General features: G+C 48.2%; 3 protein-coding genes across 5 annotated transcripts; all 3 read right to left on the bottom strand.

Moving 5' to 3' along the window:
* Positions 1 to 51,538: 51,538 nt before the first annotated feature.
* Positions 51,539 to 106,104, bottom strand: LYPD6B (LY6/PLAUR domain containing 6B). Of its 3 annotated transcripts, none has more exons than XM_066575192.1 (6): positions 106,054 to 106,104; positions 105,724 to 105,793; positions 61,422 to 61,581; positions 59,847 to 59,945; positions 57,338 to 57,468; positions 51,539 to 53,507 (listed from the first exon to the last, which is right to left on the bottom strand). In XM_066575192.1, exons 3-6 carry the CDS (start codon positions 61,528 to 61,530, stop codon positions 53,340 to 53,342), a joined length of 507 nt encoding a protein of 168 aa, XP_066431289.1. In that variant the 5' UTR covers positions 61,531 to 61,581; positions 105,724 to 105,793; positions 106,054 to 106,104; the 3' UTR covers positions 51,539 to 53,339. The 3 variants fall into 3 exon arrangements, with proteins under 3 accessions (XP_066431289.1, XP_066431290.1, XP_066431291.1); XM_066575193.1 differs by having other exon boundaries at positions 106,001 to 106,074; XM_066575194.1 differs by lacking the exons at positions 105,724 to 105,793; positions 106,054 to 106,104 and adding an exon at positions 89,527 to 89,632.
* A 12,367-nt stretch (positions 106,105 to 118,471) lies between these two features.
* On the bottom strand, positions 118,472 to 212,502 carry KIF5C (kinesin family member 5C). The gene is made up of 26 exons (XM_066575191.1): positions 212,330 to 212,502; positions 205,550 to 205,640; positions 196,143 to 196,216; positions 193,381 to 193,485; positions 191,697 to 191,745; positions 177,920 to 177,975; positions 175,909 to 175,996; positions 167,427 to 167,551; positions 167,193 to 167,297; positions 165,365 to 165,513; positions 165,136 to 165,284; positions 155,644 to 155,819; positions 147,496 to 147,564; positions 143,136 to 143,342; positions 141,611 to 141,757; positions 141,091 to 141,279; positions 140,377 to 140,494; positions 139,398 to 139,474; positions 138,314 to 138,423; positions 136,935 to 137,036; positions 135,903 to 135,963; positions 135,148 to 135,219; positions 134,456 to 134,560; positions 133,802 to 134,018; positions 132,098 to 132,211; positions 118,472 to 121,030 (listed from the first exon to the last, which is right to left on the bottom strand). Exons 1-25 carry the CDS (start codon positions 212,453 to 212,455, stop codon positions 132,105 to 132,107), a joined length of 2,874 nt encoding a protein of 957 aa, XP_066431288.1. The 5' UTR covers positions 212,456 to 212,502; the 3' UTR covers positions 118,472 to 121,030; positions 132,098 to 132,104.
* Positions 212,503 to 229,098: 16,596 nt separating this feature from the next.
* Positions 229,099 to 288,069, bottom strand: EPC2 (enhancer of polycomb homolog 2). The gene is made up of 14 exons (XM_066575190.1): positions 287,653 to 288,069; positions 251,144 to 251,303; positions 249,955 to 250,100; positions 246,347 to 246,553; positions 246,088 to 246,236; positions 245,826 to 245,958; positions 244,514 to 244,705; positions 244,342 to 244,431; positions 243,659 to 243,795; positions 242,221 to 242,546; positions 237,835 to 237,971; positions 234,800 to 234,965; positions 232,803 to 233,136; positions 229,099 to 230,586 (listed from the first exon to the last, which is right to left on the bottom strand). Exons 1-14 carry the CDS (start codon positions 287,803 to 287,805, stop codon positions 230,514 to 230,516), a joined length of 2,403 nt encoding a protein of 800 aa, XP_066431287.1. The 5' UTR covers positions 287,806 to 288,069; the 3' UTR covers positions 229,099 to 230,513.
* Between the last annotated feature and the right edge of the window lie 289 nt (positions 288,070 to 288,358).

The following is a 288,358-nucleotide window of genomic DNA, read 5'->3' as shown; positions in this document are numbered from 1 at the left end:
ACCCTGAGTCTCTTATCTTTGGCTCATTATTCATTTTTCTCTGTTATCAGCCAGGTGTAAGCACACTCCATGCTTCATCTTCCTCCTATCGAAACCGGATTCTGCTTACGGGTGGAGGCCTCATCATCATCATCATCATCATCGTCGCCGCCGCCGCCGATGTCCATGATCACATTTTATTTAATTATGTCAATCCATCTTAGTGACCTCTGACACGGAACAGGCCGCACCACGCAGATTTCGGTGCGAAATTACCTGCCTGTAGTTCTGCATCATATTACGCAGTCGGACGGGCAGGTTGAGTTCTGCAGCGGCAGATTTGGCCGCGTCGTGCGGCGTAATTCTGTCCTGTATGAAAGGTCCCTCAAGATTTGTCTCCTGAACCCCGAAGAAGATAATCGGAGAGGAATCGGTTGTGTTGCTAAATCAGAAAATAGTGCGACAACATACTGTAGCGGCCGTGTAGCAAGTGATATCACCTGTCTGCAAAGAATTAAACTCCCCATGACAGCTATGCCTGGCATCATTAAAGGGGCACCGAGATAAAACGTTATCGCCTAGCTACAAGATATGCGATAAGTTTATGATTCCGGGGATCCGACCGCTATAACCGCCATTGATCCCAAGAATGGGGGGCTTAATAGTCCCTGCATTTGAGCAAAGAACGCGCAAGCCCCACATCCCCATTCATTTCAATGGTGGTACTGAAATTGCCAAGTATGTGCGCTCTGCAACTTTATCTAGCAGCGTTGGACTCCTTTGGTCTTCAGATCTGCAGCAGTTCATCGTGGTGTAGGTTCCACAAGGTGATGAAATGGTTCTGCAGGAATATCAGCCCCTGCGGACAGGAAGCTTCTTGTAGTTGCTGCAGATTAGATGGCGGCGCTGACATATACTGACCAGCTGACAGGAAGGGGTCAGCAATTTATGCTGCTTGTGTCAAATTCTAACCTCCCATCAGCAACAGAAATCGGGCTCCATCTGACCAGGAGATGTTTCTCCGCTGCTCAGTGGTAGGACGCGTTTCGGTCCCCATCAGGACCTTGATCACCAACAGGAATATAAATCCATCTGACCAGGAGATGTTTTCCTGTCTGTTCCTTTTAGACACAATGGCGCTGGAACTGGTCGTCTGCTATTATAGCCATCCGTGCGGAGGAACGGCGAGTTGTGCGTTCGGACACGTTAGTTGGAGCTCCAGTGTTGTGTTCAGCTGACTGTGCAGCCTGTTGGTCAGAACGATTCCTGACATCCTCCTCCGACCCCTTTCAGTGATGAGTTGTTTCCGTCCGCAGGATCTCCTCTCGCTGGATGTTTTCCTCGCTTGTACCATTCTCTGTATACTCTCCACACTGCTACATGAGAACACCCCGCTCCCCCGCGGTTGGCAGTGAGGCCCAGGCTAGTCCAGCACTGATGATCGGCCTCGTTAGCAGTCGCTCCGATCACTGGATTTTCCCATCTAATGTGGATTCACACTGAAACTGATCCACAGAAAACTTGCCACGTGATTTTATGCTGCACTCCGGGGTAATGGGGAGAATTACTATACGGGGGATCGCCAATCGTGAGCGGGCCGGGGGTCTAATAAAGGGGTGGTGACTCTAATAAAGTGACTATTCAGTGTATTTCTCCAGTAAGTCTTCGCCCAAAATGTGTGGTTGTTTGTAGTCGATCAGCTGTTCCGGTGACTGTGGTCAGTGCTGGTCCATCTCAGGAACCTATAGGCAAAACAAGTAGCACGTTATAACCCTGCAATTAGTAACGCCAAAACCATACCAGCTGATGGACAAGTCCAGTACAACAAGCCTATACTGTAAGGACTGAATGGGGACCACCAGTCAGTGTAGTACCAGTCACGGCCTACTGGGGTCGGAGGCCTCATCAGCGGCTTGTTCTAGTCGTTGGTTTTCATATTGAAGCTAGATGATTGTTTTTGACCCCTTGATGTTGGTTTTTCTCTAATTGCAGCCTGCAGAGGTGAGAAGTAATTAGAGTTTTGGTTCTTGTCGCACAGAAGACGATGATGACAGTTGGCAAATCTGAGCTCGGCTGTAATTATTGACTCCTTCACTTGACAGATGATCTTCTTGCTATGAAGGGCCTCATTACCTTCCACACAACCTATAATTCAGCTTCTCTATCTACAGCCGAGAGAAGGCCTGGTGGATCCAATGGAGGGCGCTGCCCCCGGGACAGTAAGCTGCGGTCCTGACCCCACCGGTGGACACAGCTGAGTGTTTGGTGACAGATTTACGGCCTTTTTAATGGCTTTCACTTTCTCCAAGGGCTAATTCCCACAGGTGTATTTTATGGCCCATGTGCCGGCCGAGCCATCCGTGTTCACTTCTGCACTTCTGTCTAACGCCCTGGCAATCTGAGTGTGGTATATATTGGTGGGCAGTGCCCGTCCCCTGACAGAGGCAGCTGGGTTAGAGATATTGAGAGTTGACCGTGTCTCCCAGTGCCTAAGAGTTAGTGACGCGGGACGATCGACTGAACTCCAGTGATTGCGCCCCCCCCAGCGCCCAGGGAGATATTCAGCTCTGTATAGACTGCCATAAAACTCATTAGGTTGATGATGGATGTGCGCTCCGTTGCATCTCATGGTGATAACATCGAGTCTGGGAACCGGAGTACCGATTACCAATGGCAAGAGGCAAGATGGTGGCTGAGAGGCCGTTCGTAATTAAAACCAGATTGTGAAACATTTTCCCTTTTCTTATATTTTTATTTTCAGATAGTAAATCTATCATTCTGTTGTCCATAAATAACTATAGGGGCAGCCATCTTGCTTGAGCTGCTCTATACAGGGAGGGGGAGAAGGTGAGCTGTGACATCGCCTATCCTGTGTTATCTATATATAGGTGTCACCTGTCACTGTACACCTTTCTGTCTGTGATTGACAATAAAATGCCGGCAGAGACGTTTTCTCTACAAAACAGGAAGTGTCAGACTCTATGGTCAGTGTGCAGGGAGGGGAGGAGGTGAGATGTGACATCAACTATTGTGAATGGTGGATCCTGTATTATCTATGTATAGGTGTCACCTCTCAGTGTAATCCTGCCTGTGATGATAATGAGATAACAGCCGGGAATTTTTCACTGCAGAACAGGAAGTGGTGGACTGTTATAAGGACTAGTGGTCAGTGTGAGAATTGCAGGATGATAGGATTTTGTTAAGTATAGATCGTGACATTGAAAAATTATTTTTTTTTCTTATGTTTGATATAAAAATTTGCTTCATAGTTCAGGGGATTTTCCGATGACACCTTCTCTTTAGACTGCTAAGCTGAAATACAATATCTCGCATGTGCTGCACTGTAATAGTTCGGGAGATCAGACACGGGAGACTTGGAATGTTTTTTGAATCGAGTTTAGGAGAAACATTGAGGAAAAAAGACTCCGTCGCTTCTGTTACCAGCAAAAATCAAAATTGAACCCCTAACAACCCCATCCTGGGGCAAAATGTTGCCCCTTTCGACCCCTTCCATGAAGGACAGTAGTAGACTCTCTAGACCTCATCTCCAATTGTGTCAATTTTTTTTCCCGTCCAACTCTTATTTTGTCCAGTTTCGGTTTTATCTATGTTTCAGGATTTTGTTCCTCTTCTACTTTCTGCCTCTTAATTGCAGTAACTGTCAGAGCGGTCTTCAAGCAGAAACCGCAAAGAGCTCATAATGCGCCGGAGATACAAAGCCCCCAGTATCATCCCTGAGACAACAAGCAATTAAAGGAGGAGTCCGGAGAGAAGAAGGTCCTTGATGATGGACGTCTCAGATAAAAGATGACGGCAACTGAAGGAAGGTTCACAGGACGAGTCCACATAATTGTGAAATCCTATACATGGCGGTAACAGAGACCGCTATAGATAACCGCCAGGGGCCATTTACATTTTTTTGTATAATTCAAGGGCAACGCATGATGAAAGTGTAATGGGCAAAAAACGAGGAGCGGATCATATTCTGTGCATCTACTTTTATTATAGGGAGGAGTTCTACTGAAGTACATGGATTCATGGGCGCCATCAGTATTCCATCATGGCCGGCGGTTCTGCGGTGGATTGTAAGCCCCATGGAGTCAGGTCCTGGTAGAAATGAAAGACTTTAGCTCCAAGCGAAGAACCAAGATATTTCCTCCACATATCCCTGGATGTTTGTAGACCAGGCTGGTTTGAAGAGGTCGCGGGGCTCGTTCACTGAGCTGATCTGTGCAGGAAGCACGTTGTAGCAAACCAATGGCGTTACACCATATGAGTTCTTTACATTCACATCTTCTTCTGCTCCAGGCTGCAGCGAGTCACCTGACCTTGAGTTTATGGCCATTGGCCGTTACAGACTTTGCTGCATATTGACCAGATCTGTCACTGCTCCATTGGGGTAGCACCTCTACCAACAAGGCATCGTAGACGCCACTACTCAACACCCACATTGTGTATAACACTGTATCACAGGTCTCTCCAACACCTACCTCTGAACTGGCCATGTCGGGTGTCTCGCTGCACCCTTACAGATATAATACAGTGTATCAGAACATTAATCTCTGGTTATCACACAACCTAAAAAAGAACAACATCCCCTCTGCATCCTGAGGGTTTGTAAGGGCTCCGATGCTATGGAGCATCAGTCATCTGCATCTCATGGAATCAGTGTCAGTCCAAACCCAGCGGTACAAGTCCCATAAGATCAACCTCTGTTACTGGGCCCGCTTAATCCCCAAAAGCTCCTGTGCATACTATTTCACTTACATCTTGTTGCTGCAGTAAATCCAGATGTCCTCTGATGGCCCAATTGGTCACCTACGCAGCACAGCTCCGATTGCTCTCTTTCACAGACCAGCACAACCGATCCTGTCCTTCACTCTCCAATCAGGACCCTTTTCTCACTCATCAAGCGGCTGCACGACTTAATCCTGCAGCAGCCCTGACCGTTACCCCAGCAAAGTATTCCAATCCCTCGCTCGGCTTCTTAGTCCCTTATCACATAGGGCTGCTGCATGGCCACTCCCTATTATAAGGAGACAGCCAATCCTGTTGCTTTCCACCTGCGGCAGATACCATGTCAGTGTGCAAAATGCTGCTGGGCACTCTTACAGTTTGACTAGCTGCTCCCACTACTGCGCTGTGAAGGCACAGCTCTATTTCCTTTTTAACCAACATGGCTGCCAGCAGTCTCGCGACAGGGGGCGTGGCTTTACACACGCGAGTGAATGTTCATCCATCTATTCACTTCTGCAAATAAATATTTGTGAAGATGAATCGTTTGCAATTTTGTTCAGAATTACGTTTGTAAATCATGCGCCGTCGCGGGAATGAGAAAATGACGCCTGTATAACACGAATGACAAATGAATGGCACATTAATTCTCATTTGTCGATCCCTCGTTGGCCGCGTTTACACGGAACAATTATTATTGTTCACATTTGACGATCTAATGGTTTTTGCATGCGGGGAAGGCAGCATGACGCTGTGATCTATGGCCGTGTGACACCTAATGACTGTGCAGCTCCAATCTTAGACCATATCTTCATGGCTGATAGTGAGTTGAGCCCAAGATTCTCTGGTGCGACTCACATCTCACTGTGCAAGAGACCGCACATCTGCAGGTTCTATCCCCGTGCGAGGCTTGACCACAGTATGGCACACTGCATCTTTTCTGTGTCATAGCATCACTGCGAGAGAAAAATCGCTCATCTGCAGATGGACTGCTCTTCAGCTTGACTCTTAAAGCGGTGTGATATGGCGGAGTGCCGCGCTTTCAGGACGTTTTTTTTTTTACACTTTCAATTACTTTTCAATGGGTTTGTTTTGTTGTGTTGAGATAACTTTCTGCGTCATAACATCACAATCCGACAAAAATGTGTCCCATCTGTAAGTAGACCCAACAATGGGGTCTACATTCATACAAGTATTCGGTGTCTCACAACGCAACGCACAAAACTGGAACAAGAATATCAGCCGTGTCTATTATAGGCTATCCCTCGTGGCCGAGCATGACTGCCATCCAAATATGGGGTCTTTGCGGTGGGTCCGTAGGGGACTATAGAGACCTATTCTTGATCCGCTGGTTGTTTCGCCGTGGGGACATCAGTTTCCAAGTGGAAGACAGTTCCGACAAGGGTTGGCTTGATGTGCTTTCCTCTTTCCTTCCTTTTCAAAATTCATAGCACTGTTGGTAATGGCTGACCTCCAAATTGAGCACTCAGGGGTCACATTAGAAAGTTGTATGTAACCCAAAATGGAATCAATAAAAACTACAGACCACCTCGCAGAAAACCCTGTAGCACACCTACATTAAGGAGAGGGATGGCCAATCAACATGAGAACAGGATATAAGGTTGTCACAGGTGACGCCACCATTCTGTAAGCCACCGAAATGACCCTCGGCAGTAAATAAATGAGCCGCAGACTTGTGTAACGTACCTCAGGTCCCTGGGAACGGTCAGGGCCTGGCAAAACTTTACTTGACATGAACTCAGTACAAGGCACAAGGATACAAAATGGCAGTGGAGGCAAAATAGTGGACTTAAGATCTGGGAGGAAAACACAGGATGACACCGGTCCTGCAGGCCAAGTTATCTGACAGGCACCACTCCTGGACGAGGAAAATCTCCATAGGAGGATAAGGGTAGGGACACTCCACAGAAATTCTTGGTTATAATACCTCTGCACGGTGATCTCTAACTGGTATCTCCGCTCTAATGCTCTCTCTCTCCTCCGCTCTCACTCCTCCGCAGTTACTGGTTCCTCAGAAACCCCTCCTCCTCTTCCATTCTTTACCACATGAGGGTTGAAGGTACCCCCATGTGGCCGACACTCTTACTCAAGAACCTAGAAGAAATGGAAGACTCCAACTGACTACCACACCTACAACACTCATACTTATAAACTCGCACATAACAAAATGACTAGACCCTTTTGCACAGCGCATCTACAAACGACATGACATGTATGACATTTATGGAGGGGGCCAGGAATATACATCCTGGGCCACTACATTCATAGTACTGGGCTAGTATATGGAGAAGAGAGGCCTTATGGGCCCCCTAAGGCTCCGGGGCCCGGGAGCTTGTAAAGTTTTCCTGCACTTAATTTTAATGAGCAGAAAAGAGTCAGATTTCTCCTTAGTTCTGATCTTAATTGGCATGCATACAGATTTATCTTCTATGCTGTAGCGAACCCTCCCGTGCCTGCGCACCTCACCTCCCCTTTACTAGCCGTAACCTCAGCAGCGTACAACACATGCGCCCTGAGTATCATTACTCCCGCTGTGTCCGAGGTCAGATGACTATAGGAGTAACGATCCTCATGGCGCATGCGCAGTACGCCGCTGAAGTCTCAGCAAGTAAGGGACAGCTGAGGTGCGCGGGCGCGGGCAGGGTTTGCTATGGCGCTTGCGCAGAATTATAGCGAAGATAAACAAGTAGACATGCCAATCAAGAACAGGGGCGGCCCGGCGCTGAGGAAATCTGACTCTCCAACTCATTTTAGTCCATCGCGGGAAAACTTGAATAGTAGATTGTAAAGGTCCCGGGGCAGGGGGTACAGAACTAATGAGCCATAAGGAAATCCCAGTAGCAGCGCCCTTAAAGGTTCATCATGGACTACATTGTAATAACAAGATGACGGGTTCACTTTTAATGGTACCATTGAAAAATAGAAAAGTTGTGATTTTTTTGAAAGTGGGGAGGATAGAATAAAAATGAAAAATAAAAAAGCGAAAGCAGGAAGGGGTTAACATCAGAAATCAAATGAGAAGAGCAGAGACTGAAGATCTGGTGCACACATGTCAGAAGATGCCAGCGGGTGTCTATCAGCTTGTTAGAATGCAGCAACAGGCCGACCCCCTGCCATTCAGGGGAGGTAAAGTGAGACAGATCAGGCTGTCGGTGGGCATCTTCCCTGCCGGGGGCATCTCCAGTCGCGCTCGCTGACTGCTCTTTGATGCTTGTAGCCTGGCAGCCTTAATTGCTGTTTTGCGCCCTCTGATGTCAGCGGGAGGGCAGGGTTCAGTTTTGCCTCCTCAACCCGTTACAGTCTGTCCCCCAGGGGTCACACAGGTGCGGCCCCCCCAAATGCAGCACATATGAAGATCTGACATATCAGTTCCACCCTTGTTTTAGCTCCTCGCGGTTGCCCCACGGTTGGCGGTGATGTGGCTCGGGGACGGTTATGTTAGGCCTCTCTGACAGGTGCAGGAACAACCGAAAGATAGAACAATCTGATATAAGAATTCAGCTTTGAGTAATTAATAACTCCCGCTGGTTAGATTGTAAGCTCTGCTGCGCCGGGTTCTGTCTACTAATATGTCGCTGTTCTTGCTTTGTCTTTGTGGTCACTTTGTAGTTGTAGTAGTGTTTTAGCTTTCTTTTTACAGATTTGTGCATCACTATGGAATGAACCAAATACCAGAACTACTAGACGAGGTGGCAGACGTATCAGCTCCACAAAGACATAAAGTACATGTAGGGAAAGATGATTGAGCATTGAATGAAGACCCGTGTATATTATCTCTGTACCGTGACATCACTGTGTGTATTATCTCAGTACTGTGACATCATTGTATATTATCTCTGTACCGTGACATCACTGTGTGTATTATCTCAGTACTGTGACATCATTGTATATTATCTCTGTACCGTGACATCACTGTGTGTATTATCTCAGTACTGTGACATCATTGTATATTACCTCTTTACTGTGACATTATTATGTGTATTATCTCAGTACTGTGCCATCACTGTGTATTATCCCTCTACTGTGACATTACTTTGTGTATTATCTCTGTACTGTGACATCATTGTATATTACCTCTGTACTGTGACATTATTATGTGTATTATCTCTGTACTGTGACATCATTGTATATTATCCCTGTACTGTGACATCACTGTGTGTATTATCTCTGTACTGTGACATCATTGTATATTACCTCTGTACTGTGACATTATTATGTGTATTATCTCAGTACTGTGACATCACTGTGTAGTATCCCTCTACTGTGACATTACTTTGTGTATTATTTCTGTACTGTCACATCACTTTGTATGTTTTCCCTGTACTGTGACCTGACTGTGTGTATTATGCCTGTGTTGTGACATCACTGTATATTATCCCTGTACTGTCACACATATGTTATCCCTGTACTATGACATCACTGTGTGCATTATCCCTCTACTGTGACATCACTGTGTATATTATCTCTGTACCATGACATCACTGTGTGTATTATCCATGTACTGTGACATCATTGTGTATATTATCTCTGTACTGTAACATCACTGTGTGTATTATCCCAATGCTGTGACATCACTGTATATTATCCTTATACTGTCACATTACTTTGTATATTATACCTGCACTGTGACCTCACTGTGTGTATTATCCCTCTACTGTGACATCACTGTGTATATTATCTCTGTACCATGACATCACTGTGTGTATTATCTCTGTTCTTTGACATTTCTGTGTATCTTGGCTCTGTAATGTGACATCACTGTGTGTATTATCCCTCTACTGTGACATCACTGTATATATTATCTCTGTACTGTAACATCACTATGTGCATTTTTCCTGTACTGTGACATCCTTCTGTACATTATCTCTGTACCATGACATCACTGTGTATTATCCCTGTACTGTGACATCACTGTGTGTATTATCTCTGTACTGTGACATTTCAGTGTATATTATCCCTCTACTGTGACATCACTGTATATATTATTTCTGTACTGTGACATCACTGTGTGTATTATCCATGTACTGTGATATCACTGTGTATATTATTCCTATACTGTGATATCACTGTGTGTATTATCCCTGTAATATGACATCACTGTGTGTATTATATCTGTACTGGGACATCACTGTGTATTATCTCTGTACTGTCACAGAACTGTGTGTATAATCCCTATACTGTGACATCACTGTGTATTATCCCTGTAATATGACATCACTGTGTGTATTATATCTGTACTGGGACATCACTGTGTATTATCTCTGCACTGTCACAGAACTGTGTGTATAATCCCTATACTGTGACATCACTGTGTATTATCCCAGCACTGTGACATTACTGCATGTATTATCCCTGTACTGTGACATCACTTTGCGTTTTATTTCTGTACTGTGACATCACTGTGTTATCCCTCTGCTATGACATCACTGTGTATTATCCCTGTATCGTGACATCACTGTGTGTATTATTCCTGTGCTGTGACATCACTGTGTATTATCCCTCAACTATGACATCATTGTGTATTATCCCTCTACTGTGACATCGCTGTGTGTATTATCTCTGTACTGTGACATCACTGTGTGTATAATCCCTGTATTGTGGCATCATTGTGTGTATTATCCCTGTACTGTGACATCGCTGTGTGTATTATCTCTGTACTGTGACATCACTGTGTGTATAATCCCTGTATTGTGGCATCATTGTGTGTATTATCCCTGTACTATCAAAATGAAGAAGTAAGGCAGCACGAGGGAATCAATCTTCTTACCAGTCGATTTTCATAAAAAAGGTCAAATCTTTATTGTAGTCCAAATGTTCATACGACGTTTCGACCAAAAAGTCTATGGTCTTTGTCCAGCATATACCACACATATCCATGCCCCAAATAAATAGTGACAAAGCCAATTAACAAACAAGTGCACACCCACAATTCCTAAAATTAATTCACAGGTGTTGCCCCAAACTCCGCCGTGTGTTATTCCAGTCCACGCCATAATGTGAGCGTCATAGTTCAACCGCGCAGCCGCGAGAAACCACCGCATCTCACGATAGCTGTAGGACGTTCAGGCAGTACATCATTGTGCATGCGCAGAAAAATTTACCTACCGGCTGACCGGCAGCGTTCCGGCCCTGTTGGAGGAGGTTTTGTTGAAAAACTATTTTCTTTTTGCGGATAAGATCTACCGACAAAAAAGAGGGACCGCGATGGGGTCCAATATGGCCCCCACGTACGCCAACCTCTATATGAATGACGTAGAAACCGCTTATATATATACCTCCCCAAGCTGGACCTTTGTCCAGTCCTGGTGGAGGTATATAGATCATATTTTTTTCATCTGGACGGGTTCGGAGGAGTTGCTTAACTCTTTTCATGATGAGCTCAATAACATTTATCCCGAGCTCAAGTTCACTCTGAGTTATTCGAATACACAGGTACAATTCCTGGACGTCCTGGTTTCTAAGATTGATGGTACATTGACAACAGATTTGTTTGTAAAACCCACCGACAAAAATAACCTCCTTGTTTTTGACAGCTTCCATCCTCCACATATGGTGAGGTCACTCCCCTGGAGCCAGCTTCTCAGGGTGAGGCGCATCGTGGATGACAGATTTGTGGACAAGAGATTGGGACAGATGTGCCGTAAGGTTTTGGAGAGAGGTTACCCTGAGTGGCTGGTGACAGAGTTGAGTGTGAAGGCTAAGGGATGTGAACGTGACTCACTTTTGGTTAACACACATAGGGACAAGAAGGAATTAACGAGGATTCCATTTGTTAGTACCTACAATCCCATGAGTGGGAGAATTGCACAGATTTTGCGTAAACATTGGCCACTCCTCACTAATGGACATTCTGACATCACAGATTTAAGTCCCCCCCCCCCAATTAATGTCCTATCGTAGAGGGAAGAACTTGAAGGACACGCTTGTGAAGACGGCTCCATCTCCTGTGTCACATATTTTGACTCCTACTAAGAAGGGCAACTTTGCGTGTTTGAATTGTGCAAGTTGTAATAATTGGGTAAAGGGGCAGATGTTCTCACACCCTAGGACAGGGAGGAAGGATTACATCGGGGGGACATAAACCTGCAATTCATCCTATGTTGTGTATCTGATCAGCTGTCCATGCGGACTATTATACGTAGGTGAGACAATTAATGATGTTAAATCTAGGACCAGTAAGCATAAGAACATTGTGAGGACAGGCCGTATTGATGTCCGGTAGCAAAATATTTTTGTGGGGTTGGCCATTCAGTCAGCCAACTACGCTACCGGGTAATTGATCATGTACCGGCGGACATTAGAGGAGGGAATGAGGAGAAAAAGCTGAAGTATCTCGAACTTAAATGGATATTCTAGTTAGAGACTGGAGATGAACGAGTATACTCACTAAGACACATTACTCGAGCGAGTAGTGCCTTAGCCGAGTATCTCCCCGCTCTCCTCTAAAGATTCGGGGGCCGGCGCAGGTGACAGGTGAGTTGCGGCGGGGAGCAGGGGGGAGAGAGGGAGAGAGAGATCTCCCGTCCGTTCCTCCCCGCTCTCCCCCGCCGCTCCCCGCTCCCCGAATCTTTACTCGAGCGAGTAGTGCCTTAGCCGAGTATCTCCCCGCTTGTCTCTAATGTGCCTTAGTGAGTATACTCGCTCATCTCTATTAGAGACGCTTTATCCTAAGGCTCTCAACATTGACTATCATGTATCAGCTTATCTTTAAGGATTGTTTTCTGTCGTTGCTTTTTGTGTCAGATTGTATTTTAAGTGATTTTTTTTCTTTTTCTTTTCCCTTTTTTTTCTCTTTTCAGGTGTTCTCCGTTGTGATCTGTTCCATGTGTTCTTCCACTCGCAGTGAAGATGGAGTGTCTCCCATAGGCATATTGAAATTGTATTTATATGGAGTATAATCTTTTTTGTTCTTTTTTGAGTAAAATAATTTTTTTTTGACCTTGTAGTTTTTGCATATCTTCTCTTTTTTTGTTCTTTAGGATATTTATTTGTTTTTTTAGGTTACCTGGTGGGGCGATTTTCTTGGAAATACCTAGATTGGTAATTTCCCAAAGAACGCTCTATAGACCATTGAGGTCTTTGATGATATGACCACAATGAGCGGTTTCTACTCTTTTGGTACCTGTGCGCCTCCGTAGCGGTCCGATAGCACGCGAGCGCAGTAGCCTTTTGCACGGTCTTTCCTGTGCAGGTCAGCTGACGGAGTAGTCCTTTACATATACGTAATGGGCGGCTTAATGACGCACATTTGGCCGGAACGCTGCTGGTCAGCCGATAGGTAAATTTTTCTGCACATGCGCAATGACTAGCGCGATGACGTACTGCCTGAACTCCTACAGCTATCGCGAGACGCGGTGGTTTCTCGTGTCTGCGCGGTTGAGCTGATGGCGCCAGACTATGACGCTCACATTATGGCGTGGACTGGAATAACACACGGCGGACATTGGAGCAAGACCTGTGAGTTAATTTTAGGAATTGTGGGTGTGCACTTGTTGGTTAATTGGCTTTGTCACTATTTATTTGGGGCATGGATATGTGTGGTATATGCTGGACAAAGACCATAGACTTTTTGGTCGAAACGTCGTATGAACATTTGGACTACAATAAAGATTTGACCTTTTTTATGAAAATCGACTGGTAAGAAGATTGATTCCCTCGTGCTGCCTTACTTCTTCATTTTGATTATGCCTGTTTGCTGATGCCTGGAGTCCGGCATCTGGATAGGCGTGCACAGTTGGATTTTTCTCCTACAGCTTTGACTATTTTTGTATGCTGTTGATCTCTCGCTCTATTTATCCCTGTACTATGACATCACTGTGTGTATTATCCCTGTACTATGACATCACTGTGCGTATTATCCCTGTACTGTGACATCACTGTGTGTATTATCCCTGTACTACGACATCACTGTGTGTATTATCCCTGTACTACGACATCACTGTGTGTATTATCCCTGTACTATGACATCACTGTGTGTATTATCCCTGTACTATGACATCACTGTGCGTATTATCCCTGTACTGTGACATCACTGTGTGTATTATCCCTGTACTGTGACATCACTGTGTGTATTATCCCTGTACTGTGACATCACTGTGTGTATTATTCCTGTGCTGTGACATCACTGTGTGTATTATCCCTGTACTGTGACATCACTGTGTGTATTATTCCTGTGCTGTGACATCACTGTATATTATCCCTGTACTATGACATCACTGTGTGTATTATCCCTCTACTGTGACATCACTGTGTGTATTATTCCTGTGCTGTGACATCACTGTATATTATCCCTGTACTATGACATCACTGTGTCTATTATTCCTGTACTGTGACATCACTGTGTGTATTATTCCTGTGCTGTGACATCACTGTATATTATCCATGTACTGTCACATTACTTTGTATATTATGCCTGCACTCTGACCTCACTGTGTGTATTATCCCTCTACTGTGACATAACTGTGTCTATTATTTCTGTACTGTGACATCACTGTGTGTATTATTTTTGTACTGTGACATCACTGTGTGTATAATCCCTGTATTGTGCCATCATTGTGTGTATTATCTCTGTTCTATGACATCACTGTGTATTATCCCTGTACTGTGACATCACTGTGTATTATCCCTGTACTGTGACATCACTGTGCATTATCCCTCTACTGTGACATCACTTTGTGTTTTATTTCTGTACTGTGACATCACTGTATTTTCCCTCTGCTATGACATTACTGTGTATTATTCCTGTGCTTTGACATCACTGTATATTATCCCTGTACTGTCACATTACTTTGTATATTATGCCTGTACTGTGACATCACTGTGTATTATCCCTCTACTGTGACATCACTCTGTGTATTATCCCTGTACTGTGACATCACTGTGTATTATCCCTGTACTATGACATCACTGTGTGTATTATATCTGTACTGTGACATCACTGTGTATTATCTCTGTACTGTCACAGCACTGTGTGTATAATCCCTATACTGTGACATCACTGTGTATTATCCCTGCACTGTGACATTACTGCGTGTATTATCCCTGTACTGTGACATCACTGCGTTTATTATCTCTGTTCTATGACATCACTGCTTATGCTATCCCTGTACTGTGGCAGTACTGTGTATCTCTGTACTGTGACATCACTATGTGTATTATCCCTGTACTGTGACATCAGTGTGTATAATCCCTCTACTGTGACATCATTGTGTGCATTGTGTATATTACCACTGTACTGTGACATCACTATGTGTATAATCCATGTACTGTGACATCATTGTGTGCATTGTGTATATTACCACTGTACTGTGACATCACTATGTGTATAATCCATGTACTGTGACATCACTGTGTGTATAATCCATGTACTGTGACATCACTGTGTGTATTATCCCTCTACTGTGACATCACTGTGTACATTATCTCTGTTCTGTGACATCACTGTGTGTATCTCTGTACTGTGACATCACTGTGTATTATCCCTCTACTGTGACATCATTGTGTGCATTGTGTATATTACCACTGTACTGTGACATCACTGTGTACATTATCTCCGTTCTGTGACATCACTGTGTGTATTATTCCTATGCTGTGACATCATTGTGTGTATTATCACTGTACTGTGACATCACTGTGTGTATTATCCCTGTAGTGGGACATCACTGCGTGCATTATCCCTGTAATCTGAAGTTACTTATTTCTATACTAAATCATCACTGCAGTAAGCAGCTCCATTCTCAGTGCAGTGGCCAGGCTTGGTATTGCAGGGCAAGTTTCCTTTAAGTGAATGGAAATTTGGCCTATAATATCAATTCTGCCCACTGCACTGAAAACAGTCATCTGCTGCCTGTAGAAATCGTCTCAGTTCACAAGATGCACCAACCTAGAGAGCAGCTGATTATGGGGTCTTAGAGGATAGACCCTCACCAATCTACTATTGATAACCTATTCTGAGAATAGGCCATTAATAGTTCACATTTGGACAACCCCCTTAAGGATGTGAATGTGATGATAGTACTAAGTAATATATGGCAAATTTTTAGAAAGGTGATCAGAGGACAAGGTTTTTTTTTCTAAACTGCTCACAATGCCATAAAAAATGACAAGTGCCATCTCTACCCGCCAGCTCCTCCGTGTGGACCTCGTGTCTTGGTCGCTGCAACTGGAAGTGTGTTCACATGCTCCCACACTTGACCGGATGTCCGTATGCTATAGAGCCTATGCATACTCCAACATGCAACTGGAAGGACATGGCTGCTGGAAGCATACACACCATCACCCACTATGTTTATCTGTATCCATGTAATATGTTTCATTCCACCATGTATTGCTCTTGAGAAAGGAGGCTGATCCACCTGTATGTCCTCCGCGTTGCACTATCCTGTATCTCTTATACCCTGAGTTCTTTCTGGAATGAATTGGACCTGTCCGTATCCTCTGCCCTCTGCCTGGACAACCTTGTGGGATTTTCAGAAGTGAACTTGGATACTTGAGGGCAGAGGTGTAACTTGAAGCTTCTGGGCCCCAATGCAAAGTCTGTAACGGGGCCCCCAACTATAATCGTTTATTCATAGTACTGGGCTCACTATATGGAGAAGAGAGGCATTATGGGCCCCCTAAGGCTCCTGGGCCCGGGTGCAACCGCATCTCCTGCACCCTCTATAGTTGCGCAAGAGCTTCAGGATGCTCACCTGAGATTTGCAAGCTCATCACCAAAGTGAAAAAGTACCTTTCATACTTTCCTTTTTTACCCACTTCCGCACCTGGAGCGCTTTTTTTTTTTGTCACTTCTTCCTGTCTTTGTGATCGAGGTTCCGGCGTGCCCTGGGCTCCCTCTTGATGCTCTGCCTCCTCATCCTTATGGATGCCATCAGGGATCAGGTGGTAAAGTGATCACAGTACATTGACGGTAAACCAGGACTAGCGGTGTGGCGGCTCGTCTATTGATGGGTGGTCCACACCAGGTGAGTCCTGCTTTATCGTTTCTCCATTACATACCACTGCACCATTTTTATCTCCATTCTTGGGGCGCCGTCCTAAGTGCCTTTGTGTACTGTATGATGACTCACTAACACCCCCTGATATGTGCGATGAATCTGCCAACATTGCCCTTGAAAATTTGGTGAATTTCTAACTATAGGATTGGGCATGATAAGACGAGGGCACACAGCACAATGCTGCACAGCGTCAGGGTCTAGCATCCACGCCTGCGTTCACCCTTCTATGGGGCCACAACCTGCACCCTCCTCCGTAATTTATTACCTGATGGCGGGATCTTCTAACCTAATAATTACACGGGTTTGATGAAACTTTTATTACGATGACAGGTGAGCGCCCCGGCTCGGGAAACAAAGAGCAGCTCTGTTCAATGTGCCAACCTCAACAATGGCCCTCTAAATACCGGTCTCCGCACCTTGCCTTCTGCTTAGTAGTAATTAGCAGGAGAGAAAAGAGGGAACCAACACAACAGGAACCAAAAGGTAACAGCGGCCAACTCATTTAAAGTGACAACGCAGTATATTAGAGGGAACTTTCTTGTAGGTTATGTTCTTGTATGCAGTGTGCCTAGAAGAAGAAAATGTTGTCAACTTTGGAAATGGTCGTAATTCTAAATATTCTCCCGCTTTCTGTATGCAGCTCCAGTGCAGACCTATGTGTCACTGTGGTTATGGAGTTGAAACAAACTCTTTATGTAGTCTCTTCTTTTCCTAACCCACTGACAGAAGGCAAGTGACAGTGGGCAGATCGAAGGGGGCTAGTAGGGTAACACTCATTTCCCTTCCTCCTTTGGGTCAGTTGTTGCCCCCGTTGATTTGTCCCCAGTTGCTGCCTGTGTAGTTCTTCGTTCTCTTGTTGTACACCTGTTGTGTCACTCGGACAAATGAGCTGCATAATAGTCTGACACTTCGGGTTGGGCAGAGATGACAGCAGACATGGTGGGCGCTCCCTTCCTCAGGCCTCTCTGGCCCTGAATGGCCCTGATGGACACTGGACCCTGATGTCCCTTGGGCCAACTTCATTGCTCTCATCCAAATGTCATTCACTTCACTAAAGGCCCTTTTACAAAGAATGATTATCATTCAAAAAATGGTTATTTGTGTTTGGTGCCACTAAAGGCTCTGCGATAGGCTGTCGGACCAACAAAAGTGGGTGCTATTGGCTGGTAAAGCATAGAATAATAGGAAATCCGTCATGACGTACAGAACAGGGACTGCAGCAAACCCTGGAGGGATCGATCGCCTGCGGAGTGTCACGCTACCATGTGTTTTCACTACTTCGAGGGATTCCACTTGTTTTATTGAGAATTACTTCATTTGATCCCCTGCAAGTACCGGCCTCTTCTTCGAGGGAATATTCGCAGGAGTGAGCGCTTCTTACTATAAGGTTCGCACACTTGTTTATTCTGTTACTCGATCCCCATGTAGACTCCATTAGTGTCCTGTGTACGGTTAACTCCCCGTTGCAGTGAACAAACATGTTGCAGTACCCCTCGAAATAGAGATCCAAATGGTTCGCAGGTGGCAGCACCCCATGGCTCTATCAAGGCATTCAATATGGCGAATGGAGTGCCACATGGCGCTGGCACGTATGAAACGTGGGATACTTGGACGTGTCTGTTCACGCTACAGAAAGTCTTCTGTTTGGTGGTTATGGCCCGTGGTACTTGATCCCTATCTTACAGTTTTCTTGACTTCAAAGAAAGTGCAGTATCCCTCGAAGTAGCGAACAATGTCTCTACATGGCTCTATCAAGGTGCTCGGAATAGTTACTGAAGAGCCATGTGGCGATGCCGCCTGCAAGGCATTTTGTTCACTACTTGTAAGTGGGGGGGCATTATGTTATGATCTTGTGGGCAGACTAAGCACAGGGCCCACACGATCGTGACCAAAGGGGACTGGATACACACACGGGTATCAGGCAACTGGCCCTGTGCTACAAGAAGGATGAACTGTCCCTACCTGAGCGGGGACATTGCCCCAATAAGGGCAGCCCAGCGGTCTTCAGATCTGGGCCCTAGCTGATCCTAGGAGCCACGCACCAGAGCAGGATGCATTCACATGCCACATGACAGGGACTGTACAACAGGACACACAGACCCAGAATACACAGCATACAGCAGCCACAATGCAAACACTAATAGCAGATGATAAGCTGACACAAAATAAATGTACAAACGGACATGAACAGCAAGGCACAGATCACACAGCAAGCTGCAACAGAACAGAGAACAAGTAACAGGACACATGTCACAGATACATCCAAACAGTACAAGACCAGCTTCAGACTGACCAGGAGCAGGGTTTATATGTGAGCACAGACCCAGGAGATTGGCTAGCAGGAAGAACCACACCAATTGAGCTCAATCATTAACCCTGAGAGCGCTGTGCTGCTGGAAGCACAGTATTACAACATGTCTCAGCAGCACACGTAACACTAGTATTATAGCGCTCTCCATGTACTCAATCCCCATTTAATCTAACTGAGGCAAGTTGCTGCCTGCTGTTGGTTAGGTTCTTGGTCCCCCTTACTTCAATCACAGGAAACTGCAACTTACATCACCAAAGAGGGGGGACACTTTTCTAATGTCTCTTGGGCTGGTGACGCACTATTTGGGCCACTGCCTGTGCCATCATAGGAGCAGGGCTTAGTCACAACGGTCAGAGCAGCGATGTAGCATAGGGGAGTTTCAGCACTCACTCAAGTTTACTCCAAGGAGGGCAAGAGAAGGGTAAGATGAGCTCCGTCTTGGGATGCAGGGTTCTGATAGTATGAACACGAGGCTGGAAAATGGGAAGGCCGTCTGAATGGGGCCAAGGAGACGCTCTGGGTATCATGTGGTCATTGGTAGAGATCACAGAGCGGGATGACGGATGTGTTACAGTGGAGATATCAACCGGGAAGAGCCCCGCACAGGGTGTCACGACAAAAGTGGGAGTGGCCTTTCAAAGGGGAGTGACAAGCCTATTGTTACGGTACTAGTGGGGCGGCTAGGTACAAACGGGCGGCTCCCTGATCTTCACCCACGTCACTGTCCCTTCCTGGAGATAGCCCTGATGGTGGACACGTCCAAGCCGCCAACTCTGACCCTATGCTTCCTAGGAGCGACAGGCAGGGACCGCCGTACCTATGCAAGAGAATACTACCCACTAACACCGACAGATAAGGCAGATGACAAGAACCAACATAAACAATACAAACGGGACAGAGGCAGATGGTAAAGCCTGGGTGACAACAGCGAGGTCTAGCAGACAAGCTGACAGAACCAGGATACAACCAGAGGCAGACTTGAACCCCTGGCTGATAACAGACAAGTTCAAACGGACAAGCTGCATGAAGCAGGATACAAATGAGGCAGACAGGAAAACCCTGGCTGATAACAGCAAGGGCTAGCGGACAAGCTGACAGAAGCAGGATAAAAACAAAGGCAGACTGGCTAGCACACTGAGGGAATGGCACAAGGTACCAGGGCCAGACTACCAGCAGGTCAGAGTAGCTGGGCTACTCAGCGAACACTAAACAAAACTGAACAGTAATAACAAAGGCTAGCAGACTGAAAACAAAACAATAATCGGCCACTTCCAGGCAGCATGAGCTGGATCTTATAGGGAGGTGGGAGGAGCCGATAGGTAGATAGACCTGTCAATCACCAGTCACTGCACTGATGCCTCCACCCAGTACCAGTCACTACACAGATGCCTCCACCCTGTGCCAGTCACTGCACTGATGCCCCCACCCTGTGCCAGTCACTACACTGATGCCACTACCCTGTGCCAGTCACTACACTGATGCCTCCGCCCTGTGCCAGTCATTGCACTGATGCCCCTACCCTGTGCCAGTCACTGCATTGATGCCCCCACCCTGTGCCAGTCACTACACTGATGCCTCCGCCCTGTGCCAGTCACTACACTGATGCCTCCGCCCTGTGCCAGTCACTACACTGATTCCTCCGCCCTGCTCCTCCTTCCATTCTGTAACAAACTTGGATTAAATTCCTCTCTAATCCGGACCACCCACCTCCAAGATTTCTCCAGCGCTCCCTCAGATCTCTGGAATGCGCTACCGCGGGCCATCAGGTTGATTCTGAACAGCTTTAAAGGGGTTGTCTCGAGGAAGCAGTGAATTTTTTTTTTGCCCAGTCCCCCTAATTAAGCATACATTACTAAGCCCCCCTGTAAATGACTTTTCTAGCTGGTTTGTACTTACAGTTCCAGCGTTTCAGCAACTTATAAAAACTTTCCCAAGATGGCCGCCGGCTTTTTTCCCATCGCTTGCTGTAGCCCGACGTGCGCGCTCCCGAGACGCTACCAGCTGTGTCTCCCTGACAACCAGACGCCCCGCAGCCGCCGACCGGACCCACCGCAGCCGCCGACCATGGCACACAGTCACCCACCGCCAGGCAGCAGGTAACCGGCGCTAGACCCCTGACAACAGACGAAGGCCCCCCCCGGCCCAGCGGCAGCCCCCCCGGCAGAGCGGCAGTCCCCCCGGCCCAGCGGCAGCCCCCCCCTCGGCACAGCGGCAGCCCCCCCGGCAGAGCGGCAGCCCCTCCCCGGCCCAGCGGCAGACCCCCCGGCAGAGTGGCAGCCCCCCCCCCCCCCCCGGCACAGCGGCAGACCCCCCAGCAGAGCGGCAGACCCCCCGGCAGAGCGGCAGCCCCCCCCCCCCCCCCCCCCCCGGCAGAGCGGCAGACCCCCCGGCACAGCGGCAGACCCCCCGGCACAGCGGCAGCCCCCCCCCCCCCCCCTCCCCCCGGCCCATCACTTACCTGGGCGGCAGGACGGCGGGACAGCTGGGCGGCTTCTCGGGACAGCTGGGCGGCTCAAGTTTCTGCACCTTCCTCTAAGAGAGGATGGTACAGAATGGCCGCTCCAGCGCTCTCCCGAGAAGTGACAGCTTGTCTGCGCATGCGCAGAAGAGCTGTAGCGGCTAGCAGGCTGAAGCGGCTCGTGCTGAGAGCAGAAGACCGGACTGCGCAAGCGCATCTAAAAAAGCAAGCCGCCAGCGAATTTAGACGGAACCATGGAGACGAGGACGCTAGCAACGGAGCAGGTAAGTGAATAACTTCTGTATGGCTCATATTTAATGCACGATGTACATTACAAAGTGCATTAATATGGCCATACAGAAGTGTATACCCCCACTTGCTGCCGCGAGACAACCCCTTTAAGCGGGCCCTAAAAGCACATCTTTTTAGGGAGGTCTACCATGTTCCCTAATCTAAACTCTTCCCCATCCACCCTGCTTCTACACACCTTGGATCTCTAATAAAGGAGCTATTCAGTGTATATAGAACCATTATTAATTTCTGCTTTTTCCTGAAATGTTTTCATAAGATTTAAAGCGATCCTGTCACATTGATAATACAGTCGGATCTGCAGGCATTGTGTTATATCGCAGGAGAAGCTGAACAGACCGATATATAGGGTTTTTTTTGGAAAAGATTCATTATAAATTGTCATTTTTATCCTTGCTTATACTATACTTATGAGTCCAGTGGGCGGTCCTACTCAGTGATTGACAACCATCTCTGTATGCACACTAATGTAGGGGAGGCTGTCATACATAGACTAAGACCGCCCACTGGACTCCTAAGTATAGCATGAGCAGGGATATCATCTTTTCTTAGAAAACGATATATCAGTCAGTTCAGCTCCTCCTGCCGTAAAGCGTCCTCCGGTATATTGAGCAGCACTTTCGTTGTGGCAGCTTCTCTTTCAGACGTGTAGGGGGATACAGCTCCATATAATTGTCTTATTACTTACATCATGTTCCCGTCTTGTAAGAGAACCGCAGTTTACTGAGAAGGAGCGGGAGCAAGGAGCTGCGTCATGTGACGCTGTGGGCGTGTCATGTGACGTGGCCGAAGCGTCATGCGGGACCCAGGACGCCGGATCCGCAGGTAAGTATGGGGTCTCTGGGGGGCGCCGTGATGGGCTCCGCCGCGGAATTCCGCGGCGGAGCCCGTCACGGCTGTGTGCAGGCGGCCTTATGTGAGGTTTCCCAGAAGCCTACTTGCTACCGCTACCAGAATGGCCGGAACCGTGACACAATTCCTTGTTGGCATCCCTGCCTGAATATGTGGATAAAGCCACAATGGTGACCCTGGCCATCCCGGCCTCGGAGCAGGAACTGTTCACTACACCTTAGACCAAATCTCTGGTGCCTTTGAAAGAAAGGGGAAACCCTGAGCCAGACACCCAGGCCGCTCACAGGCTCATCTCTTGTTCTTGAAAATACTTTTTGGCATAAATTTAAAGAACTGAAAGTCCAACAATTAACTAAAGAAAGTGAATAAAAACATAGAGGTCAATGAAGACAATGGACGAGCTTGGCCCTAATTATAGTGCTAAAACTTCTCCTATAATTAGGGAAGCTGTAATCGTAACGAGATCGCGGCGGGCTCACCTCTGATTCTGGCTTGAATTTAATGATATGTATCACATTTCCTGTTCTGTAGGATACAAATAAAAGCGTTCCCTGACCGACAAGGAGGAGAGTTATGCTGGGCAGAGATATCAGCTGCTGGTCGAATGACTGTTTGCTCAATCGAAAAAACCTGAAACACCAATATCAAATGTACATGTTACTTTAAGGCCATGAACTGGAGGTACTTTGGACCTTAATGACCGTGCATCAAAGTAATTGTTGGACACGCATAATTAGTTACATAATAAGATACATAACATAGCATGTAAGGCTGAAAAAAGACACATGTCCATCTAGTTGAGCCTATTACCACCACCACCCCCACCCCCCCCCCCAACCAATGGTAGAAGCCAATTTTCCTCATTTAAGGGGGAAGAAAATCCTGACTCCAATCTGGCAATCAGAATAATCGCCGGATCACCGACACTCCTAAAGTAATCAGTGATATAACATGTAATACTGTAACAGTCAAGAAAGGATCTTGATATTTCTTGCCTTTCTCAGATTCAAAATGGTGGCCTTTTGCTAAAACCCAAACCACTAAGCAACCATGCAGGTAAGCAACTACTGGAGAGCAAGGACTAGCACCAATCTACTAGCTCACTAGGAGACATAGTTTGTCCACTGGGTCACTTCAGACAGAAGAAAGCCAATAGGCCCCCAGGATGTGGACTCGATCCTGGAGGGTCACCATTATATAAATATTGGGTCACAATGGAGTACATTGATTTCTCTTGCTCATACAGCACCAACATACTCTGCAACACCGTATGCATATTTTCATGACACCTCATCCACTTAAAACAGGTTATAGGTGTGGAATATGACGCCGGTTATGGAGAGGTGTTACACAAATTTAATTTAACAAGCAACGCTTAACTGAATGTATGCTAAAGAACAATATGGCAATAAGATAACCGGATTATTTGGAGACGATGCAAACAGTTTACTAACATTTGATTAGTAAACCAACTATTGCTATAACTCAGTCCATACCCTACAAATAGGGTGTCCTTAATATTGTGCACATGAGGTGCAACAGCTGGGTAGCACCACTCTGGGAATCCAAGTTGCTTTCTCTCTCTCTGGTACAAGAATGCTCAGCTCTCCTGTAGTACTGGGGCAGCTCACTCCACACAAGGCTCTCTGCTCTCTACGAAAACTGTTGAGCCACACTAGAGTACAGGAACATGATATGTCTTTTAAACCCAGCCAATCAATGGGCAGCTTAGGTCCTGTTCACCCACAGCAGACTTCTCTGAAGGTCCTGACAGAAACACATAGCACAGTAGTAATGTTCATAGATATATACATGGGCCTTTAACCCCTTACTCACTATGGGACTTACAATCTAAATTCCCTATCTCAAACACATTTACCAATTTCACCTATTAGTGTCTTTTTGGAGTGTCAGAGAGGGAAGTGGAGTACACAGTGGAAACCTATGCAAACACAGGGAGCACATACAAACTCAAGCTTACCTTTGGTCAAACAGTGCTAACTACTGAGCCACCGTGCTCTTGCTAGGTGACTAAGGGTGGACTCTGTTTCAAAATTTATTAGCAAATATACTCTTTGTCAAAAATAATCGCTCCCCTAGAAGGAGTTGTGGTTTTGCTGCAAAACTTAGCATGCAGGTACATCTCAGGCAGATATGCGAATGATTAAGAGTTGTGGGGGGGATTAGATGAACGGTCTTTAGTATAAGCAAGAAGATGTGAGCAGCACTCAAACAAGTCCTGACAAGGCGAAGTGGAAAGGAAGCAAAGCCACTATGGGGACCTGAACCAGGGGTCCCCGAGGTATCCAGAAGTGTAGAGGAAGTAGCAGCATAAATGGAGAGATTTTAAATTAAAAACGGCTTTATTGTTCCATAAAAAGCTACGTTTCGGCCTTTTATGGCCTTTTTTAAGCCTAATATAACATACGTAAAAAAGACATCGACAAACTGGAGCAAGTTCAGAGAAGAGTCACCAAGATGGTGAGCGGTCTGCAAATCATGTCCTATGAGGAACGGTCAACGGATCTGGGAATGTTTAGCTTGCAGAAGAGAAGGCTGAGAGGAGACTTAGGCCTCATGTCCACGGGGAAAATCAGGCCCGCTACGGATTCCCATGGAGAATCCGCAGCGGGTCCCTCCTGCCCCGCGGACATGAGCGCTGAAAATAAGAATAACTTACCCGCAGCGGACCGTGCAGGTCTTCTCTTCTTTGTGGCCGGATCTTCTTTCTTCGGCCGGCGGATGTGCTCGGCACGCCGGCTGCGTGCCGCGCGCATACGCCAGGGACACCCGCCGGGCCGAAGAATGAAGATCCGGCTGTGAAGAAGGGAAGACAGGCACAGTCCGCTGCGGGTAAGTTATTCTTATTTTATGTCTCCCGCGGATCCGGATGGCTTCCATAGGCTTCAATAGAAGCCTGCGGGAGCCGTCCGCGTGGGAGACCCGCACCTAAATGGAGCATGTCCATTTTTTTTCATGCTCCATATTTTTTTTTATTCACTTTTATTTCCCGTCCGCGGGTATTTATCTACCTGCGGGTGGTCAATGCATCCCTATGGGATGCGGATCCGCGTGCGGGTGACCCGCTGCGGATTCAAAATCATCTTTTGCCCGTGGACATGAGGCCTTAATAGCGGTCTACAAATATCTGAGGTGCTATCACACTGCAGAGGGATCTGTCTTATTCTCATCTGCACAAGGAAAGACTAGAAGCAATGGGATGAAACTGAAAGGGAGGAGACACAGATTAAATATTAGACAGTGAGGGGGATCAATGAGTGGAACAGGTTACCACGGGAGGTGGGGAGTTCTCCTTCCATGGAAGTCTTCAGAGGCTGGACAGACATCTGTCTGGGATGATTTAGTGAATCCTGCATTGAGCAGGGGGTTGGACCCGATGACCCTGGAGGACCCTTCCAACTCTACCATTCTATGATTCTATGACATCACATGACATTTAAATACAAAACCACCCATACGCAAACACCAGTCATCACAAGCGGTACACTTACAACAGTGATTAGATAACATAAAGCAGATGTAAGCATCAGTTTCACCTGCATAAGGCCTCCAGCCAACGGCCGTGGCGGACTCCGCCAGTAGAGTATTGCGGCGGAGTCCGACACTGCGCCCCACAAAGACCCAATTCTCACCTCTCCAGATCTGCCGTGAGAGTCCCATCTAGCGAGCCGGAGAGCATGACGCGTGGGCGGGGATGTGTAATCACGCGATACTTCCGCGGTGCTCATAGCGGAAGCATCGCGTGAAGGACGGCTTCCATTGACTAAAATGGAATCCGGTTGCGTGTTTTTCCGTGGCAATCAGAGCATGCTGGGATTTCTTTCACGCTGCGGAATTCTGTGGTAGAATTCTGCAGCCTGAACATTGCAAGGCAAAAAGCTATTAGGGTCAATAGAGCCCAATAGCAGTGGGATAACGCCGCGGATTTCTGCCACATGAAACGCGGTACAAAATCCGTCCATGGCAATTAGGCCTAATGCACATGCCCACATAACAATACATCAGGGGAATCCATGTACCAGGAGTAGACACGAGGAACCAGACACAGGAGATCGGGTAAGAGAAACAACCACGATGAAGACACGGTCCACATTCCGGCAGCCACTGATGGGACGAAGGAGAACTTAACGAATTTGGTAATAAATATCTCTTCGGGACGTTTATCCCTGGTTGAAGTGCAGGTATTATCTAAGGGGCTTTCATTTTGCCCTAAACGGCACATTGGTTGGTTTCAACTTGATTTAGATCTAAAACGGTTCTTTAGGAACTTAAAGGGGTTGTCCCGCGAAAGCAAGTGGGTCTATACACTTCTGTATGGCCATATAAATGCACTTTGTAATATACATTGTGCATTAATTAAGAGCCATACAGAAGTTATCAGAAATTATTCACTTACCTGTTCCGTTGCTAGCGTCCTCGTCTCCATGGTGCCGTCTAATTTTCAGCGTCTAATCGCCGGATTAGACGCGCTTGCGCAGTCCGGTCTTCTTCTTTTCTCAATGGGGCCGCTCGTGCCGGAGAGCGGCTCCGTGTAGCTCCGCCCCGTCACGTGCCGATTCCAGCCAATCAGGAGGCTGGAATCGGCAATGGACCGCACAGAAGACCTGCGGTCCACCGAGGGTGAAGATCCCGGCGGCCATCTTCGCAAGGTAAGTAAGAAGTCACCGGAGCGCGGGAATTCAGGTAAGCACTATCCGTTTTTTTTTTTTTTTTAAACCCTTGCATCGGGTTTGTCTCGCGCCGAACGGGGGGGCTATTGAAAAAAAAAAAACCTGTTTCGGCGCGGGACAACCCCTTTAAGATTAAAATGCATGTTTACTTCTGATTCATCTAGTCTTGGTGATGCTGCGCAGTCCAACACCCGTGAGGGCTTTTCCTTGGTTGGTGTTGGACTGCGCAACAGAAGCCAATTCCAACCCAGTAATCTAATCATTGTGTAGAGACCTATATCTTGTCTATACGAAAAGGTAATGCTAAACTTAAATCTCAATATGGGAGATCTAATGGTGGGAAAAGGAATAATATGACTAGAGACGAGAACATGGCTTAAGATCTCTGTGCAGTGATAATATAATTATTAAACCGGCCGAGAAGGGCGGAGCCATTGTGGTCATGGACTCTAGTAAATATCGCAGTGAGGTTCTCAGACAGCTCGGTCATACAAATATTTATGAGAGATTGAAAACTGACCCTACTGTTAAATTTCGAGCACAGATGAGGGTAATATTGAATGATGCCCTCCTTGATGGCACCACAGATTCTGATTCGGTTAAATACCTTGATATATTGCACCCAAAGGTTCCTACCCTTTACATCTTACCAAAAGACCACAAGGACTTGACCAACCCTCCGAGGAGACCTATAGTCTCTGAATGCGAATCGCTATTTAGCAATCCAGCAAAATTCCTGGACAATATCTTCAGGACTCTTATATTCGCAATACGGGTGACTTGTTAACAAAATTGAACGATGTGGAGATTACAAATGGGGCCATCTTGGTGTCTCTTGATACTTCTATTGGACACACACAAGGTCTAGAAGCGCTGAGCCATTTTATTAATGGATCAGGGTTGTCTCCCAAGTGTATCTGCTTTGCCCTGTCACTGCTGAGTTCATCCTCACCAACAACTACTTTGTTTTTGGGGGGGTATACTACAGGCAGGGACAGGGCACCACCATGGGCTCCAACGTTACACCCACATACGCCAATGTCTTCATGCACAAATTTAAGGAGGATTATGTTTCATTGACGACGTGTTCTCATCTGGGAAGGCACTGCAACAGAGTTGCTGAAATTTCAATGTTCCCCTAATTTGGGTAACCCTGGTATTAAATTCACTCTGAGTTATGCTTCAGAAACGATACAATTTCTTGACGTGATGATTTCCAAGAGATCGAGTAGATTAATTACAGATTTGTACACTAAGGTGACCGATAGGATCAGTATCCTACATTTTGACAGCTATCACCCTAATAGCATGATACAATCTTTGCCGTGGAGTCAGCTCCTCTGGGTTAGGAGGCTTGCTGATGACGAGCTCAATGATGCAAGACTCGATCAGATGAGCAGGACATTTCTAGATAGGGGATATTCTAAATTCCTCATGGATAAAACAATTTATGAAGTTAAATATAAAAAACAGTCTGAGCTCTTGGAACCTAGAAGTAAGAAAAAAACATTGGTCCATTCAGGGGGTGTGACAACATCGCTTAATTTAGGACAGTAACCATTATGGCCTAAAGAAGGGGTAAAAATCTGAGGGACAATTAGGTGAAACCTCCGTTTCCCATTGGTGCAACTAATACGCAGATGGTTCTCGGACCACTTGAGAACGGCAACTTCCCATGTTGCAACTGTTCTTGCTGCAGCAACTTAATCAAGGGGGATACGTTTTCCACCCAAGCACTGGAGAGAGGTTTAAAATTAAAAATAGATATTCATGCACATCCTCTTGCGTGGTGTGTCTAATTACATGCCCCGGTGGGCTTGCCTATATTGGAGAAACCACCATATAGGAACAATAAAGCCTTTTTTATTTAAAATCTCTCCATTTATGCTGACACTTTCTCCACACTTTTAGATGAACGGTTTTGTCACTTGAGTCCCTAAAATTGGTTCCCCCCTTGGCCTATAAGAGGCTCTCGGAGGCTCCTTGTGTGTAGTGACCTCTTCTTCCACTTGTGTAGATCTTGTTGACCACTAGACGCCTCTACGACGCAGAGAAGAGATTTCACCCCGTTACCAGAGTCTGAGAGGGGCGCATTATTGGGGTGTGAGAAGCTGGATGGTCGTATCCATGAATTGTCCCCCACCGGGCCGATCTGACCAGACTGTTAGGGGGTGTTGGGACCAGTGGATGTGTGAGGTCACACAAGATGGCCGGGCTCAGAATGCCCCCTACAGACCACCAGTAGGGAGGAGCATCTGACCAGACTGTTAGGAAGTGTTGGGACCAGTGGATGAGGACACACAAGCTGACCGGGCTCAGGCCGTCCCCTACAGACCACCAGTAGAGAGGAGCGTCTGACCAGACTATTGGGACCAATGGATGAGGGCACACAAGGTGACCGGGCTCAGGAAGCCCCTACAGACCACCACTAGAGAGGAGCTTCTGACCAGACTGTTAGGAGGTGTTGAGACCAGTGGATAGGGGCACACAAGGTGACCGGGCTCAGGATGCACCCGACAGACCACCAATAGAGGGGATCGTCTGATCGTCTCACAAGCACAAGCAGCTCCAACTGTTTTGTTGTCCGCTATCCAGAGACAGGGGGCGCCATTGTTACACCCCTGTGTCTGTCAGAACCATTTCCAGGCGCTTCGCTGAAGGAGATTTGGTCTCACAGATGGGACACACCGATGGTGGAAACATTGCTCAATGTCTAAGACTAGAGTAGAAGTGGGCGCACCAGGTAGGCCTATAGACTTGGCGCTCCTTAAACGTTCGCACACTGGGTGCTCCTCTTAGACTGACACTTTTCTATTCTGTTCTTTTACAAATATCTAAAAAAAAAAATTTGTCGGAAGGAAAATAGTCTTCAAAAAGACACATCAAAGAAAAAATGTCAAATGGATGGAATGTGATACACGGCGAGACGCTTGTCTGCAACGACATGATATTCCAGAGAGTGCATATAGTTTTAATGTATACTGTGCTACATTCTAGTACCATTCCTTACAACGCACTGGTCTGCATCACATGCGTAACTCAAGGAGTAGCCATAGGGCAAAAGAAATCTTGATGTATTACAGGAAGTGGTTTCCTCTTTTAAGTCCTGCAGAATCATCTATCAGCATAGAGACGTTTCCCACATACTTATGTAGACATGAATTTTACCTACAGTAATTATAACCAGATATATACAACACTCAGTATATACAGCACTGTGTAAACGTTTTAGGCAGATGCGGAAAAAATGCTGCAAAGTAAGACATTTTTCAAAAATAGAAGGCATTCCATTGGCTCAAATTTACTTTACAGCAGGATAACAACCCCCAACATCCAGCCGATGTCATCTTCAGTATAGAGAAGAACAAGGAGTCCTGGAAGTGATGCTTTGGCCCCACAGAGCCCTGATCTCACATCATCCAGTCTGTCTGGGATTACATGAAGAGACAGAAGGATTGGAGCGAGCCGACATCCACAGAAGATCTGGGCTTAGTGCTCCAAGATGTCTGGAAGAATTGCAAGCAGCAGAATGTTTAATGTAGCTGCCAGGGACTGGAGGGCCGGGGATTAGGAAAGGGTTAAGGGGGAGCGACCCTTAGTGAGGAAGGGGTAGAGTAACAATAGGAAGAGATGGAGAGATAGGCACAGGAGAAGAAAGAAGGACAACAGAGAGAATGATCGTTTGGAACACACCTGCCCCTAAGGGGGTTGCTGCCAAGGGGTTGCTTTTGTGGAAGGGCACATACTAGTGGCGGAGTTGTCTTGGAAGTTGTCACAGCTGTTGAATAGATGGAAACTTTCCATGCTAGCTGTGCTATAGGATAAGGGTGGTTAACAAGCCTGATGAGATTGGGGCTTACGAGCGCCTGCTTTTCTGGATTCAAGAACTTGGGATTTATCGAAGCATGGAAAGGGTTAAAAATTTAAAATGTTTAAGAGTTGTTTTACTAAAGCTGCGTCCGACCCCACGTTTACAACCCAGAAGGGGTGTGAGTTTTAATTCAGTTTAGAAAGGGGAGCTATATGGACAGGAGAAGTACCTCCAGTCCTTCCCTGCCGAGTCCCTTTAAAAACTGTGTGCAAGTGTTCCTAGAAGAATTGATGGAAGATAAATATTGATGGCATCTACATTTCTCTTTTGTTCAAACTATTAACCCTTCTATTTCTGAAAGCATTCTTAGTCTGCAGCATTTTTTCCACACTTGCCTAAAACTTCTACACGGTACGGTACATCAAATCACCATTACAGCCCCCATCTAGTAGCGGGTTGGACTTTCGTTGGCCTTCAGATGTGTGGCAAATCATCATCCACAGTTATTGGAGGACCCAGGGTGAGCCAAGAAAACCTTCCCATCACCATTACTGCACCTCCATCAGCCTGACAGGAAGGGGTCATCAATTCATGCTGCTTGCACCAAATTCTGACCTCCCATCAGCACAGGGCAACAGAAATCTGGATCCATCAGGAGATGTTTTTCCGCTGCTCAGTGATACAAGTTTTTGCGCTGTTTTCCACCTTGAGACTCTCCTTTTTGCTTCTCTTAGACACAATGGCGCTGGAACTGGTCGTCTGCTGTTATAGGAACGCCGAGTTGTGCGTTTGGACACGTTAGTTGGAGCTCCAGCGTTGCATTCAGCTGACTGTGCAGCCTGTTGGTCAGAACGATTCCTGACATCCTCCTCCGACCCCTTTCAGACACCAGCTGTTTTCGTCCACAGGATCCCCTTTCGCTGGATGTTTTCCTTGATCGCGCCATTCTCTGTATACTCTCCACATTATTACATGAGGAAACCCCCGCAGTTGGCGGTGAGCCCCCGGCTAGTCTAGCACTGATGACCGGGCTTCGTTGGAAGTCGCTCAGATCGCTGGATTTTCCCATCTAATGTGGATTCACACTGAAACTGATCTGCGGAAAACTTGTGATGCGATTTTATGCTCCGGGGTCACGGGGAGAATTACCATACAGGGAAGCGCCAATTGTGAGCGGGCCGGGGGCTCTAATAAAGGGGTTTTTCGGTGCATAATACTGGTGCTGCCTTATGTGACAGAAGGGCCTTTGGGCTCCTTCAGGTACTACTGCCCTGGTGCACCTACTATTTCTCCCCCCCTATATCTACGCTACTGAACACAATTGATATTCTGGTGGGTAATTAATAAAAATGACACATAAATGTGATTTGGGCTTCCTTCACCGATTCAGGCCTGTTGCTCCTCCCATAGAGGTCAGCAGAGCAGCGGTTGTACTTTATGGCAATTACGGAGATGCCTGTTGAGCAGCTCTCCCATTTGTGGCACATCCTGTGGATAGGCCAGGGGCTTATGATTACTTCTAACTTCTGCCCCTCGGGTCCTTCTTGCTGTCAGCTTTGTATTGTTGGCCCTGACAAGAGCAGTAAATACCGATGTGCGGGATCTCCCTGTGATGGCGGAAGGGGTGCCGGATCTCCAGTCTGGTGGATGCAAAGAAATGTGCTGCACCCTGGTATTATCTGTATGATTTATTGACCACAATGACTGCTTCTTCCTCCAAATCTGTTTCCCAAATTGATTTAACGCTTGTTAATGGCAGATCTGCCTGGTTAATGACTGGGGACGGATAGCACACCGCGGTCCGGAAGAGTCTGGGACTCGCACCTGGCGCCCTGCTAGTATTTGTGGGTCAATAATGCGTCTCCTCGTGATATTAAAATTCCATTTAGTTTTTATCGCTCAGATCTGCAGAACTGAAATACAGTAAATGGAGAAAACTGCTGCAAAATGCTGCAAACCCATGATCAGCAGTTTAAAAAAGGGCCAAAAAGTGTGTGAATAGGACTCTGTGGAAACATTGGCCCTTGTTTAATGAGATTTAACCCACATTGCACAGATTTAGCAAACAGTTGTTTAACAGAAAGACCTTTGTAGCTGATTTACTCCATTCATGCAGCAGTCATCCATCCCGCTATGTATATAACCCGCTGTGTATATAACCCGGCTTGTAGAGATAGCAGCTATCAGGCTGACTTCTATGTGACTGATTACAGGTGGAGCTCTGAGCAGAATGGTTCTCCAAATCCTGGATACCCACCTATTCTAATGGCTCTATCAGGCCTAGGGGCAAACAAAAAGAGTCACGCATAACTTTGGAGTCTTGCAACAGTCATGTGACAATGGAATCTGCAGAATTCTTTTTGGCCTCATTCTTACATATGTGATTTTGGTCAATGAAAATGGCACAATTTTCACTGCATATGTGTGTATTTTGGTGAATATAGTAGATACAAAAAGTCTACACACCCCCGCTAAAATGCCAAGATGAATGATTTCAGATTTCTGTCCACCTTCCATGTGACCCGTTATCTGCGCAATTCCGTTGGAAAACTAACTGAAATTTTTTTAGCGTGAGGAAGAAAGAAATAAAAAAGGGTTGCATAAATCTGCACACCCTAAAACTAATACTTCGTTGATGCACCCTTTGACTTCATGAGAGCATTCAGTCTCTTTGGGTCTATGTCTGTCAGCATGGCGCATCTTGACTTGGCAATCTTTGCCCACTCTTCCTTGCAAATGCGCTTCAAATAGGTCAAATTGGGCATCTTGTCCTCTTTAGATCAACCCACAGATCTTCAATGGGGTTCAGGTCTGGGCTCTGGCTGGGCCATTCCAAAACTTTGATCTTGTTGTGGCAAAGCCATTCTCTTGGTGATTCGGAGGTCTTCTTTAGGTTGTTCTTGTGCTGAGAGGTGAAATTCCTCTTCATCTCCCGATTTCTAGCGGAGGCCTGAAGGTTTTGTGCATACATGGGCTGATATTTGGAACTGTTCATAATCCCCTCCCCCTTGACTAAAGTCCCAGTTCCAGCAGCAGAACAGTCCCCCACATAATGTTGCCACCACCATCCTCACTGTGGTCTGGGGGTCTTCTGGTGATGGCAGTGTTGGCTTTACACCAACATCCCTTCTGGAATTCTGTCCAACAAGTTTCCCCTTCGGTCTCATCAGACAGAACACGTTCTCCACAGACTCCTGGAAGACGGGATGGAGGTTTTGACAAGACACGGTCGGGTTTGAATGTTTTTTTTTTATTAGAAAGTTTTCAATCTTGCCCCCCTACCCCACAGCCCAGACATATGAAGAACACAGAAGATGGTTGTCACATGACTACACAACCAGGACTGGCCAGAAACTCCTGAAGCTCCTTTAATATTGCTGTCGGCCTCCTGGAACAATTTACTTCTGGCCTTTTCGTCAAGTTTTAAGGGACATCCAGTTCTTGGTGATGTCACTGTTGTTCCACATTTAATCCACTTCTTGCTGATGGTCTCCCCTGGGCTTCACAGTATATGTAACACATTGGAAATGTTCTGATTGCCTTCTCCTAACTGATACCTTCCAAAAATCCAATTCCTTTGGTGTGCTGTAAACCTTTTACCTGGACCAACTACTGGGCCAACATCAGAAATATCTTGACTTCATAAGGCAAATGGTCAGGGCCCCTGAACTCCATATTAGGTCAATCGGCCTCCATTGTGTAGATTTGGTGAGCAGCTGCAAGAGGTTGTTCTACTCCCTCTCAAACATAGTGATCCTCACAAGCCCCTGCTATGTATTTAGTGATCTCATGATTGGGCGCAGAAAACCTATTGGGACATTTATACTGTACTTATGTGAAAAATAGGGCACCATATGGGAAACTAAGTTTGATGTATCCTCCTCTCAGAGCTAGACTGCTACTTGACTGCACCAAGCTTGGGCCCCTTATTTGCATGGGCTCCCGACAGCATTACCACCAGTAGTGCCCTAATGGTAGCAATGATTGACAATGCTAAAAAGCCTATCAGTTTCAATATATTTGACATTGCACAAGGATCACCCTCTATTGTAAGTGAATGGGAATGATCTCTGCAAATAGATGACTTTATATACACCACAATACGGTAGAATGGTTGTCACAGATGGCTCTGCGATGTCTCCCAACAATGGCAGAATGTGGCCCAGTTCGGTCGTATGCAGTGCAAAAACAGACAAGATCAAAACAGTGGTAATAGTCTTTAACGGTTATAGTTTTCTTACGTGACGCCAGTACCTTTGTGGGGTGAACGTAGGTGGTTGGTAGTGAAATAACTGAGACGAGTCCACATAGCTGTGTTGGTAAACCGAAGGTACACAGTTTGCTCAGCAGTTATTAACACACTTGTAACATTTACTATTCCCAGTTCTGCAGACTTGCTTTGAATTGGCATTAACGTTGCTCCAAGTGCAAGAATAACACAAACTGTTTCTTTTCAATGCTCATCTCTATTAAGGTTACTCAGGAAAGAATCCCACCAGTCTTAGTCATCTGAGAGTTGTTTTCCTTAGGATTATATAGAAGAAAATGGAGTGACTGAGATATGGCTGCTTGCACCTTCCCTGACTTTGCATTAAACAGGGGCTCGTTCAACTCACTGTTGTGTAGATTGTTCCCCAGATCTTTGTCCTCCACACTGCACTTGTTTTGGTAGCTTTTGTATTCCCACTCTCCACTCCGACAACATTAACTGCTGCAACCCTGCATTATATCTTCTCTCTTGTCCACCTCCCAATGACGACTCCACTTAACTCCTCCTTCACTTATTGCTGTTTTCCCGCACTTTCTCTTCTCTTCCCACCTCACATCCTACCGCTCCCTGCTTCCTTTCCCAGGCTCATCTGTATATCACTTCCCTTCTACCAATAAGGAAATTCCATGACACACAGCCAATCAGCAGCTAGCTATTGTCGAGCAGAATAGCTTGAGCCAATTAGCTAGGGGAAAGACATGGTCTCTACCCCGTACAATACCCTCTATGTCTCCACAGGAGCACATAGCAAGGTATTTCAGGACTACTGAGTATGTGACTATCCTGTAGAGCCCTCCGGGCCACTACAGCAGTCAATCGGCCCATTGTCACAACATTTATGCTCTCAAGATGACCATGGGTTCCACAATCAGTGAGGAGAACAGAGGATCTGGTTTTACTAATCACGCTTATTAACGTCCGGGGTTACCATTGTCATGGTCTTGCACTTAAGTCACCGGAGGGCGGGGAGGGGGGGTAGAGGTTCTAATCAGTAGGACCAATTGCAAGTGGTTCAAAACATTCCCTCATTACAGTGTCATCGCATAGAAGTAAAATGTGGCTGAGGGTAAAAATGCCCTTTAGGACCTGGCTACACTGTCCTCTGTACCATCTTTTCATTAATGGAGTGCAGCATTGGGTCCTAACCTGATTGCAGGTCTTTGGACCCAAACTCGGAGCATGTTACACCCATATGATGCTCTGAGTTCGAGTCCGGAGACCCAGGGTCAGGATAGGACAAACTGCTGCACTTCATTCGTGAAACGGACAGTGCAGAAGACAATGTGCCGGGCCCTAACTCTCCTGCCCTAGAATGCTCAGGTGTCATGGGACCAGGAGGGAGACCTATGTCTGTCCCAATGCTGGACCTGTGCTTGGAATGGATAATGGTGTTACAGCCCAAAATTTCCCATGTAATATTCTCTGTTGGAAAACTGTTTCATCACATGAATATAAACCATTAGCCTAATCCATTTCTATAGGGACGTTCCTTCCAATAGGTGGCGCAGTGTACCATCTACTATTTGCATACCCAATTTCCCAGAGGAGCTTTGCATGACCTAGGAGTCTCCTGCCAGCTCCTTGGTGCTCTCCACAAGGCGACACGTACTTCTCACAAGTCACAAACAGACACGGGCTTCAGATCCAGAGTACATAAAAGGCAGTGGTGCGCTCCACGCTCTAGTCAGTGAATAATGTGACATTAATGAATGAGCCACTTGAACTCCAGGTCTGGCCAATAAGTAACTCCCTTTCACAAATCTCTCCTCCGCCAAACACACAAAGCAATGACTAGAGAAAGCAGAGAATGAGATAATCTGAAAAGAAAACCCCACAAGTCAATAAGACAACAGCTGCAGGTCGATAAAGAGTTAATCTGTCCGCCATTATAACCTATGTGTAATTAATCAGCGAGGAATGTGATAATATAGTCACCCAGAGATCCCCATATTTACTTGAGGCGGCCATCATAGCTTCTGGAAAGATCAACAGCCCGCTCCTGTCTAGGATTAGAAAAATGGGACTGCTTCCAGAAACAGCACCACCCCTGTCCATGGGTTGTCTCTGGTACTGCAGCTGAGTTCCTTGAAAGTGAATGGGGCTCACTTGCAATACCAGACACAACCCATAGACTGGAGTGGCATTGTTTTTGGAAAAAAGTAGTCATATTTTTCAAATCCTGGACATCGCCTTTAATTCTAGTTTCGGTAATTAGATGCAGATCTGTAAAACAGAAATAATGAGCTTATTTTTATATGTTTCAACTATTTATTTTCTATCTTCCTATATCGGTATTAGTAAAGTTAGTGTAGTGGGGGTGAACCCACCGGTTTATTAATGTTAATGTTGTTGTCTGACTGACAGGTTTCCTGAATTGGTTTTTGCAATGTAACTGTGCCTTTAAATTTCCTGTTGTGGGCTGTGATGCGGCTTACGGGGTCTCACTTTCACCACAAGTATTAGGGGAATAGAAGTATTTAAAGGGGCTGGTATCCTGCAGAGGATGCAGCTCAGGCGAGAGAGAAAAGCCTAAAGCTGTGCGCAGCAAACCGCTGAGCAGACCCAGGCCCAAGACTCGGACCTGCAGGCGGAGGAGGGGCATCTATGAGGCGGACTACTTCCCTGCTCAGGGTAACCCTACCTTCCGGTCTCAAATTAACTGTATTGTGCCTCCAGTGGAGGTAGATTGGTACTGATGGGAGGATGAGAGAGACATTGTGAGTCGCTATCTGCTTATTTGCCACTGATTGGAGTAACTTTTTACTACACAAAAAAAGAGATGTTTGTCAGTATGAACCCGTATGATTATTCTCGGAGAACAACTTTGGTGTCCAGAGTGCCTTGGGGTATCATGCTTATGGGGGATTGTCCCATCCCAAGCTCCGAATCAAGACCCCGCAAGTGACACTGTGGATCGAGGAATATTAAATGTCTGAACAACTTCAATAATGGGATGTCTCATCCATAGGGCATCCATTATGATGCCCCCTCCCAGCTCCAGTAATGCATATCGCTTGGCCATTGTTCAACCTCACTCACAAGTTACACAGGTGAGGGCGTTCTCAAGCATCACCCGAGGGAACGTCACTTCATCATCAATTTATATACCGCTATACCAGGACTTTTGGCACGCTACTGTAAGAAATCCGGATGAATTAGAAGACCCGTCGGCACGCAACACCCCTGATTGGATACTTTCCTTCCAACACAGTAACTTCATCATCTGCAGCAGGCTGAATGTCAGTAATATTTAGACTGGAGACAACGTGGGAAGTTTCAGAACTTCGACCAGGGGCAGAAAAACAGAGTAAACAGTAATTAAGTGTGACAGATTGGCAGTCAAGCGAATAATGGTGGCGATTATGTATCTCCATGAGCGTTGTCAACGGTCCATAACTGATGTGTTAATCTAAAGAAAAGTTTTTTAAAAAGCTGACAAATCTGTAAGAAGGAGGAAACTTTCACAGGTGGGTGGAATACGTGTCAAAGATAACTTACATCTACTAGACAAGTGTCTGGAAGGATAAAGTTTCTCCTTGAAGAGAGCACTAAGTTGGAAAGGGGATTCTTATATAGATCATGCAAAGCTCCCTGGGCAAAAAGTATGCAAATAGAGGATGGAAAAAACCTCCACAGCGCCACCTGCTGGAAGGTGACCAAACAAGAAATCCTTGTACTGAATGAGAAAGGTGGAGCTGCAAATGTAGGTGTCCAATAAGCTGATCCTGGGGTCATCAGATGGGTCAGGGAGCACCAGACCAACAGTCTCTGCCCGGTCTGGCCTACTCGTGGCATTAGCAGGCAGATCTAAGTTCATGAAGCCATACTGGTCTTGGGTTATGGCAGTGGGAGGCGGACAGGAGGGAAGATATAGGCCCACATAGTGATGTCTGCCGGACCTTACTAAAGAACTTTAAATAACAATTACCTGAAACAGTGTCTGTAAGACATTTACATGAGCGATTCTCCTGCAGAAATCACACAGGAAACGATCCCACTGATTAATGGGTGTATTTACATGCGCAACTTTTCTCTCAAAGCATTGAAAGAGGCAGCGATGCAAAAGAACAATTGCAGAATGTCCTATTTTGGGTTGATTCTGATGAAGAATCACCTATTCTTCCCTATGAGAGCAGAAAAAAATTGCATCGCGCTCACTTGTACACTCATTGTCAGTAACATCCCTCTCTAGGAGGAGTATATACACAGATATACACTCAGAATCAATCCCTGCCTAGAAGGAATATATTATGTATAATATACAGGCTCTAGTACCCTGTTATACCGCCTCTAGCTTGGATACAAAATGTGATACGGGGGGCATGGAGGCTCTAGTACCCTGTTGTACCGCCTCTAGCTTGGATACAAGATGTGATATGGGCAGGCATGGAGGTTCTAATACCCTGCTGTACCACCTCTAGCTTGGATACAAGATGTGATATGGGGGGCATGGAGGCTCTAGTACCCTGTTGGGCTATCTCTAGCTTGGATACAAGATGTGATACGGGGGGCATGGAGGCTCTAGTACCCTTTTGTACCACCTCTAGCTTGGATACAAGATGTGGTACGGGCAGGCATGGAGGTTCTAGTACCCTGTTGTACCGCCTCTAGCTTGGATACAACATGTGATACAGGGAACATGGAGGCTCTAGTACCCTGTTGTACCACCTCTAGCTTGGATACAAGATGTGATACGGGGGGTATGGAGGCTCTAGTACCCTTTTGTACCGCCTCTAGCTTGGATACAAGATGTGATACGGGGGGTATGGAGGCTCTAGTACCCTTTTGTACCGCCTCTAGCTTGGATACAAGATGTGATACTGTGGGCACGGAGGCTCTAGAACCCTGTTGTACCACCTCTAGCTTGGATACAAGATGTGATACAGGCAGGCATAGAGGCTCTAGTACCCTGTTGTATCGTCTCTCCCTTGGATACAAGATGTGATACGGATGGGCATAGAGGCTCTAGTACCCTGTTGTACCGCCTCTAGCTTGGATACAAGATGTGGTACGGGCAGGCATGGAGGTTCTAGTACCCTGTTGTACCGCCTCTAGCTTGGATACAAGATGTGATACAGGCAGGCATGGAGGCATATGATATCCTGCGGCATATTACTCCACATTTGCTGCATCTGAGCCTCTAGATCATGCTAAATCATAGGCTATCAAAGTTGGCATCCCAAATGGTCCCATACATGTTCTATTGGTGATAAATCTGGCTCTGGGCCACTGAAGTGTGACAATGTTGTGGGGGCTTCCTGTGACCCCCTTGTGTGTGCGGCCGAGCATTATACTGCTGCCTCTTGGAAGCCGTCATGAGAGGAACACATGTGGCTGCAGGATGTCCTGAACATATCGCTGAGCTGTCATTGTCCCTCTTACCACTACTAGGGGGACCGGCTGTCGTATGCGATGGCCCTCCAGACCATCACACTATCAGGGGGCAGTGTACCGCTCCACAGCAAAGGTAGGATTGAGCGCCGTCATCAGCGCTCAAACAAACCTGGATTCCTCGCTAAAGGCAACCTGGTTCCCCTCCAACGTCCAGTCTGATTGTTCACAACACCAGTGCAAACAGAGGCGACGGTGGGTGTCAGGGGCCATACATGTAATAGGGGCCATGAGATCAAATGTCCTTCAGCCGAACAACTGGTAATGGTTCTGATAGACACAGGGGTGTAACGATGGCGCCACCTGTCTCTCGATGGCGGACAATGAAATGGTGCTTGTCGGACGATCAGATGCTCCTCTCTACTGGTGGTCTGTTGGGGGTCCTAAGCCCGGTCACCTTGTGTGCCCCTATCCACTGGTCCCAGCACCTCCTAACAGTCTGGTCCGATGCTCTTCTTTACTGGTGGTCTGTCAGGGGGTCCTGAGCCCGGTCACCTTGAGTGTCCTCACACATCCAGTGGTCACAACACCTCCTAACAGTCTGGTCAGATGTTCCTCTCTACTGGTGCTCTGTAGGCGGTGTCCTGAGCTTGGTCACCTTGTGTGCCCTCACACATCCACTGCTGCCAACATCTCCTGACAGTCTGGTCAGACGCTCCTCTCTACTGGTGGTCTGTAGGGGGTCCTGAGCCCAGTCGCTTCGTGTGCCTCAATCCACTGGTCCTAACACCTCCTAACAGTCTGGTCAGCCGCTTCTCTCTACTGGTGGTCTGTAGGGGGCGTCCTGACCCCGGTCACCTTGTGTGCCTCCATCCACTGGTCCCAACACCTCCTAACAGTCTGGTCAGATGCTGCTCTCTACTGGTGGTCTGTTGGGACGTCCTGAGCCCGGTCACCTTGTGTGCCCCCATCCACTGGTCCCAACACCCCCTAACAGTCTGGTCAGACACTCCTCTCTACTGGTGGTCTGTCGGGACGTCCTGAGCCCGGTCACCTTGTGTGCCCCCATCCACTGGTCCCAACACCCCCTAACAGTCTGGTCAGACACTCCTCTCTTCTGGTGGTCTGTCGGGACGTCCTGAGCCCGGTCACCTTGTGTGCCCCCATCCACTGGTCCCAACACCTCCTAACAGTCTGGTCAGACACTCCTCTCTACTGGTGGTCTGTAGGGGGCTTCCTGAGACAGGTCACCTTGTGTGCCCTCACACATCCACTGCTCCTAACACCTCCTAACAGTCTGGTCAGACGCTCCCCTCTACTAGTGGTCAGTAGGGGGTCCTGAGCCCGGTCACCTTGTGTGCCCTGACACATCCACTAGTCCCAACACCTCCTAACAGTCTGATCAGAGGCTCCTCTCTACCGGTGGTCTGTAGGGGGCGTCCTGAGCCCGGTCACCTTGTGTACCATCACACATCCACTGGTCAGAATGGCCGGTGGGGGACAATTCATGGATACGACTCTCCAGCTTCTCACATCCCAATAATGCGCCCCTCTCAGACTCTGGTAACAGGGTGAAATCTCTTCTCTGCGTCGTAGAGGCGTCTAGTGGCCAACAAGCTCTACAAGCTGAAGAAGAGGTCACTACACACAAGGAGCCTGCGAGAGCCTCTTATAGGCCAAGGGGGGAACCACTTTTAGGGCCTCCGATGACAAGATCGTTCATCTAATCACCACAACTCCCATCATTTACAGATCTGTCCAAGATGTGAGTTTTGCAGTAAAATGACAACTTCTTCTATGGGCGGGCTGTTTTTGACAAACAGTGGACATGCGAGTGCCATGCAATGCGGTTTTGTTCCCATAGGGTATAATGGGTGATTTTTACACACATTTTACTGTAATATCAGTGTGATGCGATTTTCTGGCAAGATGCATCACACTTCCATAAATACTCGGGGTCTGCTAGTGCAATATAGGCCCGAGTTTCTCTTACGGATATTGCACTCGCTCGTTTAAACGCACCCCAAGGGGTTAACTATTAGCATCTATCCACAAGATAAGTGATAAACTCTGAGTGGTGGAAGTCTCAGTTCTCATGTGATGACTTGTAGGGCAATACACTGCAATTTATCATTATCCTCTTCCAGCTTCATGCACGTTAGTACCTGTAGCACCGCTCAGCATCCTGAGCCTCCTGGTGCATGAACAAAAACCCACCGGAGCAGCAGGACAGAGAGAACAGGGGGCTGAGATATATGCATTTACTAGTCAATGCTTATCTAGAGGAAATCCACTGCTATATGTGATGGAATGGCTGAGCTGGTGGTTGATAGGTCAGAGCCGTAGCACCTAAATAATCCAAGACAGACTGGCTGGTAGGTGGCTTCCATGGCACATGTCCTGGCAGCACACACGTGCCCCCCGGTAATGCACTTGCATATCAGTCATGTTTGGTTTGCTTGCAGTAGACATGTATGCAGTGAAAAAGATAGAGGTGGGAGCAAAGACCACACAAAGTCCTTCCAGCTGGGAGGTCTGCAGCTTCTGCTCCCTATCAGGGACTTATGATTACTATCAGGAACCTGCATGAAGGATGGTTATACAATAGAGGGCCTCACGCTTCATTCCTTATATTGTAAGATATCCGTATAATCATCCGTGATCTGTGCCTGATGTGTAATACAGATGGAAGCTGAACTTAGGCTCACCAACTGGGCCAGGGAGGACGGGAACCAGCAGCCTCGGCCATGTCTGGCCCACTCATTGCATTGACACAAATATGGTTAACTCGGAGCTCTGGTATTTTTGGTGGCTAGAGTAGCCCCGCAGACTGCTCTACACTTGAGAATGACACCATTAATACTAGTATGAATAAAGTCTTGTTTAGACTGGATACTAATATAGCAAACTCTGAGTCTTGAGATACTTGAATTGTCAATCAGAGAAGACATCCCCGTGTGAACAATGGTGGTAACCACACTGTAATCACTATCACTGGAGGTAACTGCACTGTAGTCACTATCACTGTGTACAATTGATAACCATTGTATGGTGACCACATTATTTAAAGGTACTACATACTACCATCCTAGAAACCTTAAGGATGGGTTCCCACGGGACGGAAATCCCGTGGTTTGGCCGCATCGAAAAGCTGTGAGATTTCTGTGGGAGAGCCGCAACTTTACAACCCGACGCATTTCGCTGTGGGTTTTGGAGCGGTTCGGCTGCTGACATTCCATTGTGGCTTTCTCTCCCCATAGAGACAAGTGAGGCCGCAGTGGAAAAAAGAAAAAAATTGACATGCTATGGCTGTGCATTCTGCGCCGCATCGCCGGTTCTGCCCGACTTTGCAGCGACGGATTGGCCGCCCCGTGTGGATGAGATTTTTGTAAAATGTTGTCCACATGGGTGGCTAATCCCAGGATTAGGAGCCATGGGCGATTTGCCGCACAGAAATTCCACACGGAATTTCAGCAGCAAATCTGTCCCATGTGAACCCAGCCTAAGCAGATCCCCAAAAAGGACATTGAAATTGCTAATGATGTAAACAATTAAAAAATCGGCACAGCAGAAGAAACATCGATAGGAGTGAAATCCGGCTTAGAGAACGAGATGATGGCGCTGACTGACTTTTCAAATTTTGCCAAGAAAACTAATTAATGGTTATGAACACATTTTTCACACAACCAGATTGTCCCTTGTACACCCGGACGTCGCACTAACGGAGTTCACCAATCAAGTCAATTAAATCTTGTGCCCCCAAAAGTGGAAAGTTCTGTTCTAGGTGCAAAAACGTTCCCAGGCGCAGATTGTGGCTCTGACCACCAAATGCTTGTTGCCAAAATCAGACTACATTTCTGCCATCGCAGGAAACCAGCAGCAGCATTGAAGCTCCACCCCGGCTCCGTGCCGCTCGCTTGTGCAGGAGAAGTAAAGAATCCTTTCTAATTGCTTAATACTTTTGGAAAACAGACAGACGAACTACAGGAGGAAATGAAATGCATCACAATGGAAACGGCAGACAAAAATATACCAAAGCAATAGGATAAACAACATGGTTATCAGCGGAAACCATCCGAATCGCTGACATGTGGCGAGAAGCAAAAACTACTGGAAACAGGGATGATGTCCGATGCCAGTGCAAAGCGAGGAAAGACAAGGAACAGTTTTGGAATGCCCGCTGCATGGAATTGGAAGAAGCAAACAAAAAAGGGCCCACCAGAGAGCTCTTCACTCATGTTAACAAGGTTCGAGCTCCGTTTGCATCATGCAAGGCAACTTCAATTTATGATCAGAATGGCAAGGAATTATGTGATCCTTGGACTGAAGCATAGCTGGCGGGAATATTCAGAAGAACCACACGCAAACGATTGCGAAAACCATCAACCGCAAACAAAAGAACTAACAGAATTAGAACCTGATATCCTGGAGGATGAGTGGGCACTGAATCGGCTACCAAATAGGAAAGCCCCTCGAATCGATTGCTGAAGCCGCTGCCAGTCCAGAAGCTAAACAAACCAAATTGTGGCTAAAAGATTGGGCAAGGTCAGCTTCCCATAAAAAGGTGGCCCGAGAGAACGCTCAAACTGCTGCATGATAGCCCTAATATAGCATGCAAGCAAAATCCTACTGAAGATCATACAAAAATGTATGACGGTGACAGCGGAACAGGGACAAGCTATTTTTTGCAAAGGAAGAGGAACAAGAGACCAAATTGCAAATCTCTGATGGATCATAGAAAAGGCCCGGGAATACCAGAAGGAGGTGAGCATATGCTTCATCAATTACAGCAAAGCCTTCCATTACACTGAAGACAACAAGCTAATGCCATGCCTAAGACAAATGGGAGTCCTGGGACATACGGGGCGACTCATACAGTCATTGAAGTGTGAACTACGAAGATACGGTTAGGACCTCCGATGGTATCATGGAATGGTTTAGAATTGGTAAAGGCGTCTGCCAAGGCTGCATCTTATCCCCATTGGTAAAGGCGTCTGCCAAGGCTGCATCTTATCCCCATTGGTAAAGGCGTCTGCCAAGGCTGCATCTTATCCCCTGCATTGGAGGCGATCTTGAGGCAATACAAAATGCACAAACATCGGAGTCAAGATTGGTGGAAGAAACATCAACAATCTCAGATCTGCCGATGATACAACTCTGCTGGCAGAAAGTCAAGAAGATCCTGAACAACTGATGCTAAAAGTTATAGAAGGAAGTGAAGAAATCGGCCTGTACTTGAATATCAAGAAAACTAAGATCATGACAACAGCCGGTAACGGAAAATCAGTCAATCCCGAAATAAAACAACAAATGGCGCTAGGTCGCAGCACAATGTTAAGTGTAGTTAGATCTGGAGAAACAAAGACATAAGCATCGCAACTAAATGTCGGAAGTTGACGCAATCATCTCCCCAATCGCAACTTACGGCTGCGCAAGTTGGACACTGAAAAAAACGCACTGGAGGAAGATTGATGCCTTTGAACTTTGGTGCTGAAGGAAACTCTTACGAATTCCTTGGACCACCAAAATCACGAACAAAACAGTCCTAGACCGCATCAAGCCAAAGTTTTCATTGGAGGGCAAAATTACGAAACAGGGACACTCGTACTTCGACCACATAATGCGAGCTAATTCATTACAAACATGGATACTGTTTGGAGTGGTCAGCGGCAAAAGAAGACAGCGGAAGCTAAAGAACACACTGGATTTATACTATCAAAGCTGAGACCAACACTGAAAGAAGCCGTACAAAACAGAACCGCGTGAAGTGGGGGCGGTCCGTAAAGTGTCCGAGAGTCGCTCCAACTCAACGGGTGAATACAGATAGATATACTACCACACATGGAGCTGTGGCGCTGTATCTGAACCGCGGGTGGGGCCCAAGCTGAACTTTTGCACCAGGGACCCTGCCTTCAGCTACGCCCCAGGCCGTATGTAAATCCAGTAAGTAGAAGATTACCGGGTGGAGTAAGAGTTCAGCTAATTTCAGAGAGGAAGTTGACTTCTGATTGTGAGGTAATTGGGTTGTTTGTGTAGCGTGAGCGTAAATCATGGATGATTCCCTCTATATGTGGCATCGCACCCGCCTCCATATGTAATAGTAACATCCGGCGCTCGCTGTTTATTCTCCGAACGGACACTCAGTAGATGACAAGTAAATATTATATAGCGCCAACTTATTCCACAGCGCTGCACACAGACTGCAATCAACCACATCAGTCACCACACCGCCAACACATTGAGGTCAAAATCATACGAAGCCAATCAACTATCCATATAGCCGGGGCCTCGCTATATACCAATACTATCCCTAATGAGCACCAGCGCTACCTACGAGAACAACTGTTACTTTATAACCCCCAATCCAGTAGCGTTGGACCTTATTTGGCCTTCAGAACTGCAGCAGTTCATCGTGGTGTAGATTCCACTCAGTGATGAAATCATCCTGGAGAAATATCGGCCCCTGCGGACAGGAAGCTGCTTGAGTTGCTGCAGATTAGATGGCAGTGCTGACATATTCTGACCGGCTGACAGGAAGGGGTCAGCGATTCATGCTGCTTGCACCAAATTCTGACTCCCATCAGTACGGGGCAACAGAAATTTGCACCCATCTGACCAGGAGATGTTTTTCTGCTGCTCAGTGATAGTTTTGCGCTCTTTCGCCCGCTGGAGTTTCGTATTCTCGTTTCTCTTAGACACAATGGCGCTGGAACTGGTCATCTGCTGTTATAGTTGAGAAACAGCCAGTTGTGCGTTCGGACACGTTAGTTGGAGCACCAGCGTTGTGTTCAGCTGACTGCGCAGCCTGTTGGTCAGAACGATTCCTGACATCCCCCTCCGACCCCTTTCAAGGACTACTTGTTTCCATCCACAGGATCCCCTGGATGTTTTCCTCGATCGCGCCATTCTCAGTATACTCCCCCTACTGTTACATGACAAAACCCCCCCCGCTGTTGGCAGTGAAATCCTGGCCCTAACTCACAGCTGCACCTAGAAGAAAACTGTTTAGAAGTTGGCGCTGTTGCCAATAGTAACCACTTTATTAACCCCTTAGTGACGAAGCCTGTTTGCTCCTCAGTCACTGAGCCAAATTTTGGAAATCTGACATGTGTCACTTTACTATAGAATAACTCCGTAAAGGTTTTGCACATCCAGGGGATTCTGACATTGTTTTTTCGCCACATGTTGTACTTTATTTAGGGGGTAAAAATAAACCAATAGAATTTGTGTGTATTTATTAAAAGCGCCAAAATTGGGAACATTTTGAAAGAATTGTCATTTTTTCACATTTTCGACTATAATATCTCAAATATGTGAAAACATACTGTACAAATTTTTGATGATATAGATTTCCATCTGTTTACTTTATTCTGGAAGCACATTGGAAAAACTTCTGTTTTTTTAACCATTTAGGAGACGTACAAATTTAACATTGATTATCAACATTTTAAGGAACACTTTCTTTCCCTGCACCAAGCCAAGATTGCAAAGACTCATAGGTGTCAGGATGATTGATCCCCCCACAAATGACCCCATTTTAAAAGCTACCCCCCCTTAATGTATTCACTGTGGGGGGTCAGGAGGATTATCACCCCACAGTTTCTTTTCAGAAGTTAATGCAATATAGAGGAGAAAAAATAAAATTTCATATTTTTGCAAATATGTAATTTTAAAGAGTTTTTTTTTTCTCTATAGTGCCGATGAAAATGAGGACTTGTACCCCAAAATGAATACCCCCGCTTGTCCCATGTTCAGGAACATACCCATTGTGGCCCTACTCTTATGTCTGTATGCACATCGGGACCCAAACCAAAAGGAGCAGCCGGTGGCTTTCAGAACAGACACTTTCCTTGAAGGTGCTTCAGGCCCCATTGCCCACTTGTAGAGTCCTTGAACGGCCAAAACGATGGAGAAACCCCACAAATGACCCCATTTTGAAAACTAGACACCTTAACAAATTTATCTAGGGGTGTGCTGTTTATTTTGACCCCACAGTTTTTGAATGAATCTAAGCAAAGCAGAAGGAAAAAATTCTTTTTGGCAATTATGTCATTTTAAAAACATAGTTTTTTGTACAGCACACATAGGAATGAAAACTTTCACCCCAAAATGGAGCCCCCTTATGTGTCCCGTGTTCAAAAGACATACCCATTGTGACCCTAATCTTATGTCTGGCTGCACCAGGGACCACTTACCGCAGCCCTCAGTCACTGCTCCAAGCTCTCGGCTACCAGGAGCAAAGAGATTTTAAATTTCCTGGGTCCTCTCCAGCTTCTGCGCTTACGTCCGCCATTTTGGCAACAGGCGCAATGCGCCAAAGCTGGTAAAAAGTTTGCCCCGGGGGGGGGGGGGCTTTAGGTACGTAATTTCATTTCTCCTGATGGATATGATCTAAGACGGAGGATGAAACTAACTTTTTCCCCCTACGTTCCATCCAATAGCTAACGGTGATTTCATGTGACTGTGAGCTGCATACAGCGGCTCCCGGGGACGTCTCTCTGCTCTTGGCTACTCATGGTATCCGGGAGCCAGAGAGATTTTAAATTTCCTGGGCTGCTCGCCCGACGTCAGACGCAGAAGGTGATGTAAGTTCCTGAAACATTTTTTTTACTCTTTTATGCGATCGCCAGTATCTGGTGGATACCGGCGATTGCATGACTGGGAGGGGTGGGGGGCTTACCGTGGGCCAACATGACAGCTTGGGCCACAGTTGTCAGCTACCTCCGGAGCTATCATGTCCGCAGCCCACGTGGCTTTAATCCCCAGAGCGAGTGCGGTTTTACGGCCCTGGGGATTAAAACCCACTAAAGCGGGACGTAAAATGTCTATAGGGTGGTCAGTATGGGGTTAATAAGCCCTGTTCCAGTAGGGGGCGCTCTTCATAAACAAATGATTGCAGCCACATCTGGTCGGTTGTTGTGGGTGACGGACCTCTTGTCCTCCGCAGACTATCATGTCTGTCCGTCTCTCACGACCATCTCAAAAATTCAGACGGAACAAAAACAAATCATGGGCCGCATTGTCCTCCGCGAAGACATTACACACGGGAGAAGAAATGAGGGCGATGGCAGAAGACGTGTCCCAGCATTCCTGGCTCTGTAAACACGCACTGCGCCAATATAATGCTTCACACGTTGAATCCTGCCCAGCTATGTTTGTTCGCCGTCATCGATTCCTGGATGCGGCATCAATCAGTGATGCGTTGGGGGTCGTTAGGGCCGACAATGTCAACTTTTATGTTACGTGACGGAAAGGGCGTCTTTATTACTTAAAGGGATCGTTTGGATTCTGCTTCTACAACAAAAAAAGATATTTAGTCATTAACCCCTAAACAGACTCTGTCACCTACTTTTAACCCTATGAGCTTATGGGCTGAAGGGAGGCGACCCGCTGAGTCCGGGGATGTAAGTGATCTACGATTTTGTGCAGGCTACGCACGGGCGGCTTCCATTGAAGTCAATAGAAGCCATCCGTCCCACGGCCATTCTGCAATCATCATTGCAGAATGGCGCAGCTCCCGTGACCATCGCCATAGTGACGGTCCGGAGTCCTCTGTACTACGCATGTGCATCGGCGGCACATTCGCAGAAGAGGAGGAAGATGGCAGAGCGGTAAGCTGTGGTCACCGGTTGGGCACGGGGTCGAAGTCTACTGCGAGAATCCTGCATGTGGGGTCCGACCCGCCCGAGTGCAGGAGGCCGTACTTGACATTAGTTTACTATGGCAGACCTGGCGGCCACTCCTAGTCCTCCAGTTGCCATGGCAAGCCATCAGCCCTCCACGATTTCATGGCGGAGGGCCGATGACGCCACAGAGGGAGCTCCCCCCCCTTTGTTAACCTCATACATACCGCGACCAATGCATTGACTGCCGTCTCCAGATCCATTTCTATGTGGGCACTTAACAGTCAACAAAAACTTGCCATATTTGTGATCTGCCTTCAACCCTGCGCACACTCAGAGCGTCTTTGGCCGAGTGTGACCCAGTAATGACAGATGGCCCAAGCGTGCGCTCCAGCGATGCTCAATGCAATGATGAATTTGTCTAATATTTATTACATACAGGTGAGGGGGAAGGGGTCGAAAAAAATGTGGAAACATCGTACAAAATGCATGCCTAAAGTTACATGGGATTCTAAATAATATTTTGGCCCAATCAGCTGCTATCCCCAGCTGGCTCCCAAAACCCCCAGAGCAGGGCAAGAGGTGAAGTAAACACTAATTTGGTGGATAAGCTCCCAACCAAGCGGGGTTCAAAAGGGCAGCTCAGTGCTAATGGTTAAAATCCCATGCATTTCATATGGTGTTGCCATATATTTGTCCACCCCCTGTATCTCATATCAGATATTTTTCAGCATTCCACATTTTTCCAAAAACAATAGATAATACTATAGATAAAATACCCCCCCCCCCCCCCCCCGCTCCCAAGACTAAACCAGAGGGTTGCTTGAAATACTCAGTTTTCTTTCCACGCTCCTGACCAGCGGCAGTCGCCATTAGAGGGAGACCGGAAGCCGAGTGCATTCGGGTTATGCGTCAGACTCAACAGAAAACACATACCGGCAGATTTATCAAAACTGTCTAAAGCAAACAGCCTTTGTTGTCCGCAGCAACCAATCACAGCACAGCTTTCATTTTACCTCGGCATTTTAAGAAATGAAAGCTGCGCTCTGATTGGTTGCTGTGGGCCATAACACGGACCGGTGTATTGTTCGATAACTGCGGTCCATGGACTCCTCATCCGCCCAACAATGATGAGACTACACCACGCTCCGCGCCCGCTGGCCGCTTTATTATATAAATAATATACAAAATGCAATAAAAGTATTAAAAGGCAGGAAAATATTTTGAAAAGATACCGGAGCAGAAATGAATGTAAAGAAATTGGGATTTCATAGTAACATAATAGGCAAGGCCAAAAAATGACACATCCATCCAGTTCAGCCTATTAACACCCAATGTTGATCCAGAAGAAGGCAAAAATGAGTAGGAAAAAAAGTCATAGCAGCCAATCAGAGTCCACGCTCAGGTTTTCCAGTGCAGTTTAGACAAAAAAATATTGTAGTCCAATTGGCTCCTGTGGTAAGAAGACCCCTCCTTAAACTATTGCTGGCCTATCCGCAATAGTAGATTGGCTGGCTATTCTGCTGGTGGAGTCACTGTGTGACATACAGAATAGTGAGTGCAGCTCTGGAGTATAATACAGAATGTAACTGACTATTCTGCTGGTGGAGTCACTGTGTACATACATTACTTATCCTGTACTGATCCTGAGTTACATCCTGTATTATACTCCAGAGCTGTGCTCACTATTCTGCTGGTGGAGTCACTGTGTATATACATTACTTATCCTGTACTGATCCTGAGTTCCATCCTGTATTATACTCCAGATCTGCACTCACTATTCTCCTGGTGAAGTCACTGTGTACATACATTACTTATCCTGTACTGCTCCTGTGTTACATCCTGTATTATACTCCAAATCGGCACTCACTATTCTGCTGGTGGAGTCACTGTGTACATACATTACTTATCCTGTACTGATCCTGAGTTACATCCTGTATTATACTCCAGAGCTGCACTCACTATTCTGCTGGTGGAGTCACTGTGTACATACATTACTTATCCTGTACTGCTCCTGAGTTACATCATGTATTATACCCCAGAGCTGCACTCACTATTCTGCTGGTGGAGTCACTGTGTACATACATTACTTATCCTGCACTGATCCTGAGTTACATCCTGTATTATACTCCAGAGCTGCACTCACTATTCTGCTGGTGGAGTCAGTGTGTACATACATTACTTATCCTGTACTGATCCTGAGTTCCATCCTGTATTATACTCCAGAGCTGCACTCACTATTCTGCTGGTGGAGTCACTGTGTACATACATTACATAGTAATAATAATCTTTCTTTGTATAGCGCCATCATTTATCATGCATAGGTGAAGAACAGTTGGTTCAGTGGGGGGCTGACTTTGTAGATTACCAGTATGGGGGTCCTGAAGTTCCCTGAATACCGCGCTGGCGGTTGGAGGGCACATTTTGATGCAGACTACCCTCTATAGATTAGAGTTCTCTCAGTCCAGCGTTTCTCCATGTAAGATGAGCATCAGGATAAACACCGAATATAAACCTTGGCCTTTAAAAACGAACGCTACATATCTACAATATTCATGAAAACCGTAGATTTTGTGTCCCGCTGCGTCCTGCCGTCCGACAGTCCCGTGTGACAGGTTGGAGATGGGACGACACAACCGGAGACGGACGGCGTTCATACTTGACAATGTCGCAGCTGGGATTTCTTGCGTAGTAAGGCGATTGCATCGGAACCACAATATCAGGGCCGATTGTCCGTATTTCCTGGGTCAAAATCCCAAGGGGTTAAATACATTCCCATCAAGACGCGGAAATAATTCATATCCTAAGACAGCGATCAGGAAGGTCCATTGGTGGTTCTTCACCTCCTCGTTTGTGCCAGCGAAGCCTTTGCCATCTTAGTGGCATAAAGCCCACTTTCTTCAGCCGTCCCTGCAGGTCGGAGGAGTTGGTGACCCTTCTTCACAGTATAAGACTAGAGGATCAGCTGAATCAGGATGGCAGCTGCCATCGTAGGCAGGTAAGTCGTCCCCCTGTGGGCATCGGACCTCCAATGTGATCTCACGAGGTTCAGTATGGCGTTTGTGTGATTTGTGGGAACGTCCACATTGCAGACTGTCGCGTCACAACAGGAAACGCACTCCTGGAAGAAGGACATCGGTTACCGACAGTAATGGGAGGTAGATATTTAGTAACATCTGCGGAGCGCAATTTTATTTATTTTTTGTAAACTACCTGTTTTTTTGGATAAAATTCTGCCCCAGGACGAGGGGTGGGGGGGGGGGGGTAACATAACCTGCAGGTGTTCTTCTCTGCAGTCCCTCCAATCCACCAGTTCCCAGTCCAGCTATCGGCCGCCCAAGAACGCTACTGCAATTTTTTAACTACCAAATCCCCACTGTGCACTGTTCTCCGATTGGTCAACAGTGTTCACATGAGCAGCTCTGGCCAATCAGAGAGCAGGTATAGCACATCAATAGTCTTAAGGCCCATTTAGACAACGATTGTTGCTCAAAAGCAATCTTTTGAGCGATAATCGTTGTGTCTAAGCGTGCGGCCATTGTGCACTATTCGTTCATCGCTGATTTCTAGTAAGCTAGAAATAACCGTTGACTTATCAGTGCTGCATGCTGATTTTCTCAGCGGGCGGCACTGATAGCATTCTTTCAGCTCGTATCCCGCTGGCAGTTCTCAGCGGGACACCAGCTGAAAGCTCCAAGAACAAAGCAGCTGTGTGCATATACAAAACAGCTGCTGTTCTCTGAGTTACAAGTGGGGTCCCGCTCCGCCTGCATTTAACTCTTTAAGTAGCTAATTAGCTACTTAGGGTTATGCAAAGATGATTGAGCGATAATCCTTCAGTGTAAATGCACCTTAACACTACCAACACTTATGTGGAGATTAGGGAGTCTGAAGATTGTGTCGCCATCTTGGATGACTAATAATGAGAAAGGGAACTAGTAGATCAAAGAAACGGAAGAGAAACACAACTGCAGGTAATATATCAGCGCCCCTCCGGTCCCGGGACAGAATTTGGTCCCAAAATCCAATGGTTGCTATAAAGGGGTAGGAGAAAGTAAAGTAGCTTCCCGGAGCTCAGAGAGGAGCTGCACTTTACAGAAACTTTAGACGTGTCAGAGAGACTTGTCAACAGTTCTGATCAGTGGGGGGCCGCTGCGTCTGCCAAGGGGAACCGAAGAGCAGCGATGACAGCCGAAGGAGCTCCAGTGAGCGCTGCAGCCTCCTTGATCTACTGATCATTCAGGGTCTCAGCAGTAAAACCCCAAGACCCCCACTGATCAAAACATTTGACATCTCCAACAAGTGCAGTTATTCTTTAACCTTTCACCAATCCCCACCTTCTGTCATCTACTGGTTTGCAGTCTCGGTGTGTTCACACCTAGCAGATTTGGTGCAGATTCTCAGCAGCGAAAAATGTGCCCCCAGATCTGCATCCAATTCAGCATCGAAAACTGGATCAGAACTCTGCAGAAGGGCGAACGCTGCTGTGGATCCGCGCCACACTCCGCTACATGTGAATGTACCCTCAGAAAGCCGCACGCTGCTCTCCTTGTTGGTTTTCAAGTCTCTTGGTCATCCCATTCCGTCCATCATTGGGTGGGGTTCACACGGGGTGGATCTGCTGCACGTAAATTCTACGGGATTTAGGCTTAATTCCATACGGGTGAGTGCGATATTGGGTTGGGCAAAGTGCGACTACCCTGTGGAGAGGATCGCCGAATGTTTCCCATTGCTTTCAATCGGAAACCTTGCATCGCATTCACGTGCCCCTTGTACGACGTGCGATGCTTACCAGCCCAATTAAAAACAATGGGTGATGCGTTCGAGGCGACGCTTAAAGATAGGACATGTAGCGATTTTTTTCCCACTCCGCAATGTGATGTGATGATGAATGAATAGCTAAGCGTTGGCTGTAATTGGCTGAGCGCTCAGCCAATCAGCACAGCCCTTTCAGGAGGCGGGGATTTTTAAATCCCTGCCTGCTGAAAATGCTGGACAGCAGTGCAGGAGGCAAATTTGGTATTTCAGCCGCACTTCAGTAGCGGTGAGCGATTCCAGCGACCTGATTGGTTGTTGGGTACACACACCCCTTTGGAGATGTGCACGAGTGCTACTTCACGAGACCAGCGGGGGGTTAGGGTTTGGGTTTAGGGTTGGGCTTAGTTGCCGACCCTCCTACAGCCCTGCTGCTGCTTATTTAATGGGCCGGCCACTCGCGCACATCTCCAAAGGGGGGGGGTGTACCCAAAAACCAATCAGGTCGCTGGAATCGCTCACCGCTACTGAAGTGCGGCTGAAATATCAAAATGCGTGCAGGGGAGCCAGATGGAGGATGGGTCTGAGCGGCGGCGAAGTGAGTAAAATTTTTTTTTAACCAGCTAATGATGATTTTTTAGGGAAGGGCTTATATTTCAAGCCCTTCCCCGAAAATCATGCTGCGGGGGTTGCCACAAACCACTGCTTTCAATGGGGCCAGCAGCAGTGCCGACCCTATTGAAACCAATGGGATAGCATGCTGGACTTCTGCCACAGTTGTCACAGCTGTGGCAGAAGTCAGCGGCATTCTCCCTATGTTTTCAATGTGGCTAGCGCTGCTGCCGCCGGCCCCATTGAAAACACTGGCGATATCACAGTGTTTTTCTTGCTTTCACAGCGCAAGAGATAATAAAACGCCAGTGGGTGTGAGCCCTTACAGTAGCAGCAAAGTAGATAACATTTTGAAAATCTCATCCACAAGCTGCGGAATTTGACTTGCGGTGCGGAATTCAATTCCGCAGCATGCCAATTTTGCCGCCCTCTCCGCTGCGGAATTCAGCTGTCCACAATGAGGGGTGAATTCTGCACAGGATTTCGCGATAAAACCTGCCCCAAATGGTGCGAGTTTGGAGGCGGATCTGTAGTGCAATGCCCGCTGCGGACATCCCGCTAGACATCCGCCCCCGTGTGGACCCCGCCGTAGGGCTCCTGCAGGGTCCTCACACACGCGCAGTGTACACTGAGCCCTGGCTCTCTATCCCAGATGACTGGACAGACTTTACTTTATGGAAGAACCCTGTAAAGAGGTTGCATCCACCACAATCATTAGAAAGGGGTCCGCAGCCCCCTGATCCTCCTCACTGCAGAACACTTTGTACTTGCAGCGCTGCTGATGGAGACGGCCGCGTGCTGCGCTTCACTTTGGCTTCAAAACTGTCTAACAGTAAAACGGTCAACATCGCCCCTAGCAACCCATCAATATTTCTTAAACTGCTGCGGTAACAAGAAAGCTGCACCCCAATTGGTTGCTACGGGCAACAGTTTCATTATCAGTTTTGATACATGAGGCCCACTAAGTGGTAAGGCATGGCGCATGTTTCATCACGGCTCCATTCAAGCTCCTCCCCGCACACGGGACCCGCTGTAGTCACCAGTAGGGGCCCTGTGATCAGACGCTAATTTCCTATCCAGTGAATAGGCGATAAATGTCAATTTTTGGAAATTCTGATCAAATTATTCTGAGCCTTCAGCCAGAACTTCATAGTTTTGAACATACTTTTGCCAGAAAACTGGCATCCATACATTAATATGCCCGCCCCCTGGTAAGTGACATTATTTAATTTATGGTAGTTTAGCCAGCCAACCCCCAGAAATGTAAAGGGGGTGTCCACTTTGGGGAAGGCTAGTCTAACAGCTGTATCCACCTATGAAGAGGCCGGGGTGAACCTACCCCATCTGCTGCCCGAGGCGAACTCTAGAAAGGTGCTGCTCCATGCAGAGGCGTTGAGGCTTCATGAGGCAAGTTGAGCCACTGACCTCAGGCAGCGCCCCCTTGTGAGAAGAGAGGGCAGGGAAGCACAAAGCAAGCATGGTGCCGTATGAACCAAATGCAAGTGGTGGCCAACGTATCATCCCTGAAGTAGGATCTATGGTGCGTGTCTACGGGGAGCGCAGCAGCAATATTCAGCATCTTACCGTATGACCCGAGTCCCGGTGGTGACGGCAGCCCACGTTGTGGCATTCTTCTCTCGTCGCACACTTCTTAGTGACCGATTTGCTTTTTCCATGGCTGCTGAAGTGGTGAACGGTTTTACAGTAATGCGTATCTGCAACGCAAGTATCACATATCTTCACTACTCATGTCGGATATGATCCCGCGATCGGAGGAGATGGTTTGGTTGCCACAACAATTCATGAACATGGTGTGCAGTAAAGTATCACTACAGGTTTGGTTATGGGGGTCGTACCAAGATTACACCTTCTCCCCGCTCTACAGGATATCCACAGGACAGGGGATAACTGGGGGTCTTACTGCTGAGAGCCTCATCAATCTCCAGAACGGGGTCCGTGTCCATAGTGGTCGATTCTCCCCCGCAGTAAAGTCACCATATAGGGAGTGCTGGTTGAGCGCGAACGGTTGGCGATCCATTCATTTAAATGGGGCTGACGGAAAAACTGGAGTGGGTGCCACCTGTCTATCTTTGTAGTCCCACTGAAAGTGAATGGAGAGCTGGTGGGCTTGTATGTCCAGCACTCCAGTCAGTCTCCTCACTGCGGGGGGTGCAGTAACTCTGCGGTGGGTGCAGTAACTCTGCGGGGGACACGGGACCCTCATTCTCAAGATCAACGGGAATATAAGCAGTGAGACTCCACCGATCAGCGAGTTACCCGAATCCTGTGGATAGGGGATCGGTTGTAATCTTGGTACAACCCCCATAAAGAGGACCCGCCATGTCCTCCTGTCAGCAGGAACGGCTCCACAGCCTCGCAGCCGCGGCCCCGCTGACTCCAAAATGTCTTTTTTTGTGTATACTCCCTCCCGTAACCCATGTGGGGTCTTCTTAGATCCGCGGGATCCTGTGCACTTGTCTAGGGGGACAGTTCCCAATACTCAGTGTCAATCAAGTCTGACATCACCCATTAAGATTGAGCGACGACCACATCTAAGAAGAGTCCGTACACGGGAACAGGCCGGGTAAACAAAAAGATTGAGAGAATTAGCTTATGTTTTTGAAATAGCTCAATTTTGCAGTTTTCTACAATAAAGGGGAATTCCTTTAATCCACACCAGAAAATTCAAAAATTCTGATAAACTGGCGTAGAACCGCAAACGAAATCTCCCCCCCCCCCCCCAAAAAAATGCATTAAAATTGCACCAAAAGTCATTGTTTGTCTGTTTTTCATGGATTGCATTAACCCTTTCCAATCCACTGTCTGACCTCTAAAGACATTATGATTTAAGGCTGTACAGCTCGGATGTTGGAAGATGTCCGTCGGGGTTCTCTTACTGTATATTGCCAGCCTCTCTGCTGTCGGAGCCTATCCAACGTGTCACCTCATGCAGTACTGGCTTTAGCCAGGAGATAGCACCGTTATATAATGGCAGAAAAAGAGTAAGCCCCCTAGGAAAACCAGGATACAAATTGGATTGGAAAGGGTTAACACTCGCCCATGTGAATAAGGCCTTAAGGAATAAATGTTGTTCGCCACCCAACCCCTTTGGCTTAGGCCGCATGCACACGTCAGGTCCAGATTTCAGCAGTGGAATCCCGCCCTGACCGCAGCCGGTGACCCCACGTACCTGTATTTTTTTTCTCCATCTGTACTGCGAATGGTCCAGCCGTTGCACATGCGCAGTACAGATTTCCCCGCGCAGTCGCTAGGCGATGATGCAGGTCCCACGGTCATTCTGGAATGGACATTCCAGAAAGGCCGTGGGTCAAATGGCTTCTACTGACTTCAATGGAAGCTGTCCACGTGGGTCCCACATGAACATAGAGAATGCTGCGATTTTTCCCCTATTGGCGGAAATCGCAATTGGTTTCCACTCGTGGGCATGAAAAATCATGGAACTAGCGGAGTACGAGGGCGACGGGTTCTGTAGCTCACATTCACTTGAATAAGAACTACGTAAGCAGTGCTGCGCCAAAGTGGTCAGAAGAGGGGGCCGAGTTTCCTATCTTGGCCCTAAAAGTCGTAATGGGAACACCCCTTTAAGGGTATTGCCCCAGCAAAGCCATTTATCCCCCCCCCCCTATCCACAAATTGGGGTAAGTATCTGACAGCTAGGACCCCCAGCGATCCCAAGAAGTGCTTCCCTGAATGCCCCTGTAAATGAGTAGCGGTACACATGCTAGACCACCGCTATGGGACGGGCAGAGATCAATGCGCTACACAATCTCCGTTCAACCCATAGAAGCGCATGCAGCTCTCAGAATCACCGGGGTCCACAGCGGTGGGACCCCCACAATCAGACACTGAGTATAAGACACTGGTCAATGCTCCATGTCTTTACTATGGAGTATTCAGCCCGTTCCTACAACCACCACTAGGGGGATGAGATACAATTCCATAGGCAGCCAAGAGTGGCGCTGTTTCTGGAAACCCACCAGACCCTTTCCCTAATCCCCCACAATCCTGGCGACTGCATAAGACATCATGTTACATGTGACAACCGTGCAGATCAAGGACTCGCCGCACGTACTCGATGGACACCACTTGTCTTCGGCCCAGCGGTTGCAGTTATAGTTATCCGGCGATTTCTCACAGGTGAAGCATTTGAAGCTGTTGGGGAAAGGTGTGGCTGCAGGCAAACAGAACAGTCAGGTGAGGCAACCAGCGACATCACACAATGAAATCACCATTCACGCTACACTATGTACTTCCTGGGGTCTGGGCTACGTTTTTTTCTGATACAGAGCTCCAAATCCCAGCAAAGACAGTTATATGCTAAAATTCTTCCTGCCTGCAGCCACCACTAGGGGGAGCTCACTGTACACCAGTTTATTATTGCGTTTAATGTATAAACAGTATGCAGCAGGAATAGCTCCCCCTGGTGGTGGCTGCGGGCTGCTCAGAGGTTATCATTTAACCCCTTTCCTCCACAGGACATAAGCTTACATCCGATGGGCGGCACAGGCTCAGAAGCTAGCTGTGACTGACACCGGTGTACCGCTGAAACAGCGGAGATCCCTGAGAACACCAATTCGCTATGTAATGGCAGAGGGCAAATTGGGTTGCCATAGCAACTAGACCCCAGACAATAATCACTATCATTGGCAATAACAGATTGCAATACAGAAGTACTGCAGTGTATTATCACAGCAATCAAAGCATTGCAGGTTCCCTACCGGGGGATAGAAAAATGTAAAAAATAGTTAAAGAAAAAAAAAAAAATATATATATATATATATATATATAAAAAAAAGGTAAAAAAAAACTGAGCCAGAATGATTTTTTTTTTTGTTCATCTCGCCTCCCCAAACAATGCAATAAACGGGATTAAAAAAAGAACAGGCGTACCCTAATAAGACCAATAGAAACTACTGCTTGTCATGCCAAAAACAAGCCCTCTTAAAGCTCCGGACGTGCAAAAATAAAAACATAATAGCACTTTGAATGCAGCGATGCCAAAAAAATGTAAAAATTTCAAAAAAAGGTCTTTTATTAAATAAAAGGGAAAAAACCTAAAAAAAATATAAAATTTTGAGGTTGTCGTAATCATACTGACCCGCACAAAAAAATGCCTTGTCTCATTTATGCTGCACGATTAACGCTGTAAATAAACACCAAAAAACAATGTCAGAATTGATGTGTTTCTTGCTCGTTGCCTCCAAAAAAATAATAAAATTTAAATACTACATTATATGTACCAAAAAAATGGTACCAATAATAACTACGGTTCACCACGCAAAAAAAACAAGCCCTCATCTGGCCACGCCCACCGAAAAATAAATAAGTTATAGCTGTTGAAAAGTGGAGATGAAAATCCCCCCCAAAAATAGGTCACGTCACTAAGGGGTTAAAGTGAAACTGCGCTTTCTAAAAACTTTTGACCTGTCATAGGGACGAGTCAAACGTTTTGATTACTGGGGGTCCCGATGCCAAGACCCCCACCCAAATCTTTTGACGAGTCCCTATGACAGGTCAGAGGTTTTTAGAAAGCGCAGTTTGGAGTCGGCCGCAGAATATTACAGCGACCAAGGAGAACAAGGCAGATCTATTCGGAGGCGTGGAGACTGGTCAGACGCGCTCTTCCTGGCGTCCAGGAGGTACTTACGGTCTAAGGGAGGCCGTGCGTTATGGTAATTGACATTTTTGGCGCAAGCTAGGTCTTTAAAAGCGATAAAGAAGTTGATGATGCAGAGAACGAGGAGCGGCGCGGTCATCTTCCTGCCGTGTGCGATTCCGACAAGCTGCCGATCCCCCGATGGCTTCACCTACGGATGAAAGTAGAACGGGTCACATGATGAGCTCTTCTATATAGCCGGCAATGATCAGCGCCATGCAGATGCCTCGCAGCACGTCACCCATCACAGGTGCCAGCTGTTGGCAGATCAACATAAAGGTATCGTCCAATCAGAAGTCTATAGTGGTCAGCCATGGCATTAAAACCACCTACCTACTACTGTGTACTAGTGGGTATATGGCAAGCGGTGCTACTCTGTGTCCACTATCGGTACTTTGGGTGGTGGACAGGAATGTCAACGATTATCGTTCGTGTAAAGGCACGCCCCGTCTGAATGACGAATGAGAATGCATTGGCTTATTGTCCGTCATTCAGTTTATGCATGAAGAAAACTCAACGACGGATCGGCTGTGTGAACAGGCAGTATCACTTACAAACGACTGCCTGTTTATTGTGAATGGAGGTAAGTGGGCCGGAACGATCCCCGCGCCGCTTCTATTCACTGAGCAATAATCGTTCCGGTGTAAAAATACAGTAACGCTCATCACTGGGACGACCTGTTGGGCATCTGCGCCTCACAAGTTGTCTCATGTTAAAGGGCCCCAAGCTTATCGGTAACTTGTCCTGCAGCTGGGTTGGAGGACCTACAGTAGTCCTCTTCTGTGGGATCGGAGCAGTTTTCACTCCTCATACACATCAATGAGCCCGGAGAAGCCATCACCCTGTCGCCTGTTACGCTACCTCAGACCACCTTTGGTAGGTACTACTCACTACATACCACGAACACCCCACAAGACCGGCCATTCTGGAGGTGCTCTGACCCCATCATCTACACGTCACAGTCAGGGTTCCTTAGATCAGGCCATCAATAATAGATCAGGATGGGTCCTCCACCTGGGCCCCCCTCTGATCAGCTGTTCATCAGACCCCTGCGGTCCTGCATTGAACTAATTTCTGTAGGAAGCAGACAGCTCCGTTCTCACTGCAGTGGCCAGGCTTGGTATTGCAGGTAAAGTTCCCATTCAACTCAATGCCTGAAATCTGGCGAACAGCCGATCGGCAGAGATCCTGGACAGCAGACCATCACCAATCTGCTATTGATGACCTGTTCTGTGACTAAGCCATCAATAGTTTACAACTGGACAACTCTTAAAGTATCTAACAGTCTGAAACATTACATATACTCCCTCACAGCAATGGTTTTATCTACAGAATGTGTCACTTAACCTCCTCACCCAACAGGGTGTAAAGTTACATCCCCCAGGCACAGGGTTTGTATGGAGCAGGATGGGGGGGGGGGGGGGGGCGAGCCCACTCCATATGTGGTGGGTGCCGGCTGTCTCTGCAGCTGTTGCGGGGGCGAGTATCAGCTGTCAATCAGTGTTCATGCCGATTGCGGCTGTTCACCCTTTAAATGCTTCTGTCAATTCTGACAGAGGCATTTAAAACCCCCGATCAGTGGTTTGGGGTCCCAAACAGCCCCCTTGTGATGAGATTGCGAACTGCCATTCCGTTGCCATGGCAGCCCGGGGCCTTCTGAAGGCCCCCAGAGCTGTTATGAATGAATGCTCATCAAGGCGTGTTTGTGAAATATCTTGAATGACTGCTTGTCAGAATGTGGTATAGTGCAATATTGTGATCGCAAGTTCAAGTCCCCTTAGGAAGGGATAAAAAAAAGAGTAAGTTAGAATAAGTGAAGACATTTTTAATTATTTTAAAAAACAAAAAGGATGTTAAAAAAGTTATAAAAAACTTTTCCCATATTTATTTTTAAAAAAAAACACTTGGCATCTCCATATCCACAAAAGTCTGATCGATCAAAATAACATTATTTGTCCCAAACGGTGATCGTCATCAGAGAAGGTGAAACGCACAACGCCAGAATTGCCCTTTTTGGTCTCTTTGTCTCTAAGAAAAACTTAATATAAAACAAATAAAAAGTCATATAAACTCCAAAATGGTACCAAAAGAAACTCCAAGTCGTCCTGCGAAAAAACGAGCCCCTCACAGCAGGTTCGACGGGAAAAAAAAAAAAGTTATGGCGGTCAGAAGATGGTGTCAGAATATACATGGATTTTGTTATAGATATTTAAAAGAAATTTTATTTTTTAAAAACTACAGCAAAAAAAAAAAATTCAATCTGGTGTCACGGCGATTGTACCGACCCACAGAATAAAGGTATGTCCTTCTGGCTGCAGTGTGTACAACGTAAAAACAAGACCCGCCCAAAGATTGCAAAATGGCGCTTTTTCCTATTTCACTCCACTTAGACGTTTTTCAGTCCATTATAGGGTGCGTTACCTAGCAACACGGAAAAACACAACAACGGAAAAATAAAAGTTAGGATTTTCTTTAAAGTGGCGATGAGAAACCAAAAATTGAAGAAAGGAAGAGGGCCGCGTCCTTAAGGGGTTAAAGCTTATTTCCTCAGCCGGATGAACAGGCAAGAATGTGACGAGGAATGTATGAGGATGCTGCTGATCACCAACCAACCAGTAAAGGCTCCGCCTCCTTCTATGGTGCATAAAAGGGGTGTTGTTGGCAGCACATCTCTCCGTGCCGCCGCCAAGGGTGACGCTATGCGAGATGATCGGCGGTATGAATGATCGGGGAGGCTGAAAGCCATGAAGACGACCACCGACGTTGTGGATCAGCGCTTCGTCTTATAATGTGAACGGACCTTTAATATGAAGGACTTGCAGATTAGTGTGGAGAAACCAAGACGAACACGGGTCATGACTGCCACAGGAAAAGCTTCTAGGCGAGACCCGAAGAGCACGTATACAACACGCCCGGAATAAGAGCCGACCGCAGAGCGCACGGCAAACAGGAACCCAGTGAAGACAAACAGTGAGAGCAAATAAACAGCACTAAACGCCCCGCTGCGCTCTATTATACTGACTACAGGGTTCCCCAAGCAGAGGTCGAGGGACTTCTGGCGCCCCTGGACCGGCTGCAAGAGCCATCAGTTACACAATCGACTGATCTCCCCACTGACAAAGATAGAAAAACATGGCTGCTGTAGTCCATGAACAGCGCCACTCTTGTCGGTGGGTTGTATCTGGTATTACGGTTCATCACAATGAAAATAAAAGGGCTAAGCGGCAAAATTGGACACAGTCCACGAACAAGAATGGCGCCAGTTCTGGAAGAAAGCAGACATCTTTTATATCTCAAACCAAGACATCCTGCAGTTCTCGCAGCGGGCGCGGGGCACCTTTACACGGGGCGGTTATCACCCGAAATATCGCTGGAGACAGCCGATTTGTGCGATGATAGTCACTCCGTGTTCACACGGCAACCGAAAGGGAACGGAGCAAGAAATCCCTGATTGGAGCTCACCTAAAAACCCGCGACTGACGGACCGCATGCGGAGGAGCCGCCCAGCCAGTGAGCCACTCCGGGGTGCTGTGAATGCAGGCCGACGGCCGGTACGATCCCCAGACCGCTCTGCCTCCATTCACAGAACGACTGTCGCTCCTGTGTAAAAGCACTGGAGACGGGCACGCATGCGACCAACAGTAGTCCTGCGTAACGGAACCGTAAGACTTAGAATGGCCTGACACTTCCTGTTCGTCACAGGAAACCTCTCAGCCGGCACCTCATTATCATCACAGGCAGGATTACACTGAGAGGGGATGCATTATATATATATACATACACGAGGGGCTGCTGATAAGTCTTTGGCTTTGTGTTCTTTTTTTGTTTCTATGGTAACGAATGTTACATCACATGAAAGCCTTATGCGTCTAATATATGTGTTTGTAGCTTATGGCAACAGTGATCTCGCGGGAAAACAAAATGGCGGAGTCTGAGGCGATATTCACCGCAATTTAGAGCAGAGGAGGGATAAAATTATTGTTTCTGTAAGGAAAGTCGGCGAAGGATATTCATGGTGAAATGTGGCAGACATCGGGGGATCAATGCCCTTCATATTCTACAGTTATGAACTGGGTTGCCACTTCAGCACCGATGATGAGGAACGTCCTGGACGACCGAGAGAGGTTGTTGTTCCGGAGATCGTCGATGCTGGGCACAACCCCATACTGGAGAATCGGCCAGCTGCAGGAATAGCCGACATCATGGGGGTTTCTGGTGAACGTGTTTGGGTCATTATCCATGACGAAGCGATCCCCAAAATGGGTCCCCAAATGTTTGACAACAGATCAGAAAAGCATCGAGTGAAAACTTCCCGGTCCATTTGTCAGAGTTTCCGGACTTATAGGAACTTCCTGGATGGACCGGTCACTATGGATGAGACCTGGATTTGTTTGTATGACCCTGAAACCAAGGAGCAGTCAAAAGAGTGGAGGCACGGTGGTCCTCAGCCACTAAGGTGATGGCGTCTGTGTTCTGGGATAAGGAGGCCGTGCTGCTAGTGGACGACCTTCACAATGGTTCCACCATCAATGCAAGATATTACATTGGACTTTTGGACCAATTGAAGGCAGCTCTGAAGGCCAAAAGGCGCAGCAAGCTGTCCAAAGGAATCTTGTTCCTGCAAGACAACGCCTCCGCTCACACTGCACAAGCGACCGCGGCAAAACTGGTGGAGCTAGGCTTCCATCTGGTTGACCACCCGCCTTATTCACCAGATCTAGCTCCCTCGAACTATCATCTGCTTCGAAACCTGAAGAAACACCTCAAGGGGACCAAACGTCACACCATTTCTGACGCCATGGCTGCTATGGATGACTGGTTTGAGGCACAACCGAAATCCTTCTTTTTGCAAGGCTTACAGAACTTGGAATCCCGATGTAAGAAGTGTGTTGGCATCAGTGGAGAGGATGTGGAAGAAATGTAAAGTTTCATCTTCCTATCTTGTCTCTTTCTGGGTAAAGCCAAAGACTTATCAGCAGCCCCTCGTGTATGTGTGTGTGTATATATATATATATATATATATATATATATATATATATATATATATATATATATATATATATCTCACAGGATCCACGTTCACAATAGGCGATGCCACAGCTTACCTCCTCCTCTCCCTGCACAGGTCAAAGAGCATGTACACAACACTCCTATAGTAAGCAATGGGCCCTCTCTCGTCCATTGTGTCTATGACCCATGAGGTTTCTGTAGAGCATGTCATGCTGTTAACTGCCGCTCAGGCAAGATGTGAATGGTGGCTCCTGTGTTATCTACATATAAGTGTCTCCTCTCAGTATAATCCCGTATGTGCAGGGAGGGGGGAGAAGGTGAGCTGTGACTATTGTGAATGGTGGCTCCTGTGTTATCTATACATAAGTGTCTCCTCTCAGTATAATCCTGCCTGTGCAGGGAGGGGTAGAAGGTGAGCTGTGACTATTGTGAATGGTGGCTCCTGTGTTATCTATACATAAGTGTCTCCTCTCAGTATAATCCTGCCTGTGCAGGGAGGGGGAGAAGGTGAGCTGTGGCTATTGTGAATGGTGGCTCCTGTGTTATCCATATATAGCTGTCACCTCTCAGTGTAATCCTGTCTGTGCAGGAAGGGGGAGGTGGTGAGCTGTGGCTATTGTGAATGGTCCATCCTGTGTTATCTATATACAGGTATTTCTTCTCAGTGTAATCCTGCCTGTGATGCTAATGAAATGACAGCTGAGAGGTTTTCTCTACAGAACAGGAAGTGTAAGACTATTATTAGATTTAGTAATCAGTGTGCAGGGAGGGGAGGAGGTGAGCTGTGACATCAACTATTTTGAATGATGGATCCTGTATTATCTATATATAGGTGCACTTAACGTGGCAATGTGGTACCGCAGTCAGAGTTTTTCGGTGCTATGAAAATTTCTTTAAAAAAAAAAATATATATATATTGTCCATAGCGAAGTCCCGACAAGTGGCGAGTCTACATTATAGCCTACGGCTTCTGCACTCTTTATTTAGAGCGTAACGCTTTATGCTGTAAACCAACACGGCACATTTGGTTGCAGCTAGAAAATAACTAGCCTTCGTCTATAACAACATGTCCGTTGTCCTTGGTGGGAGATGCGGTCCCCTTCGGGGGTCCTCTCCACATACAGCGTCTGTCGCCGCCATCGCCATTTGGCGCAGCAGCTATTTGTGGAAGTAACAAATGCAGCGACTGTTGAGCTATTTCCAGCATCTGGTGGAATGCTACAATGTAACACTGACTGCCATCATGAAGAATGTCCACATTCCTTCTCGGAGCAGCCAGTCGAGCATGGCCGCCCTTTGTCTTGGCTGCGCCGTCCTTATATTGTGAGATTTTCTGCTTACTGAACCAGACGGCAGATCTCAAACAAATAATCTGGGTGTTCCTGTTTGGTCAGCGGGAGGATATCAGGAAGCTGCGCACATGACACCTTGACACCGCGCCAGGTGAGTCAGCAGGTTATCCCAGGAGCCGCTGCGAATCACAAGAAACACAATAGTCGCCCCGCAGACAGCCGTGTCCAACTGCATGAGAAAACCGGTCGCCGACTAACATCAAGCAGGCTAATAAAATGGTTATCAGCGCCCCCTCCACCTCATGGAAGTGAAGTCACTGCAGGAGATTTATTAAAGGGAAGAGTCAGCAGAAAGTTACCTCTTGGATTACACAAGTTTTCATGTTAAACATCTTTTTAAAGAATTTTTGGTGATTTTTTTTTTTTTAGAATCTATATTTTTAAAAGAATCTGAAAATCCTGCAGCTCTCCCACCGACCCCGATAACCATCTGAATCTTCCTGACACCTACATGTAGAGAACACAGGGCCCACCATTAGACCCCACCATCCAAAGTAGATGATGTCACAGCTCACCTCCTCCCCCGCCTTACCTGCATTATCTAGTTTTAACCCTTGAATGACCTATGACATATGTATAAACGCAGAGCAAGTATTAAGGAGAGGGAGCCAAGCCCACTCCATGCCTGGCCATGTTAAACAGTTGACAAACGCCCGCAGCCAATCTGGTCATTCCCCTTCCCCATTGGCTGGTTACATAAAATGCATTAGCCAGCAGGGGGCGACAATGAGCATACAAGAGAAAGCTTCTCCCAAGGCTCTCTGGCTCATGGAAGCCCCTCTGCGATGTCCATATACACACAGGCAGGGTCGTCCTCGTAAGAAAAACCCTCTAAGGCCCAGAAGCTTCAAGTTATTTCTGATGTCTATGATACTTGGAAATTACTTCTGTACAGGGCCATGGCATAAACAAGCCAAAAATGAGAATCTTAAAGGGGTTGTCCAGTTAGAGTACCAATTTTCATACACCCTTCCGAGATAACAGAGGGGGTTCCACTATTCAGTGTCCTCCTCCCTCGGCCAGAGGCTCTGGAGGACTGACCTGCCCTGCATTACCTGTGGGGGCACTGTAGGGAAATTAAACACTTATTGCTGGGTTTCCCCATAGATTACCACTGACCGATGGGGGCTTAAAGGGGCTGTCCGGATAGCTCCTCCTTGTATACCACCAGCTGTGTTATAACAATAAAAGGAGCAGTATTTATAGTCCTCCTGCTCTGCAGCCCCGCTGTCCTCATGGTGTTTGTTGTGGAGGATGTCACAGGAAGTTCCTTGTTCTGAATTCCTGACATCATGGTGCCGGGAGAACGGGCGGTGACAATGCAGATGGCTTTTGAGCGTTCATTTTATATAAACTACTACTTGGTACTAATGGCTATTAGTACCAATTAGTAGTGTCTGAGCTGCTGGGACATGTATTCAGGGAACAGACCACATGCTGTTTTCTGAATAAATTCCCTTTGTTCTGTCGCGGGGCTGACAGCTGAGACAATGTAATGAGCTGTTATCAGCACTCCCTGGGCAGAACACAGTGTGCGGTTCTGCTTATCAGCTGTTCTGTTGAACTATGGATTTTATGCGGAACTGAAGTCCATTGTTTGGCAGAAAAGGGAAAGACGGGCACGCTTACACACAATGATTATCGCTCAAAAGCCATCTTTTAAGTGATAATCGTTGTGTCTAAATGGGCCTTAAGAAGTAGGAGAAGCATTACGAGGCGGGTCATTTACCCTCCACACCGTTCAGCTCCTTGAGATGCTTCCCGCACGGACGCTCTTATTCCAAAAGCTAAAGGAGCCTCTAAGAAATAACAGAACGTGAGATTCCAGCGTGCAGAAGAGCTGAAGCCAAGAAAAAGCATCCAAGCGGAGCGGTAATTGTTTATGTGGCGAGATGGTAATGAATTCCTGCGCCCTCCCCGGACACACCTTGTAGCGTCTTGGCAGCGGCCGGGGTGTGCGTCATGGAGATTCCAGGGGCAAAACAACGGCTTACAGCAAAACAGGCGGACCAGGAGATGGCAGGGAAAAGCCAAGCACACTACAAAGGCGGCCACAGACAAGTGGAGGACCAAACACTGATGGCCGCTCTGACATCTGCGGAAACTCCCTGAGGGCATGCGAGTGCGTCAGGGCTTAGGTGTCCCTTTTTTTAGAAAATGGGTGCTGCCAAAATGTTTCCCGAAAAATTGTCAACTACACGTCCTGAATCTTGCGCACTCATCCGATTGGGTTGTCCCAGAATGTGGGGCCCATAGACGTACTGCTGATGACCCCAGAAGCCACTATGGGCCCCCAGCAATCCGCTGATTTTACCGAGAAAAGCTGTGATTAGCTACATGTTTTTCCTACAGCGGCCACTGCAGGGAACATTTAGTATTACAAGCTCCGCCAGAAGGGAAGCACTCGTACTGAGTGGCTCCCCATTCAAGCGTATAGAGGGGGTCCTCAGTGTAGCGGTCCTTCTGCACATGAACAGGAGTCGGGCTCTTGGCCCAAAACTTTTAACAATTCTATGCTGGAAACAAGTGCTGTATTATCAGAACTTCCAGACAAATGAACTTCAGATTTGCAGTCATGTTGTTCTATGGTGGTTGGGGAGCTCAGCCCCTCATGGACAGAGCGTTGGGCAATACTGCTAAAAAGGGCGGCCCCTGGTGGATATAAAAACTCTGCGTAGGAGCTGGAGGGCCGAGAGTGGCGCAGCCAATAATAGAGAGGGTGATCTTTCGTTGGCCATCAGCGCAGAGCGGTCGCGGTTTGGCCAAGCCGTGTAGATAGGAATAGAGGATGCCACGGAAAGGCATCTTTCTGAGAGCTGCTCGCCACTACCGGTCGGTAACTACTGTGTATCATCCGGCTTGTGACTACTAGACCGTTCAGTTCATTATAGTTTTCCCGCAGGCATGTGGTCGTCCTCCGCTCATTTACCTGCACAGTGGTTAGTGCTTAGGCATCCGTGGAACCGGGAATTCTTCAGATACTTTCCGTAGACAAGGTGAGCACCTCGGGCACCCGTCCATCTCCCTCCAGAACCCGCTGGAGTCTCCACTTACCCCCAAGACTCTACCCTAAGACAAGAGCCAACCTGACTTGATAAGGGTCTGGGACCAGTGGCAGCAGCAGGAAACAACCATAAGTGAGATGCCAACAGGACCGGGACATGTCCCACACAGCTGAGTGATCTTCCATCTATGCTGCTGCCCATCAGGCGTAGGCGGCCTTACTCATGTTATGGCAAGAACCCCTACAAGGGACAAGACCCCTACACACAAACTGATCCCTGTACCACGCAGATCCCCTCTACCTACCTTCGTGCCCCGCAGCGACTCCACCGCCACACCCTGTTCTCCGCCACATTCACATGTATCAGCCAGAGAGCTCAGCTGTGCAAATACACCTCCGAACAGGAAACGCGTTATCACTCCACAAGTAGTCGGCTCCCTGCACCCTATTATACTTTTCACAGGTTGCATGGTTTGTATAATGGATGTGTTAATTCCACTTAAGTGCAATTCAAATGGTTGTCATAGAGCGCCACTTACAGCGATGAGAATAATCTGTATTATCTCATATCTCAACCCCGGGCCCTTAAAGGTGCTCATTGCGGAGGTAAATAGGGCACGTAGCTGGCGTAACGGGGATTAATGAAGGTCCGACCGCTGGGGCGCCCGCCACTTCCTCTTTCAATGTTTCATTTGGCATTTTGAGATAACGATACAAACAAACAAAAGAACAGAATTTCAAAGTCGACGCTCATCACAAAGTTGTAGGAATGTATTCAAAAACTGGCCAGTATGTATAAAAAGGGGATTCCGGGGGCTTGAAATTGCTTCACAACCTCTCTGTCCTTCCTGATTGCTGCTGACCAGGACATGTGACTGCTGCAGCCAATCACTGGCTAGAGAAGGTCACTGCTGGGGCCACTGACTGGCTGCAGCAGCAATTGGGAAGGACAGAGTGGTTGGAAAGTAACTTCAAGCCTCTAGAAACCCCATTTACCCCTTCCTGCCTCAGGACACAAGTTTACGTCCTGCTGGGAAGGGGTTCCTGCAAATGGACATAAAGTTACATCCATCTGCAAGGGAGTCTGCTGTGATTGACTGCCGGCATTCTGCTGCAACAGCGGGGATCGGTCAGAATGCCGATCCCCGCTGCTGTTAATCTCGTACATGCCTGAAATCAATGAGGATTACTGCATGTGAAGGGTTCACAGAGGGAGAGTGTGAACCCTCTGTGACATCATCGGCCCTCCGCTACGCAATCGTGGAAGGATAGATGATGGGTTGCTGTGGCAACCAGATGCCAAAACTATGGCACCCGAGTCTGTCATGGCCTGTGAGCGCTCTAATTAGTGATAATATACTGCAGTGCAAAAGTACTGCAATGTATTATCATAAGGATCATAGGACTGCAGGTTCATGGGACTAACTACAGGGACATAAAGAATGTAAAAGAACAAAAAATGATTTTAAAAAATAGTAGGGAAAAATGCCTTCTTGCATACGGCGCTATCTGCTGGCTAGAGCCAGTACTGCCTGAGGTGACACGTTGGATAGGCTCAGAGAGCAGAGAGGCTGGCAATATACAGTAAGAGAACCCCGACGGACGTCTGCCAACATCGGAGCTGTACAGCCTTAAATCATAATGTGTTCAGACGTCAGACAGTGGATTGGAAAGGGTTAAAGGGGTTGTCCCGCGGCAGCAAGTGGGTCTATACACTTCTGTATGGCCATATTAATGCACTTTGTAATGTACATTGTGCATTAATTATGAGCCATACAGAAGTTATCAAAAGTTTTATACTTACCTGCTCCGTTGCTGGCGTCCCCGTCTCCATGGTGCCGACTAATTTTCGGCCTCCGATGGCCAAATTAGCCGCGCTTGCGCAGTCCGGGTCTTCTTCTTTTATGAATGGGATCGCTCGTGCAGGATGCCGGCTCCGTGTAGCTCCGCCCCGTCACGTGCCGATTCCAGCCACAGAAGAGCTGCGGTCCACGGAGGGAGCAGACCCCGGCGGCCATCTTCAGCAGGTGAGTATGAAGACGCCGGACCGCCGGGATTCAGGTAAGCACTCTCCGGTTTGTTTTTTTAACCCCTGCATCGGGGTTGTCTCGCGCCGAACGGGGGGGGGGGGGGGGTTAAAAAAAAAACCCGTTTCGGCGTGGGACAACCCCTTTAAAGGCAGAGATAGAAATGAGCCAGAACAATCTGGGACCCAAGACTGACAGTGTAATAAGCCGGGCAGTGACTTTACACCACGGCTGCGCGGCGCCTCCGATGGCGGCTAATCTTCCACGGAATAAATAATCGCGTGCGTTGTAAGCCTAAATGCCTCCTCCGCTCTTCCTCTGAGCGGCGCTGCAGAGTCAAACCTCCGGCTCCAAGCGCGTGACGCGTCCGCTAGATGGACAGCGATTTTTTTCTTTTATTAGAGTCTGACCGCGGTAGGGCGCGTCGCAAACGAACCTTCGCTGTACTGGCGGCCGCGCCGCATTATAATCAGGGTACGGTTTAGAATGTACAATGTAATATAAGAGGAAAGTAGAACGATAAGAGTTCCATACAAGCTCAGCAATCAAAGTGTTAATGTGAGGAGCGACAATAGCGCTCACTGGAGCGTCGCCAAGTCAAACACACGGGCAGATAAAGCGAAAATACAATTTAAAGTGATTACTAATAACGGGCTGAACAAACACGGCCGTGTCTCCCTGCGCTGACGGGGTTGGTGTCATACGTGACCGATGCGAAGACCAACCTCAATCAGCAGATCTCCACAAAGTAAAACTGCCTGGAATGAACTCGGGGAAAACTGATACATTGTGTCCTGCTTAAGTGAAGGGCCCGAGTGGGTGGAGCACATGGAGAATCGCGGTCATGCTCCACCCCATCAGGACCGACACTGGACACAATGTATCAGAGTTTTAGCCGAGGTGTACTTTCATAGCAAGAGGGGCAGGAAGAGATGGGTTGTAACACTGCGATGCCTGCCAGGAAGAGCTAACAGAGGGATATAAAAAAGGTTACTCATGAAGCAGGAGTTCTATTCTTAAAGAGGACATGTCCACTGACCATATGTGTCTGTTTTAATACATACTGGAACATCATCTTTGTAGAACTCTGCATTCTGCTGTTCCTCTGTTATCCCCCCTGGAAGGGTCATGGTTACACTTGCTTCAGAAGATCAGTTCATGGCATGCTGCATTGTTTCCTCAGGAGGTGCTGGGCGGCATGCTGGAAGCCCAACAAACCACATTATAGTCAATCAGATGCCGGTCATGTCCAGCAAGGATGGATCTGGCAGTATTTCCATTACTCAACTCCCATGATGCTGATGTGAACAAGGCCTACATCAACCACTGAGTATCGGACTGTGTGAGGATGCAGCCCATCAACCAGGAGAAGGTTAACACCCAGCTCTCAATTTATTCATACATTTCCAGGAGGAATAACAGAGGACACAATGTAAATTCAAAAGAAAGAAATGCTCCAGAATTGTTATTTCTTGGGAATGTGGGGATTTAGTAAGACAGACATGCCAGGGCCCCCATGATGGACTCTAACAGTAAGTAGTGGCCCCTGGTGACCCCCATACAGTTACTTCATAGAACCGGCCCGGGCGGACGTCACAATGGCATGAGGGTTTAGCATTACCAGGTGAATTTAAGTTCATCCACTATAATAATCTGATCTTTTGAAGAATTAATTATAATGTCTGTAAATCCGTGCTGAGTCCTATTTTAATATGCAGAAGGCGGAGCGCTGGGCGCGGGCCGCGGCGCTGGCGTCCTGAAACGACACGGGATTATCCGATTACCCGTGAACAATACTCCAGATTAGAAAGAGTAAACATTTCTATCGCTGCTTCATCAGTTGTTACTTATCAGGCAAAGTCATTTCTTCAGTATCAGCTTAGGATCGCGTTCCGCTGTTCCTCCACCTACCGGGGGTTTACAAGGTTTGTAATGGCAACCGGCGGCCATGTCTGATCCACGGGGTCTGCAGAGGGGTCCGGATTTTGGTGCGGAATCAATGTCTGCATGGATGATGGGTGGATTTTCTCTGCAGCGTGACAACGACGTCTGGGAAATCTCATTCCCATCGCTGCTACTGGAATGCTGCGGATCGTCCACGCAGGAAGCCCGCAGGGAAATCCGCCGCACGAGGACATCCTTCACAGGACCCGTTATCTGCAGCGGATTTTCGTTGGGGAAAATTGGATTTAAAAACCCACGGCTCGTGTTGTGGATCTGCGGAGCATTTTTCTGCGGATTATCTGCATATTTTCCAAACCCAAAATCTCTAGTACCCTGTTGTACCGCCTCTAGCTTGGATACAAGATGTGATACAGGCGGGCATGGAGGCTCTAGTACCCTGTTGTACCGCCTCTAGCTTGGATACAAGAGGTGATACAGGCGGGCATGGAGGTTCTAGTACCCTGTTGTACCGCCTCTAGCTTGGATACAAGACGTGATACAGGCGGGCATGGAGGCTCTAGTACCCTGTTGTACCGCCTCTAGCTTGGATACAAGACGTGATACAGGCGGGCATGGAAGCTCTAGTACCCTGTTGTACCGCCTCTAGCTTGGATACAAGATGTCATACGGGGGGGGGGGGGGCATGGAGGCTTTAGTACCCTGTTGTACCTCCTCTAGCTTGGATACAAGATGTGATACAGGCAGGCATGGAGGCTCTAGTACCCTGTTGTACTGCCTCTAGCTTGGATACAAGATGTGATACGGGCGGGCATGGAAGCTCTAGTACCCTGTTGTACCGCCTCTAGCTTGGATACAAGATGTGATACGGATGGGCATGGAGGCTCTAGTACCCTGTTGTACCGCCTCTAGCTTTGATACAAGATGTGATCCAGGCAGGCATGGAGGCTCCAGTACCCTGTTGTACCGCCTCTAGCTTGGATACAAGATGTGATACGGGGAGCACGGAGGCTCTAGTACCCTGTTGTACCGCCTCTAGCTTGGATACAAGATGTGATACGGGCGGGCATGGAGGCTCTAGTACCCTGTTGTACCGCCTCTAGCTTGGATACAAGATGTGATACAGACAGGCATGAAGCCTATAGTACCTTGTTGGGCTGTCCATTTTTGGAATTGGCCCCCTAACGCACAGAGTTAGCCCCCATGCATAGCATAGAGGATAACCTTATAACTTGGCACGTTCCCCCATTTTACAGCATGAAACCCCCCTTACAAATGGACACCGACCAGGGTTTATGGGTAATGGGTAATGGCGAGCTCGACTAGAACAGACCCAAGGAAGGCTCTGCCCCATGTATTTACGCTGTGGATGTGACATTACCGCTCAGCTATCGCACGGAATGAACGCCGCGCACGGATGTTACCGCGGTTACTGGATGACATCATTGTCTTCTTCCTAGTATAATTGGTTGGCTTACTACAAGAGTATTACATCCCGCGCCACAACCGCTTGTATCATCACATGTCAACGGGGGAAGAACACAACAGCTGTAGGGCACGGATTACACCGCCAGCGGTCTAACCTCCACGCTGCTTCCTGGAAGCTTCTAGAACATTACCTACATTGTAGTCGGAATATGTGAAGCTCCTGTGAAATAAGTGGATGAACCATAAGACACAATAAAGCCCTGCAAACGCCAGCTTATACAGGGATGGAGGCGGTGAAGTAGCGGCACCACACGGTTCTGGAAGCTATCCGAGAGAAGACCTGTCCATAGCAACCAATCACAGCACAGCTTTCAGTTTACCTCAGCAGTACGAGAGATGAAAGCTGCATTGCAATTGGTTGCTAGGGGCAACGAGGACAGTGTTCAGAAATCTGCCCCCTGCTGTCTGACGAGGGTGGGCACGAGCTGTTTATACTAAGGCTGTTAGGTGCGAGGCCCATGTTTTGCAGCGGCCAGCCGGCCAGGGCCTTGTATGTATCTGTGCACTCTGTGACGGGTAACAACAGTGCGAGGATTGGGTTGGGATTGCTGTTGAGTTCCTACAATAAGAGATGGGTTTACTAAGTTTGAACCAACGTTCTGGCCTGGACAGAGGAAAGATGGCGACCTGATGAGCTAACAAACCTCAAATTGTCATATATGGCGTTTTGAATGCGGGCAAGAAAATGGCGCACAACATGGTGTCCTGTGGTAGGGGAACGTGCTAGTTTCCACGGATGAAAGTGATGGGTTGCAGTAAAGATCCAGGATGGTTGACTACTGCATGGGAAAAGTCCGCCGCTGGGATGGCGGAGATTTAAAGGGCCAGGAGCCCCAAATTCCAGAGACTGTCTTTACTGTGGATACAAGACGGCCGCTGCTGTGGGACAATGGAGGAACTCCTCAAGCAGGTAATAGAGCTTAATGCTAAACTCAAAGCAGATAATGAGAAATTCCAGGCGCGGTTGGAAGCTGCCCGTGTGGCTATGAAGACACGACTGGAGGTGTCCCCGCCAAAAGACTCCGGTACTAAAGACGTGCAAGAGGAACGGATGGAGGTCGGCGTTGGGCTTACAGGGATGTCCAGTTGACGGGAAGCCAAGTTGTTCCCACGGGAGCGTGCTGAAGTCCACAAAGCCAAGTGGGGTGGAAAGGATTGTTGCCGGGGGTAACTGACTGTTGATGGCAGGTAGCAGCCACAAATAAACAGACTTTTGCTGGAGGTGCAACAAAGTGGATGGATGTAGACTGGAGAGACCGCTGGCCAGTGAGGCTGGAGACAAGGACACGCGGGCTGCTGGTGGACCTGGATCCAAGCAAGGAGGTTTCCAAGGTCATGCCTTAGATACTGCCCTTCATCCAGGTCAGGCCGCTGACTAGTAAGATGGTGTATGGGATGGCACCATGTGAGCTTACGCAATGTGGAGTTCATTCAGGGCATCGACCTTCCATACTTCTGCTGTAAAATGGTCCAATCAGCCGAGCCAGAAAGAAGTATCTGAGCAGATGGGGCCGGGGATGAACTCTGTCCAAGTCCTACAAATGTACGCCCTGAGGAGCTGCATTGGTACAACCAAGCCTACGGGGCGGTGGGACCATCCAGGGACTGCAGCAGCAAGGACTTGGGAAATCAGATGCCGGATGTGTCCATTGCTAGAAAAATGATGATGTGATTGCCAAGTATTTACCACGTTTTCTTTGCAGGGGAATCTGCACGGTGTGGACTGGTGTCTAAGAAAAGTATCTGCAGCTCAGGTGCGCCCCTAGTGGTCAGGGCAACCATGAAAGTGTGCGGTGATGCACAGATTGTTACTAAGGTTAACCCAATAGATTTTGCAGTTCCTCTTGTGTCAGGCTATTGTTATTATCATTCAGTGCTTTGCAAATCTGGCCCAGTCCTGACGAATCCTAATGGGTCGCCCGCTTCCCATGTGGTTGGTGGCCGCACTCAGTGCATCTTGTAGAATACCATTTCCCTGGGTGATCCGGCTCTCCAACCGCTCGCGGACCTCCTGATAACTGCTATGTATCTCGCCCTGGAAACTCCTTGCTCATTCTCCAACAAGTGTTCTCTTGGGCCTCATGTCCACGGGCGGGTCGGATCCCACGTGGGTAGCCCGCAGCGGAATCTCACTCTGCCCACAGCCAAGGACACATATTTACGGTACTTGTGCGGGTCTCCTGTGTCCCATCCAGATCTTCTTTCTTGCGTAGTATTTTTTTTTTTCCTGCGGTATCGGTGGCCCGTCCGCAACTGAATTGCAGACAGGCTGCGGATTGGACGGCTTCCATTGACTACAGAATTCACAGGGCTGTCTCGTATTTAATAATGGGCAACTAGGCGACAACTTGGGCTTATGCGTTCTTTCCACTGGGTATTAACCCCGATAAGCGGTATCACGAGTTGTGCGGGTTATAGTTGGCATGCACCGATGCTGTCCCCAAATTTGTCTGGCAGCACAGGTATCTTTCGATCTTGCCAGATACTATTTTGATCCAATTCAATATTTTTATATAGTGAGACGATCGTTCGTTAATAAAGGCCAGTTTCATAGTTTTAGAGCCGAAGAATCACTATTAGTCCAAGATGCAAAAATGGTCCCTATTCATTGGTTTTGGGACAAGAGGGTCGCTCAACGCCTTTCCTTGTCCTGTCGCGGACAGTTCATCAGGAGCTTATCTCATAGTCCATATAGAGAAATAGAGGAGTCTCCCAAGTCATGTGTTAAACGTGATTCATGTGTAGTAACTGAAATAAACGTCCTTCTCGATACTTCTGTAATCTTGTCGTTTGTTCAATACACATAAGTCGGCATTAGAGAGCCGTGAAGTGTCGGTACAAGATGGATCAGTGTCAGCACTTGTATATATCACAGCAGTCAGCCAAGTGTATTCTCCTCTGTACACGGCAACCTCTTACTTTATGGATGTCGGCCTAAGGAGATCAATATCCACACTACCAAGTATTGTAACCATGGAATAGGAAGACTGAGAATCACCTTCTTATCAGAACTTAAAGATCTACTACTCAGAGCCTTGGAACCAGGCTGCATAGATGAAAGGGAATACCAATTTATATATCCAACTAACCCAACAGTGGCGACATTTTATGCCCTTCCTAAAGTGCATAAAGAGACCAACCCTCTTAAAGGAAGACCCATAGTATCGGGAAGTGACACTCTTACACAGAATATAAACATCTATGCCGATAAAATCCTTAGACCATTTGTCTTGTCATTACGGTCCTTTGTCCGCGATTCCACGGTTGTTTTACGCCTACTGGACGGTATTTCCATCAGTTCCGACACCTTTTTGGCTACATTAGACATTGAGTCTTTATACAGTTCCATCCCTCATGATGGTGGTATTCAAGCCACTCAATATTTCCTCCAGCAAAGAGGCTCTCAACTCTCAAGGCATAACCAATGTGTGTTGGACTTCTCGAATTTGTCCTAAGGCATAATTTCTTTCTTTCTGACACCCAGTACTTTCATCAGTTCAGGGGTACAGCGATGGGGACTTCGTGTGCCCCATTGTACGCCAATTTGTACCTGGGCTGGTGGGAGGAAAGGTTTGTCTATTCCACTGACGACTCCATCTGGTCTGATGACATAATTTTATGGCTGAGATACATCGACGACGTGGTTTTGGAAAGGTACGGAGACATCATTTCGAGGTTTTGTGGATTCCCTGAATGTGAATGATCTAAATTTGCATATTACATCTGAAATAAAGCAAACATCAGTGGCATTGTTGGATCTATTAATTACCAAGAACGACGATAGTTCTATTTTCAACTACTTTATACCACAAGTCAACCGCCACAAATAGCCTGTTAGGCTGGGACAGTTACCACCCCTTTTCTTTAAGAAAGGGGATCCCCAAAGGACAATTTCTGCGGATAAGGTGCAACTGCTCTGAAGATCAAACTTTCTATGAGGAGAGTCACCAACTCAGACAGCGTTCCGGCAGTAGAAACTATCCCAAGGACGTGATTAACAAAGCGTACACATACGCCGTTCAACAAAAGAGAACAAACCTATTAATACCACGTAACCGTACAACGGACCGCTGTTCTCGCATTATAGGTACCTTAGACACCGGCACAAGACAGGTGCGAGAACCAAAAGGCCCCCCAATCATAAGAAAACAGCAGTATTCTAGATGGTACATGGATGGTTGGGGGGCATGTTACAGACATTGCATTGGAGCCCCCTTCATGTAGCCTTTACTTAACCTTTTAAGATTCTAGCAATGCCCCCCCGCCTACTACTGTTGTATCAATGGGCTTCTTAAGAGACCCAACGATGCAGAAGCAAGTTATGGGAAGGCCCCCGTGCTGAACTTTTCGAGCTTGGTCTACTGAAAATCCTCACCCGACTCACAGAACGCCACTGAACCACCAGAAAATTAGCGTTTGGTGCGCATTTTCAGGAACACAAAGTGGGCGCGGTTTTCTTTGAATAAATTGGGAATAGCGCGGTTTATCTGGAGAGGCTTGAACAGTTTTACACCAACCAACACCAGAAGGAAGAATGTACTGCTTTTCCCAACAAGATGGGGCCACATGCCGCTCCTCCCGCGACTCACTGGCACGGGTTTATGAGAGGTTTAGGGTAGAGCGAACTGTGAGCGCGGGGTTATGAGAGGTTTATGGTAGAGCGAAATTTAAAGCAGAAGATGCACGCCAATAATCCACCTACCCCGGATGACCTTACAAACTCCATGCGCTGCAGCACTGCTGAAGAGCTGCAGGCAGTATCAGCCAACATACTGCAAGGTGCCTAGAGGTGCATAAAACTGAACAGGGAAGACCTCCAGCATCTGTTGTAGCATGTGGGAAATCAATAAAGCTTTGGAAAAAACATTCCACTTGCTCGTTCTTCACATCGCTGTGTTGTCAGAAGTGCGCTATTTTTCCATGACCCACCCTGTATGATACGCATGGGAATGCAGCTTATTATAGAGAAAATTCCTAAGACTATGACCAAGCCTAGCAGAAAATCCACTGCGGATATTGGTGTGGATCTGCGACAAAACCTGCATCGAAATTTACAAGTAAACGCAGATTTGGAACCCAATTTTGATGTCGATTTTACCCCCTAATTTATAAAGATGTAATTGGCGCCGCCAATCTGCACAATAAGGACGTGTTCACACGGATCAGTTAGTGTCATAAATCTGATCCTGCCGCAGATCCGCAGGCAGATTTAGCTCCACTTTCCATTTGTAGCCTCCCAGTGCGGGGTCCCGTTCTGCAGATTGGTGGGGGTCTCAGCAGTGAGACCCCCATTGATCAGCACGTTATTCCCTATCCTGTGAATATCATGCAATCTTGGTACAACCCCTTCAAGTCTTTGTGGCTTCTTCATTGGTCTCCTATAGCGAGGTCATATAGTAGGTTTATCTGCAGTCCCATGTAAAACTAGAGATCGTGCATCACAAGCAGTAGCGACAAAGTCAGCTCTGCTGCTCCAGTGTCAGGGGGGCTATAGCAGCTGGCAGAGGACATAATCAGAGGGTTTGTCACCCAATTCAGTTGTAAAGGAAGCAATAAACCTTTTATAATAGGAAGAGGACAATACAGAAGCCTTGGCGGAGGAGCCCAGCCGCTTCCTTTATTGGCGCAACTGTGGGGGGAATTGTGGACATTAAACAGCAAAGAAAGCAGAAGAAACTCTTTCTGCAGCGAAACCTACCCAACACCCCGAAACACACAGCCCTGCGCAAACAGGAGACTTGTGGTTTCACTGACCGCACAGGCGACCTCCAGCACTCAGGTACTACAGCAAGTGGCCGTTCAATGGGGCCCTATGTGATGACAGCACCAGAAACACAGACAGTCTGTACAGAAAGCAGCAGGATAACAGCGTACCCAGACCAGTCAAGTGAATACTATACCAGAGCCAAGCTCACTACATAGATACAGCGCCAGAACCAAGCTTACTACAAGGTCAGAACATAAATATAGTACTAGAACTGAGCTTCTAAAAAAATACAGCCCCACAACCATTATCATATAATATACATACAGCCCCAGAACCAAGCTCAGGACATAAATACAGCGCCAGAACCAAACTTACTACAAGGTCATAACATAAATATAGTACTAGAACTAAGCTTCTAAAAAAAATACAGCCCCACAACCATTTTCATATAACATACATACAGCCCCAGAACCAAGCTCAGGAGATAAATACAGCGCCAAAACCAAGCTTACTACAAGGTCATAACATAAATATAGTACTAGAACTAAGCTTCTAAAAAAAATACAGCCCCACAACCATCATCATATAACATACATACAGGCCCAGAACAGAGCTCAGGAGATAAATACAGCCCCAGAACCAAGCTCAATACATAAATGCAGCATCGGACCCAAACTCAATACAAAAATACAATAGCAAAACCAAGCTCATAACATACAGTGGAAGAACTAAGCAATGGTATTGCGGAGGTGCTGAGGGGCTGACAGATTCGGACATCAAAGGACAAGAGATGAGACAGAACTGGGTGATTCATGTAGCGCCACAAGAAGGAGTAGGGAATAGGGTCATATATCCAGGGGACCAAAGGAAGGAGTTCGCCCCTAGTCTACATCTGCCTGGTGCCCCCCTACTATCTGGTGGCTCGCGTCTTGCGTGGCCGGTGGCCGCATGGGTTTGCTAAGGCTGACCGCAGATAGGATTGGGATATCTCCTAATTAAAAGGGGCTGTTTGGTTTAGGCAAAAAAAAAATTAAATACCCTCACAGTGAATTAGCAGAGAGGACCCAGAGTCACCATGGCTACAAGAGCAAAGGTGACATGGAAGCCCCCCATGGAATCTACAGAAAGCCCACTGATTTCTATGAGAAGTATGTAATACTTAGGTTCACCTGTGGCGGCGCTGCAGAAGAGCTGAACACTTGCTGCAGAGTTCCTCCACAGACTACAGCTGATCACTGGGGAGAAGTATGTGAACCTCTTAAAGGGGGTTTCCCACAACTTAACTCCTTAACGACCATCCATACGCCGTTAAGGTGCTTTATTCTGTAGTGTCTTGTTCTGACGGGAGGCTGCTTGAAAACCCCGACAAATGGAGGGGGATCTATGGTACCCAGAGGCTTAAATATGGCCTCCAGGTCTGCCAGCTACGGAGGCCTACGAGGTCCAGACTCTGGCTGAGCTTCATAGGCTTTCTAATGCACTACTATACTGAAGTAAGGGAGTGTATTAGAAGAATGATAAAATATGGTGGTTATCAAGTCCCCTTTTAGCAGGAATTCAATTTTCCTGCAGCACCCCTACGCATATTAGCCTTTTACTCCCCACTTCTACACGAGCCAACCAAAACAACCAATCACCGTGAATCAGCCAAACCAAATAACCAATCACCGGGAATGAGTAAATCCAAACAACCAATCAGGTTGCGAATGGTGCGGATTTGGGGATTAATATAGATATATGCCACCCCTACAGGGAAAATGAAGTATTACACACTGCTCATTCACATCCATGGGTTGTCTGTGTAACGCAGGACAGGTCGGTCCTCCAGGGCGAGAGACGCTCTTTGTAACCCTCTCCACTCTGGTCAAGAGATAAGGATCCTGAACAGTCAGAATAAGTAATATAAAAACTTGTTAAATAACTCCTCACTTCCTAATTGAGTGTATGAACATTATCTAAAAATTGACAATCCCTTTAACAACTCCTTTCAATGCAATTCCTCAAGACGTCTTCTTCGGTCAGAATTTTAATACATTGATTTAGCTTTCGGAAGCTGAGTGAGAAGGACTATGGGTACCATTACCATACTGTGGTACAAATCCAGCTCTGCCCTTTGCAGTTGACCCCGCATATATCGGAACGGCTCCCTTACAGGCCTCAAGCAAGCTTCAAACCTGATACTTGTCAAGAGGAGAACAAGGTCAGAGTTGTCGTAAGGCAGAGCAGAGTCCTAACGGTCCCGGCTGAAGGTCAGAACACGCAGGGCGTCTCCCGCTGCTCTTCTCTAAACTTGTTGCCATCATGTAAGTGCCATGAAGTGCCTCCAAGCTGAGTGGATGTTGTGCCTCCAGCGCGGCCGGAGGGGACGGAGAAGGATACGGGGATTCAGAGAACTCCAAGGAGAGATCCGTGTGTCATGTATCACCTCCTCAGGCCTTACAGGACATGACACGGTGCGTTAGGGTGCTTTCACATCTGCGCTCGGGGATTCCGTCTTCTTGCTCCATTAGGGGAGCAGGATAGGGGAATCCCCAGGCGAATGGGTCATTCTTATGACGGAACCGAACAGCACTGAACGGACCTCATTGACTTTATTGGGGTCCGTTTGGTTTCCACTCAGTATTTTACCAGAATATTGTGCTGGATCCGCGACAGAGGTTGTGAAACCACCCTAAGACTTCCCCTAAGTGTTTCTTTATGACCTTCTCCACATTACATACAGTATATACATATTGTATCGTGCATAAGTAATCACTAGAGACATTTTTGCCCGTTTTCTCACCATTCATGTCTTACAGGGGCATTAAAGGACCCCGCTGGGGATTTTTTTCCGGTCATTATGTAGCCAGAACTTTTTTCCATCTGAAAATTCCTGATCTCACAGTGACCAACTGGGAATTACTTGTCTCTCTGTTCTCTCCAGGAGTCACTAGAACTTCCTGTATGATGAAACTGCATGGACTGTACCATACAGGCCCTTCAAGGTGGGTCCGGGGAGGGTGACAGAAACCGCTATCACATTACTGCTGCTGTAGATTAGAGGCTCCAGTCATACCGCCATATTGAAAAAAGATGACAGTTCATCCTCTCTGACTGTATACTTAAAAATATAGAGGTTCGTGGTAATTACACTGTCCTCTCAACAGCCAGAGATGGGACAGGCTCTAGCTGGTCATGTGATGCTCTGCGGATACATCATGGAATCGTAGAAAGAAATCTAAAAATATCTAAAAATCAAAACGGTGCCTGATAAGCATCAGAATGGAGGCTTCACTGCATGGAAGTGACTGCAATACACATAGGAGACGTCCAGAGTGTGACAGGCAATCGGAGAGGGGAGGTGCAGAGATGGAAAAAGTGTGTGTTCGCTAGAATGGCCCTTTAAATAAGTGAAATATTGGTATATAGGAAGCTGAGAAAAAAAATCAATATGGAAAGCCAGATGCATTTGAAACCATGGTTCACAGGTACCATTATGGACAAGTTCGTGGAACAAAGAGATGCCCGTTTGGCTGCCCTCAGACGTGAGTATGGGGAATACACTATCCTACTAAATGTAATTGGACATCTGAGCAAAATCACAAGTAGTATTGATTCCCATAGGTTAACCCTTTATGGGGCTACTTTGGCCCTAATGACATCGGATACTCTCCATCACATACTTTCTAGTCATGTCTGATACACTTAAGCTGGTATTTCCTTCCATTTATTCTGCAAACGTCTGGTGACTTCTCCCCAAAAAGTTGCAGCAGCCCGTCTACAATGGTACAAGGAAAGGATAAAATAAGTCAGCACTTCCCACTAGAACTCCATAGGTGCACATTAAACCACGGCTGCAACATACAGTAGAAGGAGAAACCAAAAAACGGCAACAGCACTCATAATCCATCTACTATCAGAGGTCTACATACCTATAACCAATACTCTAACCACATTACATAATGCAAGGCTCTTGGGATATAATTTGATCAAATCACATTGGCCCATCTACCAACGTCCAGGTGACCAAGGCTTCAGATGGGTCCTAACACTAATACCAGGTGGTATAATCTCAACCTGGGAAAGTTGGGTTCCAACCTCTCAGAAAGCTCCTCTCTTGGGACTAAGCCTATAAATGAAACCAGGGAAGGTAGGATACCATTTAGATGATCCAATAGGAGGGACAGAAGGTAAATGGGCGGCGGGCGGGCACGACCAGGTGGGGGCAGCCAAAACTTCACAATATTTGTAGGAAAAAAAAAAAGGATATGGTCCTACTGTGACCCTGACATTCTAGACAATAATGTGCTGCTGACAATGTGGCAATCCTCTGGGAATGGTCGGCCATACTTCCAACAAGACAACGCACCTTGTCACACATCCAACGTTGTGTCACGTTGGTTTGAAGAAATAGATGTTCCATGATTGGACCGGCTGCACAGAGTCCCCGACCTGAACCCGATTGAACCTCTCTGGGACGAACTGGAACTCTAGGTCAGGAAATATGAACAGTGTGCATCTACTTTGAGAGAACTCCCAGACGTTTGCAGGATGAATGGAGGGAAATACCAGCTGAAGTATATCAGATGTTAGTAGAAAGTATACCAAAGAGCGTGTCTGATATCTTTAGGGCCAAAAGAACCTCGTTAAGGATTAACATATGGAAATAAAGACTACTTGCGATTCTTGCTCAGGTGTCCAATGACTTTTTGTAGGATAGTGTATATTGCCTACGGCCCATACTTAAGATTTCCAAAGGGAGCGAGCCTTCAATACATTTGTACAAACGAGGTCCGATGTGACATGAATGAGCAGGGTGTACCGTCAATATACCGCGGCCATCAGGAGTGATCTGCCTGAAGCTGCACAAGTCCTGCGTCCGGCGGTCTAGTCCTGGCCACAAGCGGACTTGCAGTCACAGCTCATAAATCTGAAAGCCTGACAAATGGTCACTCAGCCCAAACAATGGCCAGGAGATCAAGAGGCGGCTGATTGGGGTCAGCAAGTCCTGCTGCTGCCAGGGGGCTCAGGTAATATCAGGAGGTTAAAGGTCATCAGGGTTGGGTCCCACCTGGTGACCACATTTTACTATAGGTGAGTTAACATTAACCCTTCTGTAACCAAATACTTTACTTAGTCCACAATGCAGTATACAAGCTGTATTACCAAGGAAGCTCACACTCCAACCCGCAGCCAGATACATTTAGGAAAGTTTTTTTGCGCATATGTTTTTAGGATGTGGGAGCTATGTAAGCGAATAATGGAAAAAATCCTCCACAGCGCCACCTATTGGAAGGCAGCTATGAGTCAATGTCTGACCTTTTCACCGGCCTTGGAACATGAAAGGATCCGTTTAGATGAGCCGATTTCTTGTCTGAAGGAGCGAAGGATGTCAGAGTTCGCCTATTGCAGCCTGTTTATACAGCAGACACATCATTGGCTCGTCCAAACGAGAAGTCCTTCAGTTGCTTTTTCCTTGTGGAGAGTACCAAGAGGGAGTCTTTTAGACCATGCAATGCTCCCTGGGAAAGAGCTATGCAAATGAGTGGTGGAATAATAATCCACAGCGCCACCTATTGGAAGGCAGCTACCCTATGAATCAATGGCCATTCTTTTCACAAACATGACTTGGGATGTAAGCCAAACCAGATAGATTATAGAAAGCGGTTTTGGGGTTCTTTTCCTTCATCAGTTAGAAGTTGGCCTCTGGTTGGCTAGATGAGAGGCCATGAAGGTAAGCCCAGGTAGGGGAGTTGCCTTATAGGGTGTCTTATAGGCCATGCAATGCTCCCTGGGGGAAAAAAATGTATGCAAATGAGTATTGGAATAATCCTCCACAGGGCTATCTAAAAAATCCCGAATCACTGAGGCGTAATTTGAAGTTGCTTTGCCCCAGTACAAGATCTCTAATGGGGCCCTGCAACTGTAATACATCATTCGTAGTACTCCCAGGCCCCCCTAAGGTTCCAGGGCACGGGAGCAACTGCACCCACTATAGCTACACGCCTACCTATTTGGCTGTCTGTACACGAGTAGCTTACATGTTGTTAAAAGATTGGACACAGTCTTACAAGATAACTAACTTCCAACAGGTGGCGCTGTGGAGAATTATTCCAACATTGATTTGCATAGGTTTTTCCCCAGGGAGCATTGCAAGGCCTATAAGACTCATGGTGCTCTCCTCAAGGAGAAACATTACACCCCTGATAAGTGGGTGGAAACAATGGGCCCTTTTACATCTAATGATTTTCATTCAAATCGTTGGATAGGGCAAAAATGACCGATAATTATCATGTAAAAAGGCCTCGGAATAAACGATAATCGGTTTTACTGTCATTGGTTGTTCATTCTTTCGCCAGTCGTTCTGTGTTCAGTCATTCGCAAACGATTCCCAGGCGTCTCCGGACTGCCCTGACAGACGAACAATGGACTGAGCAAGCTACGGCAAAAAACCGATGTGTAAACAGACATTGTTTCAAAGCAAATAACTCGTTAGCTCATTCCAATGACTAATTGCTCCGTGTAAAAGGACGCTAAGGATCAGCATTCCAGCGCGCTGGCAGACCCGACACGTGTACGGATGTAGCAAACATTAAGTGGACATTCAATGTGGTGAATTACAGGGACGGCTATTATTTTGATGGGCAAGATAATACAACGTTTCACCTGCAGGGGGTGGGGGCAGTTGATCTTCAAGGGTTTCACAAGCCGGACCCATCAATCAGCTGATCACTAGACCAGTTTCATTTAAGAAAGTTGTCATGATGGGTGGAAGACCCCTCTATCACAACTATGAACCCTAGTAGGGTCTATGGGAACAATCCTTTAGGGTTTGTTCACACGTAGCCGAACTAGTGTGGATTTCCTGCAGTGGAAAATCCGCATATTCAGCGTACAAAATCCAAATTTACCCGAGATCCGTAGCAGACTTCACCCCTTCAATTGAAAGGGTGAAACCTGCTGCAGATCCACAAGTGGATTTTAGTGTAGATCCACAGTGAAATCCACCAAGTGTGGGCGTTCGTTTAAGGGGGTTTTCGAGGCAGCGCCGGCTGTCCGTACCGGGATACTCTGGGTTCGGAGTGGAAGCCGCTGCTCCAACCCCTGTAAAGTGGCCGGCGCTCGTAATTGTAGGTGCAGCTCTCATCGAAATCAATGGCACCCCAGCCTACAATTACGAGTGCCGGCCACTACCAAGAGGTCGGAGCAGTGGTCTCCGCTCCGACCCTAGTGTATCCTGGCACTGCCAACCTGCGCTGCCTGGAAAACCCCTTTAAGGACATTTATTATATATCAACTTAATTAAAAATCAGTATCTCAACGGAAATGTTATAGCTCCACCACCAATGCCGGGACCCAAGGTGTCTCAAAGCATTTACCAAACCGCGTCCAAAGCCCAGATCTGCCCTGACAAGTATTCTTCAACTACAACAACGTCCTACGGGAGATCTGTCCCCACTTAACCTGCTCCTTCTCTAACAGAGCCCATACATCTCTGCGGGGCTCCTGTAACATCATTACAAGAGGAGATAGAAACAGGGTCATCTTAATGAGAAGCCTGATTACATCTCATGCCCTCCGCTGGAAAATTAGTTAAGCCACCAACCATAAAGTGACCATTTCCTACCTTTCTTCCAACAAGCCGGTTATTGTGCGCACCTGACAGTAAGTGAGACGCTTTCAGCCTCTTGCTAATACGGCTGGAAGAAGTAGTCTCGGATGTCGGCCCCGGCAGCATTCCTGTGCAACAGTGGGGTTAGCTGCCGGCGGTGGCACTCGGCCAACGCAGCGGAGCTTGTTTCTATTGACATCTATGCTAACTAAGCACAATCGACAGCTCAGATAGTGTGACTTTCAATCCACTTACAGTAGAGCAGTCTTCGCAGAGTGAAAACACAAAACACTGGCGCTTTTCAATGAGACCGTTGGGCAGAAGGAAGTTTTTGAGTTGATTTTTGGATAGCAAGAACGGCATCTGTTCCTCTTGGTTGTCCGGGCACTTAGAGAAGTCCTTTACACCACCACCTTGGCTTTGTTTCAGATTCAGGATGAGGTCCGGTAAATCCAGTAACTTCAACTGCAATGGAGTTTCTACCCATCAGTGAAATGGACCCATTGCCCGGGCAAATCTATAGCGGTTCTCCATCACGTATATGGGTAGGAACTCCATTATCACTTCGGTCGAAGTGGCTGGATTTCTGGACAGGGTGGCGATCTAGTCCATAATTTCAGCCTGGTACCCAGAGAACTCAGCTGTAGGCACTGAAGACTGCAGCTCCAGGGAGTCCGTGTCTGACAAGCTGAGGAGGGAACACTTTGCCTGGAGTGTACTGTGAAGAATAAAACTGAAAGTAAGTTTTATACACTTTTCTAGTCTGGAGTGTCACTTCGAAAGGGTTTTGGACAGGCCTCAGCTTTCTAGAACCTACCGTTTGAGATATTCTCAAAAAATTGGATAGTTCTCTCCGATTGGCTGGAATTCCTATTTGCATACAGCCTCTGATTGGTTACGACCCTCTCTGTGTAGTAATAAACCAGTCTGATAAGAACTGTGCTGGTAACTGCTCAGACCCTGCTGTCCTCCTGATGACCATGACAGGCACAGGGGCGCTGTGTAACCCAACACATCTAGTATACACCTTACACATATGTATTTATAGTGAGGAGAATATAATGCACATATATGTGTATATATGGAGGAGAATATAACTCATGTATAGGTGTATATACTGAGGGGAATTTGCCATAGAGGTATACACTTCGGAGGATTTAGTTTCAGATCTCTAGGATCTGCCATTCTTGACATACACAAAAAAAAGATCAGGATACAAACGCTATTATGTGCCACAGACAACAGAGAACTACTTGGAACCCCCCAGCAGACTGACGTCTCAGCAAGACAGACGAGCAGCAGAGACTTCCCAGCAGACAGAGACAAGACTACAGACTCAGCAAGACCATTGGTTTGTTGGAAACCTTTAACCCTTTCCAATTCAATTTGTATCCTGGTTTTCCTAGGGGGCTTACTCTTTTTCTGCCGTTACACAACGGCGCTTTCTGCTGGCCAAAGCCAGAACTGCATGAGGTGACACGTTGGATAGGCTCCAAAAGCAGAGAGGCTGGCAATATACAGTAAAAGAACCCTGACGGACGTCTTCCAACATCGGAGCTGTACAGCCTTAAATCATGATGTCTTAAGACGTCAGACAGTGGATTGGAAAGGGTTAAACATCAGTTCTTGGAGCCAAGTTGGAGTTAGCCGGCAATTCCTAACCTGTTCCCTTGCAGAAGGCGTTGGGTGATCACTTACTTTTCTTGCTTCTATAGGCAACCATGTGTTAAGTCTGGCGCAGTGAGGAGTCCAAAGCTCTTATCAATTATCTCAGGTCTTTCTACCATGAGTGAACTCTTACCAATGTGTCAGCCGTGACAGAGTGCCATCTGACAAGGTTGCCAAAGTGTGGCCATGACAACGTGGAGCCCCTGGGGCATGAAATGGCAAGGGATGGGTAAGGATGGTTCAGCCAAGCGTTACATGTGCAAAGATGTGCCTGTGTTCTTGTCAGGTAGGTGGATGTGAACCCACCTTGCCAGAGGGAACACCTGAGGAACCCCAGTCATCACCCTTAACCCCTCCAAGTGGGGTGGCTGCTGACGCTGCGAAAAGGCCAAGCCGCGGTACCCGAGGGCGTGCTCTGGAGCGTAGAAGTTTAACTGGCAGAGATCTGGGCAGGTGGCACAGGAACAAAATCAGGGCAGGCAGCGAGCAAGAGCTGAGATCAAGGAGCACAGAAATCAGTCGAGGGTGAGGTAGGTGTCAAAAACTGGAATGTACACAAAACGGGGACTTTGTCACAAATGGTTCCATGAGATCAAATTGCTAAGTTATCCTAAGTAGGGGGATGATGCCCAATATAGGAGGAAGTAGCAGATGATTGGTAGAGAATCCAATATGGATGCACGCGTCGGCCCTTTAAGAGGGTGGATGCCATGCAAAATGCAAAGGAGGCAGCAGAGGCATGATGGAGGACAACATGCGGGCTGCAGGTAGCGACTGACAGAGGCTCCAGTGACTGGTAAGCTGATAGTTCTGTCCACATATTTCGGTCCAGTCTCAGGTCTAATGACCCAAACTAAGCATCACAGCGATTCTTGAGCCAATTAATTAGACCCTCAGTTGGAACCACAATAGAATTACAAAAATGCAGCAGTCGTATTTGAAATGAATGGGAACTTTGCTTGTAATACCAAGCCTGGCCACTGCGGTGGGAACGGCGCTGTCTGCTTCCTGCATATATCAGCTCCTTGCATAAGGACACTGACCCGGTGAACAGCTGATCAGCAGGGGTACCAGATGGCAACCCTCCACCGATCTAATACGGATAGCCTATCCTGACGATGCGCCATCAACAGTTTAAAGCTGGACAACCCCTTTTACAGAATACGAACCCGGCCGGTTTATGCCTTGAAAGGCACATTTCATTTTAGGCCAAGTTTGGGGAGTAATGTTTGTGAACCCTCTTGCTATCTCTGAACTTGCCTCCGCTCACAACTATCAGACAGGGGCCCGCGGACTGGGGGGCAACCTGCAGAAGAATATCCGTAAGGAGGGGTGAAAGGTGAAGGCAAAGAGTTCCGTTACAAAAACTTCCAAAAGTTTAGAAGTTCTGAATGCTGAGAAAAAACCCTGCTGGTCTTCAGATCCGGCGGGCGAAGGTTAAGGAGTTGGGGCCAAACATTAGACTCTGCGAAGAAAACACGGCGGCGCAGGAACAGGCCCTCCGTTCACCGAGGCGCACCTGAGAGGGATTAGATGGTACATTTACATACGCCATGAATTATTCATCCTATGAGGAATGCGAGGCGAGCGATCCCCGCACAATAGAAGACGGATTACCGCCTTACCCTCGCTGCTCGCCACAAATCGCCTATATTTACAGATGCGGCGCAGGTGAATTTTTGACCCCTGTTTTATTTGTGGTATAGGGACACTTGCCAGAATTTCACGCTGAATGAAGCGGTCACACTTAGCCGAGCGCGCGCCGATTATATTTCCACGCTGATTAATACCTGGGTAGGTTTTTGTGAGATGACTAAGCCAGAGGCCGTGCGTTCTGGGTATAAACATGTAACAGTCGCGGCTCGCGTATAGACAGGAGATTCTCTCATCCGGCTTCACAGAGCAAACGGTTGATCCGTGAAAACATGGCCGCCAAGCGGGTGATGAGCGAGAATTCATTCTCTAGTCGCTTCATTTCAGCTCACTGAAAAATAGTCGCTGGCTGATTATCACCTGGGGTAAACGGGTAATAATCGACTTCCAACGACTGGCCAACAACTTTCCGTGGAGGTGTGCGCTTGTTCGGCGTGTACCGCCCACTAAACGCTGATTGACCCCGCCTCTTTTTGAACATTTTGCCCTCCCACTTAACACTCATTGGTTGCCAAAAACACATACGTGCGAGTGATTCTCGGCTGACCACCCTCCCCGACTGTACCTCGGCCTCTCGCGGCAGTAACTGTTCGCGGGAACGTCCTGCGCGCGTATTTATGCATATTCAGTGGACTCGGCCGCTAACTGGGCGGAGCTCTGTGAGGGCTTGTGTTTTGCGTGACAAGCTGTAGTTTTTATTGGTCCCATTTTGGGGGACATATGGCTTTTTCGATCACTTTTATTGTGCGTTCAGTTTACTGTTCAGGTCATTCCGGATGCTATGATGGGGAAGGGAGGGGGTATTTAAAAAAATATATATTTTTTTTAAACCAAGAGGAAAAAGTGCACAAAAAGAAGGTTTTTATTTCTTACAATTTCTTTATTGTACATTAAGTCCCTGTAGGGGACATGAACCGACGATGATATGATCGCACTGATAATACACTGCAGCACTTGTGTACTGCAATGCATTATCGCTTCTCATAGCAAATCACAGGCTATGGCAGACCTGGACGCCGTCCACGATTACATGGTGGAGGGCCGATGACATCCCAGAGCAAGAGCTCTCCTTTTGCGAACCCTTTATATTACGCCATCAACATTGATATCTGTGTTCTCGCCGTTGTTGCAGAGGGGGCCGGCTGTCATTCAGAGCCGATTACACTGCGGATGGTGTGGGCTCAGCCATCCATAGGGTGTAAATGTAAACCCTTTAGCAGGAACTGCTTCCCAGCCAGGGTATACATTTACGCCTTGGGGCAGGATGGGGTTAAATGGTTATAATAGACAAAGCAGACGTAAATTATAAACTATGGAATTGACCCCATTTTTCACAGCTCCCGCCATATACCTGCAGAACATTACACCGCAGCAACACCAAGTGGCCGTTGTTCTGGCGGCCGCCATTGCCAGGGAGTATGTTGTCTTGGAGTAAGACTGTAGATCATTGTTTTACGGCCCCCCACCCCTCACTACGCGGACAACACAACACTAAGAACAGCTTTATCCTACTGATATCGTATCCCTTAATAACACGTTGGAATAATTTGAGTGTAAATCTGAGTATTACGGACGGTGATTGCGCTGTATGGTGGCTTTTGGGTGGAGGAGGGTAAATAATGGACAATTCCCATGGTCCACTCATTGCAGCTTTGAGTTTTTGAGGGCCAGGCATTAAGGCGATGCCCTGAAGGTCTATAACAAGTACTTCGGCATTTGCAGATGCTAAAACCGCCTCCACGTGACGAATCACCTGCTTTACCTTGTAGAGTTAATTTTCTGTGTAACCAAGAGTTGCCTCGGGACTCAAGAACTAGTAATTGGAAATTCCTGACATCGCCAAAGAGCTTCCACCTCAACAGGCAGCCGCAAAATTCTAACATGTCCTAGTGCCACGGTAGAAGCTTTGAGCGGTGGGGGTTCCGCATGACAAGACCCCCAACGACCACTAAAAAGAAGGAGCAGAAGCAGTCATCCGAGTGCCATGTCTGACCGGCTCATTTTGGCTCTCCCCGGAGTGGTGTAAGGGTTCAAAAGAAAGTCTAGGAGTCTGCACCTCGCTCACCGACGACAGTTAAAGGGGCACAACGCTCAACTTCGCACTTCTGCCCCTTCGTTTTAGCAATTGGGTTGGTTCTCAGCACCCAGATCTCCATCAACCAAAACGGTTGACATGTTGTGTAAGTCCAGGCACGGGCTGGACTCGGAAGGCCTGGAACAAGGAGGTCTGACGCTGGTGGTCTTAGCTCTGGGCAGTTGTAGGCCATGATGTGTTCTCGGTGAAACTCCCTGGAACAGGCATGAGGTTGGTACAATGAGGTCATTAATGGTCGTGACCACATCACAGCATTTATCTGCTTTCAATCCAACGTTGGTACGTACTCGTTGAGAGTTTTTAGGAAGGTAGTCAGCTGGACTAGGCTGTAGGCTTTCACAGCAGAGGACTGGCCTTTCGGGACTCGCGCTCTGGTTTAGTCTTGGTGTCCTCTTGTCCAGCTTAGTTGGAGCACCAGAGATTCTGTGGCTCTCGGTTACGAACAACTCTGGGTCAAAGTGCCGCCGACAAGTGGCCCGGTAACCGGTTTCATCAGCAGCCAATGGATCTACACAACAGATATTCTTACCTCAACAGGTTCCCATGTCAGAGCCTTCTATCTCCTCCCTACTCCCATGAGAGTCTCCTACCTCTAGTCCTCTTCTACTTACATCTCTCACCTTTGTCGCGGAATCCACATGGACGGCCTCCATTGAAGTCAACATTGCATATAGGCTGTGGGTACCTACTAAGCGACGGTGCAAGAAAAAAAACAAAAAAAAAACACCTGTACTGCGCATATCACAGGGGGCGAGCCACCGCGGCCATCTGCAATACAGTGGAAACAGGTACGCAGGCTGACCGGCCAGACGAAACCCGCTGCGGGCCTCCCACATGTGGAGTCCAGTCCGTCCGGCCTGACAAATGATCTATCCCGCAGCGTTTCTACTACGGCAGAGCGGCTTTATACAGCGTTCTTAGCGCAGTAACAGCTCAGGCCACGCCAGTTGATGGCGCTGTCACTCTCATTTACCCTCCAGGTGGATTTCTGGCGGCGACGCATCACATTTAAAAATGCTTCAACGCTGAGAATAGAACAGACCGCGCTCAATATTCACGGCATTAGGAACGCTGAGGTCAAACGCTAGTCTGTGAAGCCCCATTGAAATCAATGGAGGCGTTATGGGCGGAGTTAGAAACGAGCGGCGTGAACATCACGCAGAAACACCCAACGCCAGAACTGTCACAGGAAAAAATTAATAAAAAGCGATTAAAAAGTCCTGCGTGCTCCAAAATGGTCGATAGAAACCTCAGGGCGCCCCGCAAAAGACGAACCCCTCGCAGAAAGATACGTTATGGCGGTTAGAGGACGGCGACAGAAAACTATATTTTTTTTACGTCATTTTTTAAAAGTCGTACAACAATAGATACATTTGGCATCGTAATCGTACGGCCGCGGAATAAAGTTATGTTTGCCGCAGTGTGCGCGGTTATACACATAAGACCGACCAAGATTGCGAAATTCACGCCCGCATCAGCTTATTTTACTGACTTTTTGCGCCAGCGAGTTAGGTTCATTTGTGCGCCGCAAAGACGCACAGATTTGAATGGCTAATTAGTCTAATGCGTTCCAGTGCGATTTTTCCAGATGCAGAATTACACAGCGTATCACGCATTTCGCAATGTATTGCGCGTACATTTGCGCACCCCTCACTGACTTCTGCGTTGTTTTCTTTTTTGCGTGACTGAAGTGCGCAGGAAAATCTGTGCATGTAAACATTCATCGTGATCAGTTTGTTCTATTCTCTGGTATCAGGCATGTGAATGCGTCCGTGTGAACGTAGCCCAAAGGCTTTACAGGCTCCGCCTCCAGGCGACAAACTTCTATATTTCTTAGAAATGGGAGGGAAATCTATGAATACGGCGACTTCCTGGGGTACAATGCAGGAATTTGTAGACCCCCAGTAAATGAGTTCTAGAATAACGCGGCGCGTCCATCATCTCCCGCCGCACAAAGGAAAGGGGATTTTATTACCAGAAATCAGACCACAAAAGGCACCAACAGAAAGGGATTATGGAGACGCAGAACCGCCGGCACTTCACGAGAAAGGGAGAGTTTCATTTCTTTCAGACAAGCGGGTGAAGCTGGAGCCGTCAGCCGCGCAAATCCCACCGGCTGGCGAGTCTCTACACATCTCCACTTATTGCCTCCTTCCAGGCGGGATGTGTCGGGGGGGTGGGGGGTCAAAGCCTGGAGGTGAGGAGCCTCGGGGGAAGGGGGGGGAGAGTTCGAGGCGAGGAGCCTCGGGGGAAGGGGGGGGGAGAGTTCGAGGCGAGGAGCATCCGGGAGGGGAAGAAGGGGGGGGGGGGGGAGTTTGAGCCGAGGAGCCTCGGGGGAAGGGGGGGAGAGTTCGAGGCGAGGAGCATCCGGGAGGGGGAGGGGGGGGGAGTTCGAGGAGCCTCCAGGAGGGTGGAGGGGGAGGGGGGGGGGGGAGTTCGAGGCGAGGAGCCTCCAGCAGGTCCAGGCCTTTCTCATCATGAAGGTCTCATCCGGTAAAGTCGGAGTGTGCGGAGGCCGCATCATGTGGAAGGGCCACAGGAGAGATTAAAGGGGTGTTATCAACTTTATGACATATCAAAAGTATACGCCATTCAGGTCTGATATCCGCACGTGCGGAAAATAATGACAGCGTGTCGTATTTAAGTTCATATTCACAGACAGAAATCGCTCATAAAAGTGCGGTTTGATTAAAAATCGGCCACGATCGGACGAAAAAAACCGCCTGCGAATAAATCCCTAAACATCCATTAAAAAAGCATAAATACATACAAATGGAAGCGCTTCCTGTTCCGTCCGTCGCCGCTGCACGGCTACCAGAGCTCCGCCGCTGCGGGCGATGCAGATTCTACAGGGGGAGTTTTTCCTTTTTTTGCTCTTAGGACAAAAACGGAAAGACAGAAAACGGACCGCAGAAGTGAACGGAGCCTTAAAGGGCCCCAAGAAATCCACGTGAAGGAAGCGGCAATTTGGTAAATCAACTGCTTTTAAATGCTTCATACAAACGCGCTGCTATTAAGTCAGTGGCTGACAACTGCAAACAATAGCTCCCACCAACAATTGTACAACATCCTATTCTTTTCCGTAGCGAACAGTGAACGTCGTTAAGTCACACAATTCGCACGCTGCAGTGGTCAGCACTGTATTCCCATCAGTGCACATTCAGTGGCCGGGGCGTCATGGCGGCGGCGAAGGAACAGGAGACGATTACCACAATATCAGAAGCTTTCTCTGCAAAAAATTCAAAAAGCATAAAATTGGAAAATCCTCCAAAAACAACAAAATGTCCCGCTTACACATACACGCGCTAAAGGATGGGTGTAACGTGCTGATCGGGGGGTCTCGCCGATGTTTCTGCATCCCCCGCAGGGAGGAGGCGGCTGACTGGAGCGCCTGTCAGACAAGCACACTAGCGCTCCATCCTCTTCCAATGGGACCGCGGCTGCCGCTGCGCTAATTCCGTCACTCCTACTGAAATGAATGGAGCGTTGACCGCCATGCTCGGGGGCGGAGCTGCAGTGTGATGTCACTGTGTGGGAGTGGGGACGATCTGCAGGAATCTGCAGCGGAAAGAGGGCCACAGTGGAACAAGCCGGTGTCAAAACCTACGCCAAAACTTGTAGGACATCAGCTGTGGAACTCACGCGTAATTTCCGTGTGGTTTGGTTGCGGACTTTCCACAAGATTTACACGGGATTTACACCCTGCGCAAACTTAGCCTAAATGGGGTTTACTAAAGCTCAGGCAATATGACCTCCACCGTAGTCCTATATAAACAAGATGGCCGCCCCCATAGTCCTATATAAACAAGATGGCCGCCCCCATAGTCCTATATAAACAAGATGGCCACCCCCATAGTCATATATAAAACAAGATGGCCGCCCCCATAGTCATATATAAAACAAGATGGCCGCCCCCATAGTCATATATAAACAAGATGGCCGCCCCCATAGTCATATATAAACAAGATGGCCGCCCCCATAGTCATATATAAACAAGATGGCCGCCCCCATAGTCATATATAAACAAGATGGCCGCCCCCATAGTCATATATAAACAAGATGGCCGCCCCCATAGTCATGTACGGACAATAGAATTAAAAAAAAACAAAAAACGATTAGAAAATAAAAACAAATTAGTCAAGAAGAAAAATGTTTTACTGTCTGGTTTAATTATTATAATTAGAGGTGACGCCGTCCCTTTAAGATTCCTCATTCCAAAATGTCAAAGTTTTGCTTAGGACATTTGGGCATCTCAAAGCTCTGGTCCTGCAAGGGTTAAACCGAACCTTAATCACACTTTTTTTTCGCCAAAATTTATTTGTAAAAACGGACATGATAGGCCCCGCCCCCAAAGTAAATACTCGCATCACCCGTGAAATAACTATTCTCAATTCTTTTCTGCATTCCTCTGTTATTCCTCCTGAAAATATATGAATAAATTAACAACTGTATTTTACCATTCACTATGTCAAAGGGGTGTGTCCCTACAGAGTCAGCACTGATTGGACAGTTTTAGACAAGGCTCTTTGACAAGGGGATGGTAACACCCAGGTGTCAAGTTATTCATATATTTCCAGGAGGTATAGCAGAGGAACAGCACAATTCAGAGTTTTGGGTAAAGATGTTCCGGGACTCTTTATATGATGAGGAATATACATATATACTAAGACAGACAGGACACAGATCCAGTGACTGACAAAGGCCAGCTGTGGGGTGTGCGTCACAGCGGGGATCATGGGAACCTCTGTTTGCCGTCCGCTCCGGGGACGCATCCCCCAGGAATGTATCGCTCAGCGGTTTGTGTCTCAAAAGAAGCTTATTTACAGGAATCAATAAAATGTCACCCAGGATGAGCGGCGCTCTTAAAGAGACCGGAGGAGGGCGCTGCGGCGCTCTTAAAGAGACAGGAGGAGGGCGCTGCGGCGTTCTTAAAGAGACAGGAGGAGGGCGCTGCGGCGCTCTTAAAGAGACAGGAGGAGGGCGCTGCGGCGCTCTTAAAGAGACAGGAGGAGGGCGCTGCGGCGCTCTTAAAGAGACAGGAGGAGGGCGCTGCGGCTATCCATCAGCAGGAGAAGATTAGTCACAACCCAGGCCTCAGCGCTAAACGAGACGTATTGCCTGACAGTCAACCGAAAACCGGTCAAATGTGAGCAAACCGCTGCATCTGCCATAAGACGACCGCAGCGATCACACGAAGGCCAAGAGTCCGGCTGCTCAAAGCCACCCCAGACTGACAGCTTTATGCATAATTAATGCCATGTACGGGGGTGCCGGGATGAGCTCAATAAGGGAAGACGCCTCCATATCTTCAAGATTCTGCAGACCATGCGCCGGTGGAAATTATACCAGGCCCAGAATCCGAACCCCCCGACCGATTAGATCTTTCTTGTTGGATTTTCCAGGTCCGAGTTCTGTCAGTTTCAAACTTCGGCCGACTGTCGGACACATGGCTGCCCACCAGCCGTCCCCCAGGCTGCCACCCGACTATTGGCTCCTGTGCTTTAGGTCATTCAGGTGACTGGAGGCGGATCAGCCAAGATCATTCCGGCCGCCAACCTCCATCCACAGTAAGCGGGAGCCAGTCGAACATTGAGGGGCTTCTGTTTACACGGTCCGACCCTCACTTGGTTTTTCCGTTGTGCTAAAAACCAAGTGACTCCAAGGAGATAAGCCATTTCTCGCTCAATGCTCTAAGGGCAGCTGCATGTAACCATCGCCCGAATTCGCTGTTTTCACCAAGAATTCGGGTGATAATCGCCCTGTGTAAAGTACCTTTTAGAATCGTCCCTGTGAATAAGTCCTAGTTTTCTATTTAACGAGGGTGTGGGGAGGGGAGCCATTTCAGATTTTCAGTTTTTGGGGGTCATACTATAGTCTACAAAGACCATATCGAATCACATATACACCGCAGCATACTAATGCGGCAAGTCATGACGAGCCAAACAAGTGACCTAGATTACCAGGCGCACATTAAGTTCTATCACGCTGCATCGCCTCGTTAGTACGATAACGCCAGCATTATCCTGCGCACCTCGCAGACCTCAATAACCGCCTGGGGAAGCAGACTATTGGAGGAGCCTCGGCGTTACAGCCACCATCTCCCCAGAACGGCCAATTTCAGAGCATAGAAGGACCTACAATAAGCGGCCGCTTCTTATTCCAGTCACTCCCGGATCAGGTCAGCGATGAGCCTCCATAATGCGGAATCACAAGTGCGACCGTGAATAGACGCTGATTGGTACCGCTGCTAATCGCACGCTAGCTTTTGACATCAGGCATCCGGATTGTTCCTGGCAAATCCCGCCGGTCGCTAGATGGGCTTCAAGACGACAGCAAGTGGGAAAATGCTCTGATTATGGTAATTAGGTAATTAAGACACAAGAAACCAATTAGAGCATTATCCGACCGTCTAATGTGTGGAGGAGAAGTGCAGCTGTCTATGAGGCGGTGATCACATGGAGGCCACCGCTCGAGGAGGTACCGCCATCCGGGGGTCCCAATAATAAAGTTAATTAGAAAGTGCTATAAAAAGTTTCTAGACATTTTCTGTCAAGTTGTTTATTAGTTCAATGACTACTAAAACGGGAGGCGACAACCAATATGGCCGCCCTTACAAATCTGACTCAGCTTTCCTAGAATCCTGAAATTAAATCGGTCTAGCTATACAACAACATGCAGGGCTGCTGGGGAACAAGTAGAAGTAGCCTCCAACCCACCGTAGTTTGTGACATAATTTAACCCCTTCCCGCCGCGGCTCCTTCTGCATTAGTTTAACTTTTTCCTCCCACTTTCAAAAAAACATCATAACTTTTTGATTCGGGGCGACAGATCTACGGGGGGGGGGGGCTTGTTGTTTGCGGGACGAGTTGGATTTTTCAAAGACACCATTGAATGTACCATATACTGTAGTGGGAAACTCTTAAAAAATTTCTCAGTAAGGAAAAATGGAGAATGAAATGGCGCCATTTTTGAGGGGCTTGTTTTTATGGCGTTCAGGACATCGCAATCCTGATCAATGTCAGAATCGGCAGTGGCATTTAAAGGGATAACAGCCCAATAGGAGCTTTCTCTGATTGTGGCTGTTGCAGAAAGGTGTTGGCTGTCAAAGAGTGGGCTTAAGTCACGAGCCCACCCCATACAATGACACCCAACATACATGTAAGGCGTATGTTGGGAAGGGGTTAAAATAAATTCCCTAAAACAATTTAGGGTTAATTTACATTCCCTGGTGGTCTAGAGCAGTGAAGGGGTTATTTAGGCAGAGTTCCCATGTGTCTGGCACTCCAACCTTTATTTTCCCCTCAAGCGCTGTAGTGAAGTCACAGAGGGAAACTGATGCCAGACGCAGTCCCATTGCTTCTACGGGACAGTTGACGGCACATCACTTCTGATGTCGGATACTTCCCTACGCATGCAAGGTTTTATGTCCACCTATAGACACCGGACCGATGCATAAAGTGCACCAAACGCCATCAGTCATGACCGGCTATGGCATGAAAACTTTCTCTGAAGACCACCCAGTTCCACTCCGTAGCAGTCGTTCTCGACACCACTGCAAACAGAGGTAACAGTCTCGCCAGATGCTCCTCTCTACTAGTGGTGAGTAGGGGGTCCTGAGCCCGGTCCCCTTTTGTGCCCCCATCCACTGGTCCCAAAACCTCCTAACAGTCTGGTCAGATGCTTCTCTCTACTGGTGGTCTGTAGAGGGCGTCCTGAGCCCGGTCACCTTGTGTGCCCCCATCCACTGGTCCCAACACCTCCTAACAGTCTGGTCAGAAGCTCCTCTCTACTAGTGGTCTGTCGGGGGTTCCTGAGCCCGGTCACCTTGTGTACCCTCACACATTCACTGGTTCCAACACCTAACAGTCTGGTCAGACGCTCCTCTCTACTGGTGGTCTGTAGGGGGCGTCCTGAGCCCTGTCACCTTGTGTGCTCCCATCCACTGGTCCCAACACCTCCTAACAGTCTGGTCAGAAGCTCCTCTCTACTGGTGGTCTGTAGAGGGCGTCCTGAGCCCGGTCACCTTGTGTGCCCCCATCCACTGGTCCCAACACCTCCTAACAGTCTAGTCAGACGGTCCTCTCTACTGGTGGTCTGTCGGGGGTTCCTGAGCCTGGTCACCTTGTGTGCCCTCACACATTCACTGGTTCCAACACCCCCTAACAGTCTGATCAGAGCGGCCCAGTGGGGGACAATTCATCACTACGACCATCCAGCTTCTCACATCCCAATAATGCGCCCCCCCCCCCCCCCCCCCCCCCCCCTCTGGTAACAGGGTGAAATCTCTTCTCTGCGTCGTAGAGGCGTCTAGTGGTCAACAAGCTCTACAAGCGGAAGAAGAGGTCACTGCACACAAGGAGCCTCCGAGAGCCTCTTATAGGCCAAGGGGGGAACCACTTTTAGGGCCTCCGGTGACAAGACAGTCCATCTAATCACCACAACTCCCATCATTTACAGATCTGCCTGAGATGGAACGGCAGGACGGGATCTGCAGCAAAACGATATATTATACAGGGCGCACAGATAAGTCATTGGCACCACAGGAGGCGGCCTGAAAGAAAATCTGTATTTGTTGCCCATAGCAACCAATCACAGCTCAGCTGTCATCTCTTACACTGCTGAGGTAAAATGAGAGCTGAGCTGTGATTGGTTGCTATGGGCAACAAGGGCAGATATCCTTATATACAGCATTCATAAGGCTGGGTTTCCACGGGACGTATTCTTGGCGGAAATCTTGCGGTTTTGCTGCACCGAAAAACGGGGAAAGCGCAACTTCAAAACCCGCAACACTTAGCCACGGGGTTTGGAGCGGCATGACCGCATTCTTTTCTGTTACGGCCGGCTCCTTCATAGAGGAGAGTGCGGCTGCAACGGAAAAAAAAAAATAGACATGTTGTGGCTGGGAAATCCGCTCCGCACCACCAGCTAATGCCGGCTCTGCCACAACAGCTTGGCCATCCCGTAGGGCCGAGATTTTTGACAAATCTGGTCCACATGGCTAGCTAAAAAATTTTTTTACCTGCTGCGATTCCCCACTCCCCCCCCCCCCCCTGATCACATGATGTGCCGGCGCAGAGTCCCGACCGCGAGGTCGGATGTAATATGGGGGATGTGGAGCCAGATATGTCAGCCGGGAACCAGTAGAAGTGATGTGGCAGGAAGCGGGGATGGTGAACAACAGCGCTCGGCGGGGACAACGTGAAAACACGTACAAGGGGGGCATTTACGGAGGAATAACCGTTATCCGAAGAGTCCGTTCGGCATCGGAAGCCCCTTCAGCTTCATATTAGATGGAACACCTGACCTCCCCGCCACACAGCGCGGCCGCCGGTTACGTGAGGCCTCGGACCGCTGCGTCGTGACTGAGAATCTCAGCTGAACGCACATCGGACGGCACATGGACCCCCACCGCGCTCTGGCTGATCTCCACGGACCCCGCACATCGTATGCGCTCTTCCTGTCCGTGAATACGGACCAGAAGACGTGAAGCGACATGGTCACGCGGACTGCTGGTTCGTGCGAGAGCCGCCCGTGTAACTAGCATCATAGGCCGTATGATAGTGCGCCGTCCGAGAAATACACGGTCAGAAAATACCGCCGCTACGGAAAGTGAATTGGCGCTGCATCCACTGGAGATTTTTTAGTATAAATTTACATGGGTTTTGGTGTAAATTACACGTAAGGATCCTTTTACACGCAGACGCGCCGACCGAGCGATGGTCGCTCAGCGAATGGAGGCGGAGCAGTGAGGGATCGTGCTGGCCACCAGTCTCCATTCGCGGTAAGCACGCGGTCGCTGATAAAGTGATACCGCTTGTTTACGTGGCGATCCATCCGTCAGTTTTCTGCAGAAGCGGAATGACGAACAAGAAGCGAACCGATTCTTATCCGGCGCTCAGTCGCTGCAGGCGTTTACACGGAACGACAACCATTCAGATTCCTGCAATCCGGTGAGAATTTGTAAACGACGGTTGGCTCGTGTAAACGGACCCTTCACCTGTCGCCCAGGTGGCCCCACCCCCACGGACAAGTCTTGCCCACTTAGAAAAAAAAACTGTCGTAAGGTGTAAATTCAAAAAGTTGCTAATTTTTGTGCAAAGACGACTTGCGCCAAAAAACTAATTTTTTTTAAACAGCAGTTTCGACATGATGAATTCGGTGGCGAGCGCACGTAGAATCACCCAGAACGGGCGTTTTTGCATATTTTTGTTTACAGAATTTTAGGGCGAAATTGTTGAAAAAAAAAAATCAAACAAATGTCTGAAATTTCTCGTATGCCGATGCTGCAAAATATGCGCAATTTATGAGGCGACTAGTGCCCCCGAGCCGTGACCTCCGGATCTGTCGGGGCGTTTTTCTCACTTGCAGGTACGGCGGTTTATATCCTGGCCCCGACCAAGTGACAAGTTACTGTAAGTCCAGCCCATCCCCCGCACGGACGCATCCGCCAGACGCAAGCGATAAATCCCGTCCAACTTATACAACGTCCCCGTGCAAGAAGACATTCCCAGGAAAGGCGCAGTTAACCCCTGCAGGGAGCGTTGCTACAAGACAAGCTGCTGCCACCTAGAGGCGAAAAGGGGAACGCCACAAGCAGAACACGGCGCTGCGGGTCGGAGCACGGTGGGAGTTGTAGTTTCGGAGGTTGGAGAAGATCGCGGTGTTCATTGATTCGCATTAACGTGGCGCAAATATTATATGAGACGAAAAAAAGGAACACCGCAGGTTTTTTTTTTTGGTTTTTTTTGAGTTCTTGAAAACTCCATCAGCTTGTATCTCTAGAGGGAACGGCTCACCTGGAGGTCACCTGCGTGCGGTCATCCTCGCGGAGCGCGGCGGCGGCACAACACGAACGGCTTCCAGAGGCTGAAAATAGAGCAAGTCGAAAGACAAAAAGTTATAGGATAGAAAAAGTGGATAGAAAAATGCAAACAAGCTAACAGGAGCTGCTGGGAGTTGTAGTCCTACTGTAATAGCCAACAGTTGGGGATCAGCACATAGTGACCCATAACGGGGAGGTCCTGCAGCAGGGGCCCCCAATACAATACATCTATGGGAGCCCACATCATGTACCTGCCCGCCACCAACACCCGCATGTGACCCGACAGACCCGGGCAGCGGCTCACCTGCTCCGCAGTAACGTGCGGGTCACCCTGTCTGCCAGCCGGGGGCGGGGCCTGCCGGGACACCCCCCCCCCCCCAGTGGGCGTGGTCACACAGCAGCCTCACATGCGGCTCAGATACATTAGATTCCTCTACAGTACAAGGACAGTAAGCTTAGATACACTGCAGTGCAGAAAGCAGGACTGCAATTATAGATGCATTTAGGTCATATAGAAGCCTGCTCTTTCCGTGGCCGTGTATCTAAGCCTGCAATCCTTCCTCTTTTTACTGTTCCTTGCGATTCAGATTAATGTATCTGAGCTACATTGCAAGGATTGCAGGCTTAGATACACTACGATATAAAGAACAGACTTCTAACTGCATTTAAGATTGCATGCCTGTTGTCTGTATCGCAATGTATCTAAGCTTAGCATTCTTGGCACGGCAGAGAATGTAATGTGGTTGAGCTGCATTGCAAAGAGCGGTAGGCTTAGATACACTGCGATACAGAGCCAAGGATTGCAAGTTTAGGTACACTTAAAGAGCAGACATGTAACTGCATCTAAGATTGCAGTCATGTTCTCTGCATCGCAATGTATCTAAGCTTGCCTTTCCTTGTACTGCAGCTCGGATACATTAGATTCTCTGCATTGCAAGAAACAGTAAGCTTAGATACATTCCGATGCAGAAAACAGGACTGCAGTATTAGATACACTTAGAAGTCTGTTCTTTATGTGGCAGTGTATCTAAGCTTGCAGTTCTTTCTCTGCATTGTATCTAAGCTTATTGTTCTTTGCAATGCAGATAATTTAATGTATCTGAGCTGCATTGCAAGGAATGGTAAGATTAGATACATTGTGATACAGAGCAAAGGATTGCAAGCCTAGACATACCACCTTGTAGAGAACAGACGTCTAACTGCATCTAAGATTGTTTTCTGTATCACAATGTATCTAAGCTTACCGTCCGTTGCTATACAGAGAATCTAATGTATTTGAGTGGGGGAGCAGCTTTGTGAGCTTAGATACACAGTGGTGCAGAGAGCAGCTTTGTGAGCTTAGATACATAGTGGTGCAGAGAGCATCTTTGTGAGCTTAGATACATGGTGCAGAGAACAGCTTTGTGAGCTTAGATACATGGTGCAGAGAACAGCTTTGTGAGCTTAGATACACAGTGGTGCAGAGAACAGCTTTGTGTGCTTAGATACATGGTGCAGAGAACAGCTTTGTGAGCTTAGATACATAGTGGTACAGAGAGCAGCTTTGTGAGCTTAGATACACAGTGGTGCAGAGAGCAGCTTTGTGAGCTTAGATACATAGTGGTGCAGAGAGCATCTTTGTGAGCTTAGATACATGGTGCAGAGAACAGCTTTGTGAGCTTAGATACACAGTGGTGCAGAGAACAGCTTTGTGTGCTTAGATACATGGTGCAGAGAACAGCTTTGTGAGCTTAGATACATAGTGGTGCAGAGAGCATCTTTGTGAGCTTAGATACACAGTGGTGCAGAGAGCAGCTTTGTGTGCTTAGATACATGGTGCGCAGAGCAGCTTTGTGAGCTTAGATACATAGTGGTGCAGAGAGCAGCTTTGTGAGCTTAGATACATGGTGCAGAGAACAGCTTTGTGAGCTTAGATACACAGTGGTGCAGAGAGCATCTTTGTGAGCTTAGATACATGGTGCAGAGAGCAGCTTTGTGTGCTTAGATACATGGTGCACAGAGCAGCTTTGTGAGCTTAGATACATAGTGGTGCAGAGAGCAGCTTTGTGAGCTTAGATACATAGTGGTGCAGAGAGCATCTTTGTGAGCTTAGATACATGGTGCAGAGAACAGCTTTGTGAGCTTAGATACACAGTGGTGCAGAGAACAGCTTTGTGTGCTTAGATACATGGTGCAGAGAACAGCTTTGTGAGCTTAGATACATAGTGGTGCAGAGAGCATCTTTGTGAGCTTAGATACACAGTGGTGCAGAGAGCAGCTTTGTGTGCTTAGATACATGGTGCACAGAGCAGCTTTGTGAGCTTAGATACATAGTGGTGCAGAGAGCATCTTTGTGAGCTTAGATACATGGTGCAGAGAACAGCTTTGTGAGCTTAGATACATAGTGGCCGTGGCCGGATTATCGCCGTGGGGAACGCAATGAAAATACGCCCGTAGACAGGCAGCCTTAATCATCATATGAAGTCGCAGAGATAGAAGTGTATCATATGGATTAGATACACTACTGGTGCCTTGTTCCATACAGCGCAGATCCCCAATATATCTGTGTCCAGGTAAAGCTGACTGCTTGTTACAGTGTATCAGTATGGATATGCATATAAGGGAGATGGAACAATACCTCTTCAGCACCACCTAGTGGATGGCAGCAGTCCTGCAAATCAATGCCCAACCCTTTATACAGGTCTTCAGAACAATGATTGGAAATTGACAACCAAGCCAGAATCCATACACAGACAGCTGTTTCGGGGTGTTTGCCCACAATCATTGTAATAAAGACCTGCATAAAGGGTCGGATATGGATATGCAGGAATGCTGCCATCCAATAGGTGGCGCTGCAGAGGTATTGTTACGAGTCTTCCTTATTTGCATATATTTCCCAGAGGAGCGTGCATGACCTTATAAGTCTCCTCATTCACCTGCTGGGTGTTCTCCTTAAGGAGTGATGATACCCCTTCCCAGTATGGATAGGTGCACATGTGGCAAATTTCCATCACATACATCTTCACACTCGCAATCACAATTTTGCCGCAAGAAACCGCAGCAAAATAGTAATTTTCCTGCAAAAACAGCGCTGCCGCTTGTGATTTTATCGCACGGTTTTCTCGTGGTGCACTAAAAAGGAGGCTCCATAGGGAAACATGGGAGATAAAAAAAACCGCAGAGGGATCGGGCACGTCGCAATTTTTTTTCACTCCACAGCGCATGAGTGAAAACATCGCAGATGGGAAGGAAACCAAGGAAAATCGTTGGTTTCATAAATCTGCGTTTTCACTCACTCTCGCGTTGCTCAAAAAAACGTGTGATTTTATCGCCAGTGTGAAGGCGCCCTTAAAGGGGTTTTCCAGAACTGCATTATTGATGATTTGTCCTCAGGATGGGTCATCAGTAGTTGATCGGTTGGGGTCCTCCGCTCTGGATCCCCACCAATCAGGAGACTGAAGTGACAGCATTGATTGGGTGAATGCCATGGCTGCTTCAATCTACACCCGGCAGAGTGCCATCCATTGTCTCGCAGCAGTACCTGGTATTGCAGTCCAATCCCACTCGCTTGAATGGGACTAAGTAGTTCTCAGGTCATGTGACAGATGAACATGACATCACAGGCCTGGGAATAACATGCGTGCCACGTCCTCTTCGGCCAGCTGAGCGACAGACCTCCACCAGCAAGTGCCAGCACGTGACAAGTCTGCAATGACATGGTGTACTTGTTGCATGCTGCTAACCCCATGCGCACGGAATACGCGCCAAGATTGCGCCCACTGCGATTTCTTTTTTAGTGGCTCAATAGAAATCAATGAGCTATTGGCATTGCGTGTCGCGTGCGGGAAAACACACCCGTGTGAGAGCGGCCCATGGCCAATTTGATTGGTTTGTCTCCGCCTCTCACTCCGCTTGAAAATGCTCCCCCTTCATCTCAATGAATGGCGCATCACGTTTAAAAATGCTTAAAACGCCCAAGAATAAGACAGACAGCGCTCAAAAAACAAGGCGCTCAAAATCTGAAGTCAGACCAGCAGCAGCTTTAGACCTCCTTCACACGAGCGGGAAACACACGCCGTATTACCCGCGCAAAAAAATTGCGGCTACCCTGTTTCCCTGAAAATAAGACATAGCATAATTTTCCAGGCTTTTTGAGGATGCTTGAAATATAAGCCCTACTCCAAAATTAAGTGCTGCTTACGGTTAATTAAAAAAAGTCAATTTAAATAGTGTCCAGGCAGCTGTACATGTAAGAAAGTTAAATCTTTTTGAGCAAAAATTAATATAAGACACTGTCTTATTTTCAGGGAAACACGGTAATAGAACCAATGCATTGCTAGGAAATTGCTCGCGGAAGAAAAATCGTAGCCTGATCTATTTCAATGCGGATTTTGCACGGACGGCGTGGAAGTTAACGGGAGCCGTCCGACCCGCGGCCCTGGACTGTGCATGTCTGACAGCGAGCCGTGCGCTTCATCTGCAATACTGAAAAAAACCAATGTCAGATATGCACGGACGCCGGCTGGGCACGGGGAGGGATTCCGCTACGGGCCGCCGCCGCCGCATACAGAATCCGGCCTGGTCATGTGGCATCTTGGGGTGAATTTGGAGAAACCGCTCGTTATGTCAGTTCTGATGAATTGTCTGAATTATTCTGTTTTTTTGCTTTTCTTTTTTACAAACAGCTGAAAGTTTGGCAAATAAAACAGGTTTCCCCGCGCCATTGTTTGGCAATGACGCAAAATCCGCGTCCTATCTACAATGTTAATTGCGGACGGGCCGCGGGTTGGACGGCTTCCTTGACTTCAATGGAAACCATCCATGCGGAAACTACACAGAGATAGAGCATGCTGAGACTTTTCCTCCGCCAGCGGTAAAGGCAATTGATTTCCGCTTGTGCAGGAAAAAGCGCTTTTCCATAGCATGCTATGGGCAGTATTTGCTGCGGAATCCGGAGGCACTGGAACTGGTCGTCTGCTGTTATACCATCCGTGCGGAGGAACGGCGAGTTGGAGCTCCAGCGTTGTATTCAGCTGACTGTGCAGCCTGTTGGGCAGAACGATTCCTGACATCCTCCTCCGACCCCTTTCAGTGATTGTTTCTGTCCACAGGATCTACTTTTGCTAGATTCTTTCCTCTATCGCGCCATTCTCAGTATACTCTCCTCACTGTTATACAAGAACCTCCCCCCCCCCTGCGTTTGGCAGTAAGGCCCGGCTAGTCCAGCACCGATGACCGGCCTCGTTGGAAGTCGCTCCGATCGCCGGATTTTCTCATCTAATGTGGATTCACACTGAAACTGATCCACAGAAAACTTGACACGTGATCACTCAGCCACTTATAGGCTTCAGCGGTGATTCTTTCATGGCCACTGACGCCTGTGGGTGGCTGCACGGCCGCGTGTACTTTCTTGGGATCTGAGCTTTAACCACCAAGATCTCTAGTTTGGTCTTAAGGCCTCCTTCACATCGGTGGTGTAATGAACGGGGTCTTGTGCATTATTTGTGATTCAGATGTAAAGGTGCTTTTACACGGGACAACCGATTGGGTGCAAGATGGCTGACAGGTCGGCCCAGCAATAGTCGCTCCTGTGCTTTTATACAGGGACGACTAGTCACTCAGTGTATGGAGGCCACGCGGTCGGGGATCGCTCCGAATCACGCGCCTCCATTCACAGTAAGCAGGTCGCCTCTTCACGTTATTGTCCTGTTTTCTGCATGTAGAAGCTGAATGACGACAGAGCAATGTCAGACTTCTTGTTCGCCGTTCTGTCGGCGCGGGCATCTTACACTGCATTGCAGGAATCCAAGGGATTATCGCCCCATGTAAATGGTCTTTAAGAAGTGGGTGATAAGCAAGAAACCCAATCCGAAGCACACCATAAGGCGCATTCATCCAAAACTACAAGCAGGGCTGTTTTTAATCCCCCAGTGGACCCCCCCCCATCCCCATCCCCATCCCCATCCCCATCCCCAGACTTTGCTTGTGACTAAAAGTCCAGCTCACGCCTCTCCCCGTCCCAACAGGTTTACTGCATTGTCCTCGAGTCCAAAAGTCACGTGGTCCTATAAGCATGTGACCTCTGCAGCCAATCACCAGCCTCAACAGGTAGGGAGACTGGTGATTGGCCACTGCAGTCATGTGACCACTGCACTCAGAAGTAAGTGGAGACTCAAAACAAAAAAGTATAGTTTATTCTTTAACTTCAATACGTTTCAGCTATCTCTGCACCCTGAGGACATGGACTCTGATGACATTGGTGGCGCCACCAAGGGGCCTGGGCCTAGCAGGAGGCCCTATGGTTAAAGCGGTCCTGGCTACATCAGGGTGACTGCATCGTACATTCTAGAGGCCCCCATATACAGACTTGGTCTCCAATGCCGCCGATTCCTTTGGGACAGAATGAATATGGATTGGGGGGGCTCAGCTTTACCCCAACATAAGAAGAATCCTGCACATTACATTTCAATGCCCGCTTCCTCTGCAGAGCTGTCCAACTGCAACACATAAATGGTTGGCCGAACCCAAGATTGGCGCATTCTGGGAGGGCAAGAAAAGTAGCCGTTTGAATAAATGCTGTCCAATATCTACTGAAGTGGTATTGGGGCAATCAGACTTGATTTTAACCCCTTAGCAGGTCAGGACATAATTGTACATCCATGCAAGGTCCATGTGGCTGTCTGACAGCCAACACCCAGCCACAATAGCTGCAATCAAGAGTTCACACAGATTGCATTGCAACTGTTAACCCTTTAAATGCCCCATCAGCTCCCTGCAATGAGATCATGAGGTGCCATCCTGGCAGCCTAAGGGTGAATTCACACGAACGTATATCGGCTAGGTTTTCACGCCGAGCCGATATACGTTGTCCTCGTGTGCGGGGGCGGGGGGGGAGGATGGAAGAGCCAGGAGCAGGAACTGAGCTCCCGCCTCCTCTGCACTATTTGCAATGGGGAGATGTGGGGGCTGGGGTGGGGCTAATTCTCCCCACTCAGCCCCGCCCCCATCCCGCCTCCTCTCATTGCAAATAGTGCAGAGGGGCGGAGAGGAGGCGGGAGCTCAGTTCCTGCTCCTGGCTCTTCCATCCTTCCCCCCCCTGCAGACAAGGACACCGTATATCGGCTCGGCATGAAAACCGAGCCGATATACGGTCGTCTAACTAAGCCCTGAAACCGAAAAGATGTGAAAAATTGGGAAAATTGACATCATATTCATAACGAAGATAAATAAACAGGAGTACAAAACTACAGAACAAAATAGAAAGTGTAAAACTGAAGCCCCACAATTGTGCGGAAAGCTTTTTTGGAGGGTGTCAGATATACAGAAAAATGAATTTCTGTTGCCCGTTCTTCCTGCACCAATCTTGCCGTACCGGTAAATCAGGCGCGTCCGAAGGTTTTAGACCGGATTTCAGCTCTCTAGGATCGTCCATTCTAAATATTTGCGAAGAAACAAATCTAAACCACCAGTATTATCAGAGGGGTTGTCTTGTTACCGAACAACCCCACTTCAATAGGACCTCCTGTATTAGGGCTTATTCAGACGACTGTATATCGGCTCAGTTTTCACGCCGAGCCGATATACGGTGTCCTTGTCTGCAGGGGGAGGGGGATGGAAGAGCCAGGAGCAGGAACTGAGCTCCCGCTCCTTCCCCATCCTCTCTCCGCCCCACGCCACGGTTTGCAATGAGAGGGTGGGACAGGGGGGCGATCTAAGCGGCGAGACTTAGCTTCGCCCCCACCTCCTTCCATTGCAAGTAGTCGAGAGGGGGCGGGAGCTCAGTTCCTGCTCCTGGCTCTTCCATCCTCCTCCCTCTGCAGACAAGGACACCGTATATCGGCTCGGCGTGAAAACCGAGCCAATATACGGTTGTCTAAATAAGCCCGTAACATCATAAAGTGAACTATATTTACCCCTTCGTGGCTGCTGGTATCTGTCATGTGACGTGTTACAGCAATCACCAGGACCACCGCGGGGCTGCAGCGCTGAATCCCAGCCGCCGCGGAAGGGTAAGTATACTTTATTTAATACAGAGGTTCCTATTGAAGCCGGATGGTGTAGTAACCGGACAAACCCCTTAATTAAAATCTCTTGGGGATGTCAAGTTTCTGCACATAATCACCTAGCCATATTTCTTTACTCGCCGTGAACGGAGCGTTCGCTATTATGTAGGCTTCATATCAGCAGCAAATGACGTTTTTAACCCTTTCCAATCAGCTGTCTGATGACATTATGATTTAAGGCTGTACAGCTCTGATGTTGGAAGACATCCGTCGGGGTTCTCTTACTGTATATTGCCAGCCTCTCTGCTGTCAGAGTCTGTGTCACCTCATGCAGTACTGGCTTTAGCCAGCAGATAGCGCCGTTGTATAACGGCAGAAAAAGAGTAAGCCCCCTAGGAAAACCTGGATACCAATTGGATTGGAAAGGATTAAACTCCACACACAAACATGGGGGCAGAGAGTTCTCCAGGCCAGTCAGTCATCCCACTGAAGAGCATTCCAACCATCTTGGGGCCCTTTTACACGGGCCGATAAATCGTTCAGATTCCTGCACCCAGCGGTGCAAATGCTACCCCGACTGAACGACGATTTGTTCACTTCTTGTTCAGTTTTTGTAAACAGGCAGTATCATTTATGAACGACGGCCTGTCTACTGTGACTGGAGAGCGGCCCGGAACGATCCGTGGCCCGCACTGCCTGCATTCACTACCGATGCTCCTTCTGGTGTTCAAGCACATCGTTCGGAGGACCTGTTGGATGCAGTCGTTCCATGTAAAAGGGCCCTCAGGTAGAAACCAGGAGAAATGATAAATTTACCATTTTGTGCCCTCAAGCCATAATTTACTAGAAGAAGGGGCGACGCGGGACGTAAACTGTAATTCCATTTTATTTTAACTTTTTAGTTTGACATTTTCGGATAAAATACCATGCAGTCTGCCGGTGTATCATACATCTGTCAGAAGAGCTGGAGACGAGTCCTGGGGGGATTCCTGTAAGACCTTCGCAGATGGAAGGGTTTGAAATATGTTACAGATTAATCTGTCGGCGAGAAGCAAAAAGAAAAGTCCTTTATAGAGTAAATTTGTGATGTTCTTCTACTTCAGATCTTCAGTGACATTTCTGTAATTTATCCCCTAAGATGAAAGCTACGACACACATCCACGGGACACGAGAACACGAACAGCTACAGGATGCCGCATCTATCCCAACAATGAGGAGAACCGAATATATACAAGTACAAAGTGAATAGAAAGAAATCGGATTCTACCCCCAGATTTGTGATTCCAGCTGCGAGCGATAAAGTCTGTCGGAATATATTAAAGTTTATATTAACTCAATAAATACCTAAAAAAAATAAAATAAAACTCTGAAAAATTCTGAGGAAACTTCAATTTAGAAGCATCTGATAATTTTTGTAACATTAGACAAAGATGACTACAGGTAAATAAAGTTCATTTTAACTGGTTACAGTGACATCCTGCCGGCATTAAAGTGGCCCTCCGGGCCCGGAAGGGGCGGGGTATGTTACCTGAGGTTCTTCTCAGTCATTCCTCAGATCTAGTTTTTGGCTGACACAATCTTCAAACTACCTAGCCTCCACCAGTGCATTGCTAGTGTTAGACTAACAAGACACAATATCTGCTCTCTGATTGGCCAAAGCTGCTCACGTGATCAGCACCGGCCAATCAGAAAGCAATGATAGTTAGAAAATTACTTGGACAGCTGAAAATGGAGCCCAGAACTTGTGGATTGGAGGGGCGACATACAATTATTATACCCTCCTCCCCTGGAACAGAATGCTGTTCTGAATCCAGAGAGTCGTTTTAAAGGAGGTTTTCCAATAAAATGGAATGGTGTAAATGGAAGAAAAGGCAGCGGACTTATCTCCTTCAGTGACTTGCTGTGCTGCGGTCACCTGCTGTTCGTTGTGCCCGTGACCACTCAACCAAGCATAGTTTTCAGTGCTGATTCCGCTATCAGCGGCACATGACCACCGAAGCCTGTGATTGGATGAGCGGTCATGTGCACAATAAATGCCACAGTCCACTCCTTCTGGGTACGGAGAAGTAAGGTACCAGGATCCAGCACTGGACGAGAAGCCACCGATGGAGGACGGCACATCTTTTTTCTTTATTTTACACCAGTCCACGGCCGCAGAATTTTTAAAATCTGTTTTTTTTTGAGTCCAGAAAAGTCCTTTCAATTCTTTGCTTTTTGGTAAACACGGCTTGCTCTCTTACTTCCCTGTCCGGGGCTGTCAGGTATCTTAGTACAGTTCTGTTGAAGCGAACAGGACTGATCCGAAGCGCCTCACACAACATGGCAGCCATGTTTATTAGTCCCATAAAGTCCATTTAATTTCCAGCTCTGAAAAATATTCCCCAATGTGCCAGAAAATCTGACTGGCTGATCAGATCCTGACATCACTGCCGTAAACCAAAGCTGGCTTCTCATCAGGATGTAACCCAAATCCCCCGGCAGGTTTCAGTGGTAGGGATTATGGCCGCCATGCCCGGACTCACTCTGTAGTTCCAATGAAGCAAACTTCGATAACCGTGAGGGTCTCTGGTGACCTGAGGATGAGATCTGATCAGTGGAACCGCAGGTCTGGGACTTGTGAGTGTAATACAGCAGCTAGAGTGCAGCCATATTACGGACGCCTGAAATAAGCCCAATGCGGATTTTTTTTTTTCTTGGGCAGCAAATATACTTAAAGGGGTTGTCCCGCGGCAGCAAGTGGCTCTATACACTTCTGTATGGCCATAATAATGCACTTTGTAATATACATTGTGCATTAATTATGAGCCATACAGAAGTTATAAAAAGTTTTTTACTTACCTGCTCCGTTGCTAGCGTCCTCGTTCCCATGGAGCCGACTAATTTTCGCCCTCCGATGGCCAAATTAGCCGCGCTTGCGCAGTCCAGGTCTTCTCCTGTTCTCTATGGGGCTCCGTGTAGCTCCGTGTAGCTCCGCCCCGTCACGTGCCGATTCCAGCCAATCAGGAGGCTGGAATCGGCAATGGACCGCACAGAAGAGCTGCGGTCCACGGAGGAAGAGGTTCCCGGCGGCCATCTTCACAGGTAAGTATAGAAGTCACCGGAGCGCGGGGATTAAGGTAAGCGCTCCGGTAAGCTTTCTGTACGTCCCTGCATCGGGGTTGTCTCGCGCCGAACGGGGGGGGGGGGGGGGGTTGAAAAAAAAAAAAACCCGTTTCGGCGCGGGACAACCCCTTTAATTTTTTGAAATCTGATTTAATAAATCTTCATAGAATTTGTTCTTTCTGTGATACAAGTTACTGAAATGATCCAGTGAAAATACTGAATTTGCAGCAAGAAGTTTGTACATCCTATACTTGTTCCTTAAAGGGGTCCTCCATGAGCGCAAAATTGTTGGCACCACCTGAGGCTGGACCATGCCTACAAGATCGGTGGGGTTTACACTCGAGCTGATTGGAGGGGCTGATGCTCTGCAGCCCCCTTTATTGTTTAGCAGGCACAGCGCCATACTTTTAGAAGTAGAGAAGCCACAAGAAGAAAAAACAAAAAGGCGTTGCGGTGGGAAGGCGGCCAATTGGTCACAGGCCTGTTGACGAATATTCCCACGCAAGTGAGAAGCCGATGACTTACATACTTATGGCGAACTTCCTTGGATACGGCGTGAGATGTAGTCCCTCTCCCCCAGTACATATAGGTTAGTGATTGGGACCATGACTGATTGAGCGCCTATCCTCCACCACTCTTCCTAGTGACTTCTTTATTTCCCTTTGGGCCTGTGGAGATGGGGACACACCAGGAAATGGTTCGGCTACGTTCCCTCTGTGGGATAATGGTCACCCTGCTCTGCTAGATATCAGTGTAGCACCATCGGGTACCACGCACCCAATATCCCATTGTCCCACTATCATGTCCCTGTGGCACTGACAATTAGGATATTTTTATTTCTTACACACTTTTATTAGTGGCGGTGCCTGATATTGCAGATCATTCCGATTCACTAGAATATCAGGCTGTAATACCGGGTACAGCCACTAGTACAAGTGAGGAAGCAGCGCCACACCACTGAGTGCCACGGCGCTTTCAATAAGCCGATCAGTAGAGGTGCTGAGAGTCGCACCTCTCATGATCTCATATTGATGGCCTCTCCCAACAATTGTGTAGCCTGGAGAACAGATTTAAATTAAGTTTGGGGTCTTATGTTGCCTTGACAACCCCAAATATTACATTCTCCCCTCCATTACATGTCATGGGGTAAACGTGTTCCTGCTTTATATGCAATTAATAGCTTCTTTTACATAATAAATTAACATTTAAAGCAGCAAAAAAATATTCACACAAAAAAAAAACAACAAAAAACATTGATTCAATAAATTAAAAGAAAAAAAAAAACTCTACAAGAGAATCGTTGACTTTTGTAAACGGAGCGTCGGTACAGGACAGGCCCTGCTGCCAGATTCTATTTCTTTCACTGCAAATTGTCTACTACAAGTCTAAAGTTCTGTAAATAAAGATACGCGTACGCTAAGACGACTCGCCGGCCGTTACTCCTTGAGGAAACTTTTTTTTTTTTTTTTTTTCCATTTTTTGTTTTTTCTGAACTGGCACATAAGGATTATAAAGAAGGCATAAAAGTCATCTTTGCAAATGTAAATGACATCAAGCTTCGCCCGGGCGCATTCGCACGGGGCTCCTCGGATACATTCATATCTCTTTTGCAATGTGCTTAAAGAAAAAAAAAAAAAAAAAAAAAAAATTTAAAAAAATGTATCCGCTGTGACTGGAAACCTCTTCTGAAAGAGCTAAAGTGAAGAGGGTTTCAAAAGGTTCCACGGTAACCAGTCAGCATTAAAGGGGTTGTCCAACGACTTAAAATTGCTTCGCAGCCACTCAGATCTTCCCGACTGCTGCAGCCAATCACTGGCCACAGTAGTGACCTTCTATAGCCAGTGATTGGCTGCGGCAGTCACATGTCCTGGTCAGCATCAACCAGGAAGGACAGAGAGGTTGTGGAGCAATTTTAAGTTGGGGGAAAACTCCTGTAAAAGAGGTTGTACAGAATTACAAAAAAGGTGGCTGCTTTCATTCACAAAACAGCGCCACACCTGGTCTCAGGCTGTATGCGGCACTGCATTTTAAGGGAGCCTACCTGCAAAACCAGCCACAACCTGTTAACAGGAGTGGAGCTACTAACAGACGAAAGCAGCTGTGGGTTATCCATCCTGGACATCCCCTTTAAAAGGGAACCCGTCAGCAGGTTGGACCCCTATAAGTGTTGTCAGAAGGATATCTGTATTAGCGCACGTTCACACATACTTTCTGTTGGAGAAAATCTGCAGCATTTCTTAAACCTGTAGACATTATGTCCTATTAGCCCATCATCCAGTTGGAAATTAATTGTTTAAACATCCCGTGGATATGCAAATTAGGTACAAAGGGCACAGCGGGCATACCGGACCATTGCAGCCTCATCCACAGGCCGGTGTAGACGCTAAAGTCCTGTAAGTCCCAGCAGCACTGGCGCCCACAACAGGTCAGACCCCTTTGTGCACTTCTGGGACATCGGTGTCTACAGTGAACTGCGGATGAGGTAGGAGACATCATCAGCGTCACTAAGAGACAACGGGATTGGATTACATCGATGACTGGACTCCGGGCAGCAGGAAGGGTCCAGCCACACCCACTGGACTGTTGAAACCTAATCTGCATATGGCGCAGGATGTAAATTTTTGAATGCAGCCTGGGCTAATGGAGCACAGAATACACGCTTACAAAGGTATCCTACTGACTGATGACATGTTGTCACTGCTTTGTAAGGGTCAAACCTGCTGACAGGTTCCCTTTAAGTTGTCAGCCCCCCCTCCTTCTCCATATCTGCCATGCATATGCCAGACTTCGCTAACAGTGATAGACTTTGCCCATAAAAGCAGTCGCCATCCTCCATTCTAACACGCCAGCGATCCTTACATCGGTTACATTAGTATCTTCTCATTCAGATGCTCCAGGTTTGCACCTTTTCTGTTGTCAGTTGAATTCCTGGTCAACCCTTGTACTATCACCAAGATGGGGAAAGACATAGCATGATGGCGGACAAACTACCCCTGTCTGCTCCCCATACGGTACCAATACAGCTTTGAGATGAAGTGTTGAGTCATGTCAGACAGCCTGGTTGCTACGGAGAGGCTGCCTAACAACCATAGTCTTTTCAATGAAGTCAAGCAGAATGTCCCTAGCAACCAGGCCTCCAACTCAAGGTAGAAATAGTCAATTAATAGAGGGCCAAGAAGCTAAAACTGGTCAAACTTCCTCCTTTTAAGGCTGTATTAACCGTATCCTTGTAGACAGACATTTGGGTGGTCATATGGCTTATGGCGGGGGTCGCCACCATTTTTACTTACAGGCGTGCAAATCAAATCGCCCCAAGATATGCCGCATTCAAATGCTTCTGTAGCCCGTAGAGAGTAGAGCGCGTTACCACCACATTGCCGCTCTATTACCTAGGCAAGAAAGGGCAAGCCTAAAGCAAAACTGGAGAAGCCATTTAAAGGGGTTGACCAGTTGTAAACTATTGATGGCCTATCCTTAGCATAAGCCATCAATACTAGAGCGGCAAGGGTCTGCCACTTGGGATCTCCACCGATCAGCTGTATGCAGGGCCATTTCTGAATGGAATGGACATCTCCGTTCTCACTGCAGTAACCACGCTTGGCATTGTGGATCAAGTTCCCATTCATTTCAATGCCTGCAATACCAAGCCTAGCCACTGCAGTGGGAATGGAGCTGTCTGCTTCCTGCAGATATCAGTGCAGTGCTTTAGCACAAAGGCCCCAGCTTACTGCTAATCGGCATAGATCCCAGGCGGTAAACAGTCACCGATCTACCATAGATAGGCCTATCCTAAGGATGGGTCATCACTAGTTTACACGACTGGATAACGCCTTTAACACTGTAACCGCTGTAAGGAAGGGAGGAGACGAGAGCTGTACCATGTAACTGAGCGATGATCCCATCATTAGGCCAATTGACCCTATCAGGGGTAACAAATATGGAACCAGATGACGTCACCAAAATGGCGGTACAGCTGGTCACTTAAGGTCACAGCGGCAGTAATGAGCATGTCCCATACATCACATAGCTGAGATTAGCACGACTCTGTACAGTGATGGCGGTTTTCGATGAAGATTGATAAAATGTGAGTCGGGCTGTTTTTCATGATTGTAAAGAGCTCAGAAAGGTGCAACGACATGGGTACGATCGGTGAGCATGAAGTTGGTGGCGCCACATGCTTAGCGATGATCTTCTAATCTGTTGGAGAGAGAGAGAGAGAAGCAGGGGTAAGTATGGGGAGCGCCAACAACCAATCATATCAGAAGTACACGGCGACAGACAACGCCCCGGAGACGTGCCGCCCGCAGCGGGGACTACAGGAGTTTGGGGACACGGATGTCACTTTTATTGTTTACAAAGCAACGAGTTTAGATTTGGCATCTTAGAAAAAACATCACATTATATTTAAAAACATCTCTGTAGATTGGAATGTTTTTGCTTTATTTTTAAGTGAAACACTTAGAATTCTGTGCGGTTTTGCTAAAAAATGTATTTTTTTTACCCTTCACACAGCCGTACAGTTAAGTGCTAACATTCTGGCTTCCTGCAGTTACCAACAGCAGAGAAAGCTCCCTGCAGCCACCACTAGGGGGGTGGAGAGAGTCATCTGCAGTTACCAATAGGGAAGAAAGCTCCCTGCAGCCACCACTAGGGGGGTGGAGAGAGTCATCTGCAGTTACCAATAGGGAAGAAAGCTCCCTGCAGCCACCACTAGGGGGGGCAGAGAATCATCTGCAGTTACCAGTAGGAAAGAAAGCTCCCTGCAGCCACCACTAGGGGGGTGGAGAGAGTCATCTGCAGTTACCAATAGGGAAGAAAGCTCCCTGCAGCCACCACTAGGGGGGGCAGAGAATCATCTGCAGTTACCAATAGGGAAGAAAGCTCCCTGCAGCCACCACTAGGGGGGGCAGAGAATCATCTGCAGTTACCAGTAGGAAAGAAAGCTCCCTGCAGACACCACTAGGGGGGTGGAGAGAGTCATCTGCAGTTACCAATAGGGAAGAAAGCTCCCTGCAGCCACCACTAGGGGGGGCAGAGAGTCATCTGCAGTTACCAATAGGAAAGAAAGCTCCCTGCAGCCACCACTAGGGGGGTGGAGAGAGTCATTTGCAGTTACCAATAGGGAAGAAAGCTCCCTGCAGCCACCACTAGGGGGGTGGAGAGAGTCATCTGCAGTTACCAATAGGAGAGAAAACTTCCTGCAGCCACGACTAGGGGGAGGGGTTAAAAGCTATCTGAAGTTACCAATAGGAGGGGAAGCTCCCTGCATACACATCATTGGGGTTAGAAAAGGGGATAAGTGTCTGACAAGTTGGATTCCCATGCTGAGGCCCCCCTCGATCACAAGGGCGAGGGCCCTGCATCCTTCCTTGATGAATGGAGTGATTGCGGCAGCAGTGCACATGCTCAATCATCTCTATGGGACAGAAGGAGATACCCATGTGGATATATTTGGCATATATAGCAGAGTGCGTGCATCAAATGTATTGAGAAGATACAGTGTCTGAACTCCTACAAAACTGTATCTTGTTACACTAATGCCTCAGAAACCAGTGTGCCAATGAATGGTGGGAGGCGCTATAATGCTGTAGATAATAATACTAATAATAAACTTTATTTGTATAGCGCCAACATATTCCGCAGCGCTTACATAGACAGGGGGATACAGAAAGACAAAAGTACAAACATTACAGAACCACGGTTACATAGTAATCAGCTGATGGAAACAATAGGGGTGAGGGTCCTGCTCCAACCAGCTTACATACTACAAGTAATGGGGTGATACAGAAGGTAAAGGGGCTGGAGATGTGCACGGTATGGCGAGGTGGAGAGTGAGGGATGCTATACACAGACAATGGTCAGACATTCAGCCGTGTGATGGCAGAAACGGTGTGACTGCAGGAGCGGTTTATGACGGCTAGCAGGGATTGCAGTCAGTAGGTCAGGGAGCATGTTATCAGGCGGAGTACAGAGGGGTTTGTTTAGGGAATTCGGTATGCCTCCCTGAAGAGGTGCATTTTTAGAGCACGCCTGAAGTTCTGCGAGTCCTGGATTGCTCGGGTAGCCTTTGGTAGTGCGTTCCAGAGGATCGGTGCTGCTCTGGAGAAGTCTTGGAGGCGGGAATGAGAAGTTCGAATTAAAGGGGCACTCAGTCTGGTTTCGTTAGCAGAGCGGAGAGCCCGGGCTGGGTGATGGATTGAGATGAGGGAGGCGATATAGGGGGGCGCTGCACTGTGGAGGGCTTTGTGGATGAAGGTAGCAAGCTTAAATTGAATTCTGTATTTAACGGACAGCCAGTGCAGTGACCGGCACAGGGCAGAGGCGTCTGAGTAGCGGCTGGACAGGAATATGAGCCTGGCTGCTGCATTCAGGATGGATTGGAGAGGGTAGAGTCTGGTACAGGGGAGGCCGATCAGCAACGAGTTGCAATAATCGAGCCAGGAGAGGATGAGGGCAACAGTAAGCGTTTTTAGCGTGTACACGGTGAGAAAAGAGCGGATTCTTGCGATGTTCTTGAGGTGCAGCTGACATGTTCGGGCCAGAGATTGGATGTAGGGGGCAAAAGAGAGATCAGAATCAAATATGACCCCAAGGCAGCGGGCATGTTGTCTAGGAGTTATGGTGGCGCCACACAATGAGATGGAGATGTCAGGATGAGGGCGGTTAGTGGAGGGTGGAAATACCAGTAAGTAGATTGTCCCGCTACTTACAGCCAGCTGAGCCCTTATCCAATTTCCCGGGTTTTTCTGACAATAAGATGCAGTTTTCACCAAGATAAAATCTTGCTGAAAAGCGTTTTTGCATTTTAGTCCAGAGACAGGGAGGTTCGACAGATCCAGATACCCCTGACCGCTGCCTTAATGATCCGTCAGTGCGGTGATCGATCATTGGAAGAACTCTGTAGCCAGATCTACTGCAGCTGCGCAGTCCTCCCTCTCCGTCCCGACTAGGGTTAATCAAGTCAGTGTTTAACATCCCAGCTGCAGACCTGTGAGTGAATGTATGTAGCACAGTTGTATGTGTGTTTGCATGTAATAGACCTGTATGTGCATGTAACAGAGCTGTATGTGTGTTTCCATGTAATAGACCTGTATGTGCATGTAGCAGAGCTGTATGTGCATGTAGCAGAGCTGTATGTGTGTTTGCATGTAACAGACCTGTATGTGCAAGTATCAGAGCTGTATGTGTGTTTGCATGTAACAGACCTGTATGTGCAAGTATCAGAGCTGTATGTGTGTTTGCATGTAACAGACCTGTATGTGCATGTAGCAGAGCTGTATGTGTGTTTGCATGTAACAGACCTGTATGTGCATGTAGCAGAGCTGTATGTGTGTTTGCATGTAACAGACCTGTATGTGCATGTAGCAGAGCTGTATGTGTGTTTGCATGTAACAGACCTGTATGTGCATGTAGCAGAGCTGTATGTGTGTTTGCATGTAACAGACCTGTATGTGCATGTAGCAGAGCTGTATGTCTGTTTGCATGTAACAGACCTGTATGTGCATGTAGCAGAGCTGTATGTGTTTGCATGTAACAGACCTGTATGTGCATGTAGCAGAGCTGTATGTGTGTTTGCATGTAACAGACCTGTATGTGCATGTAGCAGAGCTGTATGTGTGTTTGCATGTAACAGACCTGTATGTGCATGTAGCAGAGCTGTATGTGTGTTTGCATGTAACAGACCTGTATGTGCATGTAGCAGAGCTGTATGTGTGTTTGCATGTAACAGACCTGTATGTGCATTTGCATGTAACAGACCTGTATGTGCATGTAGCAGAGCTGTATGTGCGTTTGCATGTAGCAGAGCTGTATGTGCATGTAGCAGAGCTGTATGTGTGTTTGCATGTAATAGACCTGTATGTGCATGTAGCAGAGCTGTATGTGTGTTTGCATGTAACAGACCTGTATGTGCATGTAGCAGAGCTGTATGTGTGTTTGCATGTAACAGACCTGTATGTGCATGTAGCAGAGCTGTATGTGTGTTTGCATGTAACAGACCTGTATGTGCATGTAACAGACCTGTATGTGCATGTAGCAGAGCTGTGTGTTTCAGATCTGTGTGTGCGCTGCGAACTTGTATAGCAGTCCTGTCTATGTAAATAATGTGAATTTATGTGCTTGCGCCATTGTTAGGTTTAGTAGGAGCCGACTGTTCACCGTTAATCCCCTTTTCTATACTAGAACACCAAAGTTACTGCCGGGAGCGTCTTCTAGTCTGAGAAATACAGTAACCCATTAAGGAGGACTGTCATGTTAGTGGGGCAGCAGCACAGCTTACTCCAGTGGGGTCTTTCCTTTATACTCACCCCCTTTCCCCTGTAAGAGCTCTTCCTAGATTCGGATCCCACCGCTGTGAATGTGCCATATCAGCCGTCACCACCGCTTTCGGTCAGTCGTGTCTGACATCATTCATTGACAGTCAGTGGCGGGCATCGCTTACTAGATACATCAACAGTGCCGGCAGCGGAGTCTAAGAAGAGTCTATAGGGGGTACAAGGGGCGAGTAGACCGAAAAACTGTGCCAGAGCCAGCGGGGCTCAGAGCTCTAGAGCCAACCCCACTGCCATGAGAGCTCTCCAGGACAATGCTATTGATAATGTATGCTCAGGATAGGTCATCAATAGTTGGCCATGATCCCAAGCGGTGGACCCTAGCCAATCAGCTGTTGGGGCACCGGATGTCAGCGCCACCACACACAGGGGAACGGAGCAGAAGCTGCTGCTCTCCCGTGTAGTGGCTGGAGCAGCAACCTCCACTCCGTACCGATGTATAGCGGCGCTGACGGCGGACACACCATCAGTTGATTGGCCATTGTCACAAGCGGTGGACCCCCGCCAATCAACTACTGATGACCTATCCTGAGGATACAGGATCAATGGCATTTCTGTGGAAAACCCCATTTAGCTCCGTCTTAGTGTGGGAAGCATGCACTGCTATGTAATCTTGCGGTCTGAGGTTTGGGGTCCCCGAACCCCCCCTGTTCATCTGATAAGAGTTTCTGCATTATTTACGTCTTCCGTGTCCCCGGCCGTTAGTTACGGCTACTAAATATTAACCAGTGCCCAAATTCCACCGAGCCGCTCCATTTCCTTCTACAGGATGTATAATTACAATCTAAACTCGTTAACTCGCTGAAGCTTACTAACGAGGCTTGCTGCGCGGAGATGCGGGTCAGCACACGATAGACGAGGTCCACGGCTCACTGAATCAGGTCTGTGGATCAGCGAGCAGGTGGATTCCCAATGCTGCGAATACTGCGGAGTGCGAAGACGAAATGCTCCATCCTAAGTCCAACTCGCACACCACGGGCACAGGGAACTTTCTAGACATCACATTGATGTCACTGCAGTTTGGCTGATAACAGGGAACAGACTGCAATACATTTTGCAGCTTAGACCTATTTAAGTGAATGGTATACAGCTGCAAATCCATCACAGCCCTCGGACAAATGAGGCGCTGTGTGTAGAGAAGCAGCAGAGCCCTTTTCTTTCGTTTCAGACAATCCCTTTAAGACTTGGTGTCTATATACACATTATTATCAGGTACTCTCCATGGCATACTTTCTACTAACGTCTGATACCTTTTAGTTGGCATTTCCCTCCATTCATCCTACAAATGTCTAGAGAGTCCTCTCAAAGAAGATGCATCGGCCTGTCTACAATGGTGCAAGGAGCGTGGTCATTGGACAGCTGAGTGATGGAAGAACGTTCTATGGAGTGATGAATCACGCTACACCATCTTCACATCATATGAATGTACACAGGTGTGGACGATCCTGGGGAATGCCTTCTGCCGAGTGTGTTGTGCTAAGAGGTAAGTACAGCGGAGGTTCCATTATGGTCTCGGTCCGCTGGTTGTAGTGACAAGAACCATGAACACGGAGGTGACCCTGACATTCTAGACAATAATGTGCTGCTGACAATGTGGCAATACTCTGGGAATGGTCGGCCATACTTCCGACAATACTCTGGGAATGGTCGGCCATACTTCCAACAAGACAACGCACCTTGTGACACATCCAACGCTGCTTTACATTGGTTTAAAGGATATGAATGTTGCACAATTGGACCGGCTGCACAGAGTCCTGACCTGAACCCTACTGAACATCTTTGGGACGAACTGGAACATGGGGTCAGGAAATATGAACGGCGTCCATCTTCTTTGAGAGAAGTTGCCAGATGTTTGCAGGATGAATGGAGGGAAACATCAGCTGAAGTGTATCAGACATTAGTAGAAAGTTTGCCACGGAGAGTATCTGATGTCATCAAGGAGCCTCACTAAGTATTAACATCTGGAAATACTACTTGTGATTCTTGCTCAGGTGCCCCATTATGTCTGGTAGGATTGTGTACATTAGGAGGCCGCAGCACTTATTAAAGCACTGTTGCCCCTTCAAACAGTTGGTCGGTAGGGGGTGCTGGGAGTCAGATCCCCCCAGTCTGATACTGATAAATATTGATGACCCATCCTTAATATAGGTCATTAATATTTAAGTCTCGGAAAGCCCTTTAAGTCTGCTTTTCGTCTTGCGGCAGTCATATATAGTACACGCTGATATAGTATTGTATGTGCAAGCATATATATGTGCTAGTGCCAAGTACATGAGAAAGTCTGAAGAAGCACTGCCATCTAGTGGCAATGTCCATGTCTACATATATATATTATACACACATTGTCAGTAACATCCCGCTCCTAGAAGTTGTTGGTGGGGATAAAACTTTCTCTGCATGATTTAACATTGATATAAGTGAGAATTTATTGTGGAGAGCAGACATCTTGTAGGGAGGCTCTAGTACCCTGTTGTATCCAAGCTAGAGGCGGTACAAGATGTGATACAGGCAGGCATGGAGGCTCTAGTACCCTGTTGTACCACCTCTACCTTGGATACAAGATGTGATACAGGCGGGCATGGAGGCTCTAGTACCCTGTTGTACCGCCTCTACCTTGGATACAAGATGTGATATGGACAGGCATGGAGGCTCTAGTACCCTGTTGTACTGCCTCCAGCTTGGATACAAGATGTGATACGGGCGGGCATGAAGGCTCTAGTACCCTGTTGTACCACCTCTAGCTTGGATACATGATGTGATACAGGTGGGCATGGAGGCTTTAGTACCCTGTTGTACCGCCTCTAGCGTGGATACAAGATGTGATACAGGCGGGCATGGAGACTCTAGTACCCTGTTGTACCGCCTCTAGCTTGGATACAAGATGTGATACGGGCAGGCATGGAGGCTCTAGTACCCTGTTGTACCGCCTCTAGCTTAGATACAAGATGTGATACGGGGGGCATGGAGGCTCTAGTATCCTGTTGTACCGCCTCTAGCTTGGATACAAGATGTGATTCCAAGAGCATTATCCTGCTGGAAGCCACCATGAGAGGAACACATGTGGCTGCAGGATGTCCTGAACATATCACTGAGCTGTCATTGTCCCTCGTACCACTAGGGGGGACCGAGTGTCGTATGCGATGCCCCCCAGGCCATCACACCAGCAGGGGGCAGTGTGTCGCTCCACAGCAAAGGCAAGATTGAGTCGCTCACTGCGAGGTCTCCAGGCACAAACACGGCTGTCATCAGCGCCCAAACTAAACCTGGATTTGTCGCTGAAAATCTGGTTCTAGTTCGCAGCGTCCAGTCGTTCACAACATCACTGCAAACGGAGGTGACGGTGGGTATCAGAGGCCGTACGTGTAATGGGGGCCGTGACACCAAATGTCCTTCAGCCAAGTGCCTGGAAATGGTTCCAGCAGACACAGGGGTGCAACGATGGCGCCCCGTCTCTGGATGGCGGACAACGAAACAGTTGGAGCTGCTGGTGCTTGTCGTACGATCAGACGCTCCTTTCTACCGGTGTTCTGTGGGGAAGAGGGGGGGGGGCTGAGCTCGGTCACCTTGTGTGCCAACATCCACTGGTCACAACACCTCCTAACAGTCTGGTCATACACTCCTTTCTACTGGTGGTCTGTAGGGGGCGTCCTGAGCCCGGTCACCTTGTGTGCCCCCATCCACTGGTCCCAACACACCCTAACAGTCTGGACAGAACGGCCCGGTGGGGGACAATTCATGGATAAGACCATCCAGCTTCTCACAACCCAATAATGCGCCCCCCTCTGGTAACGGGGTGAAATCTCTTCTCTGCGTCGCAGAGGCGTCTAGTGGCCAACAAGCTCTACAAGTGGAAGAAGAGGTCACTACACACAAGGAGCCTCCGAGAGCCTCTTATAGTCCAAGGGGGGAAACACTTTTAGGGCCTCCGGTGACAAGACCGTCCATCTAATCACCACAACTCCCATCATTTACAGATCTGCCTGAGGACGGGGTCTGCAGCAAAATGCCAATTTTTTTCAGGGGCCAAGTTATTCTGACAAACAGTGTATATCTCTCTCTATCCGTTTAGTCGGAGCGACTCTCGGACACTTTACGTATCGGCCTTCTCCCTGCGGGTCTGTATGGCTTCTTCTAGTTTGATCATTTGCCTGTTGAGGTCGGCTGGTTGCTCCACCTGAGGGCGCCGCAGGTGAAACATGTCGGGGCGGCTATAGATTAGATTTCAATAGGGGTTTGGTGGTGCTGACTTATTATTTTCCATATAGGCTTTTGGGAATTGGTCATCCAGGCCCATGTTATAGTGTGACTATGCACAATTACACACGATACCGGCTGATGATCTCGTTTGCTCCTTTATTTGATGTTGTCTTTGGATAATAAAGTATTTCCATTATATTTTAGTGGATATTCCTTATGGGGATTTTTCGCCTTTGGCAATTAGAATTGTCTTTATATAACCCGCAGTATTCCTAATATAGGCCTTGATGGTATGAAGCCGGGGCGTTCTTGGCGGCCGCGGTCTTCCTTTGCAGTTGATCACTCCGAGCATCATCAATGTTTCTAATGAATTAGTTTGCATTATGCGATAACCTCAGCTTCCTAATTTTGTCCTCCAATGAAAACTTTGATGCGGTCTTGGAGTAAGGGGATGAAGAGGAGATTAGAGATTACAGACGGAGCGGTGGTTGGCAGTTCACCACTTCATCCAGTTTTAAGAGTTTTCCTGCAGCGCTCAACTGCAAGATCGGGGCAAGAGAAGGAAGAGACCGGGGACAGCGATGGCTATAAGGAGGAGGAGGCTTGCTGGGTGTGAACGGCCTGGAGATTTGTGTGTGTGGTAGGCAGGGGGGTCCTTAGAAAGACGAAAACACTTAACCGTAAAGGAAAGCGTTGTGATCAGAGATCGGGAGAGAGGAGTGAAGGCACAAACAGGAGGAAGACGGAGATTATCCACTTACTATACATTCTACAGAGTTGAGTGACTTTCTAAAACGTTGCTTTACTTATCTTGTAGGGATTCTAGAGGGAACTTGTCATCAAGTATTTTGATATTAGACAGCGGTCACACATGCTGGACGCTTTAATGACTTGTCTATGTCTAAAAAAAAAAGGAACGCGTTTCATATTTTAGCGCCCTCCATGCTGATTGCCTGTTTCTGGTCATCAGAGCGGCGCTGCCAGCTCTCCAATTTATTGTATCACCGCTCTATCCACGCCCGTTCCTCCAGACTGTCTTCTCCCGCTGCTGCCGTCCGTGCTAAATGTGCTGGAATCCCACTCATGCGCCGTCCTCATCTCCCCTACACATGCGCAGCGAGAGACGAGCAGAGGGGTCATACAATGCATTTCGCACTGAGGACAGGAGCCGGGAAATAGCAGTCTGGAGGAACGGGTACGGATATAGCCGTGACGCGATGAATCATGGAGTGAGCAGCGCCGCTCCGATGACTGAAAACAGCATGTAGGACGCTAAAATATAACACTAGGAGTTCGGGCTAATACTTCATTGGTTTGGGACAAAGACAAGTCCGTAAAGGGTCCGGCGTGCGCAGCGGCGCTGTGGTGGGGGTTTAATCACCAAGAACTTGATGACAGATTCCCTTAAGCTACACTTGTATTATACTCCAGAGCTGCATGCATTATGCTGCTTGATATTGGAAACAATCACCAGGCTGGTCGCCGTCCACGGCAGCACCGCTCAGGGTCGCTTTCCCTACCTAAAATGACTGTTTCATGCCTGCTGTAAACACTTAGGCTGGGTTCACACAGGGCGGATTTGCCGTGGAAATTCCGTGCGGAATTTCGCCGCGGCAGATCCGCCTGCGGCCGCTAATCTCAGGCTTAGCCAGCCAAGTGGACGAGATTTCTCAGAAATCTCGTCCACATGGGACGGTCAATCCACTGCGGTAAGTCAGGCAGAAACCGCAGAAGTCCCAGCGGAAATATCGCGGTTTTTCGCTGCGGCCAAACCGCGATATTTCCGCTGGGAATCAGCTGTGTGTGAACCCAGCCTTACACGAAAATTACAGCTATGAAGCTGCAGAATTAGGACTGCAGCTCTGAACTAGAAGATACGGCAATGTGTTATGCCCCTTTTACACGGGACGAGTGACGTCACCGCTAGTTCTCGGCGCCCGTGCAGAATGTTTAAACAAGCAGATCATGGTTGCTAACTGTTCACTTCTAATTCAGAGCTCATATTGTATGTATAACACTGAGCCGAAAGGGTTTAGACACAATAAGAAGTGAGCGAGCCGCTGGGGATTATTATGCAGACTGGAAGTGAGCGACTGGACGAAACCTGCTCGCATTTAGATGTAACGATTATCGCGCACTTTTGTTCGCTTGAGCGCATTTTGACCAACAATCGTTACGTGTAAATGGGCCTTTTAGTCATTGACAGTTGTCCAATTACTTGTAGTTGGTTAGTGTATAATAAATGAGGTTGCAGCGCTCCCCAAGCATCGCTGTGCCCCCAAACAGCCGATCGCTGGGGGTGTTGGACATTGTGGAGACTAAGGGTTCTTTTACACGGGACGACCGCCGGGCGCAGATGTCAGACAGGTCGTCCCAGCAGTAATTGTTCCAGCCCACCCATCTCCATCCACAGTAGACAGGCCGTTGTTCATAAGTGAACTGCCTGTTTACACGGCCGACCCGTCATTCAGTCTTCTGCATGCAGAAACTGAAGGACGAACGAGAAGCGGATGAATTCTCATTCGCGTTCCGTCGGGGCAGCAGTTACACTAAACGATAAGCGTTCAGATTCCTGCTGCATACAAGAATCTGAATGATCTATCGGCCGTGTAAAAGGGCCCTAACAATGTTGCGCGGGTGCGTTGCCTCATATCAGGTCTAGGTCTATGAAGCGGCTGCGGTGGTAGTTCTGACTACATAACACGGATGGCGGCTGATAAGAGTCACACAGACTTACCTGTCAATTATTTTGTGTTGTGGTAGTAAGATGAATGCACTGATCCGCCTCCTCGGATAGCATTTACGGCTGTAGGAGAGGATGCTGGGTAATGTCCGGGGCGAATGGGCTTTGCTAAAAGAGGGAAAAAAAAGGTCTTACTGTTAGGGGGGCTTATAGCTGTGACCCGGGGGCTATGATCCGGTGTAAGCGACATCGCCAACATGCATGTAAGCTGACAGTGTATATGTTACCATTACGGTGAGCGCAGGGCGACACCTACAGCGCCGACCACAACGCCGAAAAGCCATAGGAGAGAGCAAAAAAAAAACCTTTCCTCTCCCACATATCATGAGAACAAACGGCTGGGACAGCAACTTAACCCTTTCATGACCAAGAGTCACTGATGCGCCTGCAGGTCACGTTCTGCAGTTCCGGTATTCCCACTTTCCAAAAATCATAGCCCTTATTGTTCCAGTGGCATCTACATGAGGGCTCGTTCTTTGCTGGACATGTTGTATTTTTCAGTGGTGCCATTTAACGTGCCACATAATGTATTAGAAGACTTACCTGTAAATGAGGTAAAATGAGGGGAACGATGCAGTAAAAAAAAAAAATGATATATATATATCTCACATTTTTATTCTAGGGGTCAGTACAAGTACAACGATACCAATTTAGATCGTTTCTTTATGATGTACTACTTAAAAACCCCAAAAAAACCCTTAAAAAAAAAATTTACTTTCTGTTGCCATCTGCTCACCCCCACAACTTGGGGTGCTCTGTGGGAGTCATATTTTGCGGGGCGACCTCTAGCTTTTATTGGTACCATTTTGGGGTACACACAACTTTTTGATTGCCTTTTATTCCATTTTTAATTGGAGTTGGGAGTGATCAAAAAAGGGCAACTCTGGTATTGCGATTTTCTGTTCACCGCGCAGAACTAATAATGTGATACTTTAATAAATTGGACCTTTAAAGACTTTTTTTAATGTGTTAACTGAGAAAAGGGGGGATTTTTAAAGCTTAATTTTTTATATATTGTAAAAAAAAAATAAAAAAAACTTTATTTTACTTTTCATTCTATCCCTATAAGGGGACTTGAGCCTGTGATCATTTGATCGCTCACTAGTAGAAGGCCCCAGGCTGCCATGACAGCTGGACGGCACCTTTGCGATCTCATCGTTTGGGGCCATTCGGGACATTTAAATCCTCATCAGTTGGTGCGTTTAAATGCGGATGTCAGAATTGACAGTGGCATATAAAGGGTTAACAGCTGCCACCATATGCATCTCTGATCGTGGCTGCTGCAGGTGGTTGTTGGTTGTCAAAGACAGCAGATATCTGCCATGAATGGAGTGGGCTCGACTCCCAAACCTGCTCCATACAGAACGCACCGTCTACATACGTCCTAAATGCGCAGGGCGTAGTTAGGACACATATAGCTGTGTGTCGGGAAAGGGTTAAAAAGGCTGTACAATATTTGTAATAAGGTCTTACCCATTGACCGTGACTGGTACTGCCGTTCGGGCCAATGTATGTGGAGTTCAGCTGCAATACCATATACAACCCAAGTACAAGAGTGGCGCTGTTTCTAAGGTTTGCAACCCTTTTTCATGTCTCTGACTGTCAGCAGATTCCTGAGAAACCATTGTGAACCACTGACAAGCCCGCCCGCTTTAGAGCCGCTCAGGTAAAAGACAGCAGTGTAGCATTAGTGCTCACCAATCTGGGCAGAGTGCACCCTCCGTGCCATGTTCTTTGCCCTCACAGCTTCTTTGATGCGGTCAACCTCCTGCTGGTAGCGCTTGCGGTCCCTCATGGTGTTCTCTTTGGCTTCCTTAAGAGCGCCTTCCAAAGCCTTGACTCTCTCAGCTGTGGCCCGAAGACGTTTCTCCAGTTTGGGCAGTTCGCAGCGCAGATCTGCGTTATCACGGACAAGCTGCAGGAAAACCAATAGAATCAGGGGAACAGCGACAATCGGGGTGGGACGCAGCTTCCGGGTGTCTGACACCAGCATTAGAGATACGGTAAGTCAGGGGTCAGCGCTTCCTGCAGCTGCCTGGTTCCCCACCCCTGCTAGTCTCCCACGCCATCAGTTACACATACCGTACTTCTTCTACAAACATCTTACAGTTGACTAGTTCATAAGCAAACGCAGGTCAGTCTTGCTGCTGACCACCAAGTTAAACAACAGGAGGGGGGGGGGGGGGGTTTGTTAACGCCGACAGAAGTTTTGATAACTTCTGCCAGTAGACTTTAGTTAGTGGTCATCAGCCACAAGGCCAACCTACTGGCGACACCTAGTGGATACACCGTAAAATGCACCTAAACGTGTTCTGTTGCAGATCTCGTCACTCCGCAGGGTTCAGGTCTCACCTGTTTGTGAACTTTTGTCAGCTGCTCCAGATTGTTCTCCAAGAAGGAGATCTTCTGTTTCTGCGCTGCGCTTCCCCCGGCGTCATCGCTGTCCAACTCCACACTCTGCAAACACAGCGAGATCTTAACGCAGAATACACGGACAAGAAGACAAACCCTCGTCTGACAAGATGCAGACCGTTCCCACGGTCAGAGACAAAGGCTCTCAGAAAGGTCCGACTGGCAGCGCACGGAGGGCAGAGTCTCTACACACAGCGTCCCCTAGTGGTGATCGATGCGAGTCACTGGAACAAGATTAAATCTGCTACAAATGTTGGTTTCATTACTTCTGCTGGTTGTGCACTTTTTGCAGGTCCCCCCCCCCCCCTCCCTTAAACACTTATGTATAGGAGGGAAAAAAGCGAGGCCTAATCCTTGTGGCAGCGCAGCAGTTCTTGGGTTCGCTCACAGCTGCTGGTATTAGTACAGCAACAGGTAGAGTCTTATGTATGGATGTAGCAGAGCTCAGCTTGCTCCATACAGTAGAGTTTGTCACAGTACAAGGTGTGTCCTCCTGTTTGTACATTAGACCAGGATGCCAGGTACATACATTACATTAGCCCCAAGCCCGGGTTATACAGCCCCGCGCCACGGGTCGATATTCGCTACCACATTTTGTCTGTTACTTGGACGATATCACGGAAAACACGAACCTTCTTCACTCTGGTGGTAAGATCCTGAACGAAGAGTCTGCGCAGGTTGTGTAGAGTCTGAAGCTCCCGGGCCTACAAGGAGACATTAAGAGGTTTAAGGATTAGGAAAGATTACAATTACTACGTTTTATCTATACCCACCAGAAATATCAGACCACTGGGCAGGTGGAAGAAGCCCTGATATGACTAATGGGGTGAGCGATGCATGGTCTGGACTGGAGAGGTTGGGAGGTGTCCTGATGTGACTAATGGGGGTAGTAAGGTAGAGTCTGGACTGGGGCAGTGGAGGAGACCGGATGTGACTAACGGGAGTAGTGAGGTAGATGGGAGGGGAATGACATGGCGTTTGAACTAAGGAAATGGGGAGAGGTCCTGATGTAACTAAAGGGGAGAGTAACATGAAACCTGAACTGAGGAAGTGGAGAGGGGCCCTGATGTGACTAATGGGGGTAGTAAAGTAAAGTAGAGTCTGGACTGAGGCAGTGGAGAGCGGCCCTGATGCGACCAATGGGGGAATGACGAAGGGCCTGAACTGGGGAAGTGGTGGAGGGGCCCTGATATGACTAATGGGGGTAGTAAAGTAGAGTCTGGACTGGGGCAGTGGAGAGCGGCTAGATGCGACCAATGGGGGAATGACGAAGGGCCTGAACTGGGGAAGTGGTGGAGGGGCTCTGATGCCTGGTTACTAATATTACCACACTATCACGACATAGAGCATCCTGATAATGACGCCATAACTCCTGCAGTTTACATACCACCGTCTCCTCCAGGCCTTTGAGATCTTCCCGCGATTGTTCCCTCTTCTCATTGAGCTGCCTACAGATAGAAGACGCAGACAATGATCCCGTATACTGTAGGACGGTCTGGGCGGACAGCAGTCTTTACAATCACACATTACATTAGAGACTGAGTCAGATAATTACCTTACTGGCCGCTCTCATTGGTTGGTACCATATTTAATGCTATACAGATGGCAAAAGCACCTGCTGTTTCTGTGTATCAGTATGGCTACTGCATACAGTTTTATCATCAAGTTCAATATACACAGTGTATGCTTTAAGCTCCCCCTAGTGGTAGCTGCAGGTAGCCACAATGTTATCATATAAAGTGAACCCGTCACATCCTCTAATCAGCAGAGCGTCTGTATAACGATGCAGCATCATTCCTGCTGACTCCAAGAAAATGTTTCTGTTTCTTCTAGGCCCTCCTATAAACCCACAGCGGCTCCCGGTACATAAGGAGTCTGGCATTAGTCTTCGGTCAAGTAGGCAGTTATCGCCACTCAGTATCAATGGCTGACTTCCCTTTTGGTTGACACAGTGTTTGGGACAGCCCACATGACAGACAACCAGTGCCGGGGTCTGTATGTAACAGGAGCTGAAGCTGGCAAAAGGGAAGGCCTCAAAGAAAATAAAGCGGCATCTGAGTCAGCGAGGAAGCGGTTGTAACGGTATGCCGCCTGCCCCAGTGATTGGAGGACATGATACATATTCTTTAGCTCTATGGGGGAAGTTATTGAACATCGTATGGTCATGTCTTAAAGACGGCTTAATCAATAATTATTTTACCTAGCTGGCTGTTGCTGTTTCACCCCCCCACAAGTATCCGGGCTCGCTAGAAACACTGATACCGGTATGCACTTCCATTTTAGACCAGAAGGGGCAGAGTAATAGCGGCTATTGCCCGGCACCAGAGCAGGATAGCAATATCTAGGCAGTGTGGTCTTGAAGGGGGTCTCATTATGTATGAGCCCAAACCAGCTGATACGACACTCAAGAGACACTTACACAAGTTTCTCCAGCTCCGTCTCTCTCTGCTCATCCTCCTCCTTCAGCTTCTCGTAGTCGGAGGTCAGTTTGTCTTGCTGGAGCTGCAGCTTCTGGTTGAGGCTTTAAAAGTTATGTAAAAAGAAATGAAAAGCCAGATAAGATGACTGAACTTCATCTCATATGGCCAAATACAGACAACGCATCCCATAAGAGGCTCCAGGTCCTGTCTTGCTGTCAGAATCACTGACTGACTAAGGCCTCATGTCCACGGGCATAACTGAAGGTGCTATTCCGCAATTCAATCAGCCCATAGACAATCATAGTAATTAAATACCGGCAGATGTCGCTTTTCCCAATTTTGCAGGAAAAAATAAAAACAAGAACAAAAACACAGCATGCCCCATTTTTCTGCGGGTCCCGAAGTCAATGGAAGCCATCCGATCCACGGCACACCCACAGCTCACACTGCAGACGTGCCGCAGATCCAAGGAGAAAGCAAGAGATTTCAAAAAAACAAAAACCTCCACTGCGCACGTTAGCGGCACGCCTGACTGCGTCCGCAGTGGAGAAGATGGAGAAACCCACACCACCACGCAGGGGATCCGGATAGGTAAGTACTGTCCTCTTGCTGCGGGCATGGTAGGATTCCACTGCAGGCTCCGGGCCCACGGAATCCGACCTGCCCGTGGACACGAGGGTATGTTCACACGTAGCTGATTTTGTAGCAGATTTCTCCCCTTTTACTTGAATTGAAATTGAAGGGGTGAATCTGCAAATAAAAATGTCCGTCTTCCACGTGACTTTCATGCATTCATGATGCATTTTTGCAATTTTCATGCAGGATTTGCATTCATTGTACATCCATTTTTCACTGATCTGTACTGCAGTTTTGTTTTTGGGCGGTCCCCATGGTAACATGCATTAAAAACCATATGGTATGTAAGGGCAATCTGTTTGTAACGCTCCCTTAGAAAACAATGGCCATTTCTTGAACAAGAATCGCACAAAAATAGGACATGCAGCAATTACTATCAGCCCAAGTGAAAAAAATCACAAGGGTGAACTAACCTGTTCAAACGAATGAGTTCTTTTTCTGTGCGAGTTCTGTCCATTACGGACGTGGACAGTACTCGTGCGTGATAAATCCCTCATGTGAATACAGCCTAAGCCGGATATATGATAGACCTGAGTGGTTGCATGGGGCTGAGCCTGCGGTACCGTTCCAGGGCCCTATACAGCATAAGGAACTGTACCAGTTCTGGCACTCAGCAGCTGATGGGCGCGGTGCCCATGTCGGACCCTCCCACAGATCCGTTACTGCTGGCATAGCCCACAAACCAGTTGTACCCGGACAGGCAGAACTGGATGAGGAACAGCACTGCCATCTCCATACTTACTCTTTGAGGTCATCGATCATCTTCTGCTTTTCTTCTATTTCATCCCGCAGGCGAGACAGCTGCTTCTGGTGGGCTTCTCTGTGGCTCTCCATCTGCTGCTCCAGTGTTTTCTGGTCAATGGCGACACAAGAACATTATAATGGTTATCGCCACAGCAGATCCAGGCGCTGTGTATAACTCATTTATTGCACCATTATACCATCCTACAGATTACGGCTACATGGAGACGAGGATCACAAGTAATGAAAGTCAACAGAACCGCATTGTGACCCGTAAGTTACCACAATATGACAGAATTCCAAACTTGATGGACTTCTGCGCGGCTGTATTCACTTTCACTAGTTGCTACAATCACATCCAGATCTCTGTGTAACCCTAGCCTGATGAAAGGAGCTCTGCTGGCCTCCTTTGACCTCCCCTCCACTTTATGCAAAAGAACAGAAGAGCGAGGATCAACCAGTTCGGCTTGGGACTCCCCTCTTGTCTGAGCGGCCTGTGTGCCATCCTTCTGATTACGGGAAGGTCATTTATGGGGTTGCTGCAGGGATACATCTCACTGGCGCGGCTTCACAGCTCATTTAACCAGAGGGGTGCCAGGAGCAGGACCCTGATCGCTCAACTTATCACCCTGGATCCGCGTTCTAAAAGGGGTTGGCCTTGTTGGCTTTCTGGGACTGACATCCTGATAACCTGTCCTCAGGATAGGTCACCACTGTCCGATCGGAGCCGGTCCACTAGTCAGATCCAATCAGCTGTGTGACGAGGCGGCCTCTTCCCGGGTCTGTGACATTACGTTCATTTGTCACGTAGCCCGAGAGCAGCTCAGTCTCATTCAAGCGAGCGTGTTGCTATACCAGGCACGGCCACTACGAAATGTACGGCACTGAGCCTGGTATGTGGTGAGGAAGCATGGCACTCACCCAAACAGGTGATCAGTGGGGGTCCCAAGTGGCGGACCCTCACCGATCATATAATAACCCATTCAGGACAGGTCATTAATCCATTTAAGCTGGCCACAGACGTGAGGTTTCGGACAGGTTCTTCAGGCATATCGTCGTGTGCATTGCTACGTGTCACCGCTTACCTTCATCTCCTGGGCATCTTGCAGACGGGTCAGGTGTTCTTTCTCCTTATCCTGGAAGGACACTTTATGCATTTTTTCTGCGACAGAATACACATCAGTGATGAGACTCATCTGGACGGTCCAAAATGACATTTTACAGGGCATTTACAGTCATATTGGCCCGCTGCTGCCAGTCGCTGCAGTCTAGGATGTCCCGAGCATTGAGAGAATTACTATAGGCAGCGGTAGCGTACATCCACTAAGGTTCTGCATACCGCGATGCCTCAGGACGCAGGAGCTGACCTCAATGGATGCTGTATATGATCATGTAATACGCAGATTTGCTGGAGCTCCTCGATTACATTCATATGTCCTAATACAGATCAACCCCTTTAATACACCGCCGCATTAAAGGGGTTTTCTGGTTTAGAAACCCATTTCCCTACATTCTGTTAGTGAATACTGAATAAATGGGGGGAGAGGGTCACTGTTCAGGGTCCTCATCTCTCGGCCATGGTGGAGAGACGTTATAAGAGCATCTCTCGTTCTGGAGGACCGTCCTGTTTGGCAATACATAGACAGCCCACTGATATGAATGAACATGGTGTAGTACTGCATCTCCCCTACGGGGGCACTGCAGGGACAATACACGCTGATTGCCAGGTTTCTCCAGAGATTACAGCTAATCATTAGGGGTTCCAGCTGACCGATACGAGTGATTTATGTATCGTCAAAAGGACTCTTGTAACAAGACGAAAAACCCCAATAAATCAAAGAATAACCATTAAACAGATCTTTTCCCTAAAGATAGGCCCTAAATGTGTGATCTGTGGGACTCCAACCAGAGATCCCAATAATGCGAAGAAATGTAGTTTTACAGAGATGGAGCTAACGAAATCCTGAACATTCCCAAGGCAGCGGTGCGTCCGGGGTGCAGAGACGCTGGAAACAATACTACTACGGTTTTGTAAGCGAGTTCTAATTGGACGCGACCGATTACCTTGTGCGTGGAGCTTTGCCAGCTCTTCATTAAGAGAGTCCTGGGCCTCCTCCAGCTGCCGGCGCCGCTGCTCCATGTTTTGCATGTAATCTGTCAGGGATTTGATCTTTGCTTCATGCTGGAAGAAGAAAAAAATAAAGAAGTAAATTAAATCCCCAAAATCATTAATTCATCCCCAAAATGTATTTGTAGCAAGTTAGGCTGTGTTCACATCTGCATGGGAGGCTGTCTGGGGCCTCTGTGGCAGAAACAGTGCGGCGGGCAGAGCCGTTTCATTCAGGAAATTCCAGATGACATAACATTATAGCCGATAAGTTCTGAACTGCGCCATTCCGGTGTGATATGTGCTGACTTGGCACTTACACTTTTGCGTAAGATCCAAACAATGGAAAATTAAAGCTCAAGTGTGAGAGAGCCCTCAGACACTCCATATGATCTGTACAAACACCCCTAGTCAGTTTATTCAGGACCTTTTTAAGGACTGCAGAACCACCAACAGCCTGCGGGAGCGCCATAGAAGCAATCTACACTTCTAACTACATGAAAAGTTGTACATTAGTTCATCAGTGACCCACAGCCACATTACATCTGGTTGAAGTCTGGACAAACTAGAACACCGGCCTCTGACTGCTGCCTCACCCGAGGCTGTGAGACTACAACTCCCAGCATGTATTTAACCTTCATCCACAATCATTGTGAACTAATGCCACCTACCTGCGAGCTGAGCAGCTGGCATGCCGCAAGCTCCTTTTCTGTGGCGTTGATTTTGCGGTTGGCCTCAATCTGGGCGGTCTCCAGTTGTTTGCTGCGATTTGCTAGAGACTTGACCTCCGACTTCATTTTACTAATGTACAGCCGAGCCATGGTGAACTCTTCCTCGATGACGCCGTTCACATCGGCCAACTGCAAACAAGGGGTTAAAAATGGCATAAAAGATATAAAGAAGACTGAATGGCGACACTTTAACCAATTACATTCTGGAGTCATAGTGGTTGTCCGGGATTAGACAAAAATGAATCCTTTTTTCCCAGAAACAGCGCCACACCTAGGTTGTGTCTGGTACTGCAGCTCAGCTCCACTGAAGTGAATAGGGCTCAGCTGCAACGCTTACACATCCCGGTGACCAGGCACAGACATTATCTATAAAATGGCAGTCAGGTTTCTCCAACTCATAAGTATATGAATTACTGAAGCTCAGAACTACAGGAGCATCATGGCAGGGAAACTAACTTACCGTTTTAACATCATTTGTGCCAATGATGCCCCCGATCTCGCCCAGGTCTTTCAGCAGCAGATTTAGGATCTCGTTTGCCCTCTTCTTCTGGTGGCTGCTGAGCTCTTGGAGCTGACTAAGTTCACGCTGTGTTGCAATCAGACTGGTCTGTGAACAAAGAAGGTCAAAACTAGATCTGGGATTTAAGATTTGTTTGCAAAAATAAATTTTAAAAAAGTGTTTAAGATCTCTGCTTGCTGTCAGTGAACAGAGACCATCCTGGTTAACCACTTTAAGACCAGAGATTTTTCTTTTAGTTTTTTTACCCTCGCCTTCCAAGAGCCATAACTTTTTATTTATTTCCATTGACAGCCATACAAGGGCTTGTTTTTTTTGTGAAACTAAATGGTACCATTTAATGTATTGTATGACATACAGAAAAACATTTTAAAGATTTGTAACTCCTTAAGGATACGGCCATTATTTTTCCCCCGTTTTCGGTTTTTCTTTGCCCTTTAAAAAAAAAATGTAAAAAAAATTATATATATGAAAAAAAATTCTAACTCCCATTTATCCATCAACGCAGCTGTATGAGGGCTTGTTGTTTTTTGCGGGACGAGTTGTGTTTTTCAGTGCTACTTTTTAATGTACCGTATAATGTACTGAAAATCTTTTTTAAAAATTCAAAGTGGAGTAAAATTAAGAAAAAAAAAAACCCACAAAATTCTGCCATCTTTCGGTGCGACTTGTCTCTACGGCGTACAAACCAATAAAAATGACTTGCTAACTTCAGTACGATTTCTACGATACCAAACTTATATTGTTTCGGTTTTTTTGCTGTACTACTTTTATTTTTTTTTCAAAGAGATGTTTTTTTTTTTGTTTTTTTTTCGGCTGCCATTTTATGAGCGCAATAACTTTATTTGTCCGTGGACATAGTTGTTCGAGGGCTCATTTTTTTCGGAATGTCTTGTAGTTTGCGATGGTACCATTTTGGAATACATATGACTTTTTCATCGCTTTTTACTGCATTTTATCTTGGAGACAGTGTGACCAATAAAAAAGCGCATATCTGGCGGGTTTTTTTTTGCTGGCGATGTTCATCACACGGAGTAAATAATGTGTTTCTTTGATAGATTGAATGTTTACGGGCGCAGCAATAATAAATACCTATTTTTGTTTTATTATTTTGATTCTTTTATTATAAATATGGCAAAAGGGTTTTTTTTTTTTTTTTACTTTTATGACTTTTTTTTTAAATAATTAGTAAAAAAAACACTTTATAGATGTCATTTTAACATTTTTCTTTCTTAGTCCCCAGAGGGGAGCACAACTCGCGATGCTTTGACCGCTCCTGCAGTACGATGCAAGGACATGAGGATTAGAACAGATTTCCAGTTGCAGACATTTCTGCAACAAGTCTGCACATGTGAACGTTCTCTTCTACACACCCAGGAGCAGCAGATCTGGACACCAAGAAGATACAGAAAACACAACAAAGTTCAGACAAAACCAGTATCAAGCCCTAAACGGATGAGACTTCTACCGTTTTCTGCGCCAGTTCGTCCGTCAGCTGCTCGTTGGCTTTAGTCTTGTCCTCCACCTCCTGAGACTTCTGGTCGTAGTTCACAGCCAGCTCCTCCAGGGCCTGCAGGACTTCCTTCACCTCATCCTTGGCAGCGTCATTCTCAATCTGAAGCCGCGTCAGCTCCTCCTGGATCTTCTCATAATCTCTGCGGGTCGACGCCAGCAGCTGTCACAGCAAAGAGCAGAATATGAACATATGAAAGAGACAAGAACATCTATACGTTTATCTCAGCAAGGCCCTAGGCTTAACCCTTTCAGGGCCAGAGAGTGTTCTGTTAGCATTTTAGTTTTTCCCTCCCCACTTTTAAAAAAACTTTTAAAAACTTTATCCAATCAATATGTGAACTTGTTTTTTTTTTTACAATGGAGCTCTTTAACCCCTTGAGTGGCACGCCCGGAAATTTTCCGGGACGAGCTCCACTGCTCATAGTGACATAGCCCAGAAGATTTCCGGGCTATGTATCACTATGGGAGCTGCAGAGCACAATGCCACAAGCTGTACATTGTGCTCTGCCTGCACAGACCCATACAGAGCAGTGCAAGGGCTTTGAAAAACCAGCAGAAGATATTGCAGATATGTCGGCAATCTCCTGCACTGGTTTGTTTACAGGTTGCCATAGAGACCATCGGCTTGTCAGAAGCAAGCCGATGGTCTCTGTAGCAGGGAGAGCTGGTTGTTAGCTGTCAGAGGACAGCTAGGTACTAGCTCTTACAGCAGAGATCAGAGAAAACCTCCGATCTCTGCTGTGTTAACCCTTTACATGCTGCAGTCTATGTGACTGCAGCATGTAAAGGGCTGTCACTGCAGCATGTAAAGGGCTGTCACCATCGGACCCCCGGAATGTGATCAGGGGTCCTGATGGGTCCCTGTGGAAGTCCCCTAAAGGGACAAAAAAAAAAAGTAAAAAAATTATAAAAAAAAAACAAAAAAAAAAACACTTGTCTCCCTTTACTTTGTAAAAAATCAAAAATAAAATCACACATGTGGTATCCATGCGTCGTAATGACCCAGAGAAGGAAGTTAATACATTATTTAACCCCTTAATGACATGGCCCCTTTTTTACTTTTTTCCCCATTTCTTTTTTTCCTCCCCCCTGTTTAAAAAATCACAACTTGTCCCGCAAAAAACAAGCCCTTATATGGCCATGTCAATGGAAAAATGAAAAAGTTATGGCTCTTGAGACGCAACTGCAAAATTAGTTGAAATTCAATGATTAGACCATTTTAAAAAACCTGCCCTGGTGGGCACGACAGGGTGGTAGGAAACCCGCAACTCAAGGGGTTAATGTACCATATAATGTACTGAAAGTCATTTAAAGATTTCCAAGTGGGGTGAAATAGAAAAAATGCAATTGCACCATTTTGGAATTTTTTTTCTTCAGTCCAGTTAGGTGAAATGCAAAGTGATAAAAAATAAAGTAAACTCTCCATTAAATCTCACCAGTCTAAGGGCTCGTTTGAGCATATTTGCGTGTAATACGCAGTGAATGGATCCCCATAGAGTTCGATGGAATCAGTCCTCAGAATGAGCGTATTTTTTCATTTGATGTGCGACCGATCACATGAAAAAATACACGACATGAGCCATCTTGTGCGCATTTGTGAAATCAATGGGCTTGTGTACATGCGCACGACAAATGTAAAAATTCTGCGTAAGCGCTGCACATATACACACAAAAATCAACATATTTTTTGTGTGGGCAAACACACGGTGCATTTGCGCACGCAAATAAACGCAGGAGCAGGCCAGAGCAATTTTCTGTCACACAAACACATGGTGTATTTGCTTGGTTGAAGTGTGCTTGCACCTATGTGAGCCCGGCCTCACTGAGGAAGAAGGGTAGAGCTGCCCTAAAAAGATTAAAATAGACAAATCACCGGGTCGCGGTGCCATACACCCCCTGGGTCTAAGGGAATTAAGCAATGTAATAGACAGTTGTTTCTTGTATTCAAGGACTCTATAGTATGGGGTCTGTTCCATTGGATTGGCTCGTAACACATGCGATGCCAATATTTAAAAAGAGGTCAAGAAGTGAACCTGGAAACTACAGGCCAGTAAGTCTGACTTCTATTGTGTATAAAATGTATGAATGGTTTCTAAAGGTCCATTTAGATGGGACGTATGTCGGGCAAACGTTGCCCAACACTTATTCCCGCATACACTGTTGCATGGGAGCTAGTATCGCTGGCTCACTCACAGAGGGCCAGCAGGGGGTGGGAAAGCTGCAGGAGATTTCTCTCCTCGCGCTCCCCCGCCCCTCTCCATTGACTTAACATAGTGGCCGATCAATACTGAACGTCTGCTATTTATACTGAATGATCAGCTCATCGTCCATTGTTTATGTTGCATATGGCGCTGGACAATGAGCTGAACAATTATCGTTCAGTGCAAATAGCAGCCGTTTAGTAATGAACGGTTAAGTCAATGGAGAGGGACGGAGGAGCGCGAGGACAGAAATCTCCTCCAGCTGCCCTGCTGTGAGCTAGTTATCCTACCTCCCGTGCAGCAGCATCGCAGCGAGTATGTGCGGGGACGAGTGTCGGGTATCGTTTGCCCGACATTCGTCCTGTCTGGATGGGCCTTAAGAGATGCTATCCTGGAGGACCTCAAGGAAAATGGTTGCATAACCCTGTATCAGCGGGTTTATGAGGGGGTCGCTCCTGTCAAGCCAACCTGATCAGCTTTTACGAGGAGGTAAGTTTTAGACTGGACCCGGGAGTCACTGGATCTTGTGTATCTTGATTTTCTCAAAGCGTTTGATACTGTGCCACATAAAAGGATGGTACATAAAATGAGAATGCTTGGTCGGGGTGAGTGTGTGTAATTGGGTAAGTAACTGGTCAGTGGTGCCCCAGATGGTCCCATACATGTTCTATTGGCGATAAATCTGGTGACCGGGCAGCCACAGAAGTGTGACAATGTTGTGGGGGCTTCCTGTGACCCCCTTGTGTGTGCGGCCCAGCATTATCCTGCTGGAAGCCGCCATGAGAGGAACACATGTGGCTGCAGGATGTCCTGAACATATCGCTGAGCTGTCATTGTCCCTTGTACCACTACTAGGGGGGGACAGACTGTCGTATGCGACGTCCCTAGACCATCGCACCAGCAGGGCGTCCTGAGCCCGGTCACCTTGTGTGCCCTCACACATCCACTGGTCCCAACCCCTCCTAACAGTCTGCTCGGACAATCCTCTCTACTGGTGGTCTGTCGGGGGGTCCTGAGCCCGGTCACCTTGTGTGCCCCCATCCACTGGTCCCAACCCCTCCTAACAGTCTGCTCGGACGATCCTCTCTATTGGTGGTCTGCCGGGGGTCCTGAGCCCGGTCACCTTGTGTGCCCTCACACATCCACTGGTCCCAACACCCCCTAACAGTCTGGTCAGACGCTCCTCTCTACTGGTGGTCTGTAGGGGGGTCCTGAGCCCGGTCACCTTGTGTGCCCCTATTCACTGGTCCCAACACCTCCTAACAGTCTGGCCAGTCTGTTATTTGTCTCCTAAATTTTTCAGTTTAGGAGTCCTGATAGGAGTTCCATATGTCTCAATAGTGCATATAGACGGAAATTATCTTCCTAAAGTTGGAAGTTAAGAACAGATATTTGCACTGAGAATACAGGATTTCACACAGTCAACCAGCTCATTTCAGCCACATTATACAGTACAAAACAACATAAAAGAGATCGCAGACTAAATTAAAAAAAAAATCAATTAAAAAAAAAAAAAAAAAAAAAAATCACACTTTTTGGGAGGGGTGACTATGGTGCAACCTTCAGACAAAGAGGACTGCCATGTGTATTTTTGCCATAAGAAATATTAGTTTATTAATAAGAACTAGCTTGTGAACACGTTTATGAACCTCTTCCTCAGTACTTGCTGGGGATACACGTTCTTTCAGCGCTGAAAGAATATTTTCTAATATAAACCACCAGGGATATGTAGCCCGAGCAAGTACTGAAGAAGAGGCTCCAATACCTCGAAACGTGTTCACAAGTTCTTATAAATAAAGTAATATTTCTTATGGCAAAAATACATATGGCAGTCCTCTTTGTCTGAAGGTTGCACCACCGTCACCCCTCCCAAAAAGTTTCATTTTAAAGGTTATTTTGTCTGTGATTCCATACATTCACCTTATGTGTAGACCGTTTCGTAGGGGGGCTGCACCTCCCTAAAAAAATAAAACAAGTCGCCTCCATTCTATCCCAGGTACCAAGTTCCTCACTTCAGCCTTTTGCACACCGCGGTTGCTCCACTTCATCCCGTTTTTCTATAGAACATAAAAGCGATGACCCTCGGACATCAGACACAGAAGGGAAGCTTACCTCATCTTGATCCAGCATTTGCTGCTTCAGCTTTTCAGCAAGCTGACTCTGTTGGTTGATTTCATCATCCTATGAATAAATGACAGGTAAATATTAACACCCAGACACGCATACAGCCTGACGGACCACCAACCAGACACGCATACAGCCTGACGGACCACCAGCCATCACCAACACCCAGACACGCATACAGCCTGACGGACCACCAGCCATCACCAACACCCAGACACGCATACAGCCTGACGGACCACCAGCCATCACCAACACCCAGACACGCATACAGCCTGACGGACCACCAGCCATCACCAACACCCAGACACGTATACAGCCTGACAGACCACCAGCCATCACCAACACCCAGACACGCATAGAGCCTGACGGACCACCAGCCATCACCAACACCCAGACACGTATACAGCCTGACAGACCACCAGCCATCACCAACACCCAGACACGCATACAGCCTGACGGGCCACCAGCCATCACCAACACCCATACACGCATACAGCCTGACGGGCCACCAGCCATCACCAACACCCATACACGCATACAGCCTGACGGGCCACCAGCCATCACCAACACCTAGACACGCATACAGCCTGACGGACCACCAGCCATCACCAACACCTAGACACGCATACAGCCTGACGGGCCACCAGCCATCACCAACACCTAGACACGCATACAGCCTGACAGACCACCAGCCATCACCAACACCCAGACACACATACAGCCTGACGGGCCACCAGCCATCACCAAAACCTAGACACGCATACAGCCTGACAGACCACCAGCCATCACCAACACCCAGACATGCATACAGCCTGACGGACCACCAGCCATCAGTAACACCCAGACACGCATACAGCCTGATGGACCACCAGCCATCAGTAACACCCAGACACGCATACAGCCTGACGGACCACCAGCCATCACCAACACCCAGACACGCATACAGCCTGACGGGCCACCAGCCATCACCAACACCCATACACGCATAGAGCCTGACGGACCACCAGCCATCACCAACACCCAGACACGTATACAGCCTGACGGACCACCAGCCATCACCAACACCCAGACACGTATACAGCCTGATGGACCACCAGCCATCACCAACACCCAGACACGCATACAGCCTGACGGGCCACGAGCCATCACCAACACCCATACACGCATACAGCCTGACGGACCACAAGCCATCACCAACACCCATACACGCATACAGCCTGACGGGCCACCAGCCATCACCAACACCCATACACGCATACAGCCTGACGGGCCACCAGCCATCACCAACACCCATACACGCATACAGCCTGACGGGCCACCAGCCATCACCAACACCTAGACACGCATACAGCCTGACGGACCACCAGCCATCACCAACACCTAGACACGCATACAGCCTGACGGGCCACCAGCCATCACCAACACCTAGACACGCATACAGCCTGACAGACCACCAGCCATCACCAACACCCAGACACACATACAGCCTGACGGGCCACCAGCCATCACCAAAACCTAGACACGCATACAGCCTGACAGACCACCAGCCATCACCAACACCCAGACATGCATACAGCCTGACGGACCACCAGCCATCAGTAACACCCAGACACGCATACAGCCTGATGGACCACCAGCCATCAGTAACACCCAGACACGCATACAGCCTGACGGACCACCAGCCATCACCAACACCCAGACACGCATACAGCCTGACGGGCCACCAGCCATCACCAACACCCATACACGCATAGAGCCTGACGGACCACCAGCCATCACCAACACCCAGACACGTATACAGCCTGACGGACCACCAGCCATCACCAACACCCAGACACGTATACAGCCTGATGGACCACCAGCCATCACCAACACCCAGACACGCATACAGCCTGACGGGCCACGAGCCATCACCAACACCCATACACGCATACAGCCTGACGGACCACAAGCCATCACCAACACCCATACACGCATACAGCCTGACGGGCCACCAGCCATCACCAACACCCATACACGCATACAGCCTGACGGGCCACCAGCCATCACCAACACCCATACACGCATACAGCCTGACGGGCCACCAGCCATCACCAACACCCATACACGCATACAGCCTGACGGGCCACCAGCCATCACCAACACCTAGACACGCATACAGCCTGACGGACCACCAGCCATCACCAACACCCAGACACGCATACAGCCTGACGGGCCACCAGCCATCACCAAAACCTAGACACGCATACAGCCTGACAGACCACCAGCCATCACCAACACCCAGACACACATACAGCCTGACGGACCACCAGCCATCACCAACACCCAGACACGCATACAGCCTGACGGACCACCAGCCATCACCAACACCCATACACGCATACAGCCTGACGGGCCACCAGCCATCACCAACACCCAGACATGCATGCAGCCTGACAGACCACCAGCCATCACCAAAACCTAGACACGCATACAGCCTGACAGACCACCAGCCATCACCAACACCCAGACACGCATACAGCCTGACGGACCACCAGCCATCACCAACACCCAGACATGCATGCAGCCTGACAGACCACCAGCCATCACCAACACCCAGACATGCATACAGCCTGACAGACCACCAGCCATCACCAACACCCAGACATGCATACAGCCTGACGGACCACCAGCCATCAGTAACACCCAGACACGCATACAGCCTGATGGACCACCAGCCATCAGTAACACCCAGACACGCATACAGCCTGACGGACCACCAGCCATCACCAACACCCAGACACGCATACAGCCTGACGGGACACCAGCCATCCCCAACACCCAGACACGCATACAGCCTGACGGGCCACCAGCCATCACCAACACCTAGACACGCATACAGCCTGACGGACCACCAGCCATCACCAACACCCAGACACACATACAGCCTGACGGACCACCAGCCATCACCAACACCCAGACACACATACAGCCTGACGGACCACCAGCCATCACCAACACCCAGACATGCATACAGCCTGACAGACCACCAGCCATCACCAACACCCAGACATGCATACAGCCTGATGGACCACCAGCCATCACCAACACCCAGACACGCATACAGCCTGACGGACCACCAGCCATCACCAACACCCATACACGCATACAGCCTGACGGGCCACCAGCCATCACCAACACCCATAAACGCATACAGCCTGACGGGCCACCAGCCATCACCAACACCCATACACGCATACAGCCTGACGGGCCACCAGCCATCACCAACACCTAGACACGCATACAGCCTGACGGACCACCAGCCATCACCAACACCCAGACACGCATACAGCCTGACGGGCCACCAGCCATCACCAAAACCTAGACACGCATACAGCCTGACAGACCACCAGCCATCACCAACACCCAGACACACATACAGCCTGACGGACCACCAGCCATCACCAACACCCAGACATGCATACAGCCTGACAGACCACCAGCCATCACCAACACCCAGACATGCATACAGCCTGACGGACCACCAGCCATCACCAACACCCATACACGCATACAGCCTGACGGGCCACCAGCCATCACCAACACCCATACACGCATACAGCCTGACGGGCCACCAGCCATCACCAACACCCATACACGCATACAGCCTGACGGGCCACCAGCCATCACCAACACCCATACACGCATACAGCCTGACGGGCCACCAGCCATCACCAACACCCATACACGCATACAGCCTGACGGGCCACCAGCCATCACCAACACCCATACACGCATACAGCCTGACGGGCCACCAGCCATCACCAACACCCAGACACGCATACAGCCTGACGGACCACCAGCCATCACCAACACCCAGACACGCATACAGCCTGACGGGCCACCAGCCATCACCAAAACCTAGACACGCATACAGCCTGACGGACCACCAGCCATCACCAACACCCAGACACGCATACAGCCTGACGGGACACCAGCCATCCCCAACACCCAGACACGCATACAGCCTGACGGGCCACCAGCCATCACCAACACCTAGACACGCATACAGCCTGACGGACCACCAGCCATCACCAACACCCAGACACACATACAGCCTGACGGACCACCAGCCATCACCAACACCCAGACACACATACAGCCTGACGGACCACCAGCCATCACCAACACCCAGACATGCATACAGCCTGACAGACCACCAGCCATCACCAACACCCAGACATGCATACAGCCTGATGGACCACCAGCCATCACCAACACCCAGACACGCATACAGCCTGACGGACCACCAGCCATCACCAACACCCATACACGCATACAGCCTGACGGGCCACCAGCCATCACCAACACCCATACACGCATACAGCCTGACGGGCCACCAGCCATCACCAACACCCATACACGCATACAGCCTGACGGGCCACCAGCCATCACCAACACCTAGACACGCATACAGCCTGACGGACCACCAGCCATCACCAACACCCAGACACGCATACAGCCTGACGGGCCACCAGCCATCACCAAAACCTAGACACGCATACAGCCTGACAGACCACCAGCCATCACCAACACCCAGACACACATACAGCCTGACGGACCACCAGCCATCACCAACACCCAGACATGCATACAGCCTGACAGACCACCAGCCATCACCAACACCCAGACATGCATACAGCCTGACGGACCACCAGCCATCACCAACACCCATACACGCATACAGCCTGACGGGCCACCAGCCATCACCAACACCCATACACGCATACAGCCTGACGGGCCACCAGCCATCACCAACACCCATACACGCATACAGCCTGACGGGCCACCAGCCATCACCAACACCCATACACGCATACAGCCTGACGGGCCACCAGCCATCACCAACACCCATACACGCATACAGCCTGACGGGCCACCAGCCATCACCAACACCCATACACGCATACAGCCTGACGGGCCACCAGCCATCACCAACACCTAGACACGCATACAGCCTGACGGACCACCAGCCATCACCAACACCCAGACACGCATACAGCCTGACGGGCCACCAGCCATCACCAAAACCTAGACACGCATACAGCCTGACAGACCACCAGCCATCACCAACACCCAGACATGCATACAGCCTGACAGACCACCAGCCATCACCAACACCCAGACATGCATACAGCCTGACGGACCACCAGCCATCAGTAACACCCAGACACGCATACAGCCTGATGGACCACCAGCCATCAGTAACACCCAGACACGCATACAGCCTGACGGACCACCAGCCATCACTAACACCCAGACACGCATACAGCCTGACGGGACACCAGCCATCCCCAACACCCAGACACGCATACAGCCTGACGGGCCACCAGCCATCACCAACACCTAGACACGCATACAGCCTGACGGACCACCAGCCATCACCAACACCCAGACACACATACAGCCTGACGGACCACCAGCCATCACCAACACCCAGACACACATACAGCCTGACGGACCACCAGCCATCACCAACACCCAGACACACATACAGCCTGACGGACCACCAGCCAGCACCAACACCCAGACACACATACAGCATGCCGGACCACCAGCCATCACAGCTGGCTAACACATGCTGTTACGTGGACTGTTCTGGTATCTGAATGCCAAAACCATTTAAAGGGAATCAGTCATGTTCCACATGGTGTGCGATCTGCAGGCATGATGTTACAGAGCCGAAGGAGCCGAGCAGATTGATATATAGTTTTATGGGGAAAAATTGAGTAGAGATTGTATTTTTATTGTTTGGCACCTTCTATGCTTAACAGTCAAGTGGGCGGTCCCATCAGTGATTGGCAACTATCTCTCTATGAGCAGTCATATGGGGAAGGCTGCCCAAACGGATTAGGACCGGCCACAGGATTCCTCAGCATACAAAGAGCAGGGATAGAACTTGTCATTTTATACTGAACAGACAATACCCCCGTGTGAATGCGCCCTTTAAGAAGGACTTCTAGGTCTTCCTGCTGGATCCACTTCTAGCTTTAGTTCAAAAACCGGTTTCCAGCCCAAGGCCAGCTGCCCACGAGCATTTATGCACCCATAACATAGATGAGTGTCCCGGACCAAGTATGGGTCTACTGACCCATCGGAGCCATCAATGATGCAAGTCTGCAGTCAGGCCAGGCCCCCCGACCACAATGCACTTGTGTGCAACTGGTCTAAAACCTCTGATGCCAATAACCCTAATTGTTGTGTAATTCACGGGAAACTTGAAATGCCTTCAGCTGGGATCTGCGCGAGACGCCATAGGCTGCGGCTCCGATGGAGGATCAATCTGACAGAAAGAGACGCAGACGGACGTACAGGAGGACCGCAGAGACTTCTACAGATGAAGTATTATGGCCTGAACACCCAGATAAGATATTCTGCATGAATGCAAGAAGATAGAACGCCTTTAGAATAACCCGGCGGTGCGGTTATAGCCTTCACTTAACGAAGAAAGAACTGCCATTTAATTAACAGTTTTAGCAATTAGTATCACAAGTGATACAGAGAAGATGTCGCCTGTGTATTCACCAAGGGGATATGCAAATGGCAACAATTAACGTGCAGTAAAAACACACAATTATGAAGCAGCGGACCATCATTACTACTAATTACGGCTCTGAAAGAAAAGCGCAGAAGAATAAATGCAGCCAAGATAAAGTGTCACTTCTGCAGCAGTGATACTGGTACCACGGAGGCGGCGCGTGGCATCATACAGCATATGGATGGCAGGGATTACTTTAAGGTCTAGGACAGGAATCTGCAGCAGCATTGTGAACCTCATCGAAAATAAGTGTTCAAATCTCCTGCAGCACTCCCACAGGTGAAATGCAGCATTACACAATGCCCATTGTAATCAATAGTTTGTCCATATAATTCACAGATATGCTACATTGTCCAAAGTAAGAAACACTTTGTAGCCACTCTTCCCCCTCCTTTTAACTCACTCACAACGTGGTTTAAAAAGCAGCTTATTTTAAGAGGTTTTGCCATGCCGTCCAATCAGGGGGCCAGCTGTATAGATTTGCAATCCTCCAATGAGCTCTTTCTTTTGTTCATGCCTACCCCCATTCCTCCATACGAGCTCTTAGACTCTGCTTCTGGCGCCATGACATCACCCATTGATAGTGAATCATGGGGACCGCCCACTTGACACATTCACAGCACCAGGAGCAGTGTCCAAGGGGAGCCTTACAGGTGAATGGGGGTGACTGTAACAAAAAAAAAAGGCCTTAAAGTCAGTGGAAAAGGGACTGCAAAGCTATGCAGCCAGCTCCGCTGACATGAGGGGTCCTCTTAAGGACCATTTTAAGTAAGCCAATGGATAGTTTATAAGCCACACTGTCTGCAGATGGCGCTCTTCTGCATGAATGGTATTGTTACTTGGACAGAGATGCTCGACCAGCGCACCACGACAGGAAAATGGTAAGAATAACCTTGTGAAGGATCATGCCCTCCCCCCGCAGGAGAGGAAAATGGCGGTGGGGAGAAAACCTAGCGCTGGATTGTGGTTTGCATAATAAGCGGATTTTATAACTTAAGGATTTAATAAGGCCGGGTTCCTATTTGTAATGCAGTCAAACATCCCATCCTTGCCATGTGGTGGTCAAATACCAGAGGGAAAGTGACAAGGACCGATCCCATATTAGTATAGGGACAGTCACACGGATTACAGCGATATGTCTGTTGTGTGTATCTGTGCAGTAGTTTAGGAGAAACTTCAATTTAATTAGTAGCAGCCAGATACAGAGAACTACAGGAAATAGTCCTCCACAATCATGAGCTGCAGGTTAGCTCCAACCATTCTGCCCTCCAGCCAATGATTGTCAGCGGTTGGCCTATTACTATGCAGAGAGAGAAGGCTGTCAATCAGAGGCTAGGGGGTGGGTGTGGCTAGCTGCAGCTCATGACTACTTCCTGTATTTGCAGCTACTAATAAAAGTATAAGTTTCTCTAAAACCACTGCACAGACACGTACATCGGACATATCCCTGTAATCAGCGCCCCCGTCACCGCCTTGTGCTGCTCCCACAGAGGGTTGCAAACATACAGTGACAGATTCCCTTTAAGACAAGACATTGAGAGTGGCCACTTGGTACCAACCTTGTCGTCCAGCTGACGGTACAAAGAGGCGATATCATCATCATATTTCTTCTTTTCCTCAGATGAAATGCAGGCGACGGCCGGGGACAGGTTGTCAATGATCGGCGTGTTATCAAATGGCTCCAGGGACTTCTGATCCTTTGAACCGATTTGTTCATCTACCGGAACGGCTTCCCCTAATTACAGAATAAGCAAACAGAATAAAAAGTAAATAGAAGCAGAAGAGAATTACTGACTGAGGAGTGCATATAGATGCATCCACCTCTCACCATGCAGGTAGCTGACGACCGAATGGGGGAGCGAATTACACCTGTGCAGGACACCGATAAGACAGCCGCTCACACTGCCTCCTGATAATGAGGGGGGTGGATGCTTGGCGTATACTCCCACACATAGTGGATACAGGGTGCCAAACCATTCTGATATATGTAGTTCACCATGCAGACCAGCAACCTATTAATGACGCCATGATAATTCGGCGGGTTGCCGTGCAATTCCATCAGTGAACCACATTGATACTGCCACCCTGGGCTCCCCCTGGAGTCTTAAAGCCACGCTGCATGTGAATGATAGATAATAAATGCAAGGCATTGGTTGGATGTTGGCCAAGATACATGAGCCCACTAACCACTTCACGGTTCCTTGCGTAGTCAGCTACCTGCATGGTGAGAGGATGCATGCATATGCACTTCTCACTTAATAAAAGTTTTGTAGTTCAACACCCCCCCCCCCCCCTGATCACAAAAAATGGAGGCTCTAGTACCCTGTTGTACCGCTTCTAGTTTGGATACAAGATGGAATACGGGGGGCCATGTAGGCATATCAGATCTGTATGGTATCCTAAGACATATCACTCCACATTTGCTGTAATTGAGCCTCTACATCGTTACTGAAGTGTGACAATGTTGTGGGGGCTCCTGTGACCCCCTTGTGTGTGCGGCCGAGCATTATCCTGCTGGAAGCCGCCATGAGAGGAACACATGTGGCGGCAGGATGTCCTGAACATATCGCTGAGCTGTCCTTGTCGCTTGTGGGGGCGATCGACTGTTGTATGTGATGGCCCCCCCAGACCATCACACCAGCAGGGGGCAGTGTGCCACTCCACAGCAAAATCAGGATTGAGGCGCTCACCCCGAGGTCTACAGACACAAACACGTCCGTCGTCAGCGCCCAAACTACAGCTGAATTCATCACTGAAGACAACCCGGTTCCCCTCTGTAGCGTCCAGTTTCATCGTTCACAACACCAGTGCAAACGGAGAAGACGGTGGCCGTTAGAGGCCGTAGATGTAATGGGGGCGACGGTGGGTGTCAGAGGCCGTACATGTAATTGTGGCCGGGAGACCAAATGTCCTTCAGCCAAGTATCTGGAATATGTTTGACAGACACAGAGACCTACAATGATGGGGCCACTGGACAAAGAAACAGTTGGAGCTACTGGTGCTTGTCAGACGATCAGACGCTCCTCTCTACTGGTGGTCTGTATGGGGGGTCCTGAGCCCGAGTGAGGGGCACGTGCCACGATCTCATCCATCAGTGCCTCCCACTGAGATCCCACTTGTCCAAGACCTGCGTCCAGGGAGGAGGCTGGCACGGAGCATCTGAACGGGATGGCATAATATATCTCATCATCGGCTATTTGTTGGAGTGGAAATGGGCAAAAGGAGAAGGTGAGGGGCCGTGGCTTCAGAAAGGAAACCGCTGCTGTTCTTCTGAAGGCTATATGCGCCCGTTCACACGGTTTCTTTTTGTGAATTCCGTGTTTAATTTTTCTGACACTTAATCAATGGCAGAAATGGGAGGCCGAGCGTCAGAACCCCCACGCAGATTTGCACGCGGATCTCCATGCAGACCGAGTCCCATCCAAATGGAGCCGCCTGAAGTGGAAAACACATCAAGAACAGACTTGTCAATTCTTTATTTCTGCGACGCAGATTTACATCCCGGTCGATGGAAGGACACAGATTTTAGCACGGAATCCGCACCAAAAATAAGCGGTGTCAAGCATATTTAAGAATACATGTATCACTCCTGCAGGCGTACAGGACGTCCCGGGACCCTGACGCTCGCTGCGGAGGGACAATTTCATGCAAACCCACTTTGCTTTGTCAGAACTCCTGCAAACGTGACAAAGTCCCGAATAAACCTGTAATCACATTTGTGAGTAATATTCTCCGTGATCTCCAGACCCCGCTGCCGCCGTCACCATGGAAACGTCATTGCTCTAATCAGAAAAAACATCCACCGCTCCAGTGTCAGCAAAACCCCCGAGACGGAGCGAGCCTGGAAAAAAAATGGAACGCGGCCAAAAGAAGATCTGCCGTTACTTAAAGGAGCCCGAAATGTCAATATGCTACATGTATATCACCACCGCTTGGATGCGCGTCGCTCTACTACGTTACATTTAACTACGGCAATCCTAATTTCCTTGAGATACGCGGCACAAAGAGGTGCGAAAGCCAAATGAGTGCAAATCCATCTGTTGCCATGGCTGCCGCTGGGATTGTGGTAGCAGCCATCAGAGATGAAGGTCGCGTCCATTCAGGCTCGGACATGAGAAGTGACCAAAGCAGAAGAATTACTGGGGCAACTTTAATCTTCTCCGTTTCTTATAGGCAGGCCTTCTCTCCATGCGGCTACTGTGTGCCAGTCCGAATACATGTATACGGATCACATCAGTGGGGGCAACAATACGTGTATGGGGGGGGCCAGTGCTCAGCATCTAAAAATGGTTCACAGTTTTGCTTGTTATCGCACTTAGAAATGTAAGATCAAGTCTCTTTGACCCCTTAGGGAATGGAGGGGATCCCAGTCAGTGACGTTAAGTTGGCAAGTATCGTTATTGAGGCATTATAGAGCTCAATCCCCCATGAAGGTGGCTTGAAGGCACTTGGTCATTATTTTGGACAGATATGTACAATCTGGTGGATATAATCAATTGGTTGTGGATCTATTGGAGTTTGTTCTGACATACAATTTCTCTTTGAGGGGCGCTTCTACCACCAGCTCAGGGGTACAGCGATGGGGAGCCCCTGTGCCCCCTCGTAATGCTAACCTGTACCTGGACTGGTGGGAGGAGAAAATGGTCTTCTCAGAGGCATCCTTGGACATCTAAGATCCTTTAGTGGCTTAGATACATTGATGAACTCTTGATCTTATGGGCTGACTCCATCATTCAATGAACTTGTGGGACATCTCAAGATCGATGATCTTGGTTTGAGGGTTACTTTTGAGAAACAAGAATCTTCTATTTCCTTTCTAGACTTTACCATATATAAAAACGAGGCTAGTGGTCAACATCTACAATTTTTCGTAAACCACCAGCCTCTAATGGACTTTTGTCCTGGAATAGCCATCCTCCTTTGGCTCTGAAGAGGGGCGGAAAGGGCAGTTCCTCCGTGTGAGATTACCCATCAGAGTCTGGAAACCTAAAGGAGGTTTCTGCAACTTAACTATCCTTAGGACACAATTGACCAAGCCTTCACATTTGCCTATTGATACCTCGGATATGAGAAACTACTGGTGAAAAAAATACGCTTAATGGGCACCTATGACTATGGGGCTCACAAAATTCGCTCCATTTTGGAGAGTTATTTGGGTATATTAACCCTTTGCAATCCAATTTTGGATTCAGGGTTTCCTAGGGGGCTCTCTCTTTCTGCCATTATACAATGGTGTCATCTGCTGGCTAGAGCCAGTACTGCGGTATGAGACATGCCGGAGAGGCCCCTGACAACAGAGCGGTTACCCTGACGAATGTCTTCCAACATCGGAGCTGTGCATCCTTCAATCAGAATGTCTTTACACGTCAGACAGTGGATTGGAAAGGGTTAATAGAGGACAAGGATATTAGGATCATTAATAACTTACAGGCGTGGTAGAAATCTGAGGGACAGATTGGTCCGTAGTCATCTCAGACCAACGACTAACCAGGACTTGTGGCTAGGCAGGTAGAGAGTCACAGGCACATATGCCTGTTCAGAACGCAAGAAAACAAAAAAACATTGGCGTATGTGGGGAACATCAGACGTAATGAAGAAACACCATTGGCTGTTCAAATGCGACAATGCCATAGTAATGATCTTAGTTAGGAAGGCGGAAAAAGGAACGACAGCGATTTCGAAAAATATAGGTAGAGGAACATGCAGAAGATGCGCTTCTTCTCTCTCGGTAAGATGGTGGGCCGTGGAAAAGACCTGGTTGTTTGGGTGCAGCCAACCTAATGCTAGTCTGTGTGCTCTAAATATTTCATGCTAGGTCTATAGAGTTCTCTGGGACTTGGCAGCAAACTAATTGGTTTGGCTGAAGTATCTCCGAGGCCTTACCAATGATTCGGCTCTGGATGTTCTAGATCGGTTTTGAGGAAGAACGTGTTGAGCCAGAGCCATAGCTTTTCATAAGCTTTAGGCTCCTCTCACACAGGCGAGAATGGCGTTTGCAATGGGTGAGGAAGTGCATTTAAAAACAAAAACGCAGAATCGCACTAAAATTGAGCAGACCGTGTTAGAAAAAGATATCCAGTCAATACAGTCAATATTTGTGTATCCATTACAGAGATGATGAGCCGCACTTTACTCCTTGTAAGGGCATTTATCCCTCTTTGGGATAAGAGTGCAGAAAGTTTATTTCCCCCACCCCCATTTAACCCCAAGGGCTTTTTATTTGATGATTATTTGTAGGTTTGTTTTGTATCGTCAGTCAATTAACCCTCTTTTTTAGTATTCTTTAATAAATAACATTATTTCCGGGCGTTTTCTGTGAAGGGCTTTTAAAAACAACAAAAGAAATAAATCTTTTGGTTTTATTTCAATTTTTTTTATCAATATGGGAAAAAGCTTTTTTTTTACCCCAAACTTTTATTAACTTTTTCCTAATGATTGAAAAAAATGTAAAAAGGAGTTTAAAAGTTTTATAGTCCACATAGGACATTTGAACTTTCAGACGCTCATGAAGCATAATATATAATACGGCGTTCCGACAGAGAGCCTATCAAGAGGTACCATAGGGCTGTGGTAAAATGTATCATAGAATGGTAGAGTTGGAAGGGACCTCCAGGGTCATCGGGTCCTCCGGGGTCATCGGGTCCAACCCCCTGCTCAGTGCAGGATTCACTAAATCCTCCCAGACAGATACTTGTCCAACCTTTGCTTGAGCACTTCCATTGAAGGAGAACTCCCCACCTCCCGTGGTAACCTGTTCCACTCATTGATCCCCCTCACTGTCTAATATCTAATCTGTGTCTCCTCCCTTTCAGTTTCATCCCATTGCTTCTAGTCTTTCCTTGTGCAGATGAGAATAGGGCTGATCCCTCTGCACTGTGACAGCCCTTCAGATATTTGTAGGCAGCTATTAAGTCTCCTCTCAGCCTTCTCTTCTGCAAGCTAAACATTCCCAGATCCTTTAACCGTTCCTCATAGGACATGATTTGCAGACGGCTCACCATCTTGGTAACTCTTCTCTGAACTTGCTCCAGTTTGTCCATGCCTTTTTTTAAAGTGCGGTGCCCAGAACTGGACCCAGTATTCCAGATGAGGTCTGACTAAGGAAGAGTAGATGGGGATAATGACCTCACGTGATCTAGACTCTATGCTTCTCCTAATACATCCCAGAATTGTGCTTGCCGTTTTGGCTGCTGTATCACATTGTTGACTCATGTTCAGTCTATGATCTATTAGTATACCCAAGTCTTTTTCACATGTGCTGCTACTTAGCCCAATTCCTCCTATTCTGTATGTGCTTTCTTCATTTTTCTTTCCCAGATGTGGGACTTTGCATTTCACCTTGTTAAATACCATTCTGTTAGTCGCTGCTCACTGTTCAAGCTTATCTAGATCTTTTTGAATCCTCTCTCTCTTCCCTAGTATTAGCTATCCCTCCTAGCTTTGTGTGGTTGGCAAATTTCATCAGTTTCCCATCAATTCCTTTCTCAAGATCATTTATAAAAATGTTGACCAACACTGGGCCCTGGACAGAGCCTTGTGGTTCCCCACTTAATACATTCTCCCACTTGGATGTGCAGCCATTTATGACCACTCTGAGTACGATCACTCAGCCAGTTGTGAATCCACCTAACAGTTGCCTTGTCAATCCCATATTTGGTCATTTTTTCAATAAGTATGGTATGAGATACTTTGTCAAATGCTTTACTAAAGTCAAGATATACTATATCCACTGCATTTCCCTGATCAACTCAGTCGGTGATTCTATCATAGAAGGGTTTATAACAAACAAGTCATGCCAGACGAATAAAATTTCCATGCTGAATCTGGTTAATTACTTCATTTTCATCCAAGTACTTGCATACATGCTGTTTAATAATTTGTTCAAAGATCTTTCCAGGTATAGAAATCAGGCTCACAGGCCTGTAGTTTCCTGGATCCACCTTTCTTTTTTTTTTTTTGAAGATAGGGACAACAGTCGTCCTTTTTCAATCTTCTGGGACTTCACCCGGTCTCCAGGAATTTTTAAAAATTATGGAGAGTGATTCAGCAATTACCTCCGCTGCTTCTTTTAGTACCCTAGGATGTAATTCATCTTGCACTTGAGACTTGAATTAATTTAAGTTAGCTAAGTGTTCCCTCACCATCCCTCTGTTTATAGATAGCCTGCATTCTTTTATCCCCCCATTAGCACAGGGAAGATCAGTTGATGTTACATCTACTTTCTGAGAGAAAACAGATACAAAATAGGAATTTAAAAGTTCAGCCTTCTCAGCATCATTCTTAACTAATTAACCATTTTCATCTTGTAAGAATCCAATAGCATCTTTTACTTTTCTTTTGATTTTCTGCAGACCCCATTATATTCTTCTTTAGATATTCCCCCCTCTTTCCATTTGATAAACATATTTTTCTTCGTTTTTAACATGTGTACAAGTTCTGTGTTCATCTATCCAGGTCTCTTTAAATGCTTCCCATTCTTCCTTCTTTTAGGGATTATTAACGATTGTGCTTTCAGAATCTCATTTCACAATATTTCCCAACCTTCTTGGACATTTCTGTCCTTAAGAACATCCAGCCATTGGATTATTCCCATCTTGAGATGAGCGAGCACGCTCGGTAAGGTCAGTTACTTGAGCGAGCCTCGCTCATCTCGAGTAACTGCCTTCTCCTCACTCCCCCCCCCCCCCCCCGCCGCCGCCCCCGAATACACTCAAAGGAGAAGGCAGTTACTCGAGATGAGCGACTTCTGGAGCTGTGCTCATTCATGTCTGCGGAGGAAGATCCAATCTGACATAAGGGTCATCTCTATTCCTATTCTCTTTCTGAGTTCATTAAAATTTGTCTTTCTGAAATCCAACCTTGAGGTCTGAGTTTTCTCAGGTCTTTTTCTTTTTTATCCAACATCCAAGGATATCATGATCACTGCCTCCTAAGGTCCCAGCCACCCTTACTTCCTCACCCATTCCCTCACTGTTGGTAAGAATTAGGTCCAAGATAGCAGATTCCCTTGTTTTATCTTCTACCTTTTGGAAGATAAAGTTGTCACCAAGAGCAGATAAGTATTTGTTGGATCCGTTACTTTTACCTGAGAGATTCCCAACAAATGTCTGGATGGGTAAAATCTCCCATGATCACTATGTTGGGCTTGTTTGAGAGCTTGACCATCGGATGTAGAAAGAGTTCCTCCATATCTTCTGCTTGACCAGGCGGCCTATAGTAAATGCCTACAATGGTGTCCTTTCTGTTGTTCTCTCCTTGTATTCTTACCCAAACAGTTTCTACAGAACTCCCGGCTCTGAAGCTTGAATCTCTGTGGAGATGAATGTTCTTCTAACATACAAACACAACACCTCCTCCCCTTTTATTAGGTCTGTGTCTTATAAATAAGTTGTATCCTTCAAGCCTTGTATTCCAATCATGTGTATCATCCCACCAAGTTTCCGTGATGCCTATGACATCATATTTCTCTTCCTTGTTTGTTTCCCATGCTCTGGGCATTTGTGTAGAAACATTTTAGTTTGTGATCGGTGTCTCTTGTTCGTCTCCTTTCCTTCAGAATTTTTTGTTGTTGTTTTCCTTTCCACTTCTAATAGCAAGGTTCTCGAATGTATTAATTAGCTGTATATTTTTACCTTTCACTTCCCTTCCCGTATTATTCTAGTTTAAAGCTCTCCTAATGAGTTAAGTTTGTTGAGTTTCCTAATCAATGTAGTTATGAAAGCTTCTGGAACCAAATCGGTACCTTTCCTTGGAAATGTTTATCACTGCTATATGCATGTTGTTTTAGGATTGGTCCAGAATACCTTTCTTATCTATCCTTCAGACAATGCTATACGCTACTGCTGTGTACGTGTTGCCAGTGTCTCCTGGTCGCTGAATTCTCAGAACCTCAATAACTTCTTTTTGGTCGAATGAAGTTAAGAGCCAAGCATCGACCAATAGATGGCTCAAGGCTCAATGGAGTAGACTGACCCGAGGCCTGGATGGTCCCTGTATACTAGACTCTATACAGAGTCTAATAGCAATTCTGCAGTCACCTTCCACTAAAAACCCACAAACATGGTGTTTTGGCTCAACTGGCGTGTAGTTTAAAAAGAGGGAATAAGAGAAATGTCTGCCAGTTAGTTATAACACTGCTTATCTCCAAGAGCACACTTGATCTGTTCACATTAGATTGCTGGTGGACCCCCATTAACTCCTTAATGAAGCAGCTTTTCCCCCCTATATTTTTGGTTTTCCCTCCCAGCTTTCAAAAAACTAATCTCTTATTTTTCCATTGAGGTAGCGGTCTCAGGTTTGCTGCAGTTGTGTTTATCAATGATTCTATTTAATGTACCATATAAATGTACTGGAAAAACTTTTTAAAAAATTCTAAGTAGAGTGAAATGGAAGAAATGGGGGGGGGGGTGGAAGATGACGATGCAGGATAAATAATGCATTACTTTGATTGATTGGGCTTTTATGGACCTGGTGATGAAAATGTATTTTTGTTGTCTTTGTTCTTTCTTTTTTATTGTGGAGTTTTCGTTTTGTTAGATTTTTATCACTTTTTATTATTTCTAATAAAACTTTTTTAGTTAATTTTTTTTTTTTAGTCCCCATAGGGAACTTGCAATCGATTGTTCACGTATACAACATAATGCAATACCATAGCACTGCATTATATCACGTTCAGACAGGCAGTCTATCAAGACTTGCCACAGGCAATCAGTTATGGTAGCCCAGGGGGCCTCCAGAAGACAGCCAACGACTATCCTGTATGGAGAGGATTGGATGATGATCCGATTCCACACAAACCCCGTGTGTCCAGGATGTAACTGTACGCCCCGGGGCATGAAGGGCTTAAGGTTGGTGCATTTTGCGGAAAAATATTGAATGCGATTGGATATCTTAACGCGCACCTCCAAACTGGTAATCTGGTAAAAATAACAAAAATCCCCTCAAAATGCTCTAAAGCGCCGGTATTTGTGACAGCACAATATCATTCTGTCATTCTCCTAAATGTGTTCTTCTTACTTATCCCTTATCCATTTTAAAAGCAATTTCCTCACCGCCTCTCCATCTGTTCAGCTCCATCTCAAGATGCTGAATGATGTTCTTAAGAGACTTGTTTTTCTCCTTTTCCTTTTCGTATTTCTTCTTCCACTCCTCGGCAGTCAGCTCCAGATTAACAGATACCGTGTTCTTAATAGTCTTGGCCCTGGTACAAGATAATACTCTTATTAATGAGCAGAACCAAAACCCTGCTGGGCCTGAAGGGTCGTAGAGAAGGCAATTTACCGCTGGCCAAACATGAGCGTGGACTTGGTCTCAGCCTCGTTAAAGATGGATGGGGAGCAGCAGATGATGATGGTCGTCCGACAGTTCCCACCAAGGGAGTCCTGCAGTATCCTGGTCATCTTACTGTCTCTGTATGGAACGTGGCTTTTCTAGGAAGATGACAAAAGGGTTTGTGAGGAGCTAATGCTGAAGCAGGTGGTCTCTTGTAGGGGTATTCCCATCCTATAAAGTGATGGCATTTCAGAGTTCAGAGCTTGAAGCTCCACATGAAGGCACGGAGGAGAAAGCAGAACGGGGATTCCAAGCAGGTTTTTTTTTAATGGTTTTAGAATTGAAACTCGTTAGGTTTCTTAGTACGTTCTCTAGGAGGAGCGGACTCTACACATGCAGCATACTATCAAGCAAGTTGGAAAGACTTTTGCAGCTCCTTGTAGAGTCAGCTCCTCCTAGTGAACGTACTAAGAAACCTAACAAGCTTCAATGGTAAAACTGCAAAAAAATTAAAACCTGTTTGAAATCCCCGCTTTCTCCACCATGCCTTCATGCAGAGCTTCAAGCTCTGAGCTCAGTGGGTGTCCCCTGTGAAGTTGCTCTTTCTCTGCCCAGCCCAAATAATGTGGAGTGGTGGTCCTGCACCGGCATTCGAATCCTCCCCTTGTCCCCGTGTCTGACAAATCAGCTGTGTAAGCAGCCGAACGGAGAAGCAGGCAGCGGTCATATGCTACACAAGTTTTTCCAAGCGCCATGTCTCACACAATGAGAGTCCTCCACTTGTCTCTGCAGCAAGGATATGCTATCACTTTATGATCAGTCTAGGCCCAGCTTCTTCTAGGAATAAGGGGGGCACGGAAATGATATAGCTCTACAACCCCTGCACAATAGTACACAGCTACCCGCTGTGCAGGGAACAGCAGTGTGACCCCATTCATGCAGCCAGCTGCAGCCCCCTGAGCGGCCGGGTGCAGCAGAAAGGTGGGAATGGGATGCGGCATTAAAGCCCTGGGGCTAACTTCACACAGGCAAGCGCAATATGGGGCCGTGAATCCCCACCATGGGAATTACCCAGGGATGCAAAGCGTTTTCATGTGAAAACAGCCTTGCATCACTTTGGGGATGAAGGGAATCCCCGTCGTGGCTGTCACAGTTGTGGCAGAGGGTCGTGGAGTTCCTCCAGTCTCTTGCGCTGCTGCCGCCGATCCCATTGCAAACGATGGGGCTCCAATGCGAGATCTCACAGCCAGATAGAACAGGCCGCGATTCGTTTCTCGCATAGCATCGTATCGCGGTGCCATGCAGGAAAACATCGCTCATGTGCATGAACCCATTCAAGTGAATAGGGTTCATATCTGTGCGTCTCGCAACACACAAAACTTGCACGATTTTCCCGGCCGTGTGAAGCCAGTCTGACTGGTGGGGGTCTCAGTGGTTAGAGAATATTCTCGGAGCCTCCGAGTTCCTATCACAGATCCTATCCAAATTCCCAGATCCAGCATGCTGCACTATTCTGTTCATTATGATGATAGATATCAGGCAACATTAAAGAAACCCGACATCGCAGTCAATGGGTTCCATCAGGGATTATTAATGTTCGCGATGTGCTGCATCTGGCACCTCCATCATTTCCATTGTTTGGCTCTTGTGATTGAGCCAAACAATGGAAATCTAAGATGCAGATACAATAACAACAATCTTTATTTGCATAGATGTGAACAGAGCCTAGGCTGTAGTGGCAATGGCTAGTTGTCACCCAGCTTTCCTGGAGTCAAGAATCTTGAAAATGGCGGGAGATGACCTGGGAATAAAAGTCCATGCCAGATGAAGTACTCACCGTTCCCTCAGCCAGAGCAGAGATGACATTACCGAGCGCAGAGAGAGACTTATTGATGTTTTTAGCTTCATCCAAGACGGCTCCCTCCGCTCCGGTTTTGCTGACCTGAAGGATGACATAATAGTTCAAGTAAACTACTTGCAAGGAAGCAGAAAAGAAGAAGAGGAGGATTAAAGAAGGAGGGAAGAGAACACAGTATTAACCATATGGGTAGGTCTACTGACAGACCCTCACCTTCTCACTTCCCGCTAGATCCACCAGGTAGAGTTTCCCGCAGAGCTTCTTCTCCGTCTCAATGTTTTCTTGTTTTATATTAATTAGGAAGATGCTGTGACTTCTGGAGCTGTGCTCATTCATGTCTGCGGAGGAAGATCCAATCGGACATCAGTGTCAATTAGTAAAGTAGCAGCACTTCAAGGGGCCCTCCTGGGCTTCAGCAATATAGTGCAGGGCAGGGGGGAAACAAAGCAGTTGGAACTCCTGACTACACAAAATCTACACATTGGAGGGTTCATTCTTCTATCATGTTTTTTTCACGTACTGCGCCAATCGTATGGCTGTTCGCTGCGCATGTTTTTGGCGTCATCCATCCTGCATCCCTGTAGCGGCTGTGCCATGTTGATTAGCCCTCCGTATATGCCGCTGGGTCCTTGGCCAGGGCAAGCATGTTTTGACAGTATGTTCCACGGTGGCAAATTAGTGGTTAACTCTCCGTGGGCTTTAGTCTGTTGCAGCGACTGTTCCTAATGAACTCTTTAAATACTAGATTTGTATATTGGGACTTGCCTGAGTATCTACCCAGTTGATTCTATAAACTGCTAAACCAGGTTGCCCTCTGCTACCCGCACAGGTCAGCTACACCGACCATCTACCCGCACGGGGGTGGGGCGTGGCCTGGGACATGAGGAAGTGAGACGTTTCCTCGCAGGGCTCCCGCTGAACACCGGCTCATATTCAGCCTACCTGGCAACCACCGGCGGCATCCGGACACCATGCAGCGTGGCAGACGATCTGGACTTCGGGGGACCCCGGACACTAAGAACCCGGGCCCCCTAGACCTATTCCTTGGGCAAAACACCGGGAAGAAGAGAGCCCCGGCAGAAGCCAAGATAGCGCCGACGCTCACTGCAGGGGGCGGAGCTTCCGCGCTCCCCGCTCGGCTGCAACAGCTTCCCCTCACAGAGGTCCGCAACGTGAAGAGAAGCAGGGGACACCAGACCCCCGGGGAGGACAGCACTCCCCACAGCAGCCTCAGAAAGGAGCAAAGGACCCGGTAAGGCTCCCGCGACAAGCCCCGCCCACCTCGGCAAACATAAAAACCGGCACACAGGTGCCGACTCAGGGACTCCCAGAAACAGCCCCTGGTCTAACTGGGGAGACCCTCACAGCAGGAGGGCCCCCACAAGCAAGCTCCCCCACCAGCAAACTATATGGGCATGGCCACAAGGAATATAGCCACAGCATGCCAGGGAGTGAGTCTAGCTCCCCCCAGTGGCAGGAGGGGGAGAACGCCACAGTCTCAAAACATACCCACAATAAGGGGGGCCCCCGCCAATCCCCATCCTCAGCGTACTATGAGGAAGACGAGCCGCCATACAGATCTCCAGAATGCCAGCACAACGAAAGCTGCAGTGGCCAAACTGAATCACCCCTACCAGCTACTAAGCCACAACCAGACCCGAAAGCCCGACCCAGAACTAAACCAACAGAGCCAGCAGACGAAGATGAGGGCTGGGACTGGAAGGCCCACCTAAGAAATATCCCAACACGTAACGAGATAGACGCTCTTATTACAAAAACCGCAAACTCCCAAATGCAAGCCATAGAAGCGCTACAAACAGAAATCAAACAGATAGGCTACAGAGTAGCTGACTGAAGAATCGCAAGCGCAGGCAAACGATCATCATATTCTACTAGACCACTCTATACAGATATCGACCATATTAACACAACTGGACGACATTGAAAACAGAAATAGAAGGAATAACATTGGCATCAGGGGCCTGAGTGAAGAGGTGGACTCAACAAAGCTGGAAAGATGGGCCAACAAATGCTTCGGAGACATCCTCAAAAGATCAATGGACAATCCGATAGAAATAGATAGAATACATAGAGCACTGGGGCCTAAAAGCACAGACCTGCCCGACCACGTGATGTCATATGCAGGATCCACTTCTTCAAAGATAAAGAAGCCCTCCTGAGGAGAATCAGAGAAGATGGACCCATTACATACAAAGGCGCAGCCCTCCTGGTTCTCCCTGATCTATCAAGAAGGACCCTGCAGCTGCGCAGAGCCCTAAGACCCATCCTATCTGCATTAAAGGAAAAGAACATTCCATACAGATGGGGATATCCCTTTCAATTACAAGCTGGAAGGGACAGCAATACTGCAATCTTTAGAGGCCTCAGCGACCTTCCCAAATTCCTAGCAAAGCTAGAACTTCCAATGATCTCAATCCCCGACTGGCCTAAAGTCGGGGCGCCAGAACATCGGCCACCGAGAGAGGAATGGCAAGTGGCCGGACCAGCCGGAAGGCACTGAGATACGAGACAATGCTATTCCCGGACAGACCTACCACATGAGAGTGGCCCATTTCCGCAGATGCCGCAGTAGCCGCCGGAGTCGTCCTCGTACGACTTGAAGATTGCCTCCATAAGGACATACTCTTCCAAGGGTCCATTTTTGGAGCCGGAGTTTGGGGAAGCCAAACCCCTGTGTTCTAGTCGCGACTCCTCCAAACTAGGCCAGCAACACTGGTTGTGGCACTAATAATTGTTTACTCTTTTGGTAGCGCTATACGCTACACAATTCCTCTTACTTTTGGACGGGTCTGCCCTGGCCTCAGACCCAGTCCCAACAACAAAGCAGAACCATGCTAATGTACTACTTAGTCTATTCTTTCTTCTATTTCTCCACTATTTGTCCCCTGCCCCCCCCCCCCCCCCCTCCTAACTCTTCCCATTCTTGCTGGGCTCCCCCCTATCTCACTCATACAGGCAGAGATCCCCTGCGGACGCTTACTATCCATAACAGTAAGTTCGTCCAATGCTAGGGGCTTCAATAGCCCAGGGTAGAGGAACCAAATCCTATACAGCTTCCACAAAAAACGGATCATGATGATCCTTTTCCAGGAAACTCATTTTACCGCCACTAACACCCCTAGCTGTCATAACCGATATTATCCACACTGGTACCATTCCCCACTTCCAGACCGTAAATCCTGCAGGGTATCTATAGCATTCCACATATCATTGACTCCCCGGGTCTTATCAATTGAAAGAGACAAAAAGAAGGAAGATATTTATTCTTAAAAATAAAATGGTCTAACGACATCTACACTATTGCTAACCTTTATTTACCTAATCAAGCACAGGTTCCCTTCGGATCCAGGGTTCTTCGGAGACTGGCGGAGTTCTCAGAAAACACCACCATTATAGCCGGAGGCGACTTTAATATGGCGCTGGACCCGCTCCTGGACACATCCTCCGGCCAATCCTCCGTCTCCCGCTCAGATATCCGCAACTTCAAGAGGACACTGGTGAGTCTACATCTCATTGACCTCTGGAGAACACTCCACCCCTCTAACAGGGATTACACTTCCCACTCCCAGATTCACAACTCATACAGCAGAATAGATTATATATTCGTCTCACATAGACTCCTAGATGGTCACCCAAAATGCTCACTCGGTAACTTTACATGGTCAGATCATGCCCCTATATATGGCGAGCTAAGCCCCAGAAGGCAGGACTATAGAGGTTACAACTGGAAATTAAACGATAACCTACTTAGAGATCCAACCTGTATGAGCGACTTATCCAGAACCATAACAATTTTTCTTGAGTCTCACGAGTCGGACCCTACTCCAGCCCCGATCAAGTGGGAGGCTTTGAAATGTGTAATGAGAGGGGTATTCATGTCACACGGCGCGAGACTCAAGAGGGAAAGGTCATTAAATCTAAAACAGCTACTACTGGCCCTAGAGACGAGAGAGAATGCGAATAAAAAAAAAAGAGCTCAGACACCTTGCTAATGGAAATAACAAATATAAGACACGAGATCCTCTCCATTCTAGACCAGAACACCCTGCACCTGAGGGACAGATTTCGGGCAGGATGGTACGAATATGGCAATAAAAGTGGAAGATGGCTCGCAAGAGCCCTGCATCCACGAGCTCCCCAGACAAACATTTTATCCATAAACACCCAGACGGGAAATACAGTATACGCCCCGGGAGAGATACTAGAGACCTTCAGGACATTCTACGCCAAGCTCTACAACATCCTGCGCCCAGGGGAATTGGGCTCAGTTACTCAAGCCAACGACATCAACCACCACTTACAACAAAACATCTCCAAAACCATCCTACCCGAGGTAGCCGAAACACTTGAGGAGGACTTCACCCACGCAGAACTAACGCAGGTTATGAAGGACCTGAAAGTAGGGAAAAGCCCCGGACCAGACGGGTTTACCCCGAGGTTCTATAAAAAATGCGGCGGTCAGATAGCAGAACTCATGCTAGCGGCCTTCAACGCGGTCTCCCGGGGCTCCCCCTTCCCCCCTCAGGCACTACAAGCCCATATAGTAGTTATCCTGAAACCAGGAAAGGACCCCTTACCGTGTAATAGTTAGAGGCCCATCTCCCTCATCAACAATGACCTCAAAATTTTCTCCAAGATCCTAGCTAATAGACTAAATCCACACACCCCTCAACTGATCCACACGGATCAGGTGGGCTTCGTCCCGGGCAGGGAGGCACAGGATAATACGATTAAAACCTCCTCTCTGATCAACATCGCTCATAGATCAGCTATCCCCCTGTGCCTGCTTGTTGTGGACACAGAAAAAGCCTTTGACAGGGTAAACTGGAGCTTCATGGAGGAGACGCTGAGGGGTGGGTGGGCCTGGGACCGAGAATCCTCTCCTGGATTATGGCCTTATATAGTTCCCCTTCCGCCCGTATCAGAATTAACGGAATACTATCAGACTCATTCGAGATCAGGAACGGAACCAGACAGGGCTGCCCCCTATCTCCGACCCTATACATTATAGTAATGGAACCTTTAGCTGAAGCCCTACGAAATAACCCCGACATACAGGGCGTGAAAGACGGAGACAGAGACCACAAGCTGTCCATCTTCGCGGACGACTTGCTACTATACGTTTCAAACCCCCGGATCAGTCTGCCAGGAATTCTTAGGGAGCTGTCCAGATTTGGGAAGCTCAGTAATTTTAAAGTCCGAAATTCTTAATATTACCCTACCATCTCTGGAAATCGACGCATTGAGAGATGCCTTCCCCTTCCAATGGAAAAAGAGTTACTTGACATACTTAGGGATACAAATCCCAGCTAAATCCTCCCTGACTTACGAACTGAACTATAGCCCCTTATTGACAAAACTGGAGTTGGAGTTAGAGGGGTGGTCCAGGCTGCAACTCTCCTGGTTTGGAAGAATTAACGCATTAAAAATGACCATCTTACCTAGAATCCTGTATCCTGTTTTCCAGACAGTCCCCTGGGACCTCCCAAGACAGTTCTTCACTCGCCTACAGAAACTCATGGGCAGATTTGTCTGGAAAAACTCCCCCCCCCCCCCCCCCCAGAATAAGCTACAAGATTTTGACCCGGCCTAAATCCTTGGGAGGGGCAGGACTGCCAGATCTCGAACTATATCACAGGGCGGCGATAGGTAGCTGTATCCTGGATACAATACATTGCACCGGCGAGAAATCTTGGGTGGCCATCGAGTTGGGTCAAAACCACTTCGATCTACGCGGGGCTTTCTGGATCCCGGGTAGGGTAGACTGGAAAAAGGAAGGAGCCACACCCCTCGCCCTAAGCCTGATCCAAGCCTGGGCCCGCCTCACGAGAGGAGGACAGGTAGTAACGATCCCCGGCCCTCTGACACCCCTAGTAGGGAATCCGCAAATCCCTGCCACAAGATCTAATTCAAATCTGGCTTTTATGCCAAGTAGCCCGACCCCGCGGATCCGGGAGATCGTAGACGCGAATGGGATACGTCCCTTGAACGAACTGAGGGAGGGACCCGGATCAAGGCCAGGAGACTGGATGCAGTACTTCCAGGTGAGAAATTATATAAGGACCCTCAAAGCCCCCGAGTCACTCACGGCGGAGCTCACCCCATTTGAGAAAATATATGTCGACAGCACCCCCCCCCCCCCCAACACATGTAGTATCTCTGCTGTATGGGTTGTTGATCAATGAGCGGGCGAAGGGAGTCTGACTGAGATGAGGACCAAATCCTATACCCTCACACACAAATTGTCAATAATCGGCTAAAGCCCAGGAATTAAATTACAAAATAGTAACTCAATGGTACAGGACCCCGGACAAGCTCCACAGAATCTTCCCGGAAATACCAAACGAGTGCTGGAGGTGCCATTCAGAGGTAGGCACTATGCATCACATATGGTGGAGCTGCCCGATGGTTGCTCCCTTGTGGGGTGATGTTGCCAGACTGTACGGAGCGGTAAGTAGATCCCCCCCTGAACCTGTCCCCCGAGATCGCCCTCCTCTCTATGTTACCAGGCTCTCTATCTCACGCCAAAAAAGGGTTACTGAGACACTTCATCATGGCTATGAGGCATACCATAGCCCAACACTGGAGACAAGAGGGGGCGATGCCGAGGGTGACCTGGGTGAATGCCCTGGAATCTATTAAATACATGGAGGAACTTGTGAGATCGGACCGAGATCCGAGCCAGACAACAGATGACATACATAGCGCATGGAACGCATGGATAGACTTCAAGGGTTCACCAGCGTTCTCCAGGTGGCTCGAAGAGGGGGCGACTTAGGAGACGGGGACGGAACCCTTCAGTGGACTGATGGACGGAACTTAGCCTCAGCCTTGACCTTAAGCCAGGCCTGGTACTGGGGTTAACCTCAACATGGTGCTAAGCACTTACCATAACGACACCTTAACCACAATATCTACACGAGAGAGGTGGGAACCCAACACCCTACCCCCTACCCAAGCCCAACATCCCTAACATCCCCCCCCCCTATCCTCTATTCTTCTTTATACAGTTTTTTATTTCCACGCGTGCCAGGGTAGCCCAATACAACAGCTAAAATTTATTTTGATTCTGGTTTAAACTAAAGAGGGCTCTATATTCCTTCCCTCGGGAGGCCCAGCCGATGGGGATGCAGGGCGGATCGCCCACCCGTCTGACGGGTCTCCTCGCGCCTGATCCTCTGGAGGGGTACGCTTAAAGGTAGTTGGTTTCATAGTTGAAGGTTTTATTGACCATTTAGTTATCTGATGGAAATTAGCAAACAATGTGTCTTTGTATCATTGCAAGATAAACATCCAACATTATTGTACATAAACCTGCCAACAATGGAGATACAAGCACGCAACCTGTTACATGTAAAGTTAAACGAATAAACATATTTTGAAACACATCTACCCGCACGGGTCAGCTGCGCCGACCAGCTACCCGCACGGGTCAGCTGCGCCGACCAGCTACCCGCACGGGTCAGCTGCGCCGACCAGCTACCCGCACGGGTCAGCTGCGCCGACCATCTACCCGCACGGGTCAGCTACGCCGACCATCTACCCGCACGGGTCAGCTACCCCGACCATCTACCCGCACGGGTCAGCTACCCCGACCATCTACCCGCACGGGTCTATCTCATCAAGCCTTGCCTGACCATCTTTTCCATTGGCCACACCATGACAGCCCATCTGATCGTGGTTCTACGGATCCACCAATCAGCCCCCGAGGTAGGTGTGGTTACAGTTTTCTTCATTACCGACAGCAAGCAATGGGAGGAAGCGATCCGAATAGCGAGTACTCATCGTTTATTGCCTGCAACATTTTCTAATACAAAAATAGTCAGTCGATTAACAGAGTCGGACCAGGAAGCCATAAAAGGGACGGTGTCACTATTTAGCCGCTGCCACGGCGCTATCCAACGTGTTCAATGCATCACACACATGAATTGGTCTAAAAAGCACAGATTAACATTCCCAAATTCTTTTTATTCTTTGGCACCCTGTACGTAGATTCGAGCCTCGAGTCATCTGGGCACTGCCTGTAGCTCACCAAGTCACTGCATCAGCACACTAATCACGTCCTAGACCACCGCTTCCCCCAGCTGCCGTCGCACTGAAATAGCGTGAACACGCCATACGTTCGTCTACTCACATCTTCCATTGCATGCGCAGTGAGGTGAAGTCAAGGAGTATACAGCTTGGTTCACTCTGCATGCATGGAAGATGCGAGCAGCGGACTGCACGGCGCATGCAGGTGACCAGCGCTTGGGTTAGAAGGGCAGGGAATGCGGTGGGTGAGAGGTGAGGCATGATTAGTCTGCTGATGCAGTAACTCGGGGAGCCGCAGGCATCGCCTGGATGACTCAAGACGGAACATTTATATATGGGTGCTAAAGAACGAAGCTCCAAATTATCATCCATCATGTACCATATATCGCTTTCATCTTCTGCAAGCAGGAAAACGGGCTGTAAAGCCACTAGAATCCGCCCAGAAGGCCTACAATTACAGGGATTAATACGAGATTAAAAAAGGCTGTGTTTGGTATTGCATTCACTCGGATGAGTTAGCTGCAATACCAGACACTGCCTCTGGACAGGAGTGGCGCTGTTTCTGGAAGAAAAGAGCCAAGCTTTTTTGTAAACTCACACTCTGGCCTGGATGAAGTTATAGGACGGGTCATCGGTAACTTACTTGTGACTGCAACATGTCTGTTCGTCTTCCCTTCATCTATCACATCCATCACTTCCTCTGGACTGGATACAAACCTCTCTGTGCAGCCCTAAATGGATCAACGTAACATGGAGACAATAGTCACTGCACGGTTAAAGACGAGGTGTGCGCAGCCGGAAACAACTAAAGGTACAAGCTGGTAATGTCACGGCGGGACTGGAAAGAACCAACGCTAATGGGGTTTTACTACTAGAGATAGTTATAGGCTATCCGCAGAAGAGAGGATGAATGCCAGATCTCCGGAGGTCCAATCACTGCAATCCCCAGCGATCCCAAGAGCGACACATTCGTCAGCCTCATGTGGGGCACACGTGTGACCATCGCTCCATCGCTTCCACGTGTTGGAGAGATTGCTTAGTGCAGTGGTCTCCGCCTGTGCTATAGAACTGAATGGAGTGGTGGTCATGCATCTGCTCCATTCAAAGGTGCCGTTCGTTGGATCACTGGGGGTCTAGTGGTTGAACCCCCAACAGTCAGACTTTTATCCCCGATCCCGTAGATAGAAGAAAAATGTATTTGGTGGTAGAACCCCTTTAAAGAGAGGTCATAACAAGCATTTCCTGCCTGCGGATTACAAGAAGCAGTTCTGATATACGGATGTAGAAGAGCTGAGACAGTTACACCATCCTACCAAAAGTAACTGCACCCCCGAGCAAGAATTACAAGCAGTATTTATTTCCATATGTCAATACTTACTGGAGCTCTTTGGGCTCTAATGACATTGGATACTCTTCATACTTTCTACTAACATCTGATACACTTCAGCTGGTATTTCCCTCCATTCATCCTGCAAACACCTGGTGATTCTCTCAAGGATAGACACTGTTCATATTTACTGACCCGACGTTCCAGTTGATCCCAGAGATGATCAGTAGTGTTCAGGTCGGGACTCAGTGCAGCCGGTCCAATCGTGGAACTTCCATATCCTCCAACCAACGTAAAACAGGGTGAGGTGTGACAAGGCACCGTTGCCTTGTTGGAAGTATGGCCGACCATACCCAGAGTATTGCCACATTGTTGGCAGCACATTATTGTCTAGAATGTCAGGGTCCACATCATGGTGCTACCACCAACGGATGGAGACCATGCCACATAAAACATCCCCAGACTGTAACAGAACCTCCGCCGTCCTTAACTGTTGGTATAACACATTCCGGCAGGCAGCGTTCCCCAGGATCCCCCACACCCGGGTCTATTCATATGATGTGAAGATGGAGTAGCACGATGAGTCACTCCATAAAACGTTCTTCCATTCCTCAACTGTCCAATGACAATCTTCTTGCATCATTGTAGACGGGCCGATACATCGAGCTTCATAATGGACGGCTTGTGTGCAGCGGCATAACCCGTATATCCAATAGCGTGCAGCTCCCATCAAACACTATGGCTGACACCCCCGAGGGTCTACAACGTATGTACCATGGTTTGGGACACGTGACATGCTAATAAGGCACAATCCATTCTACTGAAGACCAAATGCTTCTGGTAGGATGGTGTATTTGGTACAAGTGATATTCCAATGTGTTATAAGTGGGGCTACAGATAAATTACTGATCGACCTCTACTAGTTTACCACAAAACCAACGAAGAGATGACAAGCCCAGCGCCGCTATATACGTAATGCGTAGATGACCTACAAAAATGTATGACAGGGGGCAACCTGGTCCATTTCTGAGACAGTTAGACTATGGGAACCTCCGAAAGAAAAAATCCTGCAGAACAGGACTTGGTCATCCAATAAAATGCCAGGCAGCTGAATGGAGACCAAACTGACACCATTCAAGTCAATAGGGTCCGTTCGGCGCCGTTCGGTTTTGCCATATGCTAGGGGGATTCCCTTTTCCTGCTCCCATAAAGGAGCAGAAAAACTGAACACCCGAAAACAGATGAACATAGTCTAAGTGTTCAGAAGACAACGCTTGGGACTGATTAGTGCTAACAAATGTGGACGGCCGACAGACAGCACACCTACCTTCACGTAGGGGACACGATTTTTATCTTCGTGCACGGCCAGGTTGGTTTTAGACACTGCAGGGAAATACATAAAGGAAGAAGTTACATCTGGCGAAAGTTGTATAGTTTATTTTTTCTCAACCTCTGGATCCCCACAGATCACGGAGTCCCATTCACTCAGCTGCACTGATCCATATCAAGACAACATCACATCCTCCATACAGCACCAACACGAGCCGCGGCACCGTACACACAATGATACAGCACCAACCCGAGCCATGGCGCCGTACACACAATGATCCAGCCCCAACACGAGCCGCGGCGCCGTACACACAATGATACAGCCCCAACCCGAGCCGTGGCGCCGTACACACAATGATACAGCCCCAACCTGAGCCATGGCGCCGTCCACACAATGATACAGCCCCAACACGAGCCGTGGTGCCATACACACAATGATACAGCACCAACACGAGCCGTGGCGCCGTACACACAATGATACAGCACCAACACGAGCCATGGCACCGTACACACAATGATACAGCACCAACACGAGCCATGGCGCCGTACACACAATGATACAGCACCAACACAAGCCGCGGCGCCGTACACACAATGATACAGCACCAAACGAGTCGTGGTGCCGTACACACAATGATACAGCCCCAACACGAGCCAAGGTGCCGTACACACAATGATACAGCCCCAACACGAGCCGTGGTGCCGTACACACAATGATCCAGCCCCAACACGAGCCATGGCGCCGTACACACAATGATCCAGCCCCAACACGAGCCATGGCACCGTACACACAATGATCCAGCCCCAACACGAGCCATGGCACCGTACACACAATGATCCAGCCCCAACACGAGCCATGGCGCCGTACACACAATGATACAGCCCCAACACGAGCCATGGCGCCGTACACACAATGATACAGCCCCAACACGAGCCATGGCGCCGTACACACAATGATACAGCACCAACACGAGCCATGGCGCCGTACACACAATGATACAGCACCAACACGAGCCATGGCGCCGTACACACAATGATACAGCACCAACACGAGCCGTGATGCCGTACACACAATGATACAGCACCAACACGAGCCGTGGCGCCGTACGCACAATGATACAACACCAACCCAAGCCATGGCGCCTCACAATTATCCAGCCCCAACACGAGCCATGGCGCCGTACACACAATGATACAGCCCCCACCCGAGCCATGGCGCCGTACACACAATGATCCAGCCCCAACACGAGCCATGGCGCCGTACACCCAGTGATCCAGCCCCAACACGAGCCATGGCGCCGTACACACAGTGATCCAGCCCCAACACGAGCCATGGCGCCGTACACCCAGTGATCCAGCCCCAACACAAGCCATGGCGCCGTACACCCAGTGATCCAGCCCCAACACGAGCCATGGAGCCGTACACCCAGTGATACAGCACCAACACGAGCCATGGCGCCGCACAATGATCCAGCACTAACACGAGCCATGGCGCCGTCCACACAAAGATCCAGCCCCAACACGAGCCATGGGGCCTCCACTAAATGATACAGGACCAACCCGAGCCATGGCGCCATACACACAATGATACAACACCAACCCGAGCCATGGCGCCATACACACAATGATCCAGCCCCAACCCGAGCCATGGCACCGTACACACAATGATACAGCACCAACACGAGCCGTGGCGCCGTACGCACAATGATACAACACCAACCCGAGCCATGGCGCCTCACAATTATCCAGCCCCAACACGAGCCATGGCGCCGTACACACAATGATACAGCCCCCACCCGAACCATGGCGCCGTACACACAATGATTCAGCCCCAACACGAGCCATGGCGCCGTACACCCAGTGATCCAGCCCCAACACGAGCCATGGCGCCGTACACCCAGTGATCCAGCCCCAACACAAGCCATGGCGCCGCACACCCAGTGATCCAGCCCCAACACAAGCCATGGCGCCGTACACCCAGTGATCCAGCACCAACACGAGCCATGGCGCCGTACACCCAGTGATCCAGCCCCAACACGAGCCATGGAGCCGTACACCCAGTGATACAGCACCAACACGAGCCATGGCGCCGCACAATGATCCAGCACTAACACGAGCCATGGCGCCGTCCACACAAAGATCCAGCCCCAACACGAGCCATGGGGCCTCCACTAAATGATACAGGACCAACCCGAGCCATGGCGCCATACACACAATGATCCAGCCCCAACCCGAGCCATGGCACCGTACACACAATGATCCAGCCCCCACCCGAGCCATGGCGCCGTACACACAATGATACAGCCCCAACACGAGCCATGGCGCCGTACACCCAGTGATCCAGCCCCAACACGAGCCATGGCGCCGTACACCCAGGGATCCAGCCCCAACACGAGCCATGGCGCCGTACACCCAGTGATCCAGCCCCAACACGAGCCATGGCGCCGTACACCCAGTGATCCAGCACCAACACGAGCCATGGAGCTGTACACCCAGTGATCCAGCACCAACACGAGCCATGGCGCCGCACAATGATCCAGCCCCAACACGAGCCACGGCGTCGTACACCCAGTGATACAGCACCAACACGAGCCATGGCGCCGTCCACACAATGATCCAGCCCCAACACGAGCCATGGCACCGTACACACAATGATACAGCCCCAACACGAGCCGTGGTGCTTTACACACAATGATACAGCCCCAACACGAGCCATGGCGCCGTACACACAATGATACAGCCCCAACACGAGCCGTGGTGCCTTACACACAATGATACAGCCCCCACCCGAGCCATGGCGCCATACACACAATTATACAGCACCAACACGAGCCATGGAGCCGTACACCCAGTGATGCAGCACCAACACGAGCCATGGCACCGTACACACAATGATCCAGCCCCAACACGAGCCATGGCGCCGTACACACAATGATACAGCCCCAACACGAGCCATGGCGCCGTACACACAATGATACAGCACCAACACGAGCCATGGCGCCGTACACACAATGATACAGCACCAACACGAGCCATGGCGCCGTACACACAATGATACAGCACCAACATGAGCCATGGCGCCGTACACACAATGATACAGCACCAACACGAGCCGTGATGCCGTACACACAATGATACAGCACCAACACGAGCCGTGGCGCCGTACGCACAATGATACAACACCAACCCAAGCCATGGCGCCTCACAATTATCCAGCCCCAACACGAGCCATGGCGCCGTACACACAATGATACAGCCCCCACCCGAGCCATGGCGCCGTACACACAATGATCCAGCCCCAACACGAGCCATGGCGCCGTACACCCAGTGATCCAGCCCCAACACGAGCCATGGCGCCGTACACACAGTGATCCAGCCCCAACACGAGCCATGGCGCCGTACACCCAGTGATCCAGCCCCAACACAAGCCATGGCGCCGTACACCCAGTGATCCAGCCCCAACACGAGCCATGGAGCCGTACACCCAGTGATACAGCACCAACACGAGCCATGGCGCCGCACAATGATCCAGCACTAACACGAGCCATGGCGCCGTCCACACAAAGATCCAGCCCCAACACGAGCCATGGGGCCTCCACTAAATGATACAGGACCAACCCGAGCCATGGCGCCATACACACAATGATACAACACCAACCCGAGCCATGGCGCCATACACACAATGATCCAGCCCCAACCCGAGCCATGGCACCGTACACACAATGATACAGCACCAACACGAGCCGTGGCGCCGTACGCACAATGATACAACACCAACCCGAGCCATGGCGCCTCACAATTATCCAGCCCCAACACGAGCCATGGCGCCGTACACACAATGATACAGCCCCCACCCGAACCATGGCGCCGTACACACAATGATTCAGCCCCAACACGAGCCATGGCGCCGTACACCCAGTGATCCAGCCCCAACACGAGCCATGGCGCCGTACACCCAGTGATCCAGCCCCAACACAAGCCATGGCGCCGCACACCCAGTGATCCAGCCCCAACACAAGCCATGGCGCCGCACACCCAGTGATCCAGCCCCAACACAAGCCATGGCGCCGTACACCCAGTGATCCAGCCCCAACACGAGCCATGGAGCCGTACACCCAGTGATACAGCACCAACACGAGCCATGGCGCCGCACAATGATCCAGCACTAACACGAGCCATGGCGCCGTCCACACAAAGATCCAGCCCCAACACGAGCCATGGGGCCTCCACTAAATGATACAGGACCAACCCGAGCCATGGCGCCATACACACAATGATCCAGCCCCAACCCGAGCCATGGCACCGTACACACAATGATCCAGCCCCCACCCGAGCCATGGCGCCGTACACACAATGATACAGCCCCAACACGAGCCATGGCGCCGTACACCCAGTGATCCAGCCCCAACACGAGCCATGGCGCCGTACACCCAGGGATCCAGCCCCAACACGAGCCATGGCGCCGTACACCCAGTGATCCAGCCCCAACACGAGCCATGGCGCCGTACACCCAGTGATCCAGCACCAACACGAGCCATGGAGCTGAACACCCAGTGATCCAGCACCAACACGAGCCATGGCGCCGCACAATGATCCAGCACCAACACGAGTAATGGCGCCGTCCACACAAAGATCCAGCCCCAACACGAGCCACGGCGTCGTACACCCAGTGATACAGCACCAACACGAGCCATGGCGCCGTCCACACAATGATCCAGCCCCAACACGAGCCATGGCACCGTACACACAATGATACAGCCCCAACATGAGCCGTGGTGCTTTACACACAATGATACAGCCCCAACACGAGCCATGGCGCCGTACACACAATGATACAGCCCCAACACGAGCCGTGGTGCCTTACACACAATGATACAGCCCCCACCCGAGCCATGGCGCCATACACACAATTATACAGCACCAACACGAGCCATGGAGCCGTACACCCAGTGATGCAGCACCAACACGAGCCATGGAGCCGTACACCCAGTGATACAGCACCAACACGAGCTATGGCGCCGCACAATGATCGAGCACCAACACGAGCCATGGCGCCGTACACCCAGTGATACAGCACCAACACGAGCCATGGCGCCGTCCACACAATGATACAGCACCAACCCGAGCCATGACGCCGTACACCCAGTGACACAGCACCAACACGAGCCGTGGCGCCGTACACAAAATGATACAGCACCAACCCGAGCCATGGCGCCATACACACAATGATCCAGCCCTAACCCGAGCCATGGCACCGTACACCCAGTGATACAGCCCCAACACGAGCCATGGCGCCGTACACACAGTGATCCAGCCCCAACACGTGCCATGGCGCCGTACACCCAGTGATCCAGCACCAACACGAGCCATGGCGCCGTCCACACAAAGATCCAGCCCCAACACGAGCCATGGCGCCGTCCACACAAAGATCCAGCCCCAACACGAGCCATGGCGCCGTCCACACAATGATATAGCACCAACCTGAGCCGTGGCGCCGTACACCCAGTGATACAGCACCAACACGAGCATGGCGCCGTCCACACAATGATACAGCACCAACCCGAGCCATGGCGCCATACACACAATGATCCAGCCCCAACCCGAGCCATGGCGCCGTACACACAATGATACAGTCCCAACACGAGCCATGGCGCCGTACACACAATGATACAGCCCCAACACGAGCTGTGGTGCCGTACACACTATGATACAGCCCCCACCCACGTCATGGCGCCGTACACACAATTATACAGCCTCAACCCGAGCCATGGCGCCGTACACACAATGATACAGCCCCAACACGAGCCATGGCACCGTACACCCAGTGATCCAGCCCCAACACAGGCCATGGCACCGTACACCCAGTGATACAGCCTCAACACGAGCCATGGCGCCGTACACCCAGTGATACAGCCCCAACACGAGCCATGGCGCCGTACACCCAGTGATCCAGCCCCAACACAGGCCATGGCACCGTACACCCAGTGATCCAGCCCCAACACGAGCCATGGCGCCGTACACCCAGTGATACAGCCCCAACACGAGCTATGGCGCCGTACACCCAGTGATACAGCACCAACACGAGCCATGGAGCCATACACCCAGTGATACAGACCAACACGAGCCATGGAGCCATACAACCAGTGATACAGCACCAACACGAGCCATGGTGCCGTACACACAATGATACAGCCCCCACCCGAGCCATGGCGCCGTCCACGCAATGATACAGCACCAACACGATCCATAGCGCCTCACAATTATCCAGCCCCCACCGAGCCATGGCGCCGTACACACAATGATACAGCCCCAACACGAGCCATGGCGCCATACACACAATGATACAGCCCCCACCCGAGCCATGGCGCCATACACACAATGATACAGCCCCCACCCGAGCCATTGCGCCATACACACAATGATACAGCACCAACACGAGCCATGGCACCGTCCACACAAAGATCCAGCCCCAACACGAGCCATGGCGCCGTCCACTAAATGATACAGCACCAACCCGAGCCATGGCGTCGTACACCCAGTGATCCAGCAAACAACACGAGCCATGGCGCCGCACAATGATCCAGCACCAACACGAGCCATGGCACCGTCCACACAAAGATCCAGCCCCAACACGAGCCATGGCGCCGTCCACTAAATGATACAGCACCAACCCGAGCCATTGCGTCGTACACCCAGTGATATAGCACCAACAGGAGCCGGGCGCCGTACACACAATGATACAGCACCAACCCGAGCCATGGCGCCATACACACAATGATCCAGCACCAACCCGAGCCATGGCGCCGTACACACAATGATCCAGCCCCAACACGAGCCATGGCGCCGTACACACAATGATACAGCCCCAACACGAGCCATGGCGCCGTACACACAATGATACAGCACCAACACGAGCCATGGCGCCGTACACACAATGATACAGCACCAACCCGAGCCATGGCACCGTACACACAATGATACAGCACCAACACGAGCCGTGGCGCCGTACGCACAATGATACAACACCAACCCGAGCCATGGCGCCTCACAATTATCCAGCCCCAACACGAGCCATGGCGCCGTACACACAATGATACAGCCCCCACCCGAACCATGGCACCGTACACACAATGATCCAGCCCCAACACGAGCCATGGCGCCGTACACCCAGTGATCCAGCCCCAACACGAGCCATGGCGCCGTACACCCAGTGATCCAGCCCCAACACAAGCCATGGCGCCGCACACCCAGTGATCCAGCCCCAACACAAGCCATGGCGCCGTACACCCAGTGATCCAGCCCCAACACGAGCCATGGAGCCGTACACCCAGTGATACAGCACCAACACGAGCCATGGCGCCGCACAATGATCCAGCACTAACACGAGCCATGGCGCCGTCCACACAAAGATCCAGCCCCAACACGAGCCATGGGGCCTCCACTAAATGATACAGGACCAACCCGAGCCATGGCGCCATACACACAATGATACAACACCAACCCGAGCCATGGCGCCATACACACAATGATCCAGCCCCAACCCAAGCCATGGCACCGTACACACAATGATACAGCACCAACACGAGCCGTGGCGCCGTACGCACAATGATACAACACCAACCCGAGCCGTGGCGCCGTACGCACAATGATACAACACCAACCCGAGCCATGGCGCCTCACAATTATCCAGCCCCAACACGAGCCATGGTGCCGTACACACAATGATCCAGCCCCCACCCGAGCCATGGCGCCGTACACACAATGATACAGCCCCAACACGAGCCATGGCGCCGTACACCCAGTGATCCAGCCCCAACACGAGCCATGGCGCCGTACACCCAGGGATCCAGCCCCAACACGAGCCATGGCGCCGTACACCCAGTGATCCAGCCCCAACACGAGCCATGGCGCCGTACACCCAGTGATCCAGCACCAACACGAGCCATGGCGCCGTACACCCAGTGATCCAGCACCAACACGAGCCATGGAGCCGTACACCCAGTGATCCAGCACCAACACGAGCCATGGCGCCGCACAATGATCCAGCACCAACACGAGCCATGGCGCCGTCCACACAATGATCCAGCCCCAACACGAGCCATGGCACCGTACACACAATGATACAGCCCCAACACGAGCCGTGGTGCTTTACACACAATGATACAGCCCCAACACGAGCCATGGCGCCGTACACACAATGATACAGCCCCAACACGAGCCGTGGTGCTTTACACACAATGATACAGCCCCCACCCGAGCCATGGCGCCATACACACAATTATACAGCACCAACACGAGCCATGGAGCCGTACACCCAGTGATGCAGCACCAACACGAGCCATGGAGCCGTACACCCAGTGATACAGCACCAACACGAGCTATGGCGCCGCACAATGATCCAGCACCAACACGAGCCATGGCGCCGTCCACATAAAGATCCAGCCCCAACACGAGCATGGCGCCGTCCACTAAATGATACAGCACCAACCCGAGCCATGGCGTCGTACACACAATGATACAGCACCAACCCGAGCCATGACGCCGTACACCCAGTGACACAGCACCAACACGAGCCGTGGCGCCGTACACAAAATGATACAGCACCAACCCGAGCCATGGCGCCATACACACAATGATCCAGCCCCAACCCGAGCCATGGCACCGTACACCCAGTGATACAGCCCCAACACGAGCCATGGCGCCGTACACCCAGTGATCCAGCACCAACACGAGCCATGGCGCCGTCCACACAAAGATCCAGCCCCAACACGAGCCATGGCGCCGTCCACACAAAGATCCAGCCCCAACACGAGCCATGGCGCCGTCCACACAAAGATCCAGCCCCAACACGAGCCATGGCGCCGTCCACACAATGATATAGCACCAACCCGAGCCATGGCGTCGTACACCCAGTGATACAGCACCAACACGAGCCATGGCGCCGTCCACACAATGATATAGCACCAACCTGAGCCGTGGCGCCGTACACCCAGTGATACAGCACCAACCCGAGCCATGGCGCCGTCCACACAATGATCCAGCCCCAACCCGAGCCATGGCGCCGTACACACAATGATACAGCCCCAACACGAGCCATGGCGCCGTACACACAATGATACAGCCCCAACACGAGCTGTGGTGCCGTACACACAATGATACAGCCCCAACACGAGCCATGGCACCGTCCACACAAAGATCCAGCCCCAACACGAGCCATGGCGCCGTCCACTAAATGATACAGCACCAACCCGAGCCATTGCGTCGTACACCCAGTGATATAGCACCAACAGGAGCCGGGCGCCGTACACACAATGATACAGCACCAACCCGAGCCATGGCGCCATACACACAATGATCAAGCACCAACCCGAGCCATGGCGCCGTACACACAATGATCCAGCCCCAACACGAGCCATGGCACCGTACACACAATGATCCAGCCCCAACACGAGCCATGGCGCCGTACACACAATGATACAGCCCCAACACGAGCCATGGCGCCGTACACACAATGATACAGCACCAACACGAGCCATGGAGCCATACACCCAGTGATACAGCACCAACACGAGCCATGGTGCCGTACACACAATGATACAGCCCCCACCCGAGCCATGGCGCCGTCCACGCAATGATACAGCACCAACACGATCCATAGCGCCTCACAATTATCCAGCCCCAACACGAGCCGTGGTGCCGTACACACAATGATACAGCCCCCACCGAGCCATGGCGCCGTACACACAATGATACAGCACCAACACGAGCCATGGCGCCGCACAATGATCCAGCACCAACACAAGTCATGGCGCCGTTCACACAATGATCCAGCACCAACATGAGCCATGGCGCCGTACACATAATGATCCAGCACCAACATGAGCCATGGCGCCGTACACATAATGATCCAGCACCAACACGAGCCATGGCGCCGTCCACACAATGATACAGCACCAACACGAGCCATGGCGCCTCACAATGATCCAGCACCAACACGAGCCATGGCGCCTCACAATGATCCAGCACCAACACAAGTCATGGCGCCGTACACATAATGATCCAGCACCAACACGAGCAATGGCGCCGCACAATGATCCAGCACCAACACAAGTCATGGCGCCGTACACATAATGATCCAGCACCAACACGAGCCGTGGCGCCATACACCCAGTGATCCAGCCCCAACACGAGCCATGGCGCCGTCCACCCAATGATCCAGCACCAACACGAGCCATGGCGCCGCACAATGATCCAGCACCAACACAAGTCATGGCGCCGTACACATAATGATCCAGCACCAACACGAGCCGTGGCGCCATACACCCAGTGATCCAGCCCCAACACGAGCCATGGCGCCATACACACAATGATCCAGCCCCAACCCGAGCCATGGCACCGTACACACAATGATCCAGCCCCCACCCGAGCCATGGCGCCGTACACACAATGATACAGCCCCAACACGAGCCATGGCGCCGTACACCCAGTGATCCAGCCCCAACACGAGCCATGGCGCCGTACACCCAGGGATCCAGCCCCAACACGAGCCATGGCGCCGTACACCCAGTGATCCAGCCCCAACACGAGCCATGGCGCCGTACACCCAGTGATCCAGCACCAACACGAGCCATGGCGCCGTACACCCAGTGATCCAGCACCAACACGAGCCATGGAGCCGTACACCCAGTGATCCAGCACCAACACGAGCCATGGCGCCGCACAATGATCCAGCACCAACACGAGCCATGGCGCCGTCCACACAATGATCCAGCCCCAACACGAGCCATGGCACCGTACACACAATGATACAGCCCCAACACGAGCCGTGGTGCTTTACACACAATGATACAGCCCCAACACGAGCCATGGCGCCGTACACACAATGATACAGCCCCAACACGAGCCGTGGTGCTTTACACACAATGATACAGCCCCCACCCGAGCCATGGCGCCATACACACAATTATACAGCACCAACACGAGCCATGGAGCCGTACACCCAGTGATGCAGCACCAACACGAGCCATGGAGCCGTACACCCAGTGATACAGCACCAACACGAGCTATGGCGCCGCACAATGATCCAGCACCAACACGAGCCATGGCGCCGTCCACATAAAGATCCAGCCCCAACACGAGCATGGCGCCGTCCACTAAATGATACAGCACCAACCCGAGCCATGGCGTCGTACACACAATGATACAGCACCAACCCGAGCCATGACGCCGTACACCCAGTGACACAGCACCAACACGAGCCGTGGCGCCGTACACAAAATGATACAGCACCAACCCGAGCCATGGCGCCATACACACAATGATCCAGCCCCAACCCGAGCCATGGCACCGTACACCCAGTGATACAGCCCCAACACGAGCCATGGCGCCGTACACCCAGTGATCCAGCACCAACACGAGCCATGGCGCCGTCCACACAAAGATCCAGCCCCAACACGAGCCATGGCGCCGTCCACACAAAGATCCAGCCCCAACACGAGCCATGGCGCCGTCCACACAAAGATCCAGCCCCAACACGAGCCATGGCGCCGTCCACACAATGATATAGCACCAACCCGAGCCATGGCGTCGTACACCCAGTGATACAGCACCAACACGAGCCATGGCGCCGTCCACACAATGATATAGCACCAACCTGAGCCGTGGCGCCGTACACCCAGTGATACAGCACCAACCCGAGCCATGGCGCCGTCCACACAATGATCCAGCCCCAACCCGAGCCATGGCGCCGTACACACAATGATACAGCCCCAACACGAGCCATGGCGCCGTACACACAATGATACAGCCCCAACACGAGCTGTGGTGCCGTACACACAATGATACAGCCCCAACACGAGCCATGGCACCGTCCACACAAAGATCCAGCCCCAACACGAGCCATGGCGCCGTCCACTAAATGATACAGCACCAACCCGAGCCATTGCGTCGTACACCCAGTGATATAGCACCAACAGGAGCCGGGCGCCGTACACACAATGATACAGCACCAACCCGAGCCATGGCGCCATACACACAATGATCAAGCACCAACCCGAGCCATGGCGCCGTACACACAATGATCCAGCCCCAACACGAGCCATGGCACCGTACACACAATGATCCAGCCCCAACACGAGCCATGGCGCCGTACACACAATGATACAGCCCCAACACGAGCCATGGCGCCGTACACACAATGATACAGCACCAACACGAGCCATGGAGCCATACACCCAGTGATACAGCACCAACACGAGCCATGGTGCCGTACACACAATGATACAGCCCCCACCCGAGCCATGGCGCCGTCCACGCAATGATACAGCACCAACACGATCCATAGCGCCTCACAATTATCCAGCCCCAACACGAGCCGTGGTGCCGTACACACAATGATACAGCCCCCACCGAGCCATGGCGCCGTACACACAATGATACAGCACCAACACGAGCCATGGCGCCGCACAATGATCCAGCACCAACACAAGTCATGGCGCCGTTCACACAATGATCCAGCACCAACATGAGCCATGGCGCCGTACACATAATGATCCAGCACCAACATGAGCCATGGCGCCGTACACATAATGATCCAGCACCAACACGAGCCATGGCGCCGTCCACACAATGATACAGCACCAACACGAGCCATGGCGCCTCACAATGATCCAGCACCAACACGAGCCATGGCGCCTCACAATGATCCAGCACCAACACAAGTCATGGCGCCGTACACATAATGATCCAGCACCAACACGAGCAATGGCGCCGCACAATGATCCAGCACCAACACAAGTCATGGCGCCGTACACATAATGATCCAGCACCAACACGAGCCGTGGCGCCATACACCCAGTGATCCAGCCCCAACACGAGCCATGGCGCCGTCCACCCAATGATCCAGCACCAACACGAGCCATGGCGCCGCACAATGATCCAGCACCAACACAAGTCATGGCGCCGTTCACACAATGATCCAGCACCAGCATGAGCCATGGCGCCTCACAATGATCCAGCACCAACACAAGTCATGGCGCCGTACACACAAAGATCCAGCCCCAACACGAGCCATGGCGCCGTACACATAATGATCCAGCACCAACACGAGCCATGGCGCCGCACAATGATCCAGCGCCAACCCGAGCCATGGCGCCGTACACCCAGTGATCCAGCCCCAACACGAGCCATGGTGCCGTACACACAATGATCCAGCGCCAACCCGAGCCATGGGGCCGTACACCCAGTGATCCAGCCCCAACACGAGCCATGGCACCGTACACCCAGTGATCAAGCCCCAACACGAGCCATGGCACCGTACACCCAGTGATCCAGCCCCAACACGAGCCATGGCGCCGTACACCCAGTGATACAGCACCAACACGAGCCATGGCGCCATACACACAAAGATACAGCACCAACACGAGCCATGGCGCCGTACACCCAGTGATACAGCACTAACACGAGCCATGGCGCCGCACAATGATCAAGCACCAACACGAGCCATGGCGCCGTCCACACAATGATACAGCACCAGCATGAGCCATGGCGCCGTACACATAATGATCCAGCGCCAAACACGAGCCATGGCACCATACACCCAGTGGTACAGCACCAACACGAGCCATGGCGTCGTACACCAAGTGATCCAGCCCCAACACTAGCCATGGCGCCGTACACCCAGTGATACAGCACCAACACGAGCCATGGCGTCGTACACGCAGTGATACAGCACGTACAGCAGTGATACAGGCGCAGTTCACACAAACTCTTCTTACCATCCAGCAGATCCCGGATTTTATCTAAATAGATTTCAAAGTAAGACACCTGTAAGAGAAAAGCAAGACTGTATCATGGCCCGCAGTTACACGGTCATATCGATTATTAAAGGGGTTGTCTGGTTTATAAGCCCTGGCATCACATACCCCATCATGGCATTCCGAGTCAATAGGTGGGCACCCTTATTTGAGATATACATCAGTTAAGGTGGGAGCAGCTACAAAGAGTCTCCCCTCTTTAATCGGCATAATGTAATGCTTCAGTTCACCTGTGGTGGCGCTGCAGGGAAATTGAGCACTTGCTGCCAGATTCTCTGCAGATTACCGCTGATTTCTGGGGATCCCAGTAGTGGGACAAGCTGGCATCACCTTATTATTGGAGGACTTTTAAAATATATAGAGCATTGACAAAAGCAGATAAGCCTTTTAATGTTCTATGCTTTAAACCCTTAATCACCCCATGACTACACATGCATCGTGGGAAGCGGCAGGTTAAGGTGAAACATCACATACTTACAGCACGTAGATGGCTCAGTAGCCGAGCTGTGACTGACAGCTGACTTCCTGCTGTTAACCTCATACATTAATCGTGACAAGTAAGGGGTTAACAGAGGAAGGGTGCTTCCTCTATGACATCATCAGCCCTCTGCCATGAAATCACAGAGGGCTGATGGGTTGTTATGGCAACTGGACGCCAATCAATGGCGTTTGGGTCTGCCATGGTTTATCATAGGCAGAAATAGTGATAATACACTGCAGCATTATCGGAACAATCATAGGATCGCAGGTTCAAGTCCCATACAGGAAATAAAAAATAAAATAAAAATGTATGTAAAAAAAATAGCAATTTTTTTGCAAAGAAAATTTAAAAAAAATCAATCGAAGTGATCAAAAAAGTAATATGTACCCAAAATGGTACCAAGAAAAAAAAAAGCAAAATGTATATTTTTTTCCTAAAAGTTATACATTAGATGCATACCAAAATGATACAAATAAACTACAGCTCACCTCACCAGGCACAAGCCCTCATACTGTTATATCGATGGAAAAATAAAGTTGTAGCTTTTGAAAGGTGGAGATGGAAAAAAACTTGTTGCATCCTTAAATAGAGTTAAATGGGCTGTCCGGTTTAGAAAGTCCTTTTTTTATACACCCCAATAGGGATTATAATTTAACAAGATCCTCATCCAAAGTGGAGAGCGGTTATAAATTACACAGATAATTCATTGATGTGAATGGGCATTGTGTAATACTTCATTTCCTCTGTGGGGGCGCTGCAGGGAAACTAAACACTTACTGCCAGAATTCCCAACAAAAAACAGCTGATCACTGGGTGTCAAGGAACCCTTCTAACAATTAGGGATTGTCCAGAGAGCAGACCCCGCTGAGGACACACCCGCAGATTGGGGATGCTTCCCTTCACCATTCACATTAACAAATCATGACTACAGATTCCGTGAAGCAAAGGGTAAATGTATATCCTTCAGTCTAAGGTGCGCTGGGTTTGAAGTAACAACATCTCAGTGTCCGCAGAAATAGAAAGGCCTCCGGTAATCAATTGAAAGACAGTGACAGCAAGTGTTCAATTACCGAGCAGCGCCTCCGCAGGGCAAATGAAGCAATACAGTTTCCAAGGTTTTTTTCTGTTCTTGTATTTGATGCCTGGCGAATAAATCGCATTTACCTTAATATGAAATTCTAGGTTTTCATCCATGGAATAGATGTGATCAAATATGTCCTGTGCGATCCTTGGGATGATCCCCATGAGCTGATGATCGTGTAGCTTCCCCTGAGGAGAGATGGGACATTAGCAGAACGAGGCATTACAGGTGAAAACCTACATGGTGGCAGCTTCCGTCTTGTTTTGAGGTTCTTAATCTGTGATTGGTGTAGCCCAAGGAGTAGATGTCACATTTCTTGTGGTCCTCGCACGGGGCCCCATACTGAGACACAGAGTAGGGCCCGAGCCGAGTGGGTACTTGCATGGAGTTTATTTCAGACATGGTGCTGTATTTACAGCCAAGGTTCGTGAAGGTCAAGGACCTACTGGATGCGGTCCCACTAGACATTGCCCTTATGGTGTACACATGGCAAAGGTTTCTCCACCGCAGCAATTCCTCTAAGCCTTTCAGCAATGCAGAGAGGGATCCGCCTAACCAACCTCTTCATAAGGACGGTTTCACACGGGCGGAAAAAAAAAAAAAAAAAGCGATGGGCATTCCAGTGGGTTCCTTGACATTAGTAGGGTTTTGTTGCCTGCTACATCAGGGGTTGCTAAATATTGCTGCAATTTATGAGGTTTTGTAGCCTATGTTTCCCTATGAAACCTTCCTTTCCGTTGCAGCACATGAAAACGCGGTTTTCGTGCGGTGCATTGCAACTTTTACAGTAGAAAATCCTACTGTAAAAGCCCTAAAATAAGCCCTAGCTGCATTTAAACAAAAAAACAAACACAAAAAAACCCCCCGCACATGTATTACTCCGCACTTCTCCTTGAAGGTCCCCGACACTTGTTTGAAGTCTTCGGTCAGCGTTTCCTGCATTGGAGGTTCAAAATCCCTGCTTCAAGGAAGCGCTGGCTGTGATTGGCAGAGCTGCGACGCTCAAGAACCAATCAGAGGCAGCGCTTACTGGAGGCGGGGATTTTCAAACACCTGACCAGGAAGCTCTGCTGGAGGACTTCAAACAAGTGCTGGAAATACAGAGGAGACGCGCGACAGAGCAGGATAGCGCCTCTTAGGTGATGTATTGTTTTTTTGGTTTATTTTTCATGCAGCTAGGACTTATTTTCGAGTTAGGGCTTATATTTCAAGCCCCCTGGAAAATCACAGCCAAAGAGCGCTACAAAATTGTGCAGCTTTGTAGGGACACAAAATCGTGATATCGCCGCAAGAAAACCCAACCATATCGCACAGAACACACTGTCATCCGTGTGAAAGAGGCCCGATAAATGACCTGTGGACCGCTACAAGTGATGCTTCTCACATACTGCCAAATATCCCCTGAACCACACACTAGGGGGCGGCAGTGCTTTCTATTATACTGGTATTGTTACTGGTAGGTGCCCTGATTTTAAGAGTTCCATACGCCAATCACAGCGATCACATTGGTTCATCGAGCGCTGCATTGATTGGCTAAGCAGCGCTCAAGAACCAATCAGAGCCATCAGATTTATGAATTCCATAACCAGGAAGTGATTTTCTGTGGGTGGACGAGGACTGCAAGAAGTGTGTCGGAGAGCAGCGCGAGGGACCTGGAACGAGCTGTTAGGTAAGGTATTCTTATTTTTTAATGTAATGCAGGTACAACTTATTTTTGGGGTAGGGCTTGTATTCCAAGCCTCCCGAAGACCCTCCCAAACATCAGGGTAGGTCTTAATTTTGGGTAAACAGGGTATAATAGAGGACGATGTAGTGGCCCAGAGTTAGACAGCCCTTACCTACCTACTTCATGTGGAGTGTCTTTGTGTCTGTGTTGATTGTTGTAGAGTTATGTGTACGGTCTTCCACAAAGAGGTCACTGTCGGCGTCAACCAACCTGTGTATGTCCGTGCCCAGTACACCCTAACCTGTTCTGTGTCTTGTCAGTCATCGCTGTCTATCTCCGAGTTGGTTAGGGGGAGGAGTTGACTTAAGCGTAGGCCAGGGAAGAGAGAGAATAAGAAAGGAGAGGGAAGATGTAGGCAAGTCAAGCTCAGGCATGGACCAGTCTGTCGGAGCTAGCGCTTCCAGGTTCAGCCTAAGCCTGGCTGAACTCCCTAGGTTAAACGCTGGGAGTCAGGTAGTGGTGTCAATGGGTGGAGAGCCTTTTTCCTCCTTGCTAGGTAGGAGCCCAAGTCAGGGTAGACCCCGCGAAGTCCGGAGGAAGAGTGGCCACTTTCAACTGGGAGTTATCTTGTCCCTGCCAGAGTGTTAGTGACAACCACAGGAGAGCCCGTTCTAATCCCTCCATATCACCACAAGAAAAAACGCTGAGGTCCTAAAGCTCGAATCCCAATGCAGACGTCGGATTCCCTGAGAGAAGAGTAGAAGGAAGAGAATTTTACACCTTATTCTGACTGTCTAAGAATTTGCATCAGTTATCAAATATTCACTTGCAAATTGTTCACTGTAACTTTGGACTGCTGCTCTGAAGTAAACTGTGTGCCTTCAGTTTACCATTGTTTCACTGGACTGGACTCTATTTCTACACTACATCTCATCTGCAAGGCACTGGCGTCACCTGACATTTAGACCTGTGAGGGTTGACCATCATTTTGAGGTATCCAGTCTGCTGCATGAGTCATCCCTCTGGTCAGAGGAGCCACCACCGTGACCCAAGAGGGAGTTTCCACTCGGGCCACCGCAGCCAACAGGGGGCCGCCGCAACAATCATTTCCCCAACACCCGCCGTAGGGTTAGCGTCTGCTCATGTAGAAGGAGCCGCAGATCAACATCCCATCATTACCTCCATCGTGTGAGTTTTTCCAGATGACGTCTGACCGTAGGCAAAAATGGTTCCATTGTAACCATCCAAAACATCTGAACAAAAAGAAAGGAAACGCGTTAGTAGGCGAAGTCAGTAAAAATGAGTTGCAGATAAGTTTGACGTAAATACCACCCCCCACCAGCGTAACCTATAAAGCTCCACTCATTGTCAGCAACATCCTAGATAGATAGATAAATAGGACAGTAACATCCCTACCCTATAGGGAGTGTGTATAATATTATACATACACTCATTGTCAGTAACAGCCCTCCCCTATGAGTGTGTGTGTGTGTATTATATATATATATATATAAAACTTTCTCTGTGTAATTGTGACATTGATATAAGTAAAGGCCCTTTTACACGAAAAAAATTATAACTGAAAATTCGCCCAAACGACCAAAAATGAGCGATAATCGTTACATGTTAACGCAGGCATTGTGCTCTCTTTTCGTTTCTATTATGGATTTTAGTTCACTTAAAATCCATCGTTCTGCCGCTAAAAAACTGAGTAGATACATTCCATTTGAATGTATTTCGCTCATCTTTTAATAGACTGCAGGATGTTCTCCCGCGGCATGTTTACGCTAGCCAAGAGGAGAACAATGCAATCTGTGGACAACAACAAGGAGAACAATGGAATGTGTCTGCAGCTGTTTGCACAGGTGGGAGTGTGATTATTCACACACTGGGCTCTGCAAACAACTCCTAGGAGGTGCTTTTACATGCAAATGAAGATGATAATATGTTAATGGACATTAACACACTATGCACATAGATTGAAAGATTGTCTTTGCTTGTAAAAGTGCCTTGATGCGGGGTAACATGACCATTTGCATAAAACGCTGCGTGGATCACACAGGGTTTTACTGCTGTGGAGCTAGTGGTGAGCCGGCCTACCGCCGTGTACGGCAGTGATGTTATACTGCGCACGACTGCAGATGTTGGTCTTCCTGTCTTTTCTTTGTTTAAAACTTCCCTCTCTGCCACTTCACAATGGCGCGTATCAACGCCGCCCATACAAAATGTGATTGCATAAGGACAGCGTTGATTACACACCCATAGAGAACAATGTGCAAAAGAGAAAAAATATTATAATATATATATATATATATATATATATATATATATACACATACATATATACACACACACACACACACACACACACACACATACACAGTGGGGTCGAAAAAGTATTTAGTCAGATCCCAATTGTACAAGTCCTCCTGTAATTGACATCATAGGTAGACATCAACTATGAGAGACAACATGAGAAAACATCCAGAAAAATCACATGGTCTGATTAACGAATTTATTTGCAAATTATGGTGGAAAATAAGTATTTGGTCACCTACAAACAAGCAGGATTTTGGGGTCTCACAGACCTGTAACTTCTTCTTTAAGAGGCTCCTCTGTCCTCCACTCATTACCTGTAGTAATGGCACCTGTTTGACACCTTTCCATAACCTCCAGCAGTCACACTCCAAACTCCACTATGGTGAAGACCAAAGAGCTGTTGAAGGACTCCAGAAACAAAATTGTAGCCCTGCACCAGACTGGGAAGACTGAATCTGCAATAGGCAAGGAGCTTGGTGTGAAGAAATCAACTGTGAGAGCAATAATTAGAAAATGGAAGAGATACAAGACCACTGATAATCTCCCTCGATCTGGGGCTCCACGCAAGATCTCACCCCGTGGGGTCAAAATGATCACAAGAACAGTGAGCAAAAATCCCAGAACCACATGGGGGAACCTAGTAAATGACCTGCAGAGAGCTAGGACCAACATAACAAAGGCTACCATCAGTAACACACTACGCCCCCAGGGACTCAGATCCTGTAGTACCAGACGTATCCGCCTGCTTAAGCCAGTACATGTCCGGGGCCGACTGAAGGTTGGATGATCCAGAAGAGTATTGGGAGAATGTCATATGGTCAGATGAAACCAAAGTAGAACTGTTTGGCAGAAACACAACTCCGTGTTTGGAGGAGAAAGACTGCTGAGTTGCATCCAAAGAACACCATACCTACTGTGAAGCATGCGGGTGGTAACATCATGCTTTGGGGCTGTTACCAGGACGACTGATTTGTATACATGAAAGAAGGAATGGGGCCATGTATCGTAAGGGTCTGAGTGCAAACCTCCTTCCATCAGCAAGGGCACTGAAGATGAAACGTGGCTGGGTCTTTCAGCATGACAATGATCCCACGCACACCGCCGGGGCAACGAAGGAGTGGCTTTTCGTAAGAAGCATTTCAAGGTCCTGGAGTGGCCTAGCCAGTCTCCAGATCTCAACCCTATAGAAAACCTTTGCAGGGAGTTGAGAGTCTGTGTTGCCCAGCAACAGCCCCAAAACATCACTGCTCCTGAGGAGATCTGTATGGAGGAATGGGCCAACATACCAGCAACAGTGTGTGCCAACCTTGTGAGGACTTACAGAAAACATCTGACCTCTGTCATTGCCAATAACGGATATATAACAAAGTACTGAGATGAACTTTTGTTATTGACCAAATACTTATTTTCCACCATAATTTGCAAATAAATTCGTTAAGAATCAGACAATGTGATTTTCTGGATGTTTCCTGATGTTGTCTCTCATAGTTGAGGTCCACCTATGATGTCAATTACAGGAGAACTTGTACAATTGGGATCTGACTAAATACTTTTTTCCCCCACTGTATATAATTATATTTTTTGGACAAAGACTGTATTTCCCTCCATATGAAACAATGGAGGCCGAGATGGGGATCTGCTGCAAACCATTTCAGCCTCATTTGTGTCCTATCAGGGGAGTACGGCTCCGGAATACAAGATTCAGCCGTCCACAATGCTGACAAAGCGAACGGCCGCCGACTCTTTCATCTCCGTGTTCTCACAAGCGTTGGAGCCTCCAGCTGCCTTTTCGGCATTTATTTGGCCCACGATGCTTTGCAGCAGGTGCCATATCTGTACATCCTGATGCTTGGGACGGGTAAAGATCAGCCACCCTTAAAGGGGATTTCCAGGGTCAGTCAACAAAGCTCAACTGCTACACAGTAACGACGCCGTTTCCTAATATAGTTGGGGCTTATTCACAGCCGTACGCGTAAACTGCTGCGTGTATTCGGACGCTCTCACACAGGCGCTTTTTAGCACGCCGTGGGGCTTCGCAGACATGTGTTCGATTGAGATTTTCGAGCGCCGTCTGCGCTATTTTTGGCTGTCTACGGACCTCATCACCCATCACAATGACGGAGTGCGCTAAAATACGCAGTTGGCCGAAAGCGAAAGTAAAATTGTGACACTTTGCCAGCGGGCTACGTGTGAGCGGCCTTATGCAGCGTTTTACCGCTGTGTGAGCCGGCTATTGCTGCGTAGGGCGGTTATGGTGCAAAGCGCATCGTAGTATCTCACGTGCGCCGTCATGCACTGTGTGACTTGTTTTTTATTTGCGTTTGTGCGGTGTTTATTGGGCGCCCTTAGAGAACAATAGGTTCCATCACGCGTAATACACGGTACAACGGTATTATACGCACTAAACCCCCTCCAAAAAAATATCACGTGAGCGGGTCAATATATATCAATGTGTGTATTCACAGCGTATTACAGAAGTGTACATTACGCAGAGAAATTACGTGCAACATCTCTGCTTGAAGTCATTGAATGGAAGCAGTTGTTAGATTCAGAAGAATGGAAAACTGTGCCGGCGATGTGAGAACACTCGTCAGTAGAAAGGGCTTTGGCAACAAGCTATTGAACTGCGCGGTCACCACAAGACCGGGACAGACTTCAAACCTCTGAAATAAAACAATAGGTGCCATTCAGTGACTGCAAGCAGAGATCTGGCAAACCACAATGACCTGATATACTAAATACAGGCCGATTCAAAAGTCACCCAGAATATCCTCTGAATGAAAAGACAAGCAAGCAGGTAACTTTGTAGAACACTTTGTTGGGTGGAGAAAACTTTTTGGCACTAAGGTGACATTTGTCAGCCATCTTTGTGGCAGCCATATTGGATTCAGCCCAGGGATAAGGAGGTCACAGGATACATTAGAAGATAAGAGGTGGAGTCATTTTTTTTCAATACTTGCAACTATTTTTGAGTTCTGATGATGTCATGTTGAGTATTAATAAAGTTATGTTGAATTATGTGATCTGGTAAGCGCTGATCGCGGGTCCGACCAGCGGCAGAAGATGCCGATAACAATCCAGGTCAGAGCCGAGATGACGGTGATGGTTGGTAACAGACGTTCACATGAGCTGGTTGAGGTTGCTAATTAAGCGCACTTGTGGTGTTGTGCGTTTTTGTTTTTTACGGATTTGATTTTTTTTAAACAATAAAATATTGCCATATTTTCATAATTAAAACTTCCTTTTTATTTTTTTGGTCCCGATTGTTTGATCGCTGCTGCAGCATAATGTAAAACCATAGTGATGTGACGGGCAGTCATTCCAACCACGCCACAGGCACGCAATCAGCTCCAGGCTGCCATGGTAACAAAATAGCACAGGCAAACGCATCGGGTGGGGGGGTGGGGTGTTCAGGACCTCCGATTGGAGGATTCAGATGCCGGTCTCAGAGCTGACAGCGTTATATACAGAGTTAGTGGATGCGGTCAGCAGTCCCACTGGTCACAGCTGTCCGCTGTAAGAAAGTCAATACCCACGTTGTATGGTGTGGGATCAGCCTCCATACAAACCCCGACCGTGCGGGACGCAGCCGTGTTGTCAAGGGGCCCTTTTACACGCAACTATTAACAGTCAAAAAAAAAAATCTATAATCATTCAGTATAAAAGCAGCCGATGAGCGAACAATAAATCGTTCACTTTAATGTGTGAAAATAGAACACAGCGCTCGAAAATCTAATGCGCAAGTCTGCGAGGCCCTATGGATATCATATATGGTTTTTGAAATGCCGCATTGAGAAAAAGAAAACTGGAAGTTAGGTGGCCCCACTGTCAGCCGCCGGGCTCCATCTTTGATATCGATGTCTCCTGAAAATCTCCAGCAAGAACAAAGAGCGGCGTCTCTGCATCATTGATTTCCAGCCAAGTGATCCTGCGTCACCCCGCCCCCGCACTGAGCGTTTAACATGGGGGTCTCCAGTGGAAACGTGGAGAGGATTCCATAATGGCCGCATCAGACTAAATAAAAATGCGCATATTTTTCCTCTTTCTCCTCGCACTTACGTACAATGCACCATTCTCCACCTGTAATTAGGGGCCTATTATCCGATGTAACAAGCGGCATAATTCCACGCGATGCGATGGAGAATAACCCCCACCAGCCGTGTCAGCATTAAGCAGAGCGGGGAGAGGAAGCGCAGCTCCGCACATCAATAATTAACATTTAGCCAGCAAGCACTTGCCAGAGAAACGAGTTACACAGCAGATTTAGGAGGCACGAAAACTGGGACTACACAAAGGTCCCCTCCCCCACACAGACAAGTGTCCTTAGAAGATGTCCCACGGATGCGGCCGCGTTATCCTAAGATGTCCTATGGATGCGGCCGCGTTATCCTGCAAGGACGCCAGCAGGAATTATTACTTCCATTATCGGTTATTTCACACAAAAATCATCTTTTCGCGGCTGATCGGCAGTCTACTGAGCGGATGATGGCGACCATCTCTTCCCTTTAAACCGCAGGAACAAAACAAAAAACAACAAAAACGGGTCGGCGCTACTTGTAGATTCTGAAAGTAAACGCAGCGCAGACGCCGATCGCTTACGGCAAAGTTGTTGTTGTTATTTTTGTTCCTGGGAACCCTTTTGGATCGCGGCGTCGGGTCCTGCAGCGCTGCCCAGTCTGTTGATGTTTGGTGGATTGATTGAGTCTTGAAGGCGCCTTTAAGGTGGGGAGCTCACCCCCTTCTACCTGGACTGGGGGTCTGACCGCTCACGCCGGGCGACTGCCTTTATGTTCTAATGATTAAAAACGATTTCTTTACCCAAGTTGTGCTTCGCCCAAGCGCCATTCTCTTTAATCTTTCTTTCACTTAAACTCGCTGATCTCCAACCTGCGGTTCTCGAGTTGTTGCAAAACTACAGCAGCTCACATGTCCCGACAGCAGCGAGTACCCTTTCTACTACTCTCACACCGCGTAAGGCTGGATTTACACGGGCGAGGGCAAGATCAGTCCGAGAAATTCAGACCGGTATCACGTCTGCAAACATGTAGGCTTGTCTGTGAATGCGATGCACTGTGTGAGAAAAATGCAGCGCGGTACATGTGACTTTCAAACCACGAAAATCACAAAAAGGCTTAAGAAAAAAAACAAAACACCTCTACGTGTATTTTTTTTTTTTATTAATCCATAGGAAGTAATGTGCGAGTTTTCTGCGGAATCACCAGAAAACAGGACATGCAGCCCAAAAAAAGAACAAAAAAACCCCCAAAAACATAAATTACACCCATTGCAAATAATGAGTTCTATTTCTGTGCATCTTGCAACACACACAATCTGCGAGCCCCCACCTTCAGGGGGTATTTACACCCCACCCCTCAGGGGGTATTTACACCCCACCCCTCAGGGGGTATTTACACCCCACCCCTCAGGGGGTATGTTTCCATCTCCCCGAAAAAATGTAATAAAGCTTCTACAACACATTATATGTGTATACAACTCATTTGATAGAAACAAGCCCCGATACGGCGGTCAATGCGTTGCGGCTCTTGCAATGCGACTAAGAAAATTGTTTTGTCCTTAAAGGGGTTGTCCCGCAAAAGCAAGTGGGTCTATACACTTCTGTATGGCCATATTAATGCACTTTGTAATGTACATCGTGCATTAATTATGAGCCATGCAGAAGTTATTCACTTACCTGCTCCGTTGCTAGCGTCCTCGTCTCCATGGTGCCGTCTAATTTTCAGCGTCTAATCGCCCGATTAGACGCGCTTGCGCAGTCCGGTCTTCTCCCTTCTGAATGGGGCCGCTCGTGCCAGAGAGTGGCTCTTCGTAGCTCCGCCCCATCACGTATCCCGATTCCAGCCAATCAGGAGGCTGGAATCGGCAATGGACCGCACAGAAGACCTGCGGTCCACCGAGGGTGAAGATCCCGGCAGCCATCTTCGCAAGGTAAGTAAGAAGTCACCGGAGCGCGGGGATTCGGGTAAGTACTATCCGTTGTTTTTTTTTAAACCCCTGCATCGGGTTTGTCTCGCGCCGAACGGGGGGGCTATTGAAAAAAAAAAAAAAACCGTTTCGGCGCGGGACAACCCCTTTAAGGCATAAAATAGGCTGGTGGCTAAGGGGTTAAAATCCGTATCATATGCCAATTTCCATGTCGATTTTAGTTCCCATAGTGTGTGGATGAGATTTGCTACAATCTAACGCTTTACGCCGCGATTGTAACACGCTGTGGATTGTCCATCCGCAAATCAGAATGGATAAATCATCGGCGCATTCGCCGCACGAGACGATCCCTTCATAGAAGAAAGTCAGAGAAGAGTAAGTGAACCCGAGACGTACGAAACAAGCACCGAGGGAAATCACCTCCCGCACGCTGCAGTCACGATTACATGGCGGTTCTACATAGAAAGCTGTTGCCTAGCAACACTGGAAGCACGTATCTAATGTGACTCTCTGGCCACAAACAATGACGTACGAAGGCGGTTCACTGCTGTGGAATTATCCCACACAAGGGTTCCCCCTGACTACCGCCGCGCTCATAGTATCCGTGACACGGAGCGCCGCGGTTGGCAGATAGTCTCCTTTATGGCCTTTCATTACAGCGAATCTCAGCTTTGTAACGTTTACGTCTTTTAGGACGGCTACGCTGAGAGGACGTACTGATGGTCCGGAGAGGCTCTGGTTCGTACAGCAGGGGTACAGGAGGCCGTTTCGTGGGGCGCTCTCACAGGGGAGATGGCGAGCTCTTTATGGGCATTTCTGTAACATGGTAACCGATTGTTTCAATAAATCCTCTCTGCTGACTTTCTAACGCACACGTGTCAAACTCGAGGCCCGCAGGACAACTGCGGTCCGCCGCGCGATCGTATGTGGCCACCGGCAAGGTCCGCATGTAGAACATTCAGCTCTACCCTTTCCTTGGAGGACGCAGCCAGCGCTTGGCAGAGGAGGCGACGCCAGCACAGGGAGCGGGTGCCATCTTGGATTCGGAGCTCCAAACCGTTTAGCAGGTGGCGGCTCAGCTCTGACCCCCTACCAGCACTCCAGCCGCCCACCAAAATAGGAAGCTCCGTGCTAAAGAGGAACCCATCATAGTGCCGCGAGCGCCAAAGCACTTGCTTCTTTCACACGTCATGTTTTGTAGCATGCAACAACCCGAAACAAAAACCTCTCTGATCCGGCAATATGCCCGCCACACGCGAGGGTTTGTAGCCCATGTTTCACTATGGAGCCTTCCTATGGAGCCAAAGTGAAAGCTGAGCCGTGATTGGCTGCTCGGGGCAACAAGCTGCTCTGGCAAAGTGAAAGCTGAGCCGCGATTGGCTGCTAGGGGCAACGAGCTGCTCTGGCAAAGTGAAAGCTGAGCCGCGATTGGCTGCTAGGGGCAACAAGCTGCTCTGGCAAAGTGAAAGCTGAGCCGCGATTGGCTGCTAGGGGCAACAAGCTGCTCTGGCAAAGTGAAAGCTGAGCCGCGATTGGCTGCTAGGGGCAACAAGCTGCTCTGGCAAAGTGAAAGCTGAGCCGCGATTGGCTGCTAGGGGCAACAAGCTGCTCTGGCAAAGTGAAAGCTGAGCCGCGATTGGCTGCTAGGGGCAACAAGCTGCTCTGGCAAAGTGAAAGCTGAGCCGCGATTGGCTGCTAGGGGCAACAAGCTGCTCTGGCAAAGTGAAAGCTGAGCCGCGATTGGCTGCTAGGGGCAACAAGCTGCTCTGGCAAAGTGAAAGCTGAGCCGCGATTGGCTGCTAGGGGCAACAAGCTGCTCTGGCAAAGTGAAAGCTGAGCCGCGATTGGCTGCTAGGGGCAACAAGCTGCTCTGGCAAAGTGAAAGCTGAGCCGCGATTGGCTGCTAGGGGCAACAAGCTGCTCTGGCAAAGTGAAAGCTGAGCCGCGATTGGCTGCTAGGGGCAACAAGCTGCTCTGGCAAAGTGAAAGCTGAGCCGTGATTGGCTGCTAGGAGCAATAAAGTCAGTCAGTCTTTTCACAGTGCGTTTTCTTCCCCACATAACAAAATGGCGTCTCTGCGCGGCCAAGCAGTATTATTTCCCACCTGCAGAGCAACCATTTCAGTCAGAGAGGAGAATCCTAGGTGACAGCGCCCCTCCACGCCGCAGACAGGGGGCGACTAATGTCCCTCTCCAGTGTGAAGACCCAATAATATTCCCCCGAGATTGCGGCTTCCTAAAGGCCGGTGAGGCGGACGAGAGCGGGATCACCTGCGGAGAGAAGCTTTACTGCAGGAGCTCCTGACAGCGATAATGGCGGCTTACCTTTGACGATCTGCTTGGCGCAGGCGTTGTACACTTGCTCTTGGCTCGTGTTCGGAGGTAAAACTTTGTCGAAAACATACGGCTTCCCTTGCTGAAATGTAAGAAACAGAAGATTTAGCATAAAGGAGACAATGAGGCGGCCGCTCTGGTATGTTCCCATTGTGCAGCACTAATCTGCGAGCCGCGGCGCACACACTGTAACAAAAGCCTGCGAGCGGGACCGGCTGAGGACAGCAAAGCCCAACTCACTCCGACATCAAAACAGGCACAACACGTTACCTAGGGGGCAGCCGGCAGGTGAGACGCCCACGACATCCGCAGCGGCGCTCCGCCACAGGTGACCAGGGAGAGGACGGGGCCACTGACTTATTTACTCATATGGCGCACGTTAATAAGTGCGCAGGCGAGCGGCTTCTCTGTTTGCATCCTGACAGGGTAACTGAGTAGCGTTGTACCCGCGGATGTGAGGCGTTTACACGCAAGAACACCTAACATCACTTCTGTGAAATGGCGATCCACCGGCGCTTGTTTCACGATCAGCAAGTCTCTGCTATTGATTTCAATGGGAAACGTCACGTCGCGTGTAGAGCGTACGGCATGCGACGCGTTTGACCGTCCTGCTGATATCAATGGCTGATGCGTTTTCGAAGGACATGGAAAAAGAAAAAAAAAATAATAGGACGTGCAGCTATTTTTTTTACCTCGCAGCGTCGCTCACGTGTAAGACCGCATCTAAAAGAATGGAGTTCATGTGCAGGAATTTTGGGGGCGTCTCGCAGCGCACAAAACTCGTAAGAGATTCGCGCGCGCGTGTATATGTAGCCTTACGCCGCTCTCACACAGGTGATTGTAAAAACGCTGCTTTGTACAGCGTTCAGTGTGAGCTTTTAGCGCAGTAACGGCGCAGGCAAGGCGAGCCGATGACATCACTGCTGTCATTCACCCCCGGTGGCATAGAATGCTGCGGTCAAAAACGTGGTAAAACGCTCTACCATGTTTGACACCGCTGAAACCGCGCCACATTCAACTCGATGGGGGACACATCGCTGAAACGCACAAAAATATAAAGACAGCGTTCGAAAACCGCAGTGATAGACATGCAGCATTCGAATGCTCGTCTGAGAAGCCCCACTGAAATCAATGAAGGCGCTTTAAAGCGCGAGCGCGGCGTTTGAAATTAAAAAAACGTTCTGCGTGAGAGCGGTCTTAGGGCGAACACTCACTTGCGTTTTTTTGCGTGTTTTTTTCACGCGATTGTCAATGGGACTTTCCAATGTTAAAAATTGGTGTTTGGCAATTTTTGTGTGATGCGGTTTTAACATTAGAAAGCGCCATCGACAATCGCGTTAAAAAAAACCACAACAATATCGCGTGAAAAATCATGCGCAAGAAAACCGCTAGTGGGCGTCATAGGGTCCTTCTACACAAGTCGATCCTCAGCCCGATGTAACAAGCGCCGATCAACAGAGCAGGTCGAGGAGCACACGTTTATAGATTTCTCCTAAGGCGGCTTCACATGAGCGTACGCGTATTTGCGCACGCATTAACGCTGCGTTTTTACGCACGCACGTCGCCGTATTTTACTGTACTTTTTTTGCACGTGTAAGGCGTGTGCATTTGTATGTGCCAATAAAAAAAAGCACCAATGCTGCCAGCCATTGAGATGGCTGATTACTCTAATGAGTTAAAGGGGAGTTCTTCTTCCTGCACAATTACGCGGTGCTTCGCTCATCTTCCAGCGCATTGTGCGCACATATTTGCGCATTCCCATTGACTTCTATCAGAACTTTGGTGTGCAAAAAAAAAAAAAAAAATTGTGTGTGACCGAAATGCGCGGGTAAATCTGTGTATGCGAATGAATGACATCACTGGGTTCTATTCGCTGCGTGTGCCGATACGCTGATACGCCCGTGTAAGGCCTCACGTCCACAGACGGATTTGATTTGTGTAATCCCCACGGCGCACCCACGTAGATGATACGCAATTCAACCGCCCATAGGGAGACATGGGCGCCCACAGCTTAAGTAAAGCATGCGGATTTGTTTTGCGGACCTTCAGCACGCTCCATTTTCCTGCGGTTCCCGCACGGACGGCTTCCATCGATGTCAATCCGATCAGTGGCCGTGCGCAGTGTCAGAGGGAAAGCAGGGGATTAAACAAACAGTACTGCGCACGTCTGACGTGACGCCGCGAGGACGATGCACAGTACAGCCGACCCGGGAGAGGTGAGGTCCACAGCCTGCAAGACACAGGTATGCAGGACTCACTGGCTGCTGGCACGAGCGGATTCCCAACATGGAATCCGACCCGCCCACGGGCATGAGGCCCAGCGCGGCGTTACATGGAGCAAAAAATAAAATCACTGGAGCGGGAACCAACAATGGTCGCTACAATCTTTCTTCCCCCCTCCCTCCCGATGGAGTAACAAACCGCCCAGCAGCCGATGTACCAGCATTCTCTCGTTTGTTGGACGACCGTTGTCCCTTCTACACAGCCAACAGCAGGGCGAACGTTTGTACCCGGCAGCCAGGTGGTCATGAAGGACCGTTACCCGGCGGTCCGTCCACAAGCGTTGGACATATCAGATTCTTCTGTGGCAACTTGTGTGACTCGATCCTTCGGGGCGTTCAGACAGCGCGGGGGAGGATTTCATAAAATACAGCTGCCTGCGGTTTTGCTGCGGTTTTCCATGCAGTTGTAGTTTCTACTTAACCGCATCTAAAATCATGGCAAATCGCAGCAAGCGATCCCAGCGCGCTCGGCCGCCGTCCGCTGAGGAATCACTGCTGTGTGACCAGAGTCGGGGACAAAGGACCCTTAGAAGGAACTGAAGCACTGCGAGGGGTGGGATAAGGAGGTCTTCCCTCCGTGACGTCTCTTCACCTTCGTGGCGGTCAGATTACTCGGAACCTTGAATCGTACCATTCAGGACACTTGCACCTCTATGCTTGAAGCGCCCCCTCTGGGCCTGGAGAAACAAGCATGGCTGCACCATGCATAGAATACACAGCGACTGCCTGAACATGCGTGTGTTCGTGTAATGCGTACGTGAAAAGAAACCGCGGGTGCGAGCGGCCCAACAGATCAAGGGGCTTTTAGCACCGCGTATTACTCAAAAACGCCTCACATCAATATATATCACACGTTCCCGAGTATCACGGCCCGATATCACGCTTGTCCATGTGAAATTAGCCTTGCGCCACTTTCAGATTCGCGAATTCGGTCCGCAGTAAAGACGGAAATTTACATATCTATTTATACGGCCACATTAATGGGGTTTCTGGGGACTTTAATGGTCAAACGGACATAAAAAGAAGAAAAACTGAATACTGGCCTGTCCTCGCCGCTTCCCATCCAGCGCTGCATTCTTGGTGCTCGCTGCACGGGACACGGTAGAAGCGGCGAGCGGTCACATGCCGTTCACTGGCTTCAGCGACCATAGGAGAATCACCGCTGTGAGCGGTCATGTAGACGATGAACGGCCCGTTATCGACCGGCGCTTCTTCCGGGTCCCGTGCGGCGCTGAACTGGGAGGGGCAGGAATAAAGGAGTATAGCATTTTTTTAAAATTTAATGCCATTTGCCTTTTTCCTGTCCCGTCCGTGCGCGGCGCGGATTTAGAAAATGCACCGAACAGCAAAGATCTCGAGAAGTGGGGAGGAACTGAAACAAAGTATATTACAAAGTTGCAAAACGTGTCGACGATTGCAGGATAGTGAGGCTGTATCTACGGGAAGCGGCGCCGCGCTCTACACGCATCGCTCACGGGACTGGCGGATCTGTGGCTTTAAGGATCAACAAGACGATGGAGGAGCCGGCAGCGATGTGTGGAGCAGCTGGTCCTCTGCAGCCTCCGGAGCATGCGCTCAGCTCCATGATTCCATCCTGAGGCTGCAGCAGAAACAGGCTGCCAGGAGGATGATGGAGAGGGGCAGCGCTGCACACAATGCCAGGAGGGGGCACACTGCTGATCATGTGGCCCCGGTGACCCTGCGTGGCCCCTGCTCTGCAATCTATTATCTAGCCCTCATTGTAGTCAGTGAAGAACAGCAGATCTCTGGAGGGGATCTTCCACATTCATCATCAGCCTCCCCTCCCCCCATCTACAGGTTATCCCCCCCCACCCCCGTATAATCAATACAAGGAAGGGAAGAGCAGCCCCCTCCCCTAATATAACCTGCATCCCCCACCTCCTAACAATGCACAGATGTATATACTGACTGTATACAGGTGCCTGAAGCCCCTGCACTTCATGTATATGCCCCATCCAGACGTATCTGTACAATGAAGCAATATAGATTATATTGTGGCCTCGTGTATAACGCTTGTAGCGCAAATCCTCAGTGTCAGGTAGACGACGCTGATCCCCCCCACCATGTACAACACAAAGACAATGAGCAGAAGTAGGCAGACGCTTATCCCGGTCCTACAGGTACAGAGCATATCCCCCCACCCAATACAGAAGAAGTATACAGAGCATATCCCCCCCCCCACCCAATACAGAAGAAGTATACACAGCGCATCACCCCTCCTCGCCCCCCTAATACAGAAGTATACAGAGCGCATCCCCCCCGATACAGAAGTATACAGAGCCCATCACCCCCCCCCCCCAATACAGAAGTATACAGAGCGCATCCCCCCCCCCCCCCGATACAGAAGTATACAGAGCACCCCCCGTATAGAGGAGCAGCGTGACTGCAGCCCTCACTGTAGTTGTACGAGGTCCCGACAGACACAAATCCTCTTATATAGAGGTCACCCCCCATAGACACATTACATAATAAAGCCATGTCTGATGACTGTACACTATACTGCCATGTTGTATATATGTATAATACCCATCGCTGTATACAGCAGCATTAGCACTGCACCTCTCCTATATATCCCACCATATTATACATGACACCGTCCCTATACAACACATTATTATACCCCTGTTATACAACCCCCCTTTATATATTGCACCCCTCCCAGACTTCATCCATCCTCTGTATAGTGGATCAGACTGCAGTCCACCTATATAATATCAGCCCCAGGTTACATTATATAGGTGCCTGATGACATAAGTATATGCAGTACATATACATTGCATCCATCCATTATATACTGGGGTGCCCCCCCCCCCCCCATAGGCCGGTGCATACACTGCAGCCCCCTCTCTGCCGTACATATACATTGCATCCATCCTATATATGCTGGGGCACCCCCCATAGATAGGTGCGTACACTGCAGCCCCCTCCCTGCGATACATATACATTGCATCCATCCATTATATACTGGGGCGCCCCCCACAGGCCAGTGCGTACACTGCACCCCCTCCCTGCGGTACATATACATTGCATCTATCCATTATATACCGGGGTGCCCCCCCCCCCATAGACCGATGTATACACTGCAGCCTCCTCCCTGCGGTACATATACATTGCATGCATCCATCCATTATATACTGGGGCGCCCCCCATAGATAGGTGCGTACACTGCACCCCCTCCCTGCGGTACATATACATTGCATCCATCCATTATATACTGGGGCGCCCCCCACAGGCCAGTGCGTACACTGCACCCCCTCCCTGCGGTACATATACATTGCATCTATCCATTATATACCGGGGTGCCCCCCCCCCATAGACCGATGTATACACTGCAGCCTCCTCCCTGCGGTACATATACATTGCATCCATCCATTATATACTGGGGCGCCCCCCATAGATAGGTGCGTACACTGCACCCCCTCCCTGCGGTACATATACATTGCATCCATCCATTATATACTGGGGCGCCCCCCATAGATAGGTGCGTACACTGCAGCCCCCTCCCTGCCGTACATATACATTGCATCCATCCATTATATACTGGGGCGCCCCCCACAGGCCAGTGCATACACTGCACCCCCTCCCTGCCGTACATATACATTGCATCCATCCATTATATACTGGGGCGCCCCCCATAGATAGGTGCGTACACTGCACCCCCTCCCTGCAGTACATATACATTGCATCTATCCATCATATACTGGGGCGCCCCCCATAGACAGATGTATACACTGCAGCCCCCCCTGCCGTACATATACATTGCATCCATCCATTATATACTGGGGCGCCCCCCACAGGCCAGTGCATACACTGCACCCCCTCCCTGCGGTACATATACATTGCATCCATCCATTATATACCGGGGCGCCCCCCATAGACAGATGTATACACTGCAGCCTCCTCCCTGCCGTACATATACATTGCATCCATTATATACCGGGGCGCCCCCCATAGACAGATGTATACACTGCAGCCTCCTCCCTGCCGTACATATACATTGCATCCATCCATTATATACCGGGGCGCCCCCCATAGACAGATGTATACACTGCAGCCCCCTCCCTGCGGTACATAGACATTGCATCCATCCATTATATACCGGGGCGCCCCCCATAGACAGATGTATACACTGCAGCCCCCTCCCTGCCGTACATATACATTGCATCCATTATATACCGGGGCGCCCCCCATAGACAGATGTATACACTGCACCCCCTCCCTGCCGTACATATACATTGCATCCATTATATACCGGGGCGCCCCCCATAGACAGATGTATACACTGCAGCCTCCTCCCTGCCGTACATATACATTGCATCCATCCATTATATACCGGGGCGCCCCCCGTTGACAGGTGCATACACTGCAGCCCCCTCCCGCTATATGCCGGGGTCTCCCCACTGACGGATGCCCTCCCTGCCACCCCCTCGCTGCCGTCCAGGCACATTGCACCCTCCGCCGCACTCACCCCGATCACGATGGTGTCGTCTCCCTTGAACGCCGGGATGAACTTGTCTCCCCGCTGGATCTCGGCGCCGTTCAGCGGCCGGAAGCGGCACATCACCTTGATGCTGCACTCGGCGGGGTCTGCCATCTTCCCGAGTCCTCCGCCGCCGCCCAGGCTCCGGTGTGCGCGGTCAGTGGCCGCCCCTGTGTGCCGCCGCCAGCCCAGCCATCCTGCATCAGCACCAGCCGCTCATCACTGCATCCCCGAGGCCCCGCCCACACCGAGGCATCATGGGAAGTGTAGTCCTGGCAGGTGCGGCGGGAACTACAACTCCCATCAGGAGGCAGCTGGAGCCTCACAGAGCACGCGAGCAGAATAGTCTGCCAAAACATCCAGCAGAGCGTCATAGAAACGGATTTTATGTTATCTGTGTGCAGTTCCGTGTGCGGTGCGTCCATTAGTGGAGAATCATAGCGATTCTTCGCTCGCGGGATTTAAATCGCGGCTTGCCATGATTCTTGGCGGTGAGCCTATCTATCAGATAGGCTGACCTCAGAGACCTGAAAGCGCTCCCCCCTCCTCCCCTGTGGCGGAATATCACCAGCGATAGTCCGCCTCGGCCGTGGACAGGGGGCTCCAATGTTCACACACAGAGACTTCAAATAACAGCAGACAATCTGAGCAAAGAGATAAATACTTCATCAGTCCACTGAGCCGAGGAATGGGACAGTTTAATGATATCTGTTACCTCTGCTTTACAAAGAAGATGGGAGCAGTACCTCTGCAGCGCCACCCACTGTAACATCTGACGTCTGAAGACATTCTGATTGCAGGCTGTACAGCTTCGATGTTAGAAGACGTCCGGCAGGGTATTCTTACTGTATATTACTGGCTGCTCTGTTGTCGGGTGCCTCTCCAGCATGTCCTATACCACAGTACTGGCTCTAGCCAGCAGATGGCGCCATTGTATAATGGCAGAAAGAGTAAGCCCCCCTAGGAAAACCCTAAATCCAAAATTGCTTATAGCAACTCTTCAGATGATCTGGAAGACAGCTTCAGCAATCATAGGCATGAAGCGGACTTTGATGCTAGTTCATCTGCGACGGGCTCATTAAATCAGTTAGCTTTCAGCGCTCCAATGACTGGATTAGCAGGAAAAGGCTCCACAGCCCCAACCTGGCGCAGTTGCAGTTCCCCCGGGACATAGGCCTCGGCCAACAGCTTCAGCAATCCTAGGCAGGAATCGGACTTTCACTGCACCCAGGACATAGGCCTCTGCACAAACCCTCAGCAATTGTGGGCCTACAGCGGACTCCTATGCTAGCGTAGCTGTGCACGTCTCATTAGCGCTGTATCGCTCCTGTAGTTTGTCCCAATGCAGTGCCACGGATAGTAGAGCTAACGTCAGATTAAATACAGGTGGGCTTCGGCCCACACTGCATGCCCCAGTCAGACTGGGTTTTTTTTATTATTAGTCACAGGCAGGTACAACTCCGCTATGGGAAGTCTGTGTGGACCCGCAGCATGGGTGGCTCCCTGGAACCCATCGGCGGTACATAAATAAATCCCAATGCAGTGCCCCGGACAGCTGAGCTAACATCAGATAAAATACAGATGGGCTTCGGCCCACACTCCATGCCCTAGTCAGTCTGGCCTTTTTTCATAGTCACAGGCAGGTACAACTCCGCTATGGGAAGTCTGTGTGCACCCACAGCATGGGTGGCTCCCTGGAACCCACTGACGGTACATAAATAAATCCCATTGCAGTGCCCCGGATAGCTGAGCTAACGTGAGATCAAATACAGGTTGGCTTCGGCCCACACTCCATGCCCTAGTCAGTCTGGGTTTTTTAGGGCTAGATACGTAGAACACTGCGATGGGAAAACTTAGTGCACCCATACTATGCAAAGACCCCTGTAATATTCCTGTAGCAAAGGTATAAGCTGACCCCACTAACAGTTATGTTGCAGAAGTCTAGGGAGACCCCAGTAACATTTCTGTAGTTACAGTATAGACAGACCCCAGTAACATTTCAGTAGCAGCAGTATAGGCAGAGCCCAGTATTAGTAACATTTCAGTAGTAACAGTATAGACAGACCACAGTAACCTTTCAGGAGCAGAAGTATTGCCAGACCGAAGTAACATTTCTGTTGCTGAAGTATAGTCAGACCCCTGTAGCATTACTGTGGCAAAAGTATAGGCAGGCAGACCTGAGTTACATTTCTGTAGCAAGAGTGTAGGCCAACCCCAGACACATTGGTGTACCATGAGTGTAAGCGAAGGCCAGAAAAATTACTTGGATTACAATGTAGGCGAAGGCCCAAAAAATTAGTGTACCAACAGTACAAATGTACCCCAGAAAAATTGCTCAACCGTGAGGGCAGGTGAAACCCATTCTTCTTTTAGCTTACTGTGGCTTAATTTATAACAGAGCCTGAAGACAGCCCTGTTAAAAAAAATTGGTTAATGTTGAAGTTTCAATGCTTTAGTTAGAAACGTAGAAATATTGTTTGAAAAAAGTTATATGAGCCTTTTGGGCCGCAGAAAAATTGGCAGTTCAGCGTGATGACATGATGTTTCAGGAGGAGGAGGACTAATATCATACACAGATAGACAAAGGTAAATGTCCCTTTTTTTACGGTGATAGAGAACAATGTTTGCATCTGCGGTTGCAGCGAAAAGAATCTTTAGGTAACGCTGCTCTCCGCTGGTGGAGAAGAGAAGTCTGGGGAAATCCAGGCTTTGTTCATCTTTATGACTGTAAGCATGTCGGCACTGGCAGTTGACAGGCGGGTACGCTTATCCGTGATGATTCCCCCAGCTGCACTAAACACCCTCTCTGACAAGATGCTAGCGGCAGGGCAAGCAAGCACCTCCAGGGCATACAGCGTGAGTTCGTGCCATGTGTCCAGCTTTGACACCCAGTAGTTGTACGGAGCAGAGGCGTCACGGAGGACGGTGGTACGATCAGCTATGTACTCCCTCACCATCTTTTTACAGTGCTCCCTCCGACTCAGCCTTGACTGGGGACACAGTCTTGCTGGGGAGCCATAAAGCTGGCAAAGGCCTTGGAGAGTGTTCCCCTGCCTGCGCTGAACATGCTGCCTGATCTCCACGCCTCCCCTGCTACTTGGCCCTCGGAACTGCGCCTTCTGCCACTAGCGCTGTCAGATGGGAAGTTTACCATCAGTTTGTCCACCAGGTCGCTGTGGTATTGCATCACTCTCGAACCCCTTTCCTCTACGGGAATGAGAGTCGAAAGGTTCTCCTTATAGCGTGGGTCGAGCAGTGTGTACACCCAGTAATCCATAGTGGCCAGAATGCGTCTAACGCGTCTAACATAAAGTCAGCCATGTGTGCCAGGGTACCTGTATGCAACACATCGCTGTCCTCACTAGGAAGATCACTTTCAGGACCCTCCACCTCATCCTCCACAGGCTAAACAGTTGAGAGGCAAGCAGCATGGGTACCCTCTGCAGTCGGCCCAGCTGTCTCTTCCCCCTCCTCAGGCTCCTCCCCCTCCCCCTCCAAAACACGCTGAGATATAGACATGAGGGTGCTCTGACTATCCAGCGACATACTGTCTTCCCCGTCTCCTGTTCCGACCGCAAAGCGTCAGCCTTTATGCTTTGCAGGGAACTTCTCAACAGGCATAGCAAAGGAATGGTGATGCTAATGATTGCAGCATCGCAGCTCACCATCAGGGTAAACTCCTCCAAGTTTCCAAGGACCTGGCAGATATCTGCCATCCAGGCCCACTCCTCTGTAAAGAATTGAGGAGGCTGACTCCCACTACGCCGCCCATGTTGGAGTTGGTATTCCACTTTAGCTCCGTGTTGGACTTGCGGAAATGTGCGCTGACCCGGCGCACCTTGCCGAGGAGGTCTGACAAGTGTGGGTAGTTTTTCAGAAACCGCTGAACCACCAAATGAAACACATGGGCCAGGCATGGCACGTGCGTGAGGCTGCCGAGCTGCACAGCCGCCACCAGCTTACGGCCGTTGTCACACACGACCATGCCCGGTTGGAGGCTCAGCGGCGAAAGCCAGCGGTCGGTCTGCTCTGTCAGACCATGCAACATTTCGTGGGCCGTATGCCTCTTCTCTCCTAAGCTGATTAGTTTCAGCACGGCCTGCTGACGCTTGCCCACCGCTGTGCTGCCGTGCCGCGCGACACCGACTGCTGGCGACGTGCTGCTGACACATCTTAATTGCGAGGTAGAGGTTGCGTAGAAGGAGGAGGAGGACGAGGGGGAAGGTTTAGTGGAGGTGGCATACACCGCCGCAGATACCAGCACCGAGCTGGGGCCCCCTATTCTGGGTGTGGGTAGGTTGTGAGCGGTCCCAGCCTCCACTAAATTCACCCAATATGCCATCAGAGAGATATAGTGGCCCTGCCCGCCTGTGCTTGTCCACGAGTCCGTTGTTAAATGGACCTTCCCAGTAACCGCGTTGGTGAGGGCACGTACAATGTTGCGGGAGACGTGGTCATGCAGGGTTGGGATGGCACACCGTGAAAAATAGTGGCGACTGGGGACCAAGTAGCGCGGGGCCACCGCCACCATCATGTTTTTGAAAGCCTCCGTTTCCACAACCCTATACGGCAGCATCTCCAGGCTGATCAATTTGGCAATGTGCACATTTAAAGCTTGAGCATGCGAGTGCGTGGCGGCGTACTTGCGCTTTCGCTCCAACGCTTGTGCTAGCGACAGCTGGATGCTGTGCTGAGAGACATTGCTGGATGGGGCCGAGGATAGCAGAGGTGAGGGTGTGGGTGCAGGCCAGGAGACGCTCGTGCCTGTGTCCTGAGAGGGGGGTTGGATCTCAGTGGCAGGTTGGGGCACAGGGGGAGAGGTAGTAGTGCAACCCGGAGGCAGTGAACGGCCTTCGTCCCACTTGTGGGGTACTTGGCCATCATATGCCTGCGCATGCTGGTGGTGGTGAGGCTGGTAGTGGTGGCTCCCCGGCTGATCTTGGCGCGACAAAGATTGCACACCACAGTTCGTCGGTCGTCCGCGCTCTCAGTGAAAAACTAACACACCTTTGAGCACCTTGGCCTCAGTGAGGGAGATTGGTGGCTTGGCGCGAGGGGGTGCTTTGGGAAACAGTTGGGGGATTCTTCGCTCTGGCCCTGCCTCTACCCCTCGCCACCCCACTGCCTCTTTCAACCTGTCCTGCGGCTGCACTTGCCTCCCCCTCTGAAGACCTGTCCTCAGTAGGCTTAGCAAACCAGGTGGGGTCAGTCACCTCATCGTCCAACGGCTCTTCCTCCGAATCCACTGTGCGCTCCTCCCTCGGACTTACTGCTCTTACTACTGCCTCACTGATAGACAACTGTGTCTCATCATCATTGTCCTCCTCACCCACTGAAAGCTCTTGGGACAGTTGCCGGAAGTCTCCAGCCTCATCACCCGGACCCCGGGAACTCTCCAAAGGTTGGGCATCAGTCACAACAAACTCCTCCGGTGGGAGAGGAACCATTTTTTCCCAATCAGGGCAGGGGCCCGAGAACAGTTCCTGGGAGTCTGTCTCCTCCTCAGAATGTGTCATTTTCATGGAGTAAGGAGGCTGGGAGGAAGGAGGAGCAGCAGCGAGAGGATTCAGAGTTGCAGCAGTTGGCGGCGTAGAAGACTGGGTGGTCGATACATTGCTGGATGCACTTTCTGCCATCCACGACAGGACCTGCTCACACTGCTCATTTTGTAATAAAGGTCTACCACGTGGACCCAAAAATTGGGATATGAAGCTGGGGACCCCGGAAACTTTCCTCTCTCCTAATCCTGCAGCAGCCAGCTGCGATTCACCTGGACCAGGAACTCGGCCTATGCCCACACCCTCACTTGGAACTCCGCGTCCTCGCCCACGTCCACATCCTCTAGCCTTACCCCTACCCCTCAGCATGGTGGATTACGAATAGAGCAGACACTGAACGGTGTAAAAAATTTTGTGAATTATTGGCGTACAGTTGGTGGCTGACAGCGGTTATGTAACGCAAACTGCAGCCAGAAATAAATTATACGGAAGGCTGCAAGCAGGCCTAGCTGTGCAATAGTGATGCACCTCAACTCCCAGCAGCCACGCAGTTAAATGCACACCTCACAGGTAGCCGTACGAAGGATTTTTTTTTTTTTTTAAATTTTTTTGAAATGCAATGCAGGCTATATAGCGTGTATCTGATTTTCCCTCTATCGGGGGCTGTCGCTGTACGCTGTGCGTGCAGTTGACGGCACACACAGAGCGATGTAAAAAATGTTTGAATTATTGGCGTGCAGTTGGAGGCAGACAGCGCTTATGTTACGCAAACTGCAGCCAGAAAAAAATTATATGGAAGGCTGCAAGCAGGCCTAGCTGTGCAATAGTGAGGTACTACAACTGCCAGCAGCCACGGAGTTAAATGCACACGTTCACAGGTAGCCCTAAGAAGGACCATTGGGGTTCTTGTAGACAGGATTCCACACTACCCACTGTCCCTGCCTGACCAATACTGCCCATATACTATGTAGTACAGACTGCAGCCTGAGAACGCTATAGCCTGCATGCCCGATATAAAAAAAAAAGGGGGGGGGGCAAAACAGCTCCCAGCAGCCACAACAGTAATGCACACGGTCAGATGTGGCCCTAAGAAGGACCGTTGGGGTTCTTGTAGACAAGATTCCACACTACCACTGTCCCTTACTGACCAATACTACCCCTATGCTACGTAGTACAGACTGCAGCCTGAGAACGCTATAGCCTGCACGCCCGATATTAAAAAAAAAGGGGGGGGGGGGGCAAAACTGCTCCCAGCAGCCACAACAGTAATGCACTAGGTGAGATGTGGCCCTAAGAAGGACCGTTGGGGTTCTTGTAGATGCTTACACTATCCCTGAATGAGCAACAGCACTTCCCTAATCTCTCCCAGTGTGTGTCTGAGGCGAGCCGCGGGCAGGCCCACTTTATATACTCGGCGGTCACTTGATCTCGCCAGCCACTCACTGCAGGGGGTGGGATAGGGCTGGCACGGCACAGGAGGAAGTTGTAATGCCTTCCCTGCATGTCTATTGGCCAGAAAATGGCGCAAAACTTTCAGGGAAGGAAATGGAATTGACTCGAGTACCACGTGGTGCTCGTCTCAAGTAACGAGCATCTCGAGTACCCTAATACTCGAACGAGCATCACGGTTGGACGAGTACGCTCGCTCATCTCTATTTATTATATAAACAAAAACATCCCAGACCTGTCATATTACTTCATGTACAACTTGTACAACCCCTCCTGTCACTGACTGCTCTAGCTGTTGTGAGTGATACGTTGGATGGACATCATGGAACGTAACTCCGTATTGCTGAGCGCATATCTAATCCCTCCTCAGGTATATTGAGACGTTCCCCGTCCGCAGCATTCACATAGTGGATACATCCTCATTTAAAGTCACTGGCAGTGAAAGGGTGCTGCGCCAGCAAGAGGTGGAGATTGGTTTAAAAAATGGCTTTCCGTAGAGACTTATTGGATTATGTGGTCGGAATCTCCAATCTGATTTCATGTTTATAGACTAACGTTTTTGATTGTTTTCCCCGTTTCATCACCTCATTATTTATTCATTAGTGGGAGTGGTCAGGCTTTTGTCATGTCATATCCTGTGACTTGTAAATGACTTGCTTCTTGTACAGGCTTTGTCTTTTGTCAACCGCGTCGGTCCGTGTTCGAACACACATGAGTGTTTTTATCTTTTTAGGGATATATTCTAACAAAGATTACATTTTTCGGAGCGATATACCATATTTTTCGCTCTATAAGATGCAACAAAGTTTTAGAGGAGGAAAATAGGAAAAAAAAAATTTTTAAACTCCTCCAGGGACTTCCCTTTCCCTTCCATAGGAGGAGCATTGGAGCTCAGTAACAGCGGTGCTTGTGGCATGGCAGGAGGAAGCTGATTGGTGGAGGCGGGGGGAACTGTAGCAGTTCCAATCAGCGGTGCGTACGGGCAGCAGTGTGGAGAACCGCTTTCCTCCCCTGCTATGGAATGGCCGTGTGAATGAGTGAACACGCAAACGTGCCGGACAGCTTGAATTCCGGCTTGTTCACTTGTTCTACCTTCTTAGTGAATAGCTAGCATATTGATGGTTAACGTGTTTCCGTTATGCACTGGTATGTATTAGATGCAGGCTCATACTCCCCCATCTCCTTTCCTGGCCAGCGGGTTCTGACCCGTCCCTTCAGAGAGGAGCTGTTATAATGAAAGCAGAATAAGCCTATTCTCCTTAAGTTTCGGTTTCCTAGAACTCACCTATTTAGTAGTAACACACCTTAAGGCGTTAACATATGTTAAACCATTAGCACCTAGAGACAATCATGAGTTCTTATGATTACAGGGGTCGTGAATTTCTGGGGATACGTAATCTAGGGTATATTTGTAGCGTGAGGATGTTAATAAAGTCAGAAGAGCATCATTGTCGGATGATACTGGCTGTGTCATGTGTCAGTGATTTGTGCACACAACTTCTCATATAATCCGGAGCAGACAATTAAATGCTCTATGGAGTTCCTTAGAGCTCCGACATCAAGTGGCGCCCTCAATTACAGGAACGAGAGGATTTGTTTGTCCGATTGATTAAGTTTGAGGCTCAGACTATAAAACAATCAGAAAAACTGCAGTAGTGAGGTGAGTCATATGATTCATATCTACTACATACCTCCGCTCCATATAGTTTCTTGTCTGTCTTAGAGCTTTGGTCGGGTAAGTTGATCCATATATGGGTTTGCGTTGTGTAATTTACAATCTCTCATCCTTAAGTAGAAAAACACTGCAGAAGTGTTTCATTGTACTGTGGTAACATGTGTGCGTTTGGGTGCCGTATAAAGTCTCTTTGCTTGTTTGCCATTTATCCAGGTTTTCCAGTGCTTGGCGAGACACTGGTGGAAGGCTGAGTGTAGTTTCAAAAGTTTTAATAAAATAGTTATTCCCAGCTAAGGTCCGCGGCCCGGTGAATAACAGAATGATCTAGGGGTATACAGCGTATACAGGTCATTAAATGGATAATATAGCAGCAAGCAGATGGATGTTGGAAACTGTTACACAGCACTGCAGATTGTATCTCATGTAGAAGAGAAAAAGGATGTGAACACATTGAAAAGGTTGATGTTGATTACAGACTGTAACTCAGGAGTTAGGCTAAATGGGCCTTTCAGGAAGGGTGGGTTGATAACTTCTCATATATAATCCAGAGCAGACAATGAACCGCTGTATGGAGTTTCTTAGAGCTCCAACATCAATATAGAACATACTTCATGGCCAAGGTCACCATGTAGTCCAAGCCTAAAGGGATTGTTCACCTTTAATCCTTGACTGGTGATGGCTGGCCTCCACCACTTCAACTGTAGCATCCTCTCTTGTTACATAGTTCTTTGCTTTTCATATGGTACCTAGAAAGTACCTGTCCTATTGGGATGGGGGCAGCGCTTAGCCCCTATTCACTGCCCTACTGCAAGCCGACTTCACAGCAATGCCACGCTAGCCCTGTCCCTGCTGCATCACTGAGGGGGTGTAGCCGCCTCTCCTTGTCGCTCCTGCAGCCACTCTGCTTCCATGAGGGTCAGGCTTAGTGTGGCCAATGGAGCAGCTTTCACTGAGGTGACTGGAGCGAAGGAGAGCTCCCTCCACCCTGTTACATTCCCCATACCTTTGCAGTTGCCAGTTGCCGACTACTCCAAAATGGAACAGGTTGATATGTGATCGCTGGCCTTTTTGACACAACTGTTGCTGCATCACTTCTCTTGTAGCACAGCTGTTTACATGGTGCCTACTGCACCAAGAAAGTTCCCGTCTATTTGGAAAGTGGGCATGACTTAGCCTCTATTCACTGCCCTACTGCAGGTCAATTGTCATAGGCATGGCTCAATAGGCTGAAATACATGGCATCACTAGGGAACTTCACAAGGCTGCCATCTAAACCCTTCAGCCCTCATGAGCGCATCGCAGGGTGGCACCAAAGGGGACCCTGCCTTCAATCAACTGCTTAGACCATGCAGTCAACACTGGCTAAAATGTTACACGTGATCAATGCTACTTCCAATCACGGCCAGCAGTCAGAAACAGTTGACAGCCACCGGCTATGGAGTGGGCAGCGCTTACGAGCGCATGCCACACCTCCCCCAACCCTGCCTGTTTGACCTACAACACAGTAGGTCATTAAGTGGTTAGAATGACCTCCCTTATGTTAAGGAAGATGTACACATTAGCTAAATGTCTGTCAGCCAGCCGACCGACCGACTTCAGTGGCAGCTGTAATGTGTATGGAGATGGTTTTCAATATTCCCAATTCTTTTGTTCTCAAGTTGCTGCCAGGGGTGTCTGTTGGTGACTTATTTCCCAAGCCTGTATGTTGGTTGGTGGTAGTCAAGAATATCCATTGGCCGACCAAGTCATCATCTGACCACTCTCCTGCCCACTCTTCTTTGGTTGGTCCCATCTGAAGTATGCGATTGTCCTCCACAGTTACTGCCCGCATTGTCTTTAGCTTATATCTGTACCGCCAAAACGGTCCACAGTTTACGACTCTGCCTTTATAAATCATGACAACACAAATATTATCAATGCTCCATCCTAATAGCAGCGGCCACAACATACAGCCAGACCAAGGCCTGGAGCTCAGCGGGTGCAGGTGGATCCTTCAGGTGTCCTTATGACCATCGTAGCTACTACTGAGCGTTGTCGGCAGTCATCCTGCAACATGGGGGTTCTGCAGAGCAGCAGCACTTCGGTGTGTACGACACGGTCAGAACCAGCTACCAGAGGATTGTCCGTCTCTGCAAAAGCTGTGAGAGAACCCGTAACATTAATATTTTGACATTTCTGTACAATGCAAGTCGTGTCCTACCGTTCTGTGTATACAGCTCCAAAGCAAAAGTCTATGGCTCCATGGTTGCCAATTACAAGCTTTCTAGCATAGTGTTCCCCAATTCCAGTCGTCAGGGACCCCCAACAGGTCATGTTTTCAGGATTTCCTCAGTATTACACAGGTGATGTAATTATCATCAGTGCCTCAGACATTGCCACAGGTGTTCTTACCATTGGATATCCTGAAAACATGACCTGTTGGGGTCCCTGAGGACTGGAGTTGGGGATCCCTGTTCTAGCATACATTTGATAGAAGAGATAAGAGCAAGGCCAGCTTTAGGTTTATGTGACTTCCTCCTTCTCCCCACTAGTAATTTATAGGCCCTGCTGTGCCCCATTGGTAATTTAAAGGCCTGGCTATGCCCCCTTTGTAACCTACAGGCTTCACTATGCCTCTCAGTAAGTTATAGGCCCTGTTCTGTCACTTTAGTAATTTGGAAGCCCTGCGTTGCTCCCTTAGTAATTTAAAGGCCTCACTATGCCCCTTTAGTAATTTATAGGCCCCACTGTGCCGACTAAACAATTTATGAGCCCAGCTGAGTCCCCTAATTCATATAAATTAAGGGGCACCGTGAGTTCTAAGTCCCACTGTGACTTCTGAGTCTAGGCCCATCTACACGCAACAATTATCGCTCAAAATTCAAACAAACAAGTTTGCGTGATAATCATTATGTGTAAATTCCAAGCCCTTGTCCACTCTTCGTTTATTTGTCATTTATCGCAAATTTCAGCCTGCAGAAAAATGATTAGTTCATGTGCTTTTTGCTTCGTATAAAATGCATTGGTTCAGTCTTTCAAAGACTGAACAATTTGAAGGAAGGTGATTGTTTGCCTTTAAAACACAATGCCTATTTGTTTACTCATGGCGGTAGAAGACAATGGCTTATTAGTCACACTAATTAAAACCCTGCTGGCCAGAGATTCTGCGCATAAACACTCACCCACCTGAGCAAACAACGTTCACAGAGTTTACTTTAGCTAATGAGGGAAATGGACAGGGCTTCAAATGATTATCTGTACATGGAAATCTTCAGCATTTCTATGCAAAAAAAAGTAGTTAGTTCATTCAAATGATAATCGTTGTGTAAATGGGGCATAATTCTTAGTCCCGCTGTGCCCACTAAGTATTCTATAGGCCCTGCTGTTACCTTAGTAATTAGCAGAACTATATCTACTGAGTAATCTATAGCCCCTGCTTTGCCCCTTTAGTAATTTAGAAGCGCAGCCGAGTCCCCTAATTTACTATAAATTAAAGGGCACAGTAAGTTCTAAAGGCCCATTTAGACACAACAATTATCGCTCTAAAGCCGTCTTTTGAGCAATAATCGTTGTGTCTAATTGCACTGACATCGGGCAGTTTTCGGTAAGGCTCATCGCGATGAGCCTTATCAGGGATGCACAGCGGGATACAGCCGATAGTATTGTTTCAGCTGTATCCCGCTCCCTGATGACAGGCGGGGTGTGAAGAACAGAGCGGTCCAGCTGCGATTTTCATATCCCGCTGGGCTGTATAACAGCTGAGCGCTCTGTGAACAGCCGGGGTATGAAGAATACAGCAGTCCAGCTGTCTTCTGCATCCCCTCCCTCAGAGTGCTCATCTGTATAATAGCCGAGCGCTCTGAGCGGAGAACAGCTAGATACAGAAGACAAGCGAGGCCACCCAGCTTGTCTTCTGCATCCTCCGCTCGGAGCGCTCGACTGTATAACAGCCGGGCGCTCCGAGCGGGGAACAGCTGGGTGCAGAAGACAAGCGGCCCCGCCTGCCTTCCGCATCCCCCACTAGGAGCGCAAGGTGATCGCTTAATGTTTGATAATTTATAGAACTCACTGTGAAGACCAAATTGATTAAACCTAAGTGGGCCCGGCCCGGCCCCCGCCTGCCAGCCCGGGGTAACAGACTAGTGAGAGTATGTCTGCAGGAAATCACTTCATACTCTAAGCATGTGTAAGACACAGGCGACTGCATAGGAGCTGTAGACACAATACGGTAGCAGATCTGTAAAGTTACTTCATCTTTTTTACTTTAAATGGAGCACAACAGAAGTAACAAAGGTGCCCAAATCCTATAAATGCCGATATCACTGCAGGACTTGGCCTTTGCAACTATTTTATTCATTTTTCTTTCTTTTAAAGTCCCCACGGGGAGCTTGAATTAGAGATCAGCTGATTGCTTATACAATATACTGCAATACCTAATGGAACAGTGCCCCCTAATGGTCATGTGAGGAAGAGCATATTAAAGGGGTTGTGCGAGAGTTTAGAAATAGAAACTGCAGAGGGGAGGGGGGGAAACCCACGAAGATTAAAACAAAAACAACAAAAAAGTTTGCACCTGTTCACCCCTTAAAGGCACGGCCCAATCTGGTACTTCACAATGCAAAATTGGGGGGGGGGGGGTTCATCTCTATTTTTCAAAACCCAAAAACTTAGACGTTTGCACAAACATAGCGGTGTGTTTATTGCAGACAAACGGCAGTTGTCATTGATACCATTTTGGGGTATCAATAGATCTTATATGATTTATTATTTTGGGGGGAGAGAAGGGTGAAACAATACAGCAGTTCTGCCATTGTTTTTTTTGGCCGTATTAAATACAAGAATTATTTTCTGCGGATTGGTACATGTACATCAATTCACAGCAACTGCCTCCCTACCATGATGTCCATGTACAGTATGGGGCAGGAAGGGGTTAAACCCCACACTGATGCTCCTGTGGTTACCGGTCCATATATTTCGCATGGCAGAAACCAATGCAGATTTCCTGGAAGCCGGACGCCTCTAAAACTATATTAGAGCCACCAACCTCTGCTGCAGATCTACATGAGGATTTAGCCATGTGAAGGGCTAAACCTACATGTGGATCTGCAGCAGGAAGCGGTGACTAAATTATTGTTTTTGTTGGTGGACTCCACCATGTGAACATACCCTTAGTCTTCCCTGCAGCAATGATGTGCCTTGAGGCTCCTTCCCATGGGTGTATTTCCAGCCAGCGCTATGGATGAATCGCTGCATGTCCGGTATTAGTCCATATTTACGAACCAAAATCATCCAATTACGTTTATGGGATTGTGTAGAAACGCAACAATTATGCAGTTGCATGCATCTTCACTGCCTTTTTACGGATGTTTGCAGGAGACAGTGATATAAAAATAGCGACACCAACTGGGCCTTCTTGCATTTATTTTGGGTACGCAAAAAATACATACACTGCAGATTGCATATCCCACAGATCAATATATGCATTCACCCATGTGAATGAGTCCTTACATCCACGTGTCAACTATGGCCAATCACCGCTCAAACCAATCATTGGCTGCAGCGGTCATGTGATCGACAGGCACATCATCGTTGCAGGAAAAGGAAACATTCTGGCGCGGACCATCAGCGCTGCGCGGGATTGAACAGATGAGTAACCTTTGGTTCTTTTTTTGTAATTTCCTGCAGTTTAAAGGGGTTGTCCAGTTGTAAACTGCTGCTGGTCTATCCTAAGGAGAAGCCATCAATAGCTGAGCGTCAGGGTTCTATTGCCAGAGACCCCCATTGACCGTCTGTTCGCCAGACCGCGGTGCTCCTGCAAGGAAGATCAAGCTTGTAGAAGATCAGACAAAAGTCTACTTTATTCCCCCAAACCAGCACCAGTTTTCGGGAATTGCAGCTCAGCCCGATTCCCTAGGACGAGGATACGGCCAAGACCTTGGCTAAGAATGGCATATTTGTCCAAACTCAAACTGCCCCTTTAAATTACTGCATCATGAAAACTTCTGCTACAAACCAGCAGTTCTTCACAGGTCGCTGTTTGCTGTCAGTGAATGTTAAAATACTCAACTCAGAGACGACCCCTTTCACAAAATGGCCCCACCAACGGCAAGGAGATGGTTTTACCAAGTGAAGCTGCAGCCGGCATGTAGCTGGGAAATCTAATGTTACCTGGAGGCCATTCTGAAAAAAAAGGTGGTCGGAGTAATAGAAGGGCGGCTCAAGTCCACCAGAATAGAAATCACTTGTACACAGCGTGTCTACATTCTGGCACATAAAGGGTGTCCGGAGCCGGGGCCCCTACCTGCCATCTGTCCATTTACTCCAAGATGGCATATATGAGCGGCGTTGGTCTTCTGCCGCTGTACCAGCTGGACACTATGCGGGCAAGTTCTGGTTTGGAACGTAAGCAGTGATTCCGTATAGGGGCAGCAAGCAGAAATATTTGTAAAAAGTTGCAGATGTTTTCATTATGCAATATATACACTGCTCGGAAAAATAAAATCTCACATCAAATATTGCTGGACGACAGACACGCTCAGTGTGAACCTGCTCTCATCTGTGAAGAGAAAGGGGCGCCAATGGCAGACGTGCAAATTCTGGTGTAGAGCTGGCTGGTGTTGGGCTGTCCTTTTACAGGAGGTCGAGCCCTCGTGGAGTCTGTGTAGGACAGTTTAGTCAGTAGCCACTAGAAGTTAATTTGGCAGTGATCGAGCAGTGCGCCAACTGATCCTCCAGTTCTGATACTTGAGGCAATTCTGTAGGGCTCTGATGTCTCTCCAGTCCTGATGGTAGAGGTCATTCTGTAGGGCTCTGATGTCTCTCCAGTCCTGATGGTGGAGGTCATTCTGTAGGGCTCTGATGTCTCTGCAGTCCTGATGGTGGAGGTCATTCTGTAGGGCTCTGATGTCTCTGCAGTCCTGATGGTAGAGGTCATTCTGTAGGGCTCTGATGTCTCTGCAGTCCTGATGGTAGAGGTCATTCTGTAGGGCTCTGATGTCTCTCCAGTCCTGATGGTGGAGGTCATTCTGTAGGGCTCTGATGTCTCTCCAGTCCTGATGGTGGAGGTCATTCTGTAGGGCTCTAATGTCTCTCCAGTCCTGATGGTGGAGGTCATTCTGTAGGGCTCTGATGTCTCTCCAGTCCTGATGGTGGAGTCACTGTGTAGGGCTCTGGCAGCTCCTTCTGTTCCTCCACTCCCGATGCTGGTTGATGCCCTTCTATCTAGCTCTGCTCCTGTAACAGCCTGTGTCCTGCCCTCTCCCCTTCAGGCTCTTGTGCTGGGAGACGCAGCAAACCTTTTTGCTCTGACACATGGAATGTCCCATTCTGGAGAAGCAGAACTATCTGTACAACCTGATTGGGCTGCAGGAAAAGACACCAGAAAAACGCAGAACAGAAGAGAGGAATTAGCTCCAGCAGCAACTGTGAATCCATTGCACCTGCTTTGGTGCAAATGAACATCAAGGCAGGCGAAATAGATTTACAATTGCTTCCACTTCCGAACTGCATAGATGAATATTCCTGAAGTGTAAAGGCCTTTTTACACAGGCCGGCAGTCTATTAAGCGACTGCACGAACGCAGACATCACCGCTAAGGACGTCTGTGCTCATGCAGAGCTTACAAACTGAAAGTCCTGCCGGCCGCTTGTTGGCTTCATGTGTACTTCTCGCTCAGCGCTTCCGATGGGAACTGTCAGACGGAACGATAAGCCAGTGACTGAGAAGTCCGCTTAAAACACTGAACGACAAGTGAGCGATATTTTTGCTTCACACTGAACGATTATCGTTCATTTGAACGAATTTTGAGCGATAATCGCGTGTAAAGGGGCCTTCAGAACTGTATTCTCACCAGGAGTTCTTTGCTAACTTTTTTTTGAACCATAGCAAAAAAAAAAAAGTTACATGCTTTTTTGATGCTGGGATTTAGCAGTGTAACAAAAACCAAATGTGCAAGCAGCGCCTTAGTGACTTACTGTGATGGTTGAGCGGTCCCGTCATTTCTCTGAGCAGTGCAATTTAAAAAAAAAAAAAAAAAACACAAAGAAACGTTTAATATTGAGCCCAACCAGCCAAAGTTTTTTCCCTTTGTCGTGACTCCCACGAGTGCGTGACGGTTTACAGCGCAACATGAAATAATCTTTAACATTTTGAACAAATATTTTTATGTTTTTTTCTTTCTTTTTATTTCCCTGCAGTTTTAACTCATCAAGAACAAGTAACAGGGAAAATTGTCTGAACTAGTGCATCAACGAACATTCTGATAGAGGAGCACTACACATCTCATGTACAGGAAATGGTATAAAAAATACAAAAAAAGTAAAATAAAAAAATGTATAAAAAAAAACAAATCACTAAACATTAGCAAAGTGTCCAACAGTTAAGAATCAGACTAAATTTCAGACCCGTTACTTGCCTTGTTAATACAGGGAACCTTCTCGGCAATGACCCCCCTCCAGTCGGCAACCAGGGACGGCTCGATCGGAAACCTCAGATTATTGCAGTGCTATGTAATGCAATACCCCAAAATCTCTCAGACTGGGTGTTAAAGCTGAATAAAATATTCAATTCTGAATAAAATGAAAAAGACAGAAAAAAAAAAATTGGCGTCCCCGCTAAGGGCCAGATGCACGTTTTTTTTTTTTCCTTCTTTCATAGACTTTGTGTAGATTGCTCTTATAAACTGGACTTATAAATAGAAATATACATTCAAAATATATGGAAAAAAGTGAATTTCTACATCAATTGTATTTTTGTCGTATGTCTCCATCCGTCCCTCCCTTGTACAGTTCGTAGAAAATATTATTTTGCCTCAAATTTCATGTCTGACGGTGAAGTGCCGCTATTACAAAAAAAAAAAAAAAGTCTGTAGAGTCAAATTGTGAAACGAAAATGAACAAAGTGAAAATTTTACATTTCATTTAGAAAAAAAAAATTACAAGAATTTTAATTTCCTACCTATAAATCTTTAAAGTGGACCCATCACTTAAGCCAGGGAGGAGGCAGCCATTGTGTCATCGGAGCCGCTAAGTGCCATCTAATGCCACTGGCTTCTGGGGGGGCACCGTCGGGGGCTCAAAAAAAATTGGTCCAGCCTGCAAAGATGGCCGCTTGCGTAGGCGATGGGGCCACTTTAACTTTCATTTTAGACACAAAGTCGGATTTGTACAAGATACAAAATGTAAACATGGCAAAATAAATAGTTAAAACGAGTGATGCAGGACCCCGGTTCATGCTCATGATCCCATTAAAGATTTGTTTTTTTTATATCCATTCAGTTGCAAATTCAAGTGCAAAAGCATGATGATGAATATGTACTATTCAAGTAACAGAAATAATATGAATGATACAAATAAACTATTTTACAAGGTAGTGATTTCTTTTTTTTCCAATTTTACAAAATGTACATATAACAGTATATCGGGAGAAGGTCCCGTACACCTCATAGTCCGCCTAGGTCCATGTTAAGCACGCTCTGGTCCAAAGAGCATTGCAGGTTGCATTTCGGTGGAAGAAAAAAAAAAAAAAAAAAAAAAGCGCCTGATAAATGTCAGGTCAAGTCCGTGGTCTGAAGTTATGTCACCTCCATTGCTACTGTTGTGTCTGCAATTCCATTCAAGCCCAACCGTTCTGGTTCATGGTTCTCTCTGCAATGGAAAGGAGAGTCTGTTAGTGTTATCATCTTCAAGATGAAAAGAGGGGTTCCACTTTTTTTTAAAAAAATCATAGTTTTGGGCCCCGTGGCTTAAAGTATAATTTTGGAAATATGACGATTATGGCATCAGAATGCACCCAACCTACGATGTCACCGGGTGTTCTGGCCTGGTGGCATCCCGTAAACTCATCACATGGACTTCCAATGAAGAAGCCCTGGTTGATTTACAGGCCGTCATGGATGACATCTTGTGTTGGGGCCTCCTCCTATTGGCTGCAGCTGAAGTAAAAAGACGACCAGAGCGGCAGCGGGAGAGCAGCGCAGCAGTGAAGAGGCGAGTATTGTGAATATTTGGTCATACTGGGGTTACATTTCCCTTCAGGTTTAATTTAGGTCTGGGGGCATAAAGTTTCTCCTTGATGAGACCACCAAGTTGCAGTACAGAGTGTTATATAGGCCATGAAATGCGCTCTGGGTAAAAAGTATGCAAATAGGTGATCTAAAAATATGGTGGAGGTTCTTTTTCTACCTTTTACCCAGGAATCATTGCATGGCTATACAAGACACCCTTCCAATAGGTGGCGCATTGGAGGTACTTTTTCATTCCCTATTTGCTCAAGTATAATTTAGCAACACAAAAGTGGTGAAGCTAAGAGGTCGGACTGTTCTTCTGTTCCGTCTGACTTGTGGCTGCCTTCCCTCCCATTGCCGGGGCAACCGTACGACACCCGAAGAGTTTTATGGCACGGCTCCTATTTTAATTACAAGGACACATGTGCGAGACACTTCAGGTATTTTTTGGTTGTCTTGGTAACACTCATAATGTCAGAATGGGCAGTAGAATGGAATTTTAGTGACACATGAACCCCGTTGCCACTAGGACAATTTTCAGAAATGACAAAAGGCAAATCAACCCGGAATTATAAAATAATTTTTTTAAAGCCATTTAATTCCGGGTTGATTTGCATTTTTGTTATTTGTGAAAATTGTCCTGGCAGCGAACAAGTTAGTCCATGTTCACACAGCCAGCGGATTTCATTGTGGATTTGTAAGCAATGCAAATCGAAAGCAAAATCTACGTTGAGAAAAGTACAATTCCTTTGACAGAAATCTCCGTGCAGGTTTAAAATTCACGTGTAGAATATATAAAAAGAAAAAATTCTTGAGGTCAGCAAATCCGCACTGAAAACAGGTCTAATCTGTATGCAGACCCGTATCTGAAATAGTGCTCGTATGCGCACACCCTTAAGTAATGTTCACAAAGGGCGGGTTTGCCAGAAGTTTTCCATGTGGATTCTTTGCACGGATAATTTGCGGGATTTACAGTAGCAGCAAAGTGGATGAGATTTTCAAAATCTTGTCCACACGCTACAGGAAGGGAAAAAAAATGGACCCAAGGCACGTCAATTATAGCAGTGGGCTTGCAGTGCGGATTCCGCATCTTTAAATAATGGGATGCGGAATTCAAGCTACAGATTTCCTGTGAAATGCCTGCTGCAAACACTCTGCAGCAGAATCCGTCCTGTATGAATACGGCCCAAGAGTGCCTTTACATGCGACATAAATGCTGCAGAATTTGCTGCTGAAAATCCACCGCATTTACAGAATAAGCCGCGGGGAGGAGATTTAACAAATCTCATCCACATGGAGCGAGAAATTCTGCGCAGAATCCAGTGTATTTGAAATATGCCACACATTCCAGATCCGCAGCATGCCAACTTATGCTGCGGATTCTGACAGCAGATTTCAGACAGTTGGAAAGCTGGCAGCATATACGCCCTGTGTGAAGGCACCCTCACAGTTAGGGGTGCCTTCATCTAATACTGCATTAAAGTGTAAATTTGGGGGCCCATATACTCCCTGATTGGTAAGGGAGGATGGAAACATGGAGAAAAGTTCCAGTTTTCACCCCCTGGAGTCCATGAAAGGTGGAGAGGTGACAGTAACGGGCTGTGATTCTTGCAGCTTAACCTTCCCGCCCTGCAATTATAAACTCAAGACCAGGATGCAAAACACTTCCCGCTACTTAGGAGTCCTGTGTTCTATGTACTGCGCCTATAAATGAGCCTAGTATCACCTGCACACTAAGATTCAAAGCTTTAATATAAGATAGAGATCTAGCCCTATAGTCTAGCCATGGAGAGCATTTAAAAAGTCATGATGTATTACAGACGTACTTGTCAGTGCAAGGGTTAAATATAGACGTACCTGGCTATGCTGCTGATGGCACTGCTCGGAGTAACCTTTGGCACTCGATCCATGCTGGCAGCGACTGTGGCGAGTTTTAAGGCTGTGGGAGATGGTGCAGAAGTCCTTGTATTGATATGCACATTGACAGGTGACACAACACTGAGGTTGTTGAGGTGAACGGTGTTCGTTAGGCAGGAGTTACTCATAGGAAGGGTCTGGGGACTACTTGTGCACAAGGTTGGGATTAAGTGGTTAGTGGTGGGGTGTCCAACTGTCCGTACGAGCTGAACGGTGGAGATCCCTGGGCTGGATGATAAAGCCACGTTTGCAGAGTACAGCGTTTTGTTAACCCCTGAAAAACAAAAAAAGGATGGCACTGGGTAAGACCATGGCAGAAATACACAGTTTTACAGGTGGATTTCCGCCGTCTAAACATACCCTTAGGCCTCATGCCCATGGGGAAATTCGGCCCACACTGATTCTTCATGCAAAATCCTGCAGCGGGTCCCTCCTTTCCTGCAGACATGAGACCCCCCCCCATAACCCCACAGCGCGATTATTAAAAGGATAGATTTAGCTTGTGTCTTCCAACTTACTTCCCCATTAATACCTAGACAGACGCTCCGATTGCCGTTGCAGGGCAGTTCACCCAGCCACCCCAGATCTTATCAAATTTCTCTGGGCATCCCCTGGCCAAATATGTCAGTTTGTACATTGGGATTGCAGAATTTACCACCTGGACCCATGCATTCCTGGTCGGCCTCCCAGGGTGTTTCCAATTTAGTAAGATCACTTTTTTGGTATAAAAAAGCAGCAATTTATATAATGTGCGAGTTGCTGCAGCCACCGGTAGGTCTCCAACAAGCCCAAAGAGGCTCACAAACGCACCTCCATGAATGTGAGAATGTCCCCCCAGTAGTCTTCTAGGACGGCACACTCCCAAAATGCATGCATGATGGTACCATCAGCAACCAAACACCGTAGGCATACCGCTGGAGAGAGCAGACCCATAGCACGTAGCCTGGAGGGGTATAGTATATGGGGTGCAAGAATTTGACCTGGATGAGTCTGTCCCAAGCATGGACCAAAGGAGGACCAGCACCCTTTAATATATCTCCAACCTCCCCCGATGCATTAGGGACCCATTTCTGCATGGCCTTCTCACTCAGCGGGGCTAGATATTGTATTAAGTGGGCATAGAAAGTAGACAATGGTTTAATAAGGTTGCACATATGCGTCAAGCCCTCCAGCCGTGTCAGAGACAGTGGTATGGATAGGCCTCAAAAATGGGACCTGACTACATCCCGCAGCTGGTGGTATCTAAAATACGAAGCCAGACTGGTCACTATGTAGGATTTCCCCACGGACAGAGTTTATACATGCTGCCAATATTTTTGCAAGAATCTTAACGTCGCTATTAAAGGAGTGAAATGGGGCGGTAAGAACCGCAGTCCGTAGAGTCCTTTCCAGTTTTAGGGATCATTGACAATTAAGGCCTTGCGCATAGTATCCGGCAGAGCCCGCTCCCACAGGATAGAGTTGTACAGTGTTAGGAGTCGAGGAGCCAAGGGTTCCACATTCTTTTTATACCATTCCCCAGGAAGCCCGTCTACGCCGGTAACCCCCTGTTGGGGAGCGACTTAATGGTCTCTGTTATTTCTATACTCAGGGCACCTTCTAAGTAGGTTGCGCTATGAGAATAAGACTCAGCCTACATCCACTTACCGAACATACGTCTGTATAGCGTCCCCAGAACAACGGCCAAAAAGATCCAAAACGCACAGCAATTTATTTTCCTTGAAAATTTCCTGAATATTTGCTATTCTTTTATGGGGCATTTCCTGAATTCTCTCCCCTGACACATTCAGGAGGACATTTTGTAATTATATGTAATATAAAGTACAAAAATAAGTAAAAGTTGATAGTTGGGAGACCGTCAACAAGCAGGTTACGGCTCCCGAGTAGCAATGGTTGGTCAAATTTGAAACATGTCCGTCAATGTGGCCCACACTTACCTCCTGGAGGTTGTACAACGCCGTTCAGGTTGCTGTGGCTGGTAGTACTTTGATCCTTGTTCACTTCACTGCGTCCCGGTGTGGGTGAATTGACCACTGCAGATGCAGCAAAATGGGCACTAGCTGAGTCCAGTGTCTTGGACATGCAGTCAGAGTTTCCAGAGCCCTAAGGATGAAAATAAATCAGTTTTAGAATCAAGTTAAAGGGATCTCTACATTCTGTAACAAATTCTCCTGGCTCTTTAACCCCTTGGCACAATTTGCCATACTGTTGTGGGGTAGATACAAGCTCTGTACTTGCATCATCCACAGCTGGTACCAGCTATAGATTACTAAAAACCTATCGATTACCAGCAGCAGCATCTAAGTGGTTATACAAAAGGAGGGAGCACTGTCAGCGATTGCGAGGTGCAGCAATGGGTTTCAATGGCAACTCTAGGGCCTAAAGTGGGCTCCCAGGTTTGCCATTCATGTATGTCTATCCAGAGTTTAGGTGATAAAGGTTTGATTGGTGGGGGTTCTCACTGCTGAGACCGCATTAATCCCAAGAACAGGTTTCTGGTTTCCCCCTCTCTTCCTCACTGCAAGCTTGCTGCTCCTACAGTAAAAAGGAAGAGATTGGATGGAGCGATGGCCGTGCATGTGAGGTGCTGCTCTATTCAGGAGATAGTTGAGAAATGAACTGGGCTGCTGCTACGTGTGCGTGGCCACTGCTGCATTCAAATCTGCTGGGACTACAGGTGGGAGAAGCAGTAACAGAAGGCAGGGGAAAACAGGACCTCCATTTTTTGGATTAGTTTCAGTAGAACCCACCGATCACACATTTAACTACATATCCTATGAATAGGTAATGAAAGTCTATCTTGGTAAAGCCCCTTTAAATGCAAAGAAGCAAAAAAATAAAATAAAATGATTTTATACACACACAAAATAATTGAAATATACAAAAAAACAAAAACACTATAAACTTTTCTTTATTGAGATGTGATTAAAATAGTTTCAATGGCATCAACCGAAAAAATGTCTATGCGTTTCCGTTCTTAGTCACTGGTCATGAGTGAGAGCGATGACACTTAAAGCGCGTAATTTAAATTTACATGTTTAAGACTATTTTTATCATGTCTCAAAGTAAAAGAAGAAGTTTTAGATCTACACTGCAGTGCTGAATGTTACATCTTTTCCTTGGCACTTATCCCTCGCCTGACTGGCCACTCAGATTCTGGGCACACTGCTTGTGAAGTTCTCATGAGGCTTCGTCAATGGAAAAATAAAAAGTTAAAAAGCTTACGCCTCAGAATGTGGGGCATTCAATTAAAAAAAATGTGTTTTCACTGTAGAAGAAAGGTGGTGAAATAGAACAAACAACAAAAAGGAAAAACCAGCAATAAAGAAAAGACACCCATATATATTCACGCCCAACTAAGGGCAGCATCTGCATGGAGTTTGTACTTTGTTTATTCTTCTCCTTCTCCTCCTCTAGAGAAGAATGAATAAGGGCTCATGTCCACAAGCTGCTTTGAATCCCGGGATCCGCGTGGTTCCCACCCTGCCGGCGGCACGAGGATGTTCCGGAAGTGTGCGGGTCGCCCGGCGTCCCAGCGGCAAAACGCAGCATGCTGCGATTTGTTTTCCGGACTGTATGGTCCGGAAAACAAACGCGATTGCTTTAAGTAAGCTCTAGGTGCCCATTAATTGCCTATGGGCAGCTTGAACTCTGGATCATCCGCGCGGGTACACCACGTGGATCCTGGAATTCAAACCCGCCCGTGGATATGAGCCCTAAGTGTGGAGGAGTTCTAGGTTCACATGTGACCAAGGGCAACATCTGTATTGAGTTTTCAAAGTCCATGCAGAAGTTGTCTTTGATGAGATTTGAATCTAGGACCCCAGCACTGAAGGCAACATTGCCAACCACTAAGCAACAATTATTAAAGAGGAACCCCCATCTGTAACTGCATTCCCATACAATGTAGGGCCATCTGGCTGCATTAGGGACCTTCTGAAGGCCAAATTAGTGAATCTGATTTTTTACTTCAGTTGACTTGTATGGGAACTGGGTTGTCCTGACTCCCAATTATTTTTGGGGAAAAAAAAAATAATAAATGACACTGATCATTCCTGCTGACTCGGTTATTCCAATAATTGCTCATCACTAGACAGAACTCATCCTGAAAAGGTTAAAAATACAAAGTCCCAGTACAGCTACATGCATGGAAAAAATAAAGAACTATGACCCTCAAACAGTACTTCTGATGACCAGTAGATGGCGCTGTAATGAGACGTTTTGTGTGTGACAGTATTCAGAACCGAAGCGTACTAAAGTGCTTAATTACCTTAAAAAAGGCAAAACACTAACTTTTGAGGAAAGTTTCCTAATATGGTCTAAACTTCAACATGGGCAAGCGGTGCGGGTGCAAGAGACAGGTAGAATTAATTTCATCTAGAAAAAGGATAGGATAACACAAGAGCGCTGCTCCGTACTGCACCAGCATAGTACTTACAGCTGTTATACCATCACAGCAAAGGATGATGAGGATGACGTATTGATCAGTGGGAGAGATTTCAGTCGCGATGCTCCCAGAAATTCGTAGAGAAGCAGCTGCGCATGGCACCTCTGCTCTATTCACTATAAGGGGACTGCTGGATATAGCCACATTCAACCGCAGAACCCCACCAATCAGCAAGTTGCTGTGCGGAGACAACCCCTTTAAAAAGGGCCATTTCATCAAAAACAACCCCTTCAACCTGAAAGGTCCCAAAGACTGCTAACACCTAGCTGATTTGTCTGGCAGCTACTCATTTTTCCTGTAGCGACCACTACAGAAGAAATGTAGTATTACACGCAGCCTAAAAACAATGCTTGTTAGCATCTCTTTGTCTAGGTTCCACGGGACAAATGTCATCTACCAAGAAGCCCCTTCTGTTCAATATGCATCATAATAGAAAACCGAAATGTTTTAATGCATTTATTCGATACTGAAAGCTGGACCCCAGAACCTACCCGTGTGGTGTAGTACACCTGAGCGGTACTGTACCTGTGCGCTTGTATTTATCTGCTGTGAAGACTGCTGGGAGTGCTGCTTCTGTTGGAGCTGTGCCAGCTGCTGTTTTTGCATCTGTACTAACTGCTGCTGATGCGTCTGGAACTGCTCCTCCGTGATGCCCCCTGTGACTGCAACACAAAATAGGTTATTCCACATATGAAGAACGCCTGGAAAAGAGGCAACATGCAAACTCAGAAGAGGGCTCAAGCCATAGTTCTAGCCATTCCTGCTGTATTCCGTGTATGTGCAGGCGACCTCTCTTCATACAGCGCGGACGTCAGCTGTTTACTACAGCTGACACCTGTGGGCAATAGCCGCCATCGGCCGCGAAGCCAATCGCGGCTATTAGCCCTTCAAATGCCGCTGTCAGTTCTGACAGCGGCATTTAAATCCCCCGAACAATGTTTGTGGGTCCCGTAATACCCGTCCGCGATGAGATCGCAGAGAAACGTGCGGGTGTCATGGCAGCCGGGGTCCTCCTGAAAGGCCCCAGGGCTGCCTAAGCAGACTGCCTATCAAAGCGTCCCCAAGGGGTGGCTTGATAGACTGCCTGTCAGATTGCAGTATGATGTAATGCTATAGCATCGCTAGTTGTGGTTCCCTGGGGGGGGGAAGAGGTGGTAAGGGGGGGGGGGGGGAGGGGGAAGTAAATAAAATATGGAATCAATAAAGTTTTACTAATTGGCGGGTGGGGGGGGGGGACAGGTATTAAAAAAGTTTAAATCACCCCCATTTTGGCATATCTAAAGTAAAAAAATCTAACTCCTAGAACAAAACTACATATTTGGTATCGCCGTGTCCGTAAAAGTCCGATCTATCAAAGAAGTGCATTATTTACCCCCATAGGGCGACAGTCGTCTGAAAAAAAAAAAAAAACACAAGAAATGCACTTTTTTTAGTCACCCTGTCTCCCAGAAAAAAAATGGTACCAACGTAAACTACAGGAGATCTCGCAAAAAAATGAACCCTCGCACAATGATGTCGACAAAAAGTTATTGGGCCAAGAAGGTGGCGGCAGAAAATAATTGCAAAAAATTTTATGTCTTAAAAAAAACTGTATAAAGTTTGGTATCGTAGTAATTATATTGACCCATAGAATAAAGTTACCATGACATTTCTGTTGCAGTTTGTGCGCCGTAGAAGTAAAACGCACTGAAAGATGGCGGAATGCCTTTTTTTTTTCCATTTTACTCCACTTTGAATTTTTTTTTTTTAAGTTTTTCAGTACATTAAATAGCACCATTGAAAAATACAACTCATCCTGCAAAAAACAAGCCCTCATACAGCGACGTCGATGGATAAATAAAGGAGTTACGACTTTTTTTTAAAAGGGGGGGGGGGGGGGGTTGAAAAGAGAAAACGAAAATAGAAAAAGAAAAAGGGCGGCGCCATTAAGTGTTTAAGGTCCGGCCCATCGTTAGCCTTTAAATTGATGCATTCTAGGAGCTGGAACTCTTTAAAGCTGCATGGGGATTCGTTCTTTGAGAGATAAGTTATAGTTTATATCACAAATAATTTATGGGGGGGGGGGGGGTTGCAATTCTACCATTAATTTACATCATGTGGTATCATGTGGTGTAAACAGGTTAACTATATTCTATGTAACTGCAGTTTGGTGGAACTTCAACGATAACAAATTTAAACAGTCTTTTTTGTACACGTTTAGATACTTCTGCTCAATAAAAGCAGGTTTTAGGTTTACAAGTACTGCAGCATATCGTATGAACGATCACAAAGTCCTCTAAAAGAAAAATGTTAAAAATTTATTTAATCACAATAAAGCAAAAATATTTATGTAATAAAAGTTGGGAAAACCTTGTAACAAATCGAAAAAAATGTGGTATTGTCACATCTGTAAATGTGAACGCTAAAAAAATAAACATCCGAATTGCCCTTTTTCGGCCACCCAGTCTCCCCTCCACGGCTGCCAAAAAATCTAATACGAAGTGATCAGATCATCATGTACTCGAAAGAGGTACCAAGAGAAACTACAGTTCAGCCTGCAAAAAACAAACTTCACACAAACGCGTTGCTAGAAAAATAAAGCTATGGCAGTCAGAAGACGGTGACAGAAATGCTTTTAATAGATCTTTTATTTCTTAAAAGTAGTACACAAAAAAAAAGGAAAGAAAAAAAAAAACAAAAAAAAAACCTGTACATTTAGTATCACCGTAATCGGTTTGACCAACAAAGTAAGGTTAACATGTCATTCCTGCCACTTGTGCAGGTCATGAAAACAAGAACCCACTCCCCACCAAAAATAGGATAACACTGCAATTTTGGGTTGTTTTTTATTTCACCCCATTTAGAACTTTAAGGTTTTTCACATATGGTGTGGCACCATTGAAGAATACAAATCGTCCTGCAAAAATCAAGCCCTCGTGGCTATAGCACCACCAGAAAAATAAGTTACATGATTTTTTTTTTTTGGTGGGGAGATAAAAAGAATGGAAAAAGGAAAAACAGCAATGTTCTCAGGGGTTAAAAAAAAATTAAAAAAAATAATGTATACTTTTGTTAAAAATAACAGAAAAAAAAAAGCCCCCCCCCCCCCCTTTTTTTTTTTAAATAATGACTTTCCCTCCCCTTTTATTTTATTGAACTTAAAGGGCTGATTAACTATTGATGACCTATCATCAGGATAGGTCATCAATAGTTAATCGGCCGGGGTCTGTCTCTCGGGACCCCGACCGATCAGTTGTCAGCGCCACAAATACACAGAGGTCAGAGTGTGCCTGCATTAACAAGCGCCGGCCACTACATAGAAGGTCAGCACGGAGACTTGTGCTCCAAATACACAGAGGTCGGAGCGGAAGCCTCTGCGCAGACCTCCATATACTGGCCGGCGCTTGTAACTGCAGGCTCGGCTCTCATTGAAATCAACGCGAGCTATGCCTGCAGTTACCAGCGCCGGCCACTACACAGACGTCGGCGCAGAGACTTCTGCTGCTTTCACTCTGACCTCTGTATTTGTGGCGCTGACCCTGGACAATCAACGATTGATGACCTTTCTTGATGATAGGTCAGCAATAGCATTTCCCTGGAAAAACCCTTTAGTTATTTTTTTTGTAAATTAATCCTTTGAAATTAATGGGCTTTATTCACATGCAAGTTCTGTACTTCTAAGGACTCCTTCACACAGGAACCTACATGCGCAAAAAACTCGCAGCTATTACAACCAATGGTTTCCTATGGGAATGTTCAGATGAAAGAATTTTAGACACGTAAAAAACATCTAAGGCCTCATGTCCACGGGCAAAATATGATTTAAGATTCGCAGCGGATCTCCCGCACGCGGATCTGCATCCCATAGGGATGCATTGACCACCCGCGGGTAGATAAATACCCGCGGATGATCAATAAAAAGGATTTTAAAAAAAATGGAGCATGAAAAAATCTGGACCATGCTCCATTTTCGTGCGGGTCTCCCGCGGGGACGGCTCCCGCGGGCTTCTATTGAAGCCTATGGAAGCCGTCCGGATCCGCGGGAGACCTAAAATAGGAATTTAAAAGAATTACTCATCCGGCGCGGGTGGGGAAAGCCTTCTCTTCCTCACGGCCGGATCTTTCTTGCTTCGGCTCGGCGGATGTGCCCGGCGCATGCGCGCGGCACGTCGCCGACGTGCAGCCGGCGTGACGAATTCATCCGCCGGCCGGAAAAGAAGATCCGGCCGTAAGGAAGAGAAGGCTTTCCCCGCCCGCTACGGATAGGTAAATGCTTTTAAATTCTTATTTTCAGCGCTCATGTCCGCGGGGCAGGAGGGACCCGCTGCAGATTCTACATGGAGAATCTGCAGCGGATCTTATTTCCCCCGTGGACATGAGGCCTAAACGTTCCCAAAGGAAACCATTGGTTCCAGTAGTCGCAAGTTTTTTTACAAGCATGATTTTTGCACGCATAGGACCCAGTGTGAAAGAGGCCTTACATTCGAGCAGAACTCCCGCGTGAAAACAGTTAGTGTGAATATACTCTAATGGATGAGATGCTGCACTCCTTTGATTGCCTTCAAAATGGTTTGGAACACACAGTATTACAAAAAAGCATTATTGCCAGTCTGTGTAAAATAGACAGGCAAATTATTAGGCAGCGCCTTCTGCGAGCCCTCTTTCAGCCATTGTAATCCAACCGTACCCCTTGATCACAGGTCACTAATAGGCTCACAGAGGGACCTGCCTTCTTGTGTCAAACTAGTGGATTACTGCCAGGCAGTTAGGGACACAGCAGTGGAGAACAGTGGCCCCAGAACTGCCGTTGCTGGGGTTACGAGCAGAAGCAGAGCATCATGGACTGCGGCACTTACTAGGCAGCAGTACTACACATTATTGTGGAGCTAAAATGCCAAAGCGTGTTGTTACATAGAAAAGACAGAATTGTACCTGTCAGTCCATTCTTGCTGGTGTTCAGTAACGCTCGCTTAATGCTCACGGCATGTCCTACTAGCCTTGAGGTACATTCTTCGCTATCACTGTCTTGAAAATGTATTCGCCTTGGCTGGAAACACTGCAGTCGACACGACTTAATATTGCTTAAGATTTCGGAGAGAGACAGTCTGTTTTCACAATGGTTATCGGAAGCATTGGTCCATGAGATATCAGGAGGGGAATGTGCAACTTGGGAAGAGCTTGAAAAAGTAGACAACATTTCAGGGTCAAGCTGCTTTAGGGTTGGGTCATTCTGCGTTGAAACCCGGTCCATTACAACCCTGAAAACAAGAAAGGATCACAATAAAAGCACCATTCAGTGGATTAGCAAACCCTGCGCAATACCTTACATAAAGCCAAACAGGCTTGTCTTATAACGGCCCAGTGATTAAGGGGTTGTCATACTTCTGGCGTTTTTCAGACAACTCCGTATACTGCACAGTGGCCCACATTGGTACCGCAGACCTATGCAGTACCAACCCGGACCACTGCGCAATGTATGCAGCAGTCTGAAAACAGACAGAAGTGATACAACCCCTTTAAAGGTTATTCCATGTCTTATAAAGCAATGCCACCACTTTATGATTGTTGAGAGTCTGAACCCTGGCACCCCAACCAATCCTGAAAAAGAAAGGTGAACTTCTAAGTTTCGGCCACCCAGCTGTGCAGAGAACTGCATCATGGCTCCATTTATACAAACGGCAAGGGATGCAACACTACATAAGAGTTGCAACCCCTTCATTCTTTATATCAGTGGGGGACTCACAGATTGGATCCCCACTAATCAAAAAGTGATGGCGTGTCCCAGCAATGGAAATATCCCTTTAAACTACACTGAACTAACAGTTCTATATAAAGTGGACAATTAATTTAATGTACATTAATAGAAGTGCAGGTTAGTAGATATTGTGTACATTGCCATCTTAGTGCTATAATGTAGTTAGCTGGTCTTCGCTGTTCTCTTCTTTTAAGAGGCCATGGCCCTTTGCTGTCTTCTTGACAGCACAGCAACTTCGTAACTGAAAACGGTCATCAGAGGTTCACGTGATACAACTCGGCCATCAGTATCTCCCCATTAGGCAGATTGTGCCTACAATATTTTCTTTCTGTGGCGCAGAATCGGAATGTTCAAAAAAATTATGCAGTGCAAGTGGCACTGACAGACGGGTTCCATCATGTGCCCCTCCATCAGCAGCCATCTTCAGTTATAGAGCGGTGTCACTGTCAAGAAGGCAACTTCTGTGGTGAGGGAGCAATAAGTAATAAAACAGGAGAACAGCAGAGAACTGCCAATTACCCTATATTAGTAAGTTGTTCCCATACACAGTGCTTTTATATAGAAGTTGGTCAATTATTACAATATAATGAAAAATAGAAATCATGATAAATGTACCTTCCACCTCGGCCCAGTCGTCTTCTTGCAAACCCTATACACCGTCGGGGGACTGTGAGAGTGGTTAAGCAATGCTTATACCGAAGCCTAGCCAATTCTGACAAATCTGAAGACTCATCAATTTGGTCCAATCGTGGCTAAAGAAAAACAGAGTGACAACAATAAAACAATAAGTATATGATCTCCAGAGACCATTTCACAAATACATTTTTAAAAAGTGCTAAATGAACCGTGACCGACCACATACTGACAGCGCACACAGGAACAGGGGGTGCAGAAGGTGAGAACAGCAGACATACACAGCGGGACTTTAGTAATCCAAAAACAATAATAGCGGGCCGGATGACGCTCTGATATGTATGGAAGCGGCTCAGCTTTCTTCAGACAGATTACGTTGAGGGAAAGAACGACGGAAGACATTGAATTTTAACATCTGATCCTTTTGCTCACCGGGAGATAAGCCAGCGCCAGAGATGACTGGCTGCGACTTACTTCTCTAAACGCATGAGCGTTTGGCTGACTTGAGTATTCAGGTGTACGGGGAAGACGGGGAAAACCAGCTGTTGGATGAATGGCTGTTTGTCCAGCAGATGAAAGTGTGTGTACGGGGGGGTTTATACTCAATGAAGACTGCAGACTTGACTTTCCTACATAATCTATACTTTTAATGTATTGAGTCTTACGGCATAATACTGGCATCCAGTTCTTCTCCTGAAGGCAAATGGCCCATCGGGGTCATTCTCTTCTTCCTGCTCAGACACTGGAGAGGGTACCTGGAGAGAGGACATATGTTAGACCTGCAAGGGATCAGCTCATTTCGTGTTTGAAAGGGGACACTGCAGCAAGAAGACTGACCTGTGGAAACTCCTCATCATCGGAGCTGTGGAAGTCATACTGCTTGATATCGCTCTTGTTAATTACTGGCAATGGCTCTGAGGCTGGCTGTGGCTGAGGGATCACAATGGGCTCTGCTTTTGGCTTCTTTGGGTATTTCTTCTTTATCCGGACTACTTCTACATCCTCCTTCACAGACGGATGATGATTATTCTAAAAATTATATTTTCGGTGTTAATGGTAACAGCATCCCCTTTGGAACAATTTCTGGGCTGTTTTATAGTTTACACATAGCATGATCTTCTATAAAACATTTCATGTGCATTGCTTTAACCCCTTAAAGAGTTTGTAAACTATTGATAGTCTATTCTTAGCACAGGTCTTCAATGGTAGATTGCAGGGATCCCGGGTGATGGCCCTCTGTAAATCAGCTGTTCTTAGGCTAATATACTTGTGCACAGAGCCGATTCCAGCAGGAAGCAGACAGCTGTTCCCACTACAGTGGCCAGACATGGTAGTACATTCCAAGTTCCCATTCACTTCAATGCCTGCAATACCGAGCTTGGCCACTGCAGTGGGAATGGAGTCATCTGCTTCCTGCAGAAATCAGCTGAACGCACTAGTGCAGAGGCCCAGAGAACAGCTGTTCCGTGGGCGGTCCCAGGCAACAGACCCCACTGGTCTACTATTGATGAGAATAGGCCATTAATAGTTTACAACCGGACAATCCCTTTAAAAGGAGGAGTTCTCAATATTTTATTCTTGAAGAAGTACTGATAGTGTAGGCCGTGCATGTGTGCCTCCATTCCATTTACCCCAGTGGGACTGCTGCAGACAGCAAGGTTCAAATGCTCAGCTATGTCCAGCAATCCTATTGAAGTGAATGCAGCACAGGTGGAAATGCATGGCCTCCGCTGCCAGAACTTCGGGAGCACCAGGTCTGAAATCTCAGGATCAGTGAGAGTACCAGCAGTCAGAGTCCCACCAATCAGCAAGTTATCCCCTATTCTGTGGATAGGGGATGACTTACTGGGATGGGAATATCTTGAGTAACGTCTTGCATTAAAACCCAAAGCTGTAATACTCTGTAGGCTTCCAAGCTAAAGTATCCCAGAATTCCACATTTTCTGCTCACAGAGCTTACTTGGACAACTTACATTCTGGGAAATGCCTCCATTACACCACAATACAGTGATCTTAACTAAAGAAGGCGTGTGTCTGTCATCAAAAGCTATGAGCAGAAGTGTGGATGCAGCTCTGGAGCATAACACACACTGTAACAATACAAGATAAGCAACGCAATGAATTTACTAAGTAGTACTTCATGTCGTACCTTCGATTTGCTTTCAGAAACTCTGTGATGGTTCCCATTGTGTAGAGACGTTGGAATGGGATGAACCTCCTTCTCCACTTTTGGAATTTTAATTTCATTCAATATTTCACCTCCAAAGTCACCCAAGTTATACCTTTCAGAGAAACAGTATAGAAGATATTAGTGACGACGATGGGGAGGAGGAGCGGTAGCCGTTATTATTATGGCTGCATATGATGCCATGGCTGATCTGGCATGAGCCAGAAAGGAATGCATGCCTCACCTTTTCTCAACCACTTCCAATGTTAAATGCAACAGTTCCCGCTTTGTCTTTTCTCTTCTTTTGATCATTTCCAGAATGGTGATGGCTCGGCTGAACTCCCTTCTGAGTTTCAACATCTTCTCATAAGAGGCTTCATCGTTCTTCCGATTCTGCAGGGATTTGTACATATATTACTGCACAGTAACGCAGGGGTGAGAACAGATAACCGGCAATACAGCATAAAGCCGGATGTTAGGACACATTTGTAGCAGAAACTGACCTTTCGTGTTTGCATTTTTTCAGTTCTCCGCCGGAATGCAACATATGGGTCGTTGTTGGTGGACCCGTCGCGTTTCTCTTGTTTGATTTGGGGGATAAGGGAAGGCCCCCTGCAGTTTTTCCTTTTTCTTACCCAGTAGTCATACACAGATTTGATAAGGTAATCGTCCTCGTTTAGCAGCAACTTTGCTTCCTGAAGAGTGACAAGCTGAAAACGGAACCCAAAGAAGAAGTTGGTAAAATATCAATTTTATAGACTACACGTACAGCACAGTAATTCCAGTGCATCGCCCCTTCAGGTTTGCTCCAAACCAGCACCCCCCCTAACCTAGTGCTGCGTCACTTATATTGGGCTGTGTTGTACTTCCCCAAAAAAAGAGTTTAACAGGGAATGATGCTGGTGAGAAAAACTTAGAAGGGGCCACGGCTCGTTCCTTCTAGGTATCAGTGCAGGACCAAGCGTCCAATCATTAAATAGTAACGATATAACTTATCAACGTCCTATCAAAGTTAATAAGACACAAGACCGCCTTTAACCCCTTAACGACCATAAATATCAATTTTTATGGCAGCTGTTATGGGGCCTGTAGAACAGCAGTATTTACGGTACTGAGGAGTAAGCGCAGCACGAGTGTCCCTTATCGCCATGGTGCAAGTGGTCGGTTGTCTAATGACAGCCAGGCTCCTGCTCTAACCTCCGGGTGAAGAAAATTACGATCCTGGCAGTTTAACTCTTATTGCCATGGTCATAAGGAGCGCTGCATGCTAAAGGAGCAGCTCCCCTCTTCAATTGGCTCAGTCCTGGGAACCTACAAAGGAGCCCAGAGTTCAATCATTTCCCGAGTGCTCATAGACTATAAAACATCCAGGTATCCCACATGCGTGTCAAGGAAGGGAGTAAAACTCAGGTCAGGAAGTGGTTAATGGGATAAAAAAATGCAATAGGCAAAATAAAAATTTAAAAAAAAAAAAAAACATTCTACAGACTACTAAAACCTGACAGCTATGTAGTATTAACCCCTTCATGACATGGCCTATTTTGGCGTTGAGGACCAAGCGATTTTTTGGTATTTTTCCATCTCCATTTTTCAAAAGCCATAACTTTTTTATTTTTCCGTGGACGCGGCCGTATAAGGGCTTGTTTTTTGCGTGGCGAACTGTAGTTTTTATCGATGCCAATTTTGGGTACATAGACTATATTGTAAAAATTTTTTTTTTTTTAATGATAGCAGAGAGAGAAAACGCATCAATTCTGCCATAGATTTTTTTTTTTCTTTACACCGTTAATCATGCAGCATAAATGAGACTTTCCATTTTTTCTGCAGACCGGTACGGTTACAACGATACCAAAATTCTAACATTTTTTTTAGGTTTTCCCACTTTTCTGCAATAAAAACCCTTTTTTTTGGAAATCTTTTTTCTATTCTAAATTGCTGCATTCAAAGTCACGTAACTTTTTTATTTTTTGATGTACAGAGCTCTATGAGGGCTTATTTTTTGCGAGACGAGCTGTAGATTTTATTGGTACCATTTTGGCGTACATACGACTTTTTTGATCACTTTTATTGCGTTTTTAGTGAGGCAAAATGCTAAAAATGAGCATTTTGCCTCAGTTTTTTAGCTTTTTTTTTAGCGTTTTTTTCGGTGCACAGTCAAAAGCATGTGCAACTTATTGTACGCATCGTTACGGATGCGACAATACCAAATATGTGGGGTTTTATTTTTTTTTTACCTTTTTTTATGCTAATCTGAGAAAAAGCATAAAAAATGGGTTTTTTACTCTTTTTTTTTTTACATTTTTTTAAATTCATTTTTTAAATCTTTCTTTTTTTTTACACTGTTTGTGTCCCTCTGAGGGACTTTAATCACTGCCCTGATGATCGCTGTCATAAGGCATGGCAGAGCTACTGCTCTCCCATGCCTTATCGCTCATACAGCGATCTCAGGCATAGGCAATACAGGACGCCAGTGTCTGGCGTCCTGTTGCCATGGTGACAGGCCGGGGTCTCGCGATGACATCGCGAGTTCCGGCCGGAGACACAGAGGGAGCCGCGCTCCCGCTGTGAACTCTTTCCCTGCCGCGATCTACTTAGATCGCGGCAGGGAAGGGGTTAACAGTGGCGGGCGCATCTCTGATGTCCCCCCGCTGCTGCAGCGAGACGCCGGCTGTGACTGACAGCCGGCTCCCGCTGCGGGATAGCGCTGGATCACATATGATCCAGCGCTATCTCCAGGACGTAAGTTTACGCCCTGTTGCGGGAAGTACCCCGCTCCCAGGACGTAAACTTACGCTCTGCAGCGGGAATGGGTTAAATACTCTACAGCCATGTTAAAGAAACAGAGCTAAAGGCCGCAGCTATTGGAATGAAGACATGAAAAACGAGTACATTTGGGGTAAATTAACCCCCCACCCACATTCTCTGGTTCAAAAGAAAAGTTGCTAATTTTTGTGCAGGTTCCAATTGTGCGATTTTTGCTCCTTTTTTGCTTCACTTGCCACTTTTCAAAAAAGTGATCGCGTCCGATTTACTGTAATGTCAACTAAAGTGGAACTGATAGTGGAATCTATGCCAGCTCGCGTAGGCATAGATTTCAGTCTGGCGCACGGACTTGCAATACTTGTGCCTCTTAAAGGGGTATGCTGGAGAGTAAAAGTTTTTACCCATCCACTAGATGCCCCAGGGCTACCATGATAGACTGCCTATGAGCGATAAAACACTCGCAGGTTCAAGTCCCCCATGGGGACTTAAAACTTTTTTTAAAAACTCATTTCTACATTTATTTTTGTTTTATTAAATTACTACACGAAATGAAAGTTGGTTTTAAAAAAGAACCAAAACCTTTTCCCATATAAAAAAAAAAAAAACACAAAAAAAACCCCACTGATATCACTTTGTCCATAAAAGTCCGGTTTATCAAAAGTAACCATTAATTATCCTGCACCGTCAATGTTGTGAAGAAAAAAAATGTATGCACACACGTGCCAGAAGTGAGTTTTTTATTTTTTTAGCCACCTTGTCTGTCTCCAAGAAAAAAAATTTAGTACAAAGGGACTGAAAAAGTTGCATGTACCCCAAAATGGTACCAGCAGAAATACAGGATGTCCCACAACGAAAAAAATGGAATAAAGTTATGGTGGCAGAAAGTAAAATATCTTTGAAAATATATATATTTTTTTTAAGTAGTACAGCAAAAAAAAATAAAAAATCCCCATACTATGCAAATTTGGTATCATAACTGTATTGACCCATAGAACAAAGTTCTGTCATTTTACCACAGTGGCAGAATTGTGTTATTTTTCTTGTTTTTTTTTACTCCATTCAAATTTTTTTTTTTTAATTTTAAAGTACACTAAATAGTACCATCCAAAAAAAAAAACACTAGTCACCGCCCCCCCTCTCCCAACCCCCAAAAAAGCCCTCAGACAGCTACATCCGTGGATACACAAAACAGTTATGATTCCTTGTAAATGGGGAGGAAAATACAAAAATGAGAAGGCATACAAGAAAAAGCAAAATGGCGGTATCGTTAAAGGGTTAAAGGCCATTCACGTCTTTTGCATCCTAGTGAAGACGACCCTCCTTACAAATACATCTCCCTCCCGTCTACCTGATTGGAGCTCGCCTTTTCCAGCCTGTCAATCATAATTTCAAACTGCAGTGGTTTGATCTCCATCTTCCTGTTGAGCCGGTTGAGCAGCGTCTCGTCTTCAGAGTCCATATCATAATCCGGCTGCTCGTTGTCCAGATTAAACGCTAATAATACAAAGAGATGAATACTGAAATCAGAACGCCTGTCCCAAAACGGATAGACCGCACCGTATAGGAGAAAAGGAAGAACTGGGTATTAACTGTGGCGCGTTTATACGAGGACGGTAAAAACGCGCGAGTGACGTGCATAATTACAACTCGTGTGGTCACATGAGCAATTTCACCAATAAGGGATGCGGGAAGATTGAAAAATCACAGCAGGTCCTATTTTTTGAGCGAAAAAAATAAAAAAAAAAATCATCACACTCCTATGCGACTTTCACGCGAGTGCGACTTCTAATATTCTCTATTGAACATCGCAATTACCGGTAAATTTGCACGTTTACAAATGCGCTACGCTTCAGGGTTTTTGGACTGATATTGCGCTCAGCATGTAAATCCTCCCTTTATTTGAAGTATATATGACTTTTCATGAATAATAATGGGAGTCCCGTACGCTGCTAACAACAATAAAGCCGCGTCAGATCTCCATGAACAAGAGAGTCAAGCTGAAAACGTTTACGGATATAAACTGTGTGATTTGTGGAGAACAACATGACGTATAAAACTGAATGAAAACGGAAATAGTTAACCATTCGAGGGCCTAGACGTAGGTAACGCAGGATCCACTATTCACAGTAGGTGATGTCACAGCTCACCTCCTCCTAGCTCAAGTTGCAGAGCATGCAAAATACACACGCCATACATTCCCTTTAAGGTCTAGACGCTATATTGTTGTATCGCCTGTGGCCTCCCCGTGAAGGGTTGCGTTTACCAAGTGCTGCGGTGACGTTTTCGCAGCGTTTGCATATTACGGTCGGGCATATGAAATGAGATTTGGAAACCGCGTCTCATCTGCACGGATACTGGGAATACTTGTGAGACTATTTCCAGGCAGATGTGAAGAGCTGTGATGGAGCCGCGGGCTGACAGAGGCCATTGAGACTGGGCTTCCTGTGCGAGCGGGCAGGTGGCTCCGGAACAGATGCGCCTGTGTGATAACTGGAAGGATGACAGAGGGAGGGGGGCAGCGGCAATGATGAACTTACGCTGAATGTGAATGAACTGCTTGGGCTGCTTGAATTCTCCTTTGTACAGGCGACTGTAGTAGACGACGTTGCTCTCGGCTTCAGGAACGGGAATGACCATGCTTTCTTTCTTTTCTCTAAAAACTTGCTGTGCGGAGATGGCGCGCTGTAGGTGATGTTCCTGCGGATCGGGAGAGAAAGGGTTACAGGTGAGAAAAGCACATAACACAAAACTAAAAGCAAATCTCACAGCGTCACAAACATATCTGCAAATGCAAAACTGGCTTTCTGGAGGCTCACAGGACAGCAGCCGTCAGTCAATGCATCATACCACCCTTACTCGGAGCAGCCAGCCTAGCCTGAAGGTGCCAACGCTGCCCACCCCTTCCTGCTTCCCAGGCACCAGGACCAAAAATAATTTAGCCACATGATCCAACAACTACGAATCTATTTACAGGGGCCGAGAACCACCCGATATACAGAGCACCGACCAACGAAGATCCCAATCCGCACCCATCTAGATTACACTTCATGGTCAGTGGGTCTGCGACTGACGTACCCACAATTCTGGGGGTCCGGCTGGTCACCGAGTGGAAGGCGTGGAGATTGCTTAGGCACACCGTCAGTCCATTCACTTTAATAACTATTCCGGAGATTACCGAAGCGCTTGAACTCTCATCTCCGGCAGGTCAATGAAGCGACGAGCAACCTCCATTCACTTGGGGACCAACTGGATCCCCGCTCTCAGGATCATGGGGGTCCCAGTAGTCAGGCTCACAACAATCAGTTATCCCCCAACCTCTCCTCTAGGGCCGTATTTACACGGGTAATTTTCTCATGCGAGTTTTGTTCATTGCGAGACGCACGGAAGTCACACAAAAATATAACCCCTTGTTGTAAACGCGTCTGTGCACGTCTGATTTCTCTCTCGAAGCAGTACCATTTTTCTGTGATTCTGCAGTAAACTCCCCTCGTACATGAGATTTTCCTTGAAACCTGCGATTTTCATGCACTGCGATGCGATTACTCCCACATCGCAGGCAAAATCGTACGATTAAGAGTGAGATGTCAGTGAGTTTTCCTTTAAGCTTTAGATTTACGCGTCACAATTATCGCGCCGGCGATCCTTCATACAAACCGGTTTTATTGAAGCCATTAGGTCCGTATTTACACAGCCGAGAAAAATGCATCAATTGGGTGCGATTACAAGGCATACAGAACTCGCGCCTTGTAATACCGCGTTGTGTTCATTTGGCTAATTTACAGACAGAAGGTCTGAGACGGAAGCAGTTCCCATTTTTGCGCGGGAACAGAACTCGCATTATTAGGTATCTCAACTTTAACTAGACTGCACGTTACCAGAGAACGCCTCCGTCCTGACAAAAAAGGGGAACGTCTTCAATTCCCAAAGCAGAGCCCCCCGGCACAGACTCTCCCCTCTTCCCGCGCACACATGTACCCCATAACACCACAGCGATAGGAGCGGAGACTCACGGTACCTTTATAGGGGGCAAACGAATGCCCAAATAATCCCTGGAAACAGCACATTTGGCGATAGTCGGCCCGTGTACACATGGCCGTCAACAGGACGCTGAGAAAAATCATTATTTGTCGGAGTCGCTTCATTCTTAGCCCACCTAAGGACCAGCGACTGTCGGTCCGTAAACAAAGAAGCCGCTCAATCATTGCGCGACGGCCCGTTTACTGTGAATGGCGGCTGGAAGTCATCTCCGGCCTCTCCGCCTCCATTCACACGTAAAGAACTGCAGCACATCCTAATCTGGTCTGACTTCTCAGATAATGATCGCCCATTCAAGTCAATGGCTGTGCAAAAAAACGGAGCATTTGGACGACATCTGTGTGCGCTCCACGTTCAACGGATCATTGATACGCTACGCTGGAAAAAGAATGCGTCCCAATCCTTTACCATTTTTTTTTTGTGGAAGAAATAAAACGAGAAACACAAGTAAAAACCGGAGACGCAACACATACAAATGTCACCCGGACTACAACCAGACACGCATCTGAATAAGCCCCAACACCAACGTACACAGCTGGAGATACAAAAGGAGCCATAGCACAAACGAGCGGACAAATCCAACCGCCACCAACAAGATGAATATGAGGGTGCAATCACAGTGGAGAGAAAATTGCGCAGGTTTTGTGCGAGACGCCCCAAAACTCAACCCATTACCTGCAACGGGTGCATTTACACGGCGATTTTTCTCTACCAGTAGAAGAATTGTAGTACGTTCTCGCACGATGACGTTCCAAGGTCTCCCACACATCGCCGCATCCGAGAATGTCAGGCACAACTCGCTGATGCCCGTGTAAATGCACCCTTGCACACGGTTTGGAGCCTTGTAGGGCGTTAACCCCTCCACTACCGGGCGTTTTTCCATGATGACCAACATAATTTTCAGACAACCTAACCCCCGCAGTGCAGTGACAGACTACTAATGCACTGTACCTGCTCTAGGATTGGTCAGTGCTGCTCATGTGATCAGTGCTGACCATTTCCGAGAGCAGAGAACAATTAACATAAACTAGATAGAAAACTGGACAGGCGGGTGAGAAGAACAACTGCCAGTGATATACCCCCTGGAGGTCCTGGGGCATCACTATCCCAAAACAGGAGGGTCACTTTAAGAGAAAGAAAAAAAAGCTATATGATGTCCAACAATGGAGTTTTACGCAAGTCAGGACCAAATGTTTTAGGGTCTTCTACGGACGTCTGGACCATTAGGTCGCGCTCACACCAGCGGCTTCACTTCCGTTTTGCTGTTCAGCTGTGGGAAAAGCAAAACAGATCTAAAGAAGTGATGGAAGTGGATCAATGAACGCGGCTCAGAAAGAACAAGCGTGGTGGCTCAGTGGTTAGCACTGTTGCCGTGTAACACTGGGGTTATAGGTTCATGTCTGACTATGAACATCTGCATGGAGGTTGTATGTTCTCATTGTGTTTATTCTTCTTGCCCTTCTTTCTCTGGCAATGAAAGAACAAGCGTGGTGGCTCAGTTGTTATCTCTGTTACCTTGCAGTGCTAGAATTGCAGATTTAAATCCAAGCAAGGGTGACGGCTGGATGGAGTTTTTCCAAGTTGATGCTGCCCTTGATGAAATGGAAACCTACGGCCCCCCAGCATTGCAAAGCAGCAATGCCAACTACTGAGCCACATTCATTGAAGACCAGCCGCCACCACCAGCCGAAAAACTGCTGGTGTGAAAGAGCCCCAACATACAATACTGTGGGCCCCCCCATCTGCTGAGCCAAAACACATTTCATGAAGCCTTTAGGCGAACAATCGTTGAGCCGCCTGTGGGACCTTTATAGGAGGCGATGATCACTCAGATGAACGTTCGTACCCGACGACTGACCCGTGTAAACATGTCCGGCGATTGAACAACATATGGTAATTCACGCCTTTGTCATTCATCGCATCTTTTACGCGGATGCAGCCGTTGTTGGCAGCGCACCCCTTGCACAAACGGGGCATCTGTTGCAGACAATCATAAATGGTGGAAGGAACGATCCACACAAAAACCTCAAATAGTTAATATAAATGCTGGTAAACGAGCAGATCGACTCGCTAGATCACTGACCGGAGCTTGTCAAGCCATTGATCTACCCGTGTGGGTTTGCATAAAAGGGGTTTTTATTGGCCATGTCCATTCAAATGCATGGAGATGAGCTGCAATACCAGACATACCCTACGAACAAAGGTGGCGTTGTTTCTCAGGAGAGAGAAAGCCCTTCTTCCAAAATGTTCTCATCTTGGATGACTTTAAAGGCCACATTTGCACATCTGTGCTATAGATACGTATGGGTAGTCTAAGACTTCAACAGGAGTTCCAATGAGAAACAATTCTGGCATGTTCTACCATATGTCATATCGAAGGGGGTTTTACCATCAAAAGACATTTATCCCCCCGGCTACAGGATAGGAAAAAAGGTTTGATTGCTGAGGGGCGACTGCTGGAGCCCCTGAGAACTGCGCCCTGGAATACCCCAGCAGTCTGCATGTTTGACCGCCGCTCCACTTACTTCTATAGGACGGCCAGGCAGAGATGCATACCCTCTGCAATCTCTCACCATCCCATGGAAGTGAACCAAGTGGGAGTCAGGCGTGCGCACCGCCACTCCATTCACAGGGGGCTTTCCCCCGGCGCACTTTTCAGGATCCCAAAGAACAGACCACAGCAATCAGACATTTATATCATATCCTGTGGAGAAGGGCGAGTGTCTTTGGTGATAAAACCCCTTTAGAGGAATCCCCTCCGGACAGCACCGTAAACTCAGACGTCTATGGGAGTATGCTAGCACAGCGGTCTGCAGAGAGCCAGATGTGCGCAGAATTCACCGGCGGGTAGAGTGGGAACCAGGCGAGTATAGGAGACCCCGACTCCCCAGAGAGCACTGTAATTTAGAGGTGCCGGGTTCCCTCTACGGGTATACTCTCATGGCAGAATCCAATGCGGATTTCGTCACACGGATTTTGCCCCCTAAAACTGCAGAAGTCCTCGGCTAAGCAGCGCATTTCTGCAACGGATTTTGCAGTCGATTTATCTCTTGTGAACAGGCAAAATCTGTGTGCAAAATGTCTGAAGCAGATCCGCACTAGGGCTTATTCACAGGGGTGTATTCAGTCCATTTTTGTAACCAACTGCACACGGAACCATTAAATTCAACCGGGCTCTTCAAACATGACTGTCACCGTGGCAACGAAGGGCTCTTCAAACATGCAATGATTTTTAAAAAAATGTATTTTATTTTTCCCCCCATGGACCGTTTGTGCAAACATATATGTAACGCCCTATTCTGATTTGTATCATGGACAAAAACAAGACAAGCACCGTCCACTCAGATCGGAGAGCGCACACTCGTGTCAGCGCACTGTCCGATGCCAGCGGCGCCCGGGATCCTCAGACGTAACTCACACAACCTCTACCGAATGGGACATCACTTTTTTTCTGCAACGCAAATTTCAAAGCCGCGTCGTGAACACGGTGCAGCGGATTCATAATCAAACGTATGTGAACTACCCTCAATGAGAAACGTCCTCTTCTAAATGTAGCATAAGTGCCTCGCAGAGACATCGTACGGAGCGCCTACGGGTCCATACTACCATGTGTTAACCCCCCCAAGCTCCCAGAATGCACTGCTCCGCGGTAAGCAGAGTATAAAACCACTGTCTGTAAGCCGTGTACTAACAGGAATTACATGTTACATGAGAGATATATGCCGATGCAACATGTCAGAGACTTGTGAGTATTCTGCACAGTAGATTTGAAGCTGCGCTATTTTTGCTACGTCCAAGCCTGAATTGCAAGTGACACTCTGACCCCCATTGTCTGGATCTACTGAAAGCTAAACCCCGAGGACCCGGCTCCAGCGGCCCGCTCTCCCCGTAGAGCTTCAGCGCTTAGTTAAATAACCTTTTCTTCAATCCCAGCACGTAGCGCTCCATCTACCCATCCCCCACCCGACTGCCTCGCAGAACAAGCAGCAATGTCACCATCACATCAGTCACACGACGACACCGCCGTTTCTTCAGAAAATGTCACAATTTGCGTGTTTTTCTCATCGAGATTGAATGTGGCGGTTGTTTTAATGTCTGAATTACATTATTAAGGGTCCATCAGGAGGCCTCAGTGTTGGCGGCGGCGTTACGGCCTCGGAGTAATTCATTTGCTTGACAGATACGTCACTGGCTCCAATCTGTCGTCCAAAATCACTGAACGGACTAGAAAGCAGAGGCCAGAAAAACAAAAGCCGTACTAACCGGACTGTTGGGTCAGGACTACGGCTTTATCCATTACATATTTATTAGTATTATGTATGTAGCCAGCATGTACAGTTCTTAAAAGGGAACTACGGGGCCAAAAAAAAATCTGTTGATCTGACCAAACAAAAAAAACAAGCGCCACACTCATCTACTTAAAGATCCCCGCTGCTCCAATTCCAGAGGAAGTTGCAGCGGTCATGTGCCGTTTGTAGTTATCCCCACTGAGGCCTGTGATTGGCTGAGTGGTCACGTGTACAATAAACAGCACATGATCACAGCAGTGGGGATTTGGGGATTCTACGGTGGGGCTAATTAACGGGTTGTCCAATTGTAAACTACTGATGCCTCATGTGGAGGATAGGCCATCAAGAGTAGATCCCTGACGATCAGCTGTTTACTGGGATGCTGTGCTCATGCACTGAGCCGATTTCTGCAGGAAGCAGCCAGCTCCAGTCCCACTGCAGTGCCAGGCTTGGTATTACAGGCACTGAAGTGATAGGGAGCTTTGCCGGTAATACCAAACTTGGCCACTGCAGTGGGAATGGAGCTGTCTTCATATCAGCAGTTCTTTTCAGTCATCCTTCCAATCCACCTGTTCTGAGTCTCATTTTTGGCGACGCAATCTTCAGACCACCTAATCCCCACAATGCACTGGTAGCGTACGGCCTAGTTCACACAACAGATTCTTGCTGCAGAATCTGTGCCAATTTTGCAGCAAATCCGCATCGCAGTTAATACAACATTTATTTCTTCTGCACGTGGACTTCAAATCTGCATGTGGAGAAAGGAAAAATAAAAAAGGAGCAATTGTTTAGTTTTCAAGCAAAATCCGCATTGTGAATTCCATATGTGGATTTGCCCATTAAGGAGGGTTAAGGCCATTCACACAAACGATTTTCCTGCGCGACTTCTGCCTGATTGCGATGTGGACGCAACTTGAGTGGGAAAATAACCCATTGATTTCAGTGTGTAACTTTACATGAGTGATTTCAAAAAATCTCCACAGGTTCCGTTTTTGATGATTCTGTTAAAGAATCGCCCATTATTACCTGCAAGATTTTAAAAAAATGGCATCACTGCGTTTCCAGTTAGTGTGGATCAGCAATGTATGCCGTTGTATACCAACGCAACGACGGACGGCTTCGACACTGGGACACCCTGCCGACCTCCATCCCCGTCTGTACGGCCCGACGAATGGAAACCAAGTGAAACGGACAACAATTTCCACAACAGATAAAGCGTGAAGTTTAATTTCAGATTTAAATCACAAATTTAAGCTCATCCAGAAACAGACAGAATCCCCCCCCCCCACCACCACGCAGGGAGACCCCCGTATCTGTGACCGAAGCAAACAGCAGGGACTAACAGGGATGGTACAAATATGGAGGACGATACAGGGGCCGATATCAGGGACTGAAGGATAATAAGCCCCCTATTACTCGGAAACCAGCGGGATGGGTGATAATGCCCACCAATATCTGCAGGAATCCCCATGCATGATCCCTCCTCATGCATCAGCTGCGCTCGCGGCGGTCGCTTATATCACGCCGTGTGCAAATGACCTTTCGGGCAGCCAGAAGACTAATTGAGAAAGAAGAATCTAAATTAGCATATGTACTAATGAATACTAATCCCGAGGCGGGGAGACCCTGCGGGCTGGGCGGACAGAGGTCACCGCCAGGAGTCAGCGCCATCGCATATGAAGTCTGACTTTCTGCGCCGCTTCTGGGAGGGGAAGGCGGACATCGCAGATGAATAATGTATGTCTGACCGATCGCTCCACGAATAAATCATTAGTCAATACTCTGATGAGCATTTCATGACTAAATGCACTTGTACATTAGCTAGGCCGCCATCTTGCCTCCCCCCATAACGGCCGTTCACTTCACGTTTTAGATCTCGCGGATACGTTTTAATTATAAAAAGTAAAGAAAAAAGAAAAAAAAAAAAAGACTACAAGGTACTGATTAATGTACCGCTAGACTGGGTGGTCGAACACTATCAGAAGCGCTTACGTTTGACCGCCCTTACATTTGCGTAACACATCACTTTTTTTTTTTATTTTACGCATTACAGTCAATAGTAAGCGTGAAAAAGCAAAACTGTTCATTCCCATATGTTTAAAGGGGCAGTAACGTCAGACAACTGCTGCTAAACTGCCATGTGTTAGCGGCTCATGTCCATGGGCATTTATTGACCGCGTATTATACGTGCGATGCACGGCCGCGTGAAAAGTGGAGAGTAGAATCAATGGACTTTCACGGATCAGTGTACATGAGCGTGGATATGGTCCATTGATGCGCACGAGAAACAGACCGCAGCATGCTCTTTTTCTCGGTGTACCACGCAGCGGGAGCCCAATACTCTGCTATGGGATTCATACGCAACCCCGCTATGAAAATGAGGGGGATTTTAAAAATAAATAAAAAAGACGGTCACACTGCTAATGATCGCACGCGTGTGTGCGATACGTGGGCATGCGCAGTACTCTCGCCGCCCATAAGTGGTCTCTGCCGGCAGACCCGGTATTTATAAACACCGGTAAAATGCTGCAGGGAGACCTGCAGCGTTTAACCGATACGGACGAAGGACAGGAGGCCTCAGTCTCATTATTTCAGTATTATACTTGCATTAAAAATGCTGTTGTTTCACCGTTGTAAATGACATTTGAAGTGGCTGCCACTAGGGGTCTTCCTTCCAGCTTCTCCGAAATCCACTCTCTGTTAGATACAGAGCTTCTGTAGTTACAGGGACGTTTCCATAGCAACAGTAAAAGAAGCCTTCACAAGCAGCTCTAGTGTGCGTGTATGTGTCTATACACACACACACACGCACACACGCACACACGCACACACACAAATACACATACACACACACACACTATATAGTGTGTTTACTAACCACTTGGCCAGAATTATCCTGGAAAAGCAGAAGGGTGGACATTCAGATACTGCCTCCCTGATGATTGGACCAATGCAGCATGGTAAGTAAGGGCAGGGAAGTCAGGACAGGGAACTACTGGCAGGATGCTAGGCTTGCTACATGACACCTCCCTGAAAGTGGATAACAAACTTGAGAGCAACAGAAAAATAGGGAACAAAACTACCTGAAAATCAGAACGACATGAAAAAGGGGCAAACAGCAGCAAAAGGAGGACCTGGAGCATTTTAGATAATTTGTTAAAAAAGCTAATATATACACCGTATATACTCGAGTATTAGCCAACCCGAGTATAAGCCGAGTCAATAGGTTTTACCACAAAAAACTGGTAAAATATATTGACTCGAGTATAAGCAGAGCTATACTCGAGTATATACTAGGTAAAGAAAAAAATGCAATACTTACCTCCCAGCCGGCGTCTGTGTCCCTGGCGCGATGCTCTCCACCGCTGGGTAAGTAAGCGCTGTCCTTGGCACGAGCACCAGCCAATCACAGCCATTCAGTGATGCCATCCACTGAATGGCTGTGAATGATCGAGCGCCGGCTATGATTGGCTGGTGCTCGATTCAATCACAGTGGTTACCTATACAGCGCTGACAGTGGCGGAATTCAAAGCTGAGCAGGAAGATGACAGCAGGGAGAATTCTCAAGCAGCTTGCCGCACCGTCGAGGAGATCCTCGTGTCGGAGACACAGACGTAGGCTGGGAGGTGAGTATTCAGGGGTTTTTGTTGTTATTTTTTCTACCTCACTCGAGTTTAAGCTGAGGGGGGCTTTTTAGGATTAAAAAATGTTCTGAAAAACTAGGCTTATACTCGAGTATATATGGCATATATTTTGTTCTCAAATGACTAAAGAAAAAAAAGAAATGTTACACTACAAAACTTTATTCAAAATACTTTAGGATGCAAAATTGATACGAGAGTTAATGTAAAAACAGACATAAATGTATGAAAACGTATGGCTATAAGTATACGTTAAGTCTACACATGGGCTTACAATTGTATAGGTTTGTAAACCTTTTTCCTTCATGTGCGTTTACCGATACGCCAAGTGTACATTAACAGCCGCTATTTACAGGGGTTATTTTCATGCCCAAATCTGTAACTTCAGAGAGGATCCGCAACACTGCTGGATGAGAGGACCCAACCAAACTGTTCTATTGAGCCTAGGACAACTCTGTCAGTGTCAGACTGACGCCATCAGGAGTGATCCGACGAACACGTCAATCTGACACCCCAAATGTGAACTGGGGGCCTTTAGTCTCAGGAAGTACATGACAGAGTACAGTCTCCGTGGTACCAAAAACTATCCTGCTTTGTTGAAAGAAATTAGGACGCTGCAAGTCACCCCACCTTACAGTGGGTCCTCATGCAGCTACTATAGGGACCCCCAGCAGTGACATCAGATCACACGTCTAGTACTGAACATGCAGTCAGACGGGCGATAATTACCTGAGATGGAATAACAGCGCGTTCTGCCAACAGTTTCCACTCTCTGACCAAATAGCAAAAGAAATTTAAAAAGCGATTCATAAAAACATATCATTATGTCCTTCATACCTCTAGAGGGCGATACTAATATGGTCTGTCTTGACAAGTTCTGCCAAGTACATCCCCACCACAAACTCTCTTCCATGTTTAAGACAAGATGGCAGAGTTAGCTAACAACGAATCAGGAGCTGCATTCATTTTCAAGATGGCATGAAGAAAGAGGTGGACTCCGATTGGTTATTACACCTCTTCCAATTCTCCAATTCCTAACTGACCTGCAGGGCGTTAGAAGGTAAAAACACCTTAAAGTGCAGCTGTGTTTTCAATAGGTTTTTTAACAGACTTGAAACTGGGTGCAAACGGCAAATGAGGGTAAGGAGAATCTAAGTTCTCATTTTTAGGTGGTCTTCCCCATTTTTTTGCTGTTTGCAGTCCACTATCAATGAGGATGTGCAGCAAGCCTACCATTCTGCCAGTAGTTCACTGTCCTGACTTCCTTGCCCTTACTTCCCATGCTGCATTGCACTGTCTCTGGTCCAATCAGCAGAGAGGCAGTGTTTGAATGCCCATCCCTTGGTTTTTCCAGAGTGATCAGGTATTTAAGACAGCCTCTGGCCAGATGATTAGTAAAACCACTACAATGTGTAATGTGTGCGCACGCGCACACGCTGTAACAGGAGGGGCAAAGATTGGAGATTGTTAGCAGTGTCTGCAGATCTGTCAGCCTGCAGCCCATAAGTGCAGGGCAGCTGCCTGTGAAGATAGCAATATGGGGAGGGCTGTGGAAACATCCCTGTGTCCTTGTTACTACAGAAACTCTGTACCTGACCACAGAGAGTGGATTGCCAAGAAGCTGGCAGGGAGACCCCTAGTGGCAGCCATTTAAAATATGATTTACTGCGGTAAAGCAACAACATTTTTAATGCACATATACCTCAGAAATGATGAGACTAACACAAGGTAGTAGATGAGCGGAGGTTGTCTGAAAAGTTATTGGCTCTTTAAGGCAGTCTTCACACAAGGCGGAAATGCCACAGAATTTACTGTACAAGACATGCGGAGGAGATTTCTAAAATCTTCACATGGTGTGGAAAACTTCCACAACAAAATCTGCGTTTTTGAAAAATGTTTGAATTCTAAACCTGCAGAATGTCCATTTATGCAGCGAATTCCAACCCTTGAAATACAAAAGGTAAAATCCGCGGCATTTCCACAACTAAAAACAATTAAATCTACACTATTTAGGGGCAAATTCGTCCACTACAGATTTAAAGGGGTTGTCCGGCCAGAAACATTGCATGTCATTACTTCTGTTTGCCCATTTCCATGCACTTTGTAATATACATTGTGCATGGAAAATGAAGCAAACAGAAGTTTTGGACTAACCTGAAGGGGTGCCCCCCCCCCCCCCCGTGTTGCTCCTCCGTCGTCCCTGGTTATAACAAGTATTTTCTCTCCTTCTTGTCGGGCCGCAGCAGCTCTTGTCGGCGCGGGAACGAGCATCTTCTCATCCGCAGTTCTTCTCTCTGCAGCTGGGACCGATATACGATCTCCTTGTGTGCAAGGGGGGGGGGGGGGGGTGAGGATGGAAGAGCGAGGAGCAGAAACTGAGCTCCCGCCCCCTCTCCGCCCCTCTGCACTATTTTCAATGAGGAGAGGCGGGATGGGGCGGGGCTAAGGCACACTCATTAGCCCCGCCCCGTCCCTCCTCTTCTCATTGAAAATAGTGCAGAGGGGCGGAAGCTCAGTTCCTGCTCCTCGCTCTTCCATCCTCCTCCCCCTGCACACAAGGAGATCGTATATCAGTCCCAGCTGCAGAGAGCAGAACTGCGCATGCGCAGATGAGAAGAAGCTCGTTCCCGCGCCGACAAGAGCTGCTGCGGCCCGACAAGAAGAGGAGAAGATTCTTGTTGTAACCAGGGACGACGGAGGAGCAACACAGGGGAGGGGGGGAGGGGGGGGAGGGGGGGGAGGGGGCACCCCTTCAGGTAAGTCCAAAACTTCTGTTTGCTTCATTTTCCATGCACAATGTATATTGTGCACCTCTAAAAAGCACAGCAAAATCTCCCTATGGCAGAGCGTGCGCCTACAGCCGGCTGAAGAATCATGCTATGTGCGCGGAGCAACTTCACAGAGACGCCGCGCTGGAACGGGGATCCTGGTCAGAATAAAGCATAGTTCCCCAGACCCCTTGTTCCATCACCTTTGAGCCCGAATGTAGTTTATGGGGCTCAAAAGGTGTTGACAGGCTTCCTTCAAAAAAAAAAAAATTCCTAAAATTCTGCAGTTCACACATTGACCACTAGGCCTAATAATAGTCTGACACTTCCTGTTCTGTAGAGAAAACGTCTCAGCAGTCATCTGATTATCATCACAGACAGCATTACACTGAGAGGCGACACCTACATAACACAGGAGCCACCATTCACAATAGGTGATGTCACAGCTCACCTCCTTCCCCTCCCCAGGTCACAGAGCATGTCCATTGTGTTTATGGCCTATGATGCTGCTGTAAAGCATCTCTCTAAATGCTCTATACTAGATAGCTGTCCCATAGTCATGTACAGACTAGAATGTAAAAAAAAAAAAAATTTGGGAAAAAATTTCAGTTGGGATTTAGCAAAAAAAATTTTTTGTATGTACAGTGGATATAAAAAGTCTACCCCCCCCCCCCCCGTTAAATACTATTCCAACAAGGATAAATCATTTCAGAATTCTTTCCGCCTTCAGTGTGACCCGTTATCTGTGGAATCCCATTGAAAAACAAACTGAAATCTTTTTAGGGTGGGAGAAAACAAAACCAAAAACTAAAATAATGTAGTTGGGGGCGTGATTACGGCCCAACATGGACGGCTGCATGGTGTGAGCACTCCTGTGCCAGACCGCTTGAAGTAATTATCCTGTACCTCTCTGGGATCCTTTTGTGGTGACCGATGTCCAGGACCACTCCCGGACCACCGCTGAGCGCCTTGGACTGGAGGACAACCTATTCTGCTATGACAGAGCTAGCTTCATTTGTGACCCCGTTCACGGCTCCTGATCATGCTGCTCCTGTTCCTTGAGTGGGCTCCAGGGCCTATATCCTGCACTTTCACAGTTTGGCCTCAGGTCTCTTGGAGGGCCTTCAAAATCTAAAAGGTACAAGGGCCGGATCAACACGACCCCTATATGTCCCACACGGCAATCTTCCTCCTTGTCCACAGGGAAATTATATTTAGCAAATAACGCGCGTGAAAAAAAAAAAAAAAAAAAAAAAATCCGCATCCCATAGGAAAGCATTGACCATCCGCAGTTAATAAAATACCATCCGCGGCTATTTAAAGTGATTTGCGGATTTCATGCGCGTGAAAACCGCGACATGCTCCACTTTAGTGCAGATCATGTGTGAGGGAGCTCATATCTCAATTGATCTCCTGCATGAAAAAAAAAAAGACAATTATATGGCATCTGCAGCAGAAATCTGCACAGGCCCGATTTTCCCCGTGGACATGAGGCCTTAAAGAGTTGGATAGAGAAGAACCCTGAAGTACTTCTGACCAGTCGGCCTCAGCTCGTGCCTCTACTAGCCACAAGGCCTCGGCAGCAAGCCCTACACATGGCCCAGATCTAGAAACGGAGACCAATGTCTGACCGCCTCCTCTCTGCTATCCGGTCCGCCACCGCTGCCCTCACAAGCAAAATAGAGGAAGTTAATGTGGACGGTCGCCTCCTGTGACAAGGTTACTTATTTGTAGTCCTGGAAACTAGAGAAATCCGCTATGACAATTCTACAGCCTCCATTTTCCCAGAATTTTTTTGCGGACCTCTAAAAACAAAGGGCATCCTTCGTTGGAGTCAACTTCAAACTATAAGAGATGCAACTATCCAATTCCATGTCCTATCCGGCCCGTCGACGTGTGAATGATGGTGACCGGGTCAGGTTCTTTGCTTCCCCGGGAGAGGAATGGATCTCTACGAGGCACGATGTGTGGAAGACCTTGTGAGACTTCTGAACAGACTACTTCTGTGAGTTCAGTCCTTATAGTTGTTTGCTGGAGAGGGGTGGGCATCCTCAGTCAGGTGGGCATCCTCCATACAAATAGGAGTGATCAGCCTACACTCTTCCCAATACGGTTGATACAATATTTCCATATATAAAGATAGGGGATAAATCCCACAAATACAGGATAGTTGGTGCAGCTCCCCAGCCACGACCCCAACGCGGAATACATTCCCGTATTTAATGGACTTATGGCCGCCCCCGGACTCATCTATAGCAATTGAAACTGTTATTATTAACGTTGATTTTGTTATGAAAATGTCTGATTGGATTGCTGCCCTCCGATTCAGATTGTTTTCAGCCCTCTCCATCAGCCATTATGGACACATCTGTATTATGCGGCAACACTTTTATTGTGTTATTTTTCAATAAAAAGTAAAAAAATAATAATGGCTGTACAAGTGTTCACGCCCTCTTATATTTGGGGGTGTGGTTGTGTTCAGAAGTAGCCAATCACATTTAAGCTCCCGGTAACTAGTAGCCAGCCCTCCGCTGCCAGTACTTACAGGGATTCTGATTCCCCCCATATAAAGTTCGGCTCTTCTAGGAGGATTTTTCTGACATTTTCTTGGTCGGTAAAGATCTTACAGCATATCAAAGGGGTCTGATTGTTGGAAGGTGCCAGTCAGGAGAAGGGGGGCAAAACATGTCCAAGGCATTACATGTACCATGGAGCACAGGGGAGACAGTCAGCAAGAAAGGGATCAAATATGGTACAACAGTGACATCACCAAGAAGAGGACGGCCCTCAAAACATGATGAAAAGACCAGAAGAAAATTAGTCCAGGAGGCCGACAGCAAAGTTTAAGGAGCTGCAGAAGTTTGACAAGTTGGTTGTGTAGTCATGTGACAACCATCTCACGTGTTCTTCATATAGTCTAGAAGAGGATTCTGGCAGCATGCAGGGGTGCTATACCAAATAAATCCTTTATTCTCCAATCACACAGAGACAGCAAGCTTGAGAAAGGCCTCATGGCCGAAACGTTGCTGTCTGTGTGATGGGAGAATAAAGGATTTATTTGGCATAGCACCCCTGCATGCTGCCAGAATCCTCTTCTAGACTACGAGGACTTCTCTGGGAGTGTTGGTTTGGACTCCCATCTGGCTGTTGCATTCTGTGGCCTTCCCCAGATCGGGTTATTCCTGATGCTGCTGACACACACCTTTATTTTATACTTTGGCCACTTCCTATGTCTGGGCTGTGGGGTAGGGGGGCAAGAGTGAAAACTTTCTAACAAAAAAAAACATCCAAGCCAGACTGTCTTGTCAAATCCTCCATCCCGTCTTCCAGGAATCTGTGGGGAACGTGTTCTGTCTGAGGAGACCGAGGGGGAACTTGTCGGCCAGAATTCCACAAGGGATGTTTGGTGTAAAGCCAACACTGCCATCATCAGAAGACCCCCAGACCGCAGTGATGATGGTGAGGGCAGCATTATGGGGGGGACTGTTGTGTTGCTGGAACTGGGACTAGTCAAGGGGGAGGAAATCATGAACAATCCCAAATATCAGCCCATTTTGGTCCAAAACCTTCAGGCCTCGGCTAGAAAGGTGGAGATTAAGATGAATTTCACCTTTCAGCACAATGACGCAAAGCAGATTGACAAAGAGTATGGCTTTGCCATAAGGAGGTCACAGTTTTGGAATGGCCCAGCCAGCGCCCAGACCTGAATCCCATAGAAGATCTGTGGGTGACCTGAAGAGGGCGCTACACAAGAGATGTCCTCGCAATCTGACAGATTTGGAGCAGTTTTGCAAGAAAGAGCTGGAAAAGCTTGCCAAGATGTTTCTTCAGTGGAATAATACAGATAACGGGTCACATCGACGGGATTACATCTGTAAGGAAGTTTTTTGTCTGATTTTTAAAATAACAAAAACCTGGCATTTTAACAAGGTGCGCCGACTATATCCACCGTGTAATAAAATACAGAAAACATTACTACTACCATTATTAATAAGGTATTCTGGGTACATAACATTGTAACCCCTTAAGCCTGTGTTCACACAGGGCGGATTTGCTGCGGTTTTGCCACAAAACCGCTGCGTTTGCAGTGCAATGCAGCACAAATGAGTTTTGCAAAAAAGCTGTTCTCACAGGGCGGATTTCTTCCGCACAGCCGCAGTGCGGAAATGCAGCTGCGGGGCGGTTTTCAAAGATGCAGCATGTCCATTCTTCTGTCTTTTCCGCAGCGTTTTTGTCCATAGACCTCTATGGACGCAGCAAAATCCGCACCATAATACGCGGCAAAAAGTAAAAAACGCTGCAGGAAAAAAAAACGCTTGCGGATTTTTCCGCAAGAAAATCCGCAGGAAAATCTGCAAGCCGAAATTAATCTTTGAAGCGGTTTTGCCGCAGAAGCATTTCTTCAGCGGAAAAACCGCAACGGAAAAACCGCAGCAAATCTGCCCCGTGTGAACCCAGCCTAAGGACCAGGCTGTTTTGTACCTTAAGCACCGAAGACTTCAGGGATTTCACCCCTGTGGTGGTTTTACTGCGTTACTCCTTCAGCTATCAAAAGATGATTTAACATTTATAGTTTTTTTTTAATTTGCATTTTTATGCTAAAATAAAGTATAGAAATGGGTTACTCATTTTGTTTTGGACTTTTTGATATAGAATATGTATGTTTCGGATTACAGGGCGCATACGGTGATAGTTTGGGTTGGCGTCGGCTTTGGGTCATTTTCTTTTTTAGGTCTGTAATTTTTTTAACTTATTCCTGTAACTATTTTTTTCTAACATCTTTTTCCCTGTGAAGGCATACAAGACCTCTGGGGGGCATTCACATTTTTTTTTTTAATTACACACTTTTCCACTGTAGCTGTGGCATCCATAGGAGCCCCAGGGGGTAACATCCCCCTATAGTGAGAATAGTCACTAACATAGCTGATCAGTTTTGCTGTGCCAGGGGCTCCCCGCAGTCACCGGCTCGCGTAGTGGAAGAAACACTTCCATTTTTTAGTGGATAGCGCTTGCTCCTTAAGGGGTTAAAATCCAACGTACATCATCACAGTAAGTCATTCTGTAATAGGCTCACTGTACCCGGTTCAGCTACTGTCTTCATTTCCCATCTATGTCATGTGACCCTCCGCCTGAAAAACATCTCCACTTCCTCTGACATCAAAACCACATTTGCTACTTCCTCCCCCAACCAAACATCCGGTGAGCAGTGCATGATGGGAAGACAGGAGTGTCAGAATCTCCTGTCTGTTGGCTGCGGCAGGTTTTCCCCAGCACTCCCAGTGAGAGGGAGGTAGGTGCTTGTAAGTTGCAGGACCCGCAAGCTGTGGGCGGAGCTACAGCACTGACCGGGAGACCAGCGCTATGCATGCCGTGTCTGCTGCGTTTACTGTGGAAGGGATGCGTGTAAATTGGCGGCTGTATGGCACGAAGAAGAGGGTTCAGAGCGGTGAAGGGTGCAGGTCGCCACTACTTAGCTGTACCGCCTAGAGTTCTGCATTTTCAGAATTTCTATTTTGTGCCCCAAAACCCCTTTAATAATAAGACACAAAAATAATAGGTGATACCGTCCCTTTAAGCACTTACTCGATGAGTTAATATCCCATACAGCTCATTTCCACTAACATAGGAAACAAAATGTAAACATAATTCCTTGTAGCATCCGCTTCTGTCAGCCTATAACAAACAGCTGGATAACATTGCAAGTCAGATTATTCTTGTGGAAGCGTCCCAAACAGCAACGGAGAACAGTAGCCACATCCACCTCCAGGGCCAGTAACCCTTTAGGCTGGGTTCGCACAGCGCGGATTTGCTGCGGAAATTCCGACCGCAATTTCGCCGCGGCAAGTGCGCCTGCGGCCGCGAATCTCTGGGTTAGCCAGCCGTGTGGATAAGATTTCTCAGAAACCTCGTCCACATGGGACGGCGAATCCGGCACGGCAAAACCAGCAGAAGCCGGCGTTGCAGCGCGGATTTGCCAGCGGCATAACCATTCTTTTTTTTTTTGCCGTTGCAGCCCAGTCTCCTCTATAGGAGCGCCGGCCGCAACAGAAAAGCATGCGGCCGAGCCGCTCCAAAACTCGCGGCTAAGTGCCACCGGTTTTGAAGCAGCGCTTTCCCGGCGGAAATCTTGCCGTTTTTCACTGCGGCCAAACCGCGAGATTTCTGCCGGGAATACGCCGTGTGGGAACCCAGTCTTATAAAGACACAATGGCTAAACTAACGAGTTACTCCGACATCACACCTGCGGCATCCATAGGAGATGCTAGACATATGTGTCACCTCTTCTTGGCGAGTACAGGGGGCATCAGAGGAGAGACCGCCCAAGACCCCATTCTTTGTGTGGGTCACGTGGACGCGCCATAAATATATGTAGTCACAATACCTCTTACAAGGGGTCGTGCCCTTCTGAAGATTAAAGGATATACTTTTCAGAAACTTTTGACATGACAAGGGGACATGTCAAAAGTGTTGATCAGTGGGGTCCCGCTGCACAGACCCTCGCTGATAGCTAGAATGAGGGGGCTGTACTGCTATCCCCTCTTATCTGTCTTTGCTGCTTTTCGTCTCCTACCGGCAGCTGAAGACGGCTCACATAGAAGACCGCTTCTACAGATCTCTATGCAGACCATCATTCTGAAAAGTGTAGCTACTTTTTAATGACCTGCCCTCAGGATACATTGGGCGGGGGTACGTCACCCGTGTGCCACGCTGAGTAGCTCTTTACCAGAGACACAGAAGTCCGGCGCGGTATTGAAGTGGACAGTATACGAAGCTCCAGGTCTTTGGCCAACAGCTCGCTGGGGTCCCGAGATGCGGAAGACCACCAATTGGCGGAGGGTGGGCTATCCATCATTTAGAGCTTGACAGCTCCAATAATTCACCGACAGCAGCGATAGACCCACGTTCTTCATGAAGGCAGATAGATTGCGCCACAGTATGGATGAACGTTACATGTCCAACCCCACAGCGGCAGGACAACCGCGGCGCAGGTGTAACGACTGGATATTTACCGGGAGTATCCGGTGGGTTCTCAGGATTCTGTATTTGAAAGCCCAGGGCTCTTACTCCACATGGAACAAAAGGGCACCGTCTTGTGTGCCACGTTGGCACAATGTGAACTGCCGTTAGTTGAAGGCGCCCAGCAGATTGTTCTTCATAAAAAGTCCAGCACTTCTATTAAAAACGAGCTTTAATTCATTGCATCATAAAGACGGTCCAGGTAGAGCGGTGATAACGCCAAGCGTGGCATACAAGTAGGTGGAAAAGCTTCCGCTTTCAAAGCAATACTACCCAATCAAGAAATACAGATCACATGATATGTAAATGCTTCATTAACACCGTGAGTGTCAGAAGAAATAAGAGGAGGGGGCAGGGAAAAATACCCCCCCATACACCCCCCCCCCCCTCAGTAAATGTATAATAAATCATTAAGCCAGATTAAGCTCTACAAAGCTCCTCTGTGTCGCCGCTCCCTCTTCCCATCGCCTCCGCATACGGGGTTAAAAACCCTCTCAATATCATTTCAGTACCAATTGATAGCAGATTTTTGGCACGGCCATGCAGATATCGGACATGGATCCACATGTGGATGTCACCTTTCTCAATTGGCAAATCAGTGTGCGGAATTTCCAGTACAGAAACGGAGCACAATCTGCGGCAGGAACTGACACGTCGTCCCCCCCCCCCCCATGCGAATTTCATATCCGTGGGCAGAATATGTCTGCGTCGTACAAACTCCACAGCAAATATCAATCATGTGAACATCCTAGGGGGCCGATCACACAGGCGTATGCGTATTCGGCCCATTAAATCCGCAGCTTCTTCACTGCGTGTATTTTGAGTGTATTTGGTCACTCATGTTTTTTTTTTGTACACTTAGTCAATACTTTTTTCACACAAAAAAATAAAATGACTCAAAAACGACCAATTGATGTCTCCTGGCTTCCCGTGTAAAAACGCACTTGCTAACATAATATCTGGGGCGAACATTCTGCATGTGGATTTTACAAATAAAGACAATGATGAAACTGCCCCGCAGCATGAAAGAAAAACTAAGGGGGAAACGCTGCGTTTACTGCGGTTTCATCAAAATACATACAGCCCGCACAGAGCTCCGGCCATGGGAAAGAAAAAAACAAAAGTTATGGCTTTGAAAAGTGGAGATGAAAATCCCCCCGAAAATCGTTGCGTTCTTATGTCCAAATTAGGCTGTGCCCTTAAGGCCTGCTTCACACGGGCAACAAAGTCGCGCGATTTTGTAGCATTGCTACAAATCGCATGTATGTGAAGCCCATGGTTTCCTATGGGTTCCTTCACACATGCGATGTTTTGTAGCATGCTACAAAACGACACACAAACCTCGCAGGTCCGGCTATATGCCCGCAACACGCGAGGTTTTGTAGCCCATGTTTCTCTATGGAGCCTTCCTCTCTGTTGCATCGCATGAAAACGCGGTTTGCATGCGATGCGATGCAACTTTGACAGTAGCAGATGCTACAAAGTTTTGTAGCGCTACAAAATCGCGGTATTGCTGCGAGAAAATCGCAGCGATATCGTACAGTGCAGCGATGCGGTGTCGCCTGTGTGAAGGAGGCCTAAGGGGTTAAAAATAGGCTGCAGGGGAGGGGGTCTGGCTGCGTCCACATCTGTGTTAGGGGGTTCAACAGAGGACAAATGGATCCTTCCTATGACGGAGCCGCACTGATACCACTGACTAGAACGGGCCTCGGTCAGTTTCTGACATTTAACTGGAAGAGAGGAAAAAAAATAATCTCTGCACGCACTTTGTTCTAAGGCCGCCTTCACACTGGCGAGACAATCGCGTGTTATGCCGGCACAGAAAATGCAGCCAAGGATGCTGAAGAAAAACATTAAAAAAAAATAAAAAAAATTGATCCTCACCTAGTCCGGGGAGCCTCTACGGCGCCAGCTAGGGGAGTATTACTTTTTTTTTCCTTAAAGGTCGTGCAGCTAGCGCTGGCGTTTAGTGCTGCCAGACACGTGGTACCAAGTTGTGATACCGCTGCCTATTTGTTTCAGTGGGCGCCGCAGGGCTGAAAACTGCCAAAGATAGAACATGCACGGCTGTTAAAGGCGCTGCGTTTTGACGCTTGTGTGAGCCGCCCCATTGAAATGAATGGGAGCGCTGTACAGCTTTCAGCGCAGCGCTGAAGAGGCCGCTCTAAACGTCTGTGTGAGGGTGGCCTAAGAGGTGCACAATGCATTTAAGGCGAACGCGTTTGGCACCAAATATATTTACATGAGGCATAACTTCAAAATCTACACTAAAAAGATGACGTTTTCGGGAGGTTTTGCGCTCCGGGGCTGATGCGATGTTTCAGGGGCTGATGCGATGTTTCAGGGGCTGATGCGATGTTTCAGGGGTTGATGCGATGTTTCAGGGGCTGATGCGATGTTTCAGGGGCTGATGCGATGTTTCAGGGGCTGATGCGATGTTTCAGGGGCTGATGCGATGTTTCAGGGGCTGATGCGATGTTTCAGCGTCAGTGATGCTTTTTCTCGGAAGAAAATATTGCATCGCTGCCGGTTGTGATTTTCTGGCGCAATAGAAAATAGGAGTTTCTAATGTTAAAAACAACATTGCAAGTTGGTGCGTTCCGATGCGATAAGCCGGAGGCTCCACAGGGAAATGCAGCGATGTCCAAATCTCACAGCGCAGATGGAATGAAGTCACTGAAAAGCATGGGTTCCATAAGATTACGTTTTATCGTACGCTCGCAACGCTCCAAAAAATAAATAAAATCACATGATTTTTTCGCCTTAGAACAAAGTGCATGCAGCGATTTTTCTTTTGGTTAACCCCTTTAGTGGCACACCAGAAAATCTCCGAGGCTTGCTGCACTGATTACTATTATGGTAATAATAAACCTGCCACTGAAGGGGTTAATGTCAGAAATCAAACAAGGCCCATTCTAGTCAGTGGGGTCGGTTCAGTTCCGTCATAGGAAGGATCCATTTGGCCGGGGGATTCCCCTCCTCTGCTCCACGAACGGATCAGGAAAACTGAACCCCTAATGCAGATGCAGCCAAGCCTCTCCCTCGCAGCCCCTTTTTTAACCCCTTAAGGGCGTGGCCTATTTTGGCCATGAGAACGCAATGATTTTTGGGGAATTTTCATCTCCACTTTTCGAAAGCCCTAACTTTTTTTTATTTTCCCATGGCCGGAGCTCTGTGAGGGCTGTATGCATTTTGCGTGACGAGCTGTAGTTTTTATTTGTGCCATTTTGGGGTACAAGTTGCTTTTTTTGATCACTTTTATTGTGTTTTGTGGGCGGTAAAAGTAAACAAATTAAGTATTTTTGCTCTGCTGGATGAATAGTGTGTTAAAATTCATAGCGCAGGTCATTACAAACACGATGATACCAAATATGTGGTGTTTTTCTTAATACAAATAGGGAAAAATGAGCAAAAAAAAAGGTTTGTTTTTTTTTATATAGCCATCAGCTTGTGATCCTGCGCCATCCACAGGGCGTACGTTAAGTACCCCGCAGCGAGGACGTAAGCTTACACCCAGTGGTCACTTTATGTGGCAATAACTTTGAAATGCTTCTACTTATCCAAGATACCGCGAGTCTGCGGCGCCGCGTACCTTCTGTTCCGGGTAAATTCTGGTTAGCACGTTTTTGAATTTGTTTATAAAATTAAAAAAAAAAAAATTGAGAAAATTTGGATACATTTGGATTTTTAAAGTAGCAAACAATGACCGACCCGCTGATTGTTTTTATGCCGACAGACGAGAAGTGCGCAATTCTTGTTAGTCATTAGCTCGCGATTAGGTGTAGCTATAAATCGCTCTCTTTCATTCATTCGAGTGAATTTTGAGTGACAATAGTTACGTGTAAAATTGGGCAATTATCCTCTGGCTAGGTCAACAGAAGTTGATACACAGGAGAGGAAGCAGAGGGGGGAAAGCACTCAGGACCCCCGTCCATCAGCTGATTGCCCAGTACAGCGAGCCAGACATCACGATCAGTGAAGGGACTGGGAGCGCAGTCTTCACTCCCACCGAAATCAATGGGAGCGCCGGGAACGGGAAGTGGAGCAGCAGCGCGGATGTCAGAAACGGGAAGTGGAGCAGCAGCGCAGTGATCCCACAGATTTCAATGGGACTGAAGTTGAACACTCCCACTTCTTCCCTTCTACCCTAATGAAGATGTCCAGCCCACTGTACTGACCGGCAGGCCGAATGATCAGCTGGTGGATGGGATTCACAGCGGCAGACCCCTGCCTATAAACTACTGCTAACCTATCCAGACGACAGATCATTAGTTGAAAAAAGGACAGAAAACCTCTTTACTACACGGAGATCCCTACAACTTGCTGTCACAAGGACGACATTTCCAGAGATCGCCCTGACTGGTCTTCAGGCAAACCTCCGCAATGCCAGCCTCCCTGGACAGCGACATCTCGGAGATCCAACTCAGTGAGGGGTGAACGGCAGGACATTTCAGACGCTCCTGTGGAGATAGCGAGGACGGCCAGACATTCACCCTCTGCATGTGGTCAACATGCGGGGTTTGTCCTGGCATTTTTCATATAGAAAAGCCTGTGCAAAAATGCCAAATGAACAACCTGCTGCGACCCAAGAAAGTCCACAGATGGAGGGGAAAGCTACAAGAAAACCCCACAAACCACCCTCCGGTCCTGGAGAAACAAAGATGGTGGCAGCGCTGACTACGGGAACGCGCACTGCGAATTAGTACTCTGTGAACGGAAGAAAAAATAAAATAAAATTATATATATATATATATATATATATATATATATATATATATATATATATATATATATTATAAAAACTCACGGCATGCTCTATTGATGCTGAATCCGAGCCGTTTGTGTGAGCCCGGCTGTAGCAGTTTAAAAATCGCATCACACCCGCACGTTCCACAGGAGGAGTGCAAAGCTATTGTTTTTCAGCCCAAGCGAACAATGGCCGACATCGCCCAAATATACGCCATGCTGCAATTTCTGTATCACAGAGCATCGCTGCAAGACTTTGCGTGGGAGCTCAGTGCATCTCGCAACACGCAAAACGTACACAATAAAATCGCCCATAGAAATAACAGCCTCGCACTAATGATGCGTACGAATATGGCGTGCAGCCATCTGTATTCCTCCACGACCCGGGGGCTTTAAGAGGGGAACAAACTAACAAACAGCACAACAAATAAATAAATAAATAAATTAAAAAAAAAAAAAAACGCCCAGAAACGAATCACTAAAAATGTAAAAACCATAAAGCCGGTTAGAGGCAAGGAAGAATAATCGCACTTCGGCCATAAGTGACGGGACGCTCCGGCGGTCCCATTATCCTGACAATAAGTCGGCCATTCGTTTATTCGTCTCATAACTACACCATTTTATGTCCTGTGTCAAAGCGACTCACATCGCGGACAACAGCGAAGACTGGAAGCGGCTCAGAGGTCGAAGAGGCAAAAACACTGAAGAAGTGCGAAGTCAGGGGTGTTAGACATGGCGAGAGAAGCGCGGTCAGCAGACGGTCAGCACTTCACCCAGTGTCCGTGTCAACGTCACAGACCGGCAGCAGAAGTTTCCGTGACCGCCTCTCATCTGAATGCGGCTTGAAAAACTCCACACGCCGCAGCAGAGACATTCACATGTATGGAGGGGAGGGCTCAGTCACACAAATACTGCAAGAAATCTGTCCCTGTCCCCCGGACACTATGTGTCCCCCCTGGACGCTACATGTCCCCCTCCAGTGGCTGCTAGCCCTTTCTGACAGCGACATATAAATGCCCCCATCGGAGTTCAGTTGTCCCGAATTCTCATTGGTTGTTCACATGTTTAGACTGAACAGTTATTGTTCAAATGAGTGAAAATGAACGATAAAAGCGCCCTAGCCTCCCATGCTTTTCAATACCTGCAATACCAAGCCTGGCCACTGCAATGGAAACGGAGTTGTCGGCTTCGCTCAGGTCCAGCGATCCACTGATTAGCAGAGGTACCCGGTGATGGACTACCACTGATCTGCTTCTGATGACTTGTCCTGAGGATAGGTCATCCAGAATTTACAATTGGCCAATCCTTTTAACCCCTTCACTCAGGCCGTTTTTCATTGTTTCCTTTTGTGCCCCGCCCCCCACCCTACTCGACAGCTGTATGAAGGCTTGTTTGTTACGGGACAAGATGTATTTTGCAACGGGAAAAACAAATCCATACAATTGCGCCATTGTCCGTTCACGGCGCTGATGGTGCAGTATTGTTACGGTGCCGGACAATACAATTATGGCGACACAATTGTAAAAAAAAAACAAAAAAAAAACGCTTACTTCTTTAAATAAATAAAATTCATTTTACAAGACGGCTTCCCGTTCCCAGATCCTGACCGCCATAACGTTGGCATTTTTCCGCTGATGGCGCGGCGTTAGGGCTTGTTGGTAACATTACGGGGTAGACTGCAACTCTGGCATTATGAAAACTGTCAAATCCGAGCGCTCGGCCCACGCGGACGGACCCGCTGCAGCGAACGGCCTCGATGGACGCTGCCTGCATTCAGGTACATCGCAACCTGCGACGGGAACCACCGCTGAGGCGCCCGGAATGACCGGAATACAGCAGATCCGACAGGGACGCCGACACATCAATACGCTACGGGGCTTAAGGCCGCCTGCAGACGAGCGGGTCGGATCCGGCGGCGGGACCCAACCCGAGCGCCTGCAGGGATGAGCACGTACTCACCCGCGCCCGGCGGCCTCGGCTCTTTCATGTGCCGGCTACCGGCGCATGCGCAGACCGGAGCCGCCGGCTGCGTGAGTGACGTTTCTGTGCGAGGCTCTGCAAGCCCCGCACAAAAATAGGACATGCCGCGGTTTGTTTGCCGCGCGAGATTTCGCACGGCCAAACCGCGGCCATCTGCATAGGAGTGCGTTTGTTAACGCAATCCTATGCAGGCTTTGTGCGGCGGAAATCCCGCTGCGGGATTTCCGCTTGTCTGCAGGCGGCCTAAGGCCGGCTTCACACGAGCGTGACGGGCTCCGCCGCGGAATATTCCGCTGCAGAACCCGTCACGGCGCCCCCCAGAGACCCCATACTTACCAGCGGAAGATAGCGTGAAGACGCTTCCCCGCCCACCGCCGCCGCGTCATGTGACACGCCCACCGCGTCACATGACGCGGCCGGCCGTGTCACGTGACGCGCCGGTCGCGTCATATGAAGCGGCGGCGGTAGGCGGGGAAGCGTTTTCACGCTATCTTCCGCTGTGTTACAGCGGGAGATAGCGTGAACGGACGGCTTCCATTGACTGCAATGGAAGCCGTCAGCGCGTACACCCGCGGCAAATAGAGCATGCCGCGGGTGAGGACGGGAGATTTCACGGTGCGGAATTCCGCACCGTGAGCACTGAGCTATTAGGTTCAATAGAACCTAATAGCAGCGGGCAACGCAGCGGATTTTTGCCGCGAATTACGCGGCGTAAATCCGTTCGTGTGCAGGCGGCCTAAAGCTGATGGAACGCGGAGCGGCGTCCCATCATCACCGACACGGTTCCCATGGAGATGACGGGCGCAGCGGATCCGCAGCAGAAAGAAAACAAACATGTATTTGCTGTAGTTTTTAGAAGCGGAGCTCGCCGTGAGAACGGACGCGAATATGAAAAAGGTTCTCAGCGGAATCTGCAGTGACACCACATCCAGAGCTCCAGCTGAGTGTGATGGCGGCACCCTATACCGTGGAGCGGCAGCGCCTGTATCTGTCACTGCAGGCATGGTGCTGCGGACTGTCATCTCCTCCTGCCCGGCCATCCACTGACAGCAGCGGACACCGAGCCCGAGCACAGCGTCACGTGGGGCCCCGGGAGGCGCGCCGCTGCTTATGTAACTCCCACCTCGTGCCGTAACAGGAATACACGGAGACAGCACGTCGGCCAATCACAGCGGCGCAGGTCACATGACGGGGGCGGGACTACTAGTGACAGCAAACAATTCCCCTCCGCCAGCAGCGGGAGGCGGGGCTAGCCTTCATTCACGACGAGCCGCTTACTACAACTGCGGGTGACGTCATCACTGCACACGTGACAGCCGGCGCCGCAGGTGACATTTCATCGTAACCGGGGGAGGCGCCGGAGTCACGGAGGCTCATCAGCTGCAGCCTGCTGGGACTTGTAGTTTCACAAAAACTGGACAGCCTCACCGCTGCGTCCGGGGAGAAGATTTGTTTTGCAATCTCACTAATGACAAGTCTGCATTCACACGGCGATCGGGTCATTGCGTGGGATCTGCACAAACATAGAGCATGTTAAAAAATAAAAGGGGGTGGCTGTCGCCTAAGGATGTTCCACTGGTCTGAATTGGTGCGAAGTGTCATGGACTATCTGCAGGGGAGACGATCGTGGATTCCGCGATTCAAACCTGCTCGTCTGCGGGCGGCATTGGAGGAACTCCCATCTCTAATGCACTTGCAGAGTTGCGATGTCCGCTGCGAGCGCGTTGTGATTGAGAGAATCGTGTCGCCGACACGCGGGAAACAAATCGCATGGCGCTCGCAGGTCTGACTTCTTCTCACCCCTTGGAGATGAGACTCGCAGCGTGGCCGGTCACACAGTCTCCGCTTGTGGAGGCCGTGGCGGATCCCTGCTGCAACTCCGGCCTTGACTCTGCGCATGGCGGCGACCTTGTACTGCGCATGTCCGCGTATTTACAAGCAGTGCTGCGCAGCACACTTTTTTCGCCTATATTTCCCACGGCGTTGCTTAGCGATGACACGGATCCCCGCCGCCCGCACACAGCGTAACTGTTGTATATCCGCCACCAGAGCGCACAACGGGCTTTATGTCGCCGCTTTCTGCTGTAAAATAGAACACGACGCTTTGTGTTTTTGCGAGCGAATTACGTAATTCTGACCCGCCGTTGTGAGCGGAACCGCGCAATGCGTTTGGTGGAACGGCGTATTACCGCTGATCAAACGCCTGCCAAATCCGATCATGAGAGAGCGGCCCGTCACTGCGAGAGAAAAACATCACGAGCGCAAATAAACCCACAACGGGGCCTATTTCAGGGCGCGTTTTGTGCACTTGGCAACGTGATTGGCGCGCCCGTGTGGATGACCCCCCTCAGGGGCTTATTCACACAGACACAGTTTCAGTCTGTGGAAAATGGACCAAGTTCCCCGTGTGATTTGCGTGCTGCGCATCCGCTGGTTTTGTTTTTTAATAAATGCAAGATGGCCGATTGGGGATACTTTGTGTTCCGTCTCCGGGCGTCACGTGTAGAAGTCAGCGCGCCCACAGACCTACGTAAGACGCGCCACTTTCTTCTGCACAGTATCACTCTGCATAAAACACAATTGTCTGGTTATACGAGCGCCTTTACCGGTACGGACACGAACAGAAAATGCGCGGGTGCGAATACGCCGCAGATCGTCAGCAGTGAATTAGCTGAAAATGAAAGGAGTGAAGATCACGGCGAATCTGCCGCAGAAATCCAGGTGTCACGTGCAGGATTATCACGCGGCTCTGCGCTGAGGCCGTATATTCCGCGCACAACATGCGGGGGCGTCCGTGAAAGAACAGAGATCTTCAGAGATCCATTCACATTTGCGTGCATTTCTTCTATTTTACCCCGTTTCACGTGCGTACAGCCCTATTGTTTTCTGTGGGTGTGTTTGGAACGCAGTACATGCGCATTCCATAGCGTATGTACGCCATTTTTTTACGCATCTTGCTAGGAAACATGAGTTAAAAAAGAAACCGGGAAGCCGATGTGACAGCGTGCGTAAAATACACTGTTCATGCGAAGTTAAAAATGCGTTCATATGCAGTTCCCTTTGCTGGTAAAAATTCTGAGATTTTTACGCAGCGTTTTACCGTGCGGTTGTGCGCGCCCGGCCTCGGGGGACGTCACACCCAGCAGGAATATTGCAAAATTTTCACCGTGGATAATTCCACGCAAATTCTGCAACATTTTCACATTTTGAAAAAAGCATCAAAATTTGCGCCATCAATGCAGACTGACCAGGAACCCGCAGCTGCAGCACTCGCAATATATCGCACCCCGTGAGCCGTCACCCAGGAGAACCAGCGAGCGCCGAGCCGCTTGTCAACTGATGCCGCTTCCAAAATCACCTGACCAGCGGCTCAAAACTCATTAGAGGCTGCTGGGAGAAGGGTCACGGGGCGCGACGTACTGCGAGGGGAGCGCTGCGGCTGCGGATACACCAACGATTCCTGGTCAGAATCCGCACTGATGATGCAGATTTTAACACTTTATGTGGAAATGCTGCGGAATTGCGCTGCCTTCCAAGGCTCTTCTCACACGGACACGCATTTCTTGGACCGATATCACATTGGTAGACGTGCCATTTTCTATGTGTGATGCACCATCCAAGAAAAACGCATTGCGGTCCAGGCGATTTTCACACGCATGAAAGAAAAAAAATAAAAATAAAATCACATTATTTTAATAGAAAAAAAAACAAGCTGCATCCCACATGAAAATGGCGCCTGGCGAGTAGAATGCAATTGTCTGTGACCCCATAGGAAGTCGCCCCAAAAATGCTGCAATTCCTCTCTCTCAGATTTACTGCCAGAGACAGATCACCCATGTAAATACACCCGCCGTACGAACGGCTTGTGTGTCCGTCCGCGTTGTGGGTCTAGGGGAAAAAACAAAACTGGCCGTTTTTTTTTTTTTTTAATCTACAAGCAAAAGACAAACAGATGAGACGCAGAAGTGAACGAACACGAGCGACGCAAACGGATGACACATCGCTCTCCGTTTTTTGTGGAACACAGCTGGACGCTTGTCTGTAGCCGCAGGGACGCCGGTCTGCGCAGGGGCAGTAGACGTAGGATTTTTTAGGGCTTATTCACACAAGCGTGTCCGATATTGGGCTGTGAAAAAATAGAACTGTAACGCACGTGTGAGGCTGCGAGCCGTCTGCAGGCGCTGTGCACCATCTTTTCCTCTCATGCACAAAAAGAGAGAAAAGAAAAAAAATATAATAATCTTCCCTTAAAGGGGTTGTCCCGCGAAAGCAAGTGGGTCTATACACTTCTGTATGGCCATATTAATGCACTTTGTAATATACATCGTGCATTAAATATGAGCCATACAGAAGTTATTCACTTACCTGTTCCGTTGCTGGCGTCTTCGTCTCCATGGTGCCGTCTAATTTTCAGCGTCTAATCGCCCGATTAGACGCACTTGCGCAGTCCGGTCTTCTTTTCTGAATGGGGCCGCTCGTGCCGGAGAGCGGCTCCTCGTAGCTCCGCCCTGTCACGTGCCGATTCCAGCCAATCAGGAGGCTGGAATCGGCAATGGACCGCACAGAAGACCTGCGGTCCACCGAGGGTGAAGATCCCGGCGGCCATCTTCACAAGGTAAGTAAGAAGTCACCGGAGCGCGGGGATTCAGGTAAGCACTATCCGGTTTTTTTTTTAACCCCTGCATCGGGTTTGTCTCGTGCCGAACGGGGGGGAGGGGGGGCTATAGGGAAAAAAAAAACCCGTTTCGGCGCGGGACAACCCCTTTAAATTTTTTCTGCCCTTGTTTAGCAATGATTGGTGTATAATGCAGCGCAGGTGGATTCCCCGGTACGAGCTCCATTATTTTTGTACACCCATTGACTTGAATAGGTGACGTCACCTGAGAAGGCGGGCCAGAAAAGGACAAGCTGCAAGTTTTTTTTTGCTTTTACAGTCCGTGTAGAAAACGCACATCTGTATCGCCCATTGAATGTAAAGGTGCCATTAGAGCGCCTCCACACGGGCGTTTTCGTTTCTGGGCAGGCAAAAAAACACAGCGCTTGGCGAAATGTGTGTCTGCGCTGTAAAGTGCGTCGTCGCGCCTTTTTTTTCACCCAATCAAACAAACGATGACTTCATATGGAAACACAGGAGCATCAAGAGGCAAAAAAACCGAAAGAACGCGCCGCGATGTTGTGTTATCGCAGCAGAGAAGTGATCGCAGATGTAAATGAAACCATCGAATGACATGAATATCAGAAATCTGTTTTTTTTACTCACTCGCACATAGAGCAAAAAACGCAGCGTTTTAGCGTCCGTGTGGAGGCGCTCTAACATGCGATTTCCCCGCAGATGCGAGGCGTTTGTTGTGTTAAAAATCCCTTGCTTCACTTCAGGGAAGAAGCGATCCTGAGGATCACGGAGGGAAAGCTCGCATCACCCTCGTGGGCATTTTGCACGCTTTGCTGGCCCAATTGAAAACAATGAACACCCAAAGATGGGACATGCGGCGACTGTATAACCTGATTGAAAAGAATGGCTTTCATCTTCATGCGACGGTTGTGCAGCTCACGTGATTTTATCGGCCGCGTGATAACGGCCTCAGACTGAACGATTATTGTTCAGATGAGCGGGAGCGAACAATGACGTTCAGTCTAAACGCGAGCCGCGACTTAACAAACGGGAATGATCTGCTTTTAGCTCGGCAGGCATAGAAATCCTCGTGCGCTCCTCACTTGTCGCTGCGTCTAACCGCCGATCGCTCCGTCTTTCCATGCAGCGGATGTGAAACACTGAACAAGTCAACAAAGAATCTGCTTGTCTAAACAGGCTGCGAACGCGACAGCGGTGACATCACTGGCCGTTCGCGTGTGCAAGCGAGAATCTAGTCCAAAAGCCCCCTAAAGGGGGCGCGTGCCGTCTGATGCAAACGCAGAAGTGACAAAAAACACCCAAGTGTAAACAAGCCGCCAGACGGGAGGGCCGTGCTGTATACATGTGTGTGTATATATATGTGTGATTATAGGCGGCACCCGTACATGGAAGCCTCCAGGCGCTGAAGTCGTGTAAACAACGTATACACAACAACGACACCATAATCGCTGCACGTCCTCCAGCGCAGGAGCTTCTGTTTGGAACTTCTATCACCGATTTCCTCACAAACCCAGGCAGAATATCGCAGCATGCTGCAGACTGTTTCACCTGGGAAACCGCAAGCCAGAAACCAAACAGACGCCATTACATTCAATAAAGCTGAATTGGCGCAGTTCAGTTCCATCATCATCATCTTCGGGCTCCTGCAACAGAACAGGAAACCCCGAGATAGCTGCGTGATCGCCGTCTCCATACCGGTGAAAAATGTCAGACGGGGGGAAAAAATAAAATAAAATACACCGAAAAACGCCACTTGTGTCAAAACCACCTTCAGGCCGCGTCTTCACGAGGAGGATCTGCTGCGGGTTTTCTGTGCAGAAAGTAAGAATCTGAAGCATTTACAGTAAAACATTCAAAATCTCATCTACTCCCCGTAGGAACAGAGTCCACAGTGGGGGGGGTGTTTGAAAAGTTGCGCCCAAGACTCTCTGGCGCAGTTTGGATGAGACCGCACAGAGACACCCCGTCCTTTCTGATGTGCGGGACGCGGCACTTTGACATATTTTCATCCAAGATTCGGACAACAATAGGCGGCGCCGCCGCCATGTTTTTTTACTTAGACTATTCGTATACAAGTAATCGAACATTATTTATCTGAAACAGCAAAAACTAAAAAAAAACAGGTCCAGAATGCTTATTTGGTGCATTTCAGCTTAAAAATAGGCCATAAAAGTGATCAAAAGAACCGTACCTACCCCAAAATGAGACCAATAAAAACTACAGCCCGTCACACAACAAACAAGTCCTCACTGCGCTCCGACGGTGGGGGGGGGGAACCTTCTGGGACTTTGAAAGCAGCGATGCAAAAGAACAATTAAAAAAAAGGTTTTATTGCACAAAAGTGGCAAAAAAAAAATTATATATATATATATAACACACACACACACACACACACACACGTTTCCCCAAAAATAGGACCTATCACGACTTTCAGTGGTGGTAGGTGAAGGGGGGAGCTTGAAATATATGGAGAATGCTGTCAGCGCGGAGGTCACGACAGCCTGCCGCAGCTCAAGGGACCCAGACACCACCAGCTAGGTGAGTATAAGACACCCCCGAAAATAAGACAGTGTGCCTTTTTTGGCGCAAATAAATATTATAATACAGGGTCTTATTTTCAGGGAACCACTAATTTTGGTATTGTTGTAATGATGTCACTTCTGCTGCTGATTACGGCCGCTCTCATGCAGGCCGTTTTTTACGTTCAGTGAGGCTGTAAAACGCCTCTGTAGATTTCAATGGGACGTCTCAGACAAGAGTTCCAGTGCGGAGTTTCTAATTTTTGACCGCTGTCTGCTCTATTTTAGTGCGTTTCGGCAATTTTTAAACGCCTGTCATCACCCATTGCATTGATGGGGTGCGTTAAAGGACGCTGTCAAACGTGTTCGAAAACGCTGTAAAACGCGGCGCTTCTACAGACACTGTGCGAGAGCAGCCCCGCGCTGTATAACAATAGAAGAACGGCAGAATTGATGTTTTTTTCTCCCTGCCCTCAAATTATAAAAGTTTTACAATACAGTATATCAACCCAAAATAGTACAAATAAAACTACAGCTCGCCACGCAAAACATAAGCCTCATACGGCCGCGGTAACGGAAAATAAAAACGGTATGGCTTTTAAAATGAAGAATTGATCATTCCAAAAAAAAATCCTGGTGTTCGTGGCTAAATGGGCCGTGTCAGGGCCGCTTACACACAGGCGACAAAACTGTGCGATTGTCTCACAACGCGACAGCGCTACAAATGGCATGTATGTGAGGCCCAACGGGTTCCTACAGCCTGCGACATTGTGAGAAAAAAAAAAAAAAAACGTGGCATGCTCTATACAGCCACGGTTGGCTATGTTTTGTAGCCCATCCTTCCCGATGGCGCCTTCCTCTGTTGCATCTCCCGAAAACACAACTTTTTCAGTAGGAAATCCTACTGTTTATCCAAAAATAAGCCCTAGCTACATAAAAAAAAAACCACACACATCACATCACCCCAGAGGTGCTGTCTGGCTCCACCAGCGCTTCCTGGTCAGGGGCTCAAAAATCCTGCCTCCAGGAACCGCTGGCTCTGATTGGTTCTCGAGCGCCGCGACTAAGCCAATCACTGCAGAGCTCGATGAACCAATCAGTCATGCACAGTGCAGGTTTTGTTCGTATTTCCGCCGCCGGCGCTTAGCGACGACACGGGTACCCGCAGCCCATATGCAATTGTAATGTGGCAATTTTTTTCCTGCTTGCGGTCTAGGCAATTCGTACCCGCAAGTGTGAAGGAAAGTTCGAAAATACATGCCTTTTAATGCCAGCAGTGTACAGCGGATCGTCTCGCGGACGCCGATCGCGGAATCCGCAATTCAAATCTGGTGGTGCGAGATCGGCCGGACGGTCCCTTAAAAGGACGGTCGCTGGAAGCTCACGGATTTTTGCAGCGAAATCTGAAGCGCGAATCGCGCCGCGTCGCATCGCATTCGCCTCCCGTGACTTTATTACTCTCAACAGGAATCCAATTTTTCCCACACGGATTTCAATCAGCATAAACACAAGAGTGACATCACCCCCCCCCCCCCCGGACGCCATGTTGTTTCCAAAGGTCTGTTGAAAAGGGTTAAATCTGCACGCAAACCCGCGGCATCACGGCCCGTCACCACCGCAGAAAATATACGTTGCGGTTTACAGGGGGGGGGAAAAACCTGCGTTGGGTTTTGCGGTCTGAACATCCGAGGGATCTCTCTGCGGCGCTCAGACGGGTCAACAGGTCATTTAAGAATCCCACTGAAGTCAATGGGGGCGTCGAAATAAAGAGGGTCGAGAGACAACTTGCTGATCAGTAGGGGGTCTCAACACCGAGACGCCCGCCGATCTTGAGAACGGGACTTCAGTGTCGCTTGTCCCCCTGCAGTGATGTCATAACGAACGGAGCGCTGGCCGAACGTGCGCAGTTGGCGCTTAATTAAATTCAATGGAGGCTGATAAAAACAGCCGAGCGCGTGGCGGTGGGCTCTCCCCGCAGTCCCGTTCACTAGACCAGCCTACTCCTCACTGCGGGGACTGCGGTCACGAGGGCGGGGACGCTGTGTTCTTGAGATCGGCGGGGGTCTCCGCAGTATCGCCTGCATTCACGGTAACCGGTCTGCAGACGTGGACATTAAACTCGCCCGTGTGACCCGCCCCCAACAGGGGAATAAAGCGATTGCGGTCTCGGACCGCCCCTTTTAGGCCGATTCACGCTTCACTTTTTTTTTTCTGCGTTTTTGAACCCCATCACAACGCAAGCGATTATTTTATTTTTTTTAAACCGCCCGTGTTGTCGGGGTACGTTCAGACTGTATTTTGCGCCAAAAATACGCTTCCCATTGATTTGTAATGGAGAACCGTTTTCTTATTTTTTTTTTCTCGAAGGGCTTTTGAAACGAGTGTAGCAGGAGAAAAAAAAAAAAAAGTGGCACTTTTTTCGTTGTCCGTGTTCGATTTTTGCGTCGCAATTAATACGCATGGCCAGTACGTATCCGCACCCAAAAACGAAGCTGTATTTTGCCACGGTTTTTTTTTCACCCTGTCCAATACGCTGTGACGCATCCTAAAAACTACACCGCTTTTTTTTTTTTTTTAATGCATGTGGTTTTTAAAATACTCCACAAAACATGCGCTAACGGCACGGGCGGTTTTGGGGAAAGAATAAAAAAAAGAACCGCATACGTTTTTTTCCCGCGGTTCAAAAAAAAAAAAAAAAAGCAAGAAACCTCCAAGTGTGTAGAGAGCCTGGTGCGAGATCTGGCGTGCGGTTGACAATATCGTGCCGTCGTGGCATCCAGCGGTAGAATAGCGAACGCCCGACCAGCCGCCATATCCGCCATCATTTAGGATTTCTGCGCACGTTGGAAGAAGCGACTCCAAACATTTTTATATACATTGCGCTGATAAACCGCGTCCCAATATAATCAAAGGTGTGCAAAGCGCCATCACATAACACAACTTAGCGCCCCTTTGCATCGCGTTGGACCTGTAAATATAACCGGCATCTATAATCACACAGCTTAATAAACATAAAGTGACATTACATTAAAGCAATAGAGAGATAAGCAGGTATATCATGTAAACACGTCGGCATTATAAACTGTTCCCATCACTGATCTGCTGCTGCAGCGCCTCTTGAATCAGGTGACAGCCGCGCCGGCAGCAGCTCCCAGCTTTGGAGCTCTGATCAAACCTGCCGGGCAGCGCTGCGCACACTTCCTATTCACAGCGCAGGTTACGCTCACGCAGAGCGGCCCGCACAGTGTGACGTAGGCTCTGGACGCAACAACATGGCGGCTCCCGCCAACTACGCCAGCCTGGGCCGTTCACCTCCCCTACGTGACGTAAGAGAGGCAGGATAGAGCGCGCTCTACGCAGCCGGCCGGCGTAAATGGCTTTCCTGAATAGCAAATGGTCTGACAAAAGGATTACCTACCGATTCCTCCTCCTTCTCCATCCCCGTGGGCATCTGCGGCACGGCCCGGTTAATGGACACGCAGTCATTGAGGTCGGGCATGTCCTTGCCCCGGTAGATGGGCAGTGGCTTGGCGGCATCCAGTGCCCGCGCTCGAAACGACAGTTTACTCATCGTCGCCACAGCCGGGGGAGGGGGGGGCGAGGAATAAAAAAAAAAAAAAATTAAAAAAAAACACTTAAAAATTGTCGGTCAGAAGGACCCCCCCAAACCGCTCGATATCACCCCCCGCCGACTCATGGGGCCCCCGAGACACGGTGAGGGGCGGAAGAAGGCGCTCCGGGCGGCGGCTCGTCGTGCCTAGATCCGGGTTTTGTTGGCTCGATCCGCTCCCTGCGCCATGGCAAACATGGCGGACATTACCAAGGCGGCGAGCGATCCCAGCAGCCCCCGCGGGCGGCGGCACAGGCGGGAGCGCGCACAGCGAGGGGGAGGCCGATGCCGGGTGCGCGCGTCGTACTGCTAAGGAGCCGGGGGCGCGCCAGGCCTGGTATATAGGGTCTTCGCAGTATACTCGTCCTGCCGTACAGTATATAGCTGCTCCTCGTGCCTCAGTGGTAAAATACAGTGCAGAGAATATACAGTACACTCTGTGCCTTTAGTCTCGATCTCTCACAATGTGAAGGCAATATTTACCCGTTGTGAGGTAAATTTATCACATATTTGC

This window comes from Eleutherodactylus coqui, chromosome 8 (assembly GCF_035609145.1).
Source record: "Eleutherodactylus coqui strain aEleCoq1 chromosome 8, aEleCoq1.hap1, whole genome shotgun sequence".
In the NCBI taxonomy this organism is placed as follows: domain Eukaryota; kingdom Metazoa; phylum Chordata; class Amphibia; order Anura; family Eleutherodactylidae; genus Eleutherodactylus; species Eleutherodactylus coqui.
The sequence above is the reverse complement of the archived record's forward strand: the minus strand, read 5'-3'. Positions and strand labels throughout refer to the sequence as shown.

Excerpts from the sequence above, each read along its gene's own strand:
- LYPD6B (XM_066575192.1), bottom strand. The coding sequence starts at position 61,530 with ATGACCGCGCCGCTCCTCGTTCTCTGCATCATCAACTTCTTTATCGCT. Across the intron at positions 59,946-61,421 it reads CGCACGGCCTCCCTTAGACC|CCACACCTTTCCCCAACAGC; the intron begins GTAAGTACCTCC and ends GTTTGCCTGCAG. Across the intron at positions 57,469-59,846 it reads AGACAAGTGGTGTCCATCGA|ATACGCATTACTGTAAAACC; the intron begins GTACGTGCGGCG and ends CTTGCGTTGCAG.
- KIF5C (XM_066575191.1), bottom strand. The coding sequence starts at position 212,455 with ATGGCAGACCCCGCCGAGTGCAGCATCAAGGTGATGTGCCGCTTCCGG. Across the intron at positions 193,486-196,142 it reads GAAAAACTCACACGATGGAG|GGGAAGCTACACGATCATCA; the intron begins GTAATGATGGGA and ends ATCTCTCCTCAG. Across the intron at positions 132,212-133,801 it reads GGTGCACTCTGCCCAGATTG|CAAAGCCCATTCGCCCCGGA; the intron begins GTGAGCACTAAT and ends TCCCTCTTTTAG.
- EPC2 (XM_066575190.1), bottom strand. The coding sequence starts at position 287,805 with ATGAGTAAACTGTCGTTTCGAGCGCGGGCACTGGATGCCGCCAAGCCA. Across the intron at positions 242,547-243,658 it reads CGACTGGGCCGAGGTGGAAG|GGTTGTAATGGACCGGGTTT; the intron begins GTACATTTATCA and ends TCTTGTTTTCAG. Across the intron at positions 230,587-232,802 it reads GCCATCAGCAGCATAGCCAG|AGAGAACCATGAACCAGAAC; the intron begins GTACGTCTATAT and ends TTTCCATTGCAG.